Source organism: Alligator mississippiensis, chromosome 10 (assembly GCF_030867095.1).
Source record: "Alligator mississippiensis isolate rAllMis1 chromosome 10, rAllMis1, whole genome shotgun sequence".
Classification (NCBI taxonomy): Eukaryota; Metazoa; Chordata; order Crocodylia; family Alligatoridae; genus Alligator; species Alligator mississippiensis.
Window position 1 is genome coordinate 73713975 of NC_081833.1, and position 237715 is coordinate 73951689.

At 60.4% G+C, this 237715-nt stretch overlaps 2 protein-coding genes across 6 annotated transcripts; one reads left to right on the top strand and one right to left on the bottom strand.

Annotated features, from left to right (window-relative positions):
* The first annotated feature begins 2066 nt into the window (after positions 1–2066).
* GINS2 (GINS complex subunit 2) lies at positions 2067–6343 on the top strand. Its single transcript, XM_014609278.3, has 5 exons — positions 2067–2202; positions 2623–2737; positions 3517–3616; positions 4654–4780; positions 5174–6343. Exons 1-5 carry the CDS (start codon positions 2113–2115, stop codon positions 5297–5299), a joined length of 558 nt encoding a protein of 185 aa, XP_014464764.1. The 5' UTR covers positions 2067–2112; the 3' UTR covers positions 5300–6343.
* A 637-nt stretch (positions 6344–6980) lies between these two features.
* Positions 6981–204085, bottom strand: GSE1 (Gse1 coiled-coil protein). 5 transcript variants are annotated; one of them, XR_009455310.1, is made up of 19 exons: positions 202204–204085; positions 145139–145316; positions 45203–45421; positions 31573–31772; positions 25062–25246; positions 23908–24105; positions 22987–23178; positions 22566–22894; positions 21731–22055; positions 18509–19107; positions 17628–17740; positions 16299–16569; positions 15627–15734; positions 14912–15274; positions 13303–13584; positions 11544–11647; positions 10671–10801; positions 10026–10335; positions 6981–9697 (listed from the first exon to the last, which is right to left on the bottom strand). XR_009455310.1 is itself a non-coding variant. In XM_059713911.1 (18 exons), the coding sequence occupies exons 1-18, from the start codon at positions 204007–204009 to the stop codon at positions 10092–10094; spliced, it is 5847 nt and encodes a 1948-aa protein (XP_059569894.1). In that variant the 5' UTR covers positions 204010–204085; the 3' UTR covers positions 6981–10091. The 5 variants fall into 5 exon arrangements, 4 of the variants coding, with proteins under 4 accessions (XP_059569894.1, XP_059569896.1, XP_059569895.1 ...); XM_059713911.1 differs by having other exon boundaries at positions 6981–10335; XM_059713913.1 differs by lacking the exon at positions 45203–45421 and having other exon boundaries at positions 6981–10335.
* Between the last annotated feature and the right edge of the window lie 33630 nt (positions 204086–237715).

Below are 237715 nucleotides of genomic sequence, written 5' to 3' on the forward strand. Positions count from 1 at the left end.
AGCCATAACAGATTAATCAATACAAATCAATCAATAGGAACTATTGGCAGCTGCCGCTGGGAAGACAGCACTTAGATTTGAGGGTTGTTTTTTTTTTATGGACGGGTAAAGTGGAGAGAGAGGAAATCAGATCCAGACATAACAAGGCCTTTGAATGACAGCCGGAAAATAGGATTATTATCATCACCGCAACTTGGGTACTATCATTTTCCTTTTTTATTCATGCAATGCAGAGTGGTTTGAGTCTCAATTCTAGAGGCCCCGATCTGAGCAAGAGAGTGGTTTGGGGCAGGGATGAGATGGCAAGAGGAAAGAAAAGGGCTCCCTGGGAAAGACTTTTTTGGGGGGTGGAGGGGTGACGGGGACTATACGCCGCATTCGGAGCCTTTTTATTTATCCTGTTGCATCGGGGTTGCTGCCCGTGCTGGGACAAGCTGGAGGCAAGGCAAAGAAATAGATGGTGTTTTGAACAGGATCACAAAAACACACCATTAAATAGACCTGTCACTGCTAATATTGTTTGAAGGCTTTCTGTTTCCATGACGACCTGACATCCTAACAGCCTGGCTGACGGCACTCTAAATCACTCCTGGATAAAAGCTTTTATTTTATTCCCCCCCCCCCCGTGCATAACTTTGGACATTAACATCTTCGATGTGTCTTGACGGGTTTTTGTTGCTGTTGTTATGCTTCATCTTAAATCCGTCCCGGTAGCTGAGTGTTTGGGGGTGGCTTGTCTTTTTAATTAACAAGCAACGTCTGGGTCAGAGGTAGAAAAATACCTCTTGCGAACACTTCTGGGCTGTAATGCCTGCACAATGCTCAACAGTGGTTCGGCAGATGGGTTGCTGTTTGTCAAGCTGATCCGTGTCAACGCCTTGTGTCCCCATTTACTCCACACACCTGGCTGTTGTGCCCACCTGTTGCCTATGGGCTTGCACTTGGATGATCAGCTTCGTGCCACGTATTTGGAAGAGGCACAGGCGGCAGGGCCTTGGCCTCTACCAGGGCCGCACACGGGCACGGGCGGACAGAAAGGGGGCCTGAAAACGGTCATTTTAATTATCGTTATTAGCGTTACCTCTGGCGAAGCGGGGTTTGATACTAAAAGTTCGCCCCAGGGCCGCCAGGAGTCTCGGTACGGTGCCTTGACCGCTCGTAATAAATACTACGAATACATTCATGAATTAAAGTCCACCCTCTCTGACCCTAGGCCAGGCCGCTGTGGGAAAAACCAGGGAACAACGTTGCAAAGCTGCGGTTAAACAAACACAAGGCGCGTCTACACGTTCACTAATGCGCAGTAGTTTAGTCCTCGCTTCATGGAGGACAGGCAACCCCCCCCCCCCCCCCCCTTGGTGCTCATCCGCTACAGCGCTCGTTTTAAACGGATACAATTAGCACTCGGCGAGTCTCGTTATAATGCTCAGGTCGTTAAAAACTCTCGCGGTCGCCGTGTCGGATGGTTAAAAAAAATTTGGAGAGTCCCCCCCCACAACCTCCCGCCAGCCGGGGGGGGGGGGGGGGGGGGGGCACCTTTTAGCCACATTTGGGGACACCCTCCAGACAGGATTGGTGTGATATGGCCGTGAGGGCGGAGGCGTGACAGACCCCCCCCCCATAATGAATTGGGCTAACCTAATTAATTGGGTTAATTGCTGGCATGGAGGGGGACTCAAGCCCCCCACCACTCCTCAGGCTGAGGAGATGTGGGGGTGCTTCCCCCCCCGGAGGACTCTCCCCTGAAGTACAAGGTCTATGACACATGGCGGGTGGAGAGGAGGGAAGCACCATGGCAACTCCCGCGCCTTCTCCACACTTCGCCCCGCCCGCGCGCCCAGGGAGAGCGCTGATTGGTCGATGCCTCCTCAGGGAGAGCCGCGATTAGCTGGAAGGCTCCCCGGCCCCGCCCTCAGAAGCCGCGCCTCAGCCAATCCTCGAGCGCAGGAGGGAGCCAACCCGCGGGCACCGCGCGAGACAAGCAGCCAATCGGGGGCGCTTTGGGGTTGGAGTCCAAGGGAGGGGGCGGGGCTTCCCGCGCGGCCAGCCAATAGGAGGGGCTCCCCGGGCGGTTCCGGTTCCGGTACCGGTTCCGCCCGCCCGGCGCCGGGAATGGACCCGGCCGAGGCCGAGTTCCTGGCCGAGAAGGAGCTGGTCACCGTCGTGCCCAACTTCAGCCTGGACCGCATCTACCTCATCGGGGTGCGCCGGGCCCGGGCTTGTGGGAGGGGCCAGACGGGGCGCCAGAAGAGAGGGGGCGGGGAAGTGTGGGCGGGGCCAGGGGAGGGACAGGGCAGATTATGGGGGCGGGGCCAAACTCGCGGGAGGGACCAGAAGAGAGGGGGCGGGGCCAGTCTTGGGGGAGGAAAAGGGGCGGAGTCAGAGGGCGGGGTGGATTAGGGGCGGGGCCAGAGGGAGGCATTTTGGGGGCGGGCCTTGTGAGAGGGGCCAGAGGGGAGGGGTTGAGACAATGAGGGACAGAGGAGGTGGGAGAGGTCAGCTGGGAGGGCGTGGCCAGAGGGGTGGGCGTGGCCAGCAGGGATATTGAGGGGTCCCCCCCCTCCCAGGGGTGCCCTAGCAGGGCCTGGCCCCAAGCAGCCCCTGACCCTGTGGCTCTTGCAGGGAGATCTGGGTCCCTTTAACCCAGGGCTGCCCGTGGAGGTGCCGCTCTGGCTGGCCATTAACCTGAAGCAGAGGCAGAAGTGTCGCCTGATCCCTCCCGCATGGATGGACGTGGGTAAGGAGACCGCCCGCTCCGAGCTGGGAGCTGGTCCGTGGGGACGTCCTGCAACGCTCCTTCCCCTCCTTTAATGGGGAAATCCCTGGAGCGAGTGAAGGGGGCGCAGGGCCAGCCCCATCCTCGCTCCCTGTGCCTTGCTTTGGGAAGATGGGGATGCCACCTGCTTTCCTGAGCACCATCGCTGGCGTGTCGCGGGCTCGGGCGTTAATTGCTCCGTCACCTCCCTGTAGCACCTTCCCCGCGGGCTGCGTCCCGAGGGAAGGGTGCCTGTGGAGCGCGGAGGCGCTCTCATTTACTCGGGATCGTGCGATCCCGCGGGGCATCGGGAATAGAAGCAGCCCTGACACCACGCAGCAATGTTGCTGGGTGGAATAAGGGCCTGAGCTCCCTCCGGTTCAGCCAGCGTGCGGCTGAGAGCAGGGACAGGGACGGTGCCTCGGTGCTGCTCCTCTCGCTGTCCGACCTCCCTCTGCGCTCCCGAGGGCACAGAATTGATGAGCCAAGATCAACTTGGCAGAAAGGTCCCCTTGAGGCCTTCTCCCAGCATGCGGAGCTGACTGCCAGTGCCTCTTGCCCTCGTTTTGGGTTGAAGGGAGTTACTTTCTGCCTGATGAGCTAGGGCTCCCATGGTAAAGCTGCCAAGGGTACCAGGACAGTCTCCCCTCTTGCAGGAGCCGTCTCCACCTGGTCCAAGGGGGCTGCTTCTGCTGGGAGGAGATAAATCCAGAGCTGTGGAGCATCTGGCAAAAGCCTGACTGTCCCCAAATGTGTTTCAGAAAAGCTGGAGGCCATCCGGGATCAGGAGCGCAAGGAGGACACCTTTACCCCGATGCCCAGTCCCTACTACATGGAGCTCACCAAGCTGCTCTTAAACCAGTAAGTCGCTTCCTTGTGGCCAGGTGGAAGTACTTTCTTCCCTGGGGAAATACCCAGGAATATGATGCTGAAAAACTAGTGAGGTTATAGGGGATGGAGTTGCAGACCCACAGGGAAGCGTCCTACGCAGAGCACGTCAGGGTTTTGCTAGAGCACTCGGTTTATCGCAGCCGTTGGATCTGTTCACCCGGTGTCACTGGTTACGAAGTCTGATCAGGGCTCCCGTGCTCTGTCGAGGGGCGGCTGAGTGTACTGACCTTGGGCGGAGAGGCCACACGCTCTGGCTTTGTGCAGACCCTCGATTGCTGCCGGAGGCCCAGCAGCCTAATCCTTCCCAGTCTGCTGCCTTCGTGCTGTCCTTTCCTAGCCCGGTACACGCAGGTCAGGGATATCCCATGCAGGACTCGCGTCCCCTGAAACATTTCCATTGCACACAGTCTGCTGGCCAGTAATTTACTGAGCACAGACTCTTCTCTCCTCAAGCCCCTGCTCACGGTCACTTGAAGCACTAATTGCTTCCTCCTGAGATCTCAGCAGATCCCATCATTGCATTACAATAACCTGTGGCTGTGTTCGTGTGAGCTGCTTGGATCTCTGGAGGTCTGTGGGGCTGTGCCAATGGGTCCAGCTCACTTGGTCCCAAAAGCTGTGGGGTCGGTAATGAGAGCACAGTGCCGACCTCTAGCTCTCATCACAGCCAAGCCATTTAAATTGGCTGTTTCTGTGTGGCTTTGGCCAGGTTATTGTACCTCCTTGGCCTCAGACCAGCTGGGCTCTCACAGAGCAGAAGGACTATGCTGCCAACCAGATGCTGCTGCAGAGTTCAGATTTCCTGGGTAAATAAACGATCCTGAAAAAGCCCCGGCAGCAGCAGCACCAGCTTGGCTTTTAGTGCTGAGTTCCTTTTTTTTTTCATAAAGCAAACTGCTCTGCTTATGCCTCCGAGGTTTGAGAAGCTGCCAACATGACTTATGCCAGTGACTTAATGTATTAGTCCCTTGCAGCCTGTTCTGATCCGCGCTCTCCTCCTCCTCCAGCGCCTCAGACAACATCCCAAGAGCAGATGAAATCCGAACGCTGGTGAAGGATACCTGGGACACGCGCATCGCAAAGCTGCGGCTGTCTGCGGACAGCTTCGTCAGGCAGCAGGAAGCCCATGCCAAGGTACGGGGTGGACCGATAGGCTTGCTAGTCCCTTCCACGGGTGGCCAAGGTGCACTGTGATTGTGCAGGTCTTTGGCCGATCAGAGCCACAGACAGACGTGCCAGGAGTGGCTCTTTCTCCCGCTGCAATAGGAGCATCTGTCAGTCAAGAACTAAAGCCATATGCTTAAGCTTCCGTTTACGGCCAGGCTGCAGCTCCGTTTGCATGATGACAGCGGCACCGTTGTCACGTTCCTCTCTGCTGGGCCTGCCCCTTGGGATGCAGCCAGAGGGCATATGCACCTCTTCATTGTTCAAGCGGCTGTCCCGGTTCCTTTCCTTTGGCTGGCCTTTGCTGTCACAGAAGCCCTCAAGCCTCCCCTATAACAACCCCCCTCCTTGGTTTTTCTTTAGCTGGACAACCTGACCTTGATGGAAATCAACACAACTGGGACGTTCCTCACTCAAGCCTTAAATCACATGTACAAGTTGCGGACAAACCTCCAGCCCAGCGAGAGCGCCCAGTCTCAGGATTTCTAGCCTGGGATGGGATAGTGATGGCTGCTACTCAGACTGTATGCGTGAGTCCTGCTGCACCTTCCTTAAGGCCACCGGTCTCCCTCAGTGCCCCTGGCAGCCTGCCATGACCTTCTGGAAACCCAGGGCTTTGGGGCAGCTGTAAGTGGCCTAGACGCTGCACAAAGGCAAGAGTTCCCTGGTGCCTGCGTACTAATCAGTCCAAGGCCACTGTTAACCGGGGCACTCCCTGCTCAGCAGCTCTCCAGCCCACCCCGCTCTTGGAACAGCCTTGCAAAGCAAATGCGCCTGCCTGGCAGACCCCCTCCCCCAGCTCCTGTGCAGCTGCCAGGCCAAGATGAATCGGCTGCAGAACTCGGGTGCGGCCTGGAGGGGTTGTTTTCTCCCACTCCCTCATGCTTTGCTGCTTGGGCTTTCTGTCTGCTTCAGCTACATGGAGCAGCAGTAAATCTGCTCCTTTCTTTCCCTGGGGCTGTGGGAGTGCCTGAGGGCCCTGCCTGCTGCTGGCTGAAAATGAAGATGGAGAGGGGCTGGTTTAAACACCTGGTTGGGTGCCAGCTGTCCCTGCCTAGCAGTGAAGCACAGGCTTAACCCACTCCTGGCTACTGCTTGCCGTCTCTGGGGACAGGCAATGGAGGGGTCTGCAGGGCTGGCGTTGCCAGGCTCATGTCATGGATGTGAGGGAGAAATACAAGACAGCAATGCATGCTGGCAGGGCAGGGCAGGAGTCCTGACAGGTGGTGGGGGGTGCTGTTCCTGCTGGGGCCAGCAGAGACTTTGCAGCAAACGCTCCTTGCTCCCCCTTTTTCAGCGTCTGGTTGGGAAGGGCGGGTCATCTTCGAGGTATCAAGGGGGCAGCGTGGGGATGGGGCAGGCGGTTCTGGCCATGCCGCTTCCTGCTGGCCGTTCAGCAGGATGACTAGTAACTAGGTCCAAACCCCTTTTGCAAGGTGGGGGAAGCCGTGGGATTTTGGAGGATGGTGCGTTGGGCTTTTTTTAGCTGAAGACACATATTTGTATAGCAAATAAATGGCAAAGGTGTTTCAAGGGGAGTGCCTGATCTGTGTAAAAGGAACTCGGGGTTTCCCTTGAATGCACGCAGCTGCGAACGTACCTGTCGCAGGCACTCTTGATGGATGTACTGGTCTGGTCACAGTGGGGTCTAAAATGCCCCCAAACCATATGTAGCTGGCTACAGGCATGGCTCATTCTTCAGCGATCAGGAATCGAGCCTCTGGCTGCCGCGGGCTCGATGCAGCCGTGTTCGGTCATGCTGCCCTAGCTCATCGCTCCCTCCACGCTTTCCCCTCCAGCAGTTGGCTTGTTTTCCCAATGCCTCCCAGCACCTGCAGCCTTCCCTCCCCTGGGCTGCCAGGGTCTCCTGAGATAGATGCTGGTTACTCACATCTATCAGGATGATTGAGTGGCGGGAAGTGAAGCACTCGTGATGTAAGGAGGGGGGATGATACCGAGCTCACTGCTCCTCCTCACCCAGCCAGCATACCTTCCCTCCTCGCCTTCACTGCCTCCGCAGCCTGCACCGCCCAGCTGACCCTGGGCGCCATCTCCTACGCTAAGGCCATATCTGCCTCCAAAGCCAAGTCGGGGCCCTGCCCACATCAGGCTTTGTAGCAGAGCAAGGCGACTGTTACAGCCGCAAGCAGGAGGGAAGAAGGATCCCGGCTGTGATTTAGGAAGAGTTTATTTTTTTTTTTTGGATGTTGTCAGAAATTACAGCAATATATTCATAAATACCTAAGTACTACATTCACCAAGAATATATTACATTACAATTAATCCAAACAAGTACACTTAGAACAGGTTTAATTTGTCTTTCACAGCATCTAAACTGCCCCCAGCAGGCCCCGGGCATCCTCGCACCCTCTCTCCCGTGCTCTGTTTTCTAGCCGTTCTGCACAGGGAACACACAAATAAGCAGAACCAGTGGGCCACGGCCCCGGGGGCAGGGGAGAGCGAGGGGAGTGCTTCTGAGACGCCCGAAGCACTGGGTTAAGAACGTGATGATTGGCTCCCACCTTTCATACGGAGGGAAAAAAAATCAGAACGTCAACAGTCTCAAGTACAGGAATTGCTGCCAAGGAGGATAGGGATCGGACCAGGCTCCTAACCGCTGCCACCAGCCCTCTGCCGCGTACCGGTGAGGAGGGAGAGCTCACCAATGAAGGTTACTTCTCACGATCTGGGAGTGGGGGGACGGGACAGTGGTTAACGCAGGTTCTAGTTTTTCCCTCGTGTTTAAAAATACATGGTGCCATCTGAGTCGGCCGTTCGCGGGCCGAAGGCCACCTACACGAGCTGGGTTTAAAGTGGCCGAGTCTCTGCTCTCGCAAGGGCGGGCTGCTTTCTGGTACGTTAAAACCATTGCCAACACACGAGCCTTTTTTTAAAAAACTGGTTTGGAAAGCTGCTTTGCAAAGGCCCCCAAATGGTGCTGTCTCCCGTCCATGTTTCCCAAAGCCCCCGCTCAGATTCTGGGTGTACGAGGACTGGGAAGGAGACTGAAGCTGGCCCCGTTTTTGCCGCATGCTGTATTCGAGTCCCGGCCGCCTGCATCACTAAGAGCTGGGCATGGCTTTTCCTGCCAGCAGTCGTGTGACAGCTACAGGTCTTGCCACCTGAACTACCCTGCCAGGCACCTCCCGACTGCTAGCAGCAAGCAGAAGGGAGGCAGCTTTGCTTTTCAGGTGCACTGGGGTGTGGTGGCAGCCTCGTGAGGAAGGGTCAAGGTGTAGGGTAAAAAAGGAACAAAGTGCAAAGCGTCTATGACTTGACCAAGAGGCAACACTTACAACCATCCCACCCGGAGCAAAGGGGATGCACTTCTGTACCCGCCAGTGGACCTGAATTTGGCTGGGCCTGCTGCGGACAGGCCCCACAGGTCCCTTTGCAAACAGGCTACCAAAAAATAAACTTCCTAGTTACGGAAGCGCAAAGTCACCTCCTGTAAATGTGGTGACAGCAGTGGCTGGCATCCACTCTGACACTGCCCGTGCTGCATGCGTCTCCCTGTACTTCCTCTCTGCTGGGCTGGGGGGGTTTCTCCTGCTCCGTCTCACGTGAAAGACAGCGGCAGCCCTACAGTAAAGGAGAATCGCGCTTGTGGCTTCGGCCGCATCTTCCGCTCAGCTCTTTTGGAGGCAAAAGGGCCTCAAACGCGGTCAGCCTGCTCTAGCCTGTCTGCAGGCAGCACTGCCCTGGCAATAAGCCAAGGAAGGCTGCTTGCCTGGAGGCTCGGTGTTTGCGCTGCACTAAGTACCAGGGAGAAAGAAGAGGGGCGAGAGAGCAGTCAGGCTGGGGGACGCTTTCCCCAGCCGTGCTGCAGGACAGGCTTTGCTTTGCTCTGATTGTCTTGGCCGTGGTGGAGGGTGCAGGAAGCTCTCTCCCGCTGTGAAAAGCAGCAAGCCATTGCCTGAGGGTTTGAGGAACACAGTGCCGCAGCTAAGACCCAGGCCTAGGCCTCTCTGCTCTGCCATCCTAGCGGCTGCCGCCTCAGCTCCGCGGGAGCTTGGAAAGCGCTTGCCAGCGACAGCTGCGAGCATGGAGCTGCAAGATCCTTCAGGCAGGGGAGAGCCCAGCCTTTAGCCCCGCGTGAGCTGGGGCCTGTTGGAGCTGGCACTTCCCCCAGGAGCAGCACAATGGAGCCAGCTGCTTGCCTGCTCGGTGGCAGCTGCCGGGATGCCAAAGCAAAATGCCAGCAGCGGGCACAGAGGCAGGGCACCTTGGGCAGGCTGCCTCAGCACCCGGGGCACGGGCTTCCCAGCCCTAGCGCGGGGAGCCTGGGCTGGCTTTCTTCCCTCTGTGCCCACACCTGCGGGGCAAGAGGGCGGTGAAAAGGTAACATGAGATTTCATCAGAAAAGCGGAAGCAATCCTCAGCCCCAGTCCTTCAGTGGAGGAAGCAGCAAGAGAGGTCTTCCTATGCCAGGGTGCAACCGGGATGACCGGCTACCGAACTCACTGGGAGACCTTCCTGCCCAGCCTCCCATCGCTGGCGCTCTCCACCCCTGCCGTCCTGCCCCTGGCAAGCTTCTGCCCTGCAGCACACTCCTCTTGCTAGCAAAGCCGGCCCGCCGTGCTTGTTCCCACACCCCCTCCCCGCTTCAACGCAGCTGGCACCAACCTTTCCCAGTTGCTGGAGAAGCGGGGGTGGAGTGGGAACCACCAGGGACAGGGCTGAGAAGGAAACCCTGGCCTTCTAGTAGCAGCCGTTTCTGTACGGGCAACCAGCGCTACACGGAGCACAGGCCCGGGTGTGCTAGCCCCAGCTGCGGGGTGGGGGGGAAAGCAGGTTGGGCTTTTTTTTTTTTGTCTCTTTTAAATCAGTGGTGGCCGTCCTGACCGGCAGCAGTACAAAACACGGGAAGCAGGGGACTCTCGTCTTCTTCGCAAGGAAAGAAAAGGAAAAAAAAAAAAAAAAAAAAGCAGAACCATATTAAAAAGGGCAAGCTTTATACCAATAATTAAAGGAATAAAAACATACAAAACTTCTTTAATATATACAGTACAAGGCTGAAGCACCTTTTAGGCTTTTTTTTTTTTTTTTTTTGAAATCACAAAATCGTCGGACTCCGTATGAAAACGTCACCCGCGGGGGCCGGGGGGGAGACAGCATCGGGGGGGTGCCTCCGGGGGTGCGGGTGTCGGGGGGTGTTTCCAGCGCCTGTACAATCCACTCCCTCCCCCCCAGCCCAGCAGTAATAAGAAGGTACCTTCAGTTTGTTTATTCGCTTTATTTGCTTGGAGCAAAGTGCATTTCCAGTGGAAAGCCCATTGACTTAGAGGCAGGCTCGCGGGGGCTCGCCGTGGCGGTTCGCTCCTCCCAGGGCTCGTGGCTCAGCGGATCCCTCCCACGGCTCGCCGCGGCCCCGGCTGCGCGGCGCGGTCTCTTCCCGGCGCGGCCTTTCGGCTGGAGCGACGCAGCGGCGACGACCCCGGGCCAGCCTCGCGGTAGGTACAGCAGTTGTACGGATATGGCAACGAAAGAAGCGTTCTGCGTTCTCGTAGTGTTGGTGGTGGCGTCTTTATCGGCGGATTTAAAAACAAATCAAAGAGTTGGGGGTGGGAAGGGAGGGGGAAGGAGGAGAAAAAAAAAAATCCAACCCCTGGAAAGGAGCCTGGCCCTCGCCTCGGCCGCGTGTGGCTACAGAGACTCGGCTGCGTGGACGTGGAGAGCGCGGGGCGGGTGTGTCGGGATCCCGGTATCCTTTGCTTCATGCATGGCACATTCTCCGTTTTGTTTTGTTTGTTTTTTTTTTTAGCTTCAAACCTCCCAGTGAAAAATATTAAATATTCCAGGTAATAAAATAGATTATTATTTCTATACTATAGGTTCAGGCTAGTGCAAGGGGCGTCACCTGGGGTAACCCTTGAAGTAACCCCTAGACCACTGCATTGCAGGCAACGCAAGGCACTTTCTCAAGTGATCTAGTTCGGCCTGAAGTCGCTCCCTTTCCGAGACAATCTTCTGCTTCTGGGTCCTTAATTCCTGGGTGGGGAAAAAGAGACGATCACTACAGGCTGTCGAATGCGACGGGGGAAGAGTAGCACCTCGCTTCCCCTCAGCACCGTGGTGGGGGTGCAATCCGGCCTGATCTCACGGGGGAAGTCTCATCTCTGCACGCCCAACACAGCCCCTTTTATTTCGGGGTAGCCCTCAAGCCACCAGGCTGCAGTGGCAAAGCTGGTGGGGTTGTTTCTATGAAGCCAGAGCCACGCGTTCTCCAGTGCCCGGCGCATGTTGACAGCCTGCCCCCGGGTGACTGCTGTCGGTGGGCACCAGGGCATCGGGGCTGGGGAACTGAAGGCAGCTGGCTTATAGAAGGGGATGTGACAGAAGATGGGCCACGAGCTGCAGGTCCCCCAAGTAAGCAAGATTTGCTTTGCAGCACTTGTATTTCCTCCACCCTTGCTCCCTTCCCGTCCCTTCCCGAGTCCCAGGGGCTGCAAACCCTGCAGCCGGCCTCTCATTGAGAAGGCAGGAAGCTGAAGGAAAGCTTGTGACACCCTGTGGTCTGCGTGGAAGGTGGCACCCCAGAGCTGTGCTGCTCACGGTGTCCCCGTGCCCTGGCTGGAGCAGGTGTATGCATGCCCGAGCTGCAGGCAAGCGGGCACCAGCTCATTGCAGCTGCCTTGAAAATCGACACGTGCCCGCGGATAAGTTGCAGCCTGCCTCTGCCCGGGCTCCCACCGGTGTGTCCCTGCCTGCTCCCGGCGCCAGCCCCACTCACCGCCATGCTGTGGGACAGCTGCTCGGCCGTCAGACTGAGGCTGTACTGCTGGGCCTCCAGCCGGCGGCACTGGGTCTGCAGCACGTGCCGCTCCAGGTTTTGTTCTGCAAGCAGAGGAGACGCACTCAGTCACGGCGCACGCTCGGCCGCCCGTGGCCCTGGCTAGTCTTGGGTCATGCCTGGGCCTCTTACATTCATGCACCCCCCTAACATCAGACGGCGTCTTAGCTTAGCCTCTCTCCATCCAGCTTCACCCACCGTGACAGTCCTACAGGCTACAGCACAGAGCGTGAAGAGAGGCAGCTTGAACCCGGCCGTCCGTGGGTGGCAGAGGCCTCCCGTGTCACATCCCTTTGCCTAGGCCTTGTGCCCGGCGTCTATGCTGGTCACTGGTGTGTTCTCCAGCACAGGCCAGTGGTGGCTGGCTATGTCAGAGAAGCATCGGGTCCCTCCCTGCAGGGCTACCCCGTGTCCTGGGGATGTCCATAAAGCACGCTTACAATTACTCTATACCCAAGCCCCCAGCCTCCAATTTTCGGGCCTGGGGCAAGAGCCTCGTGGTTTTGTAAAGGCAAGAGCTGCTCTTAAGTGAGCGCACAGCTTGGGGAGGGGACAGGCCCTGCAGACGCTGCTGCAACGGCTCGTAGAGCCTTCCCCTTGTCTGCCAGACATTTAAACCCAATTCACAGGCACTGAGGAAGTGAGGCGTAATTAACTTCCAGATTATCGGCAGCATCGCAGGGCCGCACCCGCTAACGAAGGATCTATTGCTGCGATACCGCGTGCAGGGAGGCGGTGGTGGTTGGGCACTGGGGGCTGTTGGTTCGAGCCCAGCAAGTAAACTGGGGGATGGGGAATGAATGCAAGGCCAAGTGAGGGCACAGAGCTGCTGGGCTGTGGCTGCTGCTGCAGCGCTGGGGATTCGGGTCCCTGGTTAATCGTGGAGGGGTAATGGTGGCAGCATGCACAAGCACCTGCGTCATCGTTCGGGCTGGCAGGAGAGGGGAGGCTGCAGGACTGGGTCAAGGACCGTGTGGGAAAAGCAGCTCTGCTGTTTATCTGCCCACATCGGCCTTCCCCCTGGGCTCAGCTGTGATGCCGCACGGTAATGAGGCAGGATGCAAACCCCACCGTGCCGCCACAGCGAAGGCAATGACTCACAGCCCCTAGGGACAGCAGCCACCCGAGCCGAGGGTCCGGGACGCACCGAAGGAAGCGAGCACAACACCGGCACCGCCTGCCCCGCTGCAGTGCCAGCCTGCCCGGGAGCAGCCTGTTTTTAGATGCAACGAAGCAGGCGGCAAAGGAGGGAAATGTTGAGGGACTCTGCGCTCTTTGCCCTCGGCTCGGTCCCCCAAAAGCAGATGCTGGGCTGCAGCAGTGGATTTGCACAGGTGCCTGGTGTCTCTGCATGGGAGGACACACGGGCAGACAGTGATGTTGGTCATCCCAGGGCAATTCCCCAGCCCCAGGCAGTTTTAATCCCCACTGCAGAACTGGGGGATGCCGAGGTGCCCGGTGACCCACCCAGGTCCCAAGAGGGCCTGGGGAGGGTCCAGGCTAGAGACAGATGCTCTGAGAGGCTCCAGAAGCCCCGAACAGCTCCGAGGGCTCTTCTGGAGCCACGACCTGCCCATTCCCTTTTCACTCCAGCCAAGGTCAGAGCTGGGAGCGAGGAAGGAAAGAGGCCGCAATGCTGAGCCATGGCTCCTGAGAGTGAGATTGCAATGCAAGCGAGGTCTGGGTGCGGGTCCCCTACCTTCTATGTGCTCCTGGTAGGCTTCGAAGATGGCCTCGATCCCCTGCCACTTGGGCCGGGGGCACTCGTCCTCCTCCTCCTCCTCGTCCTCCTCCTCTCCCTCCGAGTCGGAGTCCTTGTCGTGCTCGGGGGGGATGAGCCCCTTGCGCGGGGGCTGGGCATCAGGCTGCCCGTTCTGCTGGGGCAGGGGGACCCGGCTGGAGGCCTGGAGCTCGGGAATGTTGTAGTGGATGGAGGCGTCCACCTTGTGGTTCTGCTCGGCGGTCAGCGCGGCCGCACTGCCTGCAAGAGAGACCACAGCGTGAGCACTGGGGAGCAGCATGGCACCCTGCTCCCCAGGCTTCACCTGGGATACATCCTGGCCCGGCAGGGAGACCCCTGTGATCAGCCTCGCTTCCGGGCTTCAGGATGGATCGCTGTCGCTGTGCTGCATGGGCATCTCGGCACACAGGCTGGCATGCACCTGCTGATGGTGGGGTGAGGAGACAGCCAAGGGCAGAGCTGCACCAGGCCTCCCACCCCTCAACCACGGCAGGGCAAGATGACCCTGCTGCATTGGTCCCATCATCATAGGACCGCCCTGCACGTGCACAGGGCCTGTGTTACCGACACCACCTCAGAGCCAAGCCCCAGCTGCCCCAGAGGACTTGGGACGAGCCCCCGAGGGGTCACACAGAGCTCAGCCCAGCAGCTCCTGGAGCCCAGTCGGGTGCCTAGTAGCCTGACCTGCAATCATGCTATTTGCCCACCGCTGCCCACGTCCCAGCAGCAAAGTGGCTTCCCTCGAGACATCCATTTGTCTCCAAGATTAACTAACTGCCCTCAACCAGTGCTGGAGACGACTCCGGTGGGTTTTAACGGCTCTCGCTCTGACTCAGGCGCTGCAAACATTTATGGCCTCCCGGCCTGCGTTTAGCATGCCGCTCCTCTCTGGCGTTCTCCAGCGCCTTGATTCCTTTTCCGTTAACAGCTGCTCCCTACACACTGGAGTAACTTTATTTCCTCCACTCCTGCCTGTCGGCGTTAACGAGCTCTTCGGGAAACGAGCCGTATTTTCAGTGTCTGTCCTGAAGTTCCCATCTTCTTTATTTTTTTTTTTTACCTTCTACTGTAATTGCTGAGGCTGTTTCAAGGGGATGGGAAAGCACAGATGCATCGATAATTTCCTGGGAACTTCTAGAAGCCGCTTAATGGAGCCTTCCCCTATCTGCCTGTGGTGAGTATTCACGTGATGGATGGCTCCTCTCCGCTAACAGTTGTGGCCACAGCTCTCCCTTGGGAAGATGTAAGAGACACCAGCCCGGCAGCCAGAGGCTCTGAACAGGCTCCCCCCTGCGCTGGCTCGGCAGGTTGTGTGCGCACACGTTGCTCTATGCACACAAACCTCCCTGGGGTGTGCGGACTGGCCTGTGCGGATGCGGTATCTAACGTCCGGGTGCCAGATACCGTGCAGGTAATGCAACTGCTGTCTTTGGCTTTGGCACATGCAAAAACTCTTTTGTGGGGGGAAAGGCAGGTGCAGATTCAAAGCCAGGGCCCAGGTAGCAACCAGGAGTGCTAGGGGCTGAGCTCCTATCTCCGCACCCCTCCGCCCCCAGAGGCTTGTTACCTTTGTGCTTCTGCAGCGCCTTCTGCGTGGACTGCAGCACGGACTCGTGGAACTGGTGCGCGAACTCCTCCGCCATGAAGGGCTCCCAGGGCTTGCTCTTCCCGTTGACGCTGTGGGACAGCGGCACAGGGATGTCCTTGGCTAAGGGGCCCCGCACGTAGTTGAGGATGCTCAGGCTCTTCTTCCCCATATGCCCATCACTGAGCTTGGGTTTCTCAGCCGGGGCAGCAGCCGGCTCCTTGGCCGCCGGGGGTCTGGGTGGCTCTAACCGACTGGGCTCGGCAGGCTTCGGCACGTCGGGCAGGGAGGCAGCGATGCCCACAGGTTTGTCTGGATCCACGGGGAGCTGCTGCGCTGCAGGCTCTTGGGGAAAGCACACAGAGCAGCGTGAGCCACGGGGCTGGGAAGCAAAGCAAGGCTCTGTCTCCCCCTGTGCAGCACCCAGGACTTCTGGGCTTCAGCCCCACGCACCCACACAGCTAGGGGCAGAGGTTAAATTCCCCCTTGGCCCTGTAAGTCTTGAGCCAGCCTCTGGCTGGCGGCTGCCTGGAGCCTGCTCTTGCCAATCTCTGGAGGGGCAGAAGGGCCCATCATCTAGAAGCACATGAGGCCCCATCGTGCGAGGTGCATCCCTTCATCCCCAGGACCCTATACCCATAGTGGGAGCCAGGCCTCACTCCTGTCCCCAGCAAGCAGCGCCTGCCTTGCCCCATACCGGTCGGCGTGGTGTTGGGGCTGTCCCGCGGGGAGCTCTTCACCACCACGGCGGCCGGCGTGCTCTTCTGCTTCATGGCGTGCAGCAGCTCCACCAGCTTCTCCTTATCTGCAGGGTGGGAAGCGGAGGGCTGGAGCCACACGGGGCAATTTTACAAGGGCTGGGAACCTGCCCAGCAGCCCCTGGCATGAGGCAGAGGCATGATAGGGGCAGGGGGCAGGAGGGAGGGACGCCTGCCACTGTGCTGGCCTGGCTGAGCTGCCAAAGCTCGTAACACCGGGCATGCAAACAGCCCGATGTGTGCCGGCACTAGGCCGTCAGGGCTGCATGGCTGGCAGTCTGGTTTCTCCCTGCTGATGTCCTAAGGGAGGTCTCCCAGGGTGCGGAGGTGTCAAGGCAGAGAGGGGAAGCCCTGGCATTAAGGGGCTCAGGTGCTGAGCAGAGCCAGGCAGCCTGGAGCAGGATGGAGAGTGAAGGGAGCAGCTCTGGCTGGCACACACGACCCTTGTTCCCAGCCAGGCCTGACCACCCAAGGGGCTGGGAACCCAATGCTGGCTCCCCCTGGCCAGTGGGAATCAAATTGGGGAGGGAGGCGTGTCGAAGGACAGCAAGGAGGACACTGCTCCATCCTGCACCAGCTCTGCCCCACTCCGCTCAGCACCGCTCGCTCACCTTTCCTCTTCTCGGCGCTGATGTGGGTGAGGTTGAACATGGTGAGGAACCGCTTCTTCTCCTCGAAGTTGGGGCTGTTGTTCATCTCGTCGGGGCTGTAGCGGGTGGAGAGCGCCAGGCGGGGCGAGGGCGTCCGGCGCTTGCTCTGCACCGTCGGGGGCGAGGGGCTCCGCTCCCGCAGCATCCGCCGCCGCTTGCGCCGCTTCTGGGTCAGCAGCTCCTCCTTCTGCTGCTGCGTGGTCAGGCCGAAGAGCTGCAGGAACTCCAGCTTCTGCAGGGGGTGACGGGGAAGGGGCAGGGCCCTGAGCGGCTGCAGGGACCCACGGGCCCTGCCGCAGGCTCCTAGCTTGCTCCGTGGGGGAATCATCCATCCCACAGCCCCGCCACCCCTCCGGGAGCCCCCGGCACTATAGTCAATGGGGTGGTGGCTGCAGACGGGACCCAGCCAAAAGAGGGGTGGGTTTGGAGGTCAGCGCAAAGGGATCAGGGAGCACCCAGGGGCACTCATGGCATTAGAGCAGGGAGATATGGGCCAAGCCTAGTGGAGAGCTTGGTCTGCAGTGTGGTCTTACTGGGGTGTCCCCAGGCTGGGAGCTGTCTAAGGCACGGCACTGCAGACAGATCTCTGTGCCACGAGTAGGCTCTGACCCCGGGAAGGCAAGACGAGGCACCTGGCATTTATCACGGGCTATCATGAGGGCACTGATGGATTGTAAGTTCACACCCAGCGTCCTCTGCAGTCACTCGTAAGGAGCATCCACATGGGGACAGACTAAAGAGGATGGGCCTGTTCAGCTGAGAAAAGAGAGGCTTGAGGGGGGCGCATGAGAAGGGTTTGAATCAGAGCTTCCTACACCTTAAAAGCTGGAAGGTGCAAGGGAGAGGAAGGGGGAAAAACTCTGGTCAGACCCAGGCCTCTCTCCCTTTCAGCATCCGCTCTCTGCGCCATGTGACACAGGAGGCTGGACCGGACGGGCTCATGGTCTGACCCATCGAGGGCAGATCTTGATACCCAGAGGGGATGGGACAGGGCTGGCACGGATGGGGACTCTGTGGCCGTGATCAAGTCACTTCGCCTCTCTGCCTCAGACTCCCAGGTGCCCTGAGAGCAATCGGTCCTTCTCCCGAGGGTCAGTTAGCGCTTGCCCAGGGCTCAGAGGTGAATTATTAGCAGACCCAGATTGTGGCTCTATTGCTCTGGTAGGTCAAGCCACGGGGGCGGTGTGGGGTCTTGGGTCGTGGCTGTTCATGGCCCGGATGCTGCTGCTCCGCGCCTGGTCTGCCCAATGATGGCTGATGGCTGCCCAGGGGGCCAAGTGGGGGATATACCTCGGAGGAAGTGTCCAGCTTGAGTGGGGGCTGCTCGGCCACGCACCGGAGATGGGCCCTCACCTCCTCCTCATCGCTCTCGTCGTAGGAGTCGTCCAGGTCATAGTAGTAGCCTGCGCCGGGGAAGGAAAGGCCGGAGGGTGAGGCAGTGGAGACGCCAGCACCAGCTCCCCAGCAAGGCCCCACCAGCTCTGTCTCTCAGGCAGCAGGATTAATCCCATGCAAGTGTCACCAAGAGAGGACTCGGCCCTCTCATGCCTCCCGCCAACCAGAGCATTGATGGGGCCGACGAGACCCCCCAGACCTCTGTCCCCCACATGCCCACGCTGCCCCTCCACCCCGCTGTGCAGTGCAGCGCGGGCTCATCCCCCCAGCTGCTCTCCTCCCCACTTACTCAGCTCTATTAATATTTAAAGGCATCTTATTAGCCTCCATTCATCATTTATTAATTGGGCATGTCGAGCATGCAGGATTTACGGGGCGGCTCTGATTTGCCACCAGGCAGGATCCAGATGCATGCCAGGCACGGAGACCCTAGGAGGTGCCCCCACCCTGGCCCAGGGCCGGCCCCACGTCCAAGGGGGTTGCACTCCTGACACAAAGACGCCCCTAACCCTGGGTGCGAGAGCAGGCGGCAGCGGTGTTGTGGCAGCCTCTGCCAATGGACTTCATAGGGGTCTGGATGTGCAGCCCCTCCAGAGCCGGGCAGGGCACGGCAGGGCTCCCAGGCCCTATGCTCTATCCCTGGCCTGGGGGGAGTCCCTCTGGCCAGGAGAAGCCCCCCTTGTCTTCTTGGAGACAGACTGAGGCCAGACCCAGACATCACGGCCCCGGGGCACTGGCAGCGACACCGAAGTCCAGGGAAACACAGGGGCACTCACCCTTCTCCCGGGCTTCCCTCCGCCGACGCTCCTCCAGGTCCAGTTTGCTGACCAGCTTGCGGTGCTGCTGCAGGAACTCGTCGTACATGTACATGGGGTCCTGGCCCCGCGGCAGCGGAGGCCGGTAGGGTGAGCTGGGCTTGCTGGCCAGGCTGACCTCGCTGAACTGCCCGGGCTGCGGGAGCGATGCCCTTTGCTGGTTCAGGATGCTCTGCGTGGACTTCTCCAGCTCGGCCAGGAAGGGCGCGTGGGGGAAGCCGGCATGCTCGGCCACCCCGGGGGGCTCCCGCGGGGGCTGGTATTTGTCCAGGGTTTCCCTCTTCCTCGGCCCTTCCTCCAGCTTCTCGGGGCAGAAGACCCGCTCCACCTTCACCAGGGGGATGGCCTGCCGGCTGGGCTCGAAGGGAGCGGGGTGGGCGTGCAGGGAGTGGGTCTCCGGGACCCGGCGCGGCTCCACATTGGTGTCCATCAGGGACACGGGGTTCCAGAGCGAGGTGGGGACGGGGTGGTGCTGCGGCTTGGGGGAGATGAGCGGCGGGGGCCCTCCGAAGTGCTGGGGCTGCTCGCGCCCACTTGGCTCGTGGCGGGTTGGTCCCGATCTGCAAAGACAGAGACCCGTGGTGAGGCACGAGCAGGAAACAGGGCCATTGAGCAGGCACCCACATTACAGCAAAGCCCATGTATCCATTCAACCCCCACAAAGCTTATATTCCCATTAAAGGGCTCTCCTAGCACATTTGCAGCTCAACGGTGCATGATATCTGCAGCACAAGCATCAGCAGATAGCTCCGTGCTGGCTGCCTCAGACCTAACCGAGGGGAAAGGCTTTCCCAGGGATGCTCTCCGGGTGCCGTGGGCACCATCGACGGGTGCTTTGGGGGAGCAGTGCAGGCACCGGCAGCCGAGGGGCTGGGAGGCAGCGTGGCCACCCTGCCCCGGCACCCGTTGGCTTGCGCACGCTCCGCTCTCCTGGCAAGCGTGGCCTTGCAAACACCTCGGGCGGGATTGATTTCTCACGACGAGAAAAACACACCGGGCGCCCTTTCAGAAACAAGACACATCTCGGGGGAGCCGCTGGGTGCTGGCAGTAGGAAAAAGAGAAACCTAAGGCACGTGCTCATGTTACAGAGGTGTTTAACTGTAGGACGGAAGATCAATTCCCGGAGAGGCACCCGGCTACGTTACGTTGCCCGTCGGCCCCGTGTCGGCTGTGATGGCCGTGACACCTAGTGGCTGCCCATTTAACTGCAGCGGGCACCGCACGCCGGAGGCTCAGCCGCTTCGAAGCCTGGCCTGCTGCAGGCTGGCACGACAGCACCAAGCGCTGAGCCCGGGGGCAGAGTTAAGGGGATGCCACTGACCTGCACGCCCGGGGTCCCCGGCGTGACTTGGAGGGGCGCTGGGCTTGGACCAGCTTCCCACTGGCTCACCAAACTGAGACTCCTGGCTGATTTGAACCCTGTTACTGCATCATTTCCAAACCCAGTGGGATTCTCCCTCCACATCTGTGCCTTTTCGAGTGTCTGTTTGGCTGTTCCCAAACGGGGCTGTTTCTTATTCGTGACTGGTCGCCTCGGTCTCCCAGCGCTCCCCGACTGGACCGGGCTCCAAGCTCTGGACCCTTCTGCTTTTATTCATCTCAGGTTTCTTTAGCTCTGGGGCCCCCAGGAGGTCTCTCGACCAGGCCACAGCCCTTTCCTATGTGTGAGTGGCTTTCCAGGCCTGCTGGGAGCCCTGGTTTGTAGAGCAGGGCCCCTGGCCCAGGGAGCAGTCCTGGCCGGTCTATGCTAAGTGGGATCCACTCCTGGGGAAGCCACGACAAGCTAATCGGCCTTAGCCTCTGTTCTCCCGCGGGCAGGAGGGCCCCGCGCTCGGGAGCACAAAGCCAGCGACACCGCGAACCCTTTCTTAAGTAGCTGGCGAAGGAATCACACTGTTAGCGGGATGAATATTTCATGGGCCGAAGCTGTGCATTTAGCAGGTTTCCACTCCGCAGCACCAGTCCTGTGCACGGCGGAGCGGCAAGCGCACGTCGGCACTGCCACTGCCATCGCAGCTGCCACGGAGCTGGGAGCACCACGCTGCACCGCCTGCCGGGAGCAGGGGGGTCTCCTGGACAGCCACGATGGACCTGGATCAAGTGCCCAAGCATGAGTGCCAGGCCCTCCCCAGTACCCCCAGCACCTGCGCTGAGCAAAGCAGCATAGCACCCATTGCCTTGGGCCCCGCTGCAAGGAACAGATCACCCCTGCCCTTGCTAAGGCAAGCCTGGCTGGAAGACGGGCCCGACGCCCTGCGCTTTTCTCCCAGATCTGTGTTAGACGTGACTTCACTCTCCATGTCCTGGGCCCAAGAGGGGCTTGGCGCATGAAGGATGGAGCGGCTGTGTCGCTCCAGACTCTGCTCCTTGTTCCACCTGACTAGTGCTGCGGACAAACAATGAGGCCTGCAGGCAGAGCTGGCTGGAGGAGCTGGCAGCATGGAGAGGTGAGAAAGCCTGTGCCAGCCAGCAGGAGAGGTGCAAGGGGGCCTGGCATCTGGCTGCTCCCCACCCCGACCACAGTACCGGGTTGCAGACAAGCTGTGCGGCAGGGCCAGGCTGGCAGGAGGCTGCTTTGCATGCAGCTGGCTGGGGAAGGCCTCATCTGCTCAGCAAGGCAGCCTGCCACCGTCAGCTCCCCGCTGGACCCAGGCGTCAGCTGGAGCCCCGCAGAGACAGCGTTGTGAGCCACTTCAACCCGCAAAGCATCCAGGCTCTTCTGCTCTGGTGAAAGGGCACTGCTGTGTTGAACAAGGGTAAGCAAAAGAGACAGCGGCACCGAGTGCTGCTTCCCCATGGCAGGGTGCCGCAGCCCTGAGATTCGCACCGGCTCTGCCGTCTGCCTGCAACCACTGCCAGCGCGAGCAGCAATTAGCGGCAACGGCATCAGTGACACCTGGTGACAGGCAGCTGGACCGGCGCCCCCACGCTCCTTCCACATGCCGGGGAGCAGCTGTCGGGCGGTATTACATCGCTGTCGCAGGCCAAATCAGAACCAGTGACCTAATGGGGAAGGACTTTTGAGCCCTGAGAGCCGCCCTCGCCCAGCCCTGCAAAGGTGCCGACCGGGCTCCACAAAAGCTAGGCTCTCGCGTGTCTTTTGAACCACAGGAATTGCTCAGGCCGGTCTGCTCATTACCGCTGAGCCCCACACCAAGGTCGGCGCAGGATCCCACCCTCACCTGGGGTTCTCCGGCCGGTGCTCGGCCTCCGGGGGGTTGGGCGGGCGCCCGATATCCAGGTGCTGCTCCAGGACCTGTTGCCGAAACTCGGACACCTGGGACTGGCGGTCTTCCTTCTCCTGCCGCAGGCGCCGCTGGCGTGCCAGCCACTTCTCCTCCTCGTTGGTGCGCTGGATGAGGAGCGCCGTGGCTGCGCTGCTTCCCGGCAGGGGGAAGACCGCGTGGTTGGAGATGAGGCTGGGCACGGGGTGGTGGGGGGTCGGGGGCTGGTGCAAAGGGTGCTGCACGGGTTTGGGTGTCTGGAGGCTGGAGTCCTTGAGTTTCTCTGCGGGAAAAGGAGACAAAGCCCTCAGAGGGGAGCTGGGCAAGACTCAGGGAGCGCTAGCTTTCTCTCCACAGACCAGGGGAAGTGTCAGGGATCCCTAGCCCAGCCAGGGGGCTTGCCTGCACAGTCTATGTTTGTTGCTTGCAATGCTCCCCAGAAACTCAGTCGCTAACCCCCCTGGCAAGCAAAATCCAGGCTGAGCTCACTACAGCTTCCTTGGTGACCCGGGCCACCCCCTCGACCTCCCCAGCTGTAGAAGGAGGCCGGGAAGCTGCATTTGCTGTGGTAGGACAGAGCGGGCCGTGGAGGGACAAAGCTGTCGTCTATCCTCAGCACTGTCCTGTGTGGGTCCAGGAGCAATGCAGGGACCGGCTGGGCTGTAACTGCTGCTGCCGCACAGCTGGCAGAAGGCATATGGGGGTAGGGCAGGGTCTCTGCCACCTGCCACAGCCCCCTCAGCATGTGTGACCTGCCACTGCAGCCAGGCCACAGTAGCACACGGGGACGTACCTGGCCTGCCGGGCGTCAGCTGCTCGGCCGGCTTGACACGCTCCTCCGCGGGGTGGCTGCGCAGCCCGTGCAGCTCCGACACGGGCAGGAAAGGGCCCTCCATGGCCTTGACCATGCTCAGCTCCTTCTCGCGGGCCCGGTCCCGCTGCCTCTCCAGCTCGCGCTCCCGCTCCCGCTCGCGCTCCCTCTCCTTCTCGCGCTCCCGCTCCAGCTCTTTCTCCCGCTCCCGTTCCCGCTCCCGTTCCCGGTCGGCTTCCCGCTCCCGCTCCTTCTCGCGCTCCCGCTCGCGCTCCCGCTCCCTCTGCCTCAGTTCTTCGTCCATCTGCAGCCTGGGAGGGGCGGGAGAACAGCGAGATGTTAGCACCCCCGCGAAATTCCCCTCCCTGCTCCCACCCCGATCCCGCGGACCACCGCTCGTTACCTCTCCGCCGTCAGGCTGGAAATCCGCTCGGACTGCAGGGCCGAGAGCGACGAGTGAGACAGCTCGGCGGGGTACCGCACCCCCGAGAGGTGCAGGTGCATGGCTGAGGGGTGCAGCGGTGGCAGCGAGCCCGGCGTCGGGATCGGGTAGAAAGGGGACCGCAGGGCGGACAGGCAGTACGAGTCGTCCATCCTGGAGGGAGAGAACCTGTCAGCCCGTTTCTGCAGTCAGCAATGCGCTTGCTGCAGGAGAGGAGGCTCCTCGTGTATGAAGGGTTTTGGGATACCGAAGCCAGCCTGACCCTGCTGCTACACACCGCCCGGCGACTCTGTTGGGCTGAAAATCATTGAGACCCCCTTCCTTGAGAGCTGGGAGCCTCTCCCACTGGGGGTGCAGGCCAGTCCCATCATGTCAAAGAGCTCCAATGCAAGACCCAGGCCCAGTGGCTTCCCCTCTGGCCTGTTTAGCTTGGGGAGAGTTTCCCCAAATCCTCTGCCAAAAGGCGAAACATGGTGGGGGGCCCTCCTCGTGCTCTCGCTGCCAAGGGGATAATAAGAGGGGCTCGGGCGCTGCTCTGAGGAGCGGCTCAGACACGGGCACGACACGGAGGGCTCGTGCTCAAGGAGCTAGTTACGAGCCGAGCCGCAGGAATCCCTGCTGCTGCGGTAAATGACCTCCCTGCAATGCCTTATTACCACTGCACTGAGGCACCCAGGGAACCATCAATTGTGGATAAAGTGTACTTATTTCTGTGCGGGCTCGGCGGCCAACGCGAGGGTAATTGATTGCTCCGCTCTGACTCAGCCCGCGGCCCCCGGGAGGTGAGGCGAGCAGCTGCCGTCGCCCGGACGTGCGGAGAAACACAATCGCCCCCCGCCAGACCCGCCGCGGCGCCCGCGTCTCCCGGCCTGGGGCTCTCACCTGAAGGCTGGGTGAGGGAAGGGGTGGTGGGCCAGGTAGCTGGGGTGGTAGTAGGCGGCGGCGGTGGCCGGATCCAGGCTGAGGGGCGGCAGGGAGGACATGCGCAGGTCTTCGGGCGTGTGGTAGGGCCGGAAGCTGCGCAGGTAATCTTCTGTGACCGCGCTGGGAGGCACCACGTGGTGAACAGGCCGCTGCAGGCTGGAGGGTGGGATGGAGAGAGATGCATGGTGACTTTCTCAGAAAACCACCCCTCCTTGCTAGGGGTCAGGCCCGGGCTGGGGCACAGTCACGCGCTGGTAGTGGACGCTCACCGCCAGCCCCAACCTCAGTCTCTCCTCGCCCGCTCTGCCCCACCAGACTCCCTGCAGCCAGGTCACCGCACCTCAAGGTGCATGGCCATGTCCAAGGACGCTGGCTTGGGTTTCACCCAGCACAACGCAGGCTGAAGCAGCCCTGGGCTTCAGCGTCTACAGCACGTCTGCCTGGGGGCGGCAAGGGTCATTCTGGGCACCGCTGCCCACCACCTCCACCAAGAATTAATCCCCTGATGCAAGGGCAGCCACGGAGGCCTTTGATGAACAGCACCTGTTCTCAGATCTGACTGGGGGGAAATGCTGTCCGCCCACAGTGCTCGGGGCTTGGAAGGAAGATTTCCAAGGCAGGTCTCATTTTAAGTGCACGCAGTGCTGGCCTCGAGCTGTAGCGCTTGGTCCCAGCTGGGAGCTGCTCCCAGCCCCATGCTACCTCGGTTTGAAGGTATCTCCTGGACCTGGCGCGGTGGGTTCAGGGCTCTGAAAGCCCTTTAGAGCTGTGGCTTGGGCTTGGATCACCAGGGTCACAACAGCTGGAAGTGGCATGCAGCACCAGCTGAGCTCAAAGCCAGGGGGTACATCCCACGGACACGGAGGCAGGCAAAGGGGCTGAGCCAGCGGACCAGAGAAAAGACGTAGCCCTGCGGACCCCCAAGCACCCCAGCGGGTGGGCGCAGAACTCGCTGCACCCCTCAGCTACAGCCACCTGCAAAATTTCCAGAGCACGGCGAACCCTGATGGGAAACCCCCGCTCCCCACAAGCACCCGCAGCAGACAGGCAGGACAAGGCAGCCGGTTGAGGGACACAGAGCCGAGCTGGAGTCTCCTGGGCTGCACACTCACTTCAGAGGCGGGAAGCGGGAGTCCTGGACGACGGAGGCCGGCGGGATCCCGAAGGAGTAAGGTGCTCCCAGGAGGTGGGAAGGGACAGCGGGGCCCCCGGCCTTCTCCTGCGGCAGGGGCGGCTCGGCCATCAGGCGCTCCCGGCTGCTGCTGCTGCTCCCGCCGCCTCGGGACCCTGCTTCTTGCTGCAGAGAGAAAGCAGAGGTGTCAAGGAAGCCCAAAGGACACAGGCATGTCTACATATGCTAACCTGCTGCCTCCTGCCAGCGAGGTCAGGCCAAACCAGCCATCCCACTGACACAGAGGATGCACGGAGCCAGCAGGGCCCTGGGGCACGGCAGCAGGATTTTCCCCCAAGCATGCACCTGCTGACGGCAGCCCTGAACCGTGAATGCAGGTCCCAGCACGCACCCACGGACCCGCGACACACTACAAAGACAATGTGCTCACACTCGAGGGGAGGGGGGGAACAGATCCACAGGGGGCCCTGCAGTAGCCATCTCACGTGTGTACACACACGCACATGCACACACCAATCGCTCATTCCTGGAGTCAAGCTAGCATCATCTGGGGTGGCAGATGCTCGCTTGCCATCCCAGATCTCCTGGCAACCCTGCCACACACAGAACGAGAGGCCGAGGGCACCGGGAAGCTGGCACAGCGGCAGGGGTAGGGCAAGGGGGTCTGCAACCAGCCAGTCCCCAAAGCGGCGATGGCATCAGCTGCGGAGACAGCTGCACGCCTTTGCCGTCACAGCTATTCTGGCCACGTTGACGCACGCATTAGAATAAGAAGAAGAGGCATCTGGGCGGGTGCTTCCCCCTCCCTGGCATGGGCAGGAGATGCATATTCTGCACAGTCCTTGCAGGAAACCCAAGAGGGCCAGAGACCGGTGCCAGGGAACGGAGCAGGTGGGCATGCAACTTGCCTTTGCCGGGGGACATGGCTGACCTCAGGGCTGTGGCACTCGCTGGGCAGGCAACGTTTAGCTCCTCTGCGGCACGAGAAAGGCCTTGCTTTGGGTTGGACTGCCCCTGCCAGACCTGATGCCCTGGTCAGCTCACCCCATCCTGGCTAGAATAAGCGCTAGGAACAGCTGAGCCAGCACAGAAGAGCGGAGGAAAGGAAACAGGGGGAGGAAGGAGAACAGGAGGAAGAGGGGGAAAGCGCCCGGAGGGAGAGCATTTCCAACGCGCTTGGAAGCCGCCCATGGCCACGATGGCTGGGCGCCCACGTCTGTTGCTGGGGAATGTGGCAGCCGCAGAGACAGGAAGCCCTGCTGCCACCGAAATCCTCCGAGAAGAAGGACCGGGGGCTGCAGGGACTCAGCTGCGCTCGCAGGGAGTCCCCGGGCATGCCTGGGGCAACAGAAGGCACTGAGATGCCCCACGTCCAAAGAGTCTGCAAGGGCAACTAGGGCATGGGAGCAGGGGTGCCCAGGGCAGCAGCACAGCTGGGCCATGACCCCAGACTCCTGACTGCCCCACCTAGACTCCAGCCACGGCTCCCTGAACCCTTTGGGGACTAACCCCAGCTCCGCTCCCCTTTCCCAGCCAGCCCGTATGGACTCCGACACCCGCCAAGGGCCTTTCTGGCTGGAGCCAGGGGTGATGGCTTGCTCCAGTTCGTGACCACAGGGCTGTTCAGCACCTGCTGGGAACATGTCCTACCACCTTTCTCCTCCCTGTGTTAACCCTTGTGCCACCTGATGGGGACAAGCAGTGGTGGTTGTTGGCTGCTAGAGGCAGGACAAGGCCAGGACATCCCCGGCATCTCCTTTCCACCTGGCTGCTGCTAGGCTTTCTCCTTAATCCCTTCCCCTGCAGCCCAAGAGGCTGGGAGAGGGTCGGGGTCAGGGTTGGGGAGGGCTGTGCCAGAGGCCCTGAAGGCTGCTGGGTGCCCTGGCATGGTGCGGACACCTCTCTGCCCATCTCCATGCACTGCACCACGGGCACAGACTCAGCCCACAGAGTCAGTTGCACTCTCTCTGCCCTCTAAGCCTCTCCTTTTCCAGCACAGGAGCCAGGGACGCTTCTGCGTGGAGCTCCTCTTGCAAGGCGCGCGGGTTTGCACCGCCTGCCCTCTGGAAGGATGGCAGCCCATCCATCTTCCTCTCACCGGAGAGTGACATCTTGGAACGCGCGGCGGGGAAGAGCGAAGGAGCTCGGTGCCTGGCAGAGCCGCGCCGCTGGGGGACCTGCCTTCATCAGTCAAGTGTATTTACTAAACACGACCGCAGCAAACCCTGGGCGAGCAGCTGATCGCTCCTCGAGACTTCATCGTCTCTTCACAAGACACGTCGCCCATAATTAATTGGAAGAGATGGGGCCCGTTGATTGGAATTTTTAATGAGCGGGAACATCTGTTCGCTTCCCGCGGCTCGCGGGCACCCCCCACGCCTTGCAGGCCCCCTCTGACCTGCTCCAGCGACTGGAGAAGATGGGAGGAGGTCAGGGCAGCCAGCAGGGAGCAGAATGAGGGCACCCCGGGGCTGGAGAGGACGGGTTGGGTGAATGGAGACCCCTGCCTTTCCCATGTGGGAGGCTTCGTCCTTGGGGAGCGGTGGTATAAACTCACTGACCCCTTCCCAGCTGCCTAGGGGTCCAAGTCCATATAACTGCAATATAAAACCACTGAACCCCTCCCAGCTGCTTAGGGGGCCAGGTCCATATAGCTGCAATATAAACCCACTCACCCCCTCCTAGCTGCTTAGGGGTCCAGGTCCATATAGCTGCAATATAAAACCACTGAACCCCTCCTAGCTGCTTAGGGGTCCAGGTCCATATAGCTGCAATATAAACCCACTCACCCCCTCCTAGCTGCTTAGGGGTCCAGGTCCATATAACTGCAATATAAACCCACTCACCCCCTCCTAGCTGCTTAGGGGTCCAGGTCCATATAGCTGCAATATAAACCCACTCACCCCCTCCTAGCTGCTTAGGGGTCCAGGTCCATATAACTGCAATATAAAACCACTGAACCCCTCCCAGCTGCTTAGGGGGCCAGGTCCATATAGCTGCAATATAAACCCACTCACCCCCTCCTAGCTGCTTAGGGGTCCAGGTCCATATAGCTGCAATATAAAACCACTCACCCCCTCCTAGCTGCTTAGGGGTCCAGGTCCATATAGCTGCAATATAAAACCACTGAACCCCTCCTAGCTGCTTAGGGGTCCAGGTTCATATAGCTGCAATATAAACCCACTCACCCCCTCCTAGCTGCTTAGGGGTCCAGGTCCATATAACTGCAATATAAACCCACTCACCCCCTCCTAGCTGCTTAGGGGTCCAGGTCCATATAGCTGCAATATAAACCCACTCACCCCCTCCTAGCTGCTTAGGGGTCCAGGTCCATATAACTGCAATATAAACCCACTCACCCCCTCCTAGTTGCTTAGGGGGCCAGGTCCATATAGCTGCAATATAAACCCACTCACCCCCTCCTAGCTGCTTAGGGGGCCAGGTCCATATAGCTGCAATATAAACCCACTGACCCCCTCGCAGCTGCTTAGGGGGCCAGGTCCGTATAGCTGTAGTATAAACCGAGTGACCCCTTTCCAGCTTTTAGGGAGGCCAGGTCTATAGGCAGGGAAGTGCGTGTGTCCCTTTCCATCCAGCCGGAGCTGAGATCAGGCAGGAGCGAGCGAGAAGGGGGGCAGCTGACAGCAAGCCCACGTCCTACCTGCCTGGAGATTTACAGGCAGCTTTGTTCTCGGGCGCCATTAATCATCCAGGGAGGATACAGACGCCTATGGAGCTTGAAACAGCGCAGCCAGGATAAATCCAGCAGGCCTTTGATAACGGCCATAAAACAAGCAGGGCAGTCAGGCGTCGCCTGGGACAGGCCGGCATCACCCCCAGCTCAGCCAGTTTCATCGGAGGAAGGTTCCCCCTGCCCCTCCTCAAAGCAAAGCAGAGCAGGGAGGGGATGGGAGGCCTCAACGGGACAGCAGGGGGCCCAGCTGGTGGTCTCGGTGGAGGGGCGACTGGTCTGCCCCACTGAGACCCTTGCAGGGGATGGAGCCACCAAATACTGGGGGAGACGCACAGGTCATCACGGTCCTCGACGCTGGGGACGTGACCTCCAAGCGAGCTGCCAGCAGGCCAGGCAAGCCCTGCCTTTCCCACGCTGCCGGGTTCTGGTTTGATGGGCAACGACCCCAGCGCAGAAGTGACCGAGAGCTGCTGGGCTGGACCAAGCACCCGGCTGACAGGCCTCCTCTGCCGCGGCATCCTCCCGAGAGAGGTGCCTGTCTTGGGGGCACGTGGGTCCCACCCGAGGAGACGTCCGGGGGGCCCTTTCCTCACCCCACAGGGTCCAGACCCTCCCAGCATGTGTGGCCACCCAGGGCAGCCGCCTGCCCCCGCAGCGGCCTCCGGGAACCCAGCGCTGTGGAGGGCGGCGCTGGGCAGCCTGCATTTGATTTGCTTTCCCCGAGCGGCGGCTGCAAGCGCAGCTGCGATGATGAAAGGGGAGAAGAGAAGGAGAGAGGGAGGGAGGGAGGGGAGGAAAAAAATCCGTCATTCCCTGGCGATTAGCGAGTGATCTCCGCCAGTCAGAATGCAGGACATGCCCTATTAAGTTTAAAATAGACTATTCTTCATTTAATCTGTCCTTTCACAGGCTCCCCATTACCTCGGGAAGATCGGTAACCCCGGCGCGGCGGGCGCTGACAGATCGGCCCCCGGCCCGCCCGCCCCGGTGACTCACCCGCCTCGCCTCGCGCCGGCATTTCTCTCTGCTCCTCAACCCCCACCGCCAAGAGGATTAAACCCCTCAATTGAGCCTTTGTGCCGGGACGGAGAGGCCGTAGATCATCGGCTAATCCGGCCCCGGCTCCCTCCGCGCCCTCTCCGCCAGTGCAGTAGCTTCATTAGCGGCACAGATCTGTCACGGCCGGGTCTCGCGGGGTGCTAACCGGCTGGCGGGTGCAACGCTGGGGGCCGTGGGGAGCTCGGGGTGGGGGCAGATGTGCTGGATAACGCCAGGAGGGAACGGAGCAGAGGGCAAGGGTCTGGGGAGGCCAGGCCAGTCGGTCAGGGTGGGGGGAAAGGGTGTCTGCTCCCAGCCGAGGGTGCAAGAGACCCCACAGACAGCAAGGCACTCTCGAGAGTGGTGTTCCCATCCCCGGGTGAAGGCAGACCAGGGAGCTGGTGCCCTCCAGCTTGGGTGAAGGGAGCAGGTGGAGAGGATGGCTGCCCTGGCGCTCTCCTCCAGAGTAATATGGAGAGCCCTGGAAAGCACTTAGCATGGATCCGGCACTCTCGTCTCCCTCCCAGGCTTCGCACGTGGGCTCCTGAGCCCTCAGCTGCCCCGAGGTGGGGGGCACGTGGAGGGATGGATCCTGCCAGTTGCCTTCAAGGGCCTTTGTCCTGCACAAAGCCCAGCAGGAGCCTCCCCAGAGGGGCAGGGCTCTACCCTGGGCACAGAGGCATGCTCCCCTCCAGATTTACCCGCTCCCCAGCCTGTGCCAGGGGGCCCTGGGATGGCAGCTGGAGTGAGCTGGGTCCCCTGCCTGCACCCTCCTGACGCACACCGATGCGAGAGAGTTGACTGCACGGGGGAAGCTGTGTCCTAATTACGTCGCGGTCTCTGGGCGCCGCTCGGAGACGCAGGCCACGCTAGACAATAAACCCTGCTTGGTTAACCCACATTCTGGAAGTGCCGCTTGTGAGGCCGCCACGGGGAGAGAGGCAGGGAGGGAGGCAACGAAGACAGCAGCCGTGCAGAGGAAGGCCGGGGCTGGGAGCCCCCCGTTCCCTGCCTGACACCCGCCGAGGCTTCTGCTGGGGGGGCGCTCAGCTGGGATTACCGCTTGCCTGGCTCCCAGCACCGAGGGTTTGTCTTGGCTTCCCCTCCCTTCCCCTCTCTTCTTTGTGGTTTAATTAGTATTTCCAAGTGCTGTAATCCCTCCGGGAATCCGGCGTAAGGTACAGGAGAGGAGAGCCGCTAACAATGCTTCTTAATTAGCAAGTGCTTCCAACCCAGATTGCGGCGTGGGCATGTGTAAGGGGAGGAGGAGAGACAGCAGGGGAAGCCGGAGGACAAAGACAGCCAGGCGGGGCAGCCGCGGCTCCTGCAGGCCGCCTTGGCGCCCGCTGTGCTCCTCCGCCTGTACGTGCACGGCCGGGTGCCCGCAGATTAGAAACCCCAAGCCATGCCTCTCCCGCTACCCTTTATCACGCTGGCATGGGAGGGGGGCAACTCTCTACCCGTCTCCCTGCCCACCGTATCAGACCCACGCAGGGCTCCCACACCCATCGCACACTGGATATGCTCCCCACGCCCTGTGCAGAGGCGGCACAGTCCAGGGGCTTTGCAGAAGACACCGCTAGCCCCGGGACCCTGTTTCTGCCAGGGGGCAATGCCAGCTGCTTCAGAGGACCACCCCCCATTGGGAGGGTGCCCTCTGCTAATCCCCAAGAGATGGGGCCCAGTTGAGTCTTCGAGGTGGGAGAGCTCCCATCCCTTGTCAGGGGTGCGTGGCGTGCCCGCCCCCAGGGGTTGGTACCTGTCGGCCTTCGCTCCGCCACACCCCGTTCACAGTCTTCGTCGGCGCGATGGTCACCACGGGGGGCGTGCTCGGCACGCTGTGCCCGCCCGGCGGCACGATGATGGGGCCCATGGGTCCTCGCTTGGGCGTGCTGGCCGGGGAGCTGTGGTTGGTGGCTGGCGAGGAGACGGGCGAAGACTCGCTGCTTATCGAAGACCCTTTGAAGAGAGCAAGAGAAGAGGGGGTGAGCAGGGGAACCTCAAAACCAGCCTATAAGTACCTGCTGTGCTGGACACTCGGGGGAAGGTTACCTGCTGGTCCTGAGCCAGGCTCCATCAGCCAGGCCAGCAACTAGGCGCTGGGAGAGTAGATGGCATCCATTTGGGCAACCCTCCTCCATCCAGAGCCATCACCTAGGAGTGCCTTTGAAACGGGAGCGCCCAGGAGTGTATGCCATTACGGTGCAGAGGTTCTCCAGCTATTGAGGATGCCAAGCACTGAAGCCACTAAGAAACAGGGCTGGCATCTGTTCTCAGCCTCACTGGGCTTGAGTCCGGTGTCAGGGGCCATCACTGGAGCCCTCCCGGAGAGGACCTGAGGGTTGGGTTGGGAGACAAGCCAAAAAGGGGACTCTCTTATGTCAAAGGAGCAGAGCTGGGGATAGCACGCAGACCCACGGAGACTATCGTGGCACTGTGAACTCCTCCAGGCTGGCAACCCTGGAGCGAGATGCTCAGCACCAAGCATATGCCAAGGGGGCTGAAGGCTGGTGCTGGGTCCACCCCACCCTTGCTGCTCAGAGGGCAGGGACATGAAGCAGACAAGAGCAAGCTCAGGGCTTGTCCTCCTGGGGATAAATCCATCTCTGCAGTGATGCCATGATAACTCCCTGTGCAGACACATGGAGGGTGCAATCAGGGGGCCCTTTGCTGACTGTGCTTTTGCACTGCGGCTGAATGGGAGAAAAGGGGCTTTTCCACCCAAAGAGGAGTGAAACAATGTGGGTGCAATGGTCCCCAAGGTGCAAGCCTTCCGGTGGCGGGAGACATTGCCAACCAGGCCGAGCTGGCAGACGCTGTACTTGTCTATGAACCAGAAGCACTGTGCCTGGCCAAGGCTACAGACCCCTTTCACGTGGCTCTCAGAGGCGGCAGGCACCGTGGCCCCTCCATCCATTTGTCCCCAGGCCCGGCTGGTCAGTAAAGCCGGGCACCCAGACGGCTCCTCGAGATGAGGGATGGTTAATCAAGTGCTTGTTGCTCCTGCCCAGGCGACATGCTGTCATAAGGAGAGGATTCAACCTGCCCGGCTCTCCACCCCCCCCGGCGGGAGTGGGACTACAGCACACGGAGGAGCCGCGCGGCGGCTGAAAGGGTTCAGAGGCATCAAAAGCCATTAGCTGTTTATTTATAATTCAATATCCCTTTGTTCAGCGCGCGGCATCGTCGGCGCGTTGCAAGGGACGGTGTCTGCTGGGAAACCATTTGGCTCTCATTAGGGAGTGCTCGCTCAGCGGTAAAAGGCTCTGCCGCACGCTGTGTAAATGGCCTGGAATGGATCCGCTCGTCTCTGCTTCCCTGGGAAGCACTCCGCCGCCCCCACGGCGCCAGCCCCCTCTGGGGCAGCTCCCCGGAGCCCGGCTTGGCTGCCCTGGCTCCGCGGCACAGACAGGCGGCACGGCCGTGCCGCGGGTACCAGCGAGGCCTGCAGTCGCTCTGCCCTGTCCCTGGGAAAGTGGGTGCAGCAGAGCTCAGGGGCCCTTTGCGCTGTGTCCTGGGTGTTGGGGGGGGGGGAAAAAACTAAACCACAGTGGAGTGGGTGGTTTTTAAAGCAAGCCTTTTGCTGGGGCAGGGCTGTATTTCCTGGAATAAATGGCCCTACCTTTTCTCTCCCTAAACCCTGGCACAGGGGAGTGATTTCCAAGGACATCTGCACCTGGGGTGGCTTTCAGGAGGGGCTGTTCAGCCTCTGCATGGCACAGCTGTGTCTGCCATCGAGTTCTCCAGCCAGGGCACCTGTGCCCAGGACAGAAGCAGCTCCTGGCACGAAAGCCTTTGCTCTCCAGACCTGTGCAATATGAACATCCCCCCATACCTCCAACATGCACAGATGCTGCTAGGACGCTGCCAGGACTCTGCGACTACTAGTGGGTCTAAAGCCATCTCGGAGATCTCCCCCAGACCCGTTCAGAGCTTGGTTCATGTGACGCATGGCTATATGGCCCTCTGGTAGCTGGAAGTGCACATCAGGGACACGGATGTCACCTCTGCCAGCGGTTCAAGGTCTCTCCTATGGTTTTTCAAGCCAGCTGCGGTGGGACGGGGTATCCTCAAGGTTTCTCCTGCGGTTCCTCAAGGCAGCTGCGGTGAGATGGGGAGTCCTCGGTTCCAGGATCAGCAAGGAGAGGCCTATTTTTGGGCCTTTGCCTAGCTGACCGCGAGTGACCGTGAAGCTGGAGTGACTTACAAGCCTAGAGGTTGTACTACAGTCGTTTCAGACCTGTCTCTCCGGTCCACACCCCGAGTCCCAGCCCGACCGCAAACCACAGCCAGATACTTCGGTGGGAGAGAGCAAACTGCCTGGCTAGCTGGGCCACGCTAGATAAATAAGGAAGCAGGCTCCTTCCTGACCCCTGGCGAGATCGCCCCATGGTGTGCTGCATGGAGATTAGATTTCCTTTATATAAACATGTGGAACAACAGCCTTATCTCTGCTCGGAAAAAGTCCCAGCTACTTTCCAAACCCCGCTCTGCTCTTTGATCCCGCCGCCCCCTGCGGCTGGTAACTGGCCGTATAAAGCAATACTTCCTTCTCCAAGGCACCGGGTTTGTCCGTGCCAGGGACATCAGGAGCACTCGAAGAATAACAGGGTGAGAAGATGCCTGCCTCCATGCTGCAGTGCTTCTCCAGGGCAGGGCAGCTAAGCTTGTGATGCTATTATACTCAGGTGACCCCTTCTCCGGTCTAATAGGGGTTGTGTAAGTCATCCACTCAGCCAAATACTCCCAGCAAATTTCTTCAGGGAAACAGTCAGGGGTCACTAAATAAGACTCGAGCAGCAGCCGTGCAGGAAGGAGAAAGAAGAGATGGAGAGTGGCTCAGCTCCAGGATGCCTCCCCCCCAGCACAAACCTGCTCTTCCACCCCAACTCGCGTGGTGCCGCCCGCCAAGAAGGAGGCCGATCGCCGCGTGCCGCCCGGGGGCCCGACGCCCCGCGACGGTGACCGCTTTCTTTCAAGAGGAATCAGCCGCCTCTTGCAGCCGTGGCCGCAAACGTCTCCCCGAGCGAGCCGCGGCGCTCCGAGACACGGGGAGGGAACGCGGCGGCGCTCTCTGCAACCCTGGGGCCCGGCTCTGGCATTATTTGCATAATACATCTGTATTTTAAATTACACCCGCCCCGGGGATGCGGGTGATATTTGCAAGGGAAAAATAAAAGCTCTGAAATGGAATTAAAGTCGTGAGCGCCGCGCGCGCGGAGCGGAGAAAGGCTGGAGCAGCCATACAAATGGGATGCTAGCTAGGGCACGCGGCCCTCATCCGGCACCGCGCCGCGAGGTCCCAGCGCGTGAAACCGCTTTGGGAAGGGCTGATATTCTGCGCTCACAAAAGGCACGGTGTGGCTCAAGAGATGAGCCCCCAAAGCCGAGGCCACCTGGGTAGCAGCGAGACAGGCCACGCTGCCCTGCCAGGGCTGGTACCAGCCTACCGGGACTGATTCTGGATGCAAAAGGGTTCATGCAGCCCTCGAGCCTCTTCAGCTTTTGCAGAGGCAGCCAACAAGGGGCCAAGTTCTCTGTGGGTGGAAAGATTTGACGCCTACAGAGCATTTGGTCCAAGTGTGCAGACTGGTCCTCGCTCCGATAGCCAGAGCGCTCCCTGCCTACCAGGGACCGTCACGTTGCTGCACTCAAGCCAGCAAGGAAGAGGTGAACGTCGTTCCTGCTCTCCTGCGTCGGCCCCGTTCCCTGGTCCGCAAGCAGCGCCTGAGCTCTGGGCATGGCACGGAGATGGGGCTGGTGCCAGCCCTGTTATTTCTCACCCCCTGATACAGGAAAGGGGCCTGGAGGCGTAGTGCACTCTCAGCAGGGACAAAGGATGGGAAGGACCTTCCAGACCACCGAGTCTAGTCCCAGCATTAGGAGACGAGAGGGTCCCACGATCCCACCGAGAGCTCAGCTCCAACAAGAGTTGTCCATCGCCGCTGTGCAAACCCTACTGCACTCATCTTGCTCACAGGCCTATGTAAAGCTCTCCTTGGGCAGGGGGGGAAACCTCATGCAAAGGGCTTAGGAACTACTAGGTAACATCACTGCCAGCAGGTAATGAGGAATGAAATCCCCCTTGGCTTTCACCCTGCACCCTAACCCTATGGAGGTGGGATGCTCTCAGCCAGGTGCGTGAGCCGAAGCGATCTCCTCCGAGACGGAGAGTGCATGGGGATGGGAGTGGAGGAGCAGAGAGGCAACGCGGCGTCCAGCGGACTCGGCCTGGTTAGCCGGGGGAAGGAGTGAGACGGGAAGGGTGAGCGGAGAAGCAATCCCACCCAGCCCATGCGGGGAGCGTCACTGCGAGTGAATCTGCCTTATTAATTATTCCTGAGTCGCTTCGAATTGCTTTCATTTTCGAGAGCGGCGAGAATCGGGGAGAGAAAGGCTGCCCACCACAAAGGAAGCAGCCGATACAGATTTGACACCCACTGAAGTCTATCTTGTCAGCGCAAGGCCAACAACAATTAGCAGCCTAATCCCCTCTGAGCTGGGAAGCCATTACTCACCACGCGATAGCGTTAACAATCAATACCATCACAATGAGCCGGGCAATTAATGAAGCTAAAGTCTTACTTCAGAACCTTAATTCTCGCTGTGTGGCTTTAAACGGGAGGGTTTGTGATCGTTATAATTAACTGGTGGTATTCAGCCAGGAGTTAGTCAATGAGACTAATCTGGATTGGAGATGACAAGAGGCGCAGTGTGACGGTGTCACCTTTGTTGTTTGACCTCCCGCTTTCCGCTCGGTGATAGCAGATTAGCAGGCGAGGCTGACAGGCAAATGTAATTAACAGCTGAGACCCCGAAGGGGGGCTGGGGGGAGCGAGCCAGACCCGGGAGTGTACAAAGCAATCAGCTGATGAGGCCTCGGTGCCTCCTTTGTGCCGCCGAGCCCCCACCTCTGCTGCTCCTCCTTGCAGGGATGAACTCGAAGCAAGAAGAGAGACAGGTTTCTGGCCGGCCAAAAAAAAGGGCCGTGGGATGGTTTGAACTCGCGTCCGGCACCGCGATGGCCGGAGTCATGTGACAAAGCAGCCTCGTGGCTGGCCCGAGCGTGGATGTCCACCGCGGTGACGCTTCCAGGTGAAAGAGGGGGTAGCTGGTATTGCTGAAGGTGACTCGGGAAGGCCAGGCTCACTGTCCGTCTTCTTGCTCCCATGCCAAGGGCACAGCGGGGGACTAGGAGTCAGGACTCCTGGGTTTGCCTGGCCACGAGCAGAGCCCGCTGCAAAGCCGGACCTGAGTGCTTGTGCCTGCACCAGTGCTGGGCTCCTCCGGCTTCTGGGGGCCTATCCCATAGTTCCTAGCACAGCAGGGAGCTGCGCCACTCTAGGACTCCTCCTTAGCAAACTGTGGGAGGAGTTGTCTGTCCTTCTGCAGGGGTGCATGAGGACTGGTTCTCATAGGGGACTTCAATTCCCCAGACCTTTGCTGGGAGGGCAATAGAGCAATTCACACACAAGCCAGTGTTGGGGACAACTTTCTAGTGCAAATGCTGGAGCAGCCAACTAGGGGCCGTGCTCTTCTTGATCTGGTGCTCGCAAACACGAATGAATTGGTGGGGAATGTAGTAGTGGATGCCAACTGGGGCAGCAGTGACCATGAGATGACTTGAGTTCAGGATCCTGAAGAAAGGAAGGATGGAGAGCAGCTAAGTAAGGACCCTGGACTTCAGAAAAGCAGACTGCGAGACCTCCTGGGCAGGATCCTCTGGGAAGCCAGACCGAGGGGAGAAGGGTCCAGGATTGCTGGCTGCACTTGAAAGAAGCCTTCCTGAGAGTGCAAGAACAAACCATCCCGATGTACAGGAAGACTAGCGAGTATGGCAGAGGACCAGCTTGGCTTAGCAAGGAACTCTCCAGGAAACTAAATCACAAAAAGGAAGCTTATAAGAAGTGGAAACTTGGACAAATACCTAGGGGAGAATATAAGAGCTTTGTTTAGGCATGCAGGGATGAAGTCAGGAAGGCCAAAGCGCAGTTGGAGTTGCAGCTAGCAAGGGATGTGAAGGGGAACAAGAAGGGTTTCTACAAGCATGTTGGTAGCAAGAGGAGGATCAGGGAAAGTGTGGGTTCCTTCCTGAACGGGGGAGGCAACCTGGTGACAGAGGATGCAGAAAAGCCTGAAGTGCTCAATGCCTTTTTTGCCTCAGTTTTCACAGACAAGGTCAGCTCCCAGACTACCGCACCGGGCAGCACAGTCTGGGGAGGAGCTGAGCAGCCCTCGCAGGTGAAAGAAGAGGTTGGGGACTATTTAGAAAAGCTGGATGTGTACAGGTCCATGGGACTGCGGGTGCTGAGGGAGTTGGCTGATGTGATTGCAGAGCCACTGGCCATCATCTGTGAAAACTCATGGTGATCAGGAGAGATCCCAGATGATTGGAAAAGGGCAAAAACAGTGCCCATATTTAAGAAATGGAAGGAGGAGGATCCAGGGAACTACAGACCGGTCAGCCTCATTTCAGTCCCTGGAAAAATCATGGAGCAGATCCTCAAGGAATCCATTTCTAAGCACTTGCAGGAGAAGAAGGTGATTAGGACTAGCATGGATTCACCGGGGCAAGTCCTATCTGACCAACCTGATCGTCTTCTCTGATGAGATGACTGGCTCTGTGGATGCGGGCAGACCGGCGAATGTGGTATACCTTGATTTTAGCAAGGCTTTTGATATGGTTTCCTACAGCATTCATGCAGGCAAGCTATAGAAGTACAGGCTGGATGAATGGACCGTAAGGTAGATAGAAAACTGGCTGGAGCATCGGGCTCAGGAAGTAGTAATCAATGGCTCGATGTCTAGCTGGCAGCCGGTATCAAGTGCAGCCCACTGGGTTGGTCCTGGGGCCGGTTTTCTTCAATGTCTTCATTAACGACATGGATGATGGCATGGAGTGCACCCTCAGCAAGTCTGCAGATGACACCAAGCTGGGGGAAGCAGTAGAAATGCTGGAGGGTAGGGCTAGGATTCAGAGTGACCTGGACAAATGGGAGGACTGGGCCAAAAGAAATCTCATGGGTTTCAATAAGGACAAGTGCAGAGTCTTGCACTTAGGAGGGAACAATCCCATGTACCGGTGCAGGCTGGGGCTGCAGCTCTGCAGAAAAGGACCTGGGGGTGACAGTGGACAATAAGCTGAATATAAGCCAAGTGTGCACTTGTTGCCAAGAAGGCTAATGGCATCCTGTGCTGCATTGGTAGGTGTGCTGCCAGTAGGTCCAGGAAAGTAATTATTCCCCTCTATTCAACACTGGGGAGGTCACATCTGGAGTCCTGTGTCCAGTTTTAGGCCCCCCACTACAGAAAGGATGTGGATAAATGGGAGACAGTCAATGAAAATGGTGAGGGGTTTGGGGGGCATGACTGATGAGGAAAGACTGAGGGAACTGGGCTTATTTAGTCTAGAGAAGAGGAGACTGGAAGGGGACTCAATAGCAACCTTCAACTACCTGAAGTGGAGCTGGACTGGACTGTGCTCAGTGAGGGCAGATGGCAGAACAAGGAGCAATGGGCTCCAGTTGCGGCAAGGGAGGTTTAGGTTGGATATTAGGAAGAATTTTCTCACTAGGAGAGTAGTATAACATTGGAGCAGGTCACCCAGAGAGGTGGTGGACTCTCCATCCTTGGAAGTTTTTAAAACCTGGCTGGACAAAGCCTTGGCTGGGATGATGTAGTTGGGGCTGGTCCTGCTTTGAGCAGGGGGCTGGACTAGATGTGACCTCCTGAGGTCCCTTCCAACTCTCATTATCTAGGATTCAATGACTGGGAAGGCACTGGAGAACCATCAGGACTGCAGCAAAGATGCAGCCAAATTAAGTGTGGGGGTTACTAGCCTGGGTGAAAGCAGCCCTCAGGCCAATACTAGTGAATTGGTTGGAAGCAGGGCCATACATGGGGGAAGAGGAGCTTGACAGGCAGAATGAAAGCAGCAAAACTCCTTCTCCGTCCCCAGGTGCTCAGGGCTCAGCCAGCCTCCGGGACAGCTCCCTGAGCAGGCCAGGCCAGGCCGGGACGGCATGCACATTGCTCGCTCTTGAAGAATAAAGCATACATCTATCTGGGGGTTGCCTGATGTAGTCCCAACTCAGACCCGGCCGACCCAACGCAGTCACTGTGATTTGTAAGGGCTGCCCCTGTTGCCTCACCTGAGACTGGAGCTCTGCAGAGCTGGGTGCTACCCCCCCCCCCCCCCCCAAGAGACTGCCCAAACTTCAACCTACAACCCAAAGCGAGATGCAGGGTAGGAGGGGAAGTGGCCAAGAACCAGGCCAAAGTTGTCCCCGGGAGACTGCAGCACTGACAACCATTGAATTGCTGGAGCCCCCGAGAGAGACCTGGGGGTCTGGAAGGCGTCTCTGCAACTCAGGGAGATGCCTCCTGGGTGTCAGATTCGCTCCACGCTGCAAACCTTGTTGCATATGCTTTGAACTTGGAGAGCTCAATTTGCACCAGCTTGATCCCAAGAGCCATGCGAAGCAGCCCCCTGCTCCTAAGAACTGGCTGCCGCCCCTCCGAGCCCGCATGCCCCCCTCAAAAAATGGGGGAGGAAGCGTGTGGCTCTAATCTCCACCGGGCAACGTGCCCCTGCCCAGCCCTTGTTGTTCCCTGTGTTTTGTATTGAGCTGTTGACCAGGAGAAAGAAAATCCCAGCCCAAATCCCCTGTGTAGCTTGTGGTCAGGGATTATGTGGCTGGGCTCACACCCAGCGTCTTGTACCCAGTTTGGGCCTCCAGAGACAAAGCGGGTGTTCATGGACCGCGAGTCTCCGTGCCTGCCCACACCCAGCTATGCCTGAGGACCTACTCCCGAGCACAGCCCTCTTTTCCCAGCCTCAAGGCTTTGGCAACGCTGCCTTGCTAATCTGGGGTTGGAAAGCAAAGGACCCCGGTGCTGGATCTGCCACGGTTTCATGCAGAGCATAAAGACCCATTAGGGCGTGAGCCTTTCAGACGTGATCCCAGGCACGTCCGATCCGAGCCGAGAGCACACGGCATCCGGGTCCAGCGTCGGCGATTGCAAAACCAGCCGACTTGGCCCCCTGGCGAAGGGACAGCCGGCACCCATCGCCCCCCTCCACTTCCTATCGCCGAGCCCCCGTTCTCCCCCCACCGTAATCTCAGATATCACACGTCTGGAAGACGATCCGTCTCAGAGAGCCACGCAGGCGGAGAAACCCGACGATGAGGAAGGATTTGGCAATCAAATTATACAGTAGTTAAATCTAAATCAACAGGGAAAAAATGTGGCTTTTCATTAGGAGCCCAATTTGCTGGGCCCGGCATTTGCGCGTGGCTGGGGAGGGAAAAACGGCGGCGTACGTGAGGGGAGCGGGAGCTCGGGAGAGAAAAACTCGAGCATCGGGAAATCAATGTCACCATCCGCTAATGCCGCGTTTGAAGGGCTAAGCAGGGAGACGGGGCTGCGCGGGGAAGGGGGTTCGGGGGGGCATGCATCGCATCCCACAATTGATTCTCCTCTCCCCGTGAGAGGGAGCCAGCACGGGCAGGGGCCGCCACCCCCGCGAGCAGCTCCCTTTCTGCCAAGAAGGGTCTGCGTGTGTGATTAATGCGCTCCTCGGAGAGGACAGGTAATTTCCACCTTCATTATCGGCTAATCCTCTCCCGTGGTGATCCATCTCTCCCCGACGTCTCAAGGTCTGATCAGACCCTTTGATTCTGCTCAACTGTTCACCTGCTGGCCCTAGGAGCTGGGAAGCGCTGCATAGTGATGGACGCTGCAGCCTGGAGCCCCCCAACCCCATCCCGCACCGCCCTCCCTCCCTCCCTCCGGAGCCGCCTGCCCTTCCCGAGAGCCAAGCCGTGTTCTCGCTGTGACGGGAGGAGAGAGAAGAAAATCAGCCCGCCCCGTATACGACAGATGGGCTGCCGACCAGGCAGCAGGCAGGGAAATGCTGCGCAGCCCAGGAGGGGCTGGGAGAGCGGCACAGGGAAGCTGACGGGGCTGAGTCCCCTGCGCCTGCGGGGATATCACCTCTGCCCGGCTGGCTCCGGGGGCTCCAGCACGCACGGAAGAGGCAGCAGGCAGCGCTCCCCTAATAGGATCAGCGCCGTAGTGCCGTGACCTGCCTGCCCTCATCCAGGATTAGCAGGTCAGGCTGGGAGCTGCCACTCCATCCCTACGAGAACCACAGGCAACTGGCTTGGCTCCCAACGGGAGCTCTGGCTACAAAGAGAGATGCCGGCCGCACAAGTGCCACACCTGGGTCCCACCGGGAAAGAGAAACGGAGCCGTGACACCTAGAGAAGCCTCCTTCCCCCGGGCATTCCCGTCTTAGCGCCCTGCAACAAGGCATGGATGGATGCATCGTTCTGCGTCCCCTCCCAGCCAAGTTGCACTCACAACCCACTGGGAGATGTTGTTAGGACGGCTGTCAGGCCTCGACAGCCGTCCTGTCACCCTGCATCCCGGGTCCAAGACCCCTCGCTACAGCACTGCCATCCCAGGGGCACGCGCGGGCGTGATCCAGCCTGCCAGCTCCACCCTCCAGCCGGTCCTTCGCGCCCTTTGTTCTCCTGGGCCACGTCTCCAAGCCTGGAGCCTGCCGCAGTCGCACCCTGCGTCCTCCTGCTGGGGCCATGTGCTCCTTCAGGCTGGGCTCCCGTTAAATAGCCCATTACGGAGACAAATACTCAGCCGTGCGTCTCCTGGCGCCGGCGCCCAGCCATCACTGACTCTGTTATTTAGCAGGGCAGTTCGGCGGGTGCACGAACACATTTCAGAGCCTTAGGAAAAATCACATTGCACTGAAGCGAAGCAGCCCATTGCGGGGAAGGACAGACTCTCTTCTCCCCGTGCTTCCTCTCGGGGCGCGGCAAATGAGACGGCATTTGGATTACTCCGTCTGAATTGAATTTCTAAACTGCCCCCTCGAGACATGACGCCGAGGAAAGACATTAGCCCGTGAAACGGCGGCGAGAGCGAACGCCATCCGAGGGCTAAAAATAAAGAGGGAGCTTTCCGCCAGGGAGGCAGGAGATGGAGGGAGGGGGCGGGAGATGGCAGCTTTGAAGGGGGCAGGGGGATGGGGGTGGACGTGGGGTGCTGGGCTCTGCTGAACGGGGGTGGGCACCATGGGGAGCTGTCTGGGACAGAATGGGACAGCAGTTTCCATGCACCCCCTTTCCACTGTGACAGCCTCCCTGTGGGTCCTGGGGCCAAGCACCTTCTGCTCCAGCTTTGCCCCCTTTGCCAGCTTGGTCCCTAGGAGCTAACTCTGGCAGCACCAGCTGACTCAACGTCCCTGCTCACAGTTGTTGAGACTGGCTGCAACACCTCTCCCATGCTCCGGTCCCTCGGAGGGTTTGGCAATGCCCTCCGAAACCAGCTGGGATCCCGCTCCCGGCTCAGAGCAGCTCCCAGCAGCCCGGGGAGGTGACACGCTAAAGCCAGGCATTTATGCAGGTGTAACCTGCCCTATTGGCGGTGTGAGCAAGAGAGCACGCGACACAGCACTCTGCACTTGTGCATCGTGTTGGGACAGAGCGCAGAGCTCTCCAGGGGTAAAATTCCCCTGGGGTAAGTGCCGTGTGTTTGCTTCCACCCCGGGGCAGGTCTTTGCTGAGGGCAAACCCAGCAGCGGGGTGTAGCCATAGTGCAGAAGAAAGGTGTGATGCCTGCTCCAAGGGAACTGGTCTGCCTGGTCCTGCCTGCTCTAGTATTAGTGTGTTGTGTGTCCGGGCCCTTCTTGGCTGTGCACTCAAGATGGCTTTCTCCATGGAGATCCCAGGAGGAGGAGGAGATCCTTGGCCACACTGCTGCACTTGTTGGAGGTGGCTTTTGCCTGCTAAAATATGGACAAGCCTTGCCAGCATCTTGAGATGCAGCCTGTCCCTGGCCTGCCCAATGCAAACAGGATAAGGGCAAGTCACGCAGGATGCCCAGCCCCCCAGGACAGGGTTGCTGCACAGGCTGGCAGGATTCCCACCCCTCTGGGGCCAAGCTCCAGGCCAGTCTGAGTCAGTAAAGCCTGGGGCACCTGCTGGCATGGGGCGGGCACCGTGCTTTGTACCCAGGATACCAGCCCCTAGCCTGCATTCACCCTGAATGCCCTCCTTGGCTGCTGGGTGCCGACATAAGAAGTAAGGGGCTGGGGGAATGTGCAGCCACTGAGCGTGTGTACAGCCCTGAGATTTCCATATGCAAAAATGGGTGATCATCTTGATAAATGCACCTGGAGACTGATAATAAAAGATATCAGATTTACCCAAAGAACCTTGTCTGCCTGGAGACTGATGCTCTTTTCAAGCTAGTTCTCAGTCTCACACCCCTAAGCTGCTGCCTTGACCTCTTTATCCCCTCCCCCCATGCCTCCCCAGCTAGGGGAAGAATTACCAGTGGAAAAGCAGGTCTGTGCACTCTCAGCTGACAGATCCAGAGGCCTGGTCAGGGGAGGTGCATGCAGAAGATCCCTGCTTGGGTTATGCCCTTTGCAATGTGGAAAGCAAAGACCCTGTTGGTTCTCCTTATCCCTGGCCAGAGCAAAGCATCTGTCTAGGACTCCTGTTGCTGCCAGGGCAGGGGGTGTCCTCTTGGCCAGGGGGGTATCAAGAGACTAGCAAAGAGCCTCTGAGCTGACCTCAGGCAGGATACAGCCTGAAGCACCTGGGATCGCAGCCCAGGGAAGCCTGGAAAGCCAAGCACAGCATGGTTCCCAGAGGCCCCAGCCATGGCAGGGAGAGGGGTTATAGTATTAAAGCTAACTGTGATCCAGAGCAAGCCCTGCACCCTCCTCCATCCAGGAGCCCCTGCCCAGGCCAGGCAGTGCTGGGCGCACTGACACGCTGTTCCTCACACAGTGTCCCAGACGCAGCACATGCTTTCCGTGTGAGCTGGCCAGAGCCCAAGGGCACCTGACCTCCAGGGCAGGGCGCCCGCAGGGTTAACGTGGGGCAGGGTTTAAATGACAGTGGGAGCAGGTCCAGGGGCATCTGGTTGCTGCTGCCCAAACAGGAGCTTGCACTGATTGAAGTAACAGGGCTGTGGCCAGATGCCAGGGTGACGGGAACATAACTGCTTCCTATGGGACTGTACCAGTGACCCTGAGAGTCCTTTGCACAGGCCCCCACCCCCATCCAGTTAGAAAAAGGCTCCTTTCTTTTACTGTGCAGCAAGGCCACATGCTGCCAACCAGCTGCCATGCGCTACCCCAGAGGCAGTTGCATCTCAGCCCTGGCTGAACGATCCTGCTGTGTTCCACCCCAGAAGTGGCTGCCTCTCGGCTCCACGACCTAGGGCAGCTGTGTCACTGTGAGAAGTGGTTTGTGAGCCAGGTTTGCAAAGAGCTAGGAGATGCCAGGGTCAGCGATGCTGGGGAAAAGCAGAACCCCCATGCGCCCCGGCCGATCCCCCACTTCCTCTCTTACCTCGGGGTTCCTCTGCTTGCTTGGCGAGTTTGCGCAGCGCGGCGGCGAAGCTGGAGGAAGGCGCAGACTGGACGGACAAAGTGCTGTTGGCGGCGGGGCTGCCATTGGGCACCAGCGAGCCATTGAGAGGGGAAGGGGTGAGGGGGCTGACGGTGGCTGTGGTCCGGGTCGCTGTCGAGAGCATTCCTAGTGAAGGCGACTTTGGCTCATGGCTCATGCCTGCAACAAGGACAAGAACAAGCCCGGGTCAGTGGAGCAGAGGTCACCAACAAACCAGGGCTGGGGCAAGATGCTGCCACGGAGCAACCCAGTACCCCTGCATCCATCTGCCACCAGCAGCGACACAGCCCCTTTCCAGCAACAGGGGCAAGAAGCGCCGTGCAAATATCTCCCCCATGTTACACACAAGGAAATGAGGGGCAAAGAGAATGGCACACAGCTGCCAGACCCCAACCGGAGGCTCCCAGCTTGCCCTCTGGTGCCCTACCCCGAGGTGCCAGCTGCGTGGCTTTGCTGGGAGGTAGCTCCTGAGTTTTGGTCTTAGGGACACCGCACTGCAGGGATCCCAGTGTGAACGGGCCCGGCTCCCCAGGGTGCTCAGAAGCTCTGGCAGTGGAACAAACACCTTCAGTCATTTAGGGGAGACAAGGAAGCCACGAATTTCCATCCCCAGGGGACTGGCCTATCCCAGGCCCTGCCCATGCTGCTTGTATGCACACACACACAAACACACACCTCGCTTGGCGCTGGGGCACATCACACTCGTGAGCCGCACTCTTCCCCCCTGATTTGACCCTGGAGGCAGATGGCACCCCCTTCCAGAGCCGCCCCAAAGACCAAACCATCCCCAGCCCCACGCACCTCATTCAGACCCCGCCTGCATCACGAGCTGCAAACTTTCCCTGGAGCCATGCAGGAAGGGAAGGGGAAGGGAGAGGGAGGGGAAGGAGTAAAAGCCACGAGCAGGGCAGCCCGGGCCCGGCTGCAGAGTCAGGCAGCTCCGGCGTGCATTTGCAGCCCAACGCTGAGACAAGCCCTTGGACTTTCAGCCTTTTATCCAGGGAAGGAGGAGGAAAGATCTCACGTCTTCTCTTCCACCCCCACGGCCTCAGCTCTCCGGGGGGAGAAAGGAGGTGCTGTCCGGAAGGGCAAGCCCCATCCCCCAAGAGACCCCCTGCCCCGGCGAGAGTCGAGCGCTTACAGAGAGCAGGACGACGGGCGGCATCCGCGGGACGGGGGTGCTGATAAAAGCGAGCAGGAGCGAGGGCTCAGGGAAGCCCCATTCTTCCCCGCCAGCGCCCGGGAGCTTATCTAACAAAGCAACAGCACACAGGCACTGTTGCCCGCAGAAAACAAGCTGACACTCTCGGCCTAACAGCTGCTGCTCAGTCACATGGCCCCAGCTGATCGGTAATAGCCAGGGCTGCTTTTAGATAACAGTGGTGTTTTGTCAGCGCCGCGGCCAGCCCTATTGAGCGCGTCTCAGGCGGCATTGATCCGGGCGCTTGACCCTTCACCGGGCTCTGCAAGGGCTGCCCCATGGCTCCGCTGCCCCAGTGCTGCTCCGGCTGGGGGTATGACACCCAAAAGCTGTGCCCACCGAGCCCCGCAGCCCCCTCGCCGCCCAGGAAAGCTTTGAGCCTCAGGGACAAGGGGAAAAATGGCCTGAGCGGAGCAGACACCGTCTTGCCCCGCCGGGGTTGGCGTACGCCCTCCGTCATGTCGGCACTGGATGCTCCGGGGCTCTGAGCCTTTGCAGCCATGCTGCTGATGTCAGGTCACCGCAAATAGCATTTCCAATGAGCAGCTTCGTTAACACCAAGTTAAAATTAGCACTTCCCCTCCGCAGGCGGGCATGGGGTAGGGGGCACTGCCACGCCCCCACACGAGAGCAGGGGCGCATGGCAAGAGGACGGGGCAGGTGGCTGTGAAGCCAAAGCTGGGTGCTTCCTCCTCAAGGGAGCAAGAAAAACCAGACCCGGGCACTGGTGATGTGTAGGGGGTGCACGTGTGACGCGGGTGCACGTGCACCCCCTGAGATCGGCTGTGCACCCCCTGGAAGTGCCAGCTGTGAAACTGGAAGTGCATTTCCGGTTTCACCGCTGGCTCGGCAATCGGCTGCTGGGGGACCGTCCACCCCCGTCGGCGATCTGGTGCCCCCAGACTCGGGAGGCACCAGTTGCCCGTGGGGCAGGACTGAGAGCCAGGCCCAGGCGCCTTCAAACCCCCCTGTCCTCCCCCACTACACGGGCACAAGCCCTTGCTAAACACCCCTCATCTCCAGCCCTCAGAAAGTACTTTGTCCAGTTCCCCCAGCCTTTTCTTCCCAAACAGCCCCGTGTTTCCAGGTAAAACCCAGGAGGCTGGAAGCTAAGGTCCCGTCTGTGTCTGTCACAACACCGCCAGGTCTCAGAAAGAGCGGTTGTGTCAAATCTGAGAGCTGCTTGGCTCAGCTTGCACGCCGAAGGCACTCGACTGGCCTGTGGAGGAGTGTGTGCATGGCCAGGTGTAGCACCAATGCTTTCACACAGACTTCCTTTCGCCAACATGTTCGCTGATCGTTGGAGCGCTGGACGGGGCCAGGCCACGGTGCCGTTGGCTCTGCAGCCAAACCAGACCCCGTCAAGCCAGACATGAATTTCGAATATAAGGGGGAAAAGTAAAAGCCCAGCAGAATTAAAACCCTCCCCAAAACCGCAGCTTTCTGCAAGTGCCTCCATATCTACAGAAGCAGGCTGCTGCCTATGAAAGCTCTCTGAACCAGTTAGTCTCTAAGGTACCAGCCCACCTTGCCTTTGCTCAGAAGAGACCCACTGCAACGGGACAGGACGTCCCTTCTGCCTTTTGCAGGTCTCTAAGGACCTCACGCTGCCCTGAGCAATGGGGCATCAGCTGGGGGAGACCCGGGAAGAAGGCAGCTGGCCTGCCCCGTGGCCCTTTGTACGTGCGTGGGGTAGGGAGATGCTCTGGAAGGAAAGAAACAGCACAGCAGCCATCACAGCATCTCCAAGGAGGAGGATCGCCGCGCCACAAGAGGACAGGGCCAGGCCAGCTGTGGCATGGAGAAGGCAGGGGAGCATCGGGGTGCCAAAGCACCACTCAGCATTGATTAATCTTTGGCCCTCGTGGCCCCAGGGGACCGGGAGCAAGCTGCGGCGCTCTGTCCCTTCTCCTCTGCCCCCCGCTCGCCTCTGCCCTCATTATACAGGCATTTATTAACTTCAGCGCTTTCAGCCATTGACTGGAGCCTTGTCGACATGATCAGCTCATGTAAATTCATTATACTAACAGCTGGGAATAAAATCCTCGGCGCGCGGGGCCGTGATGGATGAGGGCTGCGGGGGTGGCCTCTGCGGTGGGGGTCCCCTGCCTGGCACTGTACATGCCGGAGCCGGGAGGAGCCGAGATGGCTGTGGGAAGGGGGTACGGGCACAACGGCACTGCGTGCACAGGGCACAGCACGCGAGAGAGGTGTCCTGTCTGTCTGGATCCAGCTGGGTGGGTCTCGACATACCCGGCAGGGTGCATGGGTATAGGAGTCCAAGCAGGCCCTGCAAGCGCAGGTCATGGGGCACAGGCAGCTGCACCGTGCAGGGCAGGTCCTTCCCGCTCCCAAATCACTTGGTGGACTGCCCGGAAATTTCCTCTGACCTGGGCTCCCTGCACCCCCTGCCCGCCCAGCAGCACCGACCTTCGCCTGAGCTGGGAAGCCAGCCTCCTCTAGCCTATTAAATATGGTATCTGTGTCCCACCCCACCCCCATGGCCAATAAATGGTTCAAGAAGCATTACTAATCAGCACTTTGCCTGCCTCCTGCGGATTCCATAATTACTCCTTCCTTTCATCCCTGGCTCTTCTCAGACACCAGACCTCAGGCCTGCTACCTCGGTGCTCTGTAATTACAAGCTAATAGCTTAGATGAATTTTCTGCTGGGTCCCCGATCAAGCACCAATCCCGCCCCTTCCCCCTTGACAACCCCCCTTGGGGTAATTACACCCTGGTCGGCACGGCGCAGCAGGCTCCCACATTCAGTCACAGGCGCGCCTCCGCGGCTGAATTTCCTAATCACCCCTCTCGGTAATTTTTCATTACGGGAGGAAGAAATGTTTGTGAACAAATAAAGGACGCCCCAGAGCCGGGCGGGCGAGCCGGGCTTGCTCCCCCACCCCCACGCTTCTTCCCCAGGGGATGGGGCAGCAGAAGACTAGTAGGGCCTAGCTAGGCTGCCTGTCCATGCACACTCACTCGCACTCTCACACACACACACACCACCCCGCTACCCCTCTCTGGGAAATGGGTTAGGATACTAGCAGTCCCTAGCCACAATGCCTGTGTATACATGTGCACACATACATCTATACCCCTCTCTATGACAAATGGGTTAGAGCATTAGCAGTTCCCACCCATGCTACTTTGCTGCTTGTATACACACACCCCTTCAAATACATCACACACACACACACACACACACACTCCTTCCTGGGAAATGGGTTAGCATATGAGCAGTCCTAGCCATGCTGCTTTGCTGCTTGTATGCACACACACACCTTCACAGATACACGTGTAAACACTTCTTCCTGGGAAATGTTTTAGCATATTAGCAGACCTAAGCCATGCTGCTTGTACACACACACACACACACACACACACACAAATATATATTCCTCTCTGGGAAATGGGTCAACATATTAGCAGTCCCTAGCCATGCTGATCGAATGCACGCGCGCACACACATACACTCCTCTCTGGGAAATGGGTTAGCACATGAGCAGTCCCTAGCCACGCTGCTTGCACGCATGCGCACGCACATGCACACACACACACACCCCACATGATGCTCAGCTGATCTCTGTGGCCTGAAACGCCTCATAATAAATTCATTCTTTCGGTGCCCGTGGGCATGGTCTGAGCTCGCGGTGATCGGCCCCGTGTGCTGGCTGGGGGGTTGCCCTGGAGGGGCAGGCGCAGGGCTTCTAATGCATGCGTGTTCCTCCTGCAAAAGCCCTTGGGGCTGGCAGCGGGGAGAGGGGGGAGGAGGGCAAGACTGAGAAACCCAGGGGGTGTAGATGGGAGCTTTGGACCAGACCGCGGAAAGGCACAGGTCCCTCTCTCTGCTGCTCAGGGAGCTCTGCTCTTAGCCTTCCCACAACGCACAAACAGGGAGCACTGCAGGCACGCAGCCCCTGCAGGGCACTGGGACCAGGCTGCAGTCAGCCCCAAGAAGTCACTGTCTGTGCACTAAGGCCTGCAGCTGCAGAGCAGTTCCTGTCGCACAGCTAGCTCCCTGTGGCATGGCCCTGCCCCGAGCCAGCTCGCACGTGTCTGTGCACATGCGTGCCAGAGCCAGGGAGCATGCCTGGGTCTGTGTTTGTGTGCATGAGTCCAGGAGCCAGCAGGTACGTGTGCACACATGTGTGCAGATGGGTCTGGGATTGCATGTGCATATGAACGTGCGGAGCTGTGTGCACAAGTCCTGGCTGCACACATGCCAGTGAAAGTCCTATACGGTCTCATGATGCCTACCTGACTTGGCTGAGTCCCTAACCAGGATCTGAGGTTAAACCCGGCCCTGGGGTCTCTGACTGCCCGGGGTTTCATCCTGCACCGTGGCCCATCTCTGCCCCGTGCCTGACCAGATGAATGGCTCATTGCAGCCACTCAGCCTGATGCACGAGGCAAACAGGCAGAGCCAGGGTGCCTTACCAAGGGCAACACAGGACTTCACGTGTTACATGGCAGGTCTGTGCCAGGCCATTTCCCTGCACTGATCTAAAAGAGCCCAGATTTGATGTGTTCCCGATCCTGGATGCTCTCAGAGGCAGATGCCCATGGGGTTACGGAAGCAGGGCGGCACAACAAGGAGACAGCAAGGACATCCCTGCACGGCCTCCCAGCTGGACAGCTGGCCCCTCGCCCCTCCAGCCCACATTTCCAAGCCCCAGCACCCGCACCATGCAGACGCAGGCTCCATCCCAGCCGAGGCACCTTCTTCTTTAAGCAAGAGAGGAGCAGGCCCACCCAGAATCGATACGAGACAGATGTGGGGGGGGACCAATACCTCCTGCTACCACCCACGGGCGAGCCTAGCCACCCCTCGTGCAGAGCTCCCTATACGGGGCCAGGCTGACCTTTATGTGCTGGACTGGTCCTACATAAAGGCCACCAGTCCCCACCCCACCCGGCCCCAAACCTCCCCCAGACTCAGGAGAGCAGCTAATGCAGAATCATTTAAGTAGGAAAAAGTTTCTCTCAGCTTTCCTTTCAATAATGGTGCTTCTGTTGCCCCCGTGCTCCAGGCCCAAGGTGCGGCCCCAGCCACCGGCTGCTAAAAGCAGCATGAAATATTCAGGAGAGACAATTTGGTGTTAAGAAATCAGGGCCTTAGCTGACAAAGCGCCTGGGTTGCAGTTCCCCAGGGGGGCCGGGAGAGCGCTGGCTTGGAGCGCAGCTGCTCCGTCTCCCTCCCGCCCCATCCATTAACTCATCCAGAGATCAGAGGGTGATAAGGCGCAGACAGCAGGGCCAAGCCCTCCTGCATGACCTGAGCTGGAGGGTGGAGAAGGAGCCCAGCCTTCCTCCCTGCGGGAAGTGGGGAGTTTGGCTCTGGGGTGGCCCCTGCTCCTCATCACACACACACGCAACCTCCCCCGTATGGACCGGGACATCGGCTAGCACCGACCGGTCTCTACATGGGCCCTGGCAGCGTGACTCCCCACCTGCCAGGGTTTAGCCCACGTTTGCAGCAAACCTCGTGATGCAAAGGTGCTTGAAACCTGTTCTGCTGCTGGCTCCCCGCTGCCCGTGGCTGGGGCTGTTTTTAATGCCCGCACGGAGATGCTGAGCCGCTACGCCACGGCAATGCCCTCCTGCCCATCGAAACGCCTTGCAGCTGCTGCTACGTTCCTCCCCAGAGCTGGCTGCCTTTGCAGCAGGGGGGAAGGGGCTGACTACTCCTGGGTGAAATGCAAGTCTCGGTGTGTCAGAGTGGCCTGATCCTGACAGCCCTGGAGCTTCAGGACTCCGCCCCGGCTGGAGAGCTCTTGCTGGCAGCAGCTCCCAGAGACAAATGCTCCTTTGATACAGGGGAGCTGATAAGCAAAGCAGGCCGGGCCATAGTGCCAGGAGGGTCCCTGGGGAGCGCAGTCAGTTCAGACGCAGGCCTGACTTTGCATTTCCCCACCTAAGGATCCCAGAGAGCACTGCGAAGGTCAGGAGCACTTTGCAGTGGGGGAAACCGAGGCAAGGAGCAGCACAGTGACTGTGTGCCAAGGTTGCGCTCGGAGCAATACCCACTGCCTCTCACACGCTGCCCAGCTTTCTGCACCTCCTGCACTTGCAATGTCCTCCCTGTGCGCTGGGAGAGGCATCCTGAAGCCCTTTGAGCGACGGACCGCAGACCCCTGTGGCTTAGTTTTCACTGCGCCCATCAGCCTGGCGTCAGGGCCGGCCAAGCTGAGCCAGCTGGGGTGTCACAGCACCGGTTCTCACTCCTTGTGTAGCCTCAAAGGAGTCCTGCCTGGACAAGACCTCCAGTGTTGGCTGCAGGGTGGCAGAAGCCAGCTCCACCTCCCCTGCCCACGGCAAGCCATGCAGCCGGCCCCCTCCCTGCCCGACGCCGCAAAGCAAACAGCGCCCGGCGTCCCCGCCCAGGCCAAACAGCCCTCCCTGCCTTTGTTCAAGGGCTGGCGAAACAACAGGATCCCGTGGTACCCGGTAACCGAGCGTGGAAAGCGGCCAGGGCCTCTGCTACCACCATGCCCCGACCCGCTCCTCTCCGAGCCTGCGGGGAATCGCAGCCAGCTGGGACCCAGAGCCCACCTGGCGGGGGCAGAGGACAGGTGCTGACCCATCCGCACGGATCAACACGAGTGCTCGGGACTGGCAGAGCTGTCCCACGATGCAGGGAAGGGGACAGCAAACAGAGCATGCGTGCCCACCCATGTCTCTCCCTGCTTGTTCGTGGCCCCTGGAAGCTGCCCCCCTGCAGCCAAGCCTTCACGCAGGGGATAAAACCCAGGAAAGCCATTGCTCTGGCATTCCCAGCCTGCCCCTGGCACTCCTAGCTTCACAGGTCGAGGGTCACAGCTCGCTGGGTGGAGGCGGACACCATCCCCCTGCTCACCTTTGGCAGCAGGCTGGCCTCCCAGCTCCGGCCCATGCTCCTGCCTGGGTCTGGCTCGGCAGGTCCGGGCAGAGGGGAGGTGGAGCTCCTGTGCAAGGACACCTGCTGCCGTGGGCACACCCATGCCGGATGGTTTCACCGCTCCCGCCCACACCAGCGCCCGCAGCTGCTTCCCTTGCAGCGCCCAGGAGCAGGGCAGGTCCTGACGCCCCGATGGCTCAGAGCCGCTTCGCTCTGGCCAGGATCCAGGCAAAGAGGAGGAGGAACAAGGAGGGAGGAAACAAGACAGAGCAGAGCCGAGCAGAAAGGCGGGAGGGGGCTGGTCGCAGAGCATCTCCTCCAGCTAATGTGCCCGCCTCCCCATCAAGCACCTGGTTTCTGGTGCTGTGCGGTGCTAGAGAGATCCCTTTCTGATCCCCAGGGACCTCAGCTGCTGCCCTGAAGCCTGAGGGTGGATCTCCTGGTCCAAGCACTTGCAGTGCTGTAGGGAAAGCACTTGGGCAGGCACGGGCACTTCACCCCAGAGGGTCTGGGGGAAGCTGGACCTGGAGCGGGGAGGCCCCCGGGTCTCAGCAAGTCCCTTCATCGCTGAACCTTAGCCTCACAGGATCCATGCCCTGCCTGGTGGGGGGCTCACCTATTCAGTGTAGGACCCCCAGATCACCCAGGTGAGCATCGAGGAGCATCCTTTGCTAGGAGGTTGGGGGGTTGCTAGCACCCAGGGTGGGAGAGGCTGGATAGACAGCCAAGCTGCTGAGGTCCCGCTCCTGGGGAACATCCGACACCCCAGCACCCACCTGGCATGGAGGACAGAGGAAGGATAGATATCCAGTGGCTGTGCTGGGGGAAGATTGCTTTTGCTGCTCCTCTCTCCCAGCCCCGTCCAGCTCAGGATAACCCTGCCACAGCCAGGATGGGCGAGTGGGTCCAAACCAGTGCCCGCAGCCTGTCTGCCGAAACAGGGACGGCATCACTCGGGCAGGCGCCTGCCTCCTACCCTGATGCAAGGCCGGGAGCTGGGAACTTGCCACGCTCGCTCCATCTGTTGCTGATGACGCTGGCGGGTTTTTTGGCACGGGCAGCCTCCTCCGGCAGCGAGAGCAGAACCAGTCTGTCTGCCTGGCGGGGCTGGAGACAAACAAACATGCCAGCAAGAGCCGCGGGGTGGCAGAGAGCCGGGAGCGGGGGCAAAGGCTGGGCCGGTGAAGGCAGGGGAGGGTCATGGGGGCGTGTGTATTTGGCAGGAAGGGATGCCTAGGGGCCGGGGAGAAACACCAGAGCTGGCTGCATAGGACCCACTGCCCTGTGGGGAACGATGCCTTTGGGTGCCAGGCCTCAGTGGTTCCGTGCAATGCTCCTCCCCAGCAATGGGTGCACCAAGGGAGGATGAGGGTGGTGCAGGAGACTCATTGAGAGCTCGAAGGGTTGGAAAGAGGAGCAGCACGTCCCCCAGCAGCCGCCAGGAGGCAGCAGCCTGCCGGCTCTCCGCAGCTGTGGGTGGCTGAGCAGGCGTGAGGCCGCTGTCTGCTCTGAGACCCACCACGCCATGCCCCTGCCACGTCCAACCCATCTGGAGACAGCTCCCGAGCACCTGGGTAGATGACCTGCACCCCATCCCCAGCACCCATGCAAGACGTGTAGTCACGTGTGTGCTCTGGTGCCAATGTGCAAGGCACGCGTGGGCATCCTGGCGAGTGCCCCTGAGTGCCAACAACCCTGCCTGATCCTGCCCCTTCTCCCCACCAGCATCCTCCCAGGGCCTCTCGGCACCCACGCCACAGCTAACGGTCTCACGAATTAACATTCTCCGGGCTGAGCTCGTTTGTCTGGAGCGTATTGGCATGGCCCCTCGATACATCACGGAGCAGCTCCCCGCCAGGCTGGGGGGGAGCGGAGCTGTCACCGCTAATGGCCCCGTCTCTCCCTCCACACCTGACCATTAGCTACATTACTCATGCAGCTGTTTGCTTTCAGCATCATTACGGCTCCCTCCTCCTTGCCTGGCAAAAGAGACCCGAAGGGGATGGGGGAGAGGGGAACCCATCCGGAGGGGATGCGGTGCTCCCTGGCACCATGCTCCCTGGGGTGGGGGGCGGAAAAGCCCTGGGTCCCTCCACTCCGCTGCGCCCGCGCCCCGTGATATATGGAGCGACAGGGGCTGCCTCTGAAGGATACAGCAATTATGGGGAGGCTGCAGCAGGTGTGCGCGGCGCCTGCCGAAGATTTATACGCTCTTGCCAGGAGCAGCAAGGTAAGTGGAAGGAGTGGGGGTAGGGTCATAAATCAGGTGGGGAGGGAAGGGGGGCTTGTCCGCGCTGACAGCCTGGCCTGCCCCCAGCGCGGGGGAACAGGTGGGGGGACCCTGATGGCTCGCCGAGACCCAGCTGCCGCCAACCCCCCCCTTCCCCAGAGGTGACTGCCGGGAAATGTAGCACTCCTGGGTTTAGCACCTTCATTTAAACTCCCCTTCTCTCGGTAATGCACAGGCACCTTGAAAGGCCTATAATGAGAGTGAAGTACCCTTCAGAGCGGATTGCCGTTGAACTCAACCCGCGCCAGCCGCCTGCTTAAAAGCAGCTATTTTGAGCTTATGGGAGCAGAAGCGGTGGAACTAATAATTTATTACCAAATACGATCAGGCAATATCTCCAGCGCCTGGCAAATGGAGCAGAAAAAAACCCCGGTGCGGGGAGGAGCCGTAGGAAGGAGAGGCAGGGAGAGGAGGGACAGCGCCAGGCCGCGTCTCCAGGCACAGACCTGCTCTGGTGGAATTAACCCGGGTTAAGTGACCCGTCGCACCCTCCTGGGTGGCCCCGTGACGTCCTGACCCGGTGCAAAGCCTGCTCCTGAGATGCACCGAAAGGAACAGCATCCCCGGGGCTTTCCCATCCCCTCGGCCGCCCCATCGCGGTGTTGAGCTGCAGGCAGACAAGGCCCCAGCAAAGGACTAGCCACTGCCATAGCGCACCTGGGTTAAACCCACAAGCCCGGAGAGAGGAGGAAGAGTGGGGACAGAGGACAAACAGACCCAGGCGATCGAGGGGGTGCCTCTAACCCTTGCCCTTGTGCAGAGAACTCCTCCGGCAGACCCCAGGGCCATGACCGGGGTCTCCTGGGGCACCCTCTGCCCTGGGTGTGAGGGTACCTGCTGCCACCTGCCCCCCATTAGCAAAAGCAAAGGGAACTTCGCAGGCCGATGAGAAGCTGGGAGGCAAAACGGCTGGAGTGCAGGCTGGGAAAGGGTTACGGCCTGCCCCCAACCCCTGTCCCCTTTGGCTTTTGTCGGGTGCCTTTGCCTCTTAACCCCCGGCAGCAGTGACACTTCCTCTCCTTTCATTGCCCAGGGCCCTCAAGCTGGAGCCAGCATCCAGCTGCACTCCTTTACAATCAGGGGACGGCTGCTTTGCATAGATTTCCAATGCTAATTGCCTCGCATTGTGCAGAGCTGCCGCACTGGTGAATGGGCCAGCCTCAGCCCGGCAGAAAGCATGTGCGAACAGGAGTGCCGGAGGGGCCCGGTGCGTGCGTGCATGGGCAGGCGTGCTGGGAAAGATCAAACCCGCCCTTTCCCTCCAGAGCAATCAGCTCCCCAGCCCCTAGGCTCGGCCCCGGGAGGAGTAGCCCAGTCCCAGGTCACCCCAGAAAAGATCAATCCTAGGCTGCTCCAGACCCAGGAGTATGATCGCACGCTCTCCCCGCACTGGGGTGCTTTCTGCTGCATTTGCCAGGACCTGGAGCCTCCGCGCAACAAGGGATGCCGGTGCTGGGGGCGGTGGTGGGGCTTCCCTCATCAGACCTGCTTCCAAGTGCCAGTGGGAGCAATGCACCTAAATCCCTTGCAACCTCCCCGCCCTCCCCCCTGTGACTTGGCCTCTCACGTGGCCCCGATCCTGAGACACTAAGAGCTGCACCCAGCTCCTTACCTGCAAGGGTCTACAAGCAAACCTGCAGGGTTTCCCAGCTGGCAGCTGCTTCTGGTCCTGCTAATAAGCCAAGAAGCTGAGGGTCTCCCCCCAGCCCCGCGGCCCACTCCCCGGGTTGGCGGAGACACCTCCCCCGTGGGAGAGGCCCAAGCCACACGCACCTGTCGAGTCAGGAAATCCCTCCTCCGGGCGAGCTCCGGATGAGAGCCCACCGGGGACAGGAAGCCAGGTGCCCTCCAGCCTCCCACGCACCCGCCTGGCACGGCGAGAGCGACGCAGACAGCCAGACGAGGCCTGAGCCCAGCCGGCGCGGGGTTAACCGCCACGGCACGTGATGGCGGGTCCCTTCCATCGGCCTCGGTGCTAATTTCCTACCCAAACACGGGAGGAGGTGACGGGGCGGGGACCAGGGGGCGGCCGCGCTCCCCTCCATCTAAAGCGGATCCCTGCTGAGCCTCTGTGTGTTTCCCACCATTAAAACAGCTCTGCCGCACCTACTTCATTAATTAATTAATTAATTGATTGATTGGCGCCCGCACTCCCGGCTCCCCCCAAACCCACCCTGGTCGTGTTCTTCCTGCTGCAGACAGGCTGGGGACGGTGCGGATTGCTAATAAGACACGATACAAGAGTCCCCCCTGCCGCGGCGCAGCGACTGGGACTCTGCTCCATGCTTTGCAGGAGTTACGGGGCTGGGGTCAGGGCAGGAGCAACGTGGCCCTGGAGAGCAGCTGAAATCTGGGCCAAGAAGTTGGGGATCAGAGCAGGAGATGACTTTCCGAGACTGGAAAAGACTAAGGAGGCGTGGGATTCCCCAAGGGGGTTTGGTTCAGCCGGGAGATTCAAGGCTAACACAGGTAGGATGTTTCATGAGCGCGAATCGTCCATCTCCGCCAGACGGCACGTCCCGAGGCAACCCTCGCGCCACCCCGCTGTGCCCAGCTCCCAGGCCCATGGGAGGAAGAGGAAGGCAGAGCAGAGCAACGCTGAGCAGAGAGCAGCAGCTGGCTCTACTGCTGCCGCTCTTCCCCAGGCAGGCGCAGGGCCGTGGAGTGGAACGAGCCTGCGCCACGGGTTGCCAGCCCGCCTGGCAGCTCCCAGGACTGGATGCCCCTTGCTGATTTACAGACCCGGCCCCTGCTCTGGGGAGTTACGACCCTCCTGTGCCCGCCGACCCTGCACACCTGTCAGCAGAGCTCTGCGGCGGGGCTGGGCGAGCGACACCTGCCTCGGCAGCAAACCTGGACTGCAGGCTGGAGGCACAGATGTGTGCGCCGCGGTGCCAGCACGCTGCCGAGAGATGCCGCACGCAGGGATCCGGGGAGCCCCGGCTGTGCGCCGCCCGGGTAGGGAAGTGCCAGGATGTTTCCAGTGCACGGTGGCACCGATGGCAAGCGCCCTATTAGTCCGTTCGGTTTTCATAGGCCCCTTCATCGATCATGCTGCCACGGATCATTGATCTAGCAAATGACAACAAGCAGGCTAATAAGAGCTCATTTCGAGAGCGCGGGCCCCCAAGAGTGCTGCCTGGCACCGGTGCCACGGCGGAGGCGGGGGACACTCCTGGCCTTGCTCCAGCACCATGCTGCGGGCTTCCTGGGCACGGTGTGGGTTGGGGGGACAGCAGACCCTAGACTAGCAGACAGCTCGAGACCCCCCACTTTTGGGGTCTATTCAAACCATGCAAAAGGCAGAGTCAAATCGGCACTGGCCAGAAAGGACTACATGGGACCAGGTCTGTCCCTGGGCTCGTGTGGGGGACAGGTGCAATGCCCTTTGCATCCTAAGCAGTCACCGAGATCCCTAGGGTCCAAAATCTCTGAGCCGGGCCCTTCCAACCCCTGGGCTTTCTCCAAACTGCCCAGCTGGGCCCATCAGGACGACGGGCAAGACCAGATCATGCTGGGGGGACCTGAGCAACAATGCTGCATCCGCTGCCAACCATCTGCCTCCTCCCAACACCAGCCAGCGCCAGGGATGGCCTGGCCTGTCGCCGGCACGCGTCCAGACTTTGTTTGCACAGACAGAGCAGCCCCAAAATCACAGAGACCCTGCGAGGGGGTGGATGCCACCACCCGCTCACCCCATCCCGCAAAGCAGCGCGGAGCATCGTCAGTGCTCCTGGCCCCGAGTCCGCGGGGAGAGATGCACCGCGGCCTCCTGCTAACGGGGCTCGCGGCCCTGGCGCCTGGCCGCGTGCTTCCAGCAGGCGCTACGCAGAGGCTTGCAGCCCAGAACGAAGACGTTAGCGGCGCCGGGGCTGCCCCCCGCCCGCTTTGTGCAGAAGAAGTCAGCGTTCCCGTTCGGACGCATTAGGCAAGCCCCGTAATGAATGGCTAATGGGCTTGTTAAGAGACTGGGGTGGAAACCATGCAAGGCCTAGAGCAACTGGGCTGGGATCCAGGCTCCGCGTCCACCCCCCCTCCGCCTTTACCCCACTTCGCCATCCCGAGCCGTGCCCCCCCTCCCGGCGGATCAGCCGGGGAGCCTCCCGCTCCGCCATCAGAAGCGCATTGTTCTAGGCAAAAAAGAAGAAACTTGCCCAGCAGATGGCAGGTATAACAAAGCAGCTTGCTGTGGCCAAGCCAATTATTTATCTAATTATGATTTACCACTTAACCACATGATCTTTCTGCAGAGTTGTGGGCAATTAAAACCAGGGTGATTATGTGGATTATGCAAATAGGCTGGAGCAGAGCGAATAAAATTGGAGATTAGACATTCACACAGGCTGGAGCTGGCACAGGGCAGGGCTGGGTTGGGGGGGCAGAGCGATGGAAGAGGGGGAAGGGGCCAACGGGGCAAAGAGGGGGTTCGTGGCCGAGCCCGGCAGGCAGGCCGGCCGCACCAGTGGCTGATTTGGGGAGCGCGAAGTGCCCGCTCTGAGCACAAAGGGGGTAGGGAGGCAGCTGTGGGTCAAGGGCTCGAGTGCTAGGGCAGGCATGAGGTGTGCAAGGGGATCACACTTGGCATGGAGGGGTCCAAGGGTTAGTTACAGTCCCCAGCTCTTCTGCTCAGGGGCCCAGCCTGGCTGGAGACCCTGCCCCTAGCCACGAAACACCCCCACCTTAATGCACCTGGCTCCAGCGCCATCCCAGGGGTCACCCCTGAGCCTGCCTCGAGGGCCTGGGGTGGCATCTGGAGCACCCGAGGGGGCTGCGGAGGGGGCATGGAGCCTGCAAAAGCTTCCAGCAAGGCCCAGCCCCAGGTGCGAGTGCAGGAAATGCATGCATCAAAGCAGCTGGCAGGAGCCTGTGATTTCCACCCTCTCCGGTCAAGGCTTTTATGGGAGGGTTACAAGACTTGCCCCGGGGCTAGCAGTGCTACGGGGTGGGCCACACTGCCCCAGGGCATGGGGAGTCACTGGGCAGCCCCATCATGCTAACTACCCCAACGGAGGTGGCGGCAGGATGCCAGGCGGCAGGGGACAGGCTCTCCCTCCGTGCCTGCTCCGGCTGCTGCCAGCTGCACCAAGCACCACTGGAGTGGGCAGGTGGCCTGGATCTGCCCTGCCCAGGGGGGTTGTGGGGGTGCTAAGCAGAAGCCATGCCCCTGGTACAGCGATGGCATGAGGGAATCCCCCCAACCCCATATTGTGAGAGAAACGTGGTGATTTCCCAGCACGCCGGGTCCTTGCTGCCCACCCTCCCCGCAGCACCAAGACCACTGCATGGAGCAAGCCCAAGCGCTGGGCTCCTGCCCCAAGCCCATCCAGAGAGTCGGGTCTGCAGAAAACCCACCCCTTGGCACGGGTCTTTGACCCTCTTGGGTCAGAGGGTTTCAAGACTCCTGTAGGATGCTATAGTGGCAGGCTGCTGCCCCAGGAAACCCTGCCCCCAGCCACGAAACACCCCCATCTCAATGCACCTGGCTCTGGAGCCACCCCTTTCCTCCGCCCCGAGCACAAAGGGGGTAGGAGAGGGGTCTGCGGGTCCAGCGCCCGCATGCTGAGAGAGGCAGGTTGGGATGGCACCGATAAAAACCAGATGCCACAAGACGGCGGGGCTGTGCGCATGTAGACCCCGAAGGGGACCGCGTGGCAGCCTGGGAGGGGAGGGGAGGTAGCTGAGTGATGGCAGCTGATTCAGGGCAGCCGCGGGTCAGGAGGCAGCTCACCGAGCCTCCCTGGGAATACGCGGGGATATTAGCCCTTTGTTGGAGACAGTATAACAAAGAGCTTATGCGGCGAGGGCGGTGTGTATTAATAACACAGCCTGGCAGATTACTTTGCCTGCCTGAGTTGATATGAGATTTATGCATCACATGAACTCAGGAAATACAGGAGTATTAATGATAATACTTCTTGTCCTAGCAAAGGTCGCCGGCAATCTCTATCAATCCAGCTGCACCGCGAAGGTCCCTGCGTTCGCGGGCGGAGGGAAGGAACTGCCTTTTAATCGCCTCATTTGGTGAGGCGGCCGAGGGTGTATGTCATGCAAATTACCGATTCAGCATTAATTGCCCAGATGTGGGGGCCATTCCAGCCCCCCAGAGTGCCGTAAAGCCAGCTCCCGTGCCGGCGATTAGCTGGGGAAGAGGGCAAGCTGCGGCCACAGCGAAGGTGGGGCCTGGCCTGCTAGGAGGGGGGAGAGCTGCACATGCTGCTTTCGCCGAGCGCTTACGCGTGCACCCGTGTGCCTGCACCCGCCCGGGCATACGCGCCAATGCATGTGTGTGCAGGGCTCTCTGCAGGGCACTGGGTACCGGTGTGCCCTTGTGCGTGCTAGTGCCCGGGCGCAGCAGTACCCCCCCCCCCGACACGCCGGGCCCCACATGCGCATGCAGGCTCGCTCCATTCGGCTGCAATGCTTTTTATGAACATGCAGATGGTGTGGCATGGGCCAGCGGGAAGGTTTTACCTTGGGATAAGAAATTAACACTGGCAAATAGCAAATTTACTGCATGTATTTTCATTTTCCTAATACCAGCACCATCTGCTAGCAATCGGTGCCCCACATCACAGGCGGCTTCTTTCCCTCTCCTTTTTTATATACACACACATGCGCGCGCGCACACACACACACACACAGAGCAAGACGCTGGCAAGGCCTTGGCAAGATTTATTTAGGATGCGGGATCCAGCTGCCTTGCTGCTGTGCTTGGAGGTGCGAGCCCTTGGCAGAGGACCAGGCACAGGCACTGAGAGTTGGAGGGACTTGGCAGGACGGACCCAAACCGAGTCCAGTTCCCACTTCAAAAGAGACCCCCGGCCGCACGGAGATGGAGGCGGGGAACAATCAATGGTCCTGACCCCTCTTTTCCCGGGACCCTTTGCTCCTGCAAATCCAGCTCACTTTGCACCCCCGCAGCATCACTTCTGTGTGCCCGCGTGTTCAGATCCCACTTCTACAAGCCACCCCTGACAAACCAACCGAGCAGGTTGTTCCCAAATGAATGCTGCCACCGCTAAACGGTTCCCTCCCGGTGCTACGGTCAGCCAGGCCAGCTCCCACGGACGTCCCAGGCTGCTCACCACATACGGTCCGGGGACGGGAATGCCTCTGCCGGGGCCAGGTAAATCAGCACAGCTCCACCGAGCCGTCGGGGCTGCACTGATTTGCACCAGCTACGGATCCAGCTTTCTCCGACGCGTCGCAGCAGAAAGGCGAGCCGCAGACGGAGGTTTCCATCTGCTGGCCCTGCCGGCTAGGAGCTAGGCATCGGCACGTGCCAAGCCGCCGGCGTGCCAAAGCTGTAGCCCGGGCCTTCGTTTTGTTAGGGGTCAGAGATCGGGGGAGAGGGAGATGGAGGGCACGTGGCTTGGGATCTGCTTTTGCTGCTCCGCAAAGATCGACGCAGCGCCTTTGCAGAGCTAAGCGCGCGGGCGGGCGTCAACCAGGGAGCTGCTATCAAGAGCGCGGCCACCTCTCCCGGCAGCTGCGTCTCTTGGCTGCCGGGGGCAGCTAGCACAAGCCCTCTCTTCTGGAGAAAGCAGCGATACGGAAGGGAACGGCTGCTGGAACCAGATCAAGGCACTCTCGCCATTACCCAAATTTCCTCCCGCCCCTGCCCGCACACGACGGGGGTATATTAGAAACCCCGAGAGATGCCAGAGCCCCGGGAGCCCTGGAGCCGCGGCAGCTGCAGACAGACAGGGCTGTGCTCTCTGCAACCCTCGCAGACCCGATCACGGGGAAGGCTCTGGCATGGCGGCCTCGGCCACCGCGGCGTCCGCTCCGAGCAAGCTGGCAGCGGGGGCTGGCTGGTGGCAGGGCCAGTGTATTTGTTATCGGCGCCGGCCGCGCCAGCTCCCTCTGACAACAGCAGGTGGAGGCCGCGCAGGTTGGAGCCGCTGCCGGCGCGGCGCTTTGCATCGTGATTTTCCGCCATTTAAAAAATGTCAAGATGACTTTTCCTCCCATCAGGAGAAGAGCAAAAGCCCTAACAGCCTGGAGAATTAGATCAGGGCCGGCACAGCTCTCTGCCGGCGAGCTGCCTCGATCCTCCGGCAGGGCTGGATTCTGGGGGACGCGTCCCCTCGCCAGGGACGAGGGGGGTGAAAGCATCCAAACGAGCCCCTTGGAAAGGAAGCAGAGAGCCCTGCCTCCGGCAAGGCCTTTGGGGCAGATGGGCATTGCCACGCAAGCCTTGGGCGCTGCTCGGCGTGCCAGCGAAAGGGCAAGAGCGTTAGCTAGTTTTAGTCGTGCCCATCCTGAAACCCAGCTCCCTGACGGGGAAGGAGCCGCCAGCATCCATGCAAGGGCACCGCTTCGATGCTTCGGGGTTGCATCTCCGCGTGCAATATGAAGGAGGAATAAAAACCCGATGAGCAGAAAGGGTTGGGGGGTGCAGGAAAGGGAGGGTGGGCAAGGAGTGCCAGGCTGGGGTGGGAAGGGAAGCAAGTCGCAAAGAGAGAAGAGCCGCGGGCAGACGTCTCGCTGCTGCTCCGCAGCCCTTTTCAAAGCAGCCTCCTAAATCTCCCGGCCCTCGCACGGAGGCAGGTAACGCATCCATTATTGATGGATCAGTAGCTGGCGACTGTAAATTACGGAAACAAACATGGAATAATTAGGGCATTAGAGGGAGCACGGAGGCAGCACAGGGGCTGCGGCGCTTGGCGCTGGCTTTCATCTTTGCAGGTGCTCCCCCCCGGTGACAGCCAGCATCGCAGCCTGCTTACCATATGCACCGCGCCGCCAGCCAGTTCTCGGCTGGGCGGCCTAGTGGGAAAGGCCCCTCGCGCCCAAGCGAAGGCGAGAGGGGAAGGAAATGGCAGCTCTCTGGCATGGCGAGCCGCGCGGCTCTTCCAGCAGAGATAAAGCAACGGGGCTCGGGCGGTGCACGAGGCCAGGAAGCAGGGCCTCCAGCTGGCGAGGCCGGGCCCAGCCATTCGGATCACGCTTGCCCGAAGATTTCGTGACAAGCGAGGCGTCCGGCTGCCGTGCCGCGACCAGGGCCAAATGCAAGACGCAGCAAAATCTGCAGGGGATGCATGCCGGCTCTGCACATAAAAGGCATTTTCTCAAGCCCAGATGAGAGGCGGACGATGGCAGCAAAGGGCTCCCCGGCGTTCCTCGGTCAGGGCGAACGCGCCCCAAGGTGGGAGTCAGGGCACGTTGGCGGGATTTGGGCAACCTCAGAGGAAAATCGTTGCTGTGCTCACCGTTGGTGGTTTCTGGTGTGAAGTAACAGAGGAGATGGAGGGGGAGGAGATAGGGGCTCAGCCGCATTGCCCAACGCAGCGGCCCGCAGGGCCGTGTCCACGCCGGGGACTTTGCAGAGCCACTTGCTGCCCGTGGCAGAAGCACGGAGACCTCCCCGGGACCACGCAGAGACAGAGGGGATCCCCCTGCAGCGCTGCTTGGAGAGCGCCGAGGGGACCCACGCAGACAGGATGATGCTCATGAAAGAGGCCGATTGCAAATACGTAGGGCCACAAGATTGCAAATGCACGGGGCACTGCAAATGCACGGTGCCGCCACCCATTGCAATCGAGGCCGGGGACCTGGGGCTGCTCCAGCTTGGCTCCACCTTGCCACCTGTGAGGCTATAACGAAGCTCCCAGAGCCGCACATGCCCCTTGCCACCCCATGCACACCCATCCCAGCTCATGGGAGCCAGCAGCCTCCGCTCCCCACGGGACCGAGATACTCCACAGAAGGGGAAGCCATTAACCAACCCCCCTCTCATCCAGCCCTTAATCTGTGCGGGAGGTGGGGTGTCCCCATACGTCCCGCCCCCTCAGCGCCAGGCATTAACGAGATTAATTATAGTGGGCCAGCGATCCTTGCCAAAACCACGGGCGCGCGCGTGTGTAATTTCCTACCCTTCGCCTACAGTAATCCGCAGCCTTTGGAGCAAATTATTCAAATTCGCTTATATTTAATCTGCCTGCTGGAGTTAATTGAATTCTTGCGCTGGGCAAATGTCACTCTACGCGCCGGCTCTGACCAGTCCGAGGGCCGGCAGGACACAGCGGCCGAGTGTAGCAGGCGGCGTTTAGCCCTCTCTGACCCTTGCTGCCTTCACACCCACCGGGTCCTGGCCTAAGAGCCAGTGGGAATTTCTCTCCTGGCTGCTAAGCGGTCCCAGCTGGGGATCAGATGTCCCTGCCGGAGCCACAAGCTCTTTCTGGTGTCAGGCTTGGCAGCGAAGAAGTGCATGGCTTGGCACTCCTACCCTGGTGCCAAACGCGCCCCGGTCCTGGAGGCATCAGCCTGGGGTAGCTCCTGGAGACCTGGGCACTTTGGAGAGGATGCTGGAGGGCACCCAGCTTTCCTTTCAAGCCGCTCCGGGCATGTCACGAACCCCGTGATGCCCGCTGGGAGGGGCAGGCTGCCTACAACGGCTCCCTTCCCTGCCCTCAAAGGGCTGCTGGGCTCGGCTCCGGGTCCAGTGAAGAGCCTGGAGGATGGTACCACTCTCTAGATGGAGGATGCTGCCCCTGAGAAGGCCTTGCAATGGGAAAGTGTGTCTTCATCTCCTTTGGGGTGGTGCCTAGGCCCTGTCCTGCGCCCCCAGACATCCCTCGGGCTCCAGCCTGACCCCCAGGATGCACAGGCTGCACCGGGGAGGAGAGAAGCCAGAGCCATCCCGTCCGCCGGGAGAAGGGAGGCACCGGGCGGCCGATGCCCTGTGACCGTGCCCCGGTGCTCCCGGCAGCGGGAACGGCTCCAGCCCTCCTTGCCGCCTGGCTCCGCCGCAGAGCCTGCTATTAAGCAAACAGAACCTGCGCGAAGGCGACCTGCTGGCTCGGCGCTGGAAGATGAAAGGCTTCCCCCTCCCTCCCACTTCGGGAAACTGCCAAAGTGTCTAATTTGCCTGCCTGGAAGGAAGAGGGAAAAGAGCCTCCGTTGTGCTGGGTAATAAGGGCTGCCGGGGAGGCGGGAGCAGCCGGCACGCCGTGTTCCCAGCGAGGGCAGGCGCGGTCCTGCGCTCAGGTGTTGTTTACCCACTTTGAATTTCAGAGGAGGGGGGGGCAGGCAATCTGTGAAAGCCAAGCCGGGGGGGGGGAGTGGTGTGCCAGGAGGGGCCGTGCCAAGCTGCTGCTCCAGAAGCAGGAGCGCCAGGGCGTGGGGCTGGCAATGGGGCAGCCGTGCTCCGGTCCAGCGGTGTTTTCTGCCTGCAAGTGGGGGTGAGTCGTTCAAAGGCTCCCTTGCAGCTCCTCTCGCCCGTGCTGATCTGGGCCTCGGGGAAGAGGAACTTGCCCCACAAAAGGCAGGGCCCTGGCGCAGCTTGGGAAGCCACCGGGATGGTTCAAAGGAGCATCGGGGAGACAGGCTCAGCTTGCAAGGGCAGGAGACCTGCTGCCAACACAAGTCTTGCACCTCCCGCAGGAGCATCCTCCTGCCTCCCCCTGCTCCAGCCTGGCCCTAAGGCCCCTTCCGGCTGAAGCAGCTTCTTTTCCAACACGGAGAAGAGAAAAAAAAAGTTTCTGGTAAAACTGTGCCTTGCTGTCACCCCCCCCCCCCCCCCCGTGGCACCAGGGAGACCCCCGCCCCGCGCAGCCGACTGACAAACTTGACTCCATCTCGCCTTCCCCTACGACTCGCCTGGGATTATCATAAATTAAGACATAATTACTCCATGGAAATTTACAGCACAAAGATCTGGGCGCTAACAAGTGTGTTTCACAGCGATGGGAGAGATACAAAGAGCTATTGTCTGGCAGGCGCAGAAACCTGCTCTCCACCGCTCCGCTCGGGGAGCCACCGGCAGGGGACCCAGGGCACTGCCCTCTGCCGCCTGGGCCTGCAGCGTGCCGGGCTTTGCCTCCAGCACAGTCCCTGGGGCCCTTGCTGCAGGGCAAACCCCGAAAGCCGGCAGACCTTGCTGGCCTGAGTTGGGGATATAGAGCCCTGCCTGCACTGGGGGAGTCTCTCCGGCCAGGCCTGCAGCTCTTGGCACGGCCGCAGCTCTTTACATTTTACATGCACCAAATTCACCTGGACCTGGGCAGCCCTGGCATGGAAATCCTGGGCTTGCAGCAATTGCTGACACGAGCCCCAGCCCAGAGCGGCCTGCTCGGGTCCAGTGGCATATGCTGCCGGCATTAGTGGTGTCGCTGCGCCGCATTAAGGTGCAGAAATTTGATTAGAAGGTTATATATCCCCACGCTCAGGCCAGGACCGTAAAACCCAGGGAGGGAAGTACAGCCAGCAGCTGTTCTCCGCTCAGGTGTCAAGCAAACATTACCAGAGGCCGTTCTCCTGGCTGGCAGGGCCAGGGCATGAATGCTGATCCCTCGGGCCTCTCCCCACCACCAGTGCCCGGCTAGTGGACAAGGAGCAGTGGCGAAGGAGCTAAGGAGGGCTGCATGAAGGCTGAGCAACAAGGGCTGGGAAGAGGAGGAAGGTGGCCATCCAACCACACAATCCTCCCTGCCATGCCCCATCCATCTGCCACGGCAATGAGCCATGGGCCACTGCACTGCTTGGGTTTGCTCCGACACCGAGTGCTGTATGGGCCCTGGGCCCTTCTCCTCACCCCTCGCAACCTCGGCCATCGCTCCCGAGTCGTCCGGAGGCTCTGACCGGGCACATGGGGGTGGGGAGGGTGCAGGACATGCTGGAGCTTCGCGGAGTGTTTTTCAAGGCAGATGAGAGGGAAAAACAGGGTGCCACAAGCTGCAGACCCCTGAGCCCGGGCTACCGGGCCACGTGAAGCCACAGCCACATCAGGAAGGGCCGGTGGGCTCTGCTAACCAGCACAGGCTCCCCAGCCCGTGCGGAGGGAAACCAGCCAAGCCCTTCAATGAAACAGGCTGAGCTCGGACACCCCGCCGCCTCGAACCCGGACCCCCGGAGCTGCCCGCGGCTCCGAGGGGAGCAGGGGCCGCGGCTTCCCGCTGCCCGGCCCCGCGCCGAGGCAGTGACCCAGCGACAATCGTCTCATCTCTCGCTCGCTCGCTCTTCTTCTTCTTCTTTTTTTTTTTTTAAAGCCGCTCAAGAAACAGTTTTCCTAACAAAGGCTCCGAGGTGGCAGGATGTCTCCTTTATTCGCTCTACAAGCGAGACAGGCACGTTCGCTCCCAGCGCTTTCATCTTGTCAGGCAGGATGTGCGAGCGTTCAACCACTCTGGACTTTTTAGTCAGGGGAGCGCCGTGCTTGACACTCGCCAATGGGATCTGATTGACTGGCTTTTAATCTCCAGCTTTTATCTCCCTTCCAAGGGGGAAGTGCCATGTTCCAGTGAAGTGGGTGCTTAGCGGGAGAAAGCACTGAGTGGTGGCCGCCAGCAGAGCCACTTGGCTGGGAAGAAGTGAGTGGGTGGCAGGCCGCTCGCTCTTGCCCCCAGGGCATTTCCACGTGCCCGGCGAGGGGGCAGGTGGGATGACCCAGCCACCTCCATCGCTGTGCCCTGTCTATACTAGGGCAGTCGCAACATCTCGGCCCCATATCCAGCAGGGTTGGCCTCAAGTACGAAACAGAGGATAAGCTGGCATCTGCCATTTCCCTCCTCCCTTGGAAGTGCCGGCTGCCTCGTGCCCCCCGCAGTGAGTCCCAGCCCTGCTGAGAGTGCCAGCTCCAGGCGGGAACCATCCCCGGGGTGCACGAGGAAGGGGAGCAGTGCCTGGACTCTCCAGCTGCAAGACGACTCCACGCTAACCTCATTAACCTCCGGTCACCCATGACCCCTGGGTGCAAACGCCTGCGGGCTTTGCACCCAGTAGCACGGCCATATCCTCCGGGGGAGCAAGGCTCCTAAAATCACTTGAATCTCCTTAAACCCACAGGGTGAACCGGGCGATTCCTCCCCTTCCCCAAACTAGTCATCAGATGGTTCAAAGGCCGCGCTCTGTTTTATGCAAAGCCCCAGCAGATGCACAAGGGGTTAAATAAGATGCGTGGGGGGGTGCCCCCTCCAAATCCCTGCCACGTTAATCCCAGCCGAGGCACCGGTGCTGACTGTCACCCGCGTACAGCTGTCACATGCATTAAAAAAAAATAATAATAATCAATGTAGAAAACAACAAAACAGAGCGAAAATTCAGGCGGCTAAAACAAATACAGCAATAAAAAGACGGGACTCCTAGAAAAGCTATCCGTGCAATTAAGCAGTTTTCTGCTGTATGGTGATAATCACCTAATTATACTATTAATGACAGTTCAACCTGCTCGGAAATAAAAGGACATTCTTCCATAACAGGATGCCAGCTGTTTGTTACAGATGTCAAACATCTTTAAAACATTATTATTAAAGAAAGGGGTGGGGAGGGAGGAATACACCCTATAAAACCGCCGCGTGGCCTTCTTTTCTTCCCTCGCCATGTCAAAAATAACACGCTGCAGAAGGGAGGGCTGGGGGGGAAGCCGGCTGAAAAAAAGCCCAACCTGCAATTAAAACCCCGGCACGGGAACGGAGAGGGGTAAGAACGGCCGCCGATTTTGATTTTACCGGCGTCTTTAATTCTTTCCAATTAAATAATTCATTGAGGAAGAGGGATGTTTATCCAGGATAATAGATCTCCCCGTGAGTCAGACCGAACGCCCCATGTAAACAGAAACTGTAAAATACATTGTCATCCCGAGCAGCTCGCTGAAGCCAAATTTAGAGAGCTGTGGACTATTTGTGGCAGCCCCGGCCTGCCGTTCGCGCCTGCCCCGAGCACGCAGACATATGCTGGGTTTGCTACTCCCTGCCAGTATTTCTCGGGAGCATGTGCGCCTTTGACATTTGGTAGCAAGAAGGTGTAATAAATATCAAACTTTGTCTTCTGACAATAGGCAGCCGCATTTAATTAACTAGAGTGTTAAAAAAAAAAAAGAGAGAGAGAGAGAGAGAAAAAGGGGAGAGGATGGGAGAGAAAGAGGGGGAAAAAAAAGCAGTTTAACCCTTTGTGAAGCACAAGCCGGGGTAGAAAGGACATGGCAGGGAGGGAAGAGCAAGGCCCGGGGGCTGGTGACCGGAGGGGACTTGCTCCCCAATATCGGTCTCCCCGGATGGGGGTGATTCGGCCGGTCTACAGCTGGGACAAGCCACCTGGGTGCGACCGGACGTGCCTCTCTCATTAGCCTCAGAGCCTCTTTCTTTGCATTTCTGGCCCATGCTGCAGACGGCATCCCACCGGCTCTGCCACCTGCACGTGCTGTCAGAGACAGGCAGCCGGTGCCAGCCTAGTGCCAAGGAGAATCGGGCGCCAGCAGGTGCTCCAGCCTGGAGCCAGGCGCCGCTCCGACCCCGGCTGCAAGGAGTGGGGGAAGATGCGGGAAAGACCCTGGCCGCTCACTTTTTAAGGTAACATCTGCTGCGTGCTAATCCGCTTGTCGGTCCTCTCCTAGGCCCCTTTGCCCTCGTGACGGGGCACAAGGGAGGGTGGGATACGAGTAAGGGGATTATGCGGTGGCAGGAAGGCAGGGGACGGTGCCCCTCTGCACCGTGTCAGCGCCAGGCAGGCCGCATGCTCTCCGTGCCGTGCGGCGATGCGAGGTGACAGATTAGGGTCCCCTGCCAAAGCCGGCAGGGAGCACTCGCTTTCCAAGCAGCTGAGCGCGACAAACCGGCTTGCCAGGCTACCGGCCGGGACCCAGGCCCAGTCATTTTAGCTCCTGGAAAGCAACCCGAAGCCAACAGGAGAGATCACCATCCTACACAGCCATCCCCAGCCACGCAGCAGCCCACACGGGGAAGGGGAGATGCCCTGGAGATGCTAAATCCCCTGGCACGTTCAAGTGAATGCACAGTTCCACCCCAGAAGTGGCTGCCTCTTAGCAGTGGGTACAAAGGTCCCCGTACCTACAGCCTGGGGTCCATCGATTGTACCAAAATGTACAATATGACTAGCGTCACCAATGCCCGCACGAGCCCACCGGTGTCCACTGTCCCGTGCAGCCACAGGACACGCTGTCTTTAAAACCACTGGGAATTAAACCTTCATCTAGGAACAGAAAAACTAACCCCAGAAGGTTTGCCTGACACTAACTTCGTTCATCTTTCCCAGCCCGTTCTCGTACAGATCACTTCCCTTAATGGGAGCCAGAGATTCCCCGCCTGCCCATGGGGAAGCCCAGCCCTCTCTCACTGTGCCTCAGTCTTCCCATCTATAAAATGGGCCCAACATGAGCCAGAAGCGAGGGGGTCTTTGTCAGCACAGAGTATTGCGATGGATGCCATTCCCTGCTCTGCTGGGGGGCTTTCCCAGATACTCCCAGAGCCTAAGGGAGGGGAGAGCCCACAGGCAAGGACGCTCGGTCCACTGCACTGTAAAGGGATCTCTGCCTCCCTCCCCCAGCTCGGCGAGGTCCAAATCTCATGCCAGCCCTGCATGGATGACCCCCCCCCCTTGCTTTTACCCCGGGGCTGGCTGAAAGGCCCTGGCTAATTGCCGGCTCTCGACGCTCGCCAGAGCCGCGCGGCACAAAGGAGCCCCGAGGCGATGCCGATCCCTGGCCTGCCACCGGATGGATTTCGGGGGTCGCCGGCATCCTTGCCCCCGCTTCCCACCGGGCTCAACCCCCGCCCCCGTGTGCCGCGGCAGCAATTAGCCCGCGGCCGCCCAGACATCACCGGGGCCGCTGCGTTGTGCGGCGCTCCCTCCTTTTATATCTCCCCTCTTCCCTCCCTCTCTCCTTCCTTTCTTCCCCTTGTCAAATAATCACAGGGAAACTAGCAAGTGGTTGACACTGTTGCCATGGCGACTGAATTTAGGACTGCGGAGGGGAGGAAGGGGGGGGCGTCTGCAACTAATCCTCTGAGAACGATGTTAGCAAGTGGGAGAGTCTTAGCACCTCGGGGTTGCAGCCCGGGGTGCTTACAGGGGAGCTGGGGGGCAGCCGGGCCCGGCCCCCAGCCCCGGGACCGTGAGCTTGTCGACTCTGGCCACCCACGCTGCACAGGCCAGAGAAACTCCCCCCCGGTACCCCGCGTTTGCAAGATGCTTCGGTGCAATTCCTGGGAGAGGGGCACCGACGGCCCGGTGCGATGCCGAGGGCAGCGCAGGGGGCTGGACCCGATGATCTGTAAGATCCCTTGCAGCCCCGAACAACTCCGAAACGATGACCCTCCATGCCTTGCATCTCCCCTGGGTCTTTCTCTGCACCCGCCTTTGTGAGACAAATCCCCCACCGCGGCACGGCTGGACCCAGCATCCCGGGGGCCGCCGGTGACCACAGGGCTCAGGGCACCGATTGTGCTCTGCTGTCCCTGCGTCACACCCAGCACTGGGGGTGACAGGCTAGGAAAGTCCCCTCCGCTGCCCTCCCTTGGGAGGCCACTTATTGCACGCTCGCAGCGAGCCAGAGGCCGGCACAAGCTGACCGAGAGAGGGCAACAGGTGTCATTTTTAATGCAGCTCAAGTGCCTCTTTAGCGTGGACACGGCGAGCGCGGTCACCCGCCCCTGCAGGAATCAGAGGCCTGCACCGAGGCCGCAGAGAGCTGGAGGGAGGCCGGCGAGGACATGCCCCTTGCTCCTCGTGCCACTTGGCAGGAGGCAAGAGCAGAGCGCCCAATGCTGCTCCCTCTGACCCCAGCTGGGGCTCTGCACGGTGCTTTCCAAGATCTCAGACCGGAGGTAACCCCCACATCGGCAGCATCTTCCACCCACCTCGGCTCCCAGCCCAAGCAGGCAGCTCCAGAGGGCCGTGCACGCCCTCCCCGAGTGCTGGAGAACCCAGCCCACACACTTCCCCCGGGGGGGAAAGGCTGCACCTCTGCCAGCGCAGCCGGTGACTCACGCCAAACACAGCGCAACCCGCAGCAGCAGGGCAGCGCCGCTGACAACCCCCGGCCGCGCTGATCCGCCGGCTAAATATTGCCGTCCCAAGCTTAAAATAGGCGCCGCTTCGAAAGGGCCTGAATCAGCAAACTCCCCGTGTTCGCCGTGGTGCGCCGAGCCGCAACCGCTTTCGCCGGGGCAGAGCGCGGGACGAGAGCAGCGCCGAGGGAGCTCTGCATGGGACGGCAGGAGAGCCCAGCTGCCCAGGGTCCGGCACCAAACCCACCGCAGGCCTGGGCGCTGTGGAGCAGCCAAGGCCCTGCAAGCAGCGGGCCAAGCTGGCGGCTTTGCAAGCACATCTCCAAGAGCTGCATCGGAGGGGACCCCAAGGCTGCTAAACCCCCTGAGCTTGCCCCTGCACCCCGTCTGGCCTGGCTCATGCGTCCTTCAGGTTGAATTCCCCCCACTCTCCCAGCACATCTACCCCCAAGACCTCCACCCCATCCGGCGCAGCCCCCAACCCAGACGTCAGGGCCACACAGCACGGCCGGAGACGAAGCAGCACGGCGCATGCAGCGGGTCCAGCCCTGACTCGGGGCCTCCCAGGCCCCGCGCTGCAAGGGAGCTGATGCAGGCGAGGAAGGGAGCTCCATGCTTTCAATTCCCCGCTGCTTCCCTCCTTGGCTTGAAAGGAAGCCAGGCTCCTTTGAAAGCAGGCTGCCAGCGGAGTCGGGGCCCGCTGAGAAGCACAAGGCCACTGGATGGCAATTTCCCTTCCTCAGAGCCTCGCGGGATAGCCCGACCCGGGACGTCAAGTGCAGGCTCCCTCGCTCGAGGAGCTGGCACTGCTGGGGATCAGAGTAGCATCCCTCGCCAGGAGCGGGGGGAACTGCCAGCCCACCGAGGCTGAGAAACACTCAGGAACTGGGTGCCCAAAGAGACCTGCATGGTCCAGACCCACTCGAGCAGCCCGGGCCGGGGGGAGAGAGCGGAGAGCACAGGGCTAGTTTGGCTCTTGGGTCCTCGAAGCAGCTCAAGGACATGCAACTCCACCCCGCGTGGCCTGGGCAAGCACCTGCCTTCAAAGGCCCCTAGCCAAGGCACGGTGGAGGGGGCAGTGGGCGAAAGGGGCTGTCTCCCACTCATTTCCTGCAGCCTCTCGCCCCACAGCTGCAAGCCCAGCTGCATCCCGGTTCCAGCCTGAGCCCCCAGCGCCATGCCACATGCCAGGATGGGAGTGTTGGTTAGCCCTTATCAGGGAAATGCGGACGGGGACTGGGGTTGGAGGTGTCACCCGCTGCTAACATCCGGACCCACGTGGCAGCGCGGTGCTACAACAGTGCAAGGCGCTGGCATTGTTTCGTGTGTCACTGGCCCCCCAGAGAGGCAGCTGTCCTCAGGGGACCCCCCAAGAGATGCTCGTGGAGGGACGGGACGGACAGGCTGACCCGCCCTGCAGGTACGCAGAGCCTGCCCTGCCACCGAGCCAGCTCCGGCATTCGAACTCAGCTCTTCCGGGGGGTGACACCTCGCAGGCTCCTCTCCTCGCCCCTGCCCACCTGGAGGCACGGGTCCCCACTCCTGACCCCAGCGGGCCCAGTCCAGCTGGAGGCAGAGCTGGTTGCAGGGCCCGGCTGGGCTTGTGCGGCTGAGTCATCACCAGGATCATAAAATCACTCTGTTAAACCCTTGAAAGCTGAGCGGGGAAGGTTAAAATTTACATCTGCTTTGACCCTACCTGTGTGATTAGCATTTCCTAATGTCTCTGGTCGCTGGGAATGGCTGTGTGCAATGATTTCTCTGTTTGACAGCGCCTTGAATAGTCCACACATAATTTTCCTTAATTGCTTTAAATCTCACAGGCTGACACTTCAATGCACCTCTCTCTCTCTCTCTCTCTCTCCCTCCCCTCCTCTTTTTTTTTTCCCTTCCTGATGTTGGTTGGAAAGAAAATAGACCACCTGATGGATACCCAGAGAAGGCAGAAACACAGTGTATGGGAAAAGGGTGGGGAGGGGGGGGGGGGATATATTAGATCCTTTGGAATATCACTTCAGTGGCAATAGATCAAACCTCTCTGTCATTTCCTGGAACAGCTTCTCTCCCCCATCTGCAGTACATCTATGGAGAGATGAAACGCCGGTTGGTTTTACAGGGTGCAGGAATTAGTGAATTAGCAATTACAGTAAAACAGAGAGAAGTTTCACGCAACAGGAGACGCCGTAAGTAAATACTGCTTGATTGGAGCACGCTAAAGAAAAAGAAACCTCTCCTCGCATCTGTCGAGAGACTTTCTTTGGCGCCCCTGCCTGAATTTGCAGAACCAAAAAAAAAAAAAAAAAAAAAAACACCACCAAAAGAAACCCGCGGCGAGATTGTGCAGTCATTATCGATTTCCATTTTAGGCAGCGAAAAAATAGACTGAGCAAGAAATGGAAAGCGGGATTCGAGAGTGAGGAAGGGTCTCCAAGGAAGGCAACAACCTCACTGAGCCGTGCAAAGCCCGTGCGGGGAGGCATGGGCCCGGGGGATCCCAGCACGGCTGAACCCAAGTGCAGATGAGGGGTTTGCCTCGGGGTTGGGCTGTTCTGGCCTGGGACGTGCGACCTGCTGTACCCAAGTGCATGGCGCTCTGTGAATAGCAATGTCCTCAACCTTGGCATTTTAAGCAGATCGTGGCAGGGCTAATTGCAAACGAGCCTTGAACCCAGTGACCGGGAAAGGACAGAGCGTGGGTCGGCTTCTCCACCCAAGCACACGCAGGAAGCTTTCCCCCTCGTCGACGTGCCCTAAGAGGGAGGGAAAGAGTCAGACCATCCATGCCGCAAGGCCTCACATCTTAGTGCAAATCGAGGGGTCAGGGGCCTGACAACCCCGAATTCGGCTGCAATCCCCCCCCCTCTAATTACGGCTGTGCATGGAGCCAGGTTGCAGTGTACAGCCCCTCTGGCGACGTGGCCGGGATCACAAAGCAGCCCCGGGTGTCAGGACCCAGAGGGAAGGGAGCCTGGCTCGGATCAGGGGCAAGGTGGAGCCCAGCGGCTTCGACCAGGTTGCGAGCATCCCCGAGGCACCTCTGCCCCAGCACCGGGGCTGGCAGAGTCGGTCTCCCTTGCCCGGCCCTTCAGCACGGGGAACTTCACAGCAACTCACAGCTTTGCAGAGGTTTCTTTTTTCTTTTTTTGCACTCTGCTCTATCTTAACAGCTTGTTCCTGTAAGTAACGGCCACATGCAAAACCCGTTTCCTGAAACAAACACCCTTCCCAATCACGCACCGCGACGAAACCACCCCGAGCAACTGCAAAGGTAACGGGCTCCCCTCCAAACAGCACGCAGGGTGCAGCACAGAAAGCAAAGGCCGGAGGAGCCTGGTGACCTCCTCCGCGGCCTGCCCAAAAGGGGCCGAAAGGCCAACGCAGGGAGCCGGGGGCAGGAGGAATAAGCGGTCCCCATCTGAGGTTCAGCCTCAGCCGTACGCACGCCAATGAACCCAGCAAATCGTCCCCCCCCATCCTTGCACAAACTGTTGCTCGGCTGATGAAAGGTGACCCGAGAGCACACGCCGCAGCGGAGAACACACTCTCCCAGACATACATATATACATATGCCTCGCTTACCTCTGCTCCCCACCCTTAGCCGTGATAAATGCAGGGGTTAGCAAGGCGGCTGTCAGCCAGGCACATGTCACAGCCCCGACACAGCGCGGGGAGGTGGGGGGGAGAGGGAAAAACCTCAGAGACTTGCGGGTGGAAAAGGAAAAAAAAGCTGTTGGAGGGAGAAAGAGATGAGGGGGGGGAGAAAAAAAAAAAACCCAGAAGCGAAGCGACTCAGAGTCGCCACTTTGGGGCTGTCTGCTACATGATCAGAGCTTGCTGAGCCATGAAACAATATTAGGCACCACTAGAAAGTAACTTCACACCACGCTTCTTAATTCACCTTAGATTACTTAAGTGCCTTTGCCGTTTGCTGTTAAATAAAACAAGGCTCGCCACTTAGGAAGCCGAGCAGGGCAGACAAAAGGAGCGAGATATGCTATCCACCCCAGGGCTGGGTGAAAGCTGCAGGGCTCACGTTGCACTTGGATCCCAAAGGGGAGGCGAGGGTGAAGGGAAGGAGGGGGGAAGCACACTGCACATCTCTCTCTCGCCCTCCTACACCCCTGTGGCTCTTCCTGATTTACGCCCGCACAACCCGCCGGGGTCCAGGGGGAGCTGTCCCAGCGCCGCAAACAACAGGGAGAAGAGGCTCAGGGATGGGGACCGTGGGGGCGAGGAAGGGGTGGGAGGGGGGGAAAAAACAATCAAACCCATCATCCATCTCCTTACCTGGTAAGTAATAGAGAGGTGGCTTCAGTCCAAACATGATTTGTGTTACAGGTCCATGGTGAGCAGGAAAAACCAAAAAAAGGGTGAACGGGATGGTGAGGGCAAAATAATAATACTACAAAAAGATCGGCGGCGATCAGAGAGGGTGAAAAAAAGAAACCAGGAGGCAGACGGGGCGGAAAATGCTGACGGCTAAAAAAAAAAAAAAACAGAAAAGAAAAGAAGAAGAAAAAAACCCCCAAACCCCCAAGCCCCTTAATCCTGGAGAGCGGCGGAGGAGAAGGGGCAAGGTCTCTTGTCAGTCCCAGCGGCGGGCTGTCACCTGCAGATGCGCACGGAGGTAATTGAGTCACAACACAACAGCACCCCTTTAAGCAGCTGCCATGTCTCGAAGCCTTCCCGTGTTTTTCCTGCCTTTTTAGACCAGAGATGCAAATTGCACACGCACAAAAAGAGAGAGAGAGAGAGAGAGAGAGAGAGAGAGAGAGAGAGAGGAACTGAAGAGCAAGGAGGAGGAGGAGGAGGTGAGAGGGGCAGCGAGGAGCTCCTGGGCTGGATGCTCTCCGCTAGGGATTACTCGTTTGGAGAGAGCAAAAGAAGAGGGGAAGGAGGAAAGAAAAAAATAATACAAATAATAATAATAAAAGCCCCCAAAGCGTGCAAAGAGCAATCTTTTCTCCGTTCAGTCATTTGAATGTCAAGGGCGGGGGGGGCATCGGATTTGTTTCCAACCGGGCTTCATGTTCAGAAGCGCGAAGGGGGGTGGAGGCGAGGCAGAGAGAGGGAGGCTGGCTGGGGGGATCTCTCCGGTTGCCAAGGAGAAGCCGGCTTTGTTTTCTTCCCCCCTTAGCTACCGGTTCACAAAAGGGAAAGGCAAAGGGGGAGGAATGAAGCCTCCCGAGAAGTGGAGCAGGGGAAGGTGTCCAGAGACCGGAGCATCCCAATGCGTCCTCCTCGGCGCTGGCGGCCGGCGCTTCTCCGTGTCCCGGAGGCCGCGAGAAACCCAAACCTCCCCACGGCGGCAGCCGGGAGCGCGCCGAGCACCAGAAAGCCCCCCTCGATCAATTTTCATGCAAGAATCATTATCGGTAAATTGGAAATCTGGCGACTTGACAGCAGATTTGTCTCCTCTAATGAAAGAGAGAGGGGTAGGAAACCGGCAGGCATCTGTTCATCGCAGGCAGAGGCTCCGGCGCCGAGTGCTGTTTGCTCCCCGGGTCTTTAGCGTTCATCTTCTGCTTGCACCCCTGGTTTTTGTTTTGGGGGAGAGGTGAGGAAGTTGCGGGGGACATGCGCGGATGAACGTGTAACGCTTCCGATATTGCGGGGGTGCAGGCAGCAAAAAGCAGCCGGTCCAGGCCGAGATGGGGTGGGAAGAGGCTCTTTTCTGCAGGGGAGGCTTTTAGGTTTTTCTTTGCAAACCAAAAAATAAAAAAGAAACCTGTGCAGAAGAGGAAGAAGATCCCCACTCCCAGCCCTCAATGCCGGCCTTTGCCCCCTTCCTCCAGAGCTGCCCCCTGGCCCTGGGGTCGGGGTCCAAGCAGCTGCTGGGGTGGGGTGGGGTGGGGTGGGGGGAGGAAGAAATAATGATCCCCCTTCCTTCCCCTTAGCAAGAGAGAGAAAACCCCCAGCCCGCACACAAAAGACTGAGAGAGGAGCAGGGCCAGGAGTTAACCATGGGGACAGAGGAGCAGAGAGAGGAGGAGGATCCACAACTGCTACCTGCCCCCGGGCTTGGCACTCGCAGCCCTTTGTGACAGTCACACTGCTCACAACACACACACCCACGCACACAGCACATAGGGGACCAGGTACATGCACACACACTGCCTGGATCAGGACACACACACACACACATGTGCGTGTGCACACACACACACATTGTCTGGATCAGGACACACACGCACACAACCCAGCAGAACTCAGGTGCCCAGGGTGTGTGCATGCACAAACATACACACACACACACACACAGAACCCAAGTGTCCAGGGCGCACACACAACCCAGAAGAACCCAGGTGTCCAGGGTGCACATGTGCACACACACAGACACACGAACAGAACCCAGATGTCCACAACACACACACACACACACACAGCCTGGATCAGGACACACACACACACCAGCAGAACCCAGGTGTCCAGGGTGCATGTGCACACACACACACATATACACAAACAGAACCCAGGTTTCCAGGGCACGCACACACTCACACACACTACCTGGATCAGGACACGCATGCATACGCACACACGCTGTCTGGATCAGGACACACACACACAACCCAGCAGAACCCAGGTGTCCAGGGTGTATGCACGCACGAACACACAAACAGAACCCAAGTGTCCAGGGCACACACACAATCCAGCAGAACCCAAGTGTTCAAGGTGTGTGCATGCACGCATGCGCACGCACGCGCGCGCACACACACACACACACACACACACCAAGTGTCTAGGGCACATGCACACACACGACCCAGCAGAACCCAAGTGTCCAAGGTGTGTGCGTGCACACACACACAGAACCCAAGTGTCCAGGGCACACGCACACACACGACCCAGCAGAACCCAAGTGTCCAAGGTGTGTGCGTGCACGCGCACACACACACACACACACACACAAACAGAACCCAGGTGTCCAGGGCACACCCCATCCCCCCCAGATCAGATGGGACCCCCTGGACCAGACGGGGACCCCCACCAAACTGCCTCTCCCACCCCCACCCCAGCCCTGCACCGTCCCCGTTGCGCCTGTAATCAAGTGCCTGATACCATCTCACACATTCCCTCTCCACCGAGGCATTATCAGATCCGGGAAGACATGCTCGCAGGCAAATAGGGCTAATAAATGCTATTACAGGGAAAGATTGCAGGCTCCGGCTGCGCCATAGTAACAAGGGCTTAATTTGGTTTAAGTAAACGATCCACTGACACAATGTGCCTCTGTGTGTGTGTGTGTGTGCATGTGCTGTATTTGTGAGTGCTCTGCATGTGCGCATGTGTGTGCATGTGCGTGCATGTGTGTGTGCTCAGTCCCCTTCTTGCCTGCCCCCCCACCTTCCCCCCCGAACTACCGGCTGCTCTTAACACCAGAGTTCAAGAAGGCAAACGTGTGATATCTCCAGGCTGCAAGAGCAACCCACATCCTGTATGATAATTGACCAGCCCAGCCAGCAGCTACAAGTCACAGCCCCAGCCCGCTTCCCCCTCGGCGCTTCCCCCTCCGCAGCATGGCCCAGCCCAGCCCCCCGACACCCCGGGGTCCGACCCCCCACAGCCCCCCGGCACAACCCACCCCCCCAGTGGCACCCAGTGAATTGCCTGCGGGGCTCGCGGCGATTGCTCAAACAACATTAGCTCTGCCCTGGCCTGGGTCAAACCCTGGGTCCATCCTGCCCAGTCTCCCATGTCACCCAGCAGCAGAGAGCAGGTGGTGGAAGGGACAGTGAACTGGGCCTGATCTGGGTTTTTCTTCCACCTGCGCATGCACACATGCAGGCACACGCCCATGCACATGCATGCATGCACACACACACAGCACTGCGGTTTCTTAAAGTCAAGCCACTTGCAGAGTTTGCGGGCTCTGCTTCCCACCCACCTGCCCCTTCTCCTAATGGCCGGTGGGCATCGAGCGGGGCCTGCACCTGCTCAGCCGGCATGCGCGGGCGATAATCCTTCTCTTGAACTTCCCTGGGCCGAGCAGCCTCTGATCTGGGGTGGTGGCAGACCCTGCAGGTGTGTACGTCGGGGGCTGGGGGGCACTTGACCTCATGGAAATCATCTGTGCTGGGGCCCTGAAGGCAGGAGGGCTGAGCATCTGTGACCCCTGGGCTCTTCAGCTGCAGTGGGCATGGGTGGGAGGCAGCAGGCCGTCAGGCCCTGGCTACTGGCACGTACCCAGCTCCCCCCTCCACCCCCAGCCCTTTATTCAGGAGCCTCCACTTGGCCCCCAGGCTCAGGAAGGGCTGTGTCCTCCAGATAAGTGCACAGACCAACCTGCCATCCTCCTCCTCCTCTGCGGCAGGCTGATCCCCTGCCTGGTGCCCATGCACCTTCCTTGCCCTTGCCCCCCAGATGCATGTGCTGGGGTCTGTCTGTCTTCCCACCTCACCACCATACCCCCAAATCCCAGGGCCTGGGTCATGCCCCCGTCACCTGGCATCTCCTGACTGCCAGACACCCCCAAGCAGCCACCCCAGGGCTGTTTGCTCACCTCACCTCTACGCCAAAGCTGGAAGACGCCCCAGACGCCGCAGCCTCCGGCTCCAGTGTCTGACCCCCCCGCCTGGCCTGACGACCTGGCCCGGCCCTTCGTTACTCTCCTCGTCCCCCCCCCCGCCCCTGCTCCACTCTCAGCTGTCACTCTTTTATAGGTATTTAATTCGCCAGGATTATCCTAACCCCAGTGGTAATTAATACCTAACCCCTCCTCTACTGTATATGCTAATGGCAGGAGCCATAAAAATTAATTTGCAAACATGTCATTACACAATAGCTGTACAGGCAATAAACCTGTAATTATAGGCCAATCGCAGAGAGGGGATGAAGGGAGGGGCGTTTTCCCCATCGGGTTTTCATTTTTTCAGCCCTAAATGAGCACGGCTTCCCTCCCTGAGCTCGGCCTCCGCTTCCAAAGCCAGCTCCGACCCTGCCCCGGACAGCCACCCCGGCCGACGGGTGAGATCAACCCCCACCAGCAAGACGCAGGGCTTGGAGCTCGAAGTGATCAGTAAATGGGGCTGCCGTCGGCAGCACTGGTCCCATTTTGCAGTTGGGAAAACTAAGGCACAGAAAGAGGAGGAGGTGTGGCCAAGGTCAGGCCAGAGGCGGAGCCAGGAAGGGAGGAGAGAGAGCTGCTGGGTCCTAGCCCAGTGCGCTGCCCACCCAGCAGCACCCCCGGGGCCCTGCAGCGAAGGCAGGAAGCGTGGGACACTGAGTGAGTGAACTCAGTGGTGCCAGTGCCGGTGCCAGGCCCAGGGCAGAAACCAAGAGATCAGTACCCCCAGGATGCCCCAAGGGGTGTCCAGAGGACACAGCAGCCCCAGTTCCGAACCTGGCTCTGCCACCGTCCACCTGCATGGCCTCAGGCAAGTCACTTAGCCCCTGACCTCTTTGCCTTTAGCACCAGGCTGTCGGTCCCAACCCGAAGACGCACGCGGAAAGGGCTGAGGGTCAATGTTGGGCAGGCTCTCTGTGCCCGCACGCCCGGCCCTGCCCCTGCTCAGAGCTGGGCTCCAGGGATGCTGCTTGCACCAGTGCTTTCTGCCCAAAGCTCTGGGGAGCTGGGGCAAGCTGGGTCAGTGCCCCGGGACTCTGCTGACACCCCGGGCTCTCTGCAATCTCCCAGGCTGGGGGAGGCACAGACAGGCAAGCTCCTTGCCCCCCTTCTCCATCGCACAGCCTGCAGTGTCCCCGCGCTGGGGCGTCGGAGGGGCCCCATGCGCCCTCTGCTGGATGAGACGCCGCTCGACACGACGACGGGCCAGGCAGTGCCAACACAGCCCCCCTCTACCCCCCAATCCCGCGGGCAACAGGCAGAAGGGCAACGCATCCCTCTGCCCTGGCCTGTCCCTCCGGTGCTCCAGAGGAACTCACGGCCTCTCCCGAGCACCAAGGAATCCAGCCTCGCGGCCGAGTCGGTCTCTGGGGAAACTGAGGCAGGGCTGGCACGGCCCTACACGGCTGGGGGGTGTCCCCACGTGGCAGCTTTAGCACACAGCACCCATAGCTGGAGCCTGGCCTGGGCCAAAGCGACCTCATGCAAGCCATGCTGAGCTAGCACCGTCCCAGCCCGAAACCCGTTCACAGGCAGCTCTGAGTTGGCCCGTGGCCTCCGCCTTCTGTATAAAGGGTGTCAGAGCAGCTGGGAGCTGGGTCTCTGCCCGTGGGTGCCAACTGGAGCCAAGGGAGACGCCAGGAGAGGGAGCAACAAGCCCCGTCTCTCCCTGGAGCAGCGCGTGCTCCAACGTGCGGCACGCCGAGGCCTGACCCCGCCGGCTCGTGTCACACTTGACGGATGCTAAACACGCCTGGATCTCCCCGCACCTCGCGGTGGCAGCCGGCTTCTCCCCCAGCCTCGGAGGGAGAGGCCACGAGCCTCGGAAACCTCTCTGCACCCAGGCCTTCACCTCGATACAGCTCCCAGGAGTCGCCGGCTCACCACTGCCCCTCTGTGCTGCAACCCACCATCGCCGCCTTCCTGTGTGCGTGACTCAGCACCACCTACCCCGTGTTTCCATGCAAGGGGGGGACGTCTCACCCGGCACGCACGGGGCTGCCTCTCACACATTTGCAAGCCCCAGGGGTGTCTTTCAGCAGCTTTCAGGGGCTTTGGAGGGAGAAGGGGCTGGACACTTCTCCAGACTCCCTTGGCCAGGAATGGGAAGATAGCGAGGGTGGTGGCATGGGGAGAGGGCTGGCCAGGCCTTCCCCAGGGTCTGGGGGTGCACGGCAAACACTGGAGCTGAAAAAAGCACGACAGGACCCCCAAGCACTGCCTCCAGCATGACGAAGGTGCTGCACTGGGTCTGCCCGAGCGGTGGGAGCTGAGGCTTGCCCTGGCTCTACTGCAAAGCAGAGGGATCTGTCCGGGGTCGGCTCAGCCTGGAGCCCCCACCAGCCCCTTGGACCGGACAGCAGGACTCAGCTCCCCATTGCCCAGATGCCACCTGTAAGCCAGGATCAAGCCAGCCTCCCTGAAGCCTGGCAGGGGACCCAGACCTCGCCCCCTCCTTACACCATGGGGCCAGGCAAGTATAGATCAGCAAGGCAGCTTTGCTCCCCCCCCCGGACGATGCCGACTGACAAGGGTCTCTCACTTGGGGTCTTTACAGGAGCACCTATGGATAGGGAACCCACCCTGCTACACACTTGTCTCGTTTGCACAGCACCTGGCACGCCAGGCAGCCCTGGCACAGGCCATAGCACGCAGGGCACATACACACTGCCGAGTGGGGAGCACATGGCGGGCAGCGCTCAGGGCCGTGGCCTGGAAAGCGAGCCGTCTCTTCCGGGTTCCTAGAAACCCGGCCCGCAGCGCTGTACTCTCCAGCTAATTAACCTGCAGCAATGGCCCGCCGGGTGCCAGGGCCATGCAGGGAGCCCGGTCACAGTTTCCACGCAGGCCCTGGGTGCTATGTAGCTCCTAGCAGGCCTGGGTGCCAGGAGGCCCATGCACCCCTGCCCGAGGGGAGCCTATAGCCACGTGCGGATGCGGCACAGGGTGTCTGGCAGGGGGGGCTGGAGCAACAAACAGAGCAGCAGCACTCCCTGCCCAGCCCGGGTTTTGGAAAGCGCGGCGCAGACGGCAGGCTCCTGTGCTCACAGCGGCTGGCTCCAGGGCACGGCGGCTTCAAGTAGCAACTTTCCATTTGCATTTCAAATTTTAATGAATGTTCCTGTCCGTGCGGCGATGCCAGCGATAGTCCGCGCCTCTCGGGGCCACGGCGGGGCAGGGGCCGCGGCGCAGGAGGGATTTTACAAGGGTTTGATTTCTCCGGGGAACAGTTCATACACAGGCCTCCAGCGGGCCCGCTCCGCCACCGGCCGGGGAGCGACACATCAGCAGGTGGCTCCTTCTTTCCGACGTCCCCGAAGTGTCCTGTATCTGGCAGGGGAGGAAGGTTCAGGGCTGATAAGACTGCAGCGTGGGGCATGATGCGCTCCCTTACTTCCTCGCCTTTCTCTCCCCTCCACCCTGGCTCTCGCACTCAATAATTCATGCATGCTCTTACCCGGTGTGGCTGGGAGGCGATGGATGGAGATGGAGGGATGTAATTGCTGTCATGGTGGATGCCCAGGTGAGGCATTGCAAAGTTTGGGGCTGGGAGGGTCGTGCCAGGGTGAGCAACTCCTCCTAGCAAGGCCATGGGCCTGAATAGGAGCCCCTTCCCCACGAGGCTGGCAGGACCCGGCCCAGCACTGAAGGGCAGAGGTCAGCCCAGTCCTGAGTTGAAGGGATGCACTGGGTTTTGACAGTCCTGGGGGATCCCTGCAGGGTCCCCGGGGTGAGCATGGCTGAAGGGGTAGCCATTCAGGGCCGATCCCCCAGGATCGAAGCTCCTTGAGAGAGCCTGCTCTGGGACCACAGATGTGTCCCAGTCCTGACGGTATCCCCCTCCTGCCCCGGGGTAGCTCTGGGGGGTGGAAGGAGCAAGGGCTGGAGCACACGTGGCTCCTAATCCTAATCCCCAGGAGAGCAGGGGCTGGGTGCTGAGTGCCTCATCCATGCCCGTGTGCTACAGCAGGGAGTCCTCATGTACCACTGCCAGGCCGACCATGCCTGAGCATAGATAGCGAGCGGGGGTATCAGGCCTGGGTAGCACTGCTGCGAACACCCGGGCACCGTCGCTGAGCATACGGCGCTCAGCACCACTGCTAGCAGTGCTCATGCACAACTGCTGAGGAACGTGCCTGGCTTCACCCGAGTACCGTGCCTGGGAGTACCCGAGTACTGATGCCAGTGCCACGGCCATGTGCCAGGATGTTCCCACCCTGAGGAGGAGGGTGGAGACATCAGAAAAGGCCAAGGGTCTCGTTGCTGGCACTGCCACACCCACTGCTGCATGAGTGCACCTAGGGAGCCATGCAGGTCGCTCCTGGCTCCGACACCGAGCCCCTCCGGGGTCTTGGTCATGTCACTCAGCCTCCATTTCCCCCACCTATAAAATGGGATCAGTCGTACTGGCTCATCCCATAAGGAGCGTGGTGCCAAGTCGGCATTTCTCAAAGCTGCCTGGGACCAACATACAGCCAGGTGGCCGCAGCCCCCCACCCCACTCGGACACCGATGGGGTCAGAGGCCTTTGGGACCTGGGTCCAAGCCCAGGCAGGGCGATGTTACTGGGCCCTGCCAGGCCCAGCGGTGCCCCAGAACAGACCTGTCAGGCTGCTGGGCCCTGTCCCCACACCCCGGGGCTGGTCCCGGGCTCCGGGGATGGGGCCGCGCCCGCGGCAGGAAGCCAGCTCCACAAAGGCTCCTGTGGTTTGACTAACAAATAGCTAACTGCTCCCCCGGGCAGGTGCAAGGTGCAGAGAGGAAGTGCCAGCTCCACCGCTGTAAACAACCCCCTCTCAGCCCCCCACCCCAGGGGAAGGCTCCCCCCGCCCTGCCCCAGCCTGCGGTGATGGTGACGGTGATGCAAGCCTGCCAAGCGGTTGCAAAGGCCCCAGGGTTAGGGGGTGGCCCCAAGGCCCCCTGGACCGGGACGAGGGAAGCACAAAGGGCCCAGTCCCCCCCCACTACTCACTGCAAAGTGGAAGCACTGAGCTCCTCTGAGCCCAGGTGAGCGGCTGGCTGCTGCCTAGGGAAGGCGCCTTCTCCCCACCCTCAAACCCCAACCCATGCTGGACTGGGGCGGTCACACGGGTGGAAAAAGCTAGGCTGGCAGCTGCATCTGTGCTGGACCCCGGTCAGCTCTGAGCCCCCATGACAGGCTCTGCGCCAGGGGAAACGGAGGCTCTGGAAACCCCAGGGAGTCCCCCAGCTCCTGCACAGGCTGGGCAGGGGTCAGCGCCAGGCTTGGAGAAACCTTCAAGGCTGAATGCACATGGCACATCCTGGCACCGAGGTGATGCAAAGATTGCAGCAGCTGGGGGGAGGCCTGGGGGAGTGCCGAGGGAGAGGATGCACCAAGGAGGTGAAGGCAAAGGGCTCTAGCTGGTGCCGTGGGCCTGCCCCACCAAGGGGCATCCCCTGAGGTCTGGGGCCAGGGTCACCCTGGAGTGGCACCAGGGCAAGGCTGGTCCCTCCTTGCCCTGAGCTGCTTCCTGCAGGCCCTGAGCTGACGGGGGCAGCTGACTCTGGGGTGGAGCCAGCCACAGCCTGGTCTTGACAGCATCCTGCCTGCAGCAGATCTCCAGCCTGGCACCGCCTGCCTGCTCATGCTGTTATTTCCCGGCGGTGAATCACCTGCAGCAGTTGTAGGGAGGATCTCTGGGGCCTCGTGAAAGGAGCTGAGCTGCGCTGGAAGGGCAGGGGCAGGGCGAGCTGGGATTTTCAGTGTCCCACCAACCCCAGTGTCACTTGAGAGCAGGAGAAGCCAGGGCAGGCCACATAGTTGGATCCACGTGGCACTGCCTGGTCATGTGCATGGGGGCTGGGGGGGCAGGGGCAGCTGGGGGTGGAAGGGCAGGCGCTGATCGGATTTCTCCAGCAGGTGACAGCTGATCCCTGCCCCCCCCAGCCAAAGCCGGGGGCTGGCTATCGGGGGTGCAAAGCACCTTGCCCGAACTCCTCTCCTTGGAGCACTTCCTAGCCCCCAGCCCCGCGGGTTCAGGAGGAGGAGGGGGGGCCCTGCTGCATCCCCGCTCCCAGCCCCCCCGGGGCATCCAGCTCCCCGCTGGGATCAACACCTCAGCAAGGGTTCAGCTTACTCCCAGCAACTGGAGCCGCGGCCCCCGCCCCCGCCCCCGGCATGCTTGGAGCACGTCCTCGCTATCCCCGGGGCTGAGACCTTCCTTCCTTCCTAGCAACGGGGCCCCCAGGGAGGTGCCACCTGCTGAAATCGGAGCCCCGGGAAACCTGCCCAACTACGCAGCAGCTCCAGGCCCCTCCGTGCTGGAAACCACACTGCTGTCCATCTCCTGGCCCCTGCACTGCCCAGCCGAGAGAGCGGAGGATCCCCTGAGCAGTACGGGCCACATGACACATGGTGGAGCGCTCTGGGTGCCTCCCAGAAGGGGTGCACGCTGGCTGCTGCATTGGCTACTGGCTGGGGGGAGGCTTTTCATCCATCTCCCCCAGGGGGTTAAAGATCACAGGTCACACAGGGACAGCAGGGTCCACATGGGTCCCAGGTAGGGATTCTGCGCCTGGAGAGGCGCATCGGGGTCATGAGCAGCAGGGCCGGGGGCCGCGCTGCTCTTTCTTGCCCTGGTCTTGGCCGGAGGGTGAGGAGGCCAGTCAGGTTCACATCCTGGCCAAAAGTTTGGCCCTGTCCCGGGGGGGAAAAAACATCACACCCATGGACATGCACGTGCCACCAACACACACACGTCATGGACAGCCACGCCTGCACTGCCCCGGCGAGCCCTGCATCACGAACAGGTCCAGGAGCCAGTTTCGCTGGCAGCGGCCAGTCCAGCCGGTCAGGGCGGCTCCATGGGGGTGGCTCGTGGGAGCACGCCCACGCTCCCGGCAACCCTTCGTGCTCGCACGGCACGGGGCCGGCCGGAAGTCCAGGCGGAGCAGGCAAATTAGGCTAACTGGGCCTCCCCTCCGCTGCTCCCATGCCCCGGGTAACCCAGGCGGGTTTCTTCCTCCAGACGGGCACGGGCTTGCAGCTCCCTGCCCTCGCCTTCCTCCGCTGTTGGGGAACAACAAGCGCCTCTTGCCGGGATGGAGGAGGCCGTGGGCGGCCGAGCACGGCAGGCTGGGGTTAGCCTGGGGTGGGCTCTTCTTCGTCAGGAGGAATCACAGACCAACACAGGAGGATGCCCCCGGGGGCTTCGTCCGGAGGGTCCTGGAAGGTCTGTGCTGCCAGTGGGGACAAGGAGGCATCCAGGCTTTCCAAGCAGACCCAGTCGTCCCCTCTCCAAAGCCAGCACGGCTCAGACCCTCCCGGGCCAGGACGGGGTGCAGAAGTGCTTTCCCCCCTGCACGCCAGGATGCTTGGGCCACCTCAACCTGCAAAACGCAAGGGCCGCACGGCTCGGGGAGGGGGCACGGGCTGAGTGTGGTCCCGCTGCCCCATCTTCCTCCCCGCTCCAAGCGCCGGGGAGATCGGGGGGCTGCGATGGGAAGGACATCTTTTGCAGGCAACCCCTTCCCTTGGAACGACCCCCCCTCCACTGGCAGTCTGCCGCGGGCCGCCGGGACCCTGCCCGAAATCGCCAGGATCAGCAGAAGCGAACGACAGTGGCCGCTCGGAGAAGGCAGCGAGCCGATAAGGGCTCTCTGCAAGGGAGAGATAAATAGCCCCAGCCGCGAGGAGATGCATTCGGCGCGGAGCTAATAGCGTCTGTCAGGGCGTTTTAGGCACAGCGCATCACTCCCAGGGCCTGAATAGGAGGACGCCAACAGGAAGTGACAGGGAAACGAAGCAGAAAGCGCCGGGCGGCTCACAAAGAGCATGTCCTCTGTAAGTGGCGATAAACCCGGGGAAAAAAAGAGGAGCTAAATCAGTTGTTTAGCCAATGTACCACATGCTGACAGGGCAAATGTGAAGGCTTTTATGGCCACATGGGTTTTCATTTGCAGTTATTCATGGCGGAGCCGGGGCGCTTTATCTCACTTACATTATGTGCGACCACAATGCAGACACTCGGGCCGCCGCGCGCCCGCTCCCCGGGAAAATATTAATATGTAAATGTCAGTCTCCGAAGGGCAGGAGCGCGGCGCCCGGCTGGAACCGCCTCGCTGCCGAGATAAAGCCGGCCCCGGCCGCAGGGGGGAGAGGGAGGCAGTCGGGGGGGCTGGCGGGCTCTGCAACTTCCCAGCTGCCCCCCTGGCACCGCCTGGGCATGCTAGCGAGGGAGCTGGGGGGCATGCGTGTGCGTGGCCTGGGGCAGCACGAGGGCAAGGGAGAGCTCCCCTATGGAGGGGGAGATCAGAGCACGCTGGTACATGTTGGGAGTGCACGCTCACACCTGAGCGCAAGTGGTGCACGTAGGGGGGTACAGCACCATAGGTGTGCACATGCCTTGAGAATGCACATGCACACACTACTGACACCTCCTTCACTATACTGTGCATGTACGAATGTGAACACATCCCCTGCATGCATAGTGTGCATGTATGCATGTGATCACTCCCCTTGCAAGCACGTACTGTGCATGGACACATGATCACACCCCTGGCCCACACATATTAGGCATGTATACATGTGACCATACCCCCTTGCACACACATATTGTGCATGGACACATGATCACACCCCTGGCCCACACGTATTAGGCATGTATACATGTGACCATACCCCCTTGCACACACATATTGTGCATGGACACATGATCACACCCCTGGCCCACACGTATTAGGCATGTATACATGTGACCATACCCCCTTGCACACACATATTGTGCATGGACACATGATCACACCCCTGGCCCACACATATTAGGCATGTATACATGTGACCATACCCCCTTGCACACACATATTGTGCATGGACACATGATCACACCCCTGGCCCACACATATTAGGCATGTATACATGTGACCATACCCCCTTGCACACACATATTGTGCATGGACACATGATCACACCCCTGGCCCACACATATTAGGCATGTATACATGTGACCATACCCCCTTGCACACACATATTGTGCATGGACACATGATCACACCCCTGGCCCACACATATTAGGCATGTATACATGTAACCATACCCCCTTGCACACACATCTTATGCAGGTACACGTGGTCGCGCCCCCCTGCACGCATGTACTGTGCATAGACACATGTAATCACGCCCCCTTGCACAGAGACACTGTTCATCATGCCCCCATGCACATTCACATGTAAGCACGCTCCCTTGCATGCACATGAGCACACCCCAATGCACACACACACACTGTGCACGTACATATGGGAGTGCACACCCTTGCATATGTACACTGTGTACAGACACACACAATCACGCCCACTTGCACACACATACTGTGCACATACACCTGCAGTCATGCCCCCTAGTGCACACCTGGAGAACGCACGCATGCTGCAGTGCATCGCGTGCTGACATTTGCCTGCTCCCATGTGCAAAGAGACATGCCCGCATCACCCTGGGAGCCGCTTGGCTCCGCCGTGCATTGAGCAGGCCCCATCTGGCAGCGCCAGGCCAGCCCTGGCAGCTGGGGACCACAGAGCAGTGGCGGGCAGGGATTCCAGTGCTCCCTGCTCGTTGCCAAGTGCCTGCCGCCCTGGGGACAGCCCCAGGCTGACTCGCCGGCAGAGGCTGCACGCTGCAGCATCCGGGACCCAGACCAGTCCCCATCTCCCTACGCCACAGCACAGACTGGCAGGGGCCTGAGCATCCACCTGGCACTGCACCGTAGCCAGGCCCCCACGTCACACCGGCCCCAAGCAGCTGGTGGATGGAAACAGCTCAGTCTGGATTTGAACCAGTGACCTGGCTGCCAGCTGCTCCACGTGGCCCTGCTCAGCTAGAGATGCCTCGAGGATGCTGAGATGCCTGGAGGATGAAGCCCCGGGAGCCTGCCCCACCCTTGGGCATCGCCCAGAGCCCTTTGCTCCTGGCAGAGACCAGGCTGGGTCCGCGGGGCACACGGCCCAAAGCACGCCCCCGCCAAGCCGACACAGGCACCGAGCGGCTGCTCAGCAGGCCGTGCCATGCTGTCTCCTGCTCCCTCCGTGCCAGACACCTGCCGCAGCCCTCAAAGGGCCCCTTTGCTCAGGCCAGCTGCCCCCAGCGCTACGAGCCAGCGCCAGCCTCCCTGCCAACCCCGCTCCGGGCACAGCCTGGAGGGGCATGGGCAGCGAGGCTGGGGGATTGTCACATACTACAGCTGCACCGAGCCCAGTGCTTCCCCCCAGCCTGGCCCACCCTGTGCCCCGTGGCCCTTCCCCATGGCTGCTGGGAGATGCTGCATGGCAGGGATGCAATGGGGTCCAGCTGCCCGAGGGCAGGGCACTGCCCACACAGCAGGCGATCAAAGCCAGACCCCAGTGTGGACCCCCCACCAGCCTCCCCAAGCAAAGCCATCCCTCTGGCCCTGGCATGAGCCCCTCGGGGAAGGGACGTACCCCAGAACCCCTCCAAAGCTGTGCAGGGGGGACTCCCAGGGCCTTTTCTTCTCAGCAGCTCCATCCCGGCAGCAATTAAATCCGTGTTCTGCTAACGATCTCCCGGCTAATAAGACGTTTTCCTCCCCCCGCGCCCCTACCCCCACTCCACCCCAATCCGCGTGTGATGGGAGCGCTTTGATATCAGAGTGGACTCTAATGGGTTCGGCATAAGGAAGCCTTAATTTATTACGTGCCTGTAATTGATGTTTATATAAAGTAGCTCTTACAGCTCCTCAGAGCGGGAGATGAAAAGCAATCAGTCAGCCTTTCGCCTCCAAAGGAAGAGGGAGAAAGAGAGAGGGAGAGAGGGAGAGAGCGAGCCCGCCACCACATATCAAAAAGGCCCTGTTCCCTGCAAAGGAGCAGGGAGGGTGCGGGAAGAGCATGCGGGGCCTCCAAGAGCGCACAGGCGCGCGGCTGGTCCCCGCCGCGATAGAGCCGAGAGCGCGTCCCTGCGGCGTAGCAAGGCCCCTGCTGCTATCAGAGGCAGCTACAGAGACCCCTCGAAAGCCCCAACCCTGCACCTGGCTCCACCGTGGTCAGCACCCCACGGTTCCCTTGTGCCATTCAGACCAAGCGAACCTCTTGTCCTGCCGTCTGCTCCTTTGAGAGTGCAAGGAATGAGCCCCAGCGAGGCTCCGGGTCCCTGGACGCAACGTGGCTGCATTCGGTGACCCCTGACAGCCACACGTGGGGTGTGATGCCAGCCAGTACTAGGGGGCGATGCCAGCCAGGAAGGCCCCCCACCCCAGCACGGGCACTGCTCGGCGGGGCGGCTGCGGCGGGCGTCGCAGTGCGCGCGGCTCCAGCTGGGGAGCCGTATACGTCACCGGATCCAGCAAAGAATTGGTGCTAAATTGAATCAATCCATCTTGGAAATGGCTCTTGTCAGCCTGTGTCAGGGAAAGCGCCGGCAGCCGAGGGACCAGGGGGGCGCGGGGGCAGGGAGATGCGCAGCCACACAGGCTGCAGCCACCACTGGCGGGGTGGGGGGGACACGTGCAGTCCCCGCTGGCTTCTCCCCAACGGGGGCTCATGCAAAGGCTGGGGCTGGGCTGCATGTGCCAGGCTCCATGCTTCCTGTTGCTTGGGGCGGAGAGGAAGAGTTGCCCATGCAGCTCACCTCCTGTGCCTCAGTTTCCCCACCTCTAAGCATTGCTGATGAGACCTCTAGCATGTGTGTGTGAGCGTGTGTGCATGTGTGTGTGGGGAGAATAGGGGGATGTGACAAGGGGGAAAAGCCAGCCCACTGCTGGTGCCTACTCACCCTGGGAGCTGGTACGTATGGAAATGGGGGTAGCGCCCTGCATGGAGCAGACTGACAACGTGGGTGTGTGGATGGGTTTCCTTCTCTGCCCCACTCCCCACCAATCTCCCCCCACACCCATAAAACAACCTCCCCCTTCCCCAAGTGCATCATGCCCCTTCCTCTAGGTCCCATGTCCCATGCCAGAGGGCCTCCGCCCCCACTCCCTTCCCAGGCAGCGCAGTCAGCGGCTGGCACCTTCCCAGAGCCCACAGGCCACGGGCAGGAAGCGGTCGCTGGCACCCCTCCCGGTCCCCAAGGCAATGCCCTGGCCCAAGGGGGCACTGTGCATGGGGAGGGGGCATCTTTGGAGAGCAGGTCAGGACCAGAAAGGAATCCAGAAAGGATCCAGGTGCTCAAATTCCTTCAACAAGACAGGCCCGGCCTAGCGGAAAAAAGATACCTACTTCTCCATTGCAAGGCTCCTGGATCCTAGCGCAGTGCCAGCCCAAGGGAGGGTGGCCTGGATGGAGGGCAGGTACAGTCTGATGAGGAAAGTCCCTCCGTGGCACTGTCTGAGCAAAGGGGGTAGCCCCCAGCCTCAACAGTCTTGCACGTGTGTGCTGCCAGCTGATGTGCTCCACCCCAGAAGCAGCTGCATTTCAGTCTGGAGAGAGGGGGGCCCTGCCTGCCTACCCAGAATACAAGAACCGAACTGCCATCCCCAGCTCGGGGCCACGCTCCGCCTTGCAAATGCAAAGCCACCCTGCCCGGAGAAACAAAAGCAAGACCGCAGAGGACAACCAGCGTGGGGGCAAGGGATGCCCTCCCAGGCCAGCCTGGTCCCGAACCTGGCCGCAGCTCGGAGACAAGGGCAGTGTGGCCAGACACAAATACAGATGGATACATGTGTGTGCAACCCGCAGCCTGGCAAATTAAATCGTGGTGCGGAAGGGGGTGGCGGGCCTGGGAGCAGCCCCGTGATTGATTTCCCATCCAGGCATTCAAACCAACCAAATATGTCACCCAGACAAGCACTTTAAAAGCCCTGGCAGGCACAGATTTATGTGCTGCCTGCCCCGGAGGCCATCAATTGCTCCCGCGGATGCTGCTGCGAAGGGGACAAGGCAACGGGCCAGGGGCCTGCCTGGCAGCCAGCCCATGGCCGTGGCTGTCTGGGAGCTGCATGGGGATGTCCTCACGGCATGGCGGGGAGGGGGACCCCGGTGTGGATGCTGCAGATGTGGCCTGGGTCACGGCAATGCTGCAAGGGCTGCAGAAGAGGCGTGGGTCAGGTCTGAGGGACGCTGGCCACAGGCACCAACGCCAAACGGGGCCAGCTTGTGGCCCTGCCACGCGGCTGCCCGCACAGCTCCAGTGTCACCATCACGGGAGAGGAGGGAGCTGGGAGGCAGAGGGAAGGGTGGGGGGTAAATTTGCTGGCTCAGCACTTCCCCCGCCCCAGCGTGCAGGTAGGAAATCCTGCAACGCAGTGCTAATGAAGGGAACGGGCAGGGTAAATCATCCATCTTTTGCACCGCGGCTCCTAATTAAGAGCCGGCGAATTCCCCAGCCTGCCTGCTTTCTGTCCCCCCATACAATATGTTATTTACCTGCAGCTAATAGGTTCAGCGCAATAATGATAGTCTTGTATCAAATGACGGGATCTTGGCTTCTGACAGCTTGAAAGACCCGTCTCCGGGACACTAGGGTTTCTAATTACAGGTTTTGTCATCCGCAAGGTTCAGTTCAACACCAATCATTCTCCCCGGGTGACACTTCTGCCCAGATTTGAAATCTAAACACAGCCCAGACAGTTAAGGTTAAAAATGCTGCGCGGTACAAGGCGAGAGAGCATCATTTGGGTCACTGCCGTGTTTAATTAATTGGAATGGAGCAATCAAAGCGCCGCGTGCAGTAATTACAGGCAGGGCTGGAGCCGGTTCGCGGGAAGACTTCCCCTCCGTGCCTGGCAGCTGGAATCGGGGGGGCGCTGACCCTGCCGGGGCACGGTGCTGTTGTGAGGTTGGGTGGGGGGCTCCTGGCCCCGCCGCCCTGCCAGCGGCTACACGGGGGGAGCAAATGCCAGGCTGTCTGGACACTGATGGCATGGGCGATGCCCTGGGGAGCCCAAGCAGGCTCCCCTGTGGGTATCTCTGAAGAGAAAGCAAACCTCCAAGGTGCAAGGAGAGGACCTCGGGCTCCCAACATCCCGGAGGGGCCAACGCCAGGCATGCCATTCATCACCACCGTGTGCCCTTCCTGCCCCGTACCCATGATCCACACGGACACGGGGGGAGAGAGCACCGCGTGAGCACGCGTGTAGATGTGCGTGTGCACGGGGAGCAGCCGGGGCTGCTCAGGAAGTGCCAAGTGATTTATTTTAGCCAATTACTCCTGCACTTTTCCCTTCCCCAGGACCACGCTTAATTGATTGAAACCTATTGAAAACAAATTAACCAGCGCCGGGACGCAAAGATCTGTTTATTGCTCCTCCAGCGGCTTGCGGGGGAAGCCACGTGAACGGCAGAGCACGTTCCCAGAGCCACGCGCAGCCCCTTTCCCGGGTGCCGGCAGGCGGGGAGAAGCGCAAAGGCCCAGCCTGGGCTCAGGCCTCCCGGGGGGGGGTGCTCGCTGCAGCTCCCGGTGGCCTCCACATCCTCTCTTCGGCCACTGGGTCCCTCCAAAGCCAGCTGGGGAACAGGGAGCCAAGAGCTGGCACAGCTCCATATCCATGGCACTGGTAGGGTGCACGGGGTGCCCACGCCGCATGGTGCAGGATAGGGAAGGAGCCCTCAAGCAGCGATGAGGACACACACACGCCAACCTCATGCCTTGCATTTCTCCCCACCCCTGCAGAGCGTATTTGCCCCACCTCCTGCTGCAAGCAGAGCCCTGCCCACTGCCCTCTCCTGCACCCACTCAATCGATGCTGGGAGAGCTTTTCCTGCTGCCCACCAGCTCTTCCCTGGGGCCGCCAGGCTCCCACCCCACCCTGAGATATATTCCTGCTGCAGAGGCGGGCACGTGTGACATGCAAAACCCTTGGAAAGGCTCCCTTCCCTGCCCTCGGCAGGTCGTCCATCCCTGCAAGGCAGCAGCTGGGCCCAGGGGCTGATGCCTAGCAGTGTTGGCTGTCCGGGGCGCTGGCTGCATGGGGTCAGGGGCAGGCAACACCGCTCTTGCCCCTGGGACAAGATGGGAGAGGCTGGCACCGGTCTCGGGACAGATGCTATTCCAGTAGCACAGGATCTTCTGAGCTTAGGGGTGGGGACCTCGTGTGCCTCGGTTTCCCTATGCATGGGTGTGTGGAGCAAGCCGTGGCACGCAGGTCCTCCCTGTGGGGCAAAACTGGAGCATTAAACCCCGCTGCTCTGACAGCCCGGGGCAGTGCAAGGCCACGCACCTGCACAGGGGGCTGAGGGCACAGGGGAGGGTCAGGGGGACCCCGTCTGCTACTTTGGGGCCAGTCAGCAGGCTCACAGCCACCCCGGCCTGCACCCACGGAGGCAGGGCATGACAGCGGGGCACAGGCTGCAGCAGCGCACAGCTCGTTCCCTGCAAGGATGGTGCGTGCGACTGCTCTCCAAGGCTTCTTTCCCCTCCTTCTCCTCCCCTTCCTCTTAATGGGATAGGACACAGCCTTCTAGATCGCTGGAGCTATAATTATAAATAATTGAGTGTGTGAAAGGAATGGAGTCTGCAATATAGAGCAAGGGTGGATGGAAAATGCAGCCAGCTACCTGCCTGACCTACAAAATGCTGCGGCCCCGTGACTTATTGTATGCTGCCGCCTTCCCGGCGGGTCCCCAGCCTGGGGGCAGCTCTCCAAGCGGGCACTGGGTGTGGGCAACACACCACCACCGCTCCCTGCCCCTTCTCCTAACAGCCCCGATGTGCCGTGCTGGGAACTAGGAGGTCCTAGGTGGGCAGGATGGGGCTGGCTCTCTGCTTCGGTGGGAGATGGGCAGCTCCAGGTGAGCAGTGTTGGCAAGAGGTGGAGCAGGAGCAAGCAGCGCCCGCTGGGGCAGCTCCTATCACTTCCTATCTCAAAGCACCTCTGTGAAGTCCTGTCGTCTCCATTTGCAGAAAATGAGGCATGGGTGGGGGAAGCAACTTTGCCACGATCGCCTGAGAGGTCGGTGGCGGAGCTGAGGTCCCCCTAGTGCCACCCCAATACCTTCTCTGCCACCCCACATGGGAGTAACACCCTGCAAAGCACAGTGGGATACTGGATGTCAGGCAGTGCTAGGACATCAGGTCCTATGGTGCTGTTCCCAGCGCTCAGCCAATCTGATGGAGCTGGACCAGACCCAGCCGTGCATGTCCCGGTCCCCGTACCAGACCTCCAAGGGAGCTTCCACACTGGCTACCCCAACTCCCTCCTCCTTGGGAGCTCTTACAGGGCATTGCAGGGTTCGGGGGAGGAAGCCACGAACGCTAGGTGTATGGCCACCTGATACACCGACCCCTTCTCTCTGCTGCCAGGAGCCCAGGGCTTCATTCTCACCTGCACAGCCCTCTAGGAAAGGAGAGCAACCCCAAACAGAGCCCCGTGCCCCAAGGGCCTGGACCAGGAGAGGATGGCGAGTGCCGCCCGGCGGCCTCGGTGCCAGCCGTCTGGCCCCGGAGCTGCACATCTCAGCGCTCCCGGCTTCCGCTCGCCTCTCCCGCTTGACACCAGAGCTTATGAGGCTTACCGAGAAGCTAATGATGGTGACCCCATTAAGTGAACCTGGCTAGCATTAATTTGACCATATATACACACGCTAATCAGCTGTAACCGTGGCACCCAGCTCAATCCAAATTGATTTACCGAGGCTGGAAATGGATACAAATGTGATTAAAGGCTTTTTATTTTACATAGGTTCTCTATAAAATGATTTAAATCAATTGCTCGGTAGGCCTCGAGTTCGCACCGCATCGAGGCCCCGCTCCTGCCAGCGAGAACGGAGCAGGGTGCATGCGCAGCGCTGCCGGGGAGGCGTCCGCCCCCTTGCCCCCGCCAGCCTCCCTCCCCAGCAAAGGGCACGGAGGCTGCTAATGACTTGCTTCCCTTTGCTGGAAGCCCTCCAGATCCGCCCTGACTCGCTTCTCTCCCCGGCGCGTCTTTGGCCAGCGCTCACCAGCTGTGCACCAGCTGCTCTCGGGAGCAGGGCTAGGGGGTCAGGGCAAAGGCCCCAGTGGGAGATCCCCCCATTAAACAGCCATGCCTCCAGCCGCCCCCGCCACCAGATCCGTGACGCTCTCCCGATGCAGGGAGGGAAGACCAGGCCTGCTCAGGGCAGTGATTCATGGGTGCAAAGAAAAGGCAGCAGCCACCCCCGGGGCCACCCTGAGTCAGCTGCTCTGAGACCCAGACAACAGGCCAGTGACTAAGCCTGGGGGGGGAAAGAGGGAGCTTGCTGGGCAAGAGTCCCCCTAGAAGGTGTGTGGCAGGGGGTTTAAACCCCTCATCCTGGGACGCTGGGGAAAGCGATCCCTGACACACCACACGCCTCTCCAAGTGACGAGTGACACACCAGCCCCTGCACGGCCGTGGCTCCGGCGCTAATATGGCGAAGCCTTTCAAGTGTTAATGGCGCGAGCTGGCTCATTAAGTGTAATCCATCTGTCCTTAATGCGCGGCGCAGCCAGCCTGGGAGAGATGAAGGATTTCTCGACACCCCCCTGCACAGACACGTCCTCCGTGCTTCTCGCCCCTGCTAGAGACCCTGCCTGCCGCCTGCCTAGGTTGGGGTGGGGGGCATAGGTCCAAGCCACGTCCCTCCAGCATGACTGCAGGTCCCTGGGGATGGCTCCTTCCCAGGCTTGCGGGGACATGCAGCTTGTGAGACAGATCCCCGGGTGATGCACAGGCTGGAGGATCTGGCAGACACAGGTCTGGCATCCCAGGAGGATCCATCCTCCCCTGCCCCATGCCAGCATCAGCCTTGGACTGGCACACGGCCCTCATCCGAGACACACTGGGAAGGGCTACAGCCCAAATGCACGAGGGCAGAGCCCCAAATGGCCCAGGAAGCCAGCAGTACGTGCCCTGAGACCGCAAGGGAGAGCTGCACATCAGCTCCAGACCCCACAGTGCCCTCAATTTTCCCCCTGGTATTGGGGTGCCCCGGAGGTGACGAGCCCCAGAGCCCCCAGAGGCGCGAACAAGGAGCCGGCCGCCTCTGTCCCCGTCACTCGCTCGCCACCCTGGCAACAGCTCAAAGCCCATTAAGTTGAGTGCTGATGTGTGCCCATTGTTCTTCAATTATTCAAACAATAATTGCACCCTTATTTAAAGTCTAGTCTTGCATCCGCGGGGCTGCAGGCTGCCAAGCCCCGCGCGATGCCGGGAGCCATGTAGCAGGATGCGTTCCCGCTCTCACGTCTCCAACGCGGTCGGGGTAAATGCATTCCTCAGCACGTTCGCAGGCGTGCGGCCACCGCCTCGCTCCCGGGCCATCTCGTCCCAGCTACAGACGACACAGGTGAAGGGGGCTCTAATGCGGGCACCACATGCGGGCAGTGGGCACGCCAGCACCCTGTCCTGATGTTTTCACTGTGGACTGACCTGTGATCCCAGCCATGGCATGGCACTGGGGGTTGCCCGACACTTCCCAGTTGCACCAGTGCAGAAAGAGGGCTGGGGGACGGGAGGCCTCCAGTGCAGTAGCTCCCTGCAGCTTGCAGCGCAGGGGAGCCGTGCTCCGGTTTATATTCTAATCCCCCTCGCAGGAGTTATAGCCTTGTATTACACGGTTGCTTATGTTTTATGATACGTAGGAGAGAGAGAGAGAGGAGCCAAAAGGAGCCCGAGAGAGCCAAGCACGTCACAGCCCCAGGCAGAAGGGAGTCCAGGGAGAAGGGGGAGCAGGGACCTCTCGGTCCCCCATGCGGCAGGGCACATGCCATGGAGCTGCTGCACTAATCTCCCTTGGCAGGGCACAGTCACTGGGGTATTACTAGGGCTGTAGTCTGCAGAGCCCAAGGTAGCCCCACGGGGAGCGCTTGGTGTTGCCACGGAAAGGCACCGGCAGGCTAAACCCTGCCCTGAGGGACTGATTTCCCTGGAAGCTCAGCCCCTGACATCAAGCCGTGGCATTAACAGGTGCAGAAGCAGGTGCCAAATGCTGCAGGCCTCCTGCTTCAACACCGCTGCCTCAGTTTACCATTAAGCCTACAAACTGGGCCACGTCCCGCGAAGTCACGAGCCTGACCTCAGCTGGACCCGGGGGAAAACTCCTCCCCGGCTCCAAACCCAGCCATAGGGTCTACCGCCAGCACGAGAGCAAGACACGCTGACGCAGACGTCTCTTGTCCAGCAGCCAGGCTCCAACGCCCCACGCCTCCAAGCTCAGAGGCAAAGCAGCCGCTGGGGACAGGGGCTTGGCAGCTGGCTCATGATGGGAAGAGCCAAGAGGAGAGCAACGGGACTCTCCCAAACACCACTCAGGTCTTCTGTACTCAGGGAAGTTAGTTCAGCATGAGTTAAACCAGCCCGGTTACCCCAGTATAACCCCAAGGAGACGGGCCTGTGGCTGTGTTACGCTTGGGAAGGCGTCCCAGCTATGCAATGCGAGCACCCATGCAGGCAGCGAGGCTCGGACCCTGCCAGGTGAGCAAAGCCCGCATTGGGCCGCTCACGCCTGCAGCGAGGATGCAGAGAGGGTCTGCGCCGTCCCCGTTCACACCTGGACCGTCCTGCCGCATGCAGCCGGGCGGCGCAGAGCAGCTGCGGGAGCCAGGCGGAGATCTGTGGAGCGAGGCGCCGCTTTGATACGGGCACTCTCCTGGCTGGAACAAACAGCGACTGGGCGGAAGAGCAGCAGCATTTAATTATCACCCTCCGCTTCAAACCACCCAGCCCTGCCGTGTCCAACCCCCCTCCGCCCCCGCTCTCCGCATGCCCCTTGCATTCATGCCCGCATCTTGCCCGTATCCTCTCCCCGCCTGGGAAAGCCACGTGAGCAGAGGCCTGTTTAGTAAAACGCCCGCGCCTCGCCGCTTTATAACTCCGTAAAACTCCTTGGAATAGAAGTGTCCGTAAAAAGCCCAATAAGGGCTTGGGGGCACCATAAATCGAAAGCACCTTATGTCCATCTCTGGTTTTATGCTGATTTTTCCCGGGGACCACTGTGAGGAGAGAGCTGGGCGGTGCTGGAGAGACCGGTGGAGCTATTGAGGTTGGCCAGAAAATTTGGGAGGGATAGGACAGAGTTGTGGGGGGGCAACAAGGGTTGGGTTGGGGCTCACACTAAGACGCTAGGTCCCACCGGCCGTTCCCAGTTATGCTGGGATCCTGGTATGCTCTTAAATACAAGGACTTACCCACTCTCCCAGCTCCTGCAGGACCCCACAGAGCTGCTGAGACCCCGAGCTACACACATCTATGTCCCCAGGCTAGCGTGCGCCCTTTGGAGACAGCACTGGCCGTTTTAGCCCTGGGAAGATTTAGGGAGGACGTTTCTCCAGGCCGGGTCCTTGCTGCTATTTCCACTAGAAAATCAATCAAGAGCTCTCAGGGCAAAAACTCTCCCCCTCACCTCAAGGCCAGGAACTGCAGTACCAGCCAGCGTTGCCTACGGGCATCTCTCGCCCCTTCCAGCTGCTTTCAATCCCCTTGGAAAACTGAGCCCATTGCCGCCTAAGGGACCGCAGAGGGGAGACCACAAGGGTCCCCATGGAAGGGTTTGCTGCTAGGGAGCTTAGCCCTGCAGCCATCTCCGTCCCCGCAGCAAGGACAATACAAACCCAAACTCAGTTCACCTTCCCATACGGGCTTCCAGCCTCCCACAAGCTGTGCAGAGGCAATGGGGAGGCCTGCTAGGGAGAGGATACAGGCTGGGCTACCCATCCCTGGCTCCAGCCATGCCAAGGACACGGCCCCCAACTCCCTGCCAAGCCCGCGGCCCCGCAGGGAGGGCAGCAGGGGCACAGCTATCATGACACGGCTCAGGCGTGAACTGAGCTTTCCCAAGGAGAGGAAACGGCTGGAAGAACTGACTGTGCCTGGCAGCGCTACAGCCATCCCTCGCGGCTCCCCAGGGGCCGGGGGAGGCAGCTCTGATCCCACACTCCAAAGCTGATTAAAGATTAAGCAATCCCCTTGTCTACACTTCCCTACAAATTTCCCCTGTTTGGCTTCTTGCGCAAAGAGGGGGAGGAAGAAGCAGGGATGGGGGGCAGAGGAAGGCTGGGAGCTGACATGGGGCCCATTTATTAGGGTTCGCTCCTGCTATCCGCGAGCGAGGAGGAGGTCAGGAGTGGCAGTCACGAAGAGGTCAATTCATTCATCTGGAAATGTTATTGCAAGTCAAAATTTATTGTCCCTGGGCCACATTAGCACTGGCACAGAGGACATTAGGTTGCACCCCTACTGAATAAGCAGATAAATTAAAGACATCTGGAGAGCAGAACGAAGGGAGAGATTATTAATGCTGAAATTTAGAAGCCAAGGTCTAAGCCACGAATCCATCAGCACCACCAGTTATGTCCAATAAATTAGGAGAGATAAGGATTGAAGGATGGTGTATTAAAGGCAACAGTCATTTCTGAGCTGGCATAAGGACTTTCAGGCATGCTTCCCCCAGGGGTTTAACCCTCGCCACTCGGGAGCCAGGAGAAAGCAGGCAGCGAGGGAGAGTGGCAGGTGATGAGGACACAGGGATGGGACATGCTTCCCTGGGTCTGGATGGGAACACACCCCCAGCTCCTCTGCTCTCCCTGCCCTGGCCAGCGGTCCTCTTCCAGGTCTGCAACCTCCCTGCATCTCCCTGCAGATGCCCTCCGTCACGTCCACGCCTGAGCTACACAGCCCCATGCTATTGCAATCCTGGGTTTCCCTCCTTGGGGACAGCCAGGCGGGATGAATCGTGTGTGGGCAGGGGGACACTGGGACGTGCAAACATCAGCCAGGAGTGAGCAGGAAACCACCAACCTCAATACGCTCAACCCTGAGTCCCGTGGGATTTGAAACCTGGCTGGCAGGGCTGAGCAGGCACGGCATGAACCCAGTGTAGCCGACCCCAAGGGAGGGTGCCGGCGGGCTCAGTGCCCACAAACAACCCACCACAGCAGTTACAACCTGCCGTGATGCCCGAGGCCTCCCTGTGAGCTCCCCAAGACCCTGCCCTCAGTGCCCACCAGCGCCCTCCCTCTCAGGCTGTGCTGCCAGCTGAGTCTCAACAGGGTAAGTGACCTGCCAAAGGCCACGCAGTGAGCGGGTGGCAGAGCAGAACCGAGAAAGAAACCCGTGGCGCTGTGGCATCACTGGGCGGGCAGCACGCTGAGCTGGGGAGCTGCCAGGCACATGAGCAAGCTGGCTCCCCTTGGAGAAAGGGGTCATACCTTGGCCACAGCCCTCAATGTATGCCAAGAAAGCCTCAGGCAAGTGATGCTCCCACTCCCCCTTGGTTGTTTGAAGTGCCCGGTCCATCCCAGACGCCCATTTGTTCCCCCCAATTAAGCCAGCTAACCGGCTGGCGGGCGCTCAGACTCTGGGCGGGCCCAGCCTCGGGGCCTTTGCCCTTTGCTCCCGCCCGCCTTTGGCTGATTACGAGGCCGGGGTTAAGCCGCCGACCAGGTCACGCAGGGACTCATCAACATGCCGGGCGTATCCAGGAGCAGCCGCAGGGCCAGAGCCAAGGCGGGCAATGACCTCTGGTCCCTCGCAGCCATGGAAACATATAGACCCCGACGGCTGCTAAGAGGATTATCCTCTTTGCCCTGGTCTGGGCTTCCCCCACCGCCCCTTTGCAGGGAGAATCCGTGAGCAGAAGCCAGAGAGCGGTCGGTACGCTGGGACTGATGCACCCCAGAGCCAGCTGCCTCGCCGTGCCCTGTCCCACTGCCTGCCACCCTGCTGTCACAAGGTGCACGGGTCAAACGGGCATCGGGTGCAATGCAGGATGCTCAGGAGGGAAGCAGGAAGGAGCCAGCAAGCAAAGGAGAGGGGTTGCCCCAAAAAGCTCCAGCACCGGACTCCATGGACCCTGGGAGCCCATCCTCCAGCCTCGGCAGCCAGCCCTGCACCCTGGCACTTCACCTGCAAGCCCCAAATCCGTTCCCTGCCCCTCTTCGAGCATTACCCGGGAATCCATGAGGTCTGGGTGGAGCTTTCCATGGGGTCAAGGACATGGCATGAGCAGCTTGGTTTCCAAAGGAGGGAAGGAGGGAGATAAGCGGGGAGACACTGCACTTGACGGCACAGCCGGAGCTGGGAATGAGCGGCGTCCCCTCCCCCCGACACGCGAAGCTCCAGCGCTGAGCAGATGCCAGATGGCAGCGTGCTATGTGTCAGGAGATAATAGCTATTAAAAATTCACTGGGGCTCCTTCCTCCTTCTCCGGGAGGCTGCGCTCAGTGCCCGTGCCGCTCCGGAGGCACCTCGCAAACCCAGCCACCCGGCACGCTGCTCTAATTGCCGCTAATTAAAAGGCAAGCCGCAGTCCCCGGGCTGGGTCAGCGGGGCCCCGGTACCCCAGCAGTGGCAGCGGGGTGCCTTTGCTGACACAGCCCGCGGCGGCAATGCTCTCCCCAGCTACGTCACGGGGAGGCTGCCTGGAGCCAGGACCCCTGGGTCCCGTTCCCAGTCCTACCCCGGACCTGATGTCCTGAGCTGCATTCACGGAGATCAGAGGGAGCTGAGGAGGCTGGGCCTCTTCGGACACAGGGTGCAAGCTGTGCCTCAGTTTCCCTATCTGTAACAAGAGGCAAATTATGCCCGGCCACGTCTGGGAAGCGCCTTGAGTCATTGCTGTCACGAGCTGTGTGTTCTCATGTCTCCGCTAAGTGACGGGCAGTCTGTAGACCCAGGGAGACCTCTCTAGTCTGGGCTCATAAAGGCAGGAATGGCCCCTCACACATGGCAGCACGACCGGCAGCCCTGTGGGCATCCAGAGAGCAGCAAAATGCTGAGCAGAGGGGATGAGGTGCCCGGAAGCATGCAGCAATACCTCTCAGTGCCTGGGGGAGGAAGAGAAAGAGCTGGCATCCGGTCTGGGGCCAAGCACCCCCTCCTGAACCCTGGATCCCCCAGCAGCTGGCTGCACAGGTGGAGAAGAGCCCAGCTCCACTCTCCGTCTGCCTCCCCCCCTGGAAACGGAGCTGCTGAGCTGGCTCCCGAGGCCTCGCCCGCCACAACATGGGGCTGTCTGGAAGGAGAGCAAATTGCAGCATCTTGTGCTGCTAATGAAGAAAAGTGGCACTGCTCCACGGCGGGGTCTGCCGGAACGGCAAGAGACTTCCCCCTCCTGCTCCTCCTCCCCGGAGAGGTTTTCAAGCAGCTGGGCTGGGGCTGGCGGGGGCGGATGGCAGCAATGCAACCTAGTGCAACCCTCCTCCTGCAACGGGCGTAGCCGTGAGCAAAGCACGGGCCTGAGCTGGTCACTCGGTGCTGTATAAAATAGACAGCCCCTGGAGCCTGACCAGAGACAGGAGAGGTCAAAAGCCAGCTGGGTGACAGTACCGCAGACCGGGGAGGGTCTGTCCAGTTCCCAGGAGCATAAGGGACTTGTAAAGGCTCTCTCTGGGGAAGGACATGCAAAAGTAGAGGGATCTTGCATGGGCACCGCCAGCGCTGTGCCTCCTCTGGGCATCACATGGGCCAGCTGTGCTCCCAGCGCCACTGCTGCAGGATGCGTGTCCTCCCTGCTCTCCCTCCAGCAGGCAGCCAAGCCGGTTGCCTCCTACACGGCCCTGGGGTCAAGCCCGCTGGGGGAGGCTGAGAGGTTCCCAGAGCCCCAGCTAGAAAGGCGATGCATCAGATCTGGGGGATCCGGGAGAGACGCCAAGCCGCGAGCTCGGGACGTGGCAGGGGCTGGAGGAACGCGCGCTTTGCTCTGCCTGGAAATCCCCCTGCCCCCAGCTTGCCCACCCAGCCCCCCTTCCTGGCAGGGAGATGCTCCCTTGCTCTGCTCTGACAGCCGGCAAGATCCCCGCTCGCTCCCTGCTCGCTCTGACAGCCGCGCAGCTCCCTCCCCCCTGCTTTCCCGGCTGCTAATCCTCTCCGGGAGAGGGGACCGCAGTGCCAGAAGAGCTTAATCAGTGCCTTTTGCCCTGCGACACGTAAGAGGGCACAGCCTCCCCGCGGCCGCCGTGGCCCCTGTCTATTAACGGCTGGCAGGCGGAACGAGGCGCTGGCGATGTTCATTCCGGTTGCCACGCCGCGCTAATCGGTTTGCTGTTTACGAGGAGGAGCTCGCAGGGTTGTCTCCCTCCCAGGCGCTCTCCGCGTGCCACCCGCCTTCCCTGCTCCTGCCAGGCAGCTCCCTGCAGCCCGGTCCAGGGGGTCTCCCATCCCCTGCTGCCCTATCCGACAGCCTGCAGCTCCTTTGCCACCAAGGGAGCAAAGGATGCCACAGCTGCAAGGGAATCGAACTCGCCACCTCCGCCCTGGCCCCCAACCACGCTTGCTGGAGACCCAACTCGCCCCATCAGAGGATGCAAGCCTCTCTCAAAGGTGTCCCGGGGGCGGGCTGCATGAAGGGAAAAGGTCCAGGGTGCACAGGGATGGACCCCTGCCCGCTGGACCCACTGGCGGGCCAGCGAGGGGCAATGCACACCCCTCACGCCAATGCAACCCAGAGCGAGGGGAATCCTATGGGGGGGACCGCCTGCCACAGCCCCCAGCCTCTCCGGCCGAAGGCAAGATGCACATGCGGTCCCCAAACCATGGGGAGGAGGAATGAGGAGTGGAAGCGACTGCCTTTGAAGGCAGCAACAGGCTGGCTGGGCCTCTCTTTTGAACCATTAGCACAGGGAAGTCCCTGGAGTGGCTTTCTGAGGAGCTTTAAGGGAAATCAGCATATTAAACGGGCTCCTGCCTCCGAGGGGATTGCTCAGAGATTACACTCGCTCTTGTTATTAATTAGCCACCCCGAGAATATGGCAGCCTGGCATCCGGGGGAGCCAGGCTCGGAGCGAGGGGGGCCGTGGCTGAGCAGGGGGTCTCCCGCCCCAGCCGGGCTAAGGGGAGGCGTGAGCAACGGCACGTTGGGGAAAGAAAAGGAGAAGGAAGTGGCTTTTTGTCACTAACCACTGGAAGAGGAACAGGCCAGGTCTGCCACAGACAGATACCACGGCCCCACCGGAGGGCAGCTAGGGCTGGAAGGGGCTCCAAAAGGTCCTTTGGAGGGGCAGCCTTCTCCCCCTGCACCACCTCGCACCCAGCTCCCCTCAGCTCCGGGGCCACGAGGCCCTGACACCCTCCCTCGACACCCAGCCGAGCTCCCGGGAAAACGGGCTGCCTTGATCCCCCTCGAACGGGCGCGGAGGAGGTGGGGGTCACGGGCCGTCGCTCCCCACGCGAGGACAGAGGGAAGACCCCCGCCGCCTCCCCTCCCCGCGCCCTGCCGATTGACTCCCAGCAAATTTTGCACGGCTTAATCTGGCCTCTGACGGATCAGGGATTTATTTTAAGCTCTTTTCACCCGCCGGACTTTAATCATCACGTTTTCATGACCTCCACAAAACGCTTGCCCCGCCCCCCGCCTAGGGGAACTTTGCAAAGTCAAAGAGCATTAACCAAGCCGGCGAGGTTGTGTGGGGGGTGAAGGAGGGCAAAGCGATGACATGCCCCCCCCCTACATGGGAAGGAGACCCCAGCCCCGCTCCCCATCACCAGCTATGGGGCTGCGGCTGCAAGGAGCAAGGTTTGCATTGGGGGGTAGGGGCTGGCAAGCCCTCGCCCCCCACTAGCAGTCCAGGAAACTTGCCCTTTTGCTCCCCCTCTTCAACCTGGCACAGACTCCTGCCTGCAGCCCAGCGCCCAGGCAGGGATCAGCTCAAATCCCTTTGCATTTCAATTTTAAACCCTTCTGAAAGGGGCTAAAGGTCAGGCCGGGGAGGGCAGAGGTGGAGCCCAGCCAGGTCAAGAGGCCAGTCCTGGTATGGGGCATGCCTGCCCCGCTGGTGTAGGGCAGGGAGGGGTCCCCTGTGATACAGGTCCCTCAGAGGGTGTCCCCCATCCCCAAATCCTGTGCCCCTCCTGCCAGCTCCCCGTTTCCTCCAGGGGCAGCCCTGCCATCCAGCCCACCAGGGGATTATCCCTCATCCCCTCCCTAGCGAGGCACTAATGGGGCATTAACAAGACTCAGCACAGCTCTCTCCGACCCCCCACATCTGGAGTGAGGGGTGCCCAGTGATGGGGGGGAACGGGGAAGAAGGCCCAGTGCAGGGGCACACAACACCCACCCTAACCCTCCTCCTCCGAGCCCCGCGAGGGCTGCCAGCCTTCACTCCCATTCCCGAAAACCAGCACGGCGCCCCCCAACCCCGGCCCATGGCAGCAAGGGCACCGGGCCGGCTGCCAAAGGGATTCACAGCGCAGCGTCTGGACACACAAACTTTTCACAACGGCATCCCCGACACAGCCTCGTCCTCCATACCCGCCCCCAAAGGGCCGAGGAAGGATGGACCCGGCTAGGCGAGCCAGGCACGCGCCGCTCGGGTGCATCAGGGCAGCCAGCTTGCTCCGGGGAAGTTGGTCCCGGTGCCGCTCTCCGGGACGCGGGCGAACATCTGGAGCGACAGCCCTGACCTCCTGGCAGAGGCCGGGGCCAGGGGTCAGGACCGGGTCTGGACCCTGAGCGTCATCCGCCCGCCCCCCGCCAGTGCACTTACTCAGACTTTGCAGCAAGGACGACCAGGTCTTCATCTCCAGCATCGTCCCGGCCCCCCCTCGCCACGCCGGAGCCGTCCTCAGCACGGCCAGCCGGGCACCCCTGCCGCGCCACCCTCCGGCCCGGGGTCGCCCACTGCCGCCTGCGCCTCCTCGCGGATGCCAACGTCGCCGCTCCCGGGGTCCGGCTGCTGGCAGGCGCGGGCGGGAGTGGGGGGGCGGCCGGGGGGCAGCTCAGGCGGTCTGTGCGCAGCTGCTCCAGCGTGCCGTGGGAGCCGCGCTGCAGACGGAGCGCCAGCCAAGGGAGATAGCAACCATTTTATTCCCTTTTAACTCTGCCTGCGTCGCTCGCGCTCCCTCCCTCCACCCCCCTCCTGTTCCAGGGCTCGTCCTGAGTTAAGGGAGCTTTGCTTCGCGTTTCCCCTCCTTCCCTCCCTCCTCCCTTGCACTTGATAGCAGGCTTGTCAAGACTGCTGAGTTGCTGCTGACCTCTCACCCGCAGCTGCTAATTAAGGCTCCACAGTGACAGTTCAAGTGCCTCGCCTCAAGTTTGCAGCACCAAAGCTTCTAATTGGAGGCGCTTTTTATTTCTCAATAGCAGCCACTCCAGCGGGTTTTTTTTTTTCCTTCCTCCAGACCCGGGCAGCAGAGCTTTTCCCTTTTGTATTTACCGTTGGGGAAGTGGAGGGGGAGCAGGAGTAAGAGAGAGAGGAGAGAAAGGCAGATCCTTCCCTTCTTCCCCCAGCTGCCCTCCTCCCTGGCTTGGATGCACCTCGGCCTCTGACGTGCGCCGGGGGGATTTTGGAAGGCAATGCCTCGTTGTGCATCCAGGGGCACAGCCCTGCACATGCCGTGCCGCGAGGGTTTCCATCCAGGAGCAGGCCGCGGGATGGAGAGCCCAGGCTTTGCCCACCCCCATGCCAGGGGCTGGCGAGACCCAGCCCTGGGAGACGGAGGGCAGGAAGGGGTGAGTTCCCAGGCTGCCGTCTTGGAAAGCACAGAGGTCGCTGCCCTCCTGGCTGACCTTGGGTGGGATGCCGGTCCTCCTCTTGCTATGCCTCTGCTTCTCCTCCCACCTTTCGCCCCTCTCGTGGGCATCGGATCCCAGGCTCTTCAGGCAGGGAAAGAGGAGCTAGGACCCCTTCCAGCATGAGTCCATATGAGCTGGGTGCCGGCAAAACAAGCTGACTGGCATCCCCGAAACACCCCGCTTGCACTTGTTCAGGGGGCAGATGGCACGTGAGCCCCCTTGCCAGTCTCACCCCAGCTCCAGACCTTGGTACCTTGGTGTCTGCAAAGCATCGGAGTAAGCGCTTGCACCCCAGCTCCAGACCTTGCCTTCACTTAAGCATTTGCTGCCCCCAAGCTTGAGCCATGCCCCCCGACACACACACACCACTGGCAGAGCAGGGGTAGCGTGCCTCTGGGACTGGCACAGCACCTCGTCCAGCCTCACGCCCGAAAACGGCTGCTGCTTCTTTCATCTACCACCTAAACAGGAGCCACTGGGAGTGGTCAGCCCCCAAACTGGCAAGCTGGGCATTTCCCAGCACCACGTGCCAGGCACCCGCTCCCCGAGATGGGTCCCAGCTCCCTCCCTGAATGCAACAAGCCCGACCAAGCGGCACGGCAGGCTTGCAAGGCCGGGAGAGCGAACATGCCTCGGGGCTCTTACTCCAGTGCTTTGCAGACACCGAGGTACCAAACACGGAGGAGGGGGCCTCTGCCCCCAGCCAGGGTCTGGGTGATGCTGGCACGGCCTGCCCCAAGGCTACAGAGCGCTTCAGCCTCAGGGCCGCGTGCTCCAGTCGGCGCTGCACCCTCCCCGGGGAACAAAGACAAATGCACCAGGGTTAATGCCGGTGAGGCCCTGCTTTGGCCAAGCGCCGTCTGCCCATCGATCAGCCCCGGCGGCCTCTTTTGGCGAAGAATCGACAACCCTGTTACTAGCACGACTCGATACTGTTAATTTCCCAGACAGCAGGACCCAGGCAGGGTCGTGCCGGCACGTGAACAAAAATCATTGGCACCGCTGAAAAGATAATGCGGCAATTCATAAAAAGGCCGTCAAGTCAGCAGTACAGATCCCTTCCTATTAGCCGGGGTGATTAGGATGGGGAAGGGGAGCTGAATATTTCATCTCGCGGTGTCATTAAGCGGCAGAGAAGGGGCCGCGTGGCGAGCCTGGGTTCCCAGCAGATGTATTTTTAGGATGGTGAAGGTGAGCCGTACCTGCAAGGAGCCCGAGACATGTGAATGCATCTAACCCGCGACAGGGAGTCACAAGCCCGGTCTCGGGGGAGGCCCGTTCTGCACGTTGGAGCCAGGACACGCGGGACCAGGTCACATCTCCTCTGCCACCCCTTCAAACCCACCCTGTTTGGGGGTGCGGAGAGCTGCGTGCCCGGTGCTGGGAGGCGCGGAGGCTGCTCCTGGGGCGAGCTGCAGAGAGCAGATGTGTTATCAGGGGTCTGGGGGTGAGGGGAGGAAGGGTCTTGTACTAGGTCTCCACCTTGTGCTCTCAATCCTGACCCAAAGAGCTAGTTGCGGTGCATGTGCGTGCCTCAGTTTCCCCACCGGTAGTGCCAGGAGGCTCCATGCATGGGGTCCTTGCAGGTTATGGGGGAGGCAGCTACGGGAAGGTGGGGTGCTGTTAATGCAGAGGCAGACGGGCAGGAAAGCGTCGACCGCCGGGGGCTCGGGATCTGCCGCCCGAGGGAACCAGGAGCAGGCGGCGAAGCCGGAGAGACACAGCCCCTTCCCCTTCCCCCCTCGCCTCCCATTGCTAGAGCCAGGAGCTTGACAGATCTATTGTGTCGTGAGTGCACCCGACGTTTTATCACGGAGCCCGAGACAGCGCGAGCCGCTGCCCTGACCCCGTAATCAGTCTGAGGAGAAACAGAAGGCAGCTTGTATCGTCCTCCCGGGTCAGAGGCCAGGAGGAGTCAGCCATTCCCCTCCAGCGCTGCCAAATTCCTGGGATTCGCGCCCAGGCAGGCAGCTGCTGTCACAGGCACCGCGGGGCCTTTTCCGCTTCCTCGGGGTCTGTCGCAGACAATAGAGCAGGTGCTGAGCACGGGGGAGGATGGGGGGGATTGCTGCAAGCCGGACTCTGCCGGGAGAGGCCGAGGTGCAGCTGCATGGTGCAGCCCCGAGATGGTGCAGGGGATTTGCACCCCAAGCCCACGGGAGTCCCTGTGCCCCCTCCAGCGCCAGCACAGTGCAGCACGAAGGCTGGTTTGGCCACCCCCTGAGATGGGGGCAGAGTCAGAAGTCACAGGGCCTTGCACCCTTCTGCTTGGGGTGAGGTCCTGGCCTCGGGGAATGGGGTGCTCCGACAGAAACCCCCAGGCAAGACACCTTGCTGCCTGCCCCCCTGCACACCGCCCCCATGCCGGTCGCCCGAGCGGTATCGATGTCTTTCCACCTGAAATCATCTCCGTACAATCTGACCCTGCCTTGGCAGCGGTCCCTCGCCTGCCACGCCGCCCCAGCCGCAGCCCGGCTAATCTCAGATCAGGCATCAATTCTTAATGCCCCTGACACAGGAGAGAGAGAGAGGCAAAGTGCACGCATCCAGCTAGGAGCCTGGAGATGCTCCCGCGCCAAAGCAGGGCCGGCCACTCTCCAGACCCTCTGCACCCGAGTCTGGGCTGTGCCCGCCCCCATCTGCATCCTCCAGCCTGGCCCATCCAGGGCCAGCCTGGGGCAGGCACTGCCTGCGCTTATCTGCATTATGCATCCAGCAACGCCCCTTTGAGACAGAGCAAACAGGGCCTGGCCCAGCCAGCTAGCCAGGCCCGGGTGCGAGTGGTTCAAGCTGGGGCTGGCTGGGAGCACTGCAATGGAGAACTGGGAGGGACAGGGGCTCGGCTCCGTGTGGGATCTGAGCCTGCCCATGCTAACCCCTATGCTCATATCACAGCTCTCTGGGGCCACGTCTTGCCACAGAGCATGGCCCAGGGGTTGCATGGGCAACTGAGGGGTCAAACAAGCCACGAGGGAGCGGGTAGGAGTGTCTGGCTGGCCTCATCCTGCTTACGCTGTGCATCTCAGAGCCACGGGTCGATGGGGAGTCCTGCGAGCCACAGCTCGAGGGGCTGCGTAATCCCCCTTCCCCGCCCAGTGCGCAGCACGGCGGACCCCAGCCCGCCAAGGACACAAGCCAATAAATAAATAACGGGGGAGGCCATCAAGCATCCTCCAATTACGGACGCGGGGAGTCAGACAGCTTGACTCTCAAGACATAATCATTTTAATTGCCAGCCCTCGTAAAGGATGGAGCTGCAAACAGCTCCCGCTCCCCTCTCATGCTATTACAAGCCAATTATTCTCTCCGGCCACGGGTCAGTCCCGGGAACCGGGGTGTCTCCTCGTCTGGATCCAGGCCTGGCTTGGAGAGGTGCGTGTGCATCGGGCTATGCAACATCACGACACAGCCGTGGTGCTTGCAAGGGACCCTGCCCTGAAGGCAGCCCCGCAGAGCTCATCCCACAGGCTGCCTCGGCCCCAGGAGCCCTGGACTGGGACATCTTGCCAGCCAAAATACTTGTTTTATGGCCCAACTTGATTTTGTTTTAGAGAAAAGTGTCAGCTCTGTGCAAACCCCCGTGGCCAGGCCCAGCTGTGGCATCCAGGACCGGTCCAACCAGTCCAGACTGAGGACTGGCCACCACGTGCTGCAGCAACAGGTAGGCAGCTCTCAGCATGAGCTCGGGCCTCGCACGCACCTCTCTCCGTGGGTCAGATTCGCCCAGCAAGCATGCTCCCTCCCCTCCACCAGCCTGATGGGCATCAAGCAACAGAGGCTTTGGCCCAGGGAAGGGAATGGCACCATCTGCCATCCAGCCAGAGCCCCAGTCTAGCACCGGCATCAGCCCCCTATGCCGCTCCGCGTTACACCATCAGATACGGCCATCCATCCCTGACCGAGGTCAGGGCAAGCCAGGCCAGAGCCATGGAAATATCCCGATGCCACAGACAGGCTCAGAGAGGCAGAAGGCAGGCAGGACCAAGGGCAATCCCCCTGCAAAGCAAAGGCACTCAGTTCAGACCCCTCGGCAAGTCCCCACAGCCCTTCCCGGCCAGCCTCGAACCTCCTCCTGCCCAGAGCAAAGAGATGCAGAGCCACGGCTGTGATGAGAAATTGCCTTTGTGACCCCAACCCCGAATTCACAGCTGCACTTCATTACGGATCCCACCCGTGGCTCCGCGAGGCATCACCTGTTGGCAGCAGCCCCCGTGGGACCAAGGAGAGGATGGCATGGCCCTGGGTCTTTCAGGAGGCACGGGGTGCTTCTCACAAACCGCGGGGGACTGCTGGAAGAAGGGAGGAGACCCAAGGAGCACGGGCACACAGGCCTAGCCTGGAGCATCCTCACAGCCACGTGCAAGGGGAGCAGCAGGCGAATTCGAGCCTGGGGTCCCAGCTTGCCGGCTGCAAGAGCCAGGTCCCTTCACCGAGCACTTGCTGGTGCCCTCTAGCGTCGACACGCTACAAAGGCACTGGGAGAGCATGGAAAGATACAGAGGACCAGAGAGCCCCCCACCACCACCTCCCACCCTTCCCGCAGGCTGCCACGGGGCCTCGAGCACCCTCCGGGAAGGGATGGCCTCCGTGGCCATGGCTTGCTTGGCAGCCCATGGTGGGAAAGGGGAAACCAGCCCTGTTCCCTGGGGACAGCGTGACATTGTGCCGGGGGCCATGACTCCAGGCGTGGGGCCAGATCCAGCTGTCCTTGCACGAGCAACACACCCACTGGCTTGACGGGAAGGGGAGGCAAGCTGTGCACCGAGCCAAGACACCCAGGGCAGCGCTGGATGCCAAAAGGGCCGGGGCAGCGCCGGAGCCCAGCAACACTGGGTGACGAGGCCGCAGCCGCCCGCATCCTCTGCCCGCGCCGCAGCCTCCCGCCGCTCCTGAACAGGCGCCTCGGGGGCGAACGCATTAAGGAAACACAAAGCAAATCAAGCCCATTCCGGCTGCAATTTTCTCTGTTCCATTATTGACAAACAAGCTGTTCCTGGCAGGTGATGGCAGGGTCACCGCGCCAGCCCCGCGCTGCCGAGGCCCTGGCCGAGGCGGGGACGGTGCAGCTCCAGCCCTCCTGCACCCCCCCCCACTGCTGTGACCCCACGCCTGCAGGCACCGAGCCTGGAAATGGGAAAGGATCAGCCCCCCAGGTCCAGCTGGGGCCGTGGGTCTTGCAGAGCAGAGCCTGCACTGCCTGCTCCGTGCCACCCCCAGAGGCAGCAGGCACCCTCCTCTCTTCCTCCCCAGAGCCAGGGGGTGACCACGGCACATGCCCAGCAACAGACCCCGCAGTGCCTTCCTCTCCCTGGGCAAGCAGCCAGGAACAGCCGCTAGACCCAGCACGTCCTGCACCCTTTGCAGCAAGGATCAAGGCAAGAGCATCACCCCTCGCGGCTGCGATGCAGGGGGGCAAGGAGCCAGCAGCCCCCATGCCTGGGGCACCTGGAGCACGCCCACAGGGCCCGTCGTTAGCGCCGTGCCAGCCTCTGAAGTGGCTGCTCTGAAGCGGGAATCCAATCAGCGCCCGCCTTGTCTATTTATCATCCTCAGGGCTTTTTATCACCGTGCAGATGGCTGCTGCCTTTGGAAGGCACAGCACTGCGCTGGCACGCGCCCGCCGCCCAGACGCTCCGCGCCACCGGAGCGGCGCCCGCACCTGTGCACGGCGGCCCTGGCTGACTGCTTGGGTGCAAGGCTGCCGCAGGCTCTGGTCGGAGGCTCGCTCTCACCTGCCGCACTGGCTGCTCTCAGCAGAGCGAGCTGATGCCGAGCGGGATGCGAAGGCCAGGCCGGCCGCCCCGCCGTGGTGCCAGCCACGTAATCACCCCATGTGGCAAGAGCGGGAGGTAGCCAGGCCACCTGCGATGCAGGGACAAGGGCATTGCATGCACATGACCCAACTAGGGAGGGACCCCCCTCCTGCCATTAATGGTGCAACGAGGGGTCAAGTGTGGTAAGCCCTGGCACAGAGGGATGACAGCGTTGATTAGTAGATGACAAAGCTAGTATTGTAGCAGCAGGGGTGGTGTGGGGGCCAGGAGAGGCAGGTGGGGTCATAGGCATGGGGACCTATACGTGGGACCCCCCCACACGCAAGCCTGCATCTCTGCGCACACACACAGCTGTCCACGATGCACATGCCACGGGCAAGCACCAAGGCACCCCACAGCAGTGCACGCCCCCCCAACATGCTCCCTTCACCCCACTGCCACACACCACCTGCTCACCCACCCACCTACACAGCACCTCCAAGGGACCGCCTGCGTGGGTGCACACAACTGTTCACGCACCCCTGCCCCTACTGCCTCCCCTACCCAGCACAGCCGTGACACACTGCAGCCCGCTGCACACGTGGCTCATGCACCCCTGCCCTCCATGCCTTCTGGCACCCATGCCATGCCATCCTGCACCTAATGCACCTCACACGCTTCTCTGCCTTGCACTTATATGCCCACTCCCTTGATGCACAGCACCATTGATGCACCCCTAGAGCACGTGCCAAGCTCCACACGCATGGTGTGGACACCCACAGAGTGCCACCCGCCTACCCACATACACATACTGGCTACAGGATCCCTTGCAGCCCAGTTCAGTCCATATGCTTCCCTACCATACTCCCCTACACATATACATCCCAAGCACTCACACCCGTGTCCTCCTCGGGCACACACAGATGACCCTGGCATGTGCAGGCATCTCACAACACGTCGCAAAGGGTGCAATGCCCCCCTGGACAGAGACAGCTGCATTTCAGCTGTATCCAGGTTCATGCTAGGACCCCTCCGTTGTCTGCACACACAGTCCAGCTGACCCCCATATTGGCAGTGCCCGTCCCATCATATCTGCACAGCACCACAGGAGCATGAAACAGGGCGGACAAGGGGTTAAGGACTGCAGGGTGGCCCCAAGGCACAATGGTGACTGTCAGAGGAAGCTGGCTGTGTCCCTAAGGCCCAAACTGGGGCTGGGAAAACCCTCAGATTCGGTTTGGAAAGCAGCAGGGGTCAAACTATGAGAGAGGAGCTGCGTCGCCCACACCTGGGAGCCGGGCCAACCCCACCCACCGGCACACAGCCGACAGCTGCCGCGCATGGAGCATCCGGCATGCACGAGAGGCTCGGGGCACTGGATGGGCATCGGCCTGCCCAGGCGGCCAGCTGCTCCCTCCCTTGCAAACCTCTGGTCTGAACGCTGCACTTGCTGGCCCAGCAGCAGCCCCAGAGCTGAGACTCACGGGACCCCTCTGGGCTCAATCCAGGTGCTCCCTGCACCCTTGCAGGGCCGCGGCAGGCACCACGAGGCTAGCTGCCCAGTTTTCCCACCAGCTCCCCAACTGGGAGCAGCCGTGGCCTGGAAAGGACACGGCGCGGAGAACAGGGACTGGGGGCCACCTGCACCAGTGCCTTTGAAGCACTCGGCAGGTGCCAAGCGGGCATGGCCAGGGCGGGCAAGCACGAGCCGCGGCATTTGAAGTCCCCTGCGCTGGCGCGGTGACAACTGCCGGCTCCTGACTACAAAGTGCAGCTGGGGGGGAGTGGGAAGGGGGAGGAGGGTGGGAGCTGCCCTCCCTTCTTCCCCCTGCCGCTCTCCGCTTTCAAAGCGCTCCAGAACAAAGTCCGGGCTCGGCCTCTTCCAACCCGCCGCCATCTGTGCGCCCGGCTGAGCCGCGCGCGAGCCAGGCCTCGCCGTCAGCAGCGCGCGGCCCGGGCAGATGGCGTCGGGGCCAGGACAGGCCCCAGGGCACCGTGGTCGCCCCCGCCCCCCTTCACCCTGCCCGAGAGGCACATCAAAAAAGCCTCGGTGACTTCTGAGCCCCGCCGACCCCTGCCCCCTGACCCCAAACCTCTTGCTCCCTGCTGAGGTCCCCTGCAAAGAGCAATAAATCAACCAGCAGCAAGGCAGGGGTGGGGGATCGTTCCCTCTCCCGGGGCTCCCGCGGGGGACCATCCCTGCTGGCGTGCAGACACAGACCTACGTGGCCACGCTGCCGGAGGCACCCCCCGATGCCAGGGGCTTTTGCAGAGGCATTTCCCGCAGGGGCAGGGGCAGGGGCAGGTGAGGCTGGAGGGGTGCAGCCCAGCCCAGCTCCAGACTGCTGCGGGTCCTCCCCCTCCATTCTCCCTTTTGGAGACCTCTGGCCCGTGCAGCCCCCTGGGAGCACGGCTGCCCGGCTCCGAAAGCAGCCAGGCGGGGAGAGGGAAGGGGTGGGGGGCTGGGAGGCAGATCTGTTTTCCTGGTCATGGCCTGTTAATGGGCAATTTCATGGGTGGGGTAAGGCGGGGAGGGAGGGAGGGAGGGAGCGTGCCCGCAGCCATCTGCTCGCAGGCCGGCAGGGGCTGGAGGCCGCCTGCGCCCGGGCTGCGGAGCTGCAGCTGCGCTGACCTCACCGTTACAAGGCAGTGCGCAGGAGCAGATGTTACGCCCTCACCAGCATCTTGGCCGCTCTCCTCACTTGAGCCGAGCCGGGCGCAGGATTGGGGCCCCCAGTCCTGCCACCAGCTAGTGCATGGGGGCTGAGGTGGGTGCCATATGGGAGCTGGGCACAGGATCGGGGCCCCTGCCAGTCTTGAAGCCACTTGGCACACACCCCAGCCCCGAGGCCCCAATGCACTAGCTGGTGGCAGGACTGGGGGCAGGATCCTGCACCCATCTCCCATATGGTGCAGAGGGGTGCCGGCAGGCTCCCGAACACGTGTGCCAGCTCTCCCCAGGGCGCGGCGGAGCACGGTGCCCCCCCAAGCCAAGGCGCTGGTATTTAGAGAGCTTAGCACGGCTGAGTCACGGCCTGCGGAGCTAATGCCCTGCAAAGCGGCAGCTCGGCAAGCGCTTCCCAAAGGAGGCCCGGCTCTGCTTCGCTGACGCGCACACAGAGGCACGCGTGCACACACGCACGCACGCAGGCTCCGGCATGCACACGCACACGCTCCACCCCCCCGCGGTGCTCAAGCGCCCTACCCTCAGCTACCCGGAGCCGGGCCCGTCTCTACGACAAGGATGGGGCTGGAAGGAGCCGTGCCAGAGCCTGCCCGTACTGTGCCCGCAAGGTGCTAAGGCTGGGACGTGGTCAGGGGGGCCCGTCCTGGTCCCCCACATCCCAGCAAGCACAAGACCAGCCACGCTCTGCTCTTCCCCAGCCGGGGCGGGCGATGCTCGTTACTGCAGGATTTATGAACATCCCGACTTGCCCGCTTGGCTCCTGCTCGCTGGGTCCCGGGGACCGTTATGCAGCGGGCAGAGCTATTAGCCGGCCTGTCCTTTAGCGCAGGCTATAACCCATTTTTCTCAAGGACTACAGAGTGGCTAATGACGGTGTCTTTTGGACTCATTAAAATTCATTCTGCATGATTTAGGACCTAATCTCGGTGAAGCTCCACCGTGCTTTATTAATAGCGCATTAGCGGATAATTCATGCGTTCGGATGAAAAATCGTCCTGTGTTATTTTATGAAGGGGGGAGGGGCGGCGGCGGGGGAGGGCACCAGGCGTGATGGGGGGGGGAGGGAAGGGGGGCACCTTGGCTCCACTCCCCGGCGCCTCTCGCGCCCGCCGCACCTACACTGCGCCGCGACATCACGGAAATGCAGCAGCCCCTTCTGACAACTGCCACCACTCATTAATCTTGACGAGTTTTCTGCTGAATATTCTTCCACGGGCTTTCAAACTGTTCACTAATTGCAATTAATCACTTACCGAAACAGATGTCAGGAACAATGGAATTTGGAAGTCTGGAGGCTTGATAAAGCTGTCAGAGGAGAGCGCCTGTGCGGGTGCCGGTGCCAAAAGGCGCCTGGAAACACCTTCCCCGCTCCATTTGTGCAGGGTGCCCGGCTGACCCCTCTGCTGCCTGCGAATGCATCTGTCAGGCTCGGCTCTGCTCCGCCACAGAGCTCAGCCGCCCCCTCCGGGCACCGGCAGGCTGCGGGTGGGCAGGGGGAGCAGGCCTGGCACACCCTGCCCTGCTCCTGCAGGGTTTGATCGGGGACTTCCCCATGCTGGGTTGCTGCAGGTTGGCTCCGCGAAGGGGAGGCTCCAGGTGTGGGGACTCCCGGAGACCCCACGAGGCAGCATGGCAAAAGAAGAGGGGCCTGGGGTCAAGTTTGGCCCAGCTTTGCCTGCAAGGAGTTTGCTGCAGGGGACTCATTGCTTGCATGTCTGCAGAGGCAAACTCCCCACACGGTCAGGCTGAGCTGGGAGCATGCAGCCAGGTGCCCCTTGGCAGCCTGACCAAGCCTGGGTTTGCTCCCAGTTGGGCCTCAGACCGAAACCCAGGCACCAGCCCCCGCAGAGCTGTGCTCACACTTAGGACCCTGGGATGATGACCGCACGCACTCAGCACACTGCTAGCTTGCCTGGCCAGCCGTGGGGTGCCCTCTCCCCAGCACCAAACCACAGAGGGGGCAACGACCGCACCACCCCATTTAGGACAGGAAGCGAAGGATGCATTGCAGCCTGCCAACGGACTGGGGGAACGCAGGCAGGCGGCATCGCATTAGCCCAGCCGGAATCTACCCAGACGACCAAAAGCGCCGGCGGATCTGTTGCAATCACGAGCGACCTGGACTGGGGGGAACAGATCGACGCCGTGCCCCAAGACGCGACTCAGAGCCCCCCTCCACCCCTGGAAAACCAGCCTGCAAAGCTGGGAGCGGAAACGACCCCGGACCTGTGCCCGGCGTGGCCCCGACCACCACCCCGCCCGCGCCCCGTTCCATATGCATGATCCGGCGGGGTGATGATTTTGCTACTGATCACTGGGAGTGACAGCTGCGTGAAGAGCACTAGAAACAAAGGCCCGGATTGCTCTCCCCGTTACAGTCTGCTAGAGAGATGATAGCCTGACACGGCATCGGAGCAGCTGGTGGCTGCGGCACGCATGTGGAACCAGAATGCCTGTTAGTGCTCAGGAAGAGAACATTAGCGATTCTCAGGGACGAAGGAAGCAGGTGTTCGCCAACAGCCTGTTCATAATAATTACTTTTAGATTGTTTTAAAGTGCTGCGAACAGGAGCCGGCGTGCGGCGGGGGGGAGGGAAAGAAAAGCCACGGGCTGGGCCGTACGGTCGCACCCCAGCACCGCTGCAGGGGCAAGGGGCTGGCGGCCGTCACGCGGGGTCTGGCCCCCCAGCCAGCCGGGAGGCTGTCGCGGGGGTTGATCCAATACACGGGGTCACCTGGGACGGGGTGGAGGTGGAAATCAGAATGGTTTTATCCTTCCTGCACAGGACAGGAGCAGGGGACTGCGGCTCGTCACGGGCCTGGTTTATACGGGTGAGCATCTTCTTTGAGACCCCTGTGTTAGACCTTTCCAGGGGGATCTCAGCAGCTCCCAGCCTCTGCAACCACATGCAAATGGGACTGCGAGTCACAAGCGCTGGGGTGGCAACCTCTTTTCATCTCTGCCACTGCCTCCCTGGGTGACCTTGGGCAAACCCTTTAACGTCAGTGCCTCAGTTTCCCAATACAGAGCTGGATCCCTGCAAATGCCAGGCACTGTGGCAGCACAGGGGGGTGTTTATGAGTTTTGGGGGTGCAGCAGGCAGGGTGGCCCGGAGCCAAGTGACATGGGATGCTTCATCTGGAACAGCCCAACAGCCAGAGGAAACATGCCCCGGCTTCTCGCCAGGGACCTGATGGCAGTGCCCCGCGGGGCTGACGGGGGCCAGACAGCCCTGTTCCAGGCCCAGACCTGCAAACTCCAGGCATGTTCAATATTTGCATTGGATCTGCAAGGCCCTCCCTCCCCTGATAAAGCCGGGCCCAGAGAAGGCGCTGGGGGGAGAAGTGTGGGGTTGGGTTAATTATTAGCAAACATGCAAATTCCCCCTCCGTGGAGATAACAATAAACACCGGGATTTCAGAGCGAGAAACAGGCCTTTACAGTTCCAGCAGCCTTTACTGATGTAAAAATAAGTGTCCCTTATTTATTTTGCTCCTTTGAGAATCCACATCAGTCCCCAAACACAGTCTTTTACTGTCAAGCTACAGGAGAAGCCTTTATACACAGAGACTATCCTGACAGCTACCCCTCGCACCGTCATCTTTTATTCATGCACATAATATAAACTGTATTGCCTTGCAAACAAAAGGATTTAACCCGCTGCTGCCTGGCACAGGAGCCGCAGAGGTGAGGGGAGGGGGCTCCACGCGCCTGGCGTGGGCCAGTCCAGGCCACGGTGCGGTGTGAGGATGCCCTTGGGGGTCCAAGCCTCCTGCACCAGTGGAGGTGTGAAGTTCATGCTCACCCCAGATCCCAGCCGTGCCAGACCCCGCGCGGGCTCAGCTCAGCCCTGGAGCCACGCATGGTGACTAAGAGCCAACCTAGCCACTTCCTCCAGGAGCCACACGGTCCCCGTGCCAGCCGCCACGCCAGCATCTGCAAAAGTCCCCCCTTTGCTCAGCCAGGATGCCCCTGCCCCAGCGCTCGGTGGGCTGGAAGAGACCTGCTGCCCTCCTCCTCTCCCAGCCAGTGCCACGTGCCACCCACGAGCCCAACCCGGGCGAGCTTAATGGCTGGATCGGAGGCCTCGTTCCACGCTGTGATGCCGGAGCAGCAGGTGTGCCCTGGGCCACTGGCTCATTTGCCGTTTCATTTCCTCCTCTCCCGCTCTCCCCCTCTGCAATCTAAAAGTCGCCACCGTCACACCCGTGATTGCATACTAAACGCGAGCCCCGTGCCCTCCGAGGAGGCTGCGGCGCCTCCGAGCTCGCCCGTGCATACCAATGAGGCCCCGACGCCAGCGGGTGCCTGGCTGGGGATTGCCGTCAGGATCCGGGCACGGGCACCCTCCTAGGTCCACGTGGGCCGAACCCCCAAACCCCAGCACCTTGCCCCTGGGAACGCACAGGTGAGACAGGCGCACGCTGCCTCCCCCACTTCCATCTCCGAGCGTGGTTTGTGAATCCCACACAGGGCAGGGGGAAAGACAGCTCGAAGTGTCTCTTCCTGTTTAACTTGACCACGGCAGCTGCTAACCCCTGGCTGGCTTTCCCGAGATTTCACGGCCTTATATGGCCAAACTGCTCTTTTTCTCAGCAGACGTCTCCTCCGCGCGGGAGGGTTCGGATACAATAGTTCAATGACAGCTGTGCTTCAATATCGCAGCTCCGCCGTCACCGATGAGGTGCAAAGCCCACGTCCCCGGTTTCGAATGACACCGGAAGGATTTGCCAAACCCGTCCGCTCACAACAGGCTCAGGAGTCCGGCGCTCCAGCCAAACGCCAGCACCGTAGACAGGCCACGCGGGCTCTCGGCCAAGGCTGCGAGCTCCCCTTGCACGGGGCCTTCCCAAGATTGCAGCACAGCCAAAATGCAGCCACCTCTGGGGCGGGACAGCAGCAAAGTAGAACACAGTTGGTTTAATGCAAAGTGCCACGGGTCCTGGCTGTGCCCATGCTCAGCTGTGAAGTCCCTTGGGTCCTGGATTGAAAGGGCCACACTCAGGGAGCTCCAGAGTCCACTCCCTGTGAGCCAGCTACAGCCAGGTTTGTGCCAGGCTACGAGTGAGCAGCACCAGCTCACGGGCATGCAACAAGCTCTATAGGTTGCATGGGCATGGCTCGCGGTGCACATGGCATTTCATGCATAGCTGGAGGGCAACGTGCACGAGGTACGGGACAGGCCCACAGGCACGTCGGCAGCAGAGAGGGGTCACGGAGGGAGGGGGAGGCTGCACTGAGTCACGGGTGCCAGAGACACTTATCTCTGGGTGGGAATGGAAAGCTCCACCCTTGTGAGGCTGCTGGGATTCCCCAGGGCTGCTCCCTTCTGCCCTGGGGCATGAACGTTTCACAGCCGCGCTACAATCAGCTGCAACCCAGCTCACCGGGCCTGGAAATGTCTCAGGTCAAGGCTTTGGCCAGTTTGCTGCAGCCTGGGTGAATGCAGCGGTCTCTAACTAGACCACCTTGGAGGAGAGCCAGGTGCTGTCCATCTATTTTACAGGGACGCGATGCGCAGGGAGACAAAGTCCCTGGTGACGTGCAGCGAAGAGCCGGGTGGAAGGGACTAGGGGCTCTGCTTCCAAAAGAAATCAGGCTGCTACCTCCCTCCTGGGCTATTTCCAGCACCGTGGGCACCAGGGGGCAGGATTCATCGTGTTCGCAGCATCCGCTTCCTTTCGAGCCGCACAGGCCCACGGCGCACCTGCGTTGCACTCGCTCCGCAGATGAAAGAGCTCTGGTGCGTGCCACGCTGCACCCGGCGAGGGCATGGAGCCTGCTCAGCTCCCATGCAGCCAGGGAAGAAAGAAAGGAGAAGCAGGGGGGAGAGGGAGGGGGGGGGGAAAAGAGATAAAAATCACCCACTCAACCTTGAGAGATTAGGCAAACCCTCCTGGCTGGGCGGTTTTGAATGCTCTCCTTCCTTCAAATCAGCAGGCAAAGCAGCGGTTACAAGAGTGGTTCATATTTAATAATGCAATTTATATTCCACTCTCAACATAAACTATTGTAAAGGCACACTAATGTAAAAATACATCTGGCTTGTCAATAGTTTATCTTCTGGATCTGCATCTAAATCCCTGGGCATTCTTGACTTATGGCTGCACCGATGTCTAATGAATAAAAAGGTGCAAATTATAGGCCTGGCTTTAATGCTCATCATAAAATTAGATGATAGTTGCAAAAGCTGCATTCTCCTGCCCACAGTGCAGCAATGGTAAGCTATAAATAAAGTGTATTTAATGTATCCCAGTGCTGTGCAAAGCCAGGAAACAGTATGTTACTGCAACGCTTTCAATGGATGCGCCACAAGTTCAATGAAGTGATAACTGATCCATCATGTGAATTTATGTTAACTGTCTGCTCACAAAGTCATGGCCTCACCACTGTAAATAGCCTACAATCCTTCTAGCATGGCCTGCCTGCCAATAAAACTGTCACTGGCAGGCTTGTAGCAAGCACCTTAGGACAGTGGAAACAAACCATTAAGTTCTTGGGTTTCAACTTGGGTTTCTCTTCCCGGTGGGCACCCGGCTGCTCTGCTATTTGTCAGCGCGGTTAATCTGCAAGTGAGAACGCAAGCACGGCCTCGCTCCGGGGCCCGAATTCAGCGCCGACGCGGTCGACTCGCGTTACAAGGGATCAATGGAAACCCTTGTTGCCCCCAACGCCTTCCGGCCACCGCAGGCCGAAGCAGGGAGGGCGCATCCAGCGAAGGATGTGAAGGAGGACGAGAACAAAGCCGCCGCGGCCGAGTCATCAGCTGGCTCCGAAATAACTCCGGAGGGAGCCGCGGCCCATCCACTGGCCCGCGATGCCTGGCGGCGAGCCATTTATCACTGAGGGGGAGGACGGCGTGTCCACCCAGCTAAGATGTCTCAGAGCCCCGGGGTCAGGAGAGAGAGCCCAGCTTGGATCCGGAGAAGGGACACGTGGCTGGCAGGACACGGCTGGGAAGGGGACCCCCACCCTCCTGTGTGGTATTGGATTTGCAGGGAAATTGGCCTCCCAACCCCCAGGGGAGGGAGGGAATAACCCTCCCCTCCGACAGAAGAGGAGTCGAGGCCTGGGAAAGGAGAAGTGACTCGCCCGTGGTCATACGGGAAGTCGGGGGCAGCACCAGGAATCAGGTCTCCCAAGGCTCGGTCCAGCCTGTGGAAGAGCTCGGAGCTGGTGCCTCTACCAGGATCCCCTCCTGGAGCAAAGGGCAAGTTGCTGGGCCAAGGTGCAGAGCCATGTAGAGACCCTCAGGTGGTACGAGGGTGGAGGAGGTAACGCCAGCCCAAGGAAAGCGTTGCTCCTCTCCATTCCCAGCAGGCTTTTCCTTGTGCCGCATGCTGGGAGGCACCTGCCGGCTCCACCCCAGAGCTGGCTGCATCTCAGCAGCAGGTCCCCAATGCATGCACGTGCAAGCAGTGCTGCAGCTCCGACCCACAGCAGCACCCACCGGCTGCAGGACAGGACCCCTTGGGACACGGCGCTTCTGGGAAGGGGGTTAAATGGCACAGCACATTGCTAAAAGCCCCGCTATCCGGCCCCTACAATCTGGAGAAGGCCCCTGGGGTCAGGAGGCCGGGTTTGGGGAAGCTAGCCCTGAGCAACCCTTCTGAGTCATCCCGCTCTCTGTTTCTGCTTTCTCAGCCCCGAAATGCTGGTCCCAGGAAACCAGGGCTGGCCCCTTCCCTCTCCACGCCATCAAAGGGAAACCGCGGGCTGACCACGGGGCCCTGCTGCGGGCTGAGAAAGAGTCATTAGCGCTCCCTCGCACCCAGGACTCATTTCAACCACGGGGCTGCCCCGGCTCACAGAGGCCGGAAGGCCCCATTCCCTCCTCAGATGCTGGGAGAGCTGTTTTCAGTGCGAGAAGATCCCCCAGCATGTTGCAAAACCCCTGCAAACCTGCAGGCCTGGCCAGAGCACAGGGAACAGGGTGCATACTTCAGTCGTTCCCCCAGCTGCTAAAGGGCTGCTGCCTCTGGGGAGGAGCGGGGCAGCTGAGCAAAGGACCGCAGCGGCACCACTTTAGGACAGGATGCGGTAACGATGCTCCAGGAATAGGGCTTCGCACAGCTGTGTTTTCCACTGCACTGAGGCCATGACCTTCAAAGCACCCCACGTCCAGCAGCTCCAGCACACCCAGACAGGGCTGAGCTGCAGCTCAGTCCGTCCATCTCCCCGCTTTGGAAACCACGAGCATCACTTGAACTTCCCAGACTCCAGCATGGATCTGTCTGGGGTGGTTTGGACAGGGCTGATCCTGCCCCAGGCAGGGGGTTGCATTATATGTGACCTCGGGGGTCCCTTCCAGCCCCACTGCTCTAGGATTTTAGGATGAACACTGTCTCTACACGACAGCGCCTACCTTTCCACGCTGGCCGGACTTGGCCCACATCCGGGGCTCGAGGGGCGCATCCCGGCGGGCAACCAGAAGCCCGCTCCCGCGGTGCCTGGCCTCTCATTAGCGCGGTGCAGAGCCTCCCTAATAATAGCAGCCGTAAATCCTCCTAGCCAATTCGGGTCCATTTCTATAAATAATGTAGAATCTTTTTATTTACTGACAGGTTGTAAAAGTATCAGGGAGAATAATGTGAAATCAGGGGCTGCTGAATTATTCATGCGATCAGCTTTAACTCTCCCGCCCCGGCCCCCCGGCTGCTCCCCCCCATGCGGCCCCGGCGTTTACAAGAGAGCACCTTATGCCCAGTTATCTAATAAAATCAGGACTAACGACCTGGCACTAATTCTTGATCAAATGGGACTTTTATAGCTTAAAAAAAAAAAAAAAGAGCTCTGGAAAAGGAGATGAGGAAAGCCCGCGTGAGACAGGCAAGGGCGATGCATGCGCATGGGGGCCCGTGAAGCCCCCCCTACACTGTCCCCAGGCAGCTACCTGCCAGGCAGCGCTCTCCATACCTACTGAAGCGGGCAATGCCTTGCATTTCTCAAACTCTCCAAACGTGAGCATTAATTAGCAGAGCCTGCAGGCTGTGACCATGGAGGCCCCTCCCCGGCAGTAATTCTCTGCCACGGTTTGCTCCCCTGGCAGATGGCTTCTTCGACAGGCATGGGAATGTCAAGAGCTCCAGGTGCCAGGCTGGCTGCTGCCCCCTGCCCGGGCACGGACGTGCCGGCAGGGACACTGGGTGGCACAACTGGCACAGCGGAGGAAATGGCAGGGATTAGTCGGGCTCCGGCAGCATTTTCCAGCCGCAGCAGCTGGAAGGAAAGGACAGGAAAGCATCGCGCATGCGTGTTCATCCTGCACACGCATGTGCACACACACACCTCACCTCCTGTACAGACGCACTTGCATGCCATAGACATGGATGTGCCCCCACAGCCCTGGATCATGCACATGCAGGCTCCCCCGTGCGACACACGTGGCTGCACACCAGCCCCCTGTGCCAGGCCCTGCCCTGCATGGCAGCAAGCATAGCAGACGCAGGTCCTGCTTTGCTGAGAGTCTCTCTGCCCCCACTGCACGTGCAAGGGGGCTCTGGGCAGTGACCCCACGGACCCTGCCTCTCCCCTCTGTGTCAAGCAGCGTGTCAGGGCGACCGCAGGCTCCGTGGTCGGCAAGCCAGCACGGGCACCAGCGCTGCCCTTGCAGACCATGCCATGACCTCAATGCATTGCACGCGAGTGTGACCCCAACAGCACGCATGCTGCTGGCTGTGCATGCGCGCCCTGTCCCCATCTATCCCAGAGGCCACGTGAGTCATGGGAACCAGCCTCCCCCAACGGGTTAATCGCCAGCACCAGATAAAGAAGGGCGACTAATCCCCGAGCCCTCCAACAAGCTGTCCCCCTCCTCCGGGAGGGCAGGAGCAGACCCCACTGCCTCCCGGGGGAAGGGCTGGGTGGCGGGGGTCCCCCCCAGCCAGCCTCCCCCCCAGAACAATGCCTGGCCGCGGCGGTTTTGATATGCGGCACAAAGCCGCGAGAGCTTTCCACGTAACATGATAAAAGCGAGTCCCCAGCTAGCACAATTATTTGATAATTCTCCCTTAACACCCATCAAATTAAAGCAATGTCCAAGGGCTGCCTGAAGTGGCACTGATAGGTATTAAACTTTAATGAGATTTAATGGCTCTGGCCTACTTTTTAAGCGCTTGGGCCTACATTTATGAACATTTAATTTCCCAGGCCCTGACCTCTTTTCTTCTCTCTTGGTTTCTCTTTTCTCCCCTCCCTGTGCACACGCAGGCTGCAAACACACACGCAGCTGGTTTCTGTCAGCATTTCCAGCCCAGCCCAGTCCAAACCGTGTCGCGGGCCACGGGGAGCCGGCCCACGCAGGCGGCCTGATATTCATCTCCCGGCACTTAGTGACTCGATCTTGATTCTCTCGGGAAGCTGAGCCGAGCGGAGGGGAAGGGAAGGGAGGAGAGAGGAAAAAAAAACCCCAAACCCACGCCAGCCGATGGCTGCAAACGTGCAGACGAACTGAACGCAGCGGCTCCCGAAAGGACGGGTCGCGGCGGGGAGGGGAGGATGCTGCTGGGTTTGCAGCAACCCCGGATTTCCGATTTCATTGGAGTTTTCCTTAAAACCCCTGGACGGCTCCCCCCGTGGAGATTAAGCCAGCTTGGCTCCCCAGGGCATTCAGAGCCCTGCCCACGATAGCAAAGGCCACAGCCATGGGCCTTGCAGAAGGTTAAACCCAGGGAGCGACTGGTGTTTCATCTCGGCCAGCTCGTTGCTGCCTTTAATGCCCCAAGGGGCAGGAGGCCTTGGTGAGACGTGGAAGGGGAGATTCGATTATGCCGGCCGGCCGCGGGGAAGAGGCCGCAGCGGCTGGAGGAGCAAGGGTGATGCTGGTGGCACCATCCCAGGCACCTGGCCATGCCACGCGGGGTGCATGGCCGCGACGCAGCAGCCCCCGGCTTTTGGGTCAGTAGCATGGAAGAGACAGAGGCAGCTTGTGGGCCCGCAGCAGAGCGTGCCCGCTTTTCACGAACCTCGTGACCACAAAAGAGAAACCCAGAAATGGGGCTGAGCATCAGTGGGATCACGGGAGAGGACAAGGGGGATCTGGCTGCATGTCCCTTCCCCATCCCACCTTTCCCAGACCTCCCCGAGAGCTCAGGAGACTGGGTAGCAACCCACTCACCCCCAAAGCACCGGGGAAGGGCAGCAAGGTCTCAGCATCAGATGGGGAAACTGAGGCACAGAGTTGCAGAGCAACTCCCCCCAACCTGAGGCCATCTAGTGAGTCAGTGGCAGAGCCAGGAATGGACAAAGCCAGCCGAGACCCTCCCGGCCACCCCGGGCAGGTGACAAATGCAAGGAGCCAAGGGCTGAACTGCAAAAGCCTGGTAATAAAAATAGGACCCGTTATCAAACCCTGGCAGAGCCTGGAGCCTGCGCGGAGCCGGGAAGGAGGCAGGGAAGGTGGGGGGGTGGGGAAGCCCACCAACCTCAACCCAGAGATCACTTATCATTCAGGCTGCATCACGCATCTTGAAAGTGCAGACACAAAAATGTAATGTCATAACATTCGCAGTTCAATAACCTTTGCTTCACGAGACGGCTTGAACTGTCAGAGGAGCGGGGAGGTAAATATTTCACCGCTGCGCAGGCACTGAATGCAAAGGCGTGGGGAGAGGAGGGGAAGAGGGGGATCGCAGGGAAGGCCTCCGCTTCCCTCGCCAGCCTCGACACGTTAAAATATCCCCCGCCGTAAATCCCAGGCGGCACCGGGGAGCGGGTAATATATGAGCAGATATAAAGCCAGACACCTTTATTGTTCTGGAAAGTCTTCCGACAAGTTATGAATCCGCAGCTTGACCCTTACCCATCACATTGTTATATGGCAGGAGCAAAGCCCTGGCTCGTCGAAACGGGAGGCGGCAGCACCCACGCCCACCCCAAACCTCCCTGCTGCCAGGCTGGTGCCACCCTACTCGGCGGGTAACCATCACGGCTTCGGAGGCTATAAAGCAATATGCTGCCGAATGAACCCGGACGGCAGCTGTTAACCCCTCCGGTGCCGCATGGCGCGGGGAGCACACATGCCAACTGAAGCCAGAGCCGGGCTGAAGTTGTCCCGTCGGCTCGGGGGACGGATCCGCAGCAAAGGCTCTGCCTGCCCCGCGTGCCAGCAGGAGCACTTCCAGGGTCAACCAGAGGGGGGCGCTCACGGGCAAAGGGAAAAGATGCCCCTTGCCCCCGCCACGCAGGGCAGAGAGGGCCTCCGAGCCAGATCTGCCCTACCAGCGCCACAGCAGAGGGTACCGTGACAAGCCGCGGCACCGCCCCGCATCCTGCCCCAGCCCCGGACCCTCTGCCAGCCGGGTGGGAGCCGCAGAGACTTCAGCTTTAATTCCTCGCAAATCAATTGCCCGTGGCAGGAGAATGGAGCGCCCCCCCTTCCCCTCCCTCCCACCCGCTAGGAAGCAGCTGGAGCGAGGCCCTGGCTTTATCTGATCCCCGAGATGCTTTTAGCTGCCTAGCAGCCGCTGGAATAAACGAGCCTTGTCTGCCCCCGGGAGACGCGGCGGGGAGAAACTAGGTTAGCCCTTTCCAATTAGCCTCCCTGACAGGTTGCCTGCAGCTCCCAGCCCCTGCAGCAAGGGGTTAATAGATCACCCCCACCCCCCCCCAGCCTGGCTGATACCTGCTAAGGTCCCCTAGCAAACGCCAGCGCCTCAAATCGGGGTTCAAGGGGCAGCGGGAGGACTGGCCCCTCCAGGTAAGAGCTGGCCGCATGGCCCGGCCCAGCCCGCCGTGCCCCAGGCTCCAGGGAGGGGTGTGGGGCTGCAGGGTGGGGGGGACAGCAATAGGTCCGTCCCCCCAGCTCATGCACGGGCCCCCAAAATGGGGGATTTGGACATGGAGCACTGGGGGCCGCCTCTGCGCTACAGTGCAGCAAAGCACAGGAGCCCCGGGCAGGGGGAAGGCAAAGAGCTCCCCCCACCCCAATTACACCCACGGCAGGCAGGGATGAGCTGTTTCTCAGCCCAGCGGGGCGGCTCCTAATACAGCACCACCCCCCACATCGGCTCTGGGGTCTGCCCCGTGCTTGCTGCGGTGGGTGCTGGTCTACACTACTGCAGCGGCACCTGGTGCAATGAGTGCCCGGTACCACTTCCGACTGCCCTGCAAAGGGGGGTCCTGGCTAAAGGGCACGGAGAAGACCCCAGAATGGGTCGGCGTGCTGCACCCCAACCATGCAGCCTGCAGCCCACGGGCACCATGAATGCCAAGGAGCAGCTTTGCAAGGGCAACGGGCAACGCCAGGCCCCCAGGGGCCGGGGTGGTGCCCCTCGGGGCCGGCAGGAGCCTGCGTGCCGAGGGGAGAGGCTGGGAGGCAGGCAGGAGAAACAGTCCAACGGCCTCATCCCGGGCAGAGCGGAGCAGGCAGGGACAGGCCCCTCGCGCCCTGCTCCAAACACCTGCTGAGGTCTCATCGCCCGGGGCGCGGGGCGACGGCTCCAGCCCACGCGGGCTCCGGGCCGCGCCAGCAAGAGGCTGCACGTCTCCTGCTTGGCAGAACAACAGAGAGCAGCAGCCCGGAGCAGGTGACAGGCAAGCTGGAGTTTACTTTACGACAGGAAGCCGGTACAGAAGCATCTGATGCTGGCTGCAACCCGCCGCCTGCACTTAACCCTGTCTCAGCCATGCACGGGCCAGGGGCCGCAGTGCCCCGCGCCGGAGGGAAGGCAACTGCCCCTCCGTGCGGCTGGCGGTGCCCAGGAGCGAGTCCATCTGCCCGGCTTTACGAGGGGCTGAGCAGACCTCTGGTTTTATTGAGTCCATAAATATTGCACCGGGCACTTGTAAAGGTGTCACGGTGACGCCAAGCCGAGCGTGGCTCCGCTCTTGGCCCCCCAGGGCAGCCTGCCCAGACGCCCACCACCCGGGCCGGGAGCACGGCTGTGCCAGCCCCCGGTGCCCCTGGCATCGACCTCATGGGCACCAGCAGGGGGGTTAGAGCCGTGCCCCCAAATCCCCTCTGCATTGCTGGTTTGGCACCCCCCTGGCTTTCGGGCGCAGGGCTCTGGAGACCGCCCCGGTCGCTGCCTGCCCTTTCCCCTCGCCCCACATTCCTCCTGGCGCTCGGGGCTGGGGAGGTTTCCCAGGCACTGCTCCGACAGAGCCTGATGGATGGGCGGCGAGGGAGCCAGCCCGCGCCCTGGGAACGGGACGGAGGGCGCCGCTGTTCCTGCCCACGGCTGCTGCGGGGATCCGTCTTGGCGCGGCGGAGGCTGCCAGAGGGGGAAAGGATCTCGCGTCCTCTATTTGAGACCCCCCCTCCACCGCATGATGCTATGAACAGCAGGGTTTGCAGGCAGTCCCCTGACCGCGATGTCCAAGGACGCCCCTTCCGCCCCCGCCACCCAAAGCAGCATCGCAGCAAGGGGCAGGAAGGCCGCGTGGTTAGGACGGCCTCAGATGGCTCCGCAGGCGAAAGGAAACCTCCCCAGCATTGCCCGTGCCAGTCTCACCCGGGGAAGGGGAATCCTTCCAGACCCCACAGTGGTTTGGCGCCGGGAGCCTGAGCAAGACGCTCCAGGGCTGGCACCGGAAGGGGTTTCTCGATGCCAGCAAAGGACATCAAGGGCTCCCCCATCCCCTATCAACCCCAGCCAGCGCCCGCTGCTTCAGAGGAAGCAGACAGAAAACCTCCAAGCCAAACCAAGCCTCCCCGGGGACACAGCAGCCTTCCCCTCCTGAGAGGGCCCAGCTCCCTCCTTGCACCCATGCCCCGCAGGGGCAGCAGGTCCCTGGAGCAAGTCCAACACGGAGGGGCCGAGCCGCAGCTGGCACTTGGCTCTGCAAAGCCAGGCTCCCGTGATGCCAAGCAGTCCTGCCCTACCGACACCTCTCTCCCGCTCACAGGGCCTAGTAAATCTTACGGGGGTGGGCATTACAAACCTTTCTCCTAAGCAAACAGCCCCTGAGAAAGCAGAATGAGCGGGGGCCATCCCTGCGCCCGCCCTGCTAGGCCCACGCCTCTGACACAGCAATTAGAGACAGGCATTAATATTTAAATAGCGCCAGCTCCAGAGAAGGCAAATCAAATAAAAATGCAGGCGTGTCAGGAGCGTTCCCCTCACCCGATTCAACCCGCCAGGCAGGAGCAGAGAGAAATGGCAGGGGCTGCAAAGACACAGCCCTCCCCGGCACCAGCAAACAAGCCCGTCCCTCGTGCCCGGCTCCCAGGAGAGGGGACAGGGCAGTGCTGCCCTCCCAGTCGGGAGCCCTTCACCCAGGTTTCGGGGCAGGCGAAGGCAGGAGCCAGCTGCAAAGCCTTGCCTTGAATAGGAGCAGCCGGGCAGAACGCAGGCCGCGGCTCCGGGGCCAGGCTGGCTGTCTGCCCGCAGGGCTGGGCTGCCTCGCTGGGGCCGGCTCCAGAGCAGGAGCGGGTCTGGCAGGGCCTGTGAGTCGGTTCGGGGAGCCTCACCCTGCCCTGCAGTCACCCGGTCACGCAGGCTGTGCGGGGACGAAGCAGGTGCTGAGGGCCTGGCTCGCCTGCTCTGCCACAGGCTGCCTGGGTGACCTTGGGCGAGTCACTTTGCCTCCCTACACCTCCGTCCCCTACCCTGCGGGGGTAACAGCCCCACAGCAGCAAGGGGTTAGGAGGGAAGCCAAGGGCTGAGAGTTGCTCCCATACCAGGAAGGACCTCAATGGACAGGCCAAGGCAGGGTAAGCTCAGGCCAGGAGGAAAGTCCTCAACAGGCCTGCATGTGGCCACAGATGGCTCAGCCCCTCCCAGGGTACTGGGAGCCCAGGCAGGGTGGCTCCCTCCTTCTACTTCTACCCCAAATGAGGTGCTCTGCAAACACCCGTCTCCAAACCCAATCCCCTACAGCTCCTCATACAAACCCAAATGCAGCCCCCTTCACCCTGGACATCCTCAGCGGGCCCCCCCAGGCATCCCCAAGGCGGGCTCCCTCTGGCGCGGAGAGGCTGTCAGAGCAGTAAAGAGGATTTACGGTTAAGTGCAAGGGGCTTTCGAGGCAATAACTTTCCCTCCTCTTGACTTAAATGGATTTTAAACTTCAAAAAGGATGGAAGGGGCAGGCTGCCAAGTGCCAGGCACGCTGATCGCTGGCTGAGCCCGGGGGTCAGCGGCAATCTCCGCCGGGACGACCCCTGAGCCGGGAGCGCCGTGCCACGGCGGGGTTGTGGATAGCGGGGAAAGTGGCTCGTGGCACGGGGGCTGCTCTGGCGGCTCACCCGGCCTGGCCTAGAAGTGTGGTGCAGGTCTACGGCAGGGAAAGGGAAGACACGGGGGCCCCACTGGAGAGGGAGGAGGCAAGGAATATTGCACTGGACTCTGCTTCCCATGAAGCCAGAATTGCCCCTATCTCCTGGCACACACACGCTTTACCCACATATGAGGCGATGCCACCCCAACACACGTAGACAGGTGCATGCATCTAACCCCCCAGCTGGAATCAGGTGCCCCCCCTGCCATGCCATGCCACAACCCAGCACAACCGTAGTTAACACAGCACAAAGAGCAACTCCAGCGCCCCTCCTCCCAGCAGGATGGAGACAACAGCCGAGGCAGATGATGCCGGGGAGATAAGGGGCAGGAGCCCTGTCCAGGCGGGGGGGCCTGGTGCCACGCTTCTGAGAAGGCCGTGAGATAAGGCAGCGGGCTGTTATCAGCACCAGAGGCACAGGGCACCGTTTCCTCCTGGTGCAATAGTGCAATCGCCCGCAAATGGGGCTGGGGGTGGGGCAGAGGCTCCCGCTGGTGCTCCTGTCCCACCCCCACGGCTCCCCTCACCACAACACACGGCCCAGGACAGGCCGCCCGAATGGGCAAGGCGAGGGCAGCCATGGCACAGGAAGCGCAGCTTCAAGGGCAAACCCCTTGGCTGGCATCCCGGAGCCCTCCAAGGCACGCGCGCATGCAAACATGCACATGCACAGACACGGCTCAAACTGCACACGGGGTCCGCGTGCAAATAAAGCCCCGTGCCGCGCCAAGAGATGCATGCCCGCATGCACGCATCTGCCCAGGTTGTATCCAGCTGCACCCCTGACCCCCTTGCCAGGCTGCCATGCACCTCTGCCATGCCCGCTCCTGGTTTCCCACCCCGCTCCCTGGCGGGGGCTCTCATTCACACCTCCTCGGAGGGGGCCACCTGTGGCTCAGTAAAAACTTCTGGCCCATGGAGCGATTAGCGTTTGCAGACACCCTCCCTCCCTTCCCTTCCCCTGTTTCTGGGCGCCCGGCCAGGTTCCTGGCCAGAAACACAGAGCAGACTGGAGCTAGAGACAGCTCGCCTCCCACAGCTCCCAGAACAGATCTGGGGCTGTGTTCACGTGTCCCCGCAGCACAGACCGCACGGCCCGCGAGGACGGGGGCTGCCGGCTTGCCGTCTGCGCCGGGACCTCGTCAGACCGCGAGCTCCGGGCTGAGCCCCAAAGCCCCCCAGCCACCCATCGGGGAGGACGAGAGGGGCAGCGCCCTGGCAGCCGGCCACCCCGACCTGGGCAAGGAGCTCCGGATCGGTGCCTCTCACCACGCACGCTCTGCTCGCACACACATTCACGAGGGGCTCATGTGCACCCACTCCAGGTGGGCCCTTCTGCATGTGTGTGCCAGCGCGAGGGCAAGGTGTTTGCTGTGCTGGCATGGAGCTCAGGGAGGGACTGCTGCCCCTGGTTGGATATAGCTCTCGCCTTTCCAACAGCTCCCCCTCCATGCAAGGGCCAGGTTTGCTGAGGGGGAAACTGAGGCAGGCAGAGGTCTATCTGAGCCAGCTGGGACAGGGACCCTGAAGACTCGACTTCCAATTCTGCAGCTGAACCCCCCAGCTCAGACTCCCGAGATGCTGCATCACGACCCCATACCCTGTCCCACAAGCAGCAAGGGCTGGGAGCCAGGGACGCCCTAAACCCCGCCCCATTTGGCCCCCAGGGACCCGCTCTCTGCCTGGCATCTGGAGCGGTGCCCGGACCCCACGTGCTCCCTCCCTGGATCTGAGGGCAGCACACAGCCCCGTGGCGCGGGTCGCTGGACCCCAGAGGGGAGCAGAAAGGGCCGAGATGAAAAACAGCCCCTGTCCCCCACGTGGCCCGAAACCGGCTGCCCCGGCCAGGGCCCGAGCGCAGCAGGAAGCGATAAAATGTTCTGCCTCTCCCGAGCTGCATGTCACATCGCAGCCTCCCCCACGCCCCCACCAGAGACAGCAGGAACCTGGCCTGCCGCCAAAGCCACTGTCTCCGCTGTAATTCTCTTTGCCCTGGAGCCAACACACACACACACAGCCTGACAAAGACACAGGCGTGCAAACACACATGCATGTTGCCCTGACAAAGACACAAGCATGCACACACACATGCACATGCATGTACGCTACCCTGACAAAGACACGGGCATGCATACACACGTGCATACAAATGCATGCTGCCCTGACACAGGCGTGCATACACACGCACGCTACCCTGACAAAGACACGGGCGTGCATACACACGTGCATATACATGCATGCTGCCCTGACAAAGACACAAGCGTGCAAATACACATACACGCTGCCGTGACAAAGACACAGGCATGCACACACACATGCACATGCATGTACACTGCCCTGACAAAGACACAAGCGTGCATACATATGTGCATACACATGCACGCTGCCCTGACAAAGACACAGGCGTGCATACACACGCACGCTGCCCTGACAGACACAGGCGTGCATACACACGTGTACACATGCAAGCTGCCCTGACAAAGGCAGTGTGCACACACATGCGTGTACACATGCATGCTGCCCTTACAAAGACAGACATGCACACACGTACACGCATGCATGCTGCCCTGACAAAGACACGTGCACACAAATGCTCATACATGTGCAGACTACCCTGACAAAGACACAAGTGTGCACACACGCACACATACACATGCACGTTGCGTTGACAAAGACACAAGCGTGCATATAGACATGCACACACACGTCCACTGCCCTGACAAAGACACAGGTGCACAATCCCCCCCAACACATACACACACAGATGAATGCAAGCACACGCAACCCCATGCACAATCACGCAGGGGCATGCACACACGTGCACGGCAGGCCTCAGTTTCCCACAGGGTTGGGGGCCCCTCTCCCGTCCCCCAGTCTGAGGGCAGAAGGCATCGCACAGGATCGGGGCCACAGAGCCCCGGCAGGAAGGGGCAGGCTGTGGGCAGGCACGGAGAGCACATACGTGTGCACGCGTGTGGAGAATCACAGCGGCACACAGGACACGGCCCACATCCTGCCCTGCCCACACGCAGCCGCACCCGAAGCACACCCACCGCGCCCCACCGCCCTGACACATCCAACCGCAATCGACACACACCCACAAGCGCGCGGGCGGCCACACACCCTGTGGCCCGACCTGACCCCTCCCAGACTCACGTCCGCGCCGCAGACCCACAGAACCACTCCGGCTCACCCACGTGCCCGCATGGGCACAGCCACGCACACCTGACAGAGGGGTCTGTCCACTCCTGCCCGCGTGCACTTCACGGAGTCGTGGGGGCACCCCCACACACCCACACACCTCCAAGGGCCCAGCAGCTGCATGTCCCTGCCACGAATGTGCCCATTCCCAGCAGGCCTCACCCATTCCCACCCCCCGGGGTGCCACGCCGTGCCCTCCAGGCCACGCTGACGGGAGGAGGGATGGGTGCAGGCCGCTCCCTGCCCACACCAAGGACGCCGAGTGTTTCCAGTGCACTCCCAGAGGGCACTGGCTAATGGGCTCCGCTGCAACTCAGCGACGGGGAAGCAAGCCGGGCGCTGGCACCAGCCTTATCGCAGCCGCCGCCGCGCCAGGGCAGAGGGTGCAGACACGCAGCGCAGCAGCCTGGTGCTCGCACCCATGGCCGGGAACCGGCACCACGGTGACTCACGGGCACCTGGGGGCACAGGTGAGGCGGGGACACCGGCGCCCCCGGGGGCTGTGCTGGTGCAAACCAGCTCCCAGCCCCCTGCCTGCACCCCCGGCAATGCCACCCGCCTTCTGGGCGCTCGTGCTCCCCGCCGCATCGACCCCTGCAAGGGGCAACACGGTGCAACTGCCCGGGGGGGGCAACACGGACCCCAGCAAGGACCCCTGCAAGGGGCATCACAGTGTAACTGCCCCGAGAAGGAATACAGACCCAGCAGGGGTAACACGGTGCAACTGCCCTGGGGGGGGGGCAACACAGACCCCAGCAAGGACCCCTGCAAGGGGCATCACAGTGCAACTGCCCCGGGTGGGGCAACACAGACCCCAGCAAGGGGTATCACAGTGTAACTGCCCCGAGAAGGAATACAGACCCAGCAAGGGGTAACACGGTGCAACTGCCCTGGGGGGGGCAACACAGACCCCAGCAAGGACCCCTGCAAGAGGCATCACAGTGCAACTGCCCCGAGGGGGAATGCAGACCCAGCAAGGGGTAACACGGTGCAACTGCCCTGGGGGGGGACAACACAGACCCCAGCAAGGACCCCTGCAAGGGGCATCACAGTGCAACTGCCCCGGGTGGGGCAACACAGACCCCAGCAAGGGGTATCACAGTGCAACTACCCAGGGGGGGCAATACAGACCCGGCAAGAGGTAACACGGTGCAACAGCCCCGGGGGGGGCAACAGTGCAGCTGCCCCTGCCCCTGCCCCAGCCCCAGCCCCGGCGCGGGCACTCACCGGGCGGGCGCCCCTTCCAGCGGGCGCTGCTCTCCTCCATGCCCCGCCCGGCAGCGACTCCCGGCCGGCCCGGCCCGGCTGCAGCCGCCGCTTCCTGCTCGGCGCTCGCGGCTCCCGGCCCGGCCCCGGCCCCGGCCCCGGCCCCGGCCCGGAGCGCGGCGTGACTCACCGCGCCGGGCGGGCGGGGCGCACCCCGCGGGGCGGGCGGGGGGCGCCCCCTGGCGGGGGCTGGGGGTGCAATGGGGTCTTTGAGGGGCAAGCACCTGCTGGGGAGCAGTGGGGTTGGAGGGGGGCAATGGGGTCGAGGGGATGCAATGGGGCTGGGGGGTGCAATTGGGTCGAAGGGATGCAATGGGGTCAGGGGGTGCAATTGGGTCTAGGAGATGCAATGGGGTCAGGGGGGTGCAATGGGGTTGGAGGGCAATTGGGTCTAGGGGATGCAATGGGGTCAGGGGGGTGCAACGGGGTTGGAGGGCAATTGGGTTTAGGGGAGGCAATAGGGTTGGGGGGTGCAATTGGGTCTAGGGGATGCAATGGGGTCAGGGGAGTGCAATGGGGTTGGGGGGTGCAATTGGGTCGAAGGGATGCAATGGGGTCAGGGGGTGCAATTGGGTCTAGGAGATGCAATGGGGTCAGGGGGGTGCAATGGGGTCAGGGGGTGCAATTGGGTCTAGGAGATGCAATGGGGTCAGGGGGGTGCAATGGGGTTGGAGGGCAATTGGGTTTAGGGGAGGCAATAGGGTTGGGGGGTGCAATTGGGTCTAGGGGATGCAATGGGGTCAGGGGAGTGCAATGGGGTTGGGGGGCAATTGGGTCTAGGGGATGCAGTAGGGTCAGGGGGGCAATTGGGTCTAAGGGGTGCAATGGGGTTGGGGGTGCAATTGGGTCTAGAGGAAGCAATGGGGCCTGGTGGGGGGCAGGCAGTCCCTAGTGGGGCTGGAGGGGTGCAAGGAGTCTCGAGGGACAGGCACCCCATGGGGGGGGCTGGAGGGGTGCAAGGGGCCCAGGGGGAGGCACCCCCCAGCAGGGGCTGGAAGGGGGCAATGGGGCCTGGGGGGCAGGCCTGGGAGCCCCACAGGGCAGCGTGGGGGTGGGGGAGGCGCTGGCTTTGCCCTCAGGGCTCCCGCCCTAGCGGCTCCCCCATCTCAAGCCCCCCAGCAGAGGCCCAACCCCCTCCTGACACCTGCCAAGGACCCACAGCCCCAGGCCTAGCTGCGGGGTTTGGGGGGTCAGCTCCCCCCGCGGTGTCCCCAGGAGGCCTGGCCCCGGGCAGGGAGCGCTCCCAGGTGCCAGCTCGTCCTGGCGCCTCCGGGAGCCGGAGCCACGGGCACCCAGGGCGGCAGGAGCCTGCACCCTGCAGAGATAAGGGCTGCGGGGCTGGCAGGCTGCCAGTGCTGGGGGAGGGCACTGGGGGAGGACCTCAGGGCATCCCCACGCCACCTCCTGGGGAGACGGAAGAGCACAGACCGGGCCTACTGCACGCTGCATGAGGGAGGGCAGGCACACCTGGCAGGGAGAAGGGCATGGATGTGCCCACTGCACCGCTCCCCTCCCCTCCCGGGCTTTGCACCACCTTTGGCTTTTCTGCCAGGGCCCCCTGGGTGAAGGTGACCAAGAAACAAGGGGGTTGCATCTCCAGTCCTTGGCTGGACAGTTACACCAGAACAGCCACTCCAGCATCCCGTCCTTCCCGGCAGAGAGCCACAACCTGACCTCCCACCGGGAGATATCCGGCATCCCTGGCAGCGCCAGGCTCCCCCCACCCTCGCGCTGGAAATGAGCTGTCACTCAGCATCCGCCCAGCGCGATCTTCCATCAGAGGCAGCTGTCTGCGGCCAGCCGGAGGCGAGGATAACGATGACGCTGGGCTGGGGAGCCTTGTCTGTGATTAGCCCCCAGGGGACCCCAGTACCGGGGCATCCATCCCCATGAATAGCTCTCAAACGTAATGGCTGCAAAAGGCCCTTGCGCCGCCGTGCCCTGCCAGGCATGTTTATGGGATGAGCAAAGGACTGAAGCCTCCGGCCAGACCCCGCCACCGGGCAGCAAACCGCAGAGGCGCAGCTCTGGGCTCCAGCTGTTTCACCTGGACTCCCTGGGTCAGGAGCCAGGACAGTCTGCCCGGGCCCAGGGAGCCCGCTAGCCACTGCACCGCCCTGCTCAGCCGCGGGACGCTCCAGGCCTGCACAGCCTTGCCAAGACGAAGCAGCAGGACCCCAGCAATAGGTGCATTAGAAATTATGCTACCCACCCCTTCCCTCCAGCCCCCTCGTCTTCTCCATCCAGCCCACGTCCTCTCCCTCCACAGGTCCCAGCTCGGCTGCGCGGAGCCCGGCGCTCTCTGCCGCGGCGCCCATCTTGCTTAGCACCCGTCGTGCCGGCCGGCGCTTTCTTCCCCCTCCCTTTTTTTCTTTCTTTCTTTCAATTTTAAATTTTTATTGCATTCTTTTTCAAGAATACAGAGGAACAAATGCCCTTATCAGCAATTCTCACAAGGTATAAAGAGCCGCTTTTATCTTGCTGCCTTTACTAATCTAGTGTGAGCCAATGCTTGTTAATTTTTTAATTTTCCTAGTGAATGCATTTGTGGCTTTGTCGGCGCTCGCCTATATGTCCGCAAAGGTCTCGCGCATGTGCGCGGAGGCGGGAGGTATAGGCAGCGACGCAGTCCCGAATTCAGGCCGTTTGATGCTTCCCACTTTCAGGCCCCTGTTTTCGGTCTCTTCAGCCCTTTGCCCCGGGGCTGCTGGGGGACGGACGGAGTTTGTAGGTTCGGCTCAAGCAGTTCAGCTATGTCGATGAGCCAGGCTGGGGGGAAACACACTGCTAAAACTCCTCTGAACCGTATCACCAAGCCTTGAAATGCGCCTTGTTGCCTTTTGCTCGTGGGGTGAGCGGCCAGACAGGAGCACAGGCAGGGGGGTAAAGGCAGAAAGAGGACAAGAACCAGAGACCAAAATCCCCACCCCTGCAGCCAACGAGCTCTAAGTCTCCGATATGCATCGCTCCCCTCTCTACTGATCCGACCCCCAGGATAACAACCTACTTCTGCTACCAGCGGCTCAATCAGCAGAGGCACGTAGTGTGGAGCTCACAGTCCAAAAACCCTGCTGTCTACCCAAGACGGGAAGGGGGGTCATACACAGCGTCGGAAATGACACCCAAAAGCCTCCCTTAGTAGAACAACAAGGACTCAGCGGTCAGACGGTGCCCAAATTAGGCTGCTTTGTGACAGTCTTTAATCCCATGACTTCCCCTGCCTCCTTCATTCCCCTGCAGGGATGGAGGTGACTCAGGGACGGTCCTGCCGGAAGGGACAGGGCACAGGCCTGTCTTTGGGCAGGGCCTGCAGCAAGGCACGGGAAGACGAGGAGCAGCAGAGATTGGAGGAGGACCCTGAGTGCCCGTTTGCACCCCCAGACCGAGGGCTCTAGGTCTCCAAGCCAAGGGGAGCCGTGAACGCTGCCTCTGGCCTGGCAGAACCTGCTGTTCCCGCTGCCCGGTGCCCTCCCACGCAAGCAGCAGCCTTGCAAGCCAGGCTCTGTCTCCCTGCAAGGAGGAGCGTCTGCCCTGGAGCGGCTCAGGGCGAGGCCTGGATTCCCCAGGGCCCTGCCTCTTGGAAGCAGCCGCTTGGTTGGCAGCCATTAGACAGCTCCTTCTCCTACCCCGGAAAGTCCCTGGCTGCACAAGGCCTCCCCAGCTGCCTCCCCCTGCCCTGGGGCACAGCCCTGAGCTGCCCCCCTTCCCTTTCCTCCATGCAGAGGCAGCTCCCTTGCTGCAATCTTCATCAGTCCTCGGTGCAAAAGCAAACCCCGGCTCTCCGAGCTGCCAAGGGTTTAATCATCCTCGAGCCCAGGCTGTTCCAGCCAGGAGGGCCAAGCTGGGAAGCAACAGAGAGATCAGGGGCAGGGCTGAAAGAGGCCTCCAGCTCCCAGCTTGAGGATAGGGGCCACTGGCCTCCAGGGCTTTGGGACGCGCCCTTTCTCCCCCCATCCCTGATGCTTGCAGGGAGAGGCAAGGGGTGAGCTGCCCACAGGAGCTGAAGGCAGCCCTGGACATTGCAGCAAGGGGTGTGTGTGCATGCCTACGTGTGTGCACGTGCGTGTGGGCAGGCGGACGGGCTGCCCTTGGGCTGGAATAACCTCCCCGTCACCGAGCCTCCCGGCTGGCATGCATGCCCTTTGCCTCGCAGCAAGCTCCCTTGCCCCGGACCGCCGTCACAGCCCACCCCCGGCCGTCGCTCGGGCCCAGGCGGGGAGAGGAGATGCCCGCGCGGCGGCCCCTGGGCGGAGGAAGCGAGCGCCCTGCCGTGGCTGCGCCAGATGAAATGTGGCAGGCGTGTAACGAGCCATTAGTCAATGTCACCTTTGCCCGGCAGCCGATGGCAGGGTAATAAATGCGGGGACGGTTCCAGGCCACAGCTCCCGTCTCACCCCCGCCTCTCCCCCTGCCTGGCTGGGAACAGCTTGCAAATGGCAAAGGGCTCTCCCTGCCCCGTCACCCCCATGCCGAGAGCTCAGCAAGGGGTCAGCCCCGCTCGCCCCCGCCCTGCCCCGCAGCTATTCCCTCCCAGCTGCGGGATGTGAGCATTGGGTGGCTCGGAGCAAGGAACATGCAGCCCCCGGCAGCGCGGGGACCACGTCACGGCAGAGCCGGGGATGGTCCAGCCCCTCCCTGCATGCACACGCGGTGCTGGCATGGAAACCGGCCTGCCTGGCATGCTCCCCAGGCAGCGCTGCCTGCTGCACCTGCGGCTGCCCCGGCGTCTCATCCTCCTAGTCCCCCATGCCAGCTGCTGGAGCGGGTGGCCACCTCCACATCAAAGGAGCCCAGGCTCCGCCGGGAACGCAGCTCCCACGCAGGCCCCTCCCGGGAGCCGCGTGACGCCTCCCCAAAGAATGCTGCCCCTCCGGACTGACGAGGCCGCTGGCTCCGGGAAGCCAGACGGAGCTCGCACCATGCCCCAGGCCTCCCCGTACCCATCGTCGCAGCCAGCGGGGCGGCAGGGCTGGCTCCTGCATGCATGGATGGGGCAGGGGTGAGGACCTCCCGCTCTCATCCTCCTGTAACAGCGCTAACGTGGGATAAGGTGGCTTGAGGAGCCCGAACAGCTGGGAGAGTCTGGGAAGTTGGGGGGTCTGGGCTGGGCTGAGACCACCCACCCCATCGCCACCTGTTTGTCACAACCTCTCTCCGACTGCAACGAGTTTCACCCGTGCTCTGCCCCCACGCTCGGTGCTCAGACAATAGTGAGGGAAGCCGGTCCGGAGCAGCCAGGCCAGACCACCCGGCTGGGACCCTTCCCCAGGCCTGGCAGCTGTCTGCTCCACTCCGGCGAAGACAAGACACGCGGACTTCCAGCGGCGCTCGCACCGGCGCTCTCAGGGCCCAGGGGAGGCCAAGGTGCCCACGGAGGGGAGCGCCCCATGTCCAGAAAGAGCCCCCAGTATGAATGCAAAGGCCCTCGGACCTAATCCACAGCAGTATCCATCACCAGAGGAACCGAGCCAGGGGCTGAGCTTCCCTCCAGCTTCCTCGGCTTGGGGGCAAGGGCTGGAAGGGGTCACGTGCCCCCATCGCTTCATAGGAAGCAAACCTGACATGCCTGCCAAGCCAGGCCAGGGGAAAAGCAGTGCCCTTGCCCCCAGCACCACCGGCACAGACAGCAGGAACCCAATATCCCATCCCAGAGCCCCCCATGTCTCCCTGCAAGCCCCCCAACTCCCAGACGGCAAATCCGGCACCTACTTGTAGCTCCTGGGTCAGCGCCGTCCACATCCAAACCTGTCCGCTGGCCGCGGTCGGAGCTGACGTCCTGGGCAGCTCCGTTCCCCGCTCCCGGGCTCTCGCCAGTGCCCACCCCGCGCTGCCTGGGCTCGCCGGCCACGGCCTTGAGGGCAGGTGTCTCGAAAGAGGAGGACGAGGCCTGCAACAAAAGCAGAAGGACAGGGATTCAGAGCCTTTCCCCGCACGGCTTCTCCAGGCTCCATCCCTCTGCCCCTAGCCCCGTTGCTACCAGCCTGGAGCAAGCCAGTTCCTCCGACGAGCGCCGGGCGGGGGCCGGGGGTGCCAGGGCAGGGAGGCACGAGCTGCTTTTGTTGTCTTCCCGGCCGGCCGCACGTGGCAGCCGAGGGGAGCTGCGCGGTGCTCGCCTGCCAGCCAGCGCCGCGGCTCTCTGGGGCGACAGCAGCCTGCGAGCGCTCCCAGCCAGGCCCAGACAAGAAAGGCTTTGGGGAGAGGGGGGGCGGAGGGAGGGCATGAATCAAAGCAGCATCACTCTGCAGCAGCCGGCTGATTAGGCTGCAGCTGATTGCTCCCCAGCCAGGCTTTCCTTGAGATCAGAGGCGCTGTGCAGACCGGAGGGGGCAGCCAGCTTGGAGCTGGGGAGCCAGGAGCTGGATCTGGACCCCGCTGCACCCCGGCTCTCATGTCCTGCCTCTGGCAGTGAGGATGTCCCCGGTCCCCAGGCAGCTGAGCCAAGCAGCTCCCTCCCAGGCCCGGTGACAGCTCAGGAAGGAGTCTGTTAGGACCGGCATCCTCTCCCCGAGTGGGCACTGGGGTCCATCCCTCCTCCCGGGCAGCCCCAGCATGGCCACAGCGCTGCCCACGTGCACCCCCTCCAGATCCACCCCACTCCTCGCCCCATCCACCGGCCACACACCGCTGGGCTCCAGATCCCCGAGCAGGAGGCTCAAAGCCCTTCAAAATGCCTCCATTGCCTATTATTACACTTGAGTGGCAACATTTCTGCATGCGCTCGGGTTGGCGGTATCATCTCCCCGACCCTAAATCCTCCCTGCTAAGCCTCCGCCGCCTGCCATCGCTCCTGGCCATGCCTCACGCGGCTCCTAATCCCGGCTGGCTCGGCGCTGCTCCGTGCCCTTGTTTGTTGTGCCTGTCACCCTCCCAGTTTATGCGCATCGAAGAAAACAGCTTGTACTCCCGTCGGCTCAGTTTATCTTTAATAAAGCGACAGCCACCAAAGCAATGCGGGCCTGGCCTCGGCGCTGCACACGCGTGGCCTGGCACAGATGTCGGGGCACAGGCAGGCAAGGTGGTGGCTCTGGGGTTTTATTCACCACCACAGCCCCACGGCTGACGTTCGGGGTCCCTGTCAACCTATGGCCCTAATCCAGCCCTTTCCACGGTGACGTGCTTCACCGACCGGCTGGCAGCCAGAGCACACGGGCTTCCTTAGCTTCAAGGCAGTGAGCTGGCGAAGGTGGTGGGCACCACGGTGCAGTTGGGGAAGCTCACAGGGGCAATCCTGCTTGCATCAGGAGTGGGTGAATTCAGCCCATGACTCACTGGGCATGCAACAAATGCTGGCTTCCTGCCACCTTGGCTTCGTGAGAGCACTCTCCTCCAGCCTCAGGGGAGTTTTGATGAGGCGAGAAGCAACCTGCATGGGACTCGAACTCAGGACCCACCGATCGACACAGGGAGGGCACCTTGAGCCAAGCCCTACCCGTTCCCTGCCTGCCCCCCAAGGCTGGGACTCCAAAAAAAGGGGCAAGCAGCAGTCTGCATAGCCTCAGGGAGGGAGGGTGGCACCAGCTTTTGCTTGCAAAATCCAGCCTGAGAAAATGCAATGCCCTGGGTAGGGCAGGCAGCTTCTTGCGCAGGGGACGTGACTCTGGCCATGACCCCCTGCCCCAGCCCTGCCCGGGGATGTCTTCTGCCCACCCCCGCAGTGCCTATGTCTCAGGCCAGGGAATGTGCAGCCGGCGTGATGTGCCAGGTGAGCACCCTGGAGACGGCACTCCTTCGGGTCTATAAATAACAGCCCAGACAGCCACGGCATGCGCTGCCCGGACCAGCACGCCTCACGCCTGCCCTGCCAGGCAGAGGCCACCACCGGAGCGGGAGGGAAACCCACTGAGGATGGCAGGGGGTGGCATTTGTGCCCGCCTCAGTGGCGGAGGGTGCGATGGGGACTGCAGGGCACATGGGCTAGGGTTGAGACCCAACCAAATCATCACACAGGCCAGCACTGAAGACAGCCTGGCAGGCTTCCAGGCCCAGAGCGCTGCAGATCCCAAGCCACGGGGGGGCTCCTAAGTTAACACGACATCCCCTTGGGTGACTGCCCATCCCTAATGGGTAGGACTGTCCTGGAATGGGAACATCAAGTCCCAGCCCCAGGGTTCATGACTCCAGGACAACATTTGCTGCTCCGGATTCACAGAATCGTGCAGGAATCTAGGTTTGGGAAGGGGCAGGGTTCCCCTTGCAAGCTGCTTGGGGTTGGGGGGAGTGGGACGCAGGGGGTGCCACGTGTGTGCATGCACCTGCACACATACACATGGCTGGGAATACAGCCAGGCAGTGTGGAGAGCAGCTCCTTGCAGGTAAGTTTATGGGGGTGAGTGGGGGGGCAAATACCCCCCTGATTTGTGCACAGGGCGAGGGCGAATGCAGGCTGCCTGCTGCAGCCTCAGGGCTCCCCACCCTGCTGCTCTCCCTCACCGCCATGGCAAGGTGCCCCCTGGGCAGGCCGCATCTGCCCCGGCTCTGCTCAGCTCCTCTCCAGCCATGCCCCCAACGGAGGTGGGAGGCGGTAGGCATGTTTCCCACCTTCCTTTTTTGAAAAGGTGGTCACCGTACTCCCCCCATAGCCTCCTCCAGGCTGGCTTTCCACAGTCATCTCGGGGTGCAGGCCATGCCGCCCACCCTACAGCCGCCTGCCTTCAGCCACTGCAACATGGGGGTCCGGGGCCCTAAGCGCTGCACGCTATGGTGAGGGCCCTAGCATGGCTCCCTCCTGAGAGACAGGGTGGGTGGACAGGCGTCTCGATGGTATTTCCTAGAGACAGGCGGGGGACGCTGGGGTCTCTGGTGCTAGCCAGCCCCCGCCACGCCATTTTCGTGTCACCCACCAGAGCCGGCCCCGGCAGGCTGAAGACAAGCTCTTTGTGCTCTCCCCTGCCCTGCTGAATGGCGGGTGGCGGAGGCTTTGCTTGCCTATTCAGCGTCTCCCAGGAGATGGCGGAGCCCGCTCCCCGCCGGCCCCAGGGTCAGGATGCCGGCGGGTGCCAGGAACATCACGCCTCTCCTTCCTGGGGAGCAGAGGGCAGAGGCTGCTTGTGCCCAGCCCAGCCCTCCTGCCTGGCCACTGGAGCCGGGCACTGCACGGCACAGATGCACGTGCCGGATACCCCCGGGAGCACTTCTGGGGGGGACCAAAGGGACCCACTACTCCTCCCCTCCAACCCTAGGAGCTGTCTGGGGCTTGAGAGAGGAGCAATTTGTGCATCCAGGGCAAGGCAGCTCTGGGGTGTGCCTGCTGATCGGGTGTCACCCCCGGGAGCCCGCAGCCGAGTTAATCACTAACCCGGGCGGCATGCAGCAGGGCTCGGAGCCCAGTCACAGGGCGTCACCAAGCCGTGTCACATGCTGGCAGTGCGAAGGGCATCGGGCCATCACTTATCAGCGTGGGAGACGTGACCCTCTCTCCAGGCCACACCGTTCGCTCCACCCTAGAAACAGCTGCGCCCCGGTGCCAGGCGAAAACATCGCCTCCTTCCTGGGGAAGCAGGGTGGTGGCTGCTGGGCCGGGCTTGGGGAGTGGTGTGAGGCCTTATTAATTATTATTATCGTTATTCCCGTCAAGGTAACGCTCGCTGCATCGGGCAACAGGCAATCAGGGAGCAATTAAAGGGATATTAGATGCCGGATCAGGTATTAATTAAACACCGCTGCTTGCTGTGATTGGCAGCAGCTCCTCCAGCCCGTGCTGACGAAGGTGTCTTTGGTAAATAGGCTGTTACCAGCTGCCCGGGCCAGTGCTCTCGTGGCCGGGGCAGCTCTGCACTGAAGCAGTCATGTAGAGATGCTCAGCTGGCACCAGCCTTGGGGCTTCTCTTGAACATGCCCCACGCCGCCAAAGCCAAGGGAGCCCCCACGGCCCTTCCTCACCCTGCACAGATGGGAGGCAGGTCAGGATGAACCAGACCCCAACTCCAGTGCATCAACCCTGCCTGGGTTTTCCCTCCCGCCTTGCACCGGGAAGGCCGCCAGCCATTGACAAAGCGCTCTCCAAAGCCCCAGACTGTTCTGCTGCCAGCTTGGTCCCGGTGCCAGGGGAAAAGCGGGCTGGATCTAGGAGTCACGAGCTCTTTGCCTTGAACAACCAGCCTCCTTGGAGCAGGGGGGGGACGGGTGGGCTGGGAAAGCACCAAGCAGACAACCGCGACCTGGCCATATGCCTGAGTGGTTGCCAGATGGCATCGCTGGGTGGGGTGGCACGGGGGTCTTCCAAAAGGGCCCAGGAGGTAGGAAAACTCCAGGTGAGAGCCACGGGCCAGGGATGGATGGACACACAGACAGACTGCAGTGCATGCCCTTGCACCCGTGGGCTCCAGCTGCCTCCACCGTCCACGCCGCCCAGTGACCGCCTTGCTCCTCACTGCCCATCCACCCCTCCACCTGCTGCTGCAGGAACAGCTCCGAGCCAAAGCCAGCCAACACCCCCCATGTACATCCCCCCAACCCATACCGGAGAGACATGCCACGTGTCCCCTCCTGGCACAGCAGAGGATCTGGCGCACAGCCTGCAGAGCACAGACCACGGCAAACTGCAGAGAGAAGAGTGGCTGAACCCCAGCAGTATATCTGCAACAGGGACCGCAGCACCTGCCACGGGGACCCAGAGCCACGAAGCAACCAGAGACCAGGCCACAAGGCACGAGAAACACCCACGCACACAATGGTGCGTGGCCAGGGGGCAGCCGTGGCAGGGGCGCGTGGCCCAGCCCGCTCGGTTTCCCCGCGCTATCTGTCAGCAAATCATTCCCAGCTACACAGATAAGGAATAATTGATGCAAAGCAACCATCTGTTTGTGAGCACAGAGTATCAGCTCAATTAGGAGGGATCTGTCCAGCCGAATAAACCATCTCTCCATCCCCTCCGAAGGGGAGGGCCCCGCGCTCTGGCCATGTCCTCAAAGACTCACAACCGATTAGGGGCAGGCCGAGTGATTTGGGCACTAACTTGTTAATGAGCGCCCCGAGGTGCTGGCGCAGGGAGGGAGGGGGCACGGGGAAAGCTGTGGGGGAAGACGGGGACCTCAGACATGCCACAGATGCAGGAGGCGCTGATGCTCAACAGATGCCGCGCGGGCTACCCAGGCAGGCTGGCTGCCAAGGGCTAATGGCCAAGGTGCTCCAGCCGGCCCCGTGCCTGGAGCTGGGCAGGATGGAGCAGGCCGTGGAGGTGTATAACAGGGCCAGGGCTGGAGCCGGTGGTGCTAGCGTGGCTGACTGCAACAGCCCAGAGCCCCCCTAGGAGCCAAGAGATGTGGGTCTCATGGCTGGCTGCCCTGCAGGTCCCAGCGCCACTCTGTGCCTCAGTTTCCCCACATGCAACATGAAGATCCTTCCCCACCCCCGCCAGCACAGCCACAAGGAGTCAGGACTGTTGCCCCACTGTCACTCCAGGCAGTGGGTCAGGAGACAGAAGAAATGGGCTCTTCCTATAGGAGGAGAAGCAACCAATCAGAACAATCCCTTACCCCCAACAGCCAATCAGGAGAGCACCCAGCCCCCCACAGCCAATCCGTGTCCTTAGCTTTTCGGGAGTCGGGAAAACGTTGGGCAACGCTGGAAGGGGATTGGCTAGGGGGCAGCCAATGATGGACCAGTTCCCGCGGGAGCCCCTAGGGGGCAGGCGCTGGCGCGACCTTGCCTGGCGCAGGTGGACGCGGCGTTATTAATGTGGAAAGAATTGAGCTGTCAGGCAGGCCGCGCGCTTTAGCGTGTCCTGACAGCGCATTAGCCCGCGGCCACCGGCCCATTCGCACGTCTCGGTCCCTGCCTGGGGTACTGCAAGGAAAAAATGACAGCGTAACCGCAGGGAGACCCTCCGGGGCGACAAAAGTTGGGAGAAAAAGCAGCTCTCATTGCAGCCGATACAAAACCAGACCTTGTCGAGCAGGCGATGCTGCCCGGGTGGAAGCGATTGTCCCAGTGCCGCGTTCTCATCACGGGGGCACAAAACCGCACAGCTGTCCAATGGCCTCCCTGCTGTCATGGCCCGTGGCAGCAAGGCAGCTGGCACTGACCTTTCCCCACCCTGGGGTCTGCTTTCCAGCCTTCCTAGGGGGGTTGGCTGTGCCCAGCCTGACCCCCTGCCTCATCTGCACCCCACTGTGTCCTTGCTGCAGTCCTCTGGCTCCATCACACCCCTACCGCCAGCATCAGGCTGCGGGCACCAAAGCAGGGCACAGGGTCCCTGGGCATGCCGGAGAGAGGGGTGTGCAGGGGGCACCTCCAGCAAGAGTGCCCCAGCCTGGGCTGGGGCTGCTGTGGCTTTGGGCTGGATGACGAGCAGGGCAAGCAACACCTGGCCTCTCCCGGCACCAGAAACGGGGTGCACCAAGACGATACCCAGCAGAGTGGGGCTCTGACCTGCGCAGCTCTGAGCCCCGCTGCAAGGCTGTGAAGTCCTGACCCGACTGTCCCCTCTCTAGACTGGGTCCAGCCCAGTGCCCGGCACCAGGGGCCACTTCGAAGCTGCCTCCAGGTGAGCCCCTGGAAACATAAGTCAGGAAGCTGCCAGCCCCGGCGCCCTGGGCATTAGCCAGACACTGGGAACATCCTGGCTGCAGCCTTCCCCCCTTCCCCAGCTCCAAGAAGGAGGGCAGGCAGTGCGGTAATCAGCTCTGAATAGCTCCTGCCCCAGGGGGGAGGCTGGGAGCTGGGGCTGCCCATTGATATGCAAAAGAGCTGGGACCCAGCAGCTGGCTCTCCCTGCCCTGCCCTGCCTCTGGGCATCCCGCAGCCTGCTGGCTCCTCCAAGGGCACAAACCCTCTCCCCACCCCATCCGCTGGGGGAGTCCCGCAGTCCAGACCTGCATGCTGCATGTGCGTTCGTGAATGTGCAGCACATGGAAAAGCCCTCGGGTGTGCCAGGACCACTGCTGACCACTGCTGAACCCGAGCATTTCTGCTTTGGAGGTCTCTACTGGCCCATGTGTTAGCAGCTGTCCTGGCACGGATACCCCCTTGCACACGGGGGTAGATCCAGGCTTGAAGGCAGAGCTGGAACTGGCACGCAGCGTGGGGTGTGGGGACGTGCATGTGCATCGCTGTCCCCAGCTTGAAGGAATCTCAATGGTTTGCCTGTGTGTCTTGCACCCTACACAGCTAAGAGCTGGTGGGGAGTCTCGGGGGACATACGCTTCTGGGGGCAGGACACCGGCTCCAGCCCTCAGTGATACACAACCCAAGAGAAATGCCGGGGCGGGGGGCACAGCATATGGCCCGCTTGCTAACTCCCTGAGCAAGCAGCCCGGCTGTCTCATGCGCCCCATTGCCCGTCTGGCTCTCCATCTCTGCCCAATGTGCCATGGGCTTTTGGATGTGCTCCCAGACCCACTGACCAAAGTCTGGGCAGGGGTCGTGCTGCCCACAGGCCAGGAGACGGGGACAGCAGGTGCTCGCTATCACCAACCCCCCCCCCCCCCACCCCACCCAATCCTCCTGGCACTGCCCCCCTCGTGCCCCTCCGATAACAACCACACTGTGTGCTTCAGACCTTCCCCCCATGAACGGCATCCCTGGGCCTATGTCTTGGCAGGCTGGTGCATGCTCCAGGGGCACGTCTACACATGTGCTTTAATGTGCAGTAGACTATTATTACTGCGCATGAAGGCATCACGCAAAAAACTGTGACATTACACTAATGTGCAGTAAAATAGTCTACTGCACATTAAGCATCACTAAAAAAATGTGCAAATGCCTAATACCTCACACTGGAGGTACTACATTTAATGCACATTAAAAAAGTGCATTAATACACATGTAGACGCACCCCCGGGGCACAGCCTCTTGGAAGGAAGGCGGAAGGAAGAGGAGCAGAGCAAGGGCCCTGGGCACCTTGGTGCAAAGGAAGCAGGGCATGCAGGCTCAGTCCGTGATTTCGGAGCCCCCCTGCTCCAGAGAGACGTTTCCTCTCCTCTGGCCCCGAGGCCACGCTGACCACAACAAGGCTTTTGCAGTGTTTACATCTGAAGCCAGCGGCCTCCTGCCAGCTCCCTTTGTCGGGGAAGCCGCTCATGCTGGGGCTTTATTGCTATGAGTCCTCAACCTCCCACCACAATTAATGTCACGGGGCAGGGACAGGGGCAGGGGACCCTGCTCCTCATCAGGCCACACATCTGCAGCCAAGCTAGGCCCCCTCCACGGTTCCCTCTGGGAGCAGAGCATGGCAGGGCTAGTGTGCCCTGGTATCCTTGCCGGAGGAGCAGGCCCTTTGAGCTCCAGTGAGAGCAAAACAGGCTCCTTTTTCCCTGCCGGGAGCAAAGGCAGGCAGGCGGGGAAGACTGAGGCTTGTGGGTCAAGGCTCTGCCCACAATTGATGCCGACAGGCGCCGTGGAGCATAATCCCCCTGGACAGTGGGCACGGCAGGGCTGACAGGCTGCGAGGGCAAGGACAGCCTGGCACACCAGGGTCGCCGCAAGGGAAGCATTTTGAGGGTTATTCTAGGCAGCCGGACGGATGCATCCCCCCGCAGCAGCCCCCATCGGCGCGCGCCTGGCTGCCGGATTGAAGTCTCTCCGGCGTGTTTGCTTTCCAGAAAGTCGGAGCCTGCAATTACCGAGCTGAGAACCCATAATTAAAAACACGGCAACGGCAGCCTGAAGACGAGCGTGTTAACCCTTTGGGGGGGCGGGGAGGACGGTGCCAGGCACCAGCACGTTCTCCTCGGCGAGCGGAGGCGGCGCGCTAAAGGGTTAATGGGAACCGTGGACCCAACCCTGGCTGTCCCCGGCCATCCCCACTGTCTTGCACCAAACCCACTCCCTGGGGTGGCTTTGCTGCATGGACCCTCTCCAGACACCGGAGTGACCCCCCTCTTGGACCACCCTCCTCGGACAGTCCTGGCATCCCCCCCTCAGAGCCTTGTCCTTCCCGCAGGGGGGTCCCAGTCTGCCCTACCCCGGCCATGACTCGGAGCCCTTCAATGCCAAGACATGAGCTCCCCAGAGCCGAGCTCATGCTCTGCTCCCACCCTGGACTGGCGACACTCTGCACCCCAAAGCCTCTGCACCCCCTGCCAGCCCCCACATCCACACCGCCCATGCCCCTTCAAAGCCAGGTGAAGGCAGAGACCCACATGCCTGATGCCCGCGGGTCCCTGGCTTCCCTGTTGGCAGGACCAGGGGGGTGGCATGCGTGCCGGCTGGCCCGTGTGCAGCGCCGGCGTGGGCAGGCCGGCGCTGCGGGAGCCCAAGCCGCTTGTCACCGGGCGGGCGGTGGTGATTACTCATCCTGGAACAGCTCGGTAATTATGTGTGAGGCAAGATCCCACACAATATGTTGGCACTTCTCTCCCAGCTGCCCCCAGACAGCCGGAGGTTATGCACCCCTGCCCGCGGACAGGGATGGGCAAGGAGGAAACCCAATGGTGTCCTGCAATGGGCCCAAACCAGCTCAGCCCCGGGGCGGGGGCAGCCGGGCAGGGCCCGAGCAGGGAGACCCGGGGCCAGTCCCGGAGGCTGGCACTGTTCCATGAGGAGGGCTGAAGAGGCATGGGCTGTGGCACCTGCTCCCAGAGGGGTGCCCCGTACCCAGCTTCACCCCTACACCCCATGTCACCCTGACACCCCCTTCTTCCTCCAGCCAGCAATGGAGACAGCGAGTCCCTCCCCGCTCTAACCACTGCGCTGCACAGCTGACGCCTGTATCCCTACCACATGTTCCTATGCACGTCAGTAAGTATGCTTGTCAAAGTGAGTATGTACACACACGCGCACACACACACACACACACACACGCGCACACGCACACACATGTCTACATGTTCCTAAGCACTAGGATTGCGTGTCAGAGTGGGTTTGTGAACACACACACACACGCCTGCCTGCATGTTCCTATGCGTGTAGTAATGTGTGTCAGACCGGGTGTGCAGGCGCACACACACATACATGCCTGCATGTTCTTATACATGTATGAAGGTCTGTCAGAGTGCATACACACACACACACACACACGCTTGCATATTCCTAAGCATGCAGAAATGCATGCCAGAGTGAATGCGCACATGCACGTACATAAACACGCCTGCAGGTTTCTATACATGCATGAATGTGCATCGCAGGGTGTGCACATCCATGCCTGCATGTTCCTATGCATGTAATAATGTGTGTCAGAGCAGGCATACACACAAGCACATACACACACACATACATATACATGCCTGCACGTTCTTACACATGTATGAATGTGTGTCAGTGAGTGTACACACACACATGCCAGAATGTTCCTAAACATGTAGGAATGTGTGTCAAAGTGAGTTTGTGCACACACTCAAACACCTGCCTGCATGTTGCTATGCAAGTAGAAATGTGTGCCAGTGGGAGCACACACATGCATACATACACATACCTGCATGTTCCTATAAGTGTATGAATGCGTGTCAGAGTAGGTGCACACATACACACACACACAAACACATGCCTTCATGTTCTTATGCATGTAGGAATCCATGTCAGAGTAGGTGCATGCACATGCACAAGCACACACACGCCTGCGTGTTTCTATGCACATAGGAATACATGCCAGAGAAAGTACGCAGGTACACCTGCACATCTGTGTGCTCATGTGCATATATGCACACGTCACAGTGGGTGCACATGCCCACTTATCCACTGCTTTACACACAGGGAGGTCTTACATGGATGCCTGGCCTGAAGACAGGACAATGGGTTGCTTGGATTTCCAATCTCTGCCATGCTAGAAACTCCCAGGGTGCTAACGCGCCACGGCGGGTGCGGACAGACGGGCAATACCAGCACGAACCGGTGCCGCTGCATACGGCTGGCTCCAGCGTTCCTAGTTCCTCCAAGGGCTCCTAGACCAGCGTCAGAGGAGATCCACCACTCTGACTGCTTTGTCCAGGTGTGATATTGGGTCAGGTAGCTGGTGTCGGCAGGGGAAAGGACAGACCTGGCCATAAAGTAGCTCATACACACAGCCGAGCAAGGAGTTCCTCCTCGCCTTTTGAAATGGTCTGTCCACAGCTAGTGCAGAGGATGCAGGAGCTAGGGGTAGGGTTGTGTGTGTGTGTGTGTGTGTCTCAAGTGCAAGAGCACCCCAGCCCACAGCCTGCCCAGCCTCCCCTAGCACCAGGTGAGCACCTGGGAACCTCCACCATGCACAGCCCTCCTCTCTCATGCACCCAGTTGTGCCCTCTCTGCCCTCTTCACACACATCTGGCACAGCTGTACCTTCCCCCCATTGTGTGTGCACACACACAGCAGCACCCCCCGCCCCCACATGTGCACACCTGGCTGGACTTGCCCTGATGCACACCCACTCCTCCCTCTCACACCCTCCTACACACACACACGCACATAAGCCTGCCCACATGAGCTCGGGGCGACAGGCCTGCACACTGCCGCCGGCTCCGTGGAGCGCAGAGGCTGCCCAAGCCTGTCATTAGTGACCAGGCCTGCCCGCTCAGCCCTCAGCTCTGCTTCCCCGGGATGCCTCCCGAACCACCCCAGCCCTGCGGGCACTGGTCTGTGGTAACCCGCAGGGAAGCCTCCTCTGATGGATATGGGGACACGGCAGCGAGAAACACTGCCCACAGGGCTGGGCTCTGCGGAGAAGAGGTTTGGGATCTGCGCTGTGTGGGGCAGCCTGGAAAGGGGTTGGTGGCATGGCCCACCTCCACTCGGCGCATCCCCTCGCCTCTCCCAGAGGCTTGCCCTTCTCTGTGCCCTTCGGTTCCCATCCAGCCGCCAACCCCAAATGTGCCAGAGCCCACCAGCGCTCTCCGGTCCGGGGACCTCTGGACCATGTTGAGCTGGGCAGGGTACCGCAGACGGCAGAGACTAGGGGATGACATAAATAATCCCCATGGACTCGGGCATGGGCTATCTTTGGTTGGAGCTTTTGTCCCCCTGGTTTGGGTCCCTGGGTAGATCACCCACTGCCTCCCCAGGCCAGGACGCAGGTTCGCATCGGCGGCTCTAGCTCGCATCCGGCTGAGCCCGGGGAGGGAAGGGGGCATCTTGCTGCCGGCCCCGGCTCTTTCAGCGGCCAAGCCAATGACCCCGTCTGCACAGGGGCCAGGCGGAGGCGCGGCAGCCCCCGGCCTTTTGTTCCATTGCCTTTCGTCTCTGCTTGGCTTTCAACAGCTGGAAAGCGAGCTCCGGGCTGCACAGATGCACCCTCCCCTCCCCTCCCCGCCGGCCCCGTCTCCCCCTCGCTCACCGCACGGCGCGGGGGGCAGCGGATCCGAAGGGCCGGAGCACAATGCGCGGACCCGGGGTCAGGGGTGAGAACAGCAATAAGTGGCTTATGCCTTTTGTGAAGAGGCTGAACTGACAGCCCGGCGGATTAACAAAGACGTCCTCTGTTCCCGGGCAGGTCATGTGGAAAGCGCTGAGCCGACCCCTGTCACTTCTCTTCTTTGCAAGAGCAGACGTTTGTTCGGAGCGAGAGGGGAGGCGAAGGCGGGTGGGGAGGGGGGCGAGAGGCTGGGGCTGGAGCCGCGATGCCAGGCGCACGCGCCCGGGCTGGCCAAGGAGCGGCCGCCGCAAGGCAGAGATGGGGGGAGAGGAAGGGGTAGGGTCGCAGCTGGGCTGGGCACGGCTTGTTCTTGCAGGTCTCTGCCACCGATTCACCAGGCAGCCTCAGGCACATCCCTTGTTCTCCTTCCAGCCCCTGACCTGTGTACCGCTCATTGAGCTCCAGGGGAGCAGCAGGGCTGCCAGGGCACCATCCCGGGATACACCCTCCCATGCCGGAGATACAGCAGGGAAAGGAGCCAGTCCAAGAACCCATCTTAACCCCGAGCCTCCCCCAGATGTGCTGTCCCTAAGGCTTGGCACAGCTCCTGTCTCCTCAGGGGAGCACGCCGGGTCTCCTTCCACATCCCGTCAGCACCCCCTAAAGCCTGGAGCCAGCTGGGTGTGCACCCCAAAACCGGGCCAAGGCACAAGGATGCTCGGAGCAAAACGCCCCCTCATGGAGGTGATGCCACGGGCCTGCCTGGGCACTGCTGGAAACTCCCTTATGCCGCGAGCGGAGCAGATGGGGCCATGAGGCGTCGTGGCAGACAGACGTTGATCTGCCCACCACATCTTCCCACTGCCCACTGCAAGCCGCCAGTGGCTGTCCAGGGCGTGTGGGCACCTGTCTGCACCCGTGCCCAGTGGGGCCGGGTCCCAGTGACACGGGGCTAGGGTGGAAGCCCCGACCCGTCCTCCTGATGGGGAGTGGGGGGAAGGAGGGAAGGTGGAGGGGACGGGTGGGTGGGTTGGAGGGGCAGGGACTGTGGCCAAGTCTACAGTCAGGGCACCAACAGCTCCCCCATGGCTGTGGAGGGGAGCTGGCGAGAGAAAAGGCCAAAGCTGAGCAGGGCTCAGGGCTTCCCCTGCATCCTGGGATGAGCCAAGGCACCGGTCCACCTCCTGCCATGTGCTCCCCTATGGATGACCCCCAACCCACCCATCCCCTCCCTCCACCTCACAGCCTAACGCCCCCACTCCCATCCGTGGTCAGGCTGGGGGCACTGCCCCATTGCAGCACGGCCCCCAAGTTCCTCCAGAGCTAACATGCAGAGAAGGGACAAGCAATCAGCTGGTCACCATCATTAGGTTTCAGAGTCAACACCGTCCTGGGAGTAAACGGGGCCATTCACCGTGCATGGAGGGGAGCACTGTCGGCAGCAGTGGTACCTCCTGGGCAGCCCCTCTGCTCCTCCCCATCGCAGACACTGGCTCAACATGCTCCAGTCTCACCCACCCGGTCCCGCGTGGACGGAGCCCTACGGCCGGGACAGCACGAGCCTCTCGGGGCCAGACCCACGGGTGGGAGGATCAGTTCCTAGCCCAGCATGGACCTGCTCTGGGGAGGGCTCCCGGCCACACACCTCTCACCTGGTCTCCACCTGCAGAACCAGCCCAGCTCCCGCCGCGGCATGGACGCACGGCCGTCTCCACAGCCCCTGGAGGAGCCTGCCGCGTTAAATACCCCGGCCCTGCCCAACCAGAGCCCGTGGCAGCCTCATGCCAGGCACCACCCTAACATCCCAGGAGGGGATTTCATGCTGGAAACCCCCTCCCCACCCAGCAGCTCATGTTCGCGTGGTCTCTCGCTCCCTGGGGGCCGAGGGTGGGGCAAAGCCAAGGACGCCGAGAGCACGCCAGGCCCACCCCACCCCACAGGGTGCCAGGAGCAGGCCAACCAGCTGCAATGCGGGCAGCAAGCTGGTAAACTGAGGCACAGGAAATGTCAGCCAGGGAGGACTTTCCACTCGGTGCTTCCAGCTCAGCCTGCGAGCTCCTGGGGACACAGACTGTGCCGTCACGCCTGGCACGGCAGAGCCCCGATCCCGGCAGACAGCCCCAACAAGGCGCCAGCCATGCTGCCAGTCCATGCCTCAGTTTCCCTGAGGAAGACTGAATCAGGCCTGGTTGTCCCGGCTCACAGCCTGGGCCCAGCCCCTCAAGCCGCAGGCCGGGCCGAGCGGGGAAACCCCACGGGTGCCCGCGGCCCTGAGGACACGCAGCTGCCCTGAAGTCAGCTCAGGGCCAGGCTCCTCGTCTCCACCGTGCAGCCCAGCCTCAACCCCCACTGCTCCCCACGGCGCCTGGTACCGCTCACACCTCCAGGCACACTCGTGTGCTCAATGTGCAAACACCCATGCCCACTGCACATGCATGCGCCTGGCGAATGCTCTCATGCGTGTGAAGGCACACAGATGTCCTGTACGCACACACACATGCTAGTGCCCTGTACGTTTATACACACCCACATTTGTGCCCTGTGTACACACACACACTTGTGCCTTGTATGTACACACACACACACGTATTCCCTGTACATACGTACACATTTGCACCTTGTACATTTACACACACATGCTTGTGCCCTGTACACACACACACACCCATGCCCTGTATATACATACATGCACACACACACACTCTTGTGCCCTGTATGCATACACACACACATTTGTGCCCTGTGCACGTACAAACACAAACACTTGTGCCCTGTATGTACACACACACTTATTCCCTGTACATATGAACACACTTGTGCCTTGTACATTCACACACACATGCTTGTGCCCTGTACACACATACACACCCATGCCCTGTACACACACACACACACATGTGAATGCATGCACACACACACACATGCATGCACACAGAGGCTTGTGCCCTGTACACACACAACACCCATGCTCTGTACACACACACACACACACACACACACACACACATTTGTGCCTTGTGCACACACAAACGCACACACTTGTGCTCTGTATGCACACACACACACACACACACACTTGTACCCTGTACATCCCCCCAAAAGAGGCGGGATGAGGTCTCAAGGCGGAGGCATTACAGCAGCCACGATGCCCGTGCCCAGGAGAGGCTTAGCGTGCCCGCTCCTGGCTCCCGCCCGCCATCCCGACTTAGAGCGAGCCCCGGCGCTCGGCTAATCCGCAGATTAAACCTGCGCCATCTGCACGGGGCAGGCTAATGCCGGATAAGACCTGCGGCCGGAGCCCCGCGCAGGGCTGCAAAGCTGCACCCCCCCCCAGCCCCTCACACCCCTCCCTGCTTGGGGCTTGGGGTCCCCAGCGGTCCCAGCCAGCACAGGGAGCCTGGCATCAGAGCCAGGGTGCAGCAGGGAGGGGTTTGCCCGGGCACCGCCAGGGACCCCTCCTGCCCATAGCCCCCAGCGCCCCTCCAGGGCCAGGGCTGGGGGGTAGCACCCACCGGAGGGGTCCGAGCTCTGCCCTGGGAGCTGGGAGGGGCACACCTCCCCCTCGCCGCGCCAACCGGCTGCACCTGGTTAATGACTTTACGAGATTAGGAGCCTCTTTGTGAGGGCCAGAGATTAGAAGCTGCAGCAGCCACCAAAGCCCCCGGTGCCCTGTGCCCCCTGCCGCAGGTGCTGGAGGGCTGGGGGAGTGGGGACCTGGGGTGCCTGGAAGCTCTGGCCAGGCCAGTGGTCACCGCGCTGTCACCCCTTGCTGGTCCTGGGCAAGATGGCAGGTGTGCAACCAATGCAACACCAACCCCACAGCCAGCTGCCACTGCCTGCTCAGCAAAAAGGGCTGTTCACTCTGAAGCCTAATGATCGCACTTAAGTATCCAGATTGACAAAACAAAAATATCCACCCCACGCCCCTGTGCCAGCAGCCCGCTGCCCGGGCTCTCACCCGCCAACATCTGCCGTTCTGCCTCCAGACGCAGCAGCCCAGCTGGAGAAGTTGTGCCCAGCTTGTAGCGAGCATGTGGCTGCTGAGTGCGGGGGGAAGAGCAGCTGGGCCGGCCATTGCTGGGCACCGGAGAAGCCCCTCTGGATCAGGGGTGAGAGGGAAGCCCCAGGTGTGATGCCGTGCTTGGCACGACATGGCCAGGCATTCGCTCTGCACCCGAGCTGGGGAAACTGAGGCAGAGGGAGAGACGACACAACTCGGTCGAGGCGGTGGCAGCTGAAGCAGCAGGATGCCCCGTGCCCAGACCTGGCATGTGCTCCCTTTGGGAGCGCCAGCTCCAGAGCCTTCGGTTGCTGGGAGCAGCCCCAGGCACGCGGCCAGCCTGTGCCCGGAGCCAGGCAAGGCTCTGGGAACGGGCCCAAGCCGTCCCCATGCCCCGGAGCCGAGGCCACACACGGTGGGAGAAGCTGCTGCCTTCCCCACCCCCGCGGGCAGCTCTGCCCCAGCTGGCAGCGAACAATCAGCCCCATTCAGAGCCCGCCGCACCGGCTAGCACGGAGGGGACAGAGCCAGAAGCCAGGGCTGCAGCCAGGCCACGAGAGCTGCCCAGGAGCCGTCTCCAGGAAGTCCGTCTCCTCCTCCCCGAAGGAAGCCAGGGGCAGGAGGAAGGGAGCAGACCCCAGGAGCTACACTGGCCCCCGGGGCAGCAGCTGGCACGGAGCTGGGCTCTCCGGCTCCATCGGGGGTCACGACGCCCCCGGGATGGCTCCAGCGCAGGAGGAAGATGAGCTCAGACACGGCTGCCTGCATGAAAGGGGAGTTGTTCCCTCTCCCATCTCACCTGGACCCTGGCCACAGCAGGGCAGGCCGGCCAAGAAAGCTCCGGGCTGGCCCGCGGCCGAGCTGGCCCACGTCGGCCAGCACGGAGCAGCCCGGCAGGAGCCAGGGCAGCGAGAACAACCTGGCCAGGCCCCCCCGGCGGTCAGCGCAACCTCATCCATCACCATGGGATCTCATCCATCACCATGGGACGTGGGTGGGTGTGCATGAGAGAGAACAGGCCATCCCCATCTGTCAGCGTGGAGGGAGGCTCTTTGCCCAGCCTTCGAACCCACTCCCCTGCCCAGGACCTCAGCAGAGCGGGGAGGGGAGAAGGGAGGCACTTCCCTCCCACTAAGCTATGTCAGGACTTTAATGGGGGAACGGGGTGCATCCCAAGGCCGGGAAGTCATCAGGAGAAGGCAAACAGGACATGGTCCAGGCTGCAGGACCCAATCTCAGAGGTATGGGATGGCGCTAGCAGCTGGGCAAGCAGCATCCAGCATGGACCAGAGCATGGGAGATGCTCCCCAGGGATTCACGGACCAACACATGCACACAGACATGCATCAGAGCAGAGCGACACCCCCAGGGTCCACGGCAGCTGCCCTCCCCGCATGCCACGAGGGAAGGCACAGCCCTATCATACCACAGCAGCCATGCGAGTGGGCAGGGAGGAGCTGGACCGGGGCAGCAGAAGTGCCCTGAAGGTCCAGAAGGCAGCAGCATGTGCAAACACGCACACATGCTACGCACAGCTGTCAAGGAAGGGAAGCCGCATTATCCCCCTTTGCACCCAGAGCTGAGCAGGAACCAGAAGCCGGCCCCACACCAGAGCTTTTAACCTCACCGAGGACGCGCAAGGACCACTTCTCCAGGACACCCCGTCGCACTGCCGGAGCCTCCGGAGGCAGCTGAAGTGCAGCCCACCCCAGCTGGAAGCCCTGGTCCCAGCAACGTGGTGACCCCAGGGGACCGGGCAGGGGGTGGGAGGCTGCCTGCCTGCCTCTCTCCAGACTAGGGGACCAAGAGCAACCCCAGCCCCTGCATCCAAGTCTCCTTGTTTCCAGGAGCCCGAGCAGTGGGGAGAAGGGCTCAGCGAGTCCACCTCCAGCTCACGGCAGCCCAACTGCAACCCCCGCAACAAGCCCCAGCTCCCACCAGCCAGTGACGGGGGGCCCCTGTCCCACACACCTGCCGGGACACAGCTGAGCCCCTGCTCTGGGGCTCCTAAACCACCGGGGCTGACCAGCACTGGGTGAAGCCGGGCAAAGTTGGTGCTGAAGTTGCTGACTGCTGGGCTCTGTAGGACCTGCATCCCCGTGCCTGGCCCCGGACGAGACCCCCCGCCATGATCCCAGGAGCAGAGGGGGGTGCCAACAGCCCCCCCAAGCAGAACCCACCCCCATGCCCTGCCTCTGCGTCCCCCCTACCTGGCTGGGGCCGTGGGGCGTCTGCGGGGCAGCGAGGCGCACAGCCGGCGTGGAGCTCCAGCGACTCTGGGGCTGGAGGCGAGGGGAGGGGGGCAGGGGTTTCCTGGGCTGCGCTGGGAGGAGGGGGGTCTCCAGGCTGCCACAACAAAGCCCCCGCGACAACAAAAGCAGCATCTGGCCTGGGCAGGCGCTGCCTGGAAATTGCACGGGAAGGGGCGATTAGCACAGTCATCAGCGCGCGGGGGGTGGAGGGGAGGGCGCCACTCCTTCTCCGCTCCCGGGCCCGGTGCAGGGGGGAGGAAAGCACCTGTTGCTCGTGGAGCCTACTCGGGGCTGCCTGGGGCACAGGGACGGCGTGCAGCCTCCCCCACAGCTGCACACCCGGCTCCACCGATCGGTGCCCCCAACCCAGGACCAGCAGTGGGAGCCCCGCGTGGCCGGACTGACAGATGCTGGGCGCACGGTGGCGGCAGGTGTGGGCGCAGCTGGCTCCCCGGTCTGCAAGACAGTGGCTGGTAGCCGTGCGCACAGCGGTGAGCACCTGCTTGCCGGGGCCTGGGGGCACAGGACCAAGGCCCAAGCTCCTGGAGGTGCCTATGAGCCGGCGGGGACACTGAGGCAGCAGTTGGCCAGGCTGGAGTGAGCTCAGCAAGTCATCATCACCCCAGAGCCGCTGGGTTTGTGCTGCTTGGTCCATCCCTGCCTCCCCTGCCCCACGGCACTGAGCACCCCAGACTCAGACTCCATCCCTGGCAGCTGGGCCAAAGCATCCCCTGCACCCCTGCATGACCAGCTGGTTGCATGGCCCCTCGATCCTGCAGTCAAGAACGAGCGTGTAAGCTTGCAAAAAAGGCAGGCCCTGCCCCCATGTTACACCTGGCAAAGGCTGAAGCAGATGCCCCTGTCCCCAGCCACCAGCTGCTCACACGTTCCTACTGCCCCCTTGCTCACTTCCCACCATGGGAGACACTTGTCACGGAGGGTCGCGGCTGCTGGGCTGGCAGGGAGACAAGCAGAGCGAGCGCCACAGGGATGCAGAGTGCAATAGTGCTTCGGACCTTGTATGCCCCAACACACACACACACGCTGGCTCCGAAAAACCATGCGGTCACATCCAGCTCAGTCTCAGGTCTGCTCCTGAGAGCAAAGACGGCACAGTCCTCAGCTGGCAGGTCCTGCTGATGCCCTAGGATGAGACATCTCAGAGACCATCTTGCTGCCCTCTGGGCCACATACCCAGGCAGGCGTGATGCTCAGGCAGGATGCTCCTGTCCTAGCCCCATCACTCTCCGCACCCCAGAGTGACCCCCATTGCTCTCCCAGTCCGTGAGCAGTAAACCTTAAAATCTGTTAAGTCAGTCTTCAGCCTCTAAGAAGCACGTTCCTTCTCCTTTCTGGTCATGGCAGCGGATTTGAGAGAGCGGCGCACGCAAGTCACAAATCTGTCCTCTTAATTATTTGCATGTCGAGGCGCTACTTGGACATGTCGGCGCTGAAAGGAGAGTGTAAATATTAATATCCGCCCAGAAGAGCCGCTCTCTGTGCCATGTTCGGGGCGGCAGGAACTCAATCTTTTGTCCCTGCAGAGAGTTCAAATGAGAAGGAAGACAAAAGCAAAGGACTCCAAGGAGAGGTCAGGTCTCTATAGGGTGCCTCCTGCGCTCCCCGCAGCCAGGCACCGAGCGCACCGGGGAGAGGACTTCCTATCACGGCACTTGCCCACTGACAGCCGCTTGAGGCTGAACCTCACAGCCCAGCACGGTGTCAGCCTGATCCCCATGGGGAAACCGAGGCCCGGATACACCACGGAGCAGTCTCACGGCTAGGCGAAGAACCCCGCGGTGCTAGCGACTGCCTTTCTCCCCCTTGCCGCAACTTCACGCGCCAACGAGACGCGCTTCCACCACCCAGAGAAAAGCAACCAGACAGTGAATAAGACAGGGGAGCCGGGAGAAGGTCTCTGCAGACTGCACCGGTGCAAGCTGGAAAGTCAAATTCAGAGTGGGCTGCAACCCTGCAGATCCAGACCCAGCCCTGGGGGACGCAGCCATGCACCGGCTTGGCTGCGCACTAAAAGCTCTGTGCCCCGCCGGCTGTGCCACAGACATGTCCACCTCACCCTCCCAGCCCAGGGCCCCATGCTCCCCATCCCTCCAGGGCCCCAAGCAAAGGGGCTCTTCGCTGAGACAGGGCCCTGCTTTGAAAGGTTCCTCTGAACCTCCTCTGCTTCCCCCCACCAGCCAGGATTTGGTGTCACGTCCCCAGCACCCTGGCACAGCTGGCGCCTGCCGCCACCGACAGCTTGTCACGCTCCAAGGGTTACAAGTCAATTCTGCAGCAGCTCCACCGGCCAAAATCACCGTCGGGACCCGGTGCCGCTCAGGGAGGGCCGTGCTGTTTCCGGACCTCCATGCATTGCACAGAGCGCACCCGGTGACATCCCTTCCAAAGCAGACCCAAGGTAGGGGTGACCGTGACCCTGGCAGGCCTTGATGTGCAACGAGCTGGTGCATCCTCAAGCAGACTCTCGGTGGGCAGGCAGGTGGTCTCGCAGCCCCAGTCAAAGCCAGCGGGCTCCCCTGCTGATTTCTCTCACCTGCACGGGAGAGGGGGGCACAGGGCAACAGGTGGGCAAAGCCTGGGCCAGTGTCACCAGAGATGCACTAATCCTTTGTCTCACCCGGAGGAATGCAGGTCCCCAGCTCCCTCAGCCCAGCACCTTTGCCAGCCAGAGATGGGCCGCATGTCTCCTGCTGTGCTCCTTGCATCCGATACAGGGGGCACGCGGAGAACAGGAAGGCTCTGAAGTCAGGCGTTCAGGTATTAGCTCCCTGGGGTCTGTGCCGCATGACAGCAGGCGCCTGGGCAGAGCCTGGACCAGCACACAGGACTCCTGGATCCCAGTCCGGTGCCTCGCTCGCTGTCTGTGCTGTGCGCTTTGCAAATCTCCCCAGGTATTTTTAAATGAACAAAGGAAGAAATAACCTAAAGAAACAGGGCTTTCCCCAAGCGGATCCTCGTGGGGTCCCCACAAGCCACGTTCAGGGTCAGATCTTGCAGCCCAGCGCTCCAGCAGGAGCTGAAGCTCCTCTGAGAACGTCTCTCCTCTCTCCAGGGGAGTCAGAGGCTCCCCGCAACACCGCGGCTGGGTCCGTCTTGCATCCACTCGGCCCAAATGCCTGCAAGGATGACGGCACCCCATGCTCCTTCAACAATTGCAGAGCTTCTGCTGGGCTCTCTCCAATGTGCCCACAACCTTTCTGTAGGTCCTGGGTAAAGCTCAGGGCCTGCTGTGCCAGGCTGCACGCACACATGGCTCCTTGCGTGCCTGCCCTCTGAGCCGGCAGATGAGAAGCACCAGGTGGATGCAGCCGCCAGCTGGGTGAAGGCAAGGTGAGCAGAGCCTCTCAGCTCAGCAACCGCTCAACCGACGGGCACAGCACCTGCCTGGCCTTTCTCGCCTGGCTGGCAGACATCCTGGCAGAGGGGATGCGGGAAGGATGCTCACGGGGGAGGGCTGCCCAGACAGGGGAGAAAGCAGCCGAGCTTCCTCCCAGCTCTTCCTCTGCTCGCTCCTCTCGGCTCCCTGCTCCTCCCAGAAACTCCCAGTATAAGTGCCGTCTGCTGGGCATCTCCCACCTCCACTTCGGTGTCGCCCTGACTCCACGACCAGTTCTTGCCTGGTCTCTGTTAGGCTTTGACGGGCATCTGGGGTAAAGGCTAAGACCCCCTCGAACCAGCATGACACCGCAGATGGCTATGAGCATCCTCAGGAGAACGCCGGGCCAGCTCTGCTCTCCAGGCCAGAGGAGCTTGCTGAGACCACATCCACGGCACGTGGTGGGTGGCACGCAGGGGCTTGGTACGTCGCGGGGGCAGCTGCAGGCTGATGGGGAAACCAGGCTTGAGCCCAGGGGAGCTGTGTCCCACACATCACCGAGCTAGCCTGACATCCAAGCCCAGTCCTACACCTGGGGGACCTGGGAGCAGGGCATGAATATGAGGGCAGGAGCAGGGGATGGAGGACGACATAAGCAACACCTCCAGGGGCTATCGGAGACCACGGGGAGGCTTAATCCGTGCCTGGCCGGCTCCCAGATGGTGCCCCTGCTTAGCACCGTGTCTCACTCGGGGAGCAGCTGAAAACCCACCCCCCAGCAAAAATGAGCCCCATCAGTGCCCCCCCTTGCCCCTAACAATACCCCTCCTCGACCCCGGGAGGCCTCAAGCACCCCACGAGCGACCGCTGGGGGGTTGCTCCAAGCCGGCAGGGCCTGGGTGGGCGAAGGCAGCATCGCACCAGCCCTTTGGAAATGCAAAGCCTGTTTGTCCTGCCTGGCTCTATTCAGCTCCGGCGCTGAAAGGGGCCGGGCGCAGACAAAGGGAGAGCGCGGAGGCTCCTAGACAAACATGTTCCAAACGGTGCCCAGAGCCCGGGCCGCGCTTTGTCCTCGCGCTGAACAAATAGCCCCATTAATCTCTGTCCGGGCCGCAGGCAGGCGGCTGCAGGGCTGGCCCCGGCGGCTGCGTGTGGGTTGTAATTGTCTCCCGCGCAGGCAGTGACAGGCTGGGTGAGTCATGGAGCAGATGTTGAGCGCAGGAGTTCAAGGGAGAGGAGAAAAGGCCCCGTGCTAACGTCTGTGATTTCTCGGCGTGTCGCAGCGGCTGTTAGGTCAGCGCCGAGGTGCTGTTTACCGAACTGGGGATATTTAAGCAGCTGCTCCCGGCACATTGGAGGAGGCAGCAGCAGCAGTGGCTGTAACCCGGGATTAAGGAGTGTCTGAAAAGCCTGGACGGCGGCCAGCGCCAGGGAGCAGGGCAGCAGGCATCTGCCGGCAGCAGAGGGTCGCGCCCAGCCTGGCCAAGTCGGGGCTGGGGGACCTGCCGGGGCAAGCCCTGGGCAATCAGGGGGCAGGGGATGCTTCCCACGTTGCCTGGGGCTCCTTCCCGGGGATGCTCTACTCTGGCTTCAAGCAGGACCACAGCCCCCTCGGCGCCAGGTGCTGCACGGTGCAAGGGGGAGAGACCGTGACCCCCTCTGCACCCCGGGGAGGCTGCAGACTGGCCCGGCCCTGCTGTACATACAGGGAATGGGGGCACAGCATGGCAATCTGTTGCAAAGCCAGGGACCCAACCCACAACGCCCCAGCCCCAGTCCAGCACCTCTGTATCTCTCCCCTGCCCCGGCCTGGAGGAAGCAAGCTGGGCCTTCCCTGCTGGCATGACAGCTGCCTGCTGGGCAGGGTCCACAGCCACTGCCAGGGGAAGCCTGGAGTCCCCGGCTCCACGGTGCAGGGGTTCGAAGCACAGCCTGGGTGGAGGACGGAGACTGAAGGCAGGGGATGCTTCGTGCATGCAAAGCCACCAGATCAGAGAGGAGCTGATGTCACTGTGGGAGCGGGGCCAAGGGGCCCTGACGCTGCCCCAGCCCAGCAAGAAGGGAGTGGGGTCAGTCTCTGGGCAGCCCACGGCCTCTGCGCTGGGGCCTGTTGGGATGCAAGTGCCTGGGAACTGAGCTGAGACCCTCCGAGCTCATGCCACGGCTGCTGCTGCGCTCCCTGGGGTTCCTGGGTGTCACCCCCACCGACTCCTCTTGGGAAGCCGCTGCATCGTTGCAAAAGCCAAGGGAGTTCCTCCTGATTTACGCTAGGGTCAGGATCAGGCCCTCTGCCCACTTGAGATGGATCCCCAGGCTGTGCCTGGCACCAGCCACTGTCCCCCCCGCTCAGCCTGACCGGGGCAGGAAAGCGGGCTCCGCGCCACTGCCAGCCCGAGGGCAGCTCCTGAGCCCGAGGGGCCGTCCAGGACCGGCCTCGTCCAATGCAAACTGCCTCCGTCTAATTTTAAGCCTCCTGAACACTGAGCCTTTGATTTCGACGTCCCGCCCGGGGCCACAGAGCGGCCGGTGCCAGGCAGGCGCTTGCAAACTTTCCCCGGCCAAGGTTGCCAACGCGTCCTCCTGCCCACCCTGGCTATCCCACCACGTGGCCCAGGGACCCGTCACCTTCCCCCACAGCCCCCCTGAGACCTCGCTGCATCGTGCCAGCCCCTCTCCATCCATGCAGTACCCCCGGCTATGCCAGCCGTGCCTGGACCAGCGGGGTGGCAGCCAGCGGCCCCAGCCAGCCCGGTCCTCAGCAAAGAAAATAAAAGCAGCAGGCACTGCAAAGCTGGCTCCCTCCAAGGTGCAAGAAGCAGCCTGCGCCAGGGGAACAGGCTGCGATTACCTGCCCCCACTGTGTGCCCCTCCCCAAATGGACACCCCCTTGCAGCAGGGATAACCTCGGAGGCCTGTGAGCGTGCCAGGTGCTGGCATGCAGCCCTATCCGTGGCATCCTGCCCAGGGCAGGGGGGGTCCCAGCGCACGCCAGCACCTCCAACCGCTGCATCCAGCCCTGCCCGGGTGAGGCTGGCTCTGCCACCTGCATGCGTTCAGCTCTCCCTCCCCTGGGTGACAGGGGGCTGGGGAGGGAGCCTCAAGGTGCTCCTGCAAAAGGGCCGACCTGCCCAACTTCCTCCGGCACCGGGCAGAGGAAAGCCAGACAGGGCCACCACCAGCTTTGCAGCAAGCCCTGGCTCTTCAAAGCACCTGCATTGCATAGCCGCAGGGAAACTGAGGCTGCACTGAACCCCCCCAAATGCCTCCCAGCTGCTCTCCATCCCTGGCAGTGGGTAGGGGTCCAGGCCTGTCCATGAAGGACATTAGTGGCTCATCTTCCAGGCCTGCACCCACATCCATCACTCCAGCTCCCAACGTCCAGGCAGGTAGAGCCAAGACCTGTGGCAGCCAGGAGTTAATCAGCAGCCCTAGGCCAGGGAGACGCGGGCACTGCCCAGGCAGCTGTTGGGAGGAAAACAGTGTCCCACGCCGCACACCGCAGGCAGGTAACCGCAGCCTCTTGCCCTGGCATGGCAGCAGGGACTTGCCTGGTCCTGCCGGTCTGGGCTCCCTCGGACAGCAGGACGCCAGGGCAAGCCCCAACACGGCTGGCTCTGAGGAGGCTCCCGAGTGGCTCCAGCCCCAAGCCCAGCCCTGGCTGTGATGTTTAGGAGGTGTTTCACTCCCTGGAGTCACGGCTGCCTGAGCTGGGGCCACTCTGCTTTTCCACGTGCAGCCTGTGGCTCAGGTGCACACGCGTGTGCAAGCTGGCGCATGCAGGAGTCAAGCGTTGCACCAGATGTGGAGTCCGGAAGCTACAGGCTGGAGCCACAGGGAGTTAGGAACTGGAGCGAGCGCGACGAGACCAGGCACCGGCCTCTCCGCCTGCAGCTCTTCCCCAAGACACCAAAGCCACACGCCTGCCCCCGGAGCGCATCGTGTCCGCCTGACCCGGGGCAGGACTCCCTTCCTGCCCCACACCTAGCAGCCTGGCCCACCCAGCTGCCAACATCTGGGCATTGCCCTGCCACCTGCTAAGTAAGCCCCAAAGCTCCTGCTGATGGAGTCCTGGCCTAATCCACCCCAGCGGCATCCCACCGGGTCCTGCGAGCCCTGCTCTCTGCCATGACATCAGGTGCTGTCCCCACTGCCACGAACCGGTGACAGAGGCTCCTTCCACAGCAGGTGCATGACGGCGGCCTCAAGGGAGGTTGAGGGTTGAAGAACCGAAGCCCGAGGTGATGAAGAAGCAGCCCGTCATCCCCATCACATGGGGGCCGCACAGTCAGGGGTCGGAGCCACATGTGTGTACGTGCACGCACCTGCCCCCACCATGCAGGCCGGGCACCGCGCAATGCCCCCAGGCATCCCCTCGGCCTCCCCTCCTGGCCCCATGCTAATCCAGCCCATATGGACCAAGCCTTGCTAATCCCTGCCCATATGGAACCAAACAAAGCCCCAGAAAATCCCCCCCGGGAAACAATCCTGCCTGGGACAAGGGCATGGCCAAAGAGGGTCCCAGGTTGCTGTGCTGCCAACCTCTCCTGCTTGCAGCCAGGCCTCCCATGTCTCTAGCTCACACACTGCCAGCTGTGCAGATATGCCTGCTGTGGGCATCTGAGCCCAGCCCCATGCCCTGCTTGCTGCCCTAGGCAGCCAGGCTGGGAGCAAGGTGTCTCAGCAGATCCTCAGCACCCACTGACCAGGCCCCAGGGACCGTGGCACTGCATCCCAAGACAGGCAGCAAAAGCCAACTCTTGCCTGGACTGTGGAGGATGAAGCACCTCAAGCCCTGGAGACACAGCAAGAGATGCAGCATGGGTCAGAGAGACCGGGGACCTCGCGTCTGTCACCCCACATGCACAGTGATCCTCTGGGCTGGGGCTCAGAGCTGCCTCCTTTGGCTCCCGCCAAGGCAGCGCTCCCCTGGGACTAATACCAGCATGTAAATATTAGATACTTTTGTCTCCTCTGAGACCAATTACACAAATCATGGCAGCTCCCGCAGGACTCCGGCTTCCACTTACTGTATCATCATTAACAGCTTATTAAGGAACAGCTGCTCCAAAAAAAAAAGGGAAAGAGGGAGAAAGAGAAAGAGAGATGCACAGAGGGATGCTACAGGCTGGGAGCAGCGACCTTCCCCGCCCCATCCCACTACACCCATCTCCCCTCCGAACTCCCACAGGAGCAACCTGTCCCAAAGCGACAGGTAGATCCTGGACCTGGATCCGCTGGAAACCTGCCCCAGGGAAGCCAAGACCAGGGAAGAGGGTTGCAGCCCTCGGTGTGCAAATGGAGCTGGGTGCAGCTCAGAGCATCCCCAAATATGCAGGGACTGGGCTGGCACATACAGAGCCCAGGATGGGCCAGCTCTGCCTGCACACCCACACGCCTCACCGACAGGCAACGATTTGGGCCCCCGGGCCTTTCCGGTAGGACCCACATAAACACTGCCCTGGCTGAAAGCAGCAGGAGCTGCTGGCACCCCTCCCGGCAGCGTGGAGGTCTCCCCAAGCTGATTACCGCTGCATTAAAGTGAATTAATTTGGGTTGGCAAAGAGCCCTCTGCCCTGCTGCCACTTCCCCAGTGCCCAGGCACCACTGGGAGATGACCGGGAGCCCCGCCTGTGCCCGGGAGAGCAGAGCAATGCCTCGGCGCTCCAGCAGCACCCAGGCCGGGTTTGGGCCTCAGAGCGCCAAGGGAAAGGATGGCAAAGGAGCCCTCGCCCTGCACAGAGGGAAAGCAATGGAGGTGTCTGCCCTGTCCCTTCTGCTTCCCCCCCACCATGGCACCATCCCTGGGACACGTGCCCACGGGCAATGCCACGGCAGGGCTCTGGCACTCTCTAGTGGCAGGTCCCGGGCACTGCGCCGGCTCGCAAGGAATGGCTGGAAGGGCTGGGGATGGGAGAGGATGCTGCTGGCTCCCGGTCCCCGTGCTGCCAGCCACCCTCGGGAGACGGGCCAACAAGCCAGGGACACCACTCCCCTCGCTACAGCTTGTGGCTTCTGCTGTCGTGGCTGCCGCCAAGAAATTGCTTGGATTTCCCGCAGTCCCAACTCCGAGCGGGGCCGGCCCAGGGCTGGGAGAGCTTGCAGAGGGGCTCAGCCCCCCGTTCTCCTGGGGTGCAGTTGGCAGCAGACTGCTGCTCTCGTTGAAGCGGTCAGATACAAGAGCCCCGGCCTGGCAGGAGCCCAGTCGAAAGCCTGGCTCGGGGGCATCTCGCTGGACCCGGAGCATTTGAGTGCCCACTCCAAGCTCCTTCAATTCCCTGTCTCTTGGACCTAAGGGCAAAAGAGACAGCGGTCCAGCATGGAAGAGGAGGGGAGGGGGCTCTCTCGACAGCCCCAGCACCAGTCTGACCCCCGGTGAAGGACCAGCAGCCGGACAGACGCCGTGCAGCCGTGTGGGTACTCGCAGGGGTGACTTGCTGCCCCCTCAATGCATATGGGAACACCCTCCTGCCAAGCACGGACCCCAGCGTGCCCGGGAGGAGGACAGGCACGCGGTACACAGACCTCCGAAGCTGAGCCCAGGGCTCCTCTTTCAAGGCAGGCGCAGCATAGGCTTCCCACTACCCTGTGGCGTGCATGGCCCCAGCTCCTGCCCAAGGTCTGGAGCCGGTCCAAGGATGCAGCAAGGCACAAGGGTCTGCCAGGCTCCCTCCTTGCAGGGAGTGGGAGCAGGGGGAGATATGCAGGCAGGACCCTGGGCTGGCAGTGGGAGATACATGGGCAGTGCCACCTGGGGTGGCCGCCCCAGGGACTCAGCCCCCTCCTCGACAGCGTGAGCCACATCCCCCAGGGCTGCGACCGCCAGCACAGCGCAGGGAGGCGGCAGCTTCCTGTCTGATTGCTAATTATGCTCGCTACCCGGTGTCAGGCACTTGACGAGGTACTGGCGTGATATGCACTGCTCTGTAATTAGCCACGGCACAATTAACATCTCAGTCGAGTTCGACGCTTCATCCTCCCGTCGCGACCAGCCCCGGGGCCTTCCCAGCCGCCCTCCAGGATGCTCTGCAGCTCCCATCCCCTCCCTCCGAGGGGGCCAGGGTTGTGGCACTGCCACCCCAGGGCCACGTTGCCGATGGCCGGGCAGAACGGCAGTGCCAGGCTGCTGCCTACCTCTGCCGGTCTTTGCAAGCGAGCGACCCCCTGCGTTATCCCAGCGAGAGATTCTCTGGGAATTCAGCCTGAGGAAGGCGAGAGGCTCTGGCAGTGACTTATTGCTCAATAAAAACAAAGCCCCGGCGGCTCCCGGCTGCAGGAGGGGGCCGCTGCTGCCGCCAGCCCCCTCTCCTCCGTGTCACGGTGTCACAGCCCTGCTAATGAATTCAATGTGTCTCCTGCGCCCCCCCACTCCCACCCAAACCGATCCACCGCCTTCACACACAGGCAGCAGCTGCGGCTGCTAAAGCAAAGACCTGCCGAACCGAGCCCAGAGCCAGCATGCAGGATGAAGGCAAGGAAGGGGGCTGCTTGCAGCTCTTTGGGGCAGAGGGGAGATCCCTGCACTTTCTGGAGCAGGGGGGCCGTGTCCTGGCAGCCCCCCAGGCACAGCAAGGACCCCTGGGCACTTTGGAGCAGGTCCAAGGAGATGTCCCAGCCAGGATTCAATGCAGCGGACGCCAAGGCCTGCCACCCCTCCAGCTGAAGCTGGGCAGGGCTTTGACCTTGTGAGCGGGTTTGGCCTGCAAAGAGGTGTCCAGCTCTCAGATGAGTTGGGGGTGCTCATGCAAAGGGATGGGAGGCCGTGGTTGCCTGGCCCGCTGGTGCCCTGGGGTCTTGCTGTTTCTATTGCAAGCAGCGGACGCTGGGAAATGGGGGGCAGCAGGAGCAAGAGGAGGACAGAAGCTGGGAGGGGGCTGGGGCTGACAGCACACGGGTGATGGGGACAGGCTGGCCAAGCCAACCTGCTCCGGGCAGCTCCCAGCGGAGGGGGCAGCATCCTGAGATTGCACCTAAACCCATGCAGCCGCGGCAGGCACGCTGCATCAGGAGCCGGCCTGGCAGAGGAGGTGGAAGGGCTCGGCCGGGTTCCTTTCGCCTGCCCTGTGACACCAGCAGCCTGCGAGATAAGTCATGTCAGCGACTTTAAACAATTAGGCAGCTGGCTGCGGGTGGGGGGTGGAATTTGGTTGAAACCGGAGCCAGCAGGAAGGCTTTTGCAGCCAGGGGTGGCTCGGCCCCGGCCAGGGGGAATGGCATCCCCCGCCGTGCCCGGCCACCCCAAAGCCAGGCAGGGCAGGACCCCAGGCTCCGAGCGGGGGCTTCTTCCAGAGTCCCGGCTATCGAGGAATCATGCCCTGATCCCCGCTGGAGGGCAGCTTCGAACTGCGGCTGATGCACTGGGGTCAGGCCTGGGGTCCCTGTACATGTGGCTTTAGCCCCTCGTGAGATGCTGCCCCACTATCTGGGCACCCTGGGCATGAAGCAAGCCCAGGGCCCATCCTCTGCGTGTGCCCCGTGCAGGGCAGGAAGGGGCATTTCTTGGGGTTCGGGGGACTCAGAGCCCATAAACAAAACCGAAACAAAAGCAGCATCTCTCTTGGCTTCCCCACGTGCCAGCCCAGCTGCTCGGGGACTTCCTGCCCCGGCCAGCCAGGCCTCGGCTAGGGAAAGAGCCGGCTCCATGGTGCGCTGGGGTAGGGGAGGGTTGGAGCCTCCCACCACAAGATGCGATAAGAGGCAAAGACAAGGGCACTGAGGGTACCCACTCCCACCTGGACCCTGCTAATGACAGCCTCACCCTCTTCCCCACCCCTATCTGTACAGCAGGGTCCGGACCCAAGATGGGTTAAGCAACATTGCCAAGTCCATGCTGGAAGTCAGAGCCACGGCCAGTGCTTGACCTGCTCATCCACGCTATCCCATCCCCCCTGAGCATGGGTACACCGGGGTGGCACAGTGCCCAAAGCATGCACTGCACGGCTCCCCCGGCTCCAGCAGCTGCGGCAGCTGGATCGGCCAGCTGGACCCAGCTCCTTCCAGCAGCCAGTGCCAAGGGCTTTCCCCGGGGTCACCAGGGGCTCCTACAGGCCAGACAGAGAGTGCTTGTCACCAGAGGGCACAGCCGGAGCCGTTCGGAGCCAGGGAGCCCATAACCCCCACAAACCAGTCGTTGCCAACATGCTTCCCCGGCTGCAGCGAGCAGATGGCCACGGCAGGGCCCCCGGCTACCAAGGGCCTGCTCCGGGAAGATGACCAGAGGCTGTGCTCCACGTGCCAACAGAAATGCCCAGCCTCTGGGGTGGGGAGGCTGCCAGGACACCCCAGCACAGCCCCCCATACCTCCCTGGACACTAGCCTTTCACTGCTCCCAAGGAGAGAGGTGTGCAAGGCTGTAACAGAGGCCCCCTCCACTCCTTTGGGATGCCATCCAAAACCAGCTGGACCCCGACAGGTCCGCTCCCGCGATGCCAGGGGAGGAACAGCAGGTGTGGGAGGGAGGCTGGAGGCTGTCACGGGTCAGGACGGCGCAGCTGTGTAGGGGCAGCTGCAAAGCGTGCATCTCCCCCGGCCCCTGAGCACGGCCACGGCCAGGCAATCTTCCCTGGGTAGATGCAGGTGGACCATGCCAGCACAGGGCAAGAAAGACTTGCGGTGCCACTGCAGCACTAACCGGCTTCTCCAGGCTGCAGGCATCCCATTCTCCCTCCTTTCCAAGCCCCCAGCTGCTAGGTTTCAATATTAACCACCCCCAATTCAGCCATGGCTGGAAGGAGCATCTCTACCAGGCATTCAGGAGCTCCTGGATCCCAGGCCAGCATTCAGACCAGTGCCTGGAAGGGCCCAGGGTAGCCTCCTAGCTTCAAGCTGTGCTCTAGTGCTAACCACACACCAATGCACCCATCTCCCAGCCGTCCCCAACAAGTCCTGCACTGCCATGGCATCTGGAGCTGGTTTGCAAGCAGCGACCACCCCTGAGGGCAGCCAGCTCTGCCAGCTGGCCGGGGGGTCGGAGTGGAACGAGGCCGGTGCTCTGCACCCTTGTTCCCAATTCACAGCTCATGGGGCTGCCCTCACCTAGGGCAGGGTGGTGCATGCAGAAACCCACCAGGACCACCCATGGGGGGAAAGCAGCTTGCAAGGTGGAGGCGATGCACCAAACCGCAGAGCTCCCTGGGGCTGGGGGCTGCATCCCACTGTCATCAGAGCCGACTGGGACCCCAAAACCCAGGGCCACGGTGACCTCAGCAACTCTGGGTGGACAGGAACGGGCATGGATGCTGAAGCAGTGAGTGTGCAGGACACTCGCCTGCTGCGGCACAAACACGCCAGCCCTGGCTAGAAAGCCTGGACTCTATCCTCATTTGCAACCCCTGCCACCACTTTGGAGAACCAAGATCCCTGTGCCCCGGGACTCACGACCCACAACGCCAGAGGCAAGCAGGAGCAGAGAGGGCAGGAAGCAGAGGAGGAGGGAAGAAAGGCAGGGATCCAAAAGGGGAAAAAGAAAAAAGGTGCCAGGAAAGCTACCGTGCTGCGGCCGGGAGGCGCGAGGAACCCCCGGCGAAACCCTCCCCAGATGCGCCAAGCCCCCCGTCAGCATTCCTGCAAGGTAACGCAAGGCTCGGCCCGGCAGGAAGACAATATAAGGCCTATGCGGGCTCCCCTCCGCCAGATGTGCGTTAATAAGGCAGCTGCCCTCGGAGCTAATAAGGTCAGTGACTGGCTCCAGCAAGACGAGAAAACAAGCAGGGTCTTGGCTGCCGTACAGCCCGATTTGGCACTCGCCTCGCTCCGGCTTCCTGAATTCCTGCCTCTCCGAGCGCAGCAGAACGTGGTAAAAAATGTATATGGATAATAACACGATCCCACCCCCCACTCCCGTCTCCACGCCAGCCGGTTCGGCCTCTTCCCTGCACCCCCCAGCTGAAATGAGAGGCTTCCCCTCCACCCCAGGGGAGCCTGGCGTGAAGCCCTGTCCTTGGGGTTGAGCTTCCCGCAGGCTGCATCTCGTTAAAGGTGTGTGGGGGAAGCTAGGGGGGGCGAGGAACATATGGACCCCTGGGCTGCAGTGCTGGGAAGCCTTTAAATGTCAGAGGAAGAAGCAGATGTGCATTGTTGGGAGAGAGACACACACACACATGCTTCAGATCCGTGCCAGCCGCTCCGGAGGGGGAAACCGAGGCAGAGAGGAGCAGCCGGGACCGCAGGGTGATGCTGCAAGGGTGACGCTGCACGAATGAGGTCCCCCACAACGCCGTACCCTAAAGCACAGGCCCTCCACATGCCCCCATATCATGGCCTCCCGCGGCACCAAGATGCCCACCGCCACTTTGGAGCTGTGCCCCGGGCAAGGGACCCGCCGTGCCAGCCGGCCTCGTGCTTTCCCAGCCGTCACACCTCCAAGAGAGCCGAGCCCGCGTCCTCCCCCCTCGGCCTCCATCATGGCGCCGGCGTCTCCCTTTGTTTGAATATTATAAAGCAAGCCAGATGCCGGCTGTAATCCCCGCAGCTGGCGAGGATTTGCAAACACATTAGGAGGCAGAGCCCCTGGGCGGCAACCACGCGGTCCCGCTCGGGTCTACGCCCCCGAGCCAGGCCTTCCCCAGCCGCTCGCCGCCTCTGAAAGGGGATCCCGGCCCGTAATTGGTGCCGTATGTCCACATTCGGAGCCGACAAGGTGTCTCTGGTTGCATGTGTGGATGCCGGCAGCCCCGAGCGGGGCACCGGGAAGCTGCCGGCAGGGTCGCCCTGCTTTGCGGATTAACACGGTGCCCCAAGCAAGGGCCCACGGGGTCCAGGCCAGGCTCTCGTGCTCCGGGGCAGGGCGCTTGACCTCCCCGTGCCTCGGCCGCTCCAGCTGGAAAACCGGAGAGAAAACAGGAACCTGGATCCCAGCGCCAGATGCTGCGCCTGGGCCGAGGCAGCGAGGGGAAACGGATGACAAAACAACCCCCGGCCACCTCCCTCCCCCAGAGACCGACCAGCCAAGGTGTCTTTGGCCCAGCTGCTGCCCTGCCCCTAGGAATAAAGCTTTGCAGCCAAGCCCCTCCAGCCCTGACTTCCCCTAGCCCCAGCTCCGGTCTCCTCCAGCACATCAACAGAAGAGCAAGTGATGATGTTACCCGTCTCATCACCCCCGTGTGCCATGGGCTGCCTGGACCCTATGCCCCGGTGCTGGCACGGCGAGGTCCCAGCAGGAACAGCGCGGTGCATGCATCTCGGCAGGAGCTCTCTGCTCCCGCTGTGCCGGGGGCAGCAACCGGGAAGAGCTTCGGGAGGGCAATCGAACCTACATCATCCCAAAGCCCCGCCGTGTCGGAGCATGTCTACACCAGAGCTCCCACGGACGGCGTATCTGGAGCAGAGCACGTGGCAATCCTGGAGACGTGCCAGGGGGATGTACGGCTGCATATTTGGGATGACGCCTCGCAGCCCCCCCGGCAGGCACCAGCGCTCTCCCGGCTGCCTGGCAGGCAGCTCAGGCCGGCGTAATCCTACACATGCCCACCCCCCGCGACTCAAATTTAATTCTGTCTCCCAGCCACGGACATTCATGGGGGAGGCGGGACGGCCTGTTCCGAGGAAGGACAGCGGGGAGCCCGCTGCCGTGCCCTGGGCCCAGCTGGCAGCGAGGCTGTTTAACCCCACGGGGAGCAGCTCCAAGGAGAAGGCAAAGCCAGTGCTCCTACAGAAGGCTCCTCTTCCATCTCCTCTCGCTGCGTAGGGTGAGGGGAGGGGTAAAAGCACGGTCCCTCCATCCTGACAGCTGCACTTGGGTCTGTGTGCCCAGGAGGGAGCGGCTGGGACTAGGGAAGAGGTGAGCTGGGAGCTGAGGCAACAGGGCAGGCGGTGGAAGGGATGACGGCGGCAGTACAGCCTGAGTAATGGGCACAAGGTGCGGCATGGATACAGCGGTCCCATGACGGAGCTGGATGGGATGCACACACACACACAGAGCTGACTCCCCGTGCAGAGCTGCACCATGCAGCAGGGCAGGAGGCACCGAGACGTGACGACAGGTGTTGCTTCCTGACCTCGGCCGTTCGCCAGTTCGTGGCAGCCCCGGCCATTTCATTCGAGGTGCTGTCACCGATCCTTCCTCTCTCCGTGCTTTAGGGGGTCACACATTCGGCCAAACTAAAGCCATGTTGCTGACCACGAGGTCAGGACCCCTCCCGGCAGAAGGGAGACTGGAGCAGGCAGGGGTGAAAGGAAACCAGTGCTGCTTCTCTGCCTCTCTGTGGGTGGGTCGCTCTTCTGAGCATCCGGATGCTGTGTCCATGCAGGAACGAGGAGCCTGGCTGTGTAAACGCAGCCATCCCTTCACCCCTGAGATGGCAGCTCTTCTCCCCACGCCCAAGCCTCTCCAGGCATGGATGTCTCTCCCGAGGCCCCAGACTTGCACGCAGCTGCAATGGGTCTGTGTGGGATAGCTCCCTCTCATTGCAGCAAGCCTCGCTCAGGTCCCGGGGGTCAGCAGCGACCTTCCTCCCCACTCAGCCCCGGGATGGCACTAGGGGGCACTGTGCTGCTGGACGTCCCCTCTGACCGGGACTGAGCCGTTAGAAACCGCACAGGCACTTTTCCTAACAGCCAGGACAATGCTGACACCACATCGCCTCCCTGAAGTCACCTCCGCAGCTGAAAAAGCCAGTCATGCCACTGGGAGCCTCACGCTGCCAAGGACCCAGCCCGTTCCACCCCAGAGCTGGCTGCATTTTCACCAAAGACCCAGCCCATTCCACCCCAGAACTGGATGTATTTTCACTGAAAACCCAGCCCGTTCCACCCCAGAGCTGGCTGCATTTTCACTGAAAACCCAGCCCGTTCCACCCTAGAGCTGGCTACATTTTCACCAAAGACCCAGCCCATTCCACCCCAGAACTGGATGTATTTTCACTGAAAACCCAGCCCGTTCCACCCCAGAGCTGGCTGCATTTTCACTGAAAACCCAGCCCGTTCCACCCCAGAGCTGGCTGCATTTTCACTGAAAACCCAGCCTGTTCCACCCCAGAGCTGGCTGCATTTTCACTGAAAACCCAGCCTGTTCCACCCCAGAGCTAGCTGCATTTTCCAGCAGGCAGTGTGATTCCTATCTAGCCTCCCTGAGAGGTGCGGTGAGGCTCATCCTCCATGAGCCTCAGGTGAGAGGGTCTAACCCAAGCAAGCGCTGGAATCGAGGGAGAAACCCAATTTGAGCCTTGTGTATGCAAAATATTTGGGGGCCTTAAAAAAGGAAAACAAAACCCTGCCTGGCTGAGAGCAGAGACACTGAGAAGGAGCCACGCTGAGCACGTAGAAGGAAAACTCCTTTTAAACGTGACCCGTCAACGGCCAAGAAATTACGTCCCCTCTCCAAGAGACGGGGCCAGCGGGGGCTGTGAGCGGACAAGACTCCTGCAGGCAGGGGCTGTGAGCGGACACAGACTACAAAGAGCCGGGCCAGCCTGCGCGCCAGGGGCTGGTTTCTTCACATCTCCCTGGAAGCAAGGCCTGCACATTTTTATTGGCCTTTTTCTTCCCATTTCCTACCCCCTTCTGCAGCCTCCTGTGCCCCCCACCTCCTCCATGCTCCGTGGGCTGAGTTTATCGCTCCGCGGGTCGGCACCGCAGCCCGGCACGGGGCTGGCAGGGCGCTGCGGGGACTTGGCAGACCAGGGTCACTCCGAGGTTGCTTTCCTGTAGGATGGGACTCCTGGAAAGCTTTCATGCCATGTGCAGCTCATTCAACCCATTGCTTGGCTTATGGGGGAGGAGGAAGAGGAGGAATGGCAGGCATCCCTGGGAGGGGATGAAGGCCCGCAGTGGGGAGAGGGAGTTTAACTCCTTCCTGCCAGGTCCGGCTTCGGGGAGGGGGCACAGATACACCAGGGCATAAGACCTCCTGCCCCCCACCTCCCCAAACCGTGGCAGGGGAGGGGGCAGCTCTATCCCACGACTGCATCACCCCAATCTCAGACAGCAGCCGCACAGCTGGGGCTAGCCAGAGCCACTCCACGAGCCACCCAGGGAAACGGGAGATGGATCCATGCCCCCAAAACCCACCTGTGCCCTTGCACCCGTGGGCAGGGCCAGAGGAGCCTGTTTCCCTGCATCCCAGATATCTGGCTGACACTGAGCTGCTGCATTTGCTCACCCAGCCCTTCCCCGGCTTCCCCCTTCCCCTCCCGGCAGCATCAAGAAAGCCAATAATGTCTCCGCACAGCCCTCGCGCCAAAGGGATGAGAGCGTGGAAGCAATTCCACTTGGCACGGCCGGCGCAGTGAGTCAGGAGCAGTTGTTTGGCTTGTCAGGCACCCAGGTCTGGCAGGGACCCGGGCAGCCTTGTTTTCTTTCCGCTCTATTAACCTTTTCGGGCCCTTTGCCCCCGCTCTGCCCCAGCCCCGGATCCAGACAGCCATGGCCAAGCCCGCTCGCTCGGGCCTTGCCCTGAACGTGCTCAGGGGAGGGAGAGGGCTGGCGTGTCGCTCCAGGCAGGTCCCGGCTGCCATGGTGCCTCGAGGCCACCTGTGCTGCACACGGCATTCGGGGATGCTAGACAGGCTGGCCCCTTTGCAGCCATGAGCAGCAGCTTGCGGGGGGCATGTCCAGAGCAAGAAAGCAGTGTGCTGTCAGGCCCTGCTCGCCCTGGGCTAACCTCCTGGCCTTCACAGCCCCGTCGGCAGAGCGAGGATAAGTGACTTGCCCAAGGTCACGTGGGGAGTCAGTAGCAGAATGGGAGACAGGCTCCATCTCCCAGGGCACAGGCTGGTCCTGAACCCCAGAGCCAGCCTACCCCTGGGAAGGGAAGCAGAGGCTTTCCAGATAGACAGCAGTAGTTTGGCCAGACCTCTCACCCTGAAGGCATGTGCACGTCCTGGGGCAACCAGAAGCTAGATGGTGACAACATCCCAACTGCGAGGCAGCAAATCCTCCATGCCACCCTGTACCAAGGATCCTGGTAATCTCCCCTACCCAGCCCCAATTCCCCCTGGAGCTAGGAGGGCATGTCCCACGGAGGCCGAGAGCCCCCGGGGTGGGAGGGATTCCCCTGACCCACCGGAGACCACAGCGCCAGGCCAAAGGGGAAGCGGCGTGGCTCACTGCCCTGCCTGTGGTCAGCCCCAGGAATAAGAGGGAGATGGCATCAGAGGCCTGCAGGCACCCACGGGTCGCCAGCCCTCAGCCCCCAGGCAGGGCATGTGCCCATGGCATTGCCCCCGCAAGAGACACGTGACGCAGAGCAAGCGGCTCCAGCTGTGCAAGGGCGTATGCGGGGTCAGGACGACCTACAACAGCCACAGACCCGTGCCGCCCCGAAGCAAGGAAGCGTGGAAGGCAGCCACGACTCCTGGCTTCTAATTTCAGGCTCTGCCAGCAATGCGGGTGTCTCAGGCCACTCCTCCCATGCCTCAGTTTCCCCTCCCTCTCAGAGTCAGGAACGAATCCCGCTTCCGACACCAGGGAAGCCCCGAAGAGGAAACGTCCCTGGAGATGTGCCAGGTGCCACCGTGCATCGGGGAGAAATCAGGATGCGTCTCAGGCAGCTCCCCCGTTCCCATCTGTCCCCCGCCGCTGCTCTCCTAGGACTGCAGGCAAGCCCCCCGGGAGGACCCTGCAGCCAGAAGGGAGCTTCAGCCCATGAAAGCTGGTGCTATGTACATATATATTACACATGGGTCTCTAATGCTGGTTCTCAACCTCTTTAGACATGAGGCACCCCTGAATAGACACAAGACGCCCCTTGGAAAATACCAGCTCAGTTTTCCCTCGTTTTTTCATAACAGAAAAATAATAGAGTGGTTTTTCTGCTGCAAAGATTTCAGAAAGCCCCCGGCTAATGCTTCCGAATCTGACCTCTCTGGGTTTGTCTTGTGGATCATGTTTGCACACCTAACCGTGCTAACGTTGCATGTCAGCCCAGGGCACCCACGAATAGATCTCAAGGCACCCTGGTTGGGAATCACTGATTCATGTAAGGCGCAAATCTACCCCGCCTTCGAATGGACTTCAGACTAACCTGGCTGACAGCTGCAGCCACAGTCAAGCAGCCCTCCCCACTCCTGATACAGAAGAGAGACAGAGAAAGGCTGTGCACATGTGCCCACATGTGCACGTGCGTGCGTGTGCATGTGTGTGGTGCGCACAGACATGGATGTGTGCATATGCAAGCATATGTGTACATGAGCATGCATGAGTGGGTACATCTGCACACACAGGAAGAAAGATGAGCTTAGGCTGGACAGGGGGAAAACTGGAGGCTCTGGAAAAACACAAGTTAAACCAGAGGAAGACTGAGAAGAAAAACAGGGTAAGTGGGCTATAGAAGAGAGAGGGAGGGTGTGTGCTCACACACACACCCGTGCACACACCAAGCGAGATGTGCAGGCCGGCAGCCGGAGAGAGCGGGCAAGGAGAGGGGCAGAGCGGACTGGGTGGGTGCACGCATGGCCTGGGGGGCGGGGGACGAGGTGGTGGATGACCAAAGTCATTGAAAAATTTTTGGCACGCCTGCCCCGGAGAATCCTGGCCCCCGGCCCAGCGCGGAGCTGAACTTAAACAAACTCCTGTTGCAGCCATCTGCTTGATTTTAAAATAAATCAAACAATCTGTTGAGCCGTGGGTGATCAAGTTTCCATCTGCGCGGACGCCGGCTCGCCTGCCTGGAGCCTGCGCTTGCCTCTACCAGCCAAACCCTCCCGGCAGCATTTGGCCTCGCTAATTCCTCCAGGAAAAGAAGAAACCGGACCTCCCCCCCTCCCAGCCCCTGTCCCCCCCAAGCCTCCTAACTCAAACCAAGTGCTATTTTTACAGCCGCCCACCAAACAGATACACATCTCAACAGAGAAACAGGGATGGGGTGAGAGTGTGGGGCAGGCCATCCCTTCTAGGTCTCCTCCTCTCCCCGCTGCCCGGGCAGGGGAGCCCCTTGTCAACACGGCCCCCCCATCCCCACGCCATCGGGGTCTGTTGGGCTAAAAATAACAAGCGAGCAGATGCTCCGGGCTGGAGCGAGTGACCCATTGGGGACCACACGGGAGAGAAGCCATGGAGCGGCCCAAAATAGCAGCGGTGAATCCCGCCTCCGGAAAGCACAGGGGCATGGGCTGGGGGGTCCGGCCCCATCCTCCTTCCTGCAGGCACGGCCTCCTTTGTGCCTCGGTTTCCCCAACACCGCCAAGTTGGACACGATGATCCTCCAAAGTCCCTTCCAGCCCAAATGTCTATGAAGTTCCCAGGCTCTCGCCCCTAGGCTAGCCTCTTCTCCGACCCACGTACAGCACCTGGCGCTGGGGGGCTCATAGCGCGGCTCGGACCATGCCACCCATATAGCACCCACCGCTGGTTCCCGTGGGCACAAAGCCACCTTCCAGGTCTGGGCATGCTGGTTGTAGCCGTGTTGGTCTAAGGACATGGGCAGATACGGGTCTTTGGCTAAACGTGATATCATTTATTAGACCAAACTAAAAAAGTGTTTTGTGAATCCACAACCAGCCCCCAGAGGTCTGTGAATCCACGGGTGCCACGCCAGCTGCCACAAGCCCATCTTCTTCCCAGCCGGCCCTGCACCCCGCCCCCTCTCTAGCGGTGCCACGGGCTCCGCACCCTGCCCCAAACGCACCCCTGGTGCGACGGAGGAAGGTGAGGGCCAACATGACCAGAGAAGCGGGGGGGAAGAGGCAGAGAGACCCGGGGAGCAGAGCCAAGGAAAAAGAGAGGAGGCCGGGAGACTGTGGTTAGCTCTCGTCCAGCCCCAGCAGTAGCCAGGCTGACCCCGGACGGCGCAAAGGCAGTGGCTGCGGGGAAGGCCGGGCTGCTGGACCGCTTTGCACGCCTCCGTGTGCGAGAGCCGCCCTCCCCTCGGGCCCCAGCAAAGCCCGTGCTAATCGGGCGCCTGTCTCTGGTTTGCATCTCGTGTCAGGGGCTGGTGTTGGGGGGGGATTTACTGCACCTCTGAGAGCTTCCAGGCATGCAGAGCCCTGGGCTCCCCGTGCCAGGACAGCACAGACATCCTGGAGTTGAAACGGCCTCCGGAGACCTGCTGGGATTTGCAAGCCGGGCCGGAGTCCTGCGCCGGGCAAGGTGGATTAAAAACAGCACCGTGTTTTTCCCAGGCCCCGAGAAAACAGAGCGGATCCGGCCAGGTGACGGGGAGGGCTGTACTCAGAGCCCTAGGGAGGGTCAGCCCATGCATGAGCCCAGGGGGCCGGTGGGACCCCAGCCCCATCTCTCTGAACCAGGTGATCCAATGGGACCGGTCAATCCAGCCCCCACCCTGGGCGCAGGCTGGGGGATTCCCTCCCCATGCTGAGCTCAGGGGAGTGGTGGTGCTTGCAGCAGCATGCTTTTTCCAGCAAGCAGCCCCACACCCCCTCCCTGCCACCCGGAGCTGGCAGAGCCCGAACCCAGAGCCCAGGGCACTTGGCCCCTGGCACTGTCCCGGTGCGTGCTCTTGCATGCACGTGCTCTGCACGCTGCTGCCGCCCCTACCCTCATGCCAGCTGCAAGGGGCAGTGCCCAGGCTAGAGGCGAGCCCCGCCAGGAGACAGCAGGGCAAAGTCTGCTGCTCTCCATACCAGGCGGAGGGGCGAATGGCAGGCATCGCTCCTCGCCGGCCTCGCCAAGGAGATGTCCTTGGCACTCGGCGCCGGGGAGGGGGATAGGCAGGGGAAGCGCTCAGAGCAGCAAAGGCTCTGCTCTCTCCCTCGACAGGCATGGGTCGTGCCACCAGCCGGTCCCAGGCACCGCGTGCCCCCTCGCCGGGCGCTGCCAGCAGCAGAATAAACACCTTCCAGTGCAGAGAGCGGCCCGGAGCCAAGAGCTGCCCAGCTCCTGTAAACAGTCTCTCCCCCGCCGGTTCCAGGGCCTGGGCGGGAGCTGGCGCTGTGCAGGGAGCACAGGACCGGACTGGGGGAGGACGCCGGGTGTTTCGAGTCACAGGCGTCCGGCATGGGGGCAGGGCCAGACCCGCAGGCGTGGGAGGCTGCTGCCAAAGCATCTGCACAGATAGACCAGAATAACCGAGCCTGCCCGGAGAAGCCAGCAAGCGAAGCAGGGGTGGGCGTCTGCCGGCAGAGGCCCAGGCCTCGAACATCTCGGGCAGCGTGGCGCACGCTGGTTGCAGTTTGCTTCGCCACCCACCCCGGAGTTGTGGCTCTCTCAGGGTTCCCGAGACAGGCAGGATCAAGGCGGGTCGGCCCTTGGGTGCGAGCCTGCCAGCGAATACCTAGAGCGTTGCAGAAATGCAGCGGAGGCAGGCACCCCCACCCCTTCCCCCGGCACGGTACCCAGGTGCTCGAGACAGAGAGCCCGATTCTCATGGTCCCTGCAGGCTGTGCGTGGGCACCGGGCTACTGGGAAATAGGGTACTGACTGCTTCTGGGGTGCAAAAGAGGGGATTATCCCCCTGGCCGAGAGAAACCCCAGTAGGGGCCTCCTCTTCCCCTCCCTAAATTCTTCATCTCCCATCCTAAAGCTACTTTCCTCTGCTATTAAACAGCTGCCGGGTTCCACCCCAGAGCTGGCCGCATTTCAGCCGTGGGAGCTCATCATGCGAGGCAGGGCCAAGCGCCACGAGTGGCAGCACTGGACGGGCTCTCCTCCGAGCCCAGAAGCCCCGTGTGAAGGAGGGAGGAAGCTGACGCTGCCTGGCTGCGAGGCAGGAGAAAGCCCAGATTCCCCCGTTCCCGCACAGCTGTTCTGGACGGCAAACAGAGAGGAGCAAACTCCGTCTCCCACTCGGCAGCCGCCGCGGCCAGGCCATCTGGAACGTCTCTGCGAGCAGAAGAGGCATGTTCTCCCACGGCAAGCCCTCCGTCAGACGCAGGGTACCAGCGCCGGATTCATCCCAGCCAGGCCAATAAACCGCCATCGCTAGCCAAACCCAAGCAGGAGGGAGGGATACTGCACATGGCTCTGCAGGGTCTTTTCTCCTGTGTCAGGGTAATTCCCACTCAGGAGCAGCCTGGGGGTAAAACCCAGGGCCAAGGCACGGCACAGAAGTGGGGTTTGCAAGGGACAGCCCTGCGCCCACTTCATTGCACGGTGATGGCGTGACCAGGCCCTGCTTTTGCTGCGGAAAGCTACCCCAGACAACCCCCCCCCCCAGCTTTTCCTCTCCCAGATGAAAAACATGCCCAGAGGAAGCACACAGGGTGGGGGGACACTTCAGGGCTGGCTTACAATGGAAATGTTTGCATGCCACGTGCAGAGCCGTGGATGCACACCGCACGCAGAGGCACCGAGCTGGTGGCAATTTCCTGCTCCCTCTTCCAGGGCTGGACCCAACGGCAGCTGTGACCACTGCTCCACAGGGCCGATTTGCAGCTCATATCCCTCTCCTCCATCACGTCTTCCAAGGAAAAGAGGAAAACAGGGAGGTGCCAAGGCCAAACACTGCTCCACGGGAACAGGGGCTCCCCCCCTTGCCCCCCACAGGTGCACGGCTCCACCTCACCCACCGCAGCCTTAGTTAGCAGGGAGGCTGGGAGGCCCCAGACGCATGGACAGACTCCCTGTGCCAGCACCGCCGCGCTGAGTCTTAACACCAGGGCATGAGTAACAGGAGAGGCTCGGGCACGTGGCCCACGATGCCCACACAAGCTCTGGCTTCCTCCTGCATGTAGGACCAGGTTTGTGCTCCGACACCATGGTGCTCTGTCACCTTGGCCATGTCACCTTCCCAGACCTCATCTGCACCAGGAGGTGGGGGGAAGGGACCCAGGTCTCTCGACACCTGGGGGGAAAACCATGCAGGCCCACCACGGGTAGCTCCCAGCACCATGCCACGTAGGGCTCAAGCTCCTCTGCTACCCCAAACACCCTGGGCCAAAGGAGAACCCCTGTGAGCACTACGGGGACCATGACACACCATCACATGATCGCTTCCAGGCCATGTCCCGGGGTCATGACTGCAGCAGCAATGCTGCAGGTTACGCACAGATGCCCTGTACTGTAGCACCCCCCCGGCCACCTCCAGGAGACCCGGGGAGACCGGGCCGTGACAGCTGCTGTGCAGACACCGAGGAGAGGCCCGTTGGCACCTGTCCGCCCAGCCCTCTCCGCTCCGCAGCCAAGACAGGGCTTTGCACACCCCAGGACAAAGTTGTGCCACGCCAGCGACCGACGCAAATAAATCCCAGCCAGGCGTCCCAGCCTCCGGGGGAGCGGCCGCAGCACTCTCCCTTCCTCTGCCTCTTATCTCTGGCGCGGCCCAGGCATGGGGCGGAGGCGGCTGACCCTGGGAGGCACCTCGGGCTCGCCCGTCTTGCAAACAGGGCTGTTGCAAGCAGGGAGAGTGCTCCTGGCCTTTCCCCGCCTGGGCCGGGCAGATCCTGGCTGACCCCCTTGCACCCGGCTTCTCAGAGCCTTCCTTCCCTGCCTGAAGCCGTGCCGGAAGCTAGTGGGACGAGGCCAGCTGGGGCCCGGGCCAGACGGAGATTTCCTGAGCCTGCGTGCAGCGCCTGAATAAATGGCAGGGCCAGCTCATCGCAAAGGGGTTCGGGAACCCCCAGCACCGCGGCCACGGCAGACCCAAGACACCCGTCCCCACCGAGGCAGGCGGGTGTCCGTCGCGGAGGGAAGCTGGCGGCAGGGCACATTGCTAGCCACACGTGCCCCAGATACAGGGGGCTCAGCCTGGCATTTGTGCACAAGACACGTGCTGTTCACGGTTTTGCTGGCTCCAGCTCCACAGAGACCAAGCCTGGCCTGACGGGTCCCCGTTGCACGCACCCCATAACCTCCGGTCCCTTCTCTCCCTGCAAGCCTGTTCGCTAGCGGCACGGGCATGGCCTCCCTGAGAGCCGGGACCCTCCACGCTCCGGGGCTGACCTATTTCCGAGCAGGGCAGGGCGGCCGCGGACTCGCTGAATAACCTTTTGGCTCGTTAAATGAAAGCTATTCATCACCCAGCCCTTGCCTGGGATGGAACCAGGCTGCGGCGGCCACCGCGGAGACCTTCCCTCCAGCTGGAGCTGCTCCCGCCCCGATGCAGCTGGGCACCCTGCAGAGACTCTGCCACAGGGAACATGCAAGGGTGCAGGGAGTTGCAAGCCAGCCGCGAGGGGAAGGAGTCCTCACGGGCAGGGGGTCTCTGGCCCTGGCAGACCTCCAGGGCAGGACCTGGCAGGACGCTTGGCCCAGCGGATCAGGTCGAAGGAGGATGCACTGCAGCAGCTGCGTGCACCCTGCCTGCTCCCTGGATAAACAGATGACTTCAGTCCCCAGAGAGCAAACGGAGACCCAGCCGGCAAGGAGGAGACTCAGACCAGGGCGAGCGGCATGCCAGGCTGCACAAGAGCTCGAGCTGTCTGCACCGAGGCGGCATCCCCCTGCCTCCCCCCAGCCCGGCGAAGCCGAGCGAGGGGGCGAGGAGAGGATTCCCCCCACCACGGAGAGGAACCGCGCCAAGGCCACGCCAGGGTTGTTTATCCAGCCGCTCGGCTTGGCGCTGGGAGACGGCGGAGGTCAAAGGGAGCTCACAAGGCCCGAGCGGGACACAGCTGTTCAACAGGCAGACGCTGGGGCGGGAGGAGCGGGGCCAGACACCGGCTTGGGAAGCCAGGTCCATGGGGCGGGAGGAAAGGCAGAGGGAGCAAAGCAACGGGAGTGATGATGGGAGCCGGGAGCTGCGCCCCTTGCCCAGCCAGAGCTGGTTTGAGCTACGGAGACCCTCTCCCCATACACCGTCTCCACCTCTTGGGGGGAGAAAAGGGGTTTCTATGTGCAGCCTTTTGCTGGAAAGCACCGGACGGGTGCCCCAGGGCCCCACCATGAGCATCTCACCCCGGCCAGCTGGGAGAGGAGGGCGAACAGGCAAAGAGCAGGCAGGGAACGAAGGGACGCCTTCCTCCGCTTGGCCGTTTGCATGGGAAGCGGGGACCGAGTGAGCCGGCGGCCTGGTACGGACCCCCCCAGGAATGGCTAGGTGCTGCACCCCATTTCACTGCCACCGAATAAAGCTCTGGGATCTCCTCCCCACGACAGCGAAGCCTGCTGCCCTGCCAACACTGCGGTCCAGACCCGGTGGATCCCGTCCGCGCGGCAGGAAGAGGCGGAGGGGCCGCGCTGCCAGGCCTGGGAGGGACGCATCCATCTCCGGCTGCGACGGCAGGAGGGAAACCCGGCCCGCCGCTGGGAGCCTGCCACGGAGGAGAGAAGGCTGCTTTCTCTGGGCCAAGTGGGAACCCTGTGCCCGGGCAGGAGCCTGGCTTGACAATGAGCTAACTGGGGGTGCATATAGGGGGGATCTGTCTTCACACAGTGGGGAGAGCTCAGTGCCGAGCTGGGAGCCTGCAACACATAAGCATCCGAACCCTCTTTCCTGCCTGAGTCTCCAGGGCATCATTTCCCATCTGCTGACGTGCTCCCCGCTGGGATGAAGCGCGGTCGCCAGAGGGTGACATGCAGCACGCGGCAGGGGGGCACATCCTGGTCGAAGACGCTGGGATGACCATGCCCGGTCTGCCGAGAACGCCCCGGCATCTCTGGCGGCTACGATGCACGAGCAGCATCCCAGCGTGCAGCTTGCAGCAGGGGAAGGTGGCCTCGTCCGCCCTGCTGGGATCTGTCTGGGTCATTCGCCGCCCCTCCCAGTCGCACGCTGACAGCGGGGAGAGCAGCCTCGGCTCCCCGCAGGGCCCCCGCCTCGGTCGGGTGAATCAGCCCTGGGCCTGGCCAAGGACAGAGCCAGCAGCTGGATCCCAGGAGCCGGCCAAGCTGCCTGTACCGGCATGCAGAGCAGATGAAGGGGACATGAATCATGCGACGGCTGGAGGCAGCACCGGCGGGGCAGCTCCGCAGATGCTCTCTGCTGCATCTCCCGGGTGGCTGGAAGGGAGCCGTGCGCTTGACACAGTGCGACGCGTCGCTCCAGGGCCACACGGCGCCAAGGCAATGGGGCGTGCAGGCCAGCTCTCCCGGCTGCGCGCAGGGCATGCTGCCCTCCTGCTGTTGGGCTTGGCATGGCTGGCGGGCGCAAGGGCCCTCCAGCTCCTGGGGGATGTTGCTTCCTTCTGCTGCTGCCTAGCAAAGCCTCCGTGTCTCGGCGTGTGGGGTCCTGGCCCTCTTTCCCCAGCACTGCTAATGGCAGCTCCCCCAAAAGACGAGAACACTGGCATGACCCACCCCAAAAACCAGCCATCCTGGCTCCAGATCCAGGGCACTGCTGTTGCTTTGCCCAAGCCGCACAGCCCGGCTTGGCCATGCCTACATCACGGTGCAAGGCACAGAGCTCCTGACCAAGCTGGAGAGCTGCTATCCGTGCCCGCAGGGCTGGTCAGCAAAGGGGCTCTGTAGCCGAGCCAGCCCTGTGCACGCTGCAGAGACGGGGATGCTCCAGGCTGGCACCCCGGCATGCATGAGACCGGTGGGGCCGGACAGACAGACAGAGATAGATGGCTGCTGTCAAAAACCCGGCGCTCCAAAGACCCAGCGCTCCAGGAGGCTCCCTGGTACAGCTCAGGCTGGTCTCGTGGTCATCAGGAGACGGGCCAGGGGTTTCGGGTTGGGAGCGTCCTCTCTGCTGCTTCTGCCTGGGAGGAGGAGGGGAAACCAGGTGGTGAGCTGCTGAGGCAGCAAGAGGTCCAGAGGACATGGAGGGGGCAATGGAGAGCCCCGACACTGAGCAGCTGCTTGAGCAAGGTCATCCGAACCTCGGCAAGGAGGGAGAGGAACCTGAAATGCCTGGGCCCGGGGTGCCTGCAAAGAGAAGCCAGACGTTTCTCCCGACCTCGCTGGCAGGAGAAGGCAAGAGGCACGTTTTCCAAGCGCTGCTTCTCGGTTTGCCCCAGGGGAGGCTGCGCCCCAAGACAAAGTCGCAGGATGACTCTCTTGCCACCTCCGAGCTGGAGCAGGGATGGCACCGACGGGCCAAGCACAGCTCACCAAGTGCCCCCAGGGCCGGTCTCCCACCTCCTGCTGCCAAATCCCTGATACTGCCAAGCAGCGTCTGCCCAGCCGGCTCCTCCTCAACCAAGGGGTTATTGCAAGCCACAACTGCACCGTGCCCAGCGAGGGGACCCCGCTAGCTTGCAAACGGCCAGGCCGGCGCTGATCTCACTTAAACTCCTGCCCCAAACCGCGCCGGACTCCAGTCGGTCTCCAGCTACCTTCGCCAGTGCTTAAGGAAAACATTCCCATTCCCAGGTAAAGCTTTTTATTTCGTTTCCCAAGAGACAGCCCTACACATCCAGCACAGGACAGCGTCTCAGTAAGTCTGGCATCTTAACCTCTTTTAGACTCCAGGCACCCTCAATAGACTCCACGTGCCCCTCGGGAAACGCCAGCTCCATTTTCACTCCATTTTTGACTACGGGAAAAGGACAGAGCAATTCTTCTGTTTGTACAGATCACAACAGGTCAGAATAGTTTAATGCTCTGGATTCCTGTTTGACGTCTCCGGGCTTATCTTGTGAATCATGTTTGTGCACGTAACGGTGCTGTCCTTGCATGGCACCCTTGAGAGGGTCTCTCGAGGCACCCCTGGGGGATGCATACGCCCAACTGAGAATCGCTGCATTAAGTTGAACCAACTGCACCCAGGCTGAGCTTTTCCTTATCCTCGTTCCAAGAGACGCTGCCAGCCCCCTGCCCCGAGCCGGGCTCTCCCCGGGGGCACGGTGTGCGAAGAGCCTCACGTTTTGTGCTCAGCTCCTGTGCGTGCCCAGGACTTGCGTGGCTAGCCCAAAATATTCTTGAGAAATCCTCTGAACGTGGGAAGAAGTCCACAAAGGCCGAGCCGGAAAGGTTTTTCGACTCTCAGTTTTGGAAGTGCCATGATAACCAGGGGCGGGGAGAGGAGAAGGGGCATTCGCAACCCCTGCCGCAGCTCCGTTTTGGCCGTCGGGGAGAACCGCAAAGCAGAACGAGCAATGAAGGGCCTGAGGTCAGCCTGCTTTCATCGGTCTGGCGGGCATCGGCCACCAGGATTTCGAAAGGGATGTTTGGAGAGCATCCTTTCGAGGGCTAGGGGGGTCTCTTGAGACACGCCGTATTGATTTCCGCGCTAACCTGGCCAGCGCAGAGGGTGCGAGGCCAGTCCCAGGAGCCTGCGATCAGCAATGCCAATGGAGCTACTCCCCACTTATGCTGCCAGGGGACCGGCGCGGAGCCCAATCGGCTCAATCAGAACCATGTGTGCCTTGCAACGTGCTAACGTGACACAGGAGGATAATTTGTTTCAGGCTCCGGAGGAAGCCAAGCCTCAGGTTCAAAGTGCCTACGCTCCCTTGAAGCCGAGGGGTTCATATCATGGCCGAGATCCCGCAGCCCTTCGCTCTCCGCAGGCCAGCGAAGCTCTGGGCGGTTTGGAGTACAGGAGCCTTTCCAAGGAGACCTGTGAAAAAGGCAGCTTGTGTGTGCAACATGAAAGCCTGGGGGAAGCCTACAGGTCTGGCGTGTCTCGCCGCCGTAACACGAACTGCCAGCCCTGCGGGGTTTCCCAGTGGAAGCAGAGGCCGCCACAATGCAATTGCAGCAAGCCGCTAACAAGCGCCTGAATGTAAAAGGGGAAGAAAAAAAAAACAACCCTTGTCTACCCAACACGCAAGGGGATTTTCTATACGAGTTGCCAGAACTCGCACGTTTTCTTGGGTCTCCGAGAACAGCAGGATTTTTGCACGCGCACGGACTCTCTCCGCCGGCATGTACGTGCAGCGAATATAGCAGGGTGCGACTCTCCTACACAAGAAACAGATTAGCAGCCATATACGCAAACAGCAGGACGGTTTCCGTTCTGGAAACCTTAGACTGTAAGGAAATATTATTCCCATTTTCCAGATGGAAAACTAAAGGCACGGAGTAATGAAGGGACTGGACTGATGCCACCCAAAGAGCCAACAACAGATATGGGAGCCTAACGCAGGCCTCCCTAGTCCCAGTCTGCTGCCTCATCCACGAGGCCTGGCTTCTCCGACGCAAGACCAGTTTTACCTGCCCTTTTTCATGTTCAGGCTTTGAGCAGAGCCAAGCCAGGATGCAGGAACTGACACAGCTCAAGCCGAGGCATCTATTTGCCTAGAGACGGCCAAGGCAGAGTGGATGCATGCACACACCTGTGTTTTCTCAGCTGCTCACAGGACTGGCTCGGGAAGCCAGTCCCTGCTGCACTCACATGGTGTTTCAGCCTGGGAAAGTCATTCACCCCAGGCCGGTATTTGCACGGTCATGAGAATGAATCACTGTGATAAAGGCCAAGCCAGCAGTTTGTGTCCAGGCCGCTACACTTTCACAATCGTTTTGCAAGCCTGCGGTCTGCAATGCATCCAATGCACGCGTGTTCAGGCTCTTTGCTCTGTGGACGTGTGGCTCAGTGCAACACAGGCCGCCTCGGGAAGCTGTTCGGAGCAGGAGACAGAGAGGCTGGGTGCGCGCTCTTGGACAGGCAGGTTCCCGCATCGCCGTCCCTTTGCTGACCGATCGAAGCAGAGTTGCATGCACTGGGTTTGCTGGACGGGCTAGAGCAACAGGGCTTTTATCTCAGACACGCAGCATGTGTGGTAACCTATGTGCTCCTACTCGAGGGCCCTCCTGATGCTTGTCAGCTTGATACCCGTGCCAGTGCAAACAGCAAACCCCACGCGTGCCAAAGCAGGTGCAGGTCTGCGATGGCCTCACACATTGCCTTGAGCACGTACAGCCTCCTCACATGAAACAGAGGTTACAGCTGCCCCTACCACAGCCCTGCTTTGGAGGCAGAGACAGCGCAGCGAGCGGGATCCCTTGATACCAAGCTGATGCAGTCAAAAAGAAAGACCCCACCGAACTGCTGGGCAAGATCCTGGCACTTCTTTCCTTCTAGCACCTGGGGAGTTAGGAAGATGCACCTCTATGGTTTAGACGCAGAAATAGGGTGTACATCCTGAAAGTCAAGGGGCCCTTTCTCCTCTCCCCTTGGGAGTGGCTGCAACCAGATTCCCAAACGGGCACCCGGCGAATACCCAACAGCTGTGCAAACGGCAGTTGCACGCGCAGACAGACACAACTGCACCGATATACCCCGCGGGCACCCGCCGTCCTGCACGCCAGACAAATCGGGCCCTTCGTACGTGTTTGACACCGCGCTGTGAAGCGTCCTCTACAGAATTGCAGGCTCCAATGTCTGCCTGACCTTCAGAGACAGCTGTGCCGTCTCCAGCCCCGCTGCCTGGACGAGCATCGAGCGGCAGCCAAGGCGAGCGCTGCTGTTTTGGAGGTGGTGGAGGTGCTCCCTGCTGCAGCGAGCATCGCCGGTCTCTCCAGCTGCTCCTTTCCAAGGGCCCGCTCGTCTCCCCGACCTTCAGCCCTCCCATCTGTACCGCACAGCAATGCCTCTTCCCACAGCCTCCAGAGCAAATGGGCCTATCCATCACACCTGACAGCAGCCAACCCTTTAGACTTTCAAATGTCGCCTTAGTGAGGAGCTGGGATTGGGAAGTCATCCCCCCCACGTATAAATTCACTTTGGAGCATTGACGAGAGGCCGAGGTTGCAAAGGGGCAGGGCTCCGGGTTGCTACCCTGCTCAGATCCGTCCAGCCTGGTCATGCCAGCTGCCCCCCAGCCCCATGTAGTGGCAGAGATTTTCCACCATGCACTGGGACAGCTGTTTCCACAGGGGAGCTCCAGCAACCCACAGCAGCCGCAGGATATCAAGGAAGGGGGGCAGGCCACCCTACAGCATCACCAGAGGGTGCTTGAGGACCGCCCTTGATTAACGAGGCCACATACGGCCAAGGAGGGACACAACACTTTGCAGAAGTACTGGCCTACAGCCCAGAGAGCTAGGACAGAGTCCAGGACCCCAGGCCCCAAAACGCATCCACTTTGTGTGCAAATCCAGCAGCCCTTTGCTTGCGACAGGCTCCGAGAGAGAAGAAACTCGCAGTCAGCAACTGGCCCCCCCGTCCGGCCAACTGCAATGCAAGCCACACACGGCGTGGGGGACCCCCGGGGGCACGAGCTCTCTGCTTGCAGGCTACAGCTGCCTGCAGGGCTGGGGAGAAGAGCGGGTGGAGGTATCACAGCTACAGGCTTCTTTTTTTTTTGGAAACCACCTAAACACCCCAGCGCTGCACCGCCCAGCAGCAGGGACTCAGACGCAAGCTGGGGGCCGACGTGGTGCAGAGAGACAGGCAGGCTGTTATGCGGACCGAGGCCGATGACAAATGCGAGCAGCTGTCCAGGCAGCCACCCCCACCAGGAGAGGGCAAGACTCGGTCTTGAGGCCTCTAGAAGGGGTCTAGCAGTTAAGCGGCTTTAGTCCCAGGATGCCTGACAGCATCTGGGTGGAAACAGGGCAAGGGGCAGCTACCAGGAGCTTATGACTGGTATGATTTAACCCCATAGCTCTCGTCACGATCCCTGCACGCCACGGACGCACCATTTCAAAGGCCCAGGTAACATGGTAAGAGAAAAGCCGGGTTCTTCACTGCCTTGTCCATGAGAGGACAGATTAGAGCCAGTCTGCACTGGGGGGCACAGGGGATGGATACCCACCCATCATAGCACAGAAGCTAGCCACAAACCACTGCCCTTGCACCCCTGCTACTGCAACCAGGAGCTAGGGGGGAAGGAAAGCAGGCTAGCACTGTGCACACCCTGCAGCAACGCTTGATTTTCTGACCCGTCCCAGCAGACTGTGCTGAGCAGAAGGCCTGATACAACCATCACACAGAGGCATCTTTGTTTTAATTAGTCTCTAAGGTGCACATCCACCTGCCTTCTCCCTTGCTGACCTCACAGCCGTATTCCCTACAGCTCTGGCAAGGCCTCGGGGAAGCCAATCAACCAGCACGGGTGTGCAACATGCTGCAGAGAATTATCCTGCATTGGCCATGTCTACATGGAGGCAGAGTCAAACCATCCAGCTCACAAACAACCAGAGTCCACCCAAGACGTGAGCTCCTGACCCAGGCTGAGTCTTGTCCTTGTCGTCAGCTTGGCCTGAACGGGGCGGGGATCCCTACCCGCCGCCCAGGGGGAAAGGCACCGGTGGGAGCGGGCATCTCGCTGCCTTTTATTTAGCAAACCAGCAGGTGAGTTTGTACAAGAAGCCGACTTTGCACATAAGCCTTCCACCCAGAGCCAGATGGCTGCGTGTCTGACACCCCCTACGCACAGCTGCGCCGTCTCTCTGCAAACCAGCCTCGCACGAGGGGGCTGCGACTCTGGGGGGGTGCATGGGGAGGGGGGAATACAATACATGCAGGGAAAAAAATAATCAAATAATGCACAGCTGCAAGGATTATGGGACCCCGGGTTCAACCTAATACAGGCCCCTTCCCTTCTGCATGTCCAAGCGCCGCACCTGGTTTGTCTGAAAGGGGAGCGAGCAGCCGTGGAAGCACCAGGGGCTTTCTGCTCCTACAGCTCCCCCCGCTCGGCTGACTTTCCCCTCCTGACACAAAAGGCCGCCGGTGCGATTCGGATCTGGGAGAGCACCGCAGACGGGAGCCAGAGGGGAAGTTTTCTCAGCGGCCTGCTCAGAGCAGATGCTTTCCCCTCGGCCAAAACAAGCAGGCAGGGCTGCTCCGCTAAAGCAGAGGAATGCCAGGGCAGGGGTGAGGGTGGGGAGGGGCTGCCACCAGTTGAGACTCTATCCCGGGGCCCTCTTGCTGGATTTCACGCGGGCTTTTTCTCTAATGAAGAAACTGGGGGCGCTGGATCCCCCCCGGGCAGGGTGATGGGGGGCAGCCGTGGCATTCTGGGTGCCGGGAACGCACGCTGCAGGAAACTCGGGAAGCAGATGTGCGTGTCTGCCGCCGACGCTCGCTCGAACGATGACAGGGCTGCTCTGGAGCAGTTCAGATGTCAGTGCAACCCCCCCACACACACAGCAGCACCTGTTCCCAGCTCAAGTCCCCTTCGCCTGGAGAGAGATCAGCAGAGGCCAGAAAGCAAAGCTGAGCGAGGAGAAATGGCTGCAGGCTGCAAGCACAAGCGAGGGGAAGAGGAGAAGGGGGTCAGGCACCAGGGCTGGAGGACGCAGGGCTCGATCCTACCCCCCAGCTTACCCAAGTCGTCCTGCTCAGGTCAACGGGACTGGCCCCCCGCCTTTAACCTTGCAGCTATTTCTAATGGGAAGGGATTTGACACCTGGGTCAGCGGTAGGAGCAGAAGATCAGGCTCTGTCTCCATATTCACTGCGGAGTCACACCAGCAGCCCACAAGGCAGGCATGAGCATACCCCAACGGGTTTGCAACAGCACACAAGGGCTTGGGGGGGGGGGGGGTCCTGCAAAAGGCCTCCATAAGACAGCATCTCCATCCTGCTGCCTGCTTCTGGGGCCAAATCGGGGGTCAGCGAGGTCAAAGGGGACGGTCAGGCCCAGTCTGCTCTGCAAAACTTTGCTGTAGAGCACTTAGCCTAGAGCGCGTCCGGAAGAAAGCAGGGTCCTTCTTTCTGCACCCTTCCCTGAGCAGGGTCAGGCTTCTGCTGCTGTCCCATCGCCGGCAGAAGGCATGTGTCGGTGTCCCTGCAGCTTTTGCACTGCTACTGGTGCCTTCCTGGCATACGCTGGGCATAGACGGAGCCCCATGGACCTGCTAGCAGCACCTCGGGGTGGTGGCACTCCTCGCTCCCTAGCTCCATCCCAAGTACAACAGATGCATGGATCAAGCCTCACGCAGCAAGTCTAGGTGCAGCCACCATGCCTCTGGGAGGCTCACGTGGACCGAGCACGGCAGCATCACCAGATCAGTATGACCCCAGAGCAGTAGGGATGCACGGGGACTCGCGGCAGCTGGAGGACCACCGCAACATCACGCAGCCTGGAGGCAGCCTCCGAAACATTAGTGACCCAGAGCCAGGTTTACAACCACGAGCAGAAGTCACGGTGCACCGAGGTCTTCGGGCTGAGAGGAGGCAAAGCCCAGAGCAGACAAGCTGGCAAAGAAGGACATGCACTGACAGCAGCTCACACAGGCCCAGAGAGGCAGCCTGGGGGAAACCGTCTGACAACGGCAGGGCACGCTCCTCGCTCTGCCTTGCCATCCTCCAAGCAGGTTCAGCGACTGCCTGGCCAGGCAAAAGGGAAAGCCTCGCAAACTTGGCAGCGTGACAGCATCCAGGAGCAGCATCCCCCTGCGCTGAAGCCGGCACGGAGGATGCAGCTTGCAAAACCCCTAGTAAATGGTAGTTTTAAAATCAGCCAGGAGAAAAGATGAGAGCTAGGAAACGGGGAGCACGAGGCCTGTCCCTGCTGGCTGAGAACAGCGTCCAAAGGTTTCCAAATGACCCAGTGCTTCCAGAGACCTCGGTTTGGTGGCCCATCCTGCGATACCCACAAGGAGCCTGGTATCAAAGGCCGCAGAGCCCCAGCCTCCAAGAACCAGGGTGCTCCAAGCATCACCGCTAGGTCAGCCAAGGGCATGAATTTGAGCTTCCTATCGACTGAGAGCAAAGGGGGAGACTGCAAGATGCAGGCCCTGCTCTCGTGCAAGCAAACTCCGAGGCAACTCTTCCAGGGTTTGCCCCGAAGCAGCAACAAATGCCGATTCTCAGCTCAGCCGGCATTGCAAGGTTGTGCCAACAGAGCAGAGCCCCGCCAGGCCGCCAGCACATTGCCCCCCGCGGTGAGCGAGCTCTGCCAGCCAACCCCCCAGCGTGGAGGCAGCTCTGCCGGGAGGAGGAGGTGGCTGCCAGCCAGGCTTCAGCTCGGAGGGAAATAATCTGCCTGTGACCACAGCTATGCCGGAGGGCTCGGATGCTGTAGCAATGGGGGCAGGAGCCCCGTGGCGTAGCCAGTCCCTGGGCTCCCTTCCAGGCCGGGGTCCCTGAGGGCTCGGTGTCACGCGGCTGAGTGCAGGACACCCGGGGAGGTCTCAGTGAACGTAGCCGTGAACTCAGCAGCACCGAACAGAGGCCCCTTGGCTTTCGCACCAGCGTCCGCACGAGGGTTTGATACAGATCAGCTAACCCAGCCCCGATTCCCACTTGGGCTAATTCAGATCAACACTCCCGTGTAGGCAAGACCCCACGCCTGCAAAACAGTTGCAAGGAGGTATCTATCCTCATTTCACAGGCGAGCGAAACCAGGCGAGCGAAGCCAAGCAGAGAGAGCCAGGAACAGATTTCCTCGCTCCCAGGCCCGCTCCGCTCCATACCCATCTCTCCAGACGAGCTACTTTATAATTAGCCTGCGATGAGCGGCACGGACTCAAAAGGGATCTCGTTCCAGCTGATGGAAAAATAAGGTCCGGGCAAACAAGCTGGCAATTTCCACAGTAACCTTTCCCTGCTGGAAGGGGATCCTGCAGCTGGTCTGGGAGCCGGCAGCTCTAACAGGAAGACCTGGATCTAACGGCGGGAGCACGGACTACACGGCGATTATTTTCCCACCCGCGCGGGCCCACTGAAGACCTGCTGCCCCCCTCCCCGCTGCTGATGAGAATCAGATGAGGCATCGCTCTTCATCGCAGCATGCAGGCTGGCGCCCCGTAGGAAGGAGAATCCCAGGCGGTTTTCGTGGCCCCTGCACATCTGACTTGCAAAGACAGGCTCGTTCCCACAGGGAAAAGCAGATGGCGCGAGGAACACCTCCCCCTGCCCCAGAAAGCCGATCCGGGCAGCAGCAAGCGGTCTGCCTGCTGCCAGGACTCGCGTTCCTTGGATGGGAAACTTTGCTGCAGCTTCTTGCGAACACCCACATCGCTCGATAATGCTGCTCCTAGGAGAGGGCCAGCTTCCCCAGGCCCTCGGCTACCGGGGGCAGGCCTGCCCCTTGAAGGCTCTCCGGGCTGGGACAAAGGGAGGGAGACACTCGCTGCTCTGCCTGACCTGGCAACGGCTGCGGTTCTGGCCTGAGAACAGATCCGGCACACGGGCAGACTTGCACCAAAGCAGCTGGCACGAATGCTGGCTGCATTTCTTAGCACAGCCCCTCGCAACTACGGCGGTGACCCCACGAGGAAGCAAGGTCCCCCCCAAGACCGGCTGGCAACAAAGCACCCCAGAGGCGTTTACCTCCTGGATCAGATGAACCAAAAAAGCACCCACCGCTGAAACCAAGTGCCCGACCGTCCCACCCACCCCAACTTCAGGGAAATCGAGGCAGGAGGCCCTTACCTTGGGGAGGGTCATCGGAGGTGGTGCAGCCAGCAGGTCCGGGGGCATCATGCTCTTGCCAGCCAGGACCACCGCCCTGCAGTCCGGGCATGCTCCAATAATCAGCTGCTTCCCGTCGTCCACCAGCAAGCTGTTGGGTACCCGGAGCGTGTAGAGGAACACGGGGAGCCGGGCCACGCACACGGCCCTTAATCCGAGGCATCGCTTCTTCTCCTGGCGACAGAAGAAGCAGACGAAGGTCTCCACTTTGTACTGCCGGGACCAGGCGCTGCTGGGGTGGTGGGTGTTGCGGCCCTCGTGCTGCGCCCACTGGCCCAGCAGGTCGTGGTAGCAGAGGACGCAGGTGGACACCAGCCCCGTGGCATCGGCTGGCCTGGCCCGTGGGGCTGGGGGGTAGACCGTGAGGAAGGGGAAGAAAGGCTCCTTCTCCCCAAAGCGCCCGGGGGGGTTCACGTTGAGCTGGAACTCCTTGCCAGTGCCCAGCTCGGCCCCGCAGATGTAGCAGAAGGAGGCCAGGCTGGGCTTGGCCACTGGGTGCCCGGCTGCGTCGGTGCCAGAGAAAACTTGGTGGTACCTGCCCAGGAAGCTCTGCACGGAGGTGATGAGCTCCTCGTCGCGGCAAGCCCGGTACATGGCCCACAGGTCCTGCAGCACCCCGTAGCACTTGCGGCAGCTGCTCACCTCCCAGTGCTTGCTCAGCCCCTTGGCGCCGGGCGGGCAGGGCAGCAGGCTGAGGAAGGGGAAGTGCATGGCACTCTTGGCATTCCCGTTGGCGATCTTAGCTGAGACCGGCCTGGCCTCCTTGCCGCAGCCCTCGCCGCACAGGTAGCAGGCTTCCGGTGGCCCGGCCTCGCCCCCGGGTGCCCGGTGCACGCCGGCGCCCAGTGGCACCACGTAGAGCCGCTGCAGCACGGGCACGCCGGCCAGTTCGAAGCCCTGCCACTGCTGCATGAGCGACGCGAAGCACCCGGGGCACACCAGCGTGCTGCCCGCCGCGTTAATGGGCCGGGCACCGGCCGGCGGGCTGTGCAGCCACAGGAAGGGGAAGAAGGGCGCTTGGGCCGCCTGCTCCTGCTTCTGCACGTGCACGGGGCGCTGCGCTCCGGGAGGCAGCGGGACCCCGCAGATGTAGCAAGCGGGCACGGGGGGCCCGTCCTCTTCCCACGCCAGGCGCCCGGCGCTCATCTCCGGCGCCCGCGGCTCAGACAGGGAGGACAGCTCGGAGTCGCTGCCTTCCTCCTCCTCCTCCTCCACCACCTCCTCGTCGTCGTCCTCGTCCTCCTCCTCCAGCGGCTGGCTGCTGCTGGTGCTGCTGGCCCGGCTGCGCCCAGCGGGCAGGCTCCAGGCGGGCGCGGCGCGGCGCTGCCCGGTGCTGCTGGGCTCGCCCTGGTGCGGGCGCTTGAGCCAGTACATGCGCTTGTCCAGGGGCGTGCGGCTGCGCTCGAACGCGTCCCACTGCTCGCCCAGGAAGCAGCGGCACACGGCGCACACCAGCGCGCAGCCCTCCGCAGACACCCCGCGCGCCCCGGGCGCCGGCTCCTGGTGCTGCAGGAACGGGAAGAAGGGGCCGCGCTCCCGCTCCCGGCCCCGCTCCCGCTCCCGCTCCCGCTCCCGCTCGCGGGGAGGCTTCACCTGCAGCTTCAGCGCCTGGCCGCGCCCCATGGCCCCGCCGCACACGAAGCAGCGCAGCCCGGCACCGCCGTCCTCCTCCTCCGCCGCCGCCGCCGCCGCCGCCTCCCCGTCCTCCGCCGGCCGCTCCAGCGCGGCCATGAGCCGCTGCTTGCGGGACACCGGCGCCTCGCTCATCGCGCCGGGGGGGCCGCTGCCCGGCGCTAACTTTGTCCCCGCAAGAAGTTTGGCCGCCGGCTCCGCAGCGCCATCCCCGTCCCCGCCCCGGCCCCGGCCCCGGCCCCGGCTCCTCCTCCCCGCCGCGCCGCGCCGCGCCGCGCCGGGCTGCGGGCGGAGCCGCCTGCCCCGCGATACCTTTATGGCGCGCTTGACGGAGCGGGCAGCAGCGGCAATGCCCAGCCCCGGCCCGGGGCGCCTCGCGGGTGCGCTGGGACGCGCCGTCGGTGTCCGCGCCTGCACGCGTTACCTTTATGGCGCGCTGGGACGGGGTGAAGGGCCGCCCCTGCCTCACGGTGCCTTTAGGATGTGCTAGGACACAATGTCCGTGCCCCTACCCGCGTTACTTTTATGGCACAGTGCCTTTAGGGTGTTCTAGGACACGCTGTCTGTGCCCCTGTGCACGTTACCTTTATGGCACAGTGTCTTTAGGATGTGCCCGGACACAACGTCCGTGTCTCCACGTGTTACCTTTATGGCACAGTGCCTTTAGGATGTGCTAGGACACAATGTCCATGCCCCTGCACACGTTACCTTTATAGCACGGTGCCTTTGGGATGTTCTAGGACACTATGTCCATGTCACCGTGTGTTACCTTTGTGGCGCAGTGCCTTTAGGATGTGCTAGGACACAATGTCCGTGTCGCCACGTTACCTTTATGGCACGGTGCCTTTAGGATGTGCTAGGACACTATGTCCGTGTCACCGCACATTACCTTTGTGGCGCAGGGCCTTTAGGATGTGCTAGGACACTATGTCCATGCCCCCGTGTGCATTACCTTTATGGCACAGTGCCTTTAGGATGTGCTAGGACACTATGTCCGTGTCTCCACATGTGTTACCTTTATGGCACAGTGCCTTTATGATATGCTAGCACACACCATCACATGTCCATGCCCCCACATGCATTACCTTTATGGCGCACTGGGATGGGGGTGGTCACTGCTGCTGCACGGTGCCTTTATGATATGCTAGGACACGCCATCAAATGTCCATGCCCCCACGTGTGTTATTTTTATGGCACACTGGGACGGGGGGTGGCCATCCCTGCCAGGCAGTGCTGTTATACTACGCTAGGACATGCCATAAATGCCCACACCTCCTGTGTGTTACTTTTATGGCACACTGGGATGGGGGTGTCGCACCATGAATGGCCACCCCTGCCAGGCAGTGCCTTTACTTTGCGCTTGGACATGCCATAAAGTCCACACACCCCATGCATTATGTTTATGGTGCACAGGGACAGGGATGTTGTGCCGTGAATGGCCACCCCTGCCGTGCAGTGCCTTTATGATGCACTAGGACACACCATAAATGCCCACACCCCACATGCATTACCTTTATGGCGCACTGAGATGGGGTGGGGGCAGGTGTCACAACATGAATGTCCATCCCTGCATGGCCCCTGCTGTGCAGTGCCTTTCTGATGCACTACAACAAGCCATAAATGCCCCATTCCTGAATATGTTACATTTATGGCGCACTGGGACAGAAGGTGTCGCACTGTAAATGTCCGCCCCCACATGGCTCCTGCCACGTTGCACCTTTATGATGCACTGGGATACACCATCAATACCCAAGCCCACATGCATTACCTTTATGGCGCACTGGGACTGGTGTGTCATGCCATAAATGTCTGCCCCTGCATGGCCCCTGCCGTGCAGTACCTTTCTGATGCATTACAACAAGCCATCAATGCCCACGCCCACATGCGGTACCTTTATGGCACACTGGGACGGGTGCATCACACTGTAAATGTTTGCCCCTGCCATGCAGTACCTTTATGATGTGCTACAACACGCCATAAATGCCCACACCCACGTGCATTACCTTTATGGTACACTAGGATGGGTGCGTCACACCATAAGTGTCTGCCCCTGCTTAGCCCCTGTCACATGTAACCTGTATTGTGCACTAAAGCAGGCACATCGTACCATGAATGACCACAGCTGTACAGCGCCTGCCACACGTTACCTTTATGACACACTAGGATGGGCTATAAATGTCCACAGCTGCATGGCCCCTGGCATGCATTACCTTTATGGCACGCTGGGACGCTTGTGTTGTGCCGTAAATGTCCGCCCCTGCATGGCCCCTGCCACACGTTAACTGTATCACTCATTAAGACGTGTGTATCACACCATAAATGTCCACACATGCACAGCCCCTGCCACGCATTACCATTATGGCGCACTAGGACAGGTGCTTCGCGCCATAAATGTCTGCCCCTGCACGGCCCCTGCCATGCATTACCTGTATTGTGCAATGAACCGGGGTGTCACACTATAAATGTCCACCACTGCACAGCTCCTGTCATGTGTTACCTATATTGCACACTAAAACAGGGGTGTTGTGCCATAAATATCCACTCTTGCATGGCCTCTGCCATGCGCTGCCTTTATGGTGCACTAGGAAGGGTGTGTCACACCATAAACGTCCACACCTGCACAGTCCCTGCCATGCATTATCTGTATTACTTACTAGGATGGGTGTGTTGTGCCATAAATGTCCACCCCTGCATGGCCCCTGCTATGTGTTACCTGTATTGCACACTAAGATGGGTGTGTCACACCATAAACATGTGCCCCTGCCACACATTACCTGTATTGCATGCTAGGAAAGATGCATCATGCCATAAATGTCCACCCCAGCATGGCCCCTGCCATGTGTTACCTTTATTGCATATTAGGACAGGCACATTGCACCATAAATGTTGACATGTGCAACATTGTGATCCCCCCGGAAAAAGGATAGCCCCCACTCCGAAAAATAGAGCTCACTCGCTACCAGGGGAGGGCCCCTGCCACATGTTACCTATATTGTGCCATATGAAGAGTGCATCGCACCATAAATGTCCACATGTAGACAGCCCCTGTAACACGTTACCTATATTGAGACATATGACGGGTGCATTGTGCCATAAATGTCAATATGTGCAACTTTGGGATCCCCCTAGAAAAAGGATGGTACCAGCTCAAAAAAAAAAAGACTTGAAAAGGTGGGGCCCCTGCTACATGTTACCTATATTGCACAATGAACTGATGCATCGCACCATAAATTTAGACCAGCCACCTGTGGAAAGTAATGATTGTGTGATAAAGATGACTCTCCAGCTATAAAAGGAGCCAACCGGCTATAAAGTTATGCTTGAAAACGTCTAACGACTTCATAGCTGGTTTCTATTCAGCTTCCATGTGAATGTCATGATCCCACCAGAAAATTGAGGATCCCAGCTCTAAAAAAGGAGTGGACTCACTGCAAAGTCAGGGCTTGAAAAAGTGGGGTGCCTGCTACACGTTACCTATATTATGCAATCGACTGGTGCATCGCGCCGTAAATGTAGACACACGCAACACTGGGATCCCACCTGAAAAAGGATGATCCCAGCTCCCAAGAAGATCCGACCCATTACAAAGTGAGAGCTTGAAAATAACTCTATGGCTGGCAGGCAGAGGTGGAGCCCTGTGACCCGGCTACACATTACCTACTTTGCGCAAAGGAGTGGTGCATCATGCAATAAATGTTGACATGTGCAACATCACGATCCCACCAGAAAAGGCCAATCTCTCCAAAAAAAGATCTGATCTGCTCCCAAAGTGAAGGCTTGAAAATATGGAACGACTCTGCAGCTGGTGGGCAAAGGTGGAGTCCTGTCCCAGAGGCCCCTTGCTACGTTGCCTATATTGCGCAGTTCACTGCAATACATACTGACCGACCGCATGTGCAATGTCATGATGCCATCCTAAAAATGGATGATCCCCGGCCTCAAAAAGAGCCGACCTGCTACAAAGTAAGGGCTTGATAACACGGAACAGCTCCATGGCTGGTTTCTATCCAGCTTTCGTTTGAACGTGTAGCAGGGCCCCGAGTTTCCCCAGCCTGAGATGGAGCTGGAATGACCCAGCACAGATGTCCTTGCCACAGACACACGTGGCTGGTGCTACCAGCTGCTCGGTAAAGGCCGGCTGCTTCAGCCCCTCTGCTCCCAGCCCCTTTTTCCTGCAAAGCCAGGGAAGGTGCAGGCACTGCCCCTTAGACTCCTTCATGCCCCCAGCTGCCTGGATCCAGTTAGATCCCAGTGCCCCCTTGTCCCCAGTAGCCTAGTGCAAGTGGGATCTATATGCTGCCACCCAGGAGAGGCATAAAACTGGCTCTGGCTGCTCAGGGCTATTGTAAACCAGTGGCACATTGCCTAAGTCCATAATAAGAGCCAGTGTTTAAACAGTTAAACCATTAACCCCAAGTCTAGATCATCAACAGCCCTGGGAATCAATCTCCCTTCCGCCCCTCCTGCTATTCCCCTTTGGGGCCTAGCCTCACACCCTTCAACAGCTGATGCGTTCCCAGCCAGCGCCGCCTGCATTTCGGTGAGGTAGGCATTAATCCCCTTGTGCATATCCTTACCTGCCTTCCCAAAGGCTTAGTGCTCCTGAAGCGTTTTGCTGTCCTTGAAGTGCGAACAGCTTGCAATGAGATGTGGGTTATGAGCTACCCAAGCATGCAGCAGAAGCGGAGCATTCCCCGTAAAAAAAAATTCCCCTGGGAAATGTTAAGGATGCTTCAGCATCCGTTGAGGGAGGAGGTTGCCTTTTGGAGGTGCTCATTTGTGTATATAAGTTTCCCGGTCACCCGTTAAGGACCCGGCTCTATGCGGTGCTCTCACAGAAGGGGGTCAAGAAGGAAGCACAGAATCAGGCCAAAAGCATATAACGCATAGCATCCATAAGTATGATGGGGAAGGAAGAGCTCAGTGGCTCGTGAGATGCCCTGTATAATGCCACGGATATAATAATACATCATATATCTGCCCAGACTGGTAGAGAAGAGAGGCTGAGACCTATATCCCATGAGACCAACATGCTGAGGGCCCTATAGAGATCCCTAAATGATTCCCACAACCAAACACTCTTCTACGTGCTGTGCACGGGCTGCCCACCGACCACACGGACCGTGCCGTGACTCGATGGCCAACGCAGGTATGGGGATCTGGACTCTGCTGCTGTTGCACTGATGGGACTTTGGTGGGATAACCTTTGATGTCACCCCCCTCCTTCTCTTCCCCGGGTGACAGCATCATGTTCTCCGCAGCAACTGGCCGGCGGATCAAACAGCTTGCATGACATCAGCTGGAGGATAAGCAGGAGGGGCAGGAGGGCTCTTGGGGACCGGATCCTGTTTCTACACAGATGGCCTCAGCAATAAAGGAGTGTGTGGGGGGGGAAACAAAGCAGAGAACGTGATACCTTCACAGTGCTGGCTCTGGAGGGACCTTTCCAGGGTCTGCCAGGAGGCAGCAGGGGCTCGCTGTCTTTTACTTATTTATAGGCCTGCAGTTGTAAGCGCCACGCATCCCCCGAAGCAGGGGAGCTGCGTGTGCATGGAAGCAGAGGTGGAGGAGAGGATGTTTAAATGCACCTGTGTCTCCTGAAGGGGAAGGATTAGAGAGCCTTGCAGAGCTTATGCTGTGCCATCCCTTTTGATGCACCGCAGCGGTTATCTGGTACAGAGCTCCATTCTTCTCCTCCTGCAGTTGCATCAGGCAGAGAGATAAGGGAGTGGAGGCTGGGTGAGAGGGGAAGCCAGCAAGAAAAAACATTCAGCCTGGGATTTCCCTGTGACTGTCATGGGCACAGGCCCAGGCGTGCGAGCTGCTGAAGCCTGCACCAGCTGCAGCCAGGTACTGCGGCGAACTCCCTTGCTCTGCTAATTCACTCACACACCGCACCCTGGCAGACCCGATGCCCTCCCCTCCACAACAGCATCGGCCTGGAGGCAAAAGGGCACGTAAGGAACAATTAGCAGGGCCTTCTATCCAGGCAAAAATCAGAGAAAGGGAGTCCTGCCTTAGTGGTTTATGGGTGGGAAGGAGGGGCACTCTGGTTTAATGCTATTTGCTAGTGGCAAGAGCTATGAGGCAGCGAAAGAGCTTCAGCAGAGAGGCAGAAACCCCCTTGCTCGAGTGAGCAGATGCTAGTAAGGGGATTTAATTCACAGACAATCACAAAGGAGGAAAGCACTGGCATTTCCCACTTCCAGAGGGGCAGGTTGGCACGGAGGATGGGGCATGGACCCCAGGTATCTGGAGCCTCAGCCCTGCATGACTTCTCACAGCCTGGTGGGAATAAGCAGGAGGATAGCAGACAAGATCCTCCGATACCATCAGTGGCAGCATGGGCATCACTCCATCTGCATGCATATTGGGGCAAGGAGCATGCAGGGCACTGCTCTGGCTTACAGCAAGCCAGTCAGCCCTGCCCGATGTCTAATAAGCAATGTCAAAATTGTTCCCAAGTCCTGGGGGGCCTCACTGCCATGATGCTTTAGGTTCTTATCTCCCCTGAGATGTTACCAAAGAGCCTAGAAAAGGGTTGAGGTCAGCTGCGGGGATGTCTACCAACCCCAGGATCTGCCCCAAAGAGCTGATGACTGCAGTACCTGGCCGACAGTCTGCACCGGCACACCGTCCACACCAACAGACCGAGGAGCTGGCGCGCTCCCCTGCATCCCGGCACGCGAGTCCTTCTCAGAGGTGCGCGCAGCCCACGCCCCACTGCCACGACACCAGGCATTTCTCCCCTTTTTGCCATTTCTCCCAAAGCTGTAAAGAGGACGAGCGAGCCAAGTGCTGCGTGCGGGCCGATAAAAGCGCTGAGCACAGCTATTAGTTATGATGGTTATTAGTAATGGTTCTTAGTCTAACAGCCTCCAGCCACTCAAGGACTTGGCGCCTGCTGCTGCTGCATTTCAGAGCACAGCCCCGGGGAACTGGGGGCAAGAAGAGCAGCCATTGACTTCACAACCTCTTGCTCCATATGCACACCAGGAATCCTCCTTATGGGGGAACTGTGACACGCGTGTGCACGAGCACATGCATGGAGGCATGCATGTGCATGCACACACACATGCTCCTGATGCCAACCGCTAGAGGGCAGCTGTGCACACAACCACTGCCCAGCTCATTAGTGTCCGCAGTTGCTAACATGGGCCCCACAATGGCTGCTCAGTGCAGTTTTCTATTGTTCTGCTCACGGCCCATGCTTCTTTCCACTGCCCCCGTTAACCCAGAGCCAGATCCACCCTTTTTCTGCATGTTGGAAGAGCGTGGATTCAGAGAAGCAGAGTCAAGACCCACCCCCACCGGTAGGAAACCAAGCACTAGGGAGATGAGCAACCAGCCAAGAAGGTGGAGAAGCTGAGTGACTCACCAGAGGCCATGTGGAAAGGCTGTGGCATGGCCTGGAGGCTCTGGCTCTAGTCCTTTGCTCATGTAACCTCGCTTCCCTGCTTACAGCCTTCTGCGTTGGACGGTGAACGTGAGCATCTGGTTCACAGAACATGTGCGTGCACATACATATACATACATGTACATGCAATCACACCCCTACCTCGTTGCAAAGGGGTACGGTCTACATCACAGACTGTTTCCTGGGGTGCTGGACTGGATAACCTCTGGAGGTCCCTTCCAGTCGGCCTCCTCTATGATTCACTCGACACTGCATTATTCTGGTGATCAGCGGTTGCAAAATACCAACGGGGAAGGAGCGAGAGGATTGTGCAGTGGGTTTTGGGGAGAGGTCCAAGCCCACGCACTGGCTGCAAGGGCGGCCCTGGGGGAGGCAAGGGTCCAGCACAGGATTTTTATATCAGTTGCTGACTCTTTCTTTTATTTATTGATTAAGAGAAGGTATAGTGCAGTGAAGATCCCAGGAGCCAAAATTCATTAGCCACAGACACAGGTAGACCAAGCCCCTTCCTCAGCACAGTGGCCTTCCCCCCGCCCCCCCGGCTCAGGGCAGCTGTTGAGGGAGGCAGGTTGATGAGATCTCTCTGCTACAACAGATAAGGACAGGGTTTGTAGGAGTGAACCGACACCATGCGTACGCCTCTTTCTTTGCTAGAGGCAGGAGAGCTTGGCCAGGCCATCCATCACTCTTGGCCCCGGGCAGCTTGCATCTCTGACCCCGTGGCTGGGCTCGAGCCAGCAAACTGGAAAGGAAAGGCTCTGTGATTTCAGCATCTGGTATCACGGTGGCACCGCTGTTGAAGACCTCTCTCCATGGCTAAGCTTTCAAAAGGACCCATTTTAAAGCCAACGGCCTGGCACTTCTTTGCAGGCAGCAGTGAAGGAGTTGATTGACTTCACAGCTCATTATAAACTACCTGATTCCTTTATTCCTCAGCTCTTAATGCCCCCTCACTTCTTTTAAATGGTTGTAATGCCCAATCCCAATGCTAAATGGTTGTAAAAGCTAATCCAATGAGCTTTTCTTCTGCATCTCTGTAGGCTGCTCCTGGTAAGGTAGCTCCTATTTCACAGACTGTTGTGAACTCTAGCTAAAGTGCAGGAGTGGAAATCGCTTTCAGCGAAGCATTGGATGCACCAAGATGATCAAAAAGGCTCGATTTTGATTTTATGAACCTGAAAATCACACCCATTTCATTCTAAGGACAGCGAGAGTAATGAAACAAGTATCCTGATTTATCTGCTGCCTAGCATGTTGCGTTTTCGTACGTAGGATATAGCAATTGCATGCACATTCAAATACATTTATATTTGATTCTGATCCCGCCTGAAAGAAGAACACAGCCTTAGCTTATTATTGAAGCTTTTAGTTTCTTTTTAACTCAATACAAATATGTGTTGTGTTACCTGGGATGAGGCATCACTCCACCAGCACCCCCCTGTTTCAAATCCTAGATCTGCCCAAGGTTACAGCTGCCCCCGAATCCCAGAAGGGACTTCACATGTGAGGCCAGACCTCAGCTGCTATAAATGCCTACAGCTGGAGCTGGTGGATGGGCTCTGGTTTACATCGACTGGAAACCTGACCTGGGGTAAAGGTCATCATTAGAATGGCTCCTGTGACGCCCCGTGTGTGTCCGAGCCCTTTGGGGCATTGAGCTCGCTTGCTTTCCCTCCGAGGCCCATGCCCTGCCGCGGGATATGGAAACGCAGAGCAGTTAGCCTTGCACAACCCCACCAACCTGATTCCCAGCTCTCTGGGGAGGCAGCGTGGTCGCTGGCCATGCCGTGGGGCTAGGACAGGCAGATTAATATGGAAATGGCTGGGTGCTTATTCCTCCCAGCTGTGGCCATGAGTCATGCAGCGCATCGAAGCACATTTCAAACAGCACGCTACACTCGAGCAGACTCAGCCCTTGCCCAAGCTGCCTCTGCCCCGCTTGGCTGGATCCTTCCCCGGGTCTGGGGTTTGTCTCTAGAACAACAACATATAAGTTACAGCCAACACAGCCAGCCGGCGGGGATGGGAGACAGCACCTCTGTGCTGGACCAGGCGGGGGGCCAGCCAAAGATGCCTTCCTCTCCTGCTCATGAGAGCCAATTATCGGTGTCTATTTGGTGGTGTTGTTATGCCCCTTCTCCGCCGTCTCCTTGCTGCCAGGCATGGCTAAGACACAGCAGTGGCTGCGTCTACACCAGATGCTGACTGCGCAGTTGTTACTGTGCAGTCATTTAGTACTTGCATAACCTAGTACTAAATGACGGCGCAGTAAATGGTAGTATTGTGCAGTAGCATCCCCGCACGTTTTCCAAGTGATGCTGACTGCACGGTAGCTCATTACTACTGCACAGGACCTCGTTACTGCTGCGCAGTAGCGTCACATCACAGTTCATGCCCCATGATGCTGCTGCGCAGTACTAACGAGCTACCGTGCAGTAAGCGTCTCATTTAGACGCGACCAGTTTCTACAAGGAAGTCGTGACATCTATCTGACTCCATGACCGGCTGCCTATCGACAGCTGAAGCCTCTGGAGCAGTCTGCACAAGTCCGGAGCAGAGCTCTCACTCACAGCCCTGGAGTCACAGCAAGATGTCCATAAAATTAGGGTAAAACTGGCCACCTCACTGGTGTGCAGGTGGTTCACGACCACTTACTTTGGGTGTGAGCTCTGAGACAGCACAGCATGGCATCACATCCAGATTAAATGGAGCAGAATTGGACCCAGATGCTCGGACTTGGCGGATCTGATGCTGACGCTGGAGCAGGTCTAACATCTAGCCCAGAAGAGGAAACGGAGCTGAGCTGGGAAACCTGCCAGCTTTGCAGATTCCCCCACCAGAGCAGAACCACCCTTTGCAGATGGGACCACGTTAGCTCGTCCCACGGGCACCGGGCAGGAAGGTAGCTAAGGAAGGAGACGCAGCATTGCATGGTCCCTGGAGCCCAGTCAGGGTGGTGGCATCCAGGAGAGGGGGCAGGTGGCTCATCAAGAGCATCTTTAATTGGCACAACCCAGCACCTGGAGGTCACTGGTGAATGATTACAGACAGCGAACACAGAAGCAGCAAAGGGAAGGAAAGGGGCCTTGCTAGTTGCTGGCACAACAGTGTGGGGAGGCTAGAGAAGAGCCATGGGGATGGGCAAGCAGACAAAGGGAGATGGTTGGGTGTTCAAGGAGCCCTGCACTATTGCACCTGCTGCATTTCCTCTTCTTGCTGGGCCTGGGCATCTTTGTTGCTGCCTCCCAGTTCATACAGCACCGTGACAGGCTGCTGAGTTGTGCCAAGAGCAGGCAAGCACAGAGGTCCCTGCCGGGGGGGAGGCAGGAGGGTGGTCGTATGCAGCGTACAGCAGTGCTCAAGAGCAACCCTGCAAGCAATGGGCAGGAAGGACAGAGGCAGTGGATAAGCCCTTTCCCTGGGACAGCCCTGGGGTCTTCGGTGCAGCCGTTAGCGTAGTGGGTTAGCATCAGCAGCACCTCCGGCCGACTCCCCGTCCCTGTGCTAGCGAGGCGCTCTCCTCCAGCTCAGCAAGGCACATCTGTGGCTGGCTGGAGGGAAACCAGGCACGGTGCAAAGGGAGCACGTGGCGGGGATCTGCAAACCTCCAGCAGCCCACATCCTGGAGGGCAGCACCACGACACCATACGCATGTGTCTCTCCGTATCGACCTCCCCAACGCACCATTGCCAGTGGCCCAGGTCTCCTGCGATGGATGTCTTGCTGATCTCACCCAGATGTGGTGGCAGCCTTGGAAAGGAGCCAGGACACATCACAAATGGTCTGCGAGTAGGGATGTGGCATTGCAGGAGTAGGGGGCTCGGACAGGACTGCCACGGACAGGTGCAGGGGAACGGGGTGCAGTAACCAGAGGAAAAAGGAAAGGGCCCGGCAGAGAAAACAGCTGCTCACGGAGCTGAGGAGGGATTCAGCCTGCTGCGACCTTCACGCCCCAAACACAAGCCCATAGCCCCCCATCAGGGAGCCCCAGTTCAGGGGGTCTCCACCTGGAGCTGACAACCCCCATGCTGGCCAACCCCAGCTGCCAGGGTCCTTGCTGCGGTGCTATGTGGAGCCTGGACAGACCCCCCAGGACCAGGCTGGAGGCCCTGACCGATGGAGCAGGATTACAGAGCACTGCTGTGGACCTTGACCCCTGGCCTGGCTCGGACTGGCCAGCCTGCAGTTTAAGCCATGCTAACACGCATGGCTGTGGGTACCTGTTCATGCCAAAGCCCCTCATTGCCCATATGAACCTTTACACAGCAGGGGGGTTTTAACCCCCTGCAGACCCTGCCGTAGCTGCCTGCAAAAGGGCACCATGCAAAAGCCATGGAGCGCTATTCTGATGCCCCAGAGAGCAAATGCTTGGCCCCTCCAGACCACCCAGCTAGGCAAAGACCTCTTGGGGCTTTGCAAGCAGAGCTAGGCAGCCCTTGGAGAGGCTTCACAGGCTCCTGGAGGTCCTTCATGCTCCGAGTGCATGCTACCAAGCTGGCTGGAGCCCGGCAGTCCCTGTCTCTATTGCTAGGCTGTACGGGTCTCTTATTTAGGAGAGTGGCAGAGTTGGGGGGAGAGGAGATATTTTGCAAGATGCTCCTAATACCACGGCCCACCGAGCCATTGCAAATGGCACCCACCCCATGCCTTGGGCATGGATCCAGCCTGGGGTCGGGTAGATGAATAAGGGTCCCTGAAGGCCCCTTTATAGCTCATATCCCTTAGCCAGGCCTCTGGAGCAGAGCTGTGCCACGCACGCACCGCACTGTAGATTTGGCACCATCTGGCCACTGAAGCTCCAGGTTTTGTGCATCGTGCTGACCTGCAACTGCTTGTCCAAAAACACCGAGCATCCCTGAGGAGGAGGTTCTCCATGTAACCTGCCTGCCATGAATAATTCATTACGAGCGTCTTGCAGGATTCAGGGAGCCTGGGAGAGGAGATTAGCAAGCCGGAGCACTTTGCCGGTTCTCTCCCGGGGAAGGGTCTCACGGGCCACAGCCCGTGTCTTATCTACAAGAATTGGTGGAAGTGCCTGTTTGGAAGGCTCTCCTCTGCCTTCGGCTAGCCAGGAGATCCAGGGGCTTTATCAGAGAGCCAGCCTTGTAAATACAGGATGCCCCTGCACGGAATGAATCAGGTAGAGATATTGTCTCCGCTCGGGGCCGAGGGGTGAGGAAGGAAGCTCATGTGCTGGAGAGATGTTGTCCAAGATAACGCCGCAGGGAGAATAACACACAAAATCAGGAGGCCTCAATGCGACCAGGCAAGGGAGAGCCGGTCCGGACCCCATGGCACAGCCCTTGCCGGGTGCATTAGCTGCAACCCAGGGATTGCTTTGCAGGACTCCTGGCTTCTTCCCTTAGGGGTTTGGGCTCTCTGAGTATTTGGACCCCATGAGCACCATAGCTGGGCCGTTGGCAGAGCTTTCCTGTGAGGCCAAGCAAGGTTTAGAGATACCAATGGCTCACTGAAGGCACCCCTTTCCTTTACCAAATCCACCCCTTGACTGGGGCTGGAGCCTCGTTCACTGACACTTGATCCTTTCAACAGACCTCCCCCATAAAATATCAGCAAAGGCTGATAAGTCACTAGATCAAGGCTTTGAACAAGCCCGAGCAGTTTAATTCACATCTGGCAGGACCCCATCCCTCCTGGATGAGATGCCAGGTCAGTGCCCTACCCACAGCATCCTAGTGGGAGCCACAACACCTGACTGCAAGGCTGCAGGAGCTATTTGGCCAGTCGCTGGTTTTGCCTTCCCTTGCTCTGGCATGTGATGTGCCAGGTACTGTGTCCATGTCTAGGTAATGTGTCCTGGTCCACCAACCTGCAAATCCCCAAAGCTCCTGGAGCTGAAGGCAAAACTCCCGGGGGCTCGGATGTCACTTTGTGATGTGATGCCATCCCCGACAAGAGTGCACCCCCATGGAGGGACAGAATGACCCTTATAACCCAGGTCCATGCAAGCGGAGGCCTTTCCTGACCCCGTCCTGCCCCAGCAGATCCATGCCAGAGAACGGAGCCGAGGGCAAGAGGATCCTCAAGGCTTTGAAACCCCTCCTCCTCCCCCAGCTTCCCCAGAAAGGGGGTTTCTTTCATTGCTTTGCGGCAGGTTTATGCCTCCCCGGAGACCTCTTCCATAAAACGCATTCTGGCTCGCACAGCGCCTGCCTGCACAACCAGGCTCCAGCCTTTCCCTTCCTGTGCCGACCTGCTGGAGTCTGCTGTTGTTCTTGGCAAGGCGCCCCGCAGGAAGAAAAATGGTCCCCCCCTCCCTCCTCCCCGCGCCCCCCAGCTCCCAGCGGCTGGGAAATGCTGATGACATGACACCTTCCAACAGCCTTCAAGGTCAGGAGGGGAGGGAGGGGGTGGAAGGGGAGCCGGAGCTGCTGGTTATTGCCTCACTCAGGCATTTCCCTTGGATGCTCTTTGCTGGTTACACAAGATGCTGCAGGGTTCGGGTTTTACACAGCAAAGCACCAGGGCCGATGCACTCGTCCCCCCCAACCTACTCTCCTCCAGCACGACAGGGCGAGCACCACATAAATCATCCCCCGTGGGCCAGTTGCTTGGGGCACTTGCACTGGCAAACTTTTCTCCAGATCGTTTTGAGTGCAGTGATTCCACCTGGCCAAGAAACCCAGGTCCCCAGGGCCTGGCCACCCTTCTGGGCTGGGGTTGTGCCAGGTCTAGCACTAGGCAGCCTTGGTCCTTGTCACTAGCAGGCAAAGAATAAAACCAATTTATTCTGGAGGAGGCTTAGCACATGGCTGCAATGATCCCCAAGCTTGTCCTAGACCTGAAATGCAGAGGGCTGCAAGTGGGATAGGAACAGGGGGAAAAAGCCTTGCACTTTCCCTTCCAGCATCCGCTTTTTGCCACCGTGTGACACAGGAGACTCAACAAGATGGACCTGGGGTCTGCCCCAGTAAAGGCCGGTTCTTATGTTCCCACACCCTGATATCTATTCAACGCTGCTATGCAAACGGTGACACATGGGACTGGCTTGAGTGATTCATGGGGCTTGGCTTGAGTAAATCCAATGAGCTCCCATGAATGGAAGAGGCCGTCTTGACTGACCCTGGAGGAGGTGACACTCACCCGTGGAGGGGGTGCAGAGCTGTGTCCCGTGCTGCCCCACCCGAAGAGTGCAATTCCAGTGTGCAGCGAGATGTGCTGGGGACACGGGACACACTCCAGGCCTAGCCCGCTCCCCTCAGGGTCCCCTACTGCAGGACTTGGACCCAAAAGCTCAGAGCCACGTCCCAGTCCATGGATGCCCAGCACCTCTGCTCAAGGACCTGGAGAATCTGCCTTCACCCCCATGCTCCCAGCTGCCAGAATCCACCCCGCCCCACAGCAAGCAGCCACGCTCTTCACGTCACATCCATGCACTGATTAATCCTCACAGCAGGTCATCGGGGGTAGTACTGGAGCCCTGGGTAGGCAGAGAGGGCAAGAGAGAAGACCAAGGGCACGCATGGACTCAGTGGCAGAGGCCAGACCAGCTCCGAGACTGCTGGCCTGTGCTGCCAGAATGCATGACCCCTGGCAGCTGGTACCCGGAGGCAGGAGGGTGTATCTGACACTGCATCTGCATCTGGAGCTGACGGCCTGGGGGCGGCTGCTATTTCTCAGCCCCGGAAGGACGGATGCTCCTCCTGGCTGGATTTCAAAGGAGATCTCAGACTAGAGAAGAAATAGCCCATTTGCCTCCTGGTGCCAAGCAAGGAGCTGGGGTCAGCCAAGAAGGCAGGCCAGAGCACAAAGGGACCTGTGAAACAGCCAGGGGATGCCAGGCAAGGTGGCAGGACCTGATGCATGAGCTGCAGGTGGAGGAAGGAGAAGAGGAGCAGGGCTCGGGCACCAGAGGCAGAGGATGCAACAGAGGGATGATGCCTTAGGAAGCAAGGGTGCAGCTGGAGGGTGCCAGGGCACGTCAGCCATGCTGTCCCAGGTCAGAGCACCGCAGGGGCCCCCAGGTGTGCCCACCTCCGGTCCCAGAAGGTCCTGAGACTTTGCCTCAGGTGCCATCCAAGGAGCCGCCCAGGGCCCCAGCCACGGACCAGACCCAGCGCTGAAGGCTGGCTGCCACCTCCCTGGGCCTCATCATCCTCCCTGGAACGGAGGTAATGACAGGCTCTTTCTGCAACATATCCCCAGACCACCAAGGCAGCCACAAAGCCCAAGCCTTGCTGTGCTTTGGATGCTGAGAGATGCTGGAGTGGCTGGGAGCGGCCAAGCAGCTGCAGGACAGTTTCTGCCCAAACCCCATCCCTACTATAGCTCAGACCATGGTCCCAGCTGCATCTGAAAGGCTCCAGGCATGAGAGCACCAGGCAGGCGCCTCTCTCCGAGGCCTCCCTTGCTCGCACCGGGAGAGGAGCTGGTGTCGGAGCGGCCGCCGGACTGCAGGTTCCGCGGGAAGCCGGGGGAAAGCCGCATCCGGCCCCCAGGGCGCTGCAGGAAGTCCAGGAAGCCGACAGTACAATGCATTGCTTCCTGACACTGAAGGATCCACCAGCGCCGGACAGGACAACGCAGCGTCATCCCCCGGGGAAGAGGCCGCGCAGGCAACGCACCCCAGGTAGCTCCCTGTCCCTGCTGTGCTGGCTCCGGGCAGCTTCTTTGCATCCTCCAGGGTCACAAATCGGTCCCTGGGAGCTGCTGGTGCCCTGCACAAAGCTCCTTTTTTATGTGCAGTGATGTGGACTGGGTGGTGCAATCATCCTTAGGCTGGCACTCCTCTGAGCCCCTGTGGAAGCAGCCTGTCTCCCCTCTGCCATCTCCGTGCTGGGCTGGTCTCTAGTCCCCAAGAGGGTTTCTTTGGCATGTCACGCAGGGCTCCCCTGCCTCTCTGCTTGGCCTTTGCCAGTCCTGGAGCACGAACCGTTTCACTGCCCAGAGCACAACACCCCATCCCATGCCTTGGTGCACTGCCTGTTGCAACAATCCTGGGGCTGATGCCTTCCTGGTGATTTCCTCACACCATCAAGTCCCTGCTCTGGGATCTCTGCCCATTCCCAGGCTCGCCTGCTCCAGCTTCTGATCTGCGCTGTGCAGAGCTGCCGGAGACAGATGGCCACCCCTGTTCATCCCCAGATGCTTCCTGCATCCTTTCACCTGGGCATTAGTGGTAGCGTGTCCTCGGTCCTGGGTACCGGTAGGGCATTTTTGGCTGGGCCCTGTGGGGTTTTGCATCAGGACTGGGTTTGCCTGACATTTTCCTCATCCAGTGGGTGCAATAAAGCCTGCTCTGGGTTCTGGCTGTCTCGTGGGCTGCATGTTGGGGTTTGCTTCTCCCATCAGCTAGCATCTCCTGGAAATGCATCCTTCTGTTGTGTCGCTGTGCTGGGAAGGCCCTTGGTGACCATCCTCCAGCCCCTTGCAAGCAGAGGATGTTTCTGTGTTGCACCGAGATCAGATCCATAGCTGGCATTGCTTTGCTGCCCTCATCGGGGGGTACTTGTGTGTGTCGGTTCCTGCCAACTCCGAACGAGAATGTCTCTTCCTTGGCGGGGTTTTATTGACCGTGGGTTTTTATTTTATAGACAGCACTTGTTATTGCTGCCTGTGGGTGTTGCTGGGAGTATATCACAGCCTAGCTGATACAGCTCCGGTCGTTGTCCTCATGGCGTAGCTGTAAATATGGCTGTTGAATGGCTGACTGTCTGCTGCAGCATGTGTATGCAGAGAGCCTCTGGATCTGCTGAAATCTCACACTGCAGACCTCCTCCTTTTCACTGGAGGTCTCCACGTCCTAGGTCAAAACATGCCCCTCTGCCTGCCTTTTCTTTGGGAGGGATCTCAAGCAATTCCACCCCCCATCTTTTACGCCATGGCTCAGAGGCTGGACCGTGTCTTGGACTTTTCCAGCATCTGTTTCATAAAATAATAGAAAACGAGGGTTGGGAGGGACCTCAGGAGGTCACATCTAGTCCAACCCCAGCTCCAAGCAGGACCAGCCCCAACTACATCATCCCAGCCAAGGCTTTGTCTAGCTGGGTTTTGAAAACCCCCAAGGATGGAGACTCCACCATCTCTCTGGGTGACCCGTTCCAGTGCTTTACTACCCTCCTAGTGAGAAAGTTTTTCCTAATATCCAACCTCAACTTCCCTTGCTGCTGCTGGAGCCCATTGCTCCTTCTGTCATCTATCACCACTGAGCACAGTCCAGCTCCATCCTCTTTCAAACCCCGCTCCAGGTAGTTGAAGGCTGCCATTAAATACTGCCTCAGTCTTCTCTTCTGCAGACTTATAAATCAGCCCAGTTACCTCATCCTCTCCTCACCAGTCCTGTCTCCCAGCCCCTGAACCCTTTTCATTGCCCTCCACTGGATTCTCTCCAATGTGTCCACATCCTTTCTGTAGTGGGGGCCCAAAACTGGACACAGGACTCCGGGTGTGGCCTCCCCAGTGCTGAATAGAGAGCAATAATCACTTCCCTTGATCTTCTGGCAACGCTCCTACCAATGCAGCCCAGGATGCCGTTCACCTTCTTGGCACCAAGGGCACACTGCTGGCTCCTCTTCATCTTATTGTCCACTGTCACCCCCAGGTCCTTTTCTGCAGAGCTGCTGCTTAGTCCATCAGTCTCCAACTTGTACCGGTGCAGGGGATTGCTCCCTCCTAGGTGCAGGACTTGGCACTTGTCCTTGTTGAACCGCATGAGATTTCTTTTCATCCAATCCTCCAATTAGTCTAGGCCACTCTGTTTACTTGTTCTTCACTGCGGTGGGCCCTGAAAGTGGGATGCTCAGTCTCACACTGTTTCTGCTCCGTCTCAGGTCCCGGATGCCTGGTGCGCTGCATGGCAAACAGCGCAAAGTGTTGCTATCACCTACCACCACCTGGTCCTCATCAATCTGACACCCCCATCCATCACTGGGGAGGCACTAGGGGCTAGTGGCACTTCACTGGGATCCAGGAGACATGGGTTGTACTCCCAGATCTACCACTGCGGGATTTTGAACAGGTCCCTGGGCGTCAGTCGGCCCATTTGCCAAAACAGACCTCCTCTGTACAGCACCAAGACCGACTGCCACAAATCCCGCTATGAAAGCCAAGCATTAAGATATTAAGTATGAGCTGAAATGAAAAAAAAAAATACACCGTTTATAGCTCCCCTTTCTGCAGACTCTCTTCTGTTTCTCTGGCTTCATCCCCTTAGACTGCAAACGTCTCCGAGCCCGGATGGTCTCTGCCTGGAAACTCTCCAGCACCCTGGGAAAGCCATCATGGCTCTATGATAAGGCTTGCTGGAAAATGATTATGCCCAAAAGACCTGAAATTGTTTCCACGTCACTGCACTGGATGTACACCCATTTCCCGCTTTTTCATCACCTTTTCGGAGCTCCTTTCTCCGCCGCACACACGGCAATGTTCATCAGCACCGTGTCTGAGCCTCCTTGTTGGCCGCACGCTGGGCCCGCAGCGAACAAACACTTGCCGAACTGATGTGGAAAATATTACAGTGAAAAATGGCCTGATGATGGAAAATGCAGCCGACTTTTGTGCTACAGAGGTTTGTTAGTGAAATAAGGGCGTTTTCCAGAACCAAGTGGGAAGCATTTGGATCAACCCTCATCAACCTTGTTCCTCTCTGCAAACCAGACTGCAAACCCTTTAGGATAGGGACCATCTGCTTGGTCAGGGCTTGTACAGCTCCTGGGTCCACGTCTCGTGCTCCGAGGTGCTATGTGGATACAAGGAATAAATAACAGGTTTGGTAATCGTTACACCCACCCTCTTAGGAAAACTGAACGTGGTGAGAGCAAAGCTATTGGAGAGAATCCCTTTCAAGTTTCCTAGCTTGAAGGATTGCCTGGCCCTTGGAGGGACAAAAGAGTTATCGCCTGCTGAGTGCTAGTTGGATGCAAGAAAGCAGTCCATCTTACTCCGAGGGCTGCAGGCTGGACGGACGGATGGACAGGGAGCAGTGCAGACATCATATTGGCTGCATACGGTACATTTATGGCCCAGGCTGGAAGGCTTTCTGAGAAACCCACAGCGATGATTTATGGCACTTCCGATGTGCATGAATCCGTGTCTGTTCCACTGACCAGCCCCGACAAGAACATCTGTAATATGTCAAAGTCGGAGGCCGGAGGGATAAAATATCCCTGCGGAGTCGGAGGTGGGGTGGAGACGCCTCCGGCAGAGCCCTTTTCTGGGTGTCTTGCAAAGCAGGAAAGATTTGGTTTGCCAAAGAGGAGCCGCCCCCTCTCCCCAGGCCTGGCCCCGGCGCTGCCCTTGTGCAATTCTCCTGGTTTTGCTGGCAAGCGGCGGGACAGCAGAGGTAATAAAGCACGCGTTAAACCAACACGCCGCCTTTCCCACCGGAGCCAATTAGGGATGCCCAGGCCCCCAGCTCTGTTCCCTGGCATATTTCCCCTGGCACGGCCTTGGCGGGCTGGTGTGTGCATAGCCCTCGGGATCCATCGGTGCAAACAGACGATGTCCCGGACTAGCCTGGGATCGCCTCCTACCCATGTCTCCACAGCCCCCCGCCTGCCAAGACAAACAGCACGCGTGGCGGCAGCCCTCCAGATGTGCTCGTCTGCAGTCGGGCGAGACGCAGGGCCACCTGATGGGGACTCGGAGGAGAGGAGGAGAATGGCCAGGTCCTCACTTCTCCCCCCCAGCTCAGGCTCATAAGATTTGGCTGGGAGTCAGGCAGTGAGACCCCCCCTGAGCTGGTGAAAGCTCCTTCCCAGATGCGGAGAGCGGGCTGCAAAACTCAGCTCTTCTGGAGAGCGCACCAGGGCTGCTGGCACGCGTGGTGGGGCAGGTGCTCCAGCTGGCAGCAGGCTCCAGTGTTTGATGGGCACGGCAGGAGAAACAGCGCCAGAAAAGGTGCTGGGCAAAGCAGTGCTGGCCTCAGCTGTGCCGCTGCAGAGGGAGAAATGACTAGTCAGGCGTGGCAGGCGAAACAGATTCCCACAGGTCACGGGCAGCTCCTGGTCCAGGTCCCCAGAAGCCTGCAATGGGGCCAGGCTGGATAACCTCGCAGCCAGCTGGAGCCGGAGTCACAAGCAAAACTCCCAGGTGTTGCCAGAGACCCAGCTCAGGAAAAGGTGAAGAGAAAGGAGAGTCCAATGGTTATAGCACGGCAGCATCAGGCTCCTGAATGGAGGCTTAGTCTGTGTCTGAGTTCTCCGCTTGGACGATGGGGACCGCGGGACGGGGAACACACACGAAGGTCAGTGCAGGGGTGGATGCCCCCGCGCTGGGGGATGGAGACCTACCTCAGACGGACATTGCCACCCCCTCTCCTGGCACAACAGAGCAGACCCTGCCCGCTCGCACTGCAGGAAGCTGGAAGGGAAAAGGCTATATTCTGCAGGAGGCCGGAGCATCGCTTGGAGCATAAGTGTCACACCAGCTCCAGGCTGCCCCTTGCCGGAGGGGTGCATGTCAGCAAAGGAGGAGAGTTTGGGTCTGGGTGGCAGGGGCCAGCTCCCCTTCCTGTGGTGACAAGCCCTTGGCTTTGCTCCCATCCCTGGCTGCAAATAAGAAATCACCCTCCCCTCCCTCTCTTGCAGCATTTGGCACAGAGGTGCATTCAGCCTTCACCGCCAATGCAAACCCACGCGACCGATTGCACATGGGAGACCGCTGCCTGCCACCGGGGACCGAGCTGGACTGCGCCAAGCTCCAGTTGGATGCTGGGCACCTTATCTGCCTTCAAACCAAGGCCATATGGCTCCATTAAGCTGACGGGCTGGCATGCCATGAAATGACTAAGTGTGAGAAGACAGGAAGGCTCCCGGCAGGGCTGGGGCAGGCCCCGGTCTAGCCCTTTGAATGGCAAGTGGTAATGTTTTATTCAGGCAGCTCCCCGCTTCCCAGAAGCCCCCTCATCAAAAATTCATGCCCTTCCGCTGGCCTCGGAGAAAGTGATAAGTTCGATTTCGATGGGGAGGGAGAGAGAAAGCAAGCCCCCAAAGGCAAGCCAGTGCGTGGGTTCACCCCCGGCTCCGCTTTCCAAAAGACAACGAGCATTTGCAAGCTTCGCGGATACACACGGGGAAGGAGGAGGGGGAAATAATCCTGGAATTACGAGGCTCCAGCACCAATTAGGGTTGTTTACACTGACGTCAAGTCTGGGCGAACTCCCCACCTCTGCTCCGAAACGACTCCGGCCGACACTGGCAGAGGCGGAGGGGAACGTCCCTGGGTGCAAATAACCCGCCACGGCTAATTCTTCTCGTTTTACACGGCAACTCGCTCCAGTATCGAGGCAGCCGGTTCTTACACAAACCAGGCGGTCTCTCCCCACAAACCTGGCACTTCTCTCCGCTCCTGTTTTCCAGAGAGCGGGGCCTGAAACATAAGCCCCGTGGCTCAGCAGCTGTTCCCCACTTTTTGCTTCAGCAGCGAACAGATCCCTCTGCGGGACGGCACGTCTCGGGTTGTGAGAAGGAGCCAGCCCTGAGCCCGGAGGAGCTGGCGGAGGCTGGAGGTCACAAAGGATGGAGCAGGTAGAGGTGTCAGGGCCAGCGACACCTGCACCTTGGTGGGGGCAGTGACCCAAGGAGAAAGAACAACCCAATCGATGAAGCAGCCCTCTGCTCTCGGCTCCTCATTGGGGCTATCTGAGATGCTATTTGAGGACTGAGCCTTGTAACATCCATTATCAAATCCTAGCCTAGGGCCTGGCGACGTCCCCACTGAAATCAATGGCAACAGACCCTGAGCACCGGACCCCGAGCCCTCTGCCCTTGCAGCCTCTTTCTTCTCCTCCAAGGTAGGCACAGAGATTGCCCTCCAGCCTTGACTAGGGCAACTCTGTGCATCACCAGCATGGCCCGATGTGGCTGCTGCATGCACCCCTGCACCCCTTTGGGAGAAACGTGAGCAGCCTGGGGTGGCAGGTGCTGGCTCTGAGGCCGTGATGCCCACCAACACCCCCCCCCCATCAGAAACACGCTATTCAGGGGCCAAGCAAGCCCAGCACTCCCGCGCTCAGCTGTGTCAGAGTGCAGGTCGCCCTGACCTGCTCCTTGCACAGCTGCAATTCAATACAGCCTTTAATGAGGTGAGTAATAATTACCCAGGGTCTTCTCCTCATCAATGCACAGGATGGATCTACTCTGAGCAGGGGAGCAAGCCGAGGAAGGCTGCTGTCTGGAAGACCCCCGCCTTGGACCCCGTGGAAGTTGACGGGGGCCATGCCAATGTGGCACGGGATCTCAGGAAGAGACCGGATGGTCTCAGAGGGTGCTCTGTGTCCCCCTCATTGAATGCCTTGGCCTAAATGATCCCCCTATACAGCCTCAGTGATGCAGGGGCGATGAGCCCCTTGTCTGGACCCATCGGAGAGCGAAGGAACCATCACGGAAAGGGAATGGGCAGCGGACAGGGACAGAAACAGTCATTAGTTGGGGCAAAGCAATAGCATCCAGAAGCACCCACACATGCTATAGAAACACCCAGGGACAGACGGTCCCTACTGCAAACGGTGCACGTGCTACATAGACCGGAGCAGCGTGACGGGAACAGGCACAGCCGCGCAGCTTGCAGGGCAGAGCTGAGGACCGGACCTAGCAAAGCACAGAGATCATGCTGACAGGGCAGGGAACAGGAGACTAGAAAAGGCCGGTGGTCTTTTGATTCAGTCAATCACTTCATTATTAGTCTTAATCCACCAAGCCTCAGGCACCTGGCTCTCCCCTCCCTCCGCTCGCTCATTCCTGCAGCAATATCCTGGGCAGAACATATCAGCCGAGCCGGAGATGGTGGAAATAATTTTATGACCCCAGTAAAGAAGTCTTTTTTTCCCCATAAAAAATCTGATCCCTTATCTGCCCTCATACGTCAGCCCAGACAGAGAGGAGCACTGTCTGACGGGGGGATATTAGATGTGAACCTCATCATTACAGAGGTTAGCTACGCCTTCTCGACTCGCAGCGTAATCTGCTACGGCCAGCTGCGCTGCAGGCATGCAACCCGAGGCAGCCGGGCTCAGCTGGGTCCCCGGCCCTCCGTGGTGCAGACTGCAGCTGTGTGAATCCAGGTGAGAGGGATGCTTGTGAGCTGCTTTGAGCCATGGGCAAGGGGGCAGCTACACTGCAGAGGCTGCTTGTTATCTGCGGGCCTGGTAATGCCGTTCCATGCAATGCTCGAGGAGGTGCTTGGTGGCGAAAACCCTGCAAGATGGTCCATATTAATGCAAATGGGTATCCCATCACTCACAACCCTGCTCTTCCCCACCAGCTCCCAGCTCCCTCCATCAGCAGCGTCCCCAGGTGAGCACGGGAAGCTGGCACGGGTAGGAGCTAGACTTTCCAGTGGGTTCAGAAACAAGCAGTCCATTTCCAACACAGAAAGAGGCCGTCCCCAGGACCCCGGCTAGGATCAGTGCTAGTGAACGTACCCCATTGATCACAGGGTCAAAAGGCTGACTTAGGTGAACTTGGACTAGAGGGGAGAACAAACCGAACACAGCACCTGAGCCCCGGCGCTATGCAATAGGGCTGGCATTGCCACCCTACCTGATGTTAAGCCTATTCAAAGTGCTTTGCTGTCTCGGGGCCTTGGGCAGCCCGGCGGCAGGTGAGTCTCATCCTCGGCGCATGAAGGAAGGTTTGAACTCTTTACACGCACCGCTGGGTTGTAAATGAGCTGCGGTCCCTCCGGAAGCAGATCTAGGCATCGCTGTGGCTGGATCGATGAAAACCTCCCCAGCTCGCTAGGCACTAGCGATAAAACAAAGCAGGAGCAAAGCCGAAAAAGCAAGCCTGACTGCAGCTGGCTTTCCAAGTGATGCCACAGACTTGGCTGAACGTGCCCCCTCAGCTGGCGTGCTGCCTCCATCGCCCCCTCTCCACACCTAATAGCTGCAAAAAAAAATGAAGGCAGCAGCAATGAAAGCAAGGAAAGGGTTTTAAAAGATCCATGAAATGTTGAGCAAGACGGGACAGAACAGCCGTATATAAAATAGCAGCTGCTCTCAAGGTCAGCAGGGCACTTCCAGTGAATCCCTCGCTATGATCCAAGCCCAACGAGACAGCCGTGGAAAGCAAAAGGTCACAGATGTAGACCCGAGGAAATAATCTTTATGCTCAGCCAATAATTAACCCGTGGGACGCTCCGCCACAGTAACAGAGCAAAGACCTTAGCAGGACTCTGCAAAGGATTAGATGCATTAATAATAAGAATACAGGGAGCTAGATTTGCTGGAATGAGAACAAAATAGGAATATTAAAAGCTTCAGATTTTAGCAGATCATCTAGCCTCTAAGTGTTCAGGGAATGGGAATAAAGTCCCCTTAAAGCCACATCGGTCCAAAATCATCTGAAAACAAGCAGGAAGGTAGCAGTGCCCTGAATTCATCAGCAATATCGCAGCCTCCGTTTAGGCTCGTCTCAAATGCAACCTAAAGGATGCGAAGCATGTGGCAGGCGCACTCGCACACTTCTCTGACTTGCAGCTGCCTCTGGGGCAGGGATCAGGACCCATTCTGTGCGTGCACCAGACCTAGTTATTTTAGGGCTTAAAGTTTTTGTTAAAAAAAAAAAAATAGGTCATGGATTAAAAATGCCGAGCGGCTGTAGGAGACGCACGGAGAACAGAGCACAAACCGGGCGCGTTTCCCCGGCCTTCCCAAACCCTCCTGTTTGCTAAGACGCCCAGCTAGTCAAAGTGATGTCTTTACAAATAACCTTTATCCCTTCCTGAGGAAAGAGCCAACTGGCAGGATGAGTGTGAAAAGGAGGAGAAAGCAATTTCTTTGCTGCAATAGGAATCAAAGACTCGTGGAAAGGTTGGGGACTTCAAGGCAGGCAGGATGAAGAGGGGAGCATTAGGTTTTTGAGAAATAATGGCCTGCAGTTAGACTTGAGCCTCAAGATGAGAGCCGGGGATATTTCCTAGCTGCGAGAAGAGGCATTTTTAGATTTTTAGCAATTTTGAGACTTCCCCATTAAAGAAAAAGGAGGTGAGAAGTTCATGGAGTTTCCCCATTTGGCTCTCATCAGGCCAAAGAGGTGGCCGGTGCCTTGCAAACGCCAGCCAGAATTTGAACTTCAGGAGGCCGGTGGCAGTTAAAAGCGGCAACCCTCCTGTCTTTGCTTTTTTTAGCCTGCTCTCACCAGGTCTGATCAGGGCTCCGGATTTACTCCTGCATTACAACTGCTCCCTAACACAGCAGTTCGCTATCATTTCAGCCTCGCGGCATGCCTTGGAAAAAGCCAGCTCTTGGCTTTTGCTCGTCATCTCCGACTATGGGAAAGTAACAGAGCCGTTCTTCTGTTGCACATCGCCCAGAACGACCGCAGCAGGCCAGAAGGTTTTTGACCCTATTTGAAATCTCTGGGCTTGTCTCGTGGATCACGCGCAGGTGCTTGCACAGCTAACAGCGCTCATATTCCTTGGCACATCACGACACCCTGCTCAAGAATCGCTGCCCTAGGATGCAACTCAGCCAGCGCCAGGCTGTTTCCAAGCTGTCTGCTGTAAAAGCACAGTGAAGACAGGGCACTGGAGGTTTACTGTGTGATAAACCGACTGAGGTCAGCACTAAAACCCCCTGCAGGGATTGACTTTGGCGCGTTTCGCTCACGGGAGAACCCAAGTGCCCTCTCCTTGCTGCCTTCTTGCCGCAGGATGGCTCATGTGCCTTTGCGACCCGGAGGTAACAAAAACAGTGCAGCTTTATATCCATCTACCTACCTACCTAAGATAGATAGATAGATAGATAGATAGATAGATAGATAGATAGATAGATAGATAGATAGATAGATAGATAAACTCAGGCGCTCTGCAAAAGCCATCTGCTTGCCAGGGTTTCTGGGGGGGGGCTGTGGGCATGCATTCAGACCCCCAGCGGGCAGAGGAAAGGAGCTCGGTCCATCAGATGCCTGGCTGCTCCAGTTTTCCTCCAACTGATTAGTTGACTGGGGCTGGGGGGGTTACTTTAACACCCCTTATGGGTTAGGGGAGTCCTTTGGAGCGAAGCCTCTGCAGCTATTTCTTTTTTAAAGCCAAAAATAAATAAATAACTACATAAAATCGACTGGCTTCGCATTCCTGATGTGAATTGTTTCCCTTGTTGCAATGTCCATGCCCCATTAGCTCCTGGTAATGAGCCTATTTGTATTAAAGCGCTCGATTAGGATGAATGGAAGGGCTGTGGGGCATCAGGGCTGTTTGCAAAACACAATCCAGGCAGAACAAGGCGGGCTGCGCTTTCCCCTGGGAGGAGAGATGCTCCTCTGGAGTAAGGATGTGTGGGGAGAGAGAGGCAGCTCCCGCTTTGGGGAAAAGTCCCCTGGAACAGAGTGGAAAATGATAACCTTTCTGGAGGGCATGTCTTTTGAATCCATCTTTGAGCATTTAGCCCCATTCAACAGAGAAGGTCAAACATCTAGGGGAGGATGACAAACGGCTCAGTCAAGGTCTACAGGAAAATGCTCCATCAGGGTCTGCAGGGTTGCAAAGTCATTTCAATAGCCCCCCGACTTCCTCTCTTGCAAACCCAGCTGGCTTCAATCCCCACTAAGGTCTGCAGCCCTTTGCCATCAGTGCTAACCCACCTCCCCGCACGGCTCCAGGTAATTTAGCACCAGTGAACTTCTGCCCATGCTGCCCACTCGCACCTTGCACGTGATGACGATGAGGACTGAGGTATTGCCAGCCCTAAGGTTTCAAAACTCACGAACCTGGTATCAGACTGGCTTAACCCCCGCACCTGACTCAAGTACTTGGGGCTTTAAATCAAAGCTTCAAGTAGCACAAGGTAAAGCCATGAGTTATCCCTGATGTAAGAATCAGGGTCCAGCGGCCGTCTCAAAACTCCCACCTTTGGTTTTTCCCATCCTCCCTCAGGAGCATTTTCGCTAGCATCTATCCCCACGTACTCTCGCTCCTGCTAACTTTCTGCCAGGTGGTTTGATGATCCCACCAAGCCTCTCTTATACATTGCTCCAGGTCTCATAAAGCAGAGGTGATAGCTCTGATATCATCACCGAAGGATGACTGAGCAGCTCTTTTATTAGGGTATCAATTCCCCCAAATGCTCATGGTTTGAAGCTGCAACCCTTCTCCCTACCCACCAATTAACATGCCTCCCCAGTCTCTCTTGCTCTCAGTGTGAATCGCACGTGTCCACCCTTGGGAGTCAGTTTTTCCATGGCTGAAGTCCCACTTCAGGGTCACTCCTGTTGGGAGAAGGGAAACCCCAGCTCTGTGTTTCCGCCGCTGTTCTCCATCATTTGGACCCGGCGTCCTTCTCTGTTCCACGCCGTTTCACCGCAAAGAGCCTTGTGGGAGGATGTGGGTGCTTAAGGATGCTCTGCAAAAGGAAGCTGGGGCTGCATCGTGCTCCAAAATGCAGACTTTGAGTGTCAGCTGGGATTCACTCTGGCTTCCCATCCTTGCTGACAAAGGGAGGATTCCTGCCAGCAGAAATCTCAGGAAGGCTCAATTACCGAATGGATCCGCTGGCTCAACAGCTTTCTGGGGAAAGCTGCTTGTACTCGCTAAAAAAATCCTGGTAATGTCCCTGCTTCTGCCCTGAGCCGTTCCTAGAGGAAGCCCTGCAAAATGCACGCTTGGGACCCAGAGTGCAGCCTGGGGGATGAAGGGAAAAGCTGGATTGAAGCCTCTTGGATCTCCCCCTCTTCTCCCTAGGCTCAGTGCAGTCCCTCTGCATGCATTGCAGCAGCCCTGGGTTGCTCTCGGTTATGGCAATCGCCCAGGGACTAAGTTGCAGCCTGGAATTGCCAAACCAGCAGGTGCTAGGGATGGCCCTGCCATGTCCCCATCATATGTCAACCTGATATGGAGGAATCCACCCCTGGCCCCTCGCGGTGCACAGCTGGAGCCATAGGTACAGGGCCCAGAGCTGCAGCAGGGTGGAGGGAGACTCCCTCCCACCCCAGTGTCTTGAAGTATTTTGCTCGCTTTGCCCAGATAGGGCAAGCTTCAGATCAATCTGCAAAGCCTCCTCCCTTCTCCACGCCTCGGCATTTCACACCGTGGCACTTAGGCTGCCCATGGGGCTGGGGACCCTGCGACCCAAACTAGGGTAAGGGAGAGAGAAGAGCAGCCATGAGAGCGGCAGGGCTTGCAGAGTCTTCATGCCTCACCCTAAGCCGCAGGGGATTCAAGGGTATTTATATGCAATCAGAAGTGATTAACAGCGTCTATGAAGATGCTCTCCGCAGCCGTACAGGGACATGCTGCGTGCAGACATCGGAGCCTCTGTCTGCAATCGCTGTCTGGGGATCTGGTCTTTTAATCCCACCCCTAAGAGTCCCCCGCCCAGTCTGGCTTCTGCCCCTTGCAATGTCCTGAATCAACTCAGCATGGATCTCTTAACCTAAGATTTCATTAAGTACTACCCACCCCATCAATCACCCATGGTTCAAATCAACCCTGTGTGGATACAGAGACAGAAGTCACTCCAGCAAGCCCTTTTCTTCGGCAGGACCCTTCTTCTGCACAGCTGTTCTTCTCCAAGGACTCAACCCGAGCCTCGTCCTCTACGATGCAAGCAGCCCACTGACTATGTGATGTCCAGCCCAACACCCACCGCTGTCCAAGGGAGCGTTACTCTTCCCCATTCTGATCTGGCCGATGGGAACAGGACAGACCGCCGGCTCGCCGAGCAGAGGCCCCTGCCCTGGGGCAACATTTTCTGTAAAGCTTGTGCTAAGAGCTAGACATAACCAAAGCAGAGCCCTTGGTCACAGCTCCTTCCTCAACATCCTTGGATGCCTGCACCCTCTTTGCCACTCCTTCAGCCCATTGCAGGGCATCATCTGTATCCGCAGCCTCCTCCCCTCCAAGCTGCACCTATGTCCTGCCAAATTCCTGTGCGACGCGTTTAAGACACAACCTCTCCTATCCCAGCCCATGCTCAAGCCACGTCTGGTTTCAATCACTGCAACATCTTCTTCGAATGCATGTTTGCCCCCTCCCGTCTCTTCAAGATGCTCCTGCAACGGCTGCTTTTCTAGCCCACCCTGTGGACCACGTCTCCTCTCTCCCCGAGCTGGCTCCTTCCTCCTTTGGTGCTCGTCTTCATTACCAAGGCCTGCGATGGCCTGTCCCCTTCCTGCTACTTCTCATCCATGATCAGACAGCCCACGACACCACTTCCACCACCCACGTGTTACACTTTCAAACACATGCCTTCAGCTCCTACTCCACGAACATCTGCGGAGCCGGCCAGAGTTGGATTAAATAAACCCTTGAGATCCCTCCCAACCCTATAATTCAGCAATTCTTATTGCCCCGTTTCACATCCTTCCTTAAAACTGCCCTTGCTCATGATGCCTACCCAAAAAAGTACTTGGCAGCAGTACTGAGGGGGTCGACACCCCTTCCCTCCATGCTGCCCAGTGCAACCCTTTGTGCTTCCATCATCTGCTGTCTTATATTTAGCTTGCAAATGCCTTAGGGCAGCACCCATCATTTTGGTCGGTGTTTGTACAGCGCCTAGCACAGCGAGGGCTTGCTCCGTGACATTACAGCAAGAGAATGACACTTCCCCTTTCCCAGACTCGCTCTCTCCTCTCTGATCGTAGTTGTGCTAAACCAGCTAATCCCAGCCCCGCAGCAGAAGCAGGATGGTTTCTCTGAGGTCCGGCCGCAGTCGGGGCCTACGGGTGTGACTGGCCGCAGCCGAGATCGCAAGAGGAATCGGTCTGGAGCTCATTTCCACCCCCTGATATTCTCTTCCTCTTTCCCTGCTCTACTCCTGGGAGCTAGGAAAGGTGTCACCCTGCAAGTCCAGGGATCTAGCCACCTGGACGGAAAGGCTTTAAAGTGCAGCTCTGTTCCTGCCCAGGCTCACAGCAGAGACCCCAAGGGACAAGCAGAAGGGTTTGCAACCTCCTACTGCAGCTGCAGAGGGGCGGATGGGTTCCCCGCTGCCTTCCACAGCACCCACACAATGCTTAACAGCTGCCAGCGATGGGGCCTTGCCTGCAGCAAGGGGTTTTGCAGAGGCAAGTCAAGGCAGAATTGTCCCTAGGTTCCTAGAGACTTGAAGACCAGATCCCCAGATCTGGCATCAGATTGGCCAGTTGTTGCAAAACACATCCATTTACTCCAGAAACCACTGGGAGACCATAAGCGTGGGAGCAGAAGATGCAGCTGGACAGAGGCACGTTTCAGAGTGGTTGCACTTTGTAGGACATACATCGATTAAAGCGTGGAAGACACCGCGTGCAGAAAGGACATTAGCAAGGAAATGCTGCTGCTTGCTTTTAGGGCATGTGGAGCTATCCCTTCCTCCCTCTCACAGCCAGCCAAGAGCAGCTCAGGGTTCGAGCTATGCTCTTTCACTCCCTTCTTACCCCCCGTGAGACCCACTGGAGCAGTATGTGGCACCTATGCTGGAGAGGGCTCAGTATGAGGGTGACAGCACCTCTGCTACACAGGGGTCCATAGCATCAGTTATTGCAGGGTCGAAGCCCAAACCCTGAACTCAGCATTCAGGTCCCCAAATGTCCTTTGCTTCATTTCCTAGATCGATCTACAGCAAACGATGCCTGGTATGAACAGACGTCAACCTCTTAATTGCCCACTTCCTTCTTTAAATGCAGTGGATGGTTCCACATTTGATGCAAAGGAAGCGTCTGCCCATGGGAAAACTAGGAAGCTACAGGGATCAGACATGAGGAAGACAGTGCCCGTGAGGTCCTGAGCAAAGCCAGCCAGGAGATGCCTCGGTCCGTCAGGCGCAAAGCTAGGGAGCGCCGCATGATTTATTGCCTTGCTAGCATTGTGGAGAGGTACCGGCGGAGCAGTGCTGCTTCCTCCTCCTATGAAGATAACCTTGTCTGGCACCTTGCCTGATACCCTGCAGACCCCAGGCTTTCCCTGCCTGGCAGCTGGATTCATTTTGCTGGAGCAGAAAGAGAGCAGCAAGTGACTCGGTGAAAGATGCTCTTTGCTAGCTCTTCCATCACAGCCCTGCCGGGGAGCCAGCTGGCAGTTCAAGGTGAAATGGTGGAGATTGGCTTCCAGAGAACAATAACCGGCCCGGAAACACCCGCATCGCTCAGGATGAGGACCCCGCTCCCTGCAGAAGGAGGGAAAGATGGAGCTGGCAGGGCAGGAGCATTGACCCAGCCTCCTCGAGGCCTAGGCAGCAAGGGCACCCAGGGGATGGAGATGGCACACGTGCCGTGCAGCTGTTTGTGCTGGCCAAGGCAGAGCTGCAGATCTGTTTTACATCCCGGCCCGCGGCACTCTCTGGGCACGAACACCCGCCCTGATAAACCCCCGGGAGCCATGGGATTCGGAGCCGCTTATGGAAAAACAAATGAGCATCTCAAGCCAAGGCAGTGACTTCATGGGCAGGGAGCAGCCAGGCGCAGACAGGAACCCCTTGTTCTGCTGCCTCGCGGGACCACCAGAAGGGCAGACATCATCACTTCTGCTCCACAAACAGAGAGCTGGGCTCTGCACCACCGCCCTCCTGGGAGCGAGACCCCGACAGCCTGCACCAGGCCACAGCCCTGCCGGAGATCCCCATCTGAGCAGATCCCTTAGCCCAGAGCTCCCAATGCTCCTCCAGATTTGTCCATGCAGCCTCAACCCTCTGGGAAGGATGGGGCCGTTCCTGGCCCTAAAAAAGCTTCTGCTCTGCTTTGCAATCTCAAATTGCACCAGAAGGTTTTAAGGAATCCAGAGCACCCAGCCCTATGGTACTGCCCTGCTCCGACCCACCTCCCAGGGTCCTGCGCACCCAAAGGGCCAGGCCCTGCCTGCCCTGAGGGCCACGGGAATGAGTGCAGGGTCAGGAGCTGTTGTTTTTCTGGGAAGGGGTATTTAGGCTTGGGGCATTTTGGGGGGGCTGGCTCAGGGTGGCACCGGCCCACTGGAGAGCACAGGGATGTTGCACCCAGGCTCAGTTCTCCAGAGCCTCCCTCTCATCCACATTGGCCTTCATCGCACTCAGGACCTGGCTGCAGCACGACGACCGCTCCCCGATGCCCAACGTGGTCACTGGAGGAAGCCGCATTGCCACAGGCGGAGCAAGCTCCTGCATGCATCCATCGGTGCATCCCATACCAGGGACTATTGCTATGGTCTCCTCTCTTCCCTCCAGAAGCAGATAGCACCCCCAAACCCAGAGCAGGGTGCATGCCCCTCTCCCAGCTCAGCAGCCTGCAAGGGGACCAGGAGCATTTAGGACTCAGTAGATATGAGCCGGCAGGCTCCCAGAGGGGAGCTGGGCACACAGGGGGCCTAAGGGCTGCATGCCCAGGGGTGGGAGCCATCCCCACAAGGGGATTGTTTTATTTCCCTGCCCAATTTATGGCCTGGCATGTTTTTGTGAATGGAGGAGAGTAACCCGAGAGCAGCCCAGGAAGACCGCGGAGGGAGCGGAGCAGATGGAGACCTCGGCGGGCGCGGGAAGGTCGCCAGCCGGGCAGGGGCACCAAGGATGCAGGCGGCCGTGAGCGACGCGGCCAGATGCACTGGGCCGTCATTGCTGGGAGGTTACACAGGCGCCAAGAAACACGAGATGGAAAAGACCTATGAAGTCATCGGTTCCAGCCCCTCCAAACAGGGCAGGATTGTCCTGACGCTACAGGACCCCGCGCCACTGCCAGACCCGCTCTAAAGTCTCCGATGGGGCTTTGACCACCTGCCCTGGGAGGATAATCCCTCCTGCTCCACAAACAGATCTCCCCACCCCCAACGCTTCGTTTCCCTGCTACTCGTGCAGATCTCTGCAGCCCAGCCCCGGGGCGCAGCATGCGAGTGCCTCACGATCTGTGGGGTTTTCATCTTTGCAAATCCCCAGGGGCAGGACCAGAGTGGACGCGGACTTTCAGAGAGCATAAACACCTTGCCCAAGGTCATGCAAAAAGCCTGTGGCAGAGAAGGGACTGTAAGTCCAGTCCACAGCCATAACCCCCGAGTAATCCTTCCTCTTGCTCCTGACTATCTGCCCTTCTTGGCCAGGCCCCTGCAGAGGGGAAACCCAGTGCACCAGCCGCAGACTTGACAGCGGTGTCTCATGAGATGGACTGCTAGGCTTGCAGTCGGTGCACCTTCTTCCACAGGAGCAAGGCAGCTCCCATGCCCTGGCCGCTATGCCGGCACTGCCGTTGTACCATCACACTCGCCGTTCACCCAGCAAACTCCCCCTCTCCTAGGCCAGGCGTGCTCAGCCCCCAGCTCACAGGCTATATCTAGCCCATGGAGCCGTGTCTTCTGGTCTGCAGCGCTCCCCTGGCTCCAAAAACTGGGCAGTGAGGGAGCAGTGGCTGCTCTCCTGCTGCCAAATTTCCAGACCCACGGGCCGGATAGCAGGGCCCTATCCACTAAACGAGGAGACGACTTGGAGCCCAATCTGGGTGCTGAGCCAGGCCCACAGAGGCCCAATCCTGACACGTGGGGGCCAATCCAGCCTGCAGACCAGCTCCGCGCCACTCATTCAGCCCACGGGGC

Bases quoted from the DNA above. Each gene is read 5' to 3' on its own strand.
- GSE1 (XM_059713911.1), bottom strand. From the start codon at position 204,009: ATGAGCGAGGCGCCGGTGTCCCGCAAGCAGCGGCTCATGGCCGCGCTG. The intron at 45,422-145,138 runs GTAGGTGCCGGA...TCCTTGTTGCAG, and splicing joins CGCTGACCCAGGAGCTACAA to GCATGAGCCATGAGCCAAAG. The intron at 22,056-22,565 runs GTACGTCCCCGT...CTTTTCCCGCAG, and splicing joins GCTGACGCCCGGCAGGCCAG to AGAAACTCAAGGACTCCAGC.
- GINS2 (XM_014609278.3), top strand. From the start codon at position 2,113: ATGGACCCGGCCGAGGCCGAGTTCCTGGCCGAGAAGGAGCTGGTCACC. The intron at 3,617-4,653 runs GTAAGTCGCTTC...CTCCTCCTCCAG, and splicing joins ACCAAGCTGCTCTTAAACCA to CGCCTCAGACAACATCCCAA. The intron at 4,781-5,173 runs GTACGGGGTGGA...GTTTTTCTTTAG, and splicing joins AGCAGGAAGCCCATGCCAAG to CTGGACAACCTGACCTTGAT.